Source organism: Loxodonta africana, chromosome 19 (genome assembly GCF_030014295.1).
Source record: "Loxodonta africana isolate mLoxAfr1 chromosome 19, mLoxAfr1.hap2, whole genome shotgun sequence".
Taxonomy (NCBI): Eukaryota; Metazoa; Chordata; class Mammalia; order Proboscidea; family Elephantidae; genus Loxodonta; species Loxodonta africana.
In genome coordinates, this window is record NC_087360.1 from 9692468 (window position 1) to 9980825 (window position 288358).

Below are 288358 nucleotides of genomic sequence, written 5' to 3' on the forward strand. Positions count from 1 at the left end.
GGTGTCTGAGTTTGGCTATTCTGCTTTGGGCTCCAGCTGCAGCAAAGGAAGATGGAAGAATTGATTGGAATCCATTCTTCTCGATGCAGCAGGGTGGAAGCTGGTTAGACTCTGGGGCCCACTACTAGAAGCCAGGATTGCGCCCTCCCCCCAAATCAGTGGCCACAGGCCAGCTCCCCAGTACTAACCAGTTTGCAAGCTGCGCCCACCTCAAAGGAGCATGTGGATGGTTGATGACCTCACATCCTGATGGAAAAATGCCAGGAGGGACTACCGCTTTCCCAGCCATGTGACTAGGGCCTTGGTTTCCTCATGTGTAAAATGGGGCTATCACAGCAGCCAGCTCGAAGGATCATTATGAGGAATGGGAATGCATGGCAAACATTCAGGATGGTGCATGGCGCACAATAAGAGCTCGACAAATATGAATAGAAATGGGTGGGATTCTTTCAGCTGATGATGGTGAGTCTTTCTGCGTGTCCGGCTGCAGGAGGGGTTTTTTCTTTGACCAGTGAGGTCAAGAGAGTCCCCAGACTGGCACTAAATATTGCTCCTCTTGAGCCAAGGCCACGAGGAGTCCCAAGACAGACTTTTCCACTTTGTCTGCAGACTTCCCGATGGCCCCGGTTTTTCCACACGTCCTTGCAATGGGAACTAAATGATCATCCGCCTCTGCCTCGGTTAGGATGGCTAATCACTCAGAGCCCTGCAGGACAACCCCTGGGACCCTCGGCACCCCATCCCAGGGACAGGAGGGAGCCACAGGGAGGGCCCTAGGCACCCACCAACTCCGGAGACTCTGAGTTAGTGCATAGGTGACATTTCAGGGGATCTGCCCTTTCCTGAAGGAGCCCTGGTGGCACAATGGTTAAGTTCTCAGCTGCTAACTATTCAAACCCACCAGCCACTCCATGGGAGAAAGATGTGGCTTCCGTAAAGATGACAGCCTTGGCTACCCTATGGGACAGTTTTCCTCTTTCCTATAGGGTCGCTGTGAGTCAGAATCGACTCTATGGCAATGGGTTTTCTTAGCGAGCCTTTCCTGGGAGTCAAGGAGGAAAAGGATGGGAGTCAAGAGCCCAGGTTCTGGAGCCATACCACCTGGTTTCAATCCCAGCTCCACCTCATAGAGCTCTGTGACCTTGGACAAATGCCTAACTGCTCTGTGCCTCGGTTTCCCCATCTGTAAAGTGGGAATGATAGCAATGACACCTTCCTTGTAAGGTGGATGTGAGGATTCAAATTAAATAAAGCCAAGGACTGGCCCTTGGGACCCTCGGTTCACAACTCTTGAGAGGGTCAGGAGCCAGAAACCCCAGCGATGTGGGGTACGTGGGGGTAGAACAGAGGAGAAAACCACCCCTGACCCACACAAGCCCCTGTGAATCTGAGGGAGCAGGTGCCCCCTGGGCTCCAGGGACTGAAGCTCCATCCTGAGTCATCTGGAGGAAAAAATGCACAAAAATACAGAGACATGGAATTTGGAGGGAGTAGAGCCCTGGTTAACATCTCAGCTGCTAATCAAAAGGTCGGCAGTTCGAATTCACCAGCCACTCCTTGGAAACCCTACGGGGCAGTTCTGCTCTGTCCTATAAAATAAAAATTAAAAAATAGGGCCTCTATAAATCAGAATCAACTCTATGGCAACGGGTTTGTTTTGTTTTGTTAAGTACCTACTGTGTGCTTTCGTGAGAGAAATACAGAGACCGTGAGAGCGCTAGTAATGGGGCCCAGGAAGGCTTCCTAGAGGAGGGGCCATCTCAGCTGAAAGCTGAAGGATATCACAAGTTAAGGAGAAGCAGACGACGGGGCAGAGGAACAGCAGGCAGGAGGCGGGACAGGAATAAGGAAAGGGGGCTCGTCCAAAGGAAGCTGAAATTTAAGCAGAGAAGGAAGGAGACCAGGGGCAGATCATGAAGTACTCCGGGGGCATTCTAGGAAGTATGCCTTCTTCCTTAGGGCACCAGGGAGCCATGGAACATCTGAGGCAGGCGGTTAATGTGGCCAGATTTGCACTTTTAGTAGGTTCCGGCTGTCTGCTGTGGGGAGAAGGTGGTCTAGGGGAGGGTGGCAGGGCCTCCCCCCACCACAGACCCCAAACCCCTTCCCACATCTGCCCTCCTTTTTCTCCTAGTTTAGCTCCTATTGGGCCACCAGCCCCGCCTTCTCAAGAATGGAAAGCCAGCCCTCACCTGCTCTTTAAGCTGATTGGCCCATGACCGCTGGGGCGGGATTATTCTAAAGCTTAGCTCTCCACTGCCAAAGAACCAGGTATGTGTTGCTATGGAAACTGGACTGCCAGTGCCAGCCTCCCTGAATTAATTCTTTGCTGCTAAAGCCACCCCGCCAAGCCCAGGAGCAGTAGGGAGTGGCAGGGAACGCCACCCAGAGGGCCCAGCTGGGTGATTTCGACCAACGTGACTCCTTACCTCAGGGCTGAGTTTGCCCATCTGCACAATGGAAGGGATAGAATAGTTGAATTGTTTAACGGTCTATGGCCTTCTCTGTTCCCCTAGGGTGTAGTTGTTAAAAGCATTGACTGAACTCAGACTGGTCTAGGTTTGAATCCCCCCATCAGATGATTACATGATCCTTATCTGTAAAATGGACATGATCATAATAGTATTTGCTTGTATTAGTTGTCTATTACTGCATAACAAATTACCCCTAAAACTTAGTGGCTTCAAAAAACTCTTATTATTACGAGCCCCTGGTTGGCTCAAATGGCTAAGCACTTAACTACTAACCAACAGGCTGGCAGTTCAAACTCACCCAGAAGTGCCTCAGAAGACAGGCCTGACAATCAGCTTCCAAAAGGTCACAGCCTTGAAAACTCTATGGAGCAGTTCTACTGTGCGCACACGGGGTCACCATCAGTTGGAGTCAACTCAACTGCAACTAACAACAACCAAAAAAAAAAACCCACAGCCGTAGAGTCAATTCTGACTCATAGGGACCCTATAAGACAGGGTAGAACTGTCTCTACAACACAACATCTTATTCTGGGTCAAGAATTTGGGAGTGGCTTAACTAGATGGTTCTGGCTCAGGGACTTCTCAGAAGGTTATAGTTAAGCTGTCAGCCAGCGCTGCAGTCATCTGAAGACTGTTCAGGGCTAGAAAATCATCCAAGATGGCTCACTCATATAGCTGGCAAGTCAAGGCTGGCTATCGGCTGGGGGGCTTCAGCTCTTCTCCTAGTGGGCCTTTCCACACGGCTGCTTGAGTATCCTCACAACATGGTAGCTGACTTCCCCCAGAACTAGCAATTCGAAAGAGACCAAGGCAGAAACGACAGTGTCTTTTATGATCTAGATTTGGAAGACACTGTGTCACTTCCACAGTATTCGGTTGATCACCCAGGTCCACCATGATTCAGTATGGGAGGGGACTGGACAAGGGTATGGTTACCAAGAGGTAAGGCTCACTGGGGGCCATCTTGGTGGCTGGTTACCTCATTGCCTTATAAATTTCCTTGAAAGTTAAATGAGCATTTCTTAAGCTGTAGTACTAATATCCCTTAAATCCTACTCTACTCAAAATGCAGTTTCCTGGGTCCTACCAACCTAAAAACCAAAACCAAACCCATCACTGTGGAGTTGATTCCAACTCATAGCAACACTATGACAGAGTAGGACTGCCCAATAGGATTTCCAAGGCTATAAATCTTCTCCTTTTTTTTTTTTTAATTTTTATTGTGCTTCAAGTGAAAGTTTACAAATCAAGTCAGTCTCTCATATAAAAATTTATATATACCTTTTTTTCATATATTCCTAGTTGCTCTCTCCCTAATGAGACAGCGCACTCCTTTCCACTCTGTTTTGGCATCCATTCAGCCAGCTTCTGACCTCCTCTGCCCTCTCATCTCCCATCCAGATAGGAGCTGCCCACATAGTCTTATGTCTCTGCTTGAGTCAAGAAGCTCACTCCTTACTAGTATCATTTCCTATTTTGTAGTCCAGTCCAAACTGTGTCTGAAGAGTTGGCCTTGGGAATGGTTCCTGCCTTGGGCTAATGGAAGGTCTGGGGACCATGATCTCCGGAGTCCTTCTAGTCTCAGTCAGACCATTAAGTCTGGTCTATTTAGAATTTGAGGTCTGCATCCCACTGCTGTCCTGCCCCCTCAGGGGTTCTCTGTTGTGTTCTCTGTCAGGGCAGTCATTGGTTGTAGCCGGGCACCATCAGTTCTTCTGGTCTCAAGCTGATGTAGTCTCTGGTTTATGTGGCCCTTTCTGTCTCTTGGGCTCATAATTACCTTGTATCTTTGGTGTTCTTCATTCTCCTTTGCTCCAGATGGGTTGAGACCAATTGATGCATCTTAGATGGCCGTGTGCTAGTGCTTGAAACCCCAGACACCACTCTCCAAAGTGGGATGCAGAATGCTTTCTTAACAGATTTTATTATGCCAGTTGACCTAGATGTCCCCTGAAACCATGGTCCCCAAACCCCCAGACCTGCTATGCTGGCCTTCGTAGCATTCAGTTTATTCAGGAAACTTCTTTGCTTTTGGTTTAGTCCAGTTGAGCTGACCTCTCCTGTATTGTGTGTTGTCTTTCCCTTCACCTAAAATAGTTCTTTACTATCTAATTAGTGAATACCCTTCTCCCTCCCTCCCTTCCCACTCTTGTAACCATCAAAAAATATTTTCTTCTCTCTTTAAACTATTTCTTGAGTTCTTATAATAGTGGTCTCATACAGTATTTGTCCTTTTGCAATTGACTAATTTCACTCAGCATAATGCCTTCCAGATCCTTCCATGTTATGAAATGTTTCACGGATTCATAATTGTTCTTTATCGATGTGTAGTATTCCATTGTGTGAATATACCGTAATTTATTTATCCATTCATCTGTTGCTGGGCACCTTGGTTGCTTCCATCTTTTTGCTATTGTAAACAGTGCTGCAGTGAACATGGCTGTGCATATATCTGTTCGTGTAAAGGCTCTTATTTCTCTGGGATATATTCCGAGGGGTGGGATTGCTGGATCGTATGGTAGTTGTATTTCTGGCTTTTTAAGGAAGCGCCAAATCGACTTCCAAAGTGGTTGTACCATTTGACATTCCCACCAGCAGTGTATAAGTGTTCCAGTTTCTCCACAACCTCTCCAACATTTATTATTTTGTGTTTTTTGGATTAATACCAGCCTTGTTGGAGTGAGATGAAATCTCATTCTAGTTTTGATTTGCATTTCTGTAGTGGCTAATGATCGTGAGCATTTCCTCATGTATCCATTAGCTACCTGAATGTCTTCTTTAGTGAAGTGCCTGTTCAAGGCTATAAATCTTTACAGAAGCATACTGCCACATCTTTCTACTGTGGAGCAGCTGGTTGGTTCAAACCACCGACCTTTCAGTTAGCAGCTGAGCGCTTAACCACCGCGCCACCAGGGCTCCTTTTCACTTCAGCCTGTTGTGAGGTGCCATCAAGTTGGCTGTGACTCATAGCAACCTCATGTACAACAAGATTAAACACTGTCCGGTCCTGCGCCATACTCAAAACCGTTGCTCTGTTTGAGCCCATTGTTGCAGCCACTTTGCCAGTCCATCTCAACTCCTTCTTTTTCACTGACCCTTTACTTTACCAAGCATGATGCTCTTCTCCAGGGATTGGACTCTTCTGGTAACATGTCCAAATTATGTGAGATGAAGTCTCACCATCCTTGCCTCTAAGGGGCATTCTGGCTGTATTTCTTCCAAGACAGATTGGTTCGTTCTTCTTCAGTCTTCTGTATTTATTGTGCAGCTTTTGCGTGCATATGAGGCGACTGAAAATACCATGGCTTGGGTCAGGCGCACCTTAGTCCTCAAAGTGACATTTTTAACACTTCACAGAGGTCTTTTGCCCAATGCAGTTGTTGTTTGAGAAAGAGCAGGTTTGCCCAGTGCAATATGTCATTTGATTTCTTGACTCCTGCTTCCATGGGCATTGATTGTGGATCCAACCTACTGACCCACAATTCCTGAAGCCAGGGTCCAGGAATTGGCATTTTTAAAAAGTGGCTCAGGTGACTCAGATGCAAACTTAAGTCTGAGAACCACTGACTTAGGTCTCAGTAAATGGAAGGCAATTCGTTTAGTTCGGTTTGGCCCAACTGGGTGTGCCAGGCACGGGGAAGGATGCTAGCAAAACAGAGGCAGAGAACTGAACAAATATTCATTGGGTGTCTTGTCAGAGTCAGGGACTGTTGGGTTGAGGGAAATTGTAACTCACTTAAAGATGTGCACATGGTTTATTGGGAGGATCCAGGGGAATCTTGTGAAATCCAATGGCAGGAAGTTCATTCAGCCAGCCTTCAGAGAGCTGCATAGTCTATCTTGAGCTGTTTAGTTCTTTCTCTCAGGTTTGGTTGCTCTGCTCCCTCACATCATGACCACCTCAAAATGGCCACCCCACCTATCAAGCCTTCAGTTTAGTGACCACAGATACCTTCATCTCTGAGCCCCCAGTTAAAAATTCCCAGGACTCTGGTTGGCTCAGCTTCTGTCTGGGAACCAACTCTGGTCCAAGTAACCGTAGTCAGAGAGGAGTGGGCTGAGAGAGGAGAGGGGAAGCTGGGATTGGCATCTCTGAGCCTGGCCCTGAGGGACGCATGGGGAGGTAGATGTGGGCCCTGTCTTCAGAGCCGCAGTCTAGAGGTGCCCCCGGATTTGTCTGCCCACACAACTCGAGCAGCAGTGACAGAAGTGTCCATGGACGATGAAGAGAGGGCGGCCACATCGGGCCTAACGCTTTCCTGCCACAAGGCAGCCCACATGTTTTCAAAACCGTGCTTGGCAAGAACAACCACACCAGGACCCCAGCCACAGGTAAAGTGAGTTTTTTTACAAACTCTTGGCAGAAAATGTAAAATCGGCAGCTCTGGTTCAGCAATTTATTATTTGCCTGTTGTGGAAGCATTTCACTTGAGAGGCCAAGATGTTAGGGACCAGAACAGCAGCAGGGTCTTGTTTTAACAGTGTCTGTGTAAAATGAGGTCAGTGACCTGGGAAGAGGGACTCACCAGATCTCCACAGAGTGGAGACAAAGTAGCCCCATTAGGAATGTGCAAGGCGCTGTTTTGAAGAGAGGCAAGCCCATATGGGGACGTGATATTCTTTGAGTGTTTGTTCACTATCTTGTTTACCTACTGCTGCTGTAACACAGACAGCACTGCACTTGGTTGAGTGGGTGGCTTTAAGGAACAGGAATTTATTGTCTCACATTTTAGAGGCCGGAAGTCCAAATCAGGGCATCGGCTCTATGGGAGGGTCCTTCCTTGTTGGTAGACCCAGGCGTTCCTTTGTGTTCCTTTGCTTGTAGATAACCCTCGTGTGGCATCTGTCTTCCCCCTGTGTGTCTGTATCTGTTCTGCTTTTTATAACTCAGAAGTGATTAGGTTTACAACCTACCCTACTCTGGTATGACCCCATTAACCCTGTTTCCAAACAGGATCACAACCACAGATACAGGGGCAGGACTTCAGTACATATATTGAAGGGGACACAATTCAATCCATAGCATTCATTACTGAAGAGAGATGGACAGTTTCCAGGGAAAGGATGACAAGCAGTGGCCCCTCTCCTATCCCAGAGGATCCTGCCCTAGCCCCAGCCTACACCCCACTGAGCCAAAACCAGCCCTGCAGTTAGTTACCCAGAGCCACGCTCCTTAGAAGGACCAGCTGTTGTCACGCAAGGCTAGCCATTTGGAAGTAACAGAAAAGCCCCACTCAAAGCTTTGAACAACAAAGGCATGTATTACCTCAAATAACAAGACACCCAGACCTACGGTAGATTCCTGAGTTGGTTGATTTAGCAGCTCAATGGCATTTTCAAGTGTATGCCAAACTCAGTGTGGGAGAATTTCCTCACAGTGGCCTACTTCATGATCACAAGATGGCTGCCACAGTTCCAGGCATCACAGACATAACTCCCTCCCAGAGCACAACGAAGGAGCTCCTTGCTATTTCTCTTTTTAGAAGCAAGACGACCCTTCCCCTCATATCTCATTGGCCAAAATTGAGTCACACACCCATACTTCAGTGGCTAAAGGTTAGCCAGTCCCTGAAAGGCAAATAGAAAGCAGCATAACTAATTGAATTTGACTGATCATTCAGGGTGGACAGACATTGGGCAGCCAACCTGTAACCCCTACCTCAAGTGGCTTCTTAGAATATTCCTTCCAGCCACATACAGTTATCCCCCAGGACTGTTTGGATGAAGACAGCGTTCTCTACCTTGTCATGCTTCTGGGGTATTTTAGTCACCCTTAGGCTCGTGCCCTGAACACTTCCCTAGGTCAAGGGAAAACATTGACATGTTAGCAGACGGGTACATCACACTTAGGTATGGGCCAATTCTTTTCTCTCCACCTTTCGGTTGGTTCCATGGGAACATTCTGCCCTAAGAGGTCCGTATATGAGGGCAGACTTGTGGCCCTCCCTCTGGGGACTGTTTCTCTCCTGCTCCTTCCCCCATTCTGTGGGGGCTTTGGTCACCAATGCCACAGGCAGTGCCCTGGCTCAGCCTGTGCGGACAGCCACTTCCCCAACCCCCTCATCACACGGCCCCAGGAGAGGTGGAGTGAATTACTCAGTATGCACTGAGACCTCATGAGGGGCGTGCTTCCCCACCAGACTATTTTTTGTTTGTTCTTGAACTTGTTCTGCAGACTAAGACTGTAGGTTGCTCATCCTAAGCCACATTTTCCTGAATGTGCATAATTTTTCCAGGCTGGCAAGGCAGACTTGTGACCCAAGCTCTGAGTCCATCACGCTGGGTGACCTTGAGTCAGCCCCTTCCCTTCTGTGAGTCCCCTGTTAGCCCAGTGAACAGACTCAATGAGATGGCAGATAACGTAGAATGAGCGGAGCCACCATCCACCTGGTGCTCATAGCAGACATTACTAATCAAGTGCAGGCTCGTTCCCTCTAAACATGGGTTGCTGCCAGAGTTCCCGTCACTCCAGACCCCCAGGCAGCCACCACAAACCCATCAGTGAGAAGAGCCAGGTGTTGACTCTCTCATTTGCAATGCCAGATCTAGATCATCGCTCACCTCCCTCCAGACTCTCAGATCTTCTGCCCACACTTGACTTTCAGACCCTCACCTCCCGACTGCCCTCTGAAAAGGAACTCTTTGGTTCCGTACCTCCTTTCATTCTCCCTGGAGGCTCTGTCCTTTTGCCACACAAGTGCCTAGGTTCACATCCCTGACCTGGAGCTTCCCAGCTGTAGGACCTTAGCAGATTTCTTAACCTCTGAGCCTCAGTTTTGCCAGCTGTAAAATGGGGCTTCTGATGTCTGCCCTAAGATGTGGGAATGTACCTAGCAGTACACCCCGCCAGGGAGGCACGCAGAATGCACTAGTCCAGTCCCTCGTTGGGCTGCTTCTGGCTCTGCCAGACAAGTCAACTTTTTGATGGGGGGCAGGGGGAAAAAATGACATAGCAGCCATTCCTTGACAAACTTGTGTTTATTTCAGCCCTTGCATCATCCTCACCCCACCCAACCCTGTAGGCAGCCTGACCCCATCTTGTGCTTTTCGGGGGATAGCATCCTGCACCCCCATCAAGGCCAGGGCCACTGTACCATTAGAGTTTGTAAACCTGCACCAGGACTGGGCGTGACACATCACCCTACCAGCTGGGTCTGACCAGGGCCTGGGGCCTCTGGACAGCTCACACTCCACTGGAGACCCAGAGCCTGTGGCAGGAGTAGCCACCCACCCCCGTCACTCAGGCATGAGCAGAGGACTCAGGGAAGGAGGGGGACAGGAAACGTACCAGGACCCCAAAGGCAGCACCTGCCAGAGAGAAGGCAGAGCACAGGTGAGGTCCCCGCCTGAGGCACCTCTGGGTCTCCAAGCATGGCTTTCTGCAGTCGATGCTCCTAGCCCGTCCCTGGGGGCAGTGCTCACTGTCCCCCAGCCAAGCCCAGCACTGGGGCTACCCCATCCCTTCCCACCAGATAACAGGAAACAAAAGCAGTGAAACAGTAAGTTCTGTCACTAGAAACAAACACTCTAAGTGTTTAAAAATAAAATTAAAACTGTAGCCCCGTCCACTGAGCCAGCAGTGAGCGAGTGAGGCCTTGATTGCAGACACGTACATACCCCATACTGCTCTAAGCTCGGGGTCTCCGAAGACAGCAGGAAGGGGCTATGTCTGTCTGTCACCCAGAGGCAGCCTCTGGAGCAATAAAGGTTGGAGTGGCACTATCCTCAGGGGGTCCCTGGTGTGGGACACTGAGGATTGTAAACATGACCCAGCTGGAGGGCCAGGGTGTCCCGAACCCCAGATTCTCCCTGGACTATGAGTGGGCACTGTGGTGAGGGAAGAGCAGTGAGACTGGGTCAGCCTCTGAGCAAAGCGAGCCCCGTCTCTTGCTCTGAGCCTCAGTCTCCCTATCAGACAACAGGGGGTGGGAGGCTGAGTCTGTGCATTCTGACAATGTTGAGATGGAGGGGACCGTGTGGAGTTGGAGGGCGTGTTCTAGAAGCCAAACAAGCTTCATGGCTCATTTTTCTACCGTTGTATCAGCACCCAGGACTTCCCTGGCAGTGAGTCACCTCATGGCCACTCCTCCCTGGATGAACCCGTCAGAAAGTCCTGGGGCACCGGTGCCAGCTCAGACCATAGCCACCCAGCAGGGTCTAGAGGAGGTCAGGCCAGCTCCCTGAGAGGCCCCGTCCGAGGCCAGCGGAAGAGCTAGCTCCCGGAGAATGTGACTAAAGGATACAGTTGGGGAGGGTGTGTGAGGCCCCATGGGGACACAGACACAGCCGCAGCCAGAGAGCCTGCTGACTGCCAGGCACACCTCCTCAGGCCTGGCCAGGGGCCAGGGGCCTGAACAAAGTCCTGCCTCAGCCCCGCTCCAGGCCAGGAGGCCCAGAACCAGGCCACCCCAGTGTACCGTTCACACACTGAAACCTGGGCCTGCTCCTGTCCACTGCTCCCTGGAGCCCCTTCAACACCTGCTGCTCCGGGAGCCAGGCCACCGGGAGCTAGGCCAGCTTCTCTGATGGGGCCTGGAACAAAAGAGGTCAGGCCTGGGTGTGGTGTGCCCGTGGCCAAGCCTTCTCGCTGTCCATGTCCAGGATGTGGTCAGGAGCCACTAGGGCCAGGGCTGATCAGGCGTTCACCTATCGAGCTACAGGTCACTGTCAGGTCCAGTCCCTGTCGAGCTATGGGCCCTGCCCAGGTCTATTACCAGCAATGACCCTTGCTGAGTAATTGGGGTAAGGCAGCCTAGGTACCCTCCGGCTTATGAGAGCTCATCCTGGATTCTCCTCAGCTTCTGGCATCATGGGCCCCTCAGGGCTAGGCCTGCTCTGGTCAGACAAGCCAAGCCCCCTTCACAATCCAGCACCTTCTCGGAGCCACACTACCCCTAGAACCAGGCTTCTTGGCGACCTCAGGACTGACCTTGACCACTTCCCCTCAGGACCAGGGCCCTTGGTCTCTTCAGGGCCGGGCCTGGCTCTTGAGCCACTTGCCCCTCAGTGCCCTGATCTCCTGTCCATACCGCTCATGCAGCTGGGCGAAGGAGGCCGTGTCAAGAGGCCTGCTGGGCACCGAGGTCTGCTGGCGGGGAGGCAGCAGCGGGAGCTCAGGGCCAGGCCGGGCATCAGTGTTGCTGACTGGGGGGGTGGCCGGCAGCTCAGCACTCCAGACAGCGCAGCCGTTCTCCTTGGGCAGGATGGCGCGGGGTCGGCGGGGTGGTGGTGGGCAGCCCCCCGCCTGCATAGCAGCCAGCTGCTGCTCCAGCTCACGCACCACAAGCCGCAGGTAGTCGAAGCTGGCCCGCGACAGCGCCTTCACCCAGCCCTCCATGGCGGCCTGGCTCTCGGCAGCCAGCACGTAGGTGCGTGCCCGGGCCCCGGCAAAGCGCACAGCAAAGGCGAACTCGGCAGCCTCCACCAGCTCCACAGTGCAGCCTTCCAGGATGATGACGCCCACGGGCTCACGGCTGGCCGGGTCCTCAAAGTAGAAGAGCATGTTGCCCCGCAGCACAAACCAGCGACGGTGGTAGGTGGCATGGCGCCCGCCCTTCTTGTACAGGAAGCCTGCGTTGTCCACTGGGGCATCACAGGTGGCGTAGAAGGCCAGGCTGCGCTCGTTCAGCTTCATGGCCGTGACCCTGGGGCCTGCAGGGGAACTGGGGCCTGCCCCCACCACAACAACCTTTATTCACGTGGCCACCGCCACAGGATCACCCAGCCCCTTCACTGTAACCTCCCAGCCACCCTGGGCCACCATGGCACTCCAACATCCCCATTTCACAGATGAGGAAACTGAGGATCAGAAAGCAGAAGCAGTCTGCCCAAGTTCCCACAGCAACTAAGACTCAGAAACAGGACTTGAACAAGTCTGACTGGCCCCAGAGTCCAGACTCCTAACCATCTGCTGTCTTGCCTCCCCAGAATAATGTCACGGGTTCCAAACTACAGCATGCCAAGCATTTTACACATACTAACTCCTTTAATCCTCACACAAACCTTAGACAGTGGGAACTATCACTAAGCCCATTAGACAGATGGGGAAACAGACACAGAGAGATCAGTCACTCGCCCAAGGTCACACTGCTAGTTGAGATTCAAATCCAGGCCTCATTTCAAGTGTCTGCTGTTTCCATCATCCCCTGGGGCTGGACTGCTGACTTGCTGTTTCTTCCAGCTCCTGGCTCTGCTCATTCTGTGACTCAGCCTTGATTTGCCCATCCATAAAACAGGGATATGAACAGAACTGACTTCAGAGGCTTGTGGGGACTTCATTCATTTACCAAGTGTTTATAAAGCACCTACAGTGTGGCAGGCACTGTTCTAAGCACTAGGGATATAGCAGTGAACAAGGTCCCTGCCCTCATGGAGCTGACTTGCTCGTGGCCAGGGGAGGGAAGGAAGACAATGAACAAATTAACAGATAAAATATGTCTGCCAAAACGGTCACAAAAGGAATGACTGGAAGGAGGGAGCGGGCTGGCTCATTAGGGGAGAGTAAATGGGAGTATGTAGTAAGGTGTATATAAGTTTATACGTGAGAGACTGACTTGACTTGTAAACTTTCACTTAAAGCACAATAAAAATTATTAAAAAAAAAAAAAAGTCTGCCAGAAGGTCTTAAGTGCTGTAGAGAAAAAAATAAGGAAGGAAGGGAATCAGGAGTATAGGGCACTAAAGGGACATTGTGACTTTAACAGGGTGGTCAGGAGAGGCCACTGTGAGAAGGTGCCATTTGAGCAGACACCTGAGGGAGGGGAAAGAGGGAGCAACAGGGGTATCTAGGGGAGAGCAGGCCAGGCAGAGGGAACAGCAGGGCAAAGGCCCTAAGGTAGGCACATGCCTGCTGTGCCTGCAGAACAGCCAGGAGGCAGAGGGGGATGGAGCAGAGTGAGGAAGGGGGAGAGAGGTAGGAGATGAAGTTGGAGAGCTGGACAAGGTTGTTATGAGATAATCTGCCTAAAGACAAGGGCCCAGGGCTTGGCCCAGTCTTACGGAGGCAGAAGGTGTCATCACGTAACCATATAATTTAAAGGATCTAAGTGGGTTGGTAGGTAACTCCATATACTTGGCTGTGGTGATTTCTTCCATCTTTTCCCAAGGAGCACATAATGAGGGCAAAACTGGCCAGGTAGGACTTATCTGGAGGTGACATGTGGGTCCCCCATGTGTGGCCACACCTCCCCCTGGGGATTTCCTCAGCCACTCTGAGAACCCGAGCATGCTCCCATTTCACAGCCTCACCCCATGCAGGATGGCAGCTACATTTTTCAAAAGGCCAAGTATGTAAACTCCCTGGTATACAGTAGGCACTCAATTACCGCTCGTTCCCTGCCTGGGTGGTACCTTACTCAAGGCCAGGAAGAACAAGGTCTGGGTGGTGGCTCTCTCAGCGAGGAGGGCTGCCTGACCCAGGGTGGAGAGGCAATTGCTCCCAATCAAATCCTCGGTTTCCTCACCACCTCAACTTGCCTACTTGGGCAGTCAGGGAAGGCTTCCTGGAAGAGGCAACACAGGCCATGATGTAGGAGCCCTCGCCGGCCTGTCTCAACCTAGCAGGGGAGCAGAGGCCAGAACCCCAGAAGCTCAGGGTGTTTACCCTGCTCTGCCTCCCTGAGCTGTGTGACCTCAGACAAAGGCTGGCCCTCTCTGAGCCTCAGTTTCTCCACCTGTAAATTGGGACTCATGCACCCCCTACCCCCACCCTCATGTATCCCCTATGGACTCCAAGCCCATCACTCACAGGAACCTCCCACACCACCTGCCCCACTGCCCTCCTACCTCTCAGGCCACCGCTCGCCTCCCTACCCTTTGCCCAGCTCTGGTCTCAGCACACTCTTCTCTGGGTTCAAATCTCAGTTCTGCAGCATCCAGGCTGTGTGACCCTGGGCAAGCTTTTAGCCTCTCTGGGCCTCCATTGCCACATCTGTGAAATGAGATCAGGGTTATTGTGAAGATGAGACAGGACTGTGTGTAAGGTGTGACGTGGTGGCGGGCATATAGTATGTGCTCAGCAGTGATAGCTGTTCACATCATTCTTCTCAACCTCCCAAGTGCTCCCCTCCAGCACTCAAGTCTCATTAAATGGCCCTCGTTCTCCCCCTTACCCCACATCTAATCACTCATCAAATCCAGCTGATTCTTCCCCTTAACCTTTTCCAAATCAGTGGACTACTCGCTGTCTGCTGCCGCCTCTCCATTCTAGGCCCCAACACTGCTCACTTGGATGACTGCAGCAGCCTCTTCACTAGTCTCCCTGCCTCCATCCTTGCCCTCTCCCTGTCCATGGCTCCCCAGTACCTCAGCATAAGGTCTAAAGTCCTTCTTTGACCTACAAAGCCCTATCTGCCTCTCCAGCCTCACTCAGGCTCCAGGCCTTTACTGATGTTCCCTTCCACTGAGAACACCTCCTCCAGGAAGCCTTCCCTGACTGCCCAGAGGTACCTCCTCTGGGTTCCCACGGTCCCCCGGGTGTCTCTGATCACACCAGTGATCGCACCGGCTTATTACTGTCTGGTGACGGGTACCCTCACACCCCCCACCCCCAACCCCACAGGCTATGAGTTTCACAAGGCAGGGATTGGGTCCTGTACAGTCCAACAGGGGCTTCAGAAAGAAGTGAGGCCCAGGACCTGCCCTAATGGGGGTTTTGAGGCAGGCTGTGCTGAAGGCCTCACATGGACCCTTGGGCAGCTCAGGGAGTCAGAAGGAGCTGGGACTCAGGGAAGGGTCATGGTGAAGAGGCAGCAGCACAGAGCGGAGACAGCCAGGATGGCATTGCAGCTGAGGCCCAGCACAGGCAAAGGGTGGGGGTGGTCCAACACCACAGGGTCAGTCTCACTGCAGCCTCTCTTGGCCCCACTGAAATCTGCTCCCCACATCACGGGATCCTGGGGAGACCACGTCCAGTCACATCCCTCCTGTGCTGAGCCCTCCCATGGCTCCCATTCCTCAGTATAAAATTCAGTCCTCACTATGGCCTCCAGTCCATTCCCCCTCACTCACTCCGTTCCAGCCACACTGGCCTCCTTGTTGTTCCTCAGACACACCAGACACATTCCCACTCAGAGCCCTTCCTCTGACCTTCCCATAGCTTCACGTCTTTCAGTCTCAGCTCAACCATCACCTCTTCAGGGAAGCCATCCCTGACCACCGTGTACACAAGAGACCACCCACCCCCCTCCCCCCACCAGTCCCTCACCTGTACCTCAACCCCAAATTACCTGGGTCATGTTTGCCTGCTCCCTGCTCCGGAAGGGCAGGCATTTTTTATCTGAACTTCAGCTCTTGGCACATAGTAGGAGCTCAGATACCTGTTGAATGAATTAAGCAGTTATCTTCTTAAACTTCTCAAAAGCCGCCGTGAGAAGGGGGGCTATTCCATCAACTAATTGATAAACTGAGGCACAGAGAGGTTAAGTAACTTGCCCAAAGGCACAATGCTGGGCCCACAATCCCATGCTCTGAGCAACCAGCCCAAATGGGGGAGGTTGATCTTAGGGTCTGCCCTTCCCATTACAGCTGAAGGAAGAAGGGCCCCCCTCAACTGCCTAAATGAGGCTGCCTGGCCCAAGGTCTCAGTGTCACAGCACAGGGACTGGCTTTGCCTAGGGCCCCTGCCTCCTTCAGCCCAGCAAGAGTGGGAAGGCAGGAAGTGGCAGGGGCAAGGGGCTCCAGCCTCTGCCAGAGGCTGAGGTGGAGAGCCTGGTCCCAGGCTTATCTCCCCAGCCTCACCCAGAGGTTGACAGGGAGGGCCTGGTCCCAGGCTTATCTCACTATGCTGTTTCCCAAGAAGTTCAGAGTCTGCTGGTGAGCACTGCTGCTGATTCAACAGCCCTTGGCCAGGCAGGAAGCTGTAAGGCACCAGCCCCTCCTCTGCCAAGGCCAAGTTCCTGCCTCCACCATGTTCAGGCTGGGGGACCTTGGGCAAGTCATCTTCACCTTCCTGAGACTCAGTTTCCTCATCTATCAAATGGGCTGTGGAGAGGGTTCAGTGAATGAAAACAAGGAAAATCTACTGGTGGACTATGGGAAAGGTGCCAAAAATATTTTGCTGCTGGGGACACTAATACCCATCCTAATGGGAAGGGGTCACTATCCATGCTGAAGTCATTTTGCAAAGTGCTTGGCAGGTAGTGAGCACTCAGAGAAGGAGCTGTCAAAAAGCCAAGTAATTTACCCACTGTCTCCAGGGGCACAGCTGGCCTACATGCTGGGACTCTAGGGAAACTGAGGCATGGCTTTTCAGCACTCACCAGGGAGGATTCAAGGAAAGACGCCAAAACGGCTTGTCCCAATACCCAGGGGAGGTCTGCCCATCTCCCAGCATTGAGCACAGGGAAGAGGGTGTGGCAGGCACAGGCTGAAAAACGTAATGAGAACACAGAGGAGCCAGGCGCCTGTCCCGCGCTACCCTCGGCAGTGACCACAGGAACCCAGAACCGCCGTCCTGGGCTCAGAGCAGCCCCAATGCCCATTGCAGAGGCTGGGTCTCCACGTCTGGCCCTGCCCCTAGCTGCTCTCTGCTCCTTTGTGTGTGGTGTGTGGGCTCTCTCCAGAGTTCCTTAAAAGACCGCCAGGGTCCCAAATGGGTGGTCAACGGCAGAATGTGGGTGCCAAGGGAGGGCTTATTGGTAGAGTTCCGCCCCCCGACCGCGGAAGTCCCTAATGGGACTGGGGGTCATGGGTCAAGTTCGCCCTGGCAGCTGGGATTCCTAATGGCCACGTTACCACTGGACTGGAATCACAAATGGGAAGATCCCGAGCAGAGCGCTCTCCAGGCGGTCGGAGGACCCGAGGCCCGCGGCGGCTCGACCCCGATCGCGCGTCCCCTCGCAGGTCCGCCCGCAGATCCTCCCGCAGGCCGGCCTTACCTTGCGGCGCAGGCCTAAGGCGGCGAAGGCGGAGGCGGGACGGGAGGCATGGGGCCGGGGGGCGGCCGGGCCATGGCCCGGGACCCCCTCGGCGGCGGTGACGGCGGCGGCGCTTTGTCTCCAGGGGCGGCCAGGCCAGCGCAGCCGCGGGAGAGCGCAGCTCGAACGGAAGGAGGCGGGGGCAGCTGGACGGTCGGTGACCTGCGGACTCGCCCCTTTAACCCTTCCCAGCCCGTCCCCGCTGGCCTCGCCCCCACGTTCGTCCCGCCCCTGGATTGGCCAGCCCGAGGCCCACACGCCCCTGTGGCCCCGCCCCCGAAGCCTATCTTAAAGGGACCGAGACTGGTTCACAAACGCTTGGTGCTCTCACCGTGAGAGCTCTTCGGAAAGCGGATTCTAGCCCCAAAGACCCAATGCGCACCCAAAGGCAAGGTCAGGGCATAAATTCGCCTGGAAAAGCCAGGGTCCCCTACAGTACCCCGGCCACTCGATGGGGCCCTTGGCCTCAAGTTCGACCTCCCCCTTTGCTAGCGTTGCCAGATTTAATGCCCAGTTAAATTCGAAAAATAACTGTGCCTAAAATATGAAATTTATTTTTAAGAAACTGAATACAGGATTTTTAGGGCTTCCTGACAAAGCCAATACAAGACTGTCCTGGCAACCCTACTAGGCAACCCAGGTGAAAAGGGTAAGTTCTGGATTTGGGTAGGCATAACTTCGAGTCCCCCTGAGCCGTTGAACCACCATGTAACCTTAGGGAAATCGCTTCTCCTCTCTGTTGTTTTGTGGCATCCAGTCGATTCCAACTCATAGCGACCCTATATAGGACAAGGTAGAACTGCCCCATAGGGTTTCCTAGGTTGAAATCTTTGAGGGAGCAGATCTCCAGGCCTTTTCTCCCTCAGAATGGCCGGTGGGTTCGAACTCCTGACGTTTTGGTTAGCCGCCGAGTACTTAACCGTTGCACCGCCAGGGCTTCTTCACCTGTCTAGGAATCAGATATCAAGTGCGTGACACACAGTGGGTGCTGTCAGTAAATGAGGAGAGCAGTGCTTTTGTGCTGCCCCTGTAACACAGCTCCACTTCCCTGCCTGGATCGTTCCTTCCTTCCTTCTGGCTCCTGCTGCCTCCTTCCCAGCACCCTCAGCATCCCAATCACCGCCCAGTCCTGGATTGAGTGGGACAGGGCCTGAGAGGAGAAACAGGACAGACCAGGATCACTTCTGGCTTCTACAACTTCTCACTAGCACCTACTGTGTGCCCAGTAACCCTGTGCCCACATCCGCACATCCCTGGACAGGGCACACACTCCTCCCAGCCACCCCTTCAGTTAGGTTTCTGCCTGGCCCCCGAGAGTGCCTGAGTTTGCCACCTGGTCCTGGGCCCCTTGGGCCTTGGAAAGGAGCTCAAACTTGGTTCTGATGGCCATGGGGATATGGAGAGTTGGGTTTTCGTGGAGAGGAGACCGGAGCAGAGAGGCATGTTAGAAATATCTCGCTGGTAGTACAGCCACCACCTCTATCTAGTTCCAAAACATTTTCACCACCCCTGTACCCATTAAGGAGTGGCTCCCTCTCTCCAGGCCTGTTGTTATGGTTGTTAGTTGCCATTGAGTCACATTCGACTCATGGCAACTTTACGTCTAACAAAAGGGAAGTTGCCTGGTCCTGTGCCATTTTCTTGACTGTTGGTATGTTAGAGTTCACTGTGGCAGCTATGGTGTCAGCCATCTTATTGAAGGGTACTCTCCTTTTCTCTTTTCGTGATGTACTTTCACTTGCCAAATATGATGTCCTTTTCTAGTGATTAGTGTTTCCTGATGACGTTTCCAAAGTGAGCAAGCCAAAGTCTTGCAGTCCTCGCTTCTAAGGAACATTCTGGTTGTATTCCTTCTAAGACTGATTAAAAAAACTCACTGCCGTCAAGTTGATTCTGACTCATAGCGGCCCTATAGAATGGAGTAGAAATGTCCCATCGGGTTTCCAGGGAGTGGCTGGTAGATTTGAACTGCCGACCAAGACTGACTTAGAGGCCACTAACCTGCCTTCTGTCTGGATTTTCCACATCTAGACATTTCATATTAATGGAAACATACAATGTGTGGTCTTTCCTGTCTGCTTCTTTCATCTAGCATGTTTTCGAGGTTCATCTGCGTTGTAGCGTGTGTCACTACTTTGTTCCTGTTTATGGTTTAGGAGTATTCCATTGAGTGTTTATACCACATTGTGTTTATCCATTCATCCATTGATGGGCATTTGGGTAGTTTCCACCTTTTGGCTGTTGTGAATAGCCAGGCGTCTTCGGAGTTGGAAACCAGAGAGGACTGGAGAGGACTAGAACGGGAATTTGGGAACAAGAGCTGAGCCGTGGTTGCCATTACAAATCCTGATGATTTTACCTGCAAACCATGTCTCGTCTCAAATCTGTCACTTCTCCATCTCTGCCACCACTTCCCCGTCCCAGGCCACCATCTCTCCTCAGACCGACTGCAGCAACTTATTCTTGGTCTTCCTGCTGCCACTCTGAACCCTGTCACCTTGGGTCCATTCTCCAATGAGCAGCCTGAGGGATTCTCTAGAACTTAAATCAAATCGTGGTCCTCTCTTGCTCAAAGCCTTTCCATGGCTCCCCATTGCCTCAGAATAAAGCCCAGATCGTTCCCCATGAGCAAAAAGGCCCTGCTTGTCCTGCTTAGCTGCAGCCACCTGGGTCCTTCTGTTCCCAGCAGGCACCACAGTCCAGACCTTTGCACCTGCCATTCCCCCTTCTGGGAAGACTTCCTTCTACAACCTCCCTCGCACCCCCCCGCCACTCATCCTTTAAGCCTTGGCTCAGCCATTGCCTGATCCCACGAAGGCAAGTGCCTTTGTTTCCTGCAATCACTCATTCTTTCAAGCAACATTTATTGAGTACCACTGTATTCCAAGCACCGGGGAAAAAAATAAGAAACAACTGCTCTTGAGTTGATTCCAACTCATGGTGACCCCAGGTGTGTCAGAGCAGAACTGTGCTCCGTAGGGTTTTTGGTGGCTGGTTTTTCAGGGATAGATCACCAGGCCTTTCTTCCGAGGCACCTCTGGGTAGACTTGAACGGCCAACCTTTCGGTTAGCAGCTGAGCATGTTAATTGTTTGCACCACCCAGGGACTCCCAAGCACTGGGGATACGAGTTAAAAAGACAAATGTCCCTGCCCTCCCTGACCAGAGGGGAAAAAAATAATGCAGCAATGTACATGTAGTGCATTTAGTGAAATTAGGAGCCAAGGGGAAAAATAAAGCAGAGCAGGAGGATGTCATTTGTCGGTGAAGATAGGGGGTTGCCATTTTAGCTAGGAGGGGGCCAGGGAAGACCTCCCTGAGAATAAAGCTTTTTAGTAAAGATCTGGAGAAGATAAGGGCACAAGCCATGTGTATATCTGCAGGGAAAAGCATTCCTGGCAGAGGGAACAGCAAATGCAAAGGCTCAGAAGCAGGAAACACATGGAGGAGCCAGTGTGGCTAGAGCAGAGATATCAAGAGGCGAGAAGTGATGGGATCAGGGGGCCTATGGGCATTTCCTTGTTTTAAGGGATTAGGAAGATGAGAAGGAATCAGCAAGGGAGATGAGGAGGCACAACCAGTGAGGTGGGAGAAAAACCAGAAGTCAAGTGTAGGAAAACCGTGTGGACTTAATGAGTCTACCGAACCTAACCCCCACCCCAGCAGAAGGCTAGGTCCGTGAGGGAGGGGTCTTGTCTGCCTTGTGCACTGCTGCCTCTACCACCTGGCCGAGTGCATGCATACAGCAGGTGCTCAGTGGTTGTGACGTGACGCAGTACCAGGGCTGGTCCCCCCAGGAAGGCACTCATAGACCTCCAGCCATCTTCTATCCAGATCTCAGCCACCCTGACCCTTCGCAGTGACCCTCCTCTTTGCTCAGCTGCCGGCACCCAGCTCAGTGGGCCAGCACGGGGGGGACAGTGGGCAAGGTGAGGTCTCAGGCAGAGCTTCCTCCCACAGTGGCTGCCCAACCCCAAGTGGGCTGGACCAGGCACCCCAACACGGAACTGAAATTGTTCTCCACCACAAGCAGGCTGACCCTAGACCACACTCTGAGGAGGGACACAGTAGGGAAGGGAGCAGGTGATGGAAAGGATCAGTGTCCCCCCACTTCAAGGGTCCCCCTTCGCTGGCATGTTCGGGCTGGGGGGGAATGAGGACCTTTGGTGTGCCACCAGCCTGAGGCCCTAGGTGGCATGAGTGAGCCAATTTTCCTGAAGGCACTTGCCAGCTTGTCCCATGGCCCCAAATAGAGGATTCCGGAGCCCTGCTTTAAATGTGGCATTGCTGACTGCTCTCACTGTCTCCTCCATCATTTATGGGGCCTCTCATCCTTCCCCCCAACCCTCTCCTCTGATGCGGACTCCTCCCCCAAACCCCTGGATACTTTCTCCCAAGGAGCAATTTAAACCTCCTCTGCCTTTCAGCTCCTCCTTATTAATAACCAAGATTTTTTTTATTGCATACGGGCCCAGAGCCCGGCTCCCCTACATCAACCCTCACACGGAATCCTAAAAGGCTGAGAACCCCAAAGCTCCGAAAGAGTAAGTAACATGCTCGCAGTCACACAGGAAGGGGTAGAGCTGGGCTGGAGCCCAGGCCTATCAGCCACCAAACCCCATGTAGGTAACCACTTGACAGCACTGCCTCCCTTCATGACAGCTCCTCAAGGGGTCTCCTCTTCAAACCCGAGGAACTCTGTCTAGATACTACCCTAGCAAAACCTACACGCTAACCATCTCTTCTCTGAAACCAACCACGCCTCTTCCCAAAATCAGGAATGTCTGCCATCCAAACCCACTGCCTTTGAGTGGATCCCAGCTCATAGCGACCCTATAGGACAGAGTAGAGCTGCCCCACAGGGCTTCCAAGACTGTAATCCTTACAGAAGCAGTCTGCCACATCTTTCTCCCGTGGAGCTGCTGGTGAGTTCGAACCGCTGACCCTTCAGTTAGCAGCTGAGCACTTGACCATTGCGCCACCAGGGCTCCTGTCTGCCATCAGTGTGTGCATTTAGTGGAGTTTGTTTCTAGACCTAAAGGAAGGTGGGGCTGGTGGGAGCCGTCCCTGAGCCGCACTTAGGATTGCAGAAAGGCAGGGAAAATGGTGTGTTTGCTGTCCTCTCTGCCAGGAATTCCCTCCCTCCCCCAGGACTGCGCTTTCAGCTGGAAACGAATGGGTTTAATGTGCCCAAGTGAGTTCCAAGCCTGGCTCTGCGGTTCACAAGCTGTACCTAGGCAAGTCACTCTACCTCTCTGTGCCTTTTCTATAAAACAGGGAAATAACAGTCCCCACCTCCTAAGGTGTTATTTCAAGAATAATAGCTAGCATGTTTGAAGCACTTGCTTTGTGTTTTGTTTCTCATGACAACGCCATGAGGTAGGCACAATTTCACCATCTCTAAAAAAAAAAAAAATTTTTTTTTTTTTATTGGATGAGCCCTGGTGGCGTAGTGGTTAAGAGCTCAGCTGCTAACCAAAAAAGGTTGGCAGTTCGAATCCATCAGCTCTTACTTGGAAACCCCATGAGGCAGTGCTATTCTGTCCTATAGAGTCCCTATGAGTCGGAATCAAATCGACGCAACAGGTTTGGTTTTTTGGTTTTATTTAATAGATAAACAAAATAACACACGCTGAGGTGAGGTGCCTTGCTTAAAGTCACACAGCAAGCAAGTAGATTTGAATCCAGGCAGTCTGGAGCCTGAGTCTACACCTTGTGGCCCCTTTGGTTAATAATATCAGGACCTGGGGACAGCACTGGTGCGTAGTAAGTGCTTAATAAATGCTAGGGGTTCTTCTACTCAGAGGTTTTGATTGGCAGCCCAAACCTTTTGATTAGTAGAAAAAAATTAAAAAGAAGTAAATCATTATCTGGGGTATGTGGTGTTTTGGAGTAAAGAAAATCAAACATAAGGCCATTGGGGGCCACTTTACTTTAAAGTTTTTAAATTTTTTTTTTAATTAATAAAAACTAAAAGGTTTTGGTGTCAGACATAGGTTTAAATCCCAACTTGAAATCTGAGTAGCTGTATGACCTTGGGCTAGTAACTTAATCTCTCTGAGCCTCTGGTTCCTTACAAGGAAAATGAAGATAAGAGAAGCTGGAAGGGTGCACTGGCTCCTCCTAGCCTGTCATTCTCTGTTAAGGGTTTTTATTTGTAGATATCTGACTCCCGGTAGGAGAACAGACACAGTGTCTTGTAATGCTCCCCAGTGCCTGGGAGAGGGCCCTGCATATACCAGGGGTTCAGCAAATTGCAGCCTGGTGGACAGCCTGTTCTCCCAGGAGTTAGCTGACTTCTGCTGGAGGCAGAGGAAGATAGGCCTCCCCAGGTGGGACCCCAGCACCTCTCAGCCTGCCCATTCCCTGGCACTCCCAACCTTCAATCCCAGGCCCATCCCAGTCTTTTGTTTCAGCTGTGAGAGTCTCATGAAAAGCCTTTGGGTGACAGGGTTACTAGGAATCACAGGGTCATTTTAGGAGTTATTGGCGTATTTGGCAGGAGTTTTTCTGTTGCCAAATGACAGAAAGCCACACACAAACAGGCTTCGGCCAAAGAAGGAAATGTCTGGTTCACCGGGCTGAGAAGTCCAGGAGCACTGCTCTCAGGCTTGCCTGAATCTAGTAGCACAGGCGTTGTCATCAGGGCTCAGTTTTTCTGTCTCTCAGTTTTGTTCTCCTTTGAGCGTGTTCATTCTCAGGGAAGATGGCCCCAGAAACTCCAACCTTATGACTTCCCAGTTCCAAAACCAGTGGAGAGAGACATTTTCTTATCTGATGACCTGCCCAAGGCCGGAATGGAGCCTGTCTGGCCTGGGGTGTCATCTGCCTATCCTGAGCCAATCCACTGGGGTGGGGCAGGGATTGAGGGTCAGTCCCAGGGAACATCTTGAACTGAGAGTGCCTGGAAAATCAGATGCTGCGGCCATAACCAGAAGGAGCCCTAGTGCCGAAGTAGTTAACACACTTGGCTGCTAACCGAAAGGTCGTCAGTTCGAACCTACCAGCCACTTCAGGGGAGAAAAAGTCCTGGTGATCTGCTCTTGTAAAGATTACAGCCTAGGAAACCCTATGGGGCAGTTCTACTCTGTCTATGATTCAGAATTGACTTGATGCCGCCCAATAACACCAGAACCGGGCGGACGTCAGCCAGGCACAGCCAATGTCCCCCACTCATGGAAACCCATCTCCACAGTGAGGAAGCCCAGCTGGAGGAACATGGAAATATGAGGCTCAGTGGCCCTGCACCCCCACTCCACCCTCGCTTCCAGCTTCTGCATCTGGGTGTTGTCACATGCCTCCCTCTTACCTCCCCTTGGTCCTGTGGCTCCTGCTGCCACAGAGAGGTGAAGTGACTTGCTCAACGCCACACAGCTTGTCTTATGTGGCAGAGCCTGGAGGCACACACAGATACCTAGCCCGAGTCCTGCTCTTGATCCCAAATAAACTGCAGCAAATGGTTAATGCACTGGGCTGCCAACCTAAAGGTTGGAAGTTTGAGTTCACCCAGAGCGCCTCAGAAGAGAGACCTGCTGATCTACTTGCAAAAAAAAAAAAAAATCAGCCATTGAAAACCCTATGGAGCACAGTTCTGCTCTAACATACATGGGGTCACCATGAGTCAGAATCAACTGGAGGGCAACTAGTTTGGGTTTTAGTTTTAAGGAGCTCTGCACAAGTGCCCCCTAGCCCAGCCTAGGGAAACTGGAGTCTGATTTCTAGAGGAAAGCCTACAATCCAGGTAATTAATGGCCCTGATAGCCCTCAGAGCCACCAGGGGACACTGTGCCTCACTCCCAGCTGCCTCTGCCCTTGGGGCTCCTCCTGCCACAGGCGCCTGCTGCACACGGCTCCCATTTACTGTGTCCTTTCTAGCCACTTTCTGCTTCTTACAGGTTATGTGCTATGGATTGAACTGTGTCCCCCTGAAAAGATCTGTTGAAGTCCTAACCCCTGGTACCTGTGAACATGATTTGTTTGGGAACAGGGTCTTTGAAGATGTTATCAGGTAAGTTAGCATGAGGTCATACCAGAGCAGGGCGGGTCCTAATCCACCTGAGCAGGTGTCCTTATAAAGGAGTACAGACAGACACAGAGGAAGGACGGCCATGTTTCCGTGGAGGATTGCCAGGAAGGATCCTCTCCTAGAGCCTTCAAGGAGCACCGCCCTGCTGCCACCTTGATTTTGGACTTGTGGCCTTCAGAACTGGGAGGGAACAAATGCCTGTTGTTCTGAGTCACCCAGTTTGTGGACTTTGTGACAACAGCCCTGGGAAATGAATGAATACTCTGTGCATCTCCAGAGAGGATCTCCTTGCCCTTTGGCCATTCCCTCTTGGACAACTGTCCCACGTGGGCCACTCCTCTGCTTTCAGTGGCCTCAGGTCCTGCCCAAGGCTCTTTCAGCTCTTTCACTCACCTGAATCCGTACTCTAGTCACCTGATGTCTGCAAGTGTGCTCTCCTGGGCGGCAGACTTGCAGATGAGGCGTGGCCCTCACTTATCCCTGGCAGGACTACCCCCAGCCTCTGCCAGGTCAGGGCATAGAGAGGCACCCCAGCAGCCCATCTTGGGGTCAGAGCCAGCCCCGGGGCTCCCCCTTGCTCCTTTAGAAACACTTGGATGGCGTAGGAGAATGTCAAGCTGTTCCCAGCCATCCACTCCTCAGTGTAAAGGAAGGATCTGAGAACCACTCATTGCTACCAAGTAGATTCAGTGTAGAACCGTCCCATAGGGTTTCCATGGAGCAGCTGGTATATTCGAACTGCTGACCTTCTGGTTAGCAGCTGAGCTCTTAACCACTGCGTCACCAGGGCTCCAGATCTGAGAACAGGTTTAGCTAATAATATTGCTAGTTGCCATCAAGTCGGCTCCAACTCATTTAGGAGCCAACTCATATAAACCCACTGCCATTGAGTCGATTCCGACTCATAGCGACCCTGTAGGACAGAGTAGAACTGCCCCATAGAGTTTCCAAGGAGCGCCTGGTGGATTTGAACTGCCGACCTCTTGGTTAACAGCCATAGCGCTTAACCACTACGCCACCAGGGTTTCCAACTCATATATATATGTCTAACAGAATAAAATGTTGCCCGTTTCTGTTGGTATGTTTGAGTCCATCGTTGCGGCTATTGTGTAGTGCCTTCCAACCTGGGGGGGGCCCATCTTCCAGCACTATATCGGACAATATTCTGTTGTGACCCATAAGGTTTTCATTGGCTAATTTTCAGAAGTGGATTGCCAGGCCTTTCTTCCTAGTCTCTCTTAGTCTGGACGCGCCACTGAGACCTGTCCACCCTGAGTTAACCTGTTGGTATTTGAAATATCGGTGGTATAGCTTCCAGCATCACAGAAATGTGAAAGCCACCACAGTACAACAACTGTCAGACGGGTGGTGGTAGCTAGTCATAACCATCATTTACTGAGTGTCCTGGGCTTTACACACACATCTCATTTAATCCCCACAAATACTTTGTGAAGTAAGTAGTGTTCTCACCTCCATTTTGCAGATGAAGAAACTGAGGCTCAGATGAAGAAACTGAGGCTCAGCATGAAGGTGGCCAAAGCAAGCCTCTTGTCACAAACCTGTGCTTTGGAATCCCCAAATATTCATTAATCTGCTGCTGTCGAGTCAATGCCAACTCATAGTGACCCTATAGGACAGAGCAGAGTTGCCCCATAGGGTTTCAAAGACTATCGATTTTTTTTATTGTCTTTTAAGTGAAGGTTTACAAATCAAGTCAGTCTCTCATACAAAAACTTATATACACCTTGCTATATACTCCTAATTGCTCTTCCCCTAATGAGACAGCCCGCTCCTTCCCTCCACTTTCTCTTTTCGTGTCCCCAAGACTGTAAATCTTTACAGAAGCAGACTGCCACATCTTTCCCTCAAGGAGTGGCTGGTGGGTTAGAAATGCCGTTTCCAAGTGCTTAACCATCCAAGTGCTTAACCATTGTGCCACCAAGACTCCTTTCATTTCAGTGCACTATTTTGAGTACCCGATGTGTCCCAGGCTCATGCTGGGGACAGGGATTCAGAGATGAATGAATCCCCAGACTGGCCTGCCAGGAGCTCAGAGTCTCTCTCAGAGAAAAGTGAGGAGTGGCCCTGTGAGGGACAAGCCCTCTGTCCCTCAGAGGCTGGACACAGGGAGGCCAGAGGAGGCACCAGGAATACCCCCCTGGAGACTGGGGGAGACTTGGGGCAGAGGTCATCTTTCAGGTGGTTTTGAAGGATGTATGTAAGTTTGCCAATCAGAAGAAAGGGAAGGGGAATGCCAGGCAGTGGTCTGGAAGCTTGAAATGGGGTGGGGAGGGAAGAAGGAGTGTGAGCATAGGGAAACCTGGCGTGACTGGAGTGTGGGGTATTTGGTGGGTATGCTCAAATGACGCTTCTGTTTTATTCAGAAGATAATGGGGAGCCATGAAGGATTTAGAGTAGGGGAGAGATTTGTCACACAATCAGATTCATGCCTTGCAAATAACAATAAATAATAATAATAATAATAATGATAGCCAACATTTATTGAACACTGTGTGTCGGAAACCCCGGAGGCACTATTGTTAAGTGCTACAGCTGCTAACCAATAGATCTGCAGTTCGAATCCACCAGGCACTCCTTGGAAACTCTATGGGGCAGTCCTACTCTGTGCTATAGGGTCCCTATGAGTTGGAATTGACTTGAAGGCAGTGGGGTTTTTTTTGTTTTTTTTTTTTTAACTGTGTGTCAGGCGCTTCTACATGAGTTATCTTGTTTAACCTTCAATCCAGTGCAATAGGTTCAGCTCTTCATTTTACAGATGAGGAAACCGAGGCTTAGAGAGCCCAAATGACTTCCCCAGGTGGCCAAGCATTTAAAGGGAAAGCCAGGCATTAAACCATCCCCCAGACCCTATTCTCCATCTTGGTGGCCACTTGGCAGTAGATCAGAGGCATCTCACCTGGAGGCTGGGAAATTTCCAGTAAGGCTTGCGGGGCGGGGGGCGGGGGGCGGGGGGGGGTCATCCCGGCAGGGGCGGGGGGCGGGGGGGTCATCCCGGCAGGGGCGGGGGGCGGGGGGGGGTCATCCCGGCAGGGGCGTAGAGGGTAAGGAGCACCCAGGGCTAATTTCTAATTTGCGCCCCCCCCCCCAATTTCAAGATGAAGCGACCCCTGGATAGCGACGAAGCGTTAGCACAAATGCTTTCTCCTCTCTTGCTCGCCTGCCTCAGTCAGGCGCCTTTCGTATTTCTGGCGCCTCGGAATGTCATTTCGTGCCTCCTCTGGATCCACCTTGGGCTTGCGCCCAGGGGCAAGTGCCCCTTCTACCCCCTACTCCCCTCCCCACACGCCTCTGAATTCTGGAGGCCTTCCGGGAGGACGGATCCTGGAAGGAAAGCGGCGGTGCTGGGAGCCAAAAGCTGAGAATGCAGCAGTAGCTGGCGCTCAACCACCTCAGTGCCACCAGAGGGCGCCAGAGCCCCGTGCAAGCCCGGTCCAAGCCGACCGCGTCCGGGATTCCGGCCAAGTTCGTGCGCTCCGCGTTGATCTCAGGGCAAGGGTGGGGACGCTGTAGTAACTAAATTGTTTGTCCTCTGTTGAGCTATTAGGGCTTTTAATTACCGGTATTGGAAGCGAATAATTATCTGCGGGGCCTCAGGCCGTTGACTCACTTCCCCTCAGAAACCAGATTCCCCCATGTGGAAGGGAGTGGGGTGCAGCTAGGAGCGTCCCAGGCGCGGCTGGGGGCTCTGGGGGCTGGAGGTGGGGTGTGCGACCACCAATGATTTTTTTTTGGTCAAGATCAGAAGATCTCTGAAGCTTGGGTGCAGATCCTCACTGGGCCACTTAGCAGCCGTGTGGCTTGGGCAGGCCACTTCTCTGAGCCTCAGTTTCCTCCTTGATCAGGTGGGAAGAAACATTCTGTCCTTCACATGGTTGTTGGAAATATTAAACGACTGGGTTTTGAAACCCTCAGAAGGGGCCTGGCTCATAATGCTCTAATAATTAATTATTAATGTTACTATTAGCCTTCCCTCTGAGTAGAAATAGACTTGACGGCCACAGGTTTAGTATTATTGTTACCATTTGGGCATTGTAGGTAGTTAAGAGCTGGGTGAAGAGCCCTGGTAGCACAAACCGTTAAGCGCTGTGCAGCTAACTGAAAGCTTGGTGGTTGGAATTCACCCAACAGCTCTCTGGGAGAATGACCTGGAGAGCTGCCTCCCTAAAGATTACAGCCACGGAAACCCTACGGGGCAGCTATGCTCTGTAATACATGGGGTGGCTACGAGTGGAAGACTCGACTTGAAGGCACTTAACAAGAGCTAGAGTTCTGCAAGCAGTCAGACAGGCCTTGAGCCCAGACCAGCTGCTTTGGTCACTTATACAGTTGTGTGACTTTGGGCATGTCACTTCACTTCTGAATGACTCAGTTTCCGTATTTGAAAAATTGAGAAATGAATAGCAAACCCATCATAGGAGGTGGAAAGGGAGAAAAATGCCTGTGATGGGCTCAGCACGGTAGTGGCTTCCACAAACGGAGCCATAACTGTAAACACTGTTCCTCTGTTTCTTGGGCAGTTTTAGTCAAAGGCACCAGGAGGACAGAAAACGGAACCAAAGCCACAGAGAGGAAGCAGAGGGAGTAGATGTCATCAAGCACCTGAGCTCAGCAGATTAGACCCTTAGCCCAGGAATTTGGCCCCAGAGTTCAGATGGCCCAGGTGGAAAGGGGTGGGGCCCAGTTACTTCATTCTTTTTTGGCTAAGGGGTGCCCTTTCCTGAACACTTCCAGCCTCATTTGAACCTGCTTGTGAATGGGGGAGCGGCTGGTTGGACACCTTAGAGCCTTCTTGAGCTCTGTGTTAGTAATCTATTGCTACTGAGCAAATTACCCCCAAACTTAGTGGTTAAGACAACAAACATTATTATCTCATATGGTTTCAGGAGTTAGGAGCCATTTAGCTGGGTAGTTCTGGCTCAGGGTCTCCCATGAGGTTGTGGTCAAACCATGGGCTGGTACTGCCATTATCTGATGCTTGACTGGGGCTGGATGATCCGCCTCCAAGACGCCTCACTCACAGGGCTGTTATGAGGTGGTTTCTGTACCTTTCTGGCTGTTGGCAGGAGGCCTCAGTTGCCCATCACATGGGCCTCTGTATAAGGCTGCTTGAGTCTCCTCACAACATGGCAGTTGGCTTCCCCCAGAGTGAATGATCAAAGAGAGGAAGATGCCACAATGCCCTTATGACCTAGTCTTAGAAGTCACACAGCATCCTTTCCACTTTGTTCTATTCATCAGAAACAAAACGATTCACTAAGTCTAGCCCATAGTCAAGGGTAGGGAAATCTGTCATATCTCTTTTTTTTTTCCTTAATAATTTATTTTTTGTTGCAAAAATATACGCCAATTCAACAATTCTTGCATGAACAATTCAGTGACGTGGATTACATGCTTGAAGTTGTACAGCCGTTCTCACCCTCCTTTTCTGAGCTATTCCTGCACATTAACATGAACTCACTGCCCTTAAGTTTCTTCTCTAGCCATTTGAGTTTGGCCATATCTTTTGAAAGGAAATGTATCAGAGAATTTGTGGACATATTTTAAACTCCCACAAGCACCTGTTGTGGGCCAGGAACCTGCTAAGTGCTGTGAATACAAGAGTGAACAAGACAGACAAAAATCCCTGCCCTGAGGCGGGGGCCTGGGGACCATGGTTTCAGGCAACATCTAGGTCAATTGGCATAACAAAGTTTATTAAAAAAATGTTCTGCATCCCACTTTGGTGAGTGGCATCTGGGGTCTTAAAAGCTAGCAAGCAGCTATCTAAGATGCATCAGTTGGTCTCAACCCACCTGGAGCAAAGGAGAATGAAGAACACCAAGGTCACAAGGTAATTATGAGCCCAAGAGACAGAAAAGGCCACATAAACCAGAGACTCCATCGCCCTGAGACCGGAAGAACTAGATGGTGCTCGGCTACCACAATGACCGCCCTGACAGGGAACACAACAGAGGGTCCCTGGTGGAGCAGGAGAAAAGTGGGGTGCAGAACTCAAATTATAGTAAAAAGACCAGATTTGATGGTCTGACTGAGACTGGAGGGACCCCAGAAGACATGGCCCCTGAGCGCTCTTGTTAGCCCAAAACTGAAACCATTCCTCAAGCCAGCTCTTCAGACAAAGATTAGACTGCACTGTGAAACATAAAATGATACTTGTGAAGAGTGTGCTTCTTAGCCCAAGTAGATACAAGAGATTAAATGGGCAGCCCCTGTCCAGACGTGAGATGAGAGGCAGAAAGGGACAGGAGCTGGTTGAATGGACAAGGGAAATACAGGGTGGAAAGGAGGAGCGTGCTGTCACATTACAGGGAGAGCAACTAGGGTCACATAACAATGTGTATATGAATTTTTGTATGAGAAACTAACTTGAACTGTAAACTTTCACTGAAAGCACACACACACACACACACACACACACACACACACACACAAAAACACCCCTGCCCTTGTGGCAATGGCCTCCTAGTGGGGAAGGGGTAGGAGAGAGCCAATAAGCAGATAAACAAATGATTACCTGATTATCATATAAAGTCAGGGGGTGACAAGATGAGGCAAAAAAGAAGCAAGGTCAGGGGATAGATGAAGGATGCCAGTGGTGGGGTGGGATGGGGGTGAGAAGCACCTGGGGGAAGGGCATCCTGGGTAGAGGGAACAGACAGCACAAAGGTCCAGAAATGGGAGCATGAAGGTGGGCTTGGGGAACAGTGTGCTACAAGGTTATCCCTTGATAACTATCACCATGCAGAGCAGTCAGCGAAAGCCTACGCATCCCACCCGATCTCACTTCCCTTCACCCAACTACAGTCATGCTCATTAGACAGATGGGGGATACTGAGGCTATGAGAGTGGGAAGTGTTTTGCTGCAGGACAGGCAGCAGGAAGTGGCAGTGCTGGGACTGGAACCAAGGTCTGGAAGACTCCAGCATCAGCCATTGCCTAGCTGGGAGGTGGTCCAGTCCCTCAGGCCTTCCCCTTACCTGTGGCCCAGGCCTCCTTCCCAAGAGGCAGAAGAAAGGCCTGCAGAAGCCCATTTTACAGATGTGGACACTGAGGCCTCCACTCACTGGCTAGGGCAACAGCCTGCACTTGCAAGCCTCAGTGACTATCACTGTGAGCGCCTCTTGCCCACAAGGCTGGTCTCCATGGCCACCACTATTTATAACCACCCTTTGAGGGACAGATGGCTCTTATACCCAATTATAGATTACAGTGGCCATTCTTTATTGAGCACGTACTATGTGGAAGCACCCACCCCTACCCCCAAGCCCTTCATGTTTGTGTTCTGATCAAATCCTCTCCCTATACTTCCAGTGGGGTCAGCACTATGACCATCCCCATTTTGCAGATGAGGAAACTGAGGCCCAGAGAGTCTAAGTGACCACACAGTTAGGAAAATGTAGAACAGAGAATTCTAAACCTGCCTGGGTGATGCCAGAGCTTTCATTCTTAATCATGGGGGTCCCCAGACAACGGCATCCTGTCCTTGAGGTGGGGAGAGACTCTGTTTGAGGCTAATGACTTAACCTTTCAGTGCCTCAATTTCTTCCTCTGTAAAATCGGGATAATAATAGTAGTACCTATCCCTGGGCTGTTGTGAGGATTAAATGAGTTAATGTTTGTAAAGTGCCCAGAGCCGCACTGCCCAGTACAGTAGCCACTAGCCCCATCTTAGTTACCTAGTACCGCTATTACAGAAATACTGCAAGTCTGTGGCTTTAACAAACAGAAATTTACTTTCTCACAGTTTAGGAGGCTAGAAGTCTGAATTCAGGGTGCCAGCTCTAGGGGAAGGCTTTCTGTCTCTCTATTGGCTCTGGAGAGGGGTCCTTGTCTCTTTGAGCTTATGCTCCTGGGCGATCTTTATGTAGCTTGGCATCTCTCTTCTCCATCTCTGCTTGCTAGCTTGCTTGTTACTCTCTTTTTTATCTCCAAAGAGATTGACTCAAGACACACTGTACACTAATCCTGTCTTATTAACATAACAAAGACAACCCATTCCAAAATGGGATTATAACTACAGGCATAGAGTTTAGGATTTGCAACACGTATTTTTGCGGGACACAATTCAACCCGTAAGACCCCATGTGCCTCTTTATATTTTAATTAACATTCAATAAAACGTCAAATTCAGTCCCTCAGCTGCACTGGCCACATTTCAAGCGCTCAGTAGCCACCTGGGACTAGGGGCGACCATATCGGACAGTGCAGACAGAACAATTCTGCCATCGCAGAAAGTTCCATTGGCTGGTGATGGCACAGAGCTGTGCCTGGCACAGAGTCAGCCTCAAAAACTGTTAGTCATATTATTATCACTCCTAGGTCTGTTAATTATCACACTTGTTATTGTTAACTTATTACAGCCTATTGTTATTTTTATATTATTACTAACCTGTAACTATAATATTATTATTAGTCCTATACCTGTTAACTATTAAGTAATATTATTATTAATCTCCTATACCTGGTAACTATTATTATGGTATTGTTATATTATACTTATTATTAATAATCTTATTAATACCCTACTGTTATTATTTCATATTGACTATTCTTAGTCCCATAACCATTTTCTATTACTATTATTGATCCTAGACTTGTTAACTGTTATTATACTATTAAAAAAACATTAATCCTGCTAATACACAAGTATTATTTTATATATGCCATTAATCCTGTAATAGCTAATAATAACTATTACTGTTAATCAGACCTGTTAACTAGTGTTCTGTTATTATATGTAGTGTCATTAAGTCTTTTAATCCTGTAGTGGTTAACTGTTCTGTCGCTGTTATTAATCTTGGGAGCCAGGGGCCCGGTTCTTCCTGTTCCCAGCAGCATCTGCAACCCCGGAACTTTGCACACAGTAGGTCCTCGGCCTTCAGTGTTTTTCACTCTGGGAAGGAAAAAGGTAGGGGGACCTGCTTCCTTGAATCAGTCGTGGGAATTCCAATCAAGCTCTTTCTCTCTTGGGACCCCACTCACAAGCCGAGAAGTGGGAGGAGCCCCAGCCAGCTAGCACCCGGTTGCAGATGAGAGAAACCGCTGCTTCTGAGCACAGCGGGGCCCCAAGTGGCAGGCAAGGTGATGGGACGAGTATTTGCTGTGACTCCTTTGCCTTTTCTACGAAAAAAAAGCGAGAGGTCTCTGTATTAGGAGAGCATGGAAACAAGAAACCAGACTCCGGAGGGGACACGTGGAGAGAAGAAATCTAGCAAGGAAGGAAACCGGTTTGGGGCTCCGAGCAATCTGGTGTGAGAGAAGACTCGAACAGTGATTAAAAAGGGGAAGAACCACAAGTCCCCATTTAAGTCAGCAGAACTGCTCTCTGGGCAGTGAGAGGGAAAGTGCTTGTGGCTGGCAGATTTCAGCAACCATTTGGTAGCAGCTGTGTACAAGGGCCAGGCTGTTCTGTGGGCGCCATCTGGCAGTGTGGCTGCAGGTATGTAACCTCTCTCTCTGGGCCTCAGTCTCCGCAAGTATAATAAGGAGATAATAATATGGGGCGGTGACTTTAGGCTTCCCTGACGCCCACCCCCTTTGCCCCGCATCTCCCGTGAGCATCAGTGGGATGCCTTCTAATTGGGTTGCCAACTACAGGCTTTGCAGCTCAAAATCCAAAGCTGGGAGGTCCCTCTCCTGCTCAAAACCCTCCATGGCTCCCATTGCCCTCAAGATAATTCCCAAACTCCCCATGGGGACCTTCAAGATCCCACCTTTCCAACTTCATCTTTTCCCATCTCTCAGTCTAGGACTTACCACTGCCTTCTTATTTTTCTCAAGCAAGCACCGAGCTTATTCCTACCTCAGGACCTTGCACTTGAGGTTTCCTTGGCCTGGATCCCTCTGTGGCTGGAGGGGGTCACAGCTCAAGTGTTAGGTCCTTAGGGAGCCCTCCCTAAGCCTCCAGTCTAAGATAGTCCCTTCCCATGTCCCATCCTATGACATCTTCCTAATAATTGTACACATTTGTCACCTGTGTCCCTCACTAGAATGTCACCTCCAGGAGGGCAGGGGTATTTATCTGTTTTGTTCATTGCTGTGTCCCCAGCACCTAGAACAGTGCCTGGCACACAATAGGTATCGTTTGTATTTATGGAAAACATGAACTCCCAGCATTCCCTGGCTGGTTCCTTCAAGGTTTTTGGATCCTACACAGGACAGGGTCCTCCCTGCCCCATGCAGGTGGAGTCAGGAAACCCCCATCTTCTGGGGAACCCCTTCCTGCAGCTGCAAGGGGCAGGACCTGTTTGTTTAACAAACACTCCTGTAGGGCTTCTGGGCCAATGCTTACAGCTTTAGATGCATAACTCATTTAACCCTCACAACAACCCCGTGGGCGGGTACTCTTATTATTTCCATTTCACAGACGAGGAAATTGAGGTATGCAGGAGGCTTTTGCCCAGGCAGTCGGACGGAGGAGGGACCCCCTTCCCTCCTCCCCTTGTCTAAGAAGGTGTGAGGTGGCCCCTCCAAGTTGGGGCGTAAACGACTTGTTTCCTGTTGGGGTGGGGAGAAGAACGGCGGACATCCCCCCACCCCCCCATGTACTGGGGAGAGGCTAGCTGAGAGCATGGCCTAGCTCAGACTAGAGGGTCTACCCATTGTCAGTGTAGCCATCCGGGAGGCCCATTTGTTGTTGTTAATTGTCCTGGAGCCGATTCAGACTCATAGAGAGCGCAATGCGTTACAGAGTAGAACTGCTCCATAGGGTTTTCTTGGCTGTATCCTAACGGAAGCAGATCTCCGGGCCTTTTCTTCTGTGGTATCGCTGGGTGGGTTCGAACCACAAACTTTGAAAGAAAATGAAAGTAGCCCGGGGAGAGAATGGGAAACTCAGACGGCATGGCAGCCAGTGGTCACGGAGAGCTTCCAGGAGAAAGATGCAGCCCTCCCGGAGCTGGGGGTGGGTGGTCTACACCGGCACCCACGGCGGCCAGAGCAGAGCCGGAGATGAGGGGCGGAGCCCGGATGGGGGTGCTGGGGCCGTGGCGGCCGGCTCGGCAGAGTCACGGGGAGTCGGGGCCGGGCGGGGTTGAGCTCCCTTCCCTGGCGATGATGAAAGTGGCGGCAGCTATTGCACCGACGACCCGGCTCGCGGCGATAAGGCCTCGGCGGAGGGAGTCGGCAGGCACGCCCCCTCGAGGCCAAGAGGCCCGGCCCTCTCCCGGCCTGGCCCCGCCCCTTGGCCGGGCCCCGCCCCCTCAGTGCTGAGGCACCTCGCAGCCTGCTAGGAGGTTCGGTGGGTGGAGTCAAGGCTGCCCCCACCCCTCGGGCCGTCTCTTCCCGCCTTCGGGCTGCGAGAGGCCAGTCCGGTGGGCGAGCTGTGGGTGTGGCTTGACAAGGCTCCGCCCCTCAGATGGAGCCTCGGGATCTCGGCGGGGGAGGAGCACGGTTGATAGGCAGGGCCAGGTTAGGCCCCGCCCCCAGGAGGCGTGTGTCACTGTCCGCACCCTCCGGCGAGTCTCCCGGTGGCCGGCGTGTTGGGGCGTGGCCCGATGTAGCCACACCCCTCTCTGGCCCCGCCTCCGTGGCCGCCCTCCTCGCTGTGCTGCTCTCGAGCCGCGGTTTCTCTTTACATAACGGCGCGGGGCGGTATGGGCTCAGGCTGCCGCCTCCGCCCGGCCGCCCGCCCGGACTGTCGCGGCCCGCGGGGGCGACGGCGGCGGCAGCAAAGTTTTCCCGGTGGCGACCCGGGGGCGCTTCCTCCCGCAACTGTCATGCGCTGGCAGCGGAAATGATGAGACGCTGGCCATTTTCCGAGCCTGGGTTTCCTGCCTGAGCCCCGCGCGAACGAGCCGCGAGCGAGCCGCCGGCGCGCGGGACACAACGCGCCCGGGGCGGGGTTCCGCCCGCCCCCTCGGACTTCGGGGGGGTCGGGGGCGCGCGACGCCATGGGCCGGCCGGGCCCGGACCCCCTGTCTCTCAGGTAAGCCCGCCTTTCCCCGCTCTGCCTTCCCCAGCGGCTGGAAGGGCTTTAATGCGGGAAGAGGAGGCCCCGTAGCCAGTTCTGCTCAGCCTCTGCACACCCCCATAATATCCCCAAATATGCCTGCAGCTCGTTCAGATGGGGCGTGTAGGGAGACCCTTACCTGCCTCTTGCGACATCACCCCTGCCGAAACCCCACCCACACACGTGCTGGGATGTACTAAGGGTAGCCAAGGCAGTGGGTGGGGGGGCTGGGAGAGGTATAGCCAACAGCCCCAAACCACCTCCAAAGTCGCCCAGCCCCCAAGGACTGCACTGCCCGCAACTCGTGCCTGGTAAGGCGGGGTTGAGGGTCACCGCTTGGAATCTTGAAAGTGAAAGTAGTCAAACTGAGGCTGTGAGAATGGGTGAGCCCTCCATGAGCAGGGCGCAGGGCCCCTCCCCGCTCCCCAAGGCCAGGCCATGTGGTTCAGAGGGTAGCGGCCCCAATTCCGGAAGCCCCTCTTCCCACTCCCTGGCCTGCGTCTTGGGCCAGGCCGGGTGTCCATACCGCTACATTTGGAGGTCCACTAGGGTTTAAAGAGCCTACACTCTCGAGGCATCCTTAGGCTGGGCCTCCCAGGTCGCGGGCCTGAGGCTCCTGGGGAACCCCACCCCACCACACATACAAAATGGGCGGGGGGCGTTGGCCTCAGGTCAGCAGAGCCGGGAGGGTATTTCTGAGGCCTCGAAAGCCTGCTGCAGAAATTCCCTCGCTTCCTTCCTTCTGATTGTGGGAGCTTTTGTTGGGGGGGAGGCTGCATTTGAGGAACTGGGGTGGGGGCCTGCCTGCCCGTCCGCTTCTTTTTTTCTTTAATTTCCTCATTCTCCCGTTTCTCTTCCCCATTCCCCGGCCACGATGATGTAGGTGAGGAGGTCACTGCTTGCAGCTGGGGGCCTCCGGGGGGGGGGCACGGCCGGCCTCCGCTGAGTGGGAGGAAGTGAAATCCAGAGCAGAGCGCCTGGGGAGGCTTGTCAGCAGAGCCAAGGTCCAGCGTTGGGGACGGAAGGGGTTGAGACCTGACCCGAACCCCCTTCGCCTGGGAGATGCGCATCCTGGTCACCCCCCAGCTGCCAGACCCCGCCAGGGCAGCCTGGCCATCTCACGGCCCCATTTTCGAGTCCCTTCAAGCAAAAGTCTCCAGGGACAGGGGCGCCCGAGTCATGTCTGGATTTCCCATCCCTGACCTAGGGGCTGGAGCGGAAACAGCTCGCGAGGATCCCAGGGACCTGCGGGGGCTGGAGACTCGGTCTTAATGGGGGGAGAGCAGGCAGAGGCCCCCTGGGCGGGCTGGGGTCAGGGGACGAGAGGCCAGGGCCCGTTGGGGGAAGTTGGAAGGGTTTTTTTTTAATACACTTGGCTGTGCCTTTTCCCACAACCCCTCTCTGGGGGAGAAATCCTTCTGAGCCAAAGGGTGAACATTCCTAGAACTCCTGCGAGTCCCCGTGGGCCACGGCTGGCTGCAGGCGGCTGGCTGCAGGCACAGGGCTGAAGTACAGCTGGGGTCTGAGGACTGCTGGGCTCAGCAGTGCTCGAGGAGGGTCCTGGAGGCCTAGGTTCCAATCTCTCCCTGCCTCTTTCTGCTGAGGGAGTGGGGCAAGTGACATGTGTGAGCCTCAGTTTCCCCTGTGTGAAATGGGGTCATAGCAGGTTGCGGTGGAAATTAATGTGCCAGTTTGTGAAAATCACCTACTTGCTGGCAGAGAAAAAGAGTTCAGTTACAGGTGGCGGTAGTGATTTTTTACAGTATTTGTATTGTGATGAAAATACACGCAACAAAACACACCAGCTCAGCCATTTCTGCATGTATAATTCAATGCTATTACATTTATCAGGTTGTGCAGCCATTCTTGATGTCCTTCTCCAAGGGATTCCAAGTTGTTCTTGTTTGTATCATTCGTGGTGGTGGTGCTGGCTGGGCACTGTTCCTTTATCAGCATGCCTTGAGCACCTGCAGCACTGAAGTTCCCCTAGTCTTTGGGAGGAGTGCTGAAGTCCAGGGCTGTTGAGGTGATGGCATTAATCACCCCGCCTCAGTTTCCTCATCTGTCAAATGGGTATGATAGTAGTTCCTACTTTTTAGGGCTGTTGGCACGGTAAAAGAATGTTTAGAATGACTTGGTCCACAGGAGCAGTAGCAGTAAGATGGCATTATTATGATCTTTTTTTGTTGTGGCTGTTAGCCTCACTTGTTTTTCTCCCTGACCCCTCTTACTGCCCCTCGCCCCCTCACCCCCTAAACCCTTGGCTTGAGCCTTCTTTGGTAAAGAGACCTTTCTAGAACAAAGTGCATCCTGTAGGACTGCTGCAGATACGGTGGCAGCCTGGGCCAGGCAGCTGCTGGGTAGCCCCACAGCAGAGCAAGTCAGCCAACGGGGACTTTTGGGTGCCTGGGTCCAGCTGTGCCACCTCGGACACTGCCCACCTCCTGCGTGGTGGAGCCTCCTCCAGGGCAGAAGCCAGGGGAAAAGGACATGAAGGCACTTGGAGGGGCTGCCCCGGGTGGGGCAAGACAGGGCACCCTCCCCAGCCATGGGGGGCTCAATGAGGGGGCTCCCAGGGGACCCAGCAGGGAGCTGCCCTGGCACTTCCCCTCAAACCCTTCTCAGGGGCTGATTTTCTTGAGGGTACACCGTTGCTGGTAATTCCTGGGTTGGTCACCTAACCTCTCCAAGCCAATTTATTCGGAGTCCGTGAAAGAATTTTAATCGCTCCCTTCACAGTTTGCGATGGAGTGTTGATGAGCCAGCAGTAAAGGACTGGACCGGCACTCAGTTAGTGATGACCTGACCTCCCTGGGCCTCACCTGCCTAGTGGGGCCAACAGTCCTGGCCTCTCCAAGATGGTTGTGCAGACAAAGTATACTAGCTAGGGTGGTAAAGTGCCTGGCACGGAGTAGTGACTCGAACCAGGCTGGCTATAATTACCATGGGTGTGTGACCTTGGGCTTGTCCCTCAACTTCTCTGAGCTACAGGTTCTCCTCATCTACATAATGGGGATAATAATTATCACCTAATGGAGTTGTTTTGGGAGAACAGGCATGCACATGCCCAGCATGCAGTCAGCATGTAAAAGTTCCCGCTGATGTTATTAACACCCAAGGGCATCGCACTTAACTGTCAGGTTTCCTGGGAAGATGGGCTTCTGTGACCCCAGGTGTTCGGCATCTGCCTGGGCGGGGCAGGAAGCTGCTTCCATCTGGCGGAGACTGTCTGGGAGATTCCAGGGGTGAAGTACAAGGGATGTGTTCCCAGCTAGCCCCCATTCCCAGCTACCCACCCTCCCCAAGGAAACTGAGGCCGGCAGGCTGCCCAAGGGAAGTGACTCAGCTGGGGTCACTCGCTGAGTCAGTCCTAATTGGACCCAGGAGCCCTGCACCCCAGCTCTCAGCCTTCCGGGGCCTGAGGCTCTCTGGGGATCAGGGAGGCCCAAGGCTTGGCAACTGGACAATGGCCACAGCTGGACCCACACTCACTTGGGTCCTGTGGCCTGAGTGGCCAGTGTTCCTTGGTCAGGGCTTGAGGGTCCAGCTGGGCCACCCAGCCCAGTGTCCTCCTCCTACCCAGCTGGGGCAGGGGGGCACTTTCCCGGGAGAGCAGGTCCTGCTGGCGTCCCCCAGCCCCGCCCTGGCCGGAAACCCGGCAGCTGAGCAGATGGCTGGAAGATTTTTCCTCCCACGCCACCCTGTCAGGGGTCGGCCAGGGGGGCTGGGCTGCGGGCTTCCTCGTGAGCCGGGCCTGGAGCCCCTGGGGGCCCACCCGGATGTGGCCCCCCCAGCCGGCCGGGGGGAGCCAGCTGCTGCCCAGGACGCATGTCCCCAGGGAGGCCTGGGAGGGAGGAAGTCTGTGCCCCGCTCAGCCTGAAGCTGACTCACGGGGTGCCCAATGGGGGGGGTTACCTGGTAGGGGACCTGGTTACGGGTGCCTGGGCGGAAATGAGGCTGGGGAAGGTGGACACAAAAGAGGGCCTTTGACATGGAGCATTCGCCAGCCATCTGGGGAGGAGAGGCCCAGAGAGTGTAACGTGCACCTGGAGAGGCATGCAGACGCAGGAGGGCTTCAGCGCACCCCTCCTGAGACCCTAAAGCAGCTGACCTTGCACCATTGGGGGGCACGCTGAGAGGCCTCCACCTTGATAGCATCTCACCCCTCTTCTCTGCTCAACCTGGGAGTTTGGCGGGCACTGTCCAGTGTGGAGATGGTCCCAGAAGCCTAGCTGGGATGGTGGTGGGTGTCAGGCTGGGGTAGGGGCAGAGGAAGCTAGAGGACATTTCCTGCTTTGGCAGATGTGCTGCACTAGGTGACCCTGGAGACAGCACAGTGTGTATGGGCTGCCCCACCTCTCAGGCTCCCCACAGCCCCAGAGCCTTTGCCTCCTACTCCCTGTGGGTTTGTCTGCATCTGGCCAGTGTGAATGTGTGAAAGGGCAGTGGAATTCCACCAGCCCTCAGGGCCTCCTTGGGCAGGGGTCTGGACTCCTGGAGCAGCTAGTACTGTGGATGGGGAAGACAGAAACGTTCCCTGTGGCACGGAGTCAACCTGGCGGCCTCCCTGGAGGAGGCGGCGGCTCCCGCTGTAGGCATGGGCCTCTGCCCAAACAGCTGTGAGCTGGGGCAGGGAGGTGGTAGCAACTCTCCAGCAGCGGGTGAATCGCTTTCTCTCTGGGAGCCTCAGTTTTCTCAACTTGAAAGTTGACTTCTTTCCAGGGGGACTCTAAAGGTTGGAGGCCTAGATACCACACTAGCTTCATAGAAGGGGAGTGAGGTTTTTCCTTTTCCTCTGGGGATGGGGAGGGATCTGATCTTTAACTGTAAATCATTTTTTAAATTACTCAATTAATAATTGTTTCCCGTCAAGAGCTTCTCAGTCCCCTACCCCCAGGGCTGGCATGGTCTCATCAACTGCTCTCAGTTTTCTTTACCACAATTTAAAACATCCTCCCAAATAACTTTTTTTCCTGGTTTTTGGGTGGTGAGAATGTTCTGGAATTAGAGTGGTATGGTTATACGACATTGTAAAGGTATTAAAAGCTACTGGACTGTACACTTTAAAGCGGTTAAAAAGGGAATTTTATGTTATGTGAATTTGATCTCGATAAAAAAAATCCTCCAAGCCTTGGCAGGTGGAATCCCCACAGCGGGGAAGGCTTTCTTTGCACCTGGGCCTGGTCATTAACAAGGAAACGTTAGCTTCCCTGAATTACAATTAATTATAGGGGCTGTTGCCGTGGGGAGACACTGGTGAGCCCCATCTCTGGGTCACGGGTGTGAGCTGGCCCCACAGCGCAGAGCAAGCCGTCCAAGCTTCTATGAGTTCTCACTGTCTTGTGTGGAGACTTGAGGGTCCCTTGGGGTGGATATGCTTGAATGAGGAACACCAGGCCAAGGCTTTGGCGTTAAGGTCCTTGCCAAGCCTCCCTTAGCAGGCACTCTGGAAACCACAGCTGTGCTCCTGGGTCGCAGGCTGACCCCACCCACCCCCAGCTGGGTCCCTGAATAATGGGCGTGGAGTAGCTGCCTCCATGTGTTTGCCGAGGGGACTAGAGGCCGGTGCCAGGGCACACCCAGATGAGACTGTCCTTGTCCCTCACCTAGCTGCAGGACCTTGGGGAATCCTGAAGACTGCCCAGCTAGGGGCTAGGGTGCCATTGACTATCCTGACCCCCTGCCCCAAGACCCCAGCGGCCACCCCAGGCTGAGGGTGAGAGGGATTCCAGGACTTCTGCTCTTATCTCTGGCGATACCCCAGTGAAGGCACCTTTGTGGGGAAGGCTGTTCATCCCTCTGGCTGCCCAGCATCCCAGGGGCTCCACTGGGGCTTGGGCAGAGGTACCCCAAAGTCCCCTCCCCACTCACACCCTGCAGACTGAGCCCAGGGGTCTCCTGGATCAAAATTGCTTCCAGCTGAGAACTTTTTAATCACTGATCCCAGAGTTGGCCCCATCTGACCAGTTGCTCTCCATCTGTGCCTGGCACATAGTAAGTGTTCAGTAAACCAAGGCCTGAGCGGGGGACTGCCTTCCTGTGGGCTGGCTGCCCGCCTGGCCAGGAAGCCTCTCTGGCGCAGCCCCCTCCCCGGCCCAGGCCGCAGCTGACTGCTCTGGCTGGTGATTTCCTGCCTGGAGCTGCCTGAGCAGCCGCCTCTCCCCTGAGAAGGCCTTTTGTTCGGGCTCCCTTGATGCCCCCGGCCCGGCCCGGCCCGGCCCGGCCCACAAGGCCAGCTCCCCCTGCGGCTCTCATGGTGGGCAGGCTGGCACTCCCCAAAGCCAGGGTACCACTGTCTTAATGCAAAAACCAAAACCCAAACCACACCCACTGCCATCGAGTCGATTCCGACTCAGGAGCCGTATAGAACAGATGAGAACTGTCCCATAGGGTTTCCAAGGCTGTAAATCTTTAAGGAAGTAGCCTCCCACATCTTTTTCCCATTCAAACGCCAACAGTAAGTAATAAAACAGCACCGGCGACTGGTTTCTTGAGCCCTGTGCCAAGCATCCTGCAGGCAACAGCTCTTTGAGTGCCCCTAGCTAGCACCAAGAGAAGAACATCAGCCCATTTTACAGGTAACGCTGAGGCTCAGAGAAGGAAGCTCCCTCTTCCACATCACATAGCGAGGAGGTGGCAGAGGCAGGATTTGAACCCACATTTGGTCCATGGATCCACCACAAAAGGGGGCATCGAGAGGAAGGTATCAGTGGCTTTCTCAGAGCCCCACCACCTTTTGCTCTAGTTGGTGTGAGTTGGGAACGTGACTCCGGAGGCTGGAACGTGAGCTGACCCTGTCTAAGCTCAGGAACTCATTAATTTATACCTGTAACATTTCTGGAGCACTGGCAGGGCAGTATTAGCAGAAATGAAGTGCTTCTCAGCCCTGGGGTAGGGGGTGCAGGCCCAGGTAGGGGCAGGGGGATGGTAACATCATCCACATTTAGCCAGCAAATGTAGCCAAGTGAGCCGGGTCCCCATCTCAGCTCTGCCCCTTGCCGGCTGTGTGACTGGGGCAAGCTGCTCCTTCTATGCCTTGGTTTGCTCAATCTGTGAAATGGGCATAATGCTAGACCTCGCCCTTCCTATGGGGATTAAAGGAGTGCATGTATGCCAAGTGTTTGGTACAGAGGAGCACACGTAGAAAACCTGAACTAATGTCGTTTATTTAGTGACCGTTGTTTTCTCTTTTCCACTCTGTGGCTATTTTTCTAACCACCTGGTGGGTTTGGGAACTGGACCAGAAGTTGAGGCCGACTCAGGCCTTACACCTCCACTTCCCCCTGCAGCTCACCATTCATTCAGTGACCACTCATCGGGAGTGGCTCCCCGTTCTGTGCGTCTGGGCACTGATCAGGCCTTTGGGGGCTGGAACCCTGGTGGTGCAGTGGTTCAGAGCTCGGCTGCTAACCAAAAGGTCGGCAGTTCAAATCCGCCAGCTGCTCCTTGGAAACCCTACGGGGCAGTTCTTCTCTGTCCTGCAGGGTCAGTATGAGTCAGAATCAACTCTATGGCAATGGGTTTTTTTGTTTTGGTTTTCCACGTGGGGGTTCCTATTTGCCATTAGCTGCGGGACTTCTTTGTGTTTCAGTTACCCCATCTGTAAAATGGGAGCAACAACGGGACCTACCTCCTCCAGTTGCCTTGAAGGCTTTGTAAAAGTGGTTAGAAGCATGCCTGATGTGTAGCAGGGGTGCATTAAATGGTTCTGTTCTTATGGGGGAGTCAGGGGAAGGGGCACAGTTAGGAGGGCCCCCAGCCATGGCCAGGGCGGCAAGCGAGTTCCTAGTGGGTGCAGCTATTCTGGGGAAGGCTCCTGCCAGGCTTTGGCCCTGGAGTTGGGGCTTTGGCACACTGACACATAAGGGTTGGCAGAGACAGGTGTTCCAGGCCAAGGGACAGGCACTGGCAGAGGCCCAGGACACTGAGAAGGTAGGCTGGCCCAGTGAAGGGTGACCACTGGCCAGTGCTGGCCACCAACTGACCTCTTAATGTTGATTAATTCATGCCATAAGCATTTATTGAGCTACTACTGTATGCCAGGGTCTGGAGATAGAGCGGGGAGTGGCTCTTGGTCTGAGCACAGAGTCCAGTGGGAAGACAGTTGCTCAGTAAAGTATCACAGATACTGAAGGACGATGTAGGTTGAGGGACACCTTCATGTCTCCACTCAGCTGCTGAGCTCAGGGAAGGCTTCTCCAAAGCCGTATGTGGTGTGAGTGTGGAAGCAGATGGAGAGCTGACTGGCTGAGGGAACGGGTCAGACCAACTGGCTGAGGCAGCCAGTGTGGTAGCCGGGTCAGACCATCCAGGGCTGCCCAGGTAGGGCAGGAGCTTGGGTTTGGGTTCTGAGAGCTCTCTGGGGACCTCTAGCCCATGAAGACAGGGCCTGCCCCCCTCCAAAGTCAGGGATTGACAAAGGACCCTCCGTCCTCAGCCATAGGGGTGGTTTTTATGGCAGAGCATGGTGGTCAAGGACACACGTGGCTCCTCTCTCTTCCCTTCCACCTGGCAGCTTTTACAGACAGCCTACTATGTGCAAAGTGCCTACTGTATGCCTGCTGAGGACTCTGGTATGTAGAACTGTGGTACAGAGTGCCCTCCCAGTACCCTCCACTGCCTGGGTACCCTGCTGCCATGAGCTGCAGGGTTACTGCAGGCCTGGAGGAGGCAGGGCAGCCTTCATCGCCCTTGTCATTGCCCTTCAGGGCTGTCCAGCCTGATAGGGCTGCATGAAGTGGGATTTGGGGGAAAGAACCCTGATTTCTGGGTTCAAACCTCAGTGTTGAGTCCTGTTTCAGGGACTCCTTACAACTACCTTATGAGGTGGATGTCATGCTGACCCCCACATGGCAAAAGAGGAAACTGAGGCTTGGAGAGGTCTAGGCAGGTGTCAGAGGCCACACAGCCAGTATATGTTCCCTGTAAATGAGAGCACCAGGGGGTTCGTCTGGTTCACTGCGCTGTCCCTGGGGCCATGCACTATGCCTGTTCTACAGTGTTGTCCTTAGCTGCTATCGAGTTGGCCCCCAGCTCCTGGTGACCCGTGTGTTACAGAGTAGAACTCCATAGGGCTTCCTTAGCTGTGATCTTTATGGAAGCAGTTCACCGGGGCTTTCTTCCATGGAGAGCCACCGGGCAGACTTGACTTGCCAACCTTTAAGTTGGCTGTTACTGTGTGCTATCAAGTTGATTTTTGACTCATCGCGACCCTACAGGTCAGAATAGAACTGCCCATAGAGTTCCAAAGGCTGTAATCTTTATGGAAGCAGACTGCCACATCTTTCTCCTGCCTTGTTAATATGTTCCTTCTTATTTTTATCAACACCAATTGTATGTTCTCAGAACATTTAAATAGCAACAACAACCAAAAAAATGGAGTTGCCATGGAATCTGACTCCTGGTGACCCCAAGCATGTCCAAGTAGAACAGTGCTGCATGGAGTTTTCAATCACTGGTTTTTGGGGAACAGACTGCCAGGCCTTTCTTCTGAGGCACCTCTGGGTGGATTCAAACCTCCAACCTTTGGTTAGCAACTGAGTGCTCTGACCATTTGCACCACCACCCAGGGATTCCACAAGAACAACAGCTGGCCTTTATTAAACATTTACTAGGCTCTAAAGCCTTTAAATGTATTAATCTTCATGACAGTATGAGATAGTACAATTATCCCCATTTTACAGGTGGGGAAACTAAGGCTGAGAGAAATTAAGTAACTTGCTTAAGGTCACACTCCAGTAAGTGGTGGTGCTGGGATTTGAACTCAGGTCCCAGAATCCCTGTTCTTAACCCTATTTTCTAGGGAGAAGCAGTTAACAGGCTTCCTTGGTTACTTTCCCCTGCACCCCAGAGGCCACTGCTGTTTCTGGATGGGTTTGCTCCAGCCAGACCCTTCTTGCCTGTATTTAAATATACTTAACGTACATTTGGAAACCCTGGTTGCATAGTGGTTAAGTGCTACATACAGCTGCTAACCAAAGCGTCGGCAGTTCAGACCCACCAGGCTCTCCTTGGAAACTCTACGGGGCAGTTCTACTCTGTCCTGTAGGGTCACTATGAGTCAGAATCGACTCGACGGCACTGGGTTTGGTTTTTGGTTTATGTACATTTACGTACACATAGAAACTGGTAGCTTAGTTTTGTGCATGTTTACATTTACAGACGTACAGTTTGTATTGTTCTGTGGTTTGCTTTTTTGCTTAAAAGTGTATGTTGGAGATCTCTCCGAGGCGAGATGCAGAATATTCCTACAGAGGTACCAGTTGATTTCAGCCCCTGCTGATGGACATTTAGGTTGTATCTGACTATCCTGTGATAAACACTGCAGCAGGAAGCGTCTGTGAGGTGTGTCCTCACACATTCCTCTCTGTGCAAATGAGCAAGAATATTTACATTCCTCTGTGCAAATGAGCAAGAATATTTAAGAGTGCAATCAAACACTTAAAAGTGGAGTTATCGGGTATATACTAGATCCTGCCAAGTTATCCCCCAGTACCAGCAACACTGCAGGTGAGTGCTTATTTCACCACATCGTCACCAGCACTGGGGATTATCGGTGATTTTACGTTTTCGACGATGTGCTGGGTGTTGTTTTAAGTAGCCGTTTGCTTTCTGCGTGCTCACTCCTGCCCTGCACCCGCGTTGTGTGTTTCAGCCTGGCCGTTCCTCCTCGGTCTCCGCCATGAATGGTCCCACCCTGCAGCCTGCCTCGACCTCCTCCGCGTCCTCTGCCTCACCTGCCGGCGTGTCCTCGGTCACGGCAGCAGCCTCCCCGTCGCCCCGGGGCTGGAGTGAGTTCTGCGAACTGCACGCCGTGGCCACGGCCCGCGAGTTGGCCCGGCAGTACTGGCTCTTCGCCCGCGACCACCCACACCACGCGCCGCTGCGCGCGGAGCTGGTCTCGCTGCAGTTCACCGACCTCTTCCAGCGCTACTTCTGCCGCGAGGTGCGCGAGGGCCGCGCGCCCGGACCCCCGGCGCGGGACTACCGCGAGACCGGCCACGGACCCCCAGCCAAGGCCGAGGCGGGCCCTGCCGAGGCGAACACGCACCCCACCGCCCCCGCTCTGCCCAAGGCACGCAGCTCTGAGGAGCTGGCCCCACCGCGGGCGCCAGGGTCCTGCGCGCTCCAGCACCTGCGCCGCAGCCTGCGACACATCTTCCGCCGCCGCTCAGCAGGGGAGCTGCCCGGAGTACCCGGAGCCTGTGCTGCTGGTGAGGCGAGCGAGGCCCCGGCACGACCTGGACTGGCCAGGAAGCTCCTGCCCTGGAACCTGGCCCGAGAGCCACCGCCCGAGGCCGTCAAGGAGGCGGTGCTGCGCTACAGCCTGGCAGACGAGGCCTCCATGGACAGTGGGGCGCGCTGGCAGCGCGGGCGGCTGGCCCTGCGGTGCATCAGCACCCCAGACGGTGGCTCCGACCGCGTGCTGGAGCTCTTCGATCCGCCCAAGGTGAGTACTCGGGGGCGGGCAGGCTGCGCACTGCATGCAGCGCCCGTCACCGCGTGGCTTGGTGTGGAGGGTGACAGCTTTCTGGCCAGTGGCCGCAAAGTGCCCGGAGGCAGGATACCTTTATTAAAAAGTTATTTTAGGTTGATGGTAGGTTTATGGACAAGTTGTAAAGATACTATAGCGATCCTGAGAGTCGCATATATACCCACCCAGCATCCCTTAGTGTTAACATTTTGTGTTGCTTTGGTATATTGAGAAGTCCTTGGTGCAAGGAGCCTTGGTGGCCAGTGGTTAAGAGACTGGCTGCTAACCAAAAGGTCAGCAGTTGGAATCCACCAGCTGCTCCTTGGAAACCCTATGGAGCAGTTCTGCTCTGCCCTATAGGATCTCCATGAGCAGGAATCGACTGGATAGGAATGGTTTTGGTTTTTGGTTGGGTGGCGCAAATCGTTACACACTTGACTACTAGCCAAAAGGTTGGCGGTTCAAACCAACCCAGAGGAGTCTCGGAAGACAGGTCTGGCGATCTCCTTCCGAAAGGTCACAGCCTTGAAAACCCTGTGGAGCAGCTCTGCTGTGCGCAGATGGGCCGTCGTGAGTCGTAGCTGACTCACTCCATGGCAACCAACAGCAACATGGCACACTTGTCACAACTAAGGAACCAACGTTGCTACGTTAGATTTTGCTAGCTTTTCCCTAACATCGTTCTTCTGTCCCGGGATCCCAGCCAGGATATGCTACATTTAGTTGTCAAGTCTCCTCAGCCTTCTCGGATGTGGGGCGGCCTCTCAGGCTTCCTTGGTTTGATGACCTCGACAGTTTTGGGGGTGTTGGTCAGGGATTCTGTAGAATGTCCAGGGGCTGGTTTTGATTTGTTCCTGGGCGTCGTGTGGGCTAGTGGCAGGTTGGTGCACGGTCCTTGGAAACCCTGACCCGATGGATTGCGACAGAGAGGAGTTGTATTTCTAGAGGGTTCAGAACTGCTGTGGGATTCTGTTGTACCCCCATGCTTTGTCAAAGTTTTATTTTCTTTCACGGTCTAAAAATGTCCTTTTGCTTTGCAATTGCCTTAATTCCAGCCTTGCGCTTGAAGTTGAAAGGTCACGGCTTCCCACACGTCTGACACACTTCATCCTTGAGCTGATGGGACTGTGTGCCTTTCCTTTAATGCTTGATTTTTCTTTGCGGTCCTACTGTGCGCTAAGGGCTTGCGCTAGAGTGTCAGCAGAGCGGATGTGATCCCAGCCTTGAGGGGCTCACAGTCTGGGTGGAGGAGACTGGTATTCATTCATTCGTTTCTTGGTTTGACACCTACTATGTGCCCGGAGCATGCTGGGAGCTGGTGAGAGCTGGCATTCTAGTGGGGGCTATTGAAGGAATAAACCCATAAACAAATGTGGGGTTATAGCTTGTGACATATACTCTCCAGGAAAAGCCAGGGGCCTCTGGGAGGATAGCCAAGGTGCCCCAATTTGGCTGGAGGGGGTGTTGTCAGAGAAGCCTCTTGTACGAGTAACCTTCTTTTTAAACTTATTTATGGGGTACCCCGCATGCCCTGAAATGCATCCTAAGAGTGCAGCACAATGCGCATTTACATGTTTGTATCTCCGAGGGACCCTGCACATCAGAGGGCTCCCTCCAGCGACCTGTGAGCCAATACCCTGTACCCACGCCCCCGCCTCCCATGAGTTAGATTTCCCTGTTCTTGAAGCAAGAATTCAAACCAGTTCAGTCATGGCTGTCGTAAACAAGGGCTGCATATGTGTTGCATAGCATCCAAACCTGTCGCCTGTGGGATTTTGATCCTAGTAGGAAACAGTCGTGCCCTGCTTAAAGATGGTGGCCGACCATGCCACTTTGAATGTGTGTCGCTCTCCACCAAACCGAAGCCTGTTGCCGTCGTGTTGATTCTGACTCATACCGACCTGTAGCACAAAGTCGAACTGCCCCACAGTGTTTCCAAGGAGTGGCTGGGGGATTTGAACTGCCAGCCTTTTGGTTAGCAGCCAAGCTTTTAACCACTGTACCACCAGGGCACCCTGTTGCTCTCCTCAGTCCTGCCAGTAATCCAATCTCTTCCATCAGGCTCCTGAAACATTCACAGGGGCGCGGTCGACTGCCATCTTTCACCGGGGCACCACTGTTTGTTTCCTACTTGGGTCAAAATCTCACGGACGACAGACTTGGTTGCTAAGCAGTGTATATGCTGCCCTTGTTTACAACGGCCATGACTAAACTGTTTTGAACCCGTTCAAAGCCCCGGACTTTTGTATAAATGGAATCACAGCATGACGCCCTTTATTCCTGGCTTCTTTCACTCAGTGTGTTTTAGAGATTATTTGGTATCCTCTTGCGCACCAGTAGTTTGTTCCTTTTTATTGCTGAGGAATATTCCATTATACAAGGTCAGTGGTGGTTCAGTGGTAGAGTTCTCACTGTCCACGCAGGACACCCAGGTTCGACTCCCAGCCAGTGCATCTCGTGAGCAGCCGCCACCCGTCTGTCAGTGGAGGCTTGCGTGTTGTCAGGATGCTGAACAGGTTTCCGCAGAGCTTGCAGACTAAGACAGCCTAGGAAGAAGGGCCTGGAGATCTGCTTCCATAAATCAGCCAACAAAAACCCGGTGGATCACAAGGGTGTGACCTGCAACTGACCACAGGGGATGGCGCAGAACCAGGCAGCATTCCATTCATTGTGCATGGGGTCGCCATGAAGTGGGGGCCGACCCCTCGGCGGCATAAAGGACAATTCCATTGTGCTGTTGTACCACAGTTGGTCTGTCCTTTCACGTTTACGCGCATATTTGAGTTGTTTCTACTTCAGGACCGTGATTGACCAAAGTTGTTAGGAAATTTGTGTCTAGGTCTTTGTGTGGGTAGGTTCCTAGAAGTGAGATTGCTGGGTCATATTATGGTAGGTGCATATTGATAAGAAATTGCCAACCTGTTTTTCAGAGTGGCTACCATTTTGCATCCCCACCAGCAGTACAAGAGGGCTCCAGTTGTTCCCCGTCCTCACCAGCACTGGGTGCTCAGAGCCTTTCATTTTTAACCACCCTGGCGAGTGTGGGGAGCCTTGGTGGTGCAGCGCTTAAGAGCTCTAACCAAGGCTGCAAACCAAAAGGTCGGCAGTTTGGATCTACCAGCTGCTCCCTGCAAACCCCATGGGACAGTTCCACTCTGTCCTATAGGGTCGCTATGAGTTGGAATTGACTCCAAGCAATGGATTTGTTTGTTTTTTTCATTTTGGTGGGTGTGGACTGGTGTCTCCCTGTGGCCTTATTGTGCATATCCCTAATGACCCCTGAGGTTCAGCACCTTTTCATTTGTTCCTCGGTTGTTGACATTTACTGTTTTGTGAAGTGCCTGCTATTTTTATTGAGTGGTCTGTTGTTTTGTCTTTTTTTCAGTTGATTTGTGGGAGTTTTTATATCGCCTGGATACATTTCCTTTGTATGGTAACTATCTTCTGCTCTGTGGGTTGGTTTTTGCTTCTTTAATGGGGGCTGGGTGGTATAAACGTTTGGAGGTTGAAGTCCACCCAAAGATGCCTCAGAAGAAAGGCCTGGCAATCTACTTCTGAAAAATCAGCCAGTGAAAGCCCTGTGGAGCACAGCTCACTTGGACACACGTGGGGTCGCCGTGCTTTGTTGGACAGGAGTCCGTAATTTCCATGAAGGCTAGCTTTTCATGGTTGGTGTTTTTTTTTCTTTTTAATCTTTAAGTGAAACTTCACAAATCAAGTCAGTCTCTCTTACAAAAATTTATATACACTTGGCTATATGCTCCTAGTTGCTCTCCCCCTAATGAGATAGCACACTCCTTCTCTCTACCCTCTATTTCTGTGTCCATTCAGCCAGCTTCTGGCCCCTCTGCCTTCTCATCTCCCCTCCAGAAGGGAGCTGCTCACATAGTCTCATGTGTCTACTTGATCCAAGAAGCTTACTCCTCACCAATATCATTTTGTATTGTCAGTCCATTCTCTGTCTGAAGAGTTGGCTTTGGGAATGGTTCCCATCTTGGGCTAACAGAAGGTCTGGGGACCATGACTTCTGGGGTCCTTCTAGTCTCAGTCAGACCATTAAGCCTGGTTTTTTTATGAGAATTTGAGGTCTGCATCTCACTGCTCTCTTGCTCCCTCAGGGGTTCTCTGTTGTGTTCCCTGTCAGGGCAGCCATTGGTTGTAGCTGGGCACAATCTAGTTCTTCTGGTCTCAGGATGATGTAGTCTCTGGTTTATGTGGCCCTTTCTGTCTCCTGGGCTCATAATTACCTTGTGTCTTTGGTGTTCTTCATTCACCTTTGCTCCAGGTGGGTTGAGACCAATTGATGCATCTTAGATGGCCACTTGCTAGCGTTTAAGACCCCAGACGCCACTGTCCAAAGTGGGATGCAGGATGTTTTCTTAACAGATTTTATTATGCCAATTGACCTAGATGTCCCCTGAAACCATGGTTGTTGCTTTTTTGTGTCCTGTTTAAGAACTCTTTGCCTACCCAGCATCACGAAGGTATTCTCTTCTCTTCTAGAAGCTGTATTTTTCTGGCCTTCGCATTTTGAACTATGACTCATCTCGAATTATTTTTTGTATATGGTGTGAGGTGGGGGGGGGTCACCATTCTTCTCTTGATGTGAATACCCCATTTTTTTAGCACCATTTGCTGATGTGACCAGCTTTTCCCTAATGGATTACAATGACCCCTTTATCCTAAATCCACACACTCTTAATTCCCGAAGCTTCATAGTGGGTCTTGAGCTGACTTTTGGGCTGAGATCTTCACCCTAAGTAAGAGTCACTGGGCATTCCAGGCAGAGGGAACAGCATGGGCAAAGTCCCTGCGGTGGGCAAGGGTTTAGTACGTTTTGAAGAAAGAACAACAACAGAAGAGGCCAGTGTGGGCGGAGCACAGAGAGGGAAGAGGGGGAATGGAAGACAGTGTGTGTGCGGATACCACCGGGGGTTAGCATTTTATTCCAAACACAGTGGGAAGCTGTTAGAAAAATGCAAGTACAGATAAAAACTTTGTTGTCTTGTTACTTATAAACTGGCTCGAGTCTGCGAAGCTATGAGAGGCAGATAACGGCCCAAGCATGTAGTTTTATCTGTGTGATAGAGTGGGGTTCCCTGTGAGATTTCGCTTTGAAAAACAACCGTGGCTGCTTAAAATAAACCATCCTGGGAAACCAGGTGTAGGAGTCGGATAGATCTGGGTTTGAATACTGAATGTGCCTCTTTCCTAGCTCTGTAGCCTTAGGCAAAAGGCCTCAGTTTCCTCCCCTGTAAAATGGGGCTACTCTTCGTTCCCACCTCCCGGGGTTGGTCGTTGTGAGTGTTACCTGGTAGAGCGCATCTGTTGAGTGCCGGGCATGGGCACGCACCCAGCAAATGTTACTGGCGTTATGGTTGTTGTTGCGGCAGTTACCTTGGGCTGAGAACGCAGATTCATTTCCAGGCCGTGGTTTGCGCTTCTGCAGGTGCCATCAAGGTGCTTGTCCCCCGGGAGTCTGATGATGGTGGGGCCAGCTTAGACTCCTTGGGGGGCCCAGGCTTAGTGCTCAGCCCAGGCTGCCGGGGACTCTGTCCTTGGCTCCATGGCAGCTGTGGGGCCCGGGGTGTCACCCACAAGCTGAGCAGCCCTGATGGGTGCCCAGCTTCAGCGTGACGGGGTGACAGGTCAGCCCTAGGGGGCTCTCAGAGCTGTTCCCGCAGGAACATCATTTCCCTCAGTGATTCGGAGCATCTGGCTAGGAGCGTGGCCGACCTCTGACCTCTGACCCCTGACCCCGGTGTTGTCTGTGAGAGCAGCTTTAAGCAAAGGAAAAGGAAGGCAGTTGAGGGCTTGAACTCAGGGTTCAGACTGAGCTCTGTCACTTGAAGGGCAGCTGCCGGGACACAACCCCAGCACCAGCTCGGGGAAGATCCACAGCCCAGAGTGGAGGAAGGGGCTTGGAGGAGCAGAACAGAGAGGGCGGCTGCCCACAATGTCCTGCGGACCTCAGCTAAGCAACTGCCGTCCAGGTGACCAGGAGGCTCAGGGACAGACTTACCAGGGGATGGGGCCCAGCCACACTTGTGGCCAGCTCTGTGAACCCTCTTGGAGCCTCAGTTTCCTTATCTGTACTACTAATAATAACAGCGGCCACTGCCAGGCTGGGCTGTGGTGGGAGGGGGCTCCACGTTATTGGGGTGTGTGAGCAGAGCCGGAGCCAGCTTGCTGCTGCCGTGGGTCTTGTCAGGAGGCTGGAGCACCCATGTGTGTCTGTTTGCCAAGGCCAGGAGCTGGGTAGAGAAGTCCTGGCCTTCTCTGGTTTTAGTGGTGACCCTATAGGTAGGCGGAAAGTGGATGATGTTCCCTCTCACTGTGCGCTGGGCAGGAGGTGGGAGGGGTGGCCTCCACCAGGGGTGGTCAAGAAGGTGCCTTGGAAGGAGGTGCCAGCCATGGAAGATCTGGGTTGAAGGAGTTCCGGGCTGAGGAAATGGCAGGTGCAAAGGCCCTGTGGTAGACACGAGCCAGGTGGGTTTGGAACTGCTAGGAGGCTGGTGGCCAGAGTGGAGTGAGCAAAGAGGGATGAGGTCTGAGAGGCTGTAGTAGGTGGGGCCTTGGGGGCCATGGTGAGGGCTTTAGGTTTTACACTAAGAGTGGTGGGATCCATCAGCAAGTGTAGGCCCAGAGGGGCTGAGATACTTGCCCAGGGCTGGCCAGCAGTGGGGGTGGGGGAATGCAGGCGGCTGATGAGTGGCCGTAATGCTTCTCGTAGAAGACCCTCTGGCCACCATCATGTACATTTGTCCTGCCGCCCCCACTCCCCTGGGTGTCTCTGGGCCCCAGGCTCAGACAGAGGAGCTGTGGTTTTACTCCTTTAGAGTGAGCAGCTACTGTGCTTGTCATCAAGTTTGTCCTGTGAGGTAGGGCTCGACGGCCCATTTGACAGATGCAGCAACCAAAGCCGGGAGAGGCCAAGGGACCTGCAGAGGGTTGTGCAGCTGAGGGACTGGACAGCTGATCCCAGGGGTCCCCTACGCCCAGTCCAGGCCGCCTCACCTGGCAGCTAAAGAAAGACAACAAAAACAAAAATGGAATTTGTTCCCAATATCTAAAAACACAAAATGGAGAGATTTCCCATAAAAATCCAGATTTCTGGTTTCTCTTGTAAAAATTGGTGGATCTGGTTGTCCTGGGTTGGCGTATCCTGGAGTTGGTCCCAGCCTGGCTTCTACCTGAGCTTCCATGCAGGGGGGACCTGCAAGGTCGTGGCTTCCGGGAAACTAGGAAGGAAGCAGGGCAGCTGCTGAGCCAAAGGTGAGGGGAGGAGAGGGTGGCCGGCAGCAGGCCGTGGGGGCAGAGGCCCTTGGGAGCTGGGGACCCAGTTTCAAATAGCACTGACAGGGTTTGTTGTGGCCTCTGGGCCAGGTCCTCACCCTTCTTGGCCTTAGTTTCCCTATATGCTCAGGATTGGGTTGGCTGAGATGGTCTCAAAGCTGTGCCAGCCCTGGTAAGTCCAGTGACTGAGCCTGGGTTTTCTTCTGTGCAGCGGGGTGATGATGGAGTCTTCTTGTTGAGTCGGTTCTGACTCACAGCGACCCCGTGCACAACAGAACGAAACACTGCCTGGTGCTGCGCCATCCTCACAATTATTGCTGTGCTTGAGCCCATTGTTGCAGCCACTGTGTGAGTCCACCTCATTGAGGGTCTGTTCGCCAAGCATGGTATCATTCTCCAGGGACTGGTCCCTCCTGATAACATGTCCAAAGTATGCGAGACACAGACTCACCATTCTTACTTCTAAGCAGCATGTTGGCCATACTTCTTCCAGGACAACTTGTCCGTTCTTTTGGCAGTCCATGGCATATTCAGTATTCTTCGCCAACACCACAATCAAAAGGTGTTAATTCTCTTTCAGTCTTCCTTATTCATTGTCCATATTTCGAATGCGTATGAGGCGATTGAAAACACCAGGCTTGGGTCAGGCGTACTTGAGTCCTCAAGGTGACATCTCTGCTTTTAACTCTTTAAAGAGGTCTTTTGCAGCAGATTTGCCCAATGCAATATGTCATTTGGTTTCTTGACTGCTACTTCCATGGGCGTTGATTGTGGATCCAAGTAAAATGAAATCCTTGACAACTTCAATCCTTTCTTTGTTTATCATGATGTTGCTTACTGGTTCAGCTGTGAGGATGTTTGTTTTCTTTATGTTGAGGTGTAATCGATACTGAAGACTGTAGTCTTTGATCTTCATCAGTAATTACTTCAAGTCCTCTTTGTTTTCAGCAAGGAAGCTGGAGTCTAGTACTGTTGAAATGCCTTTCTGGCCAGCACTTATAGGGGATGCTCAGACATACCAGGCTATAGTGTTTTAATCCTCACAGCAGCCCCGTCATTACCCCATTTCACAGATGGGGAAACTGAGGCCCAGAGAAGTGACTTGCCCAAGGGCACACAGCTTTCAAGGGGTGAAGATGGGATTGGAATCTGGCAGTCAGGCTGCACTTGGTACCTAGGAAGTCCTCGGAGGATGGTGGCCATTATTATCGGTGGTGTTTAACTGGTGGCCCTGGTTGTCAGACCTGGGAAGCTCCTTGAGGCCATCTTGTTTAGTGCCACCATTTTACAGATGGGGACACTGAAGCCCAGTAGGGGCTGGCAGTGGCCCTCACCTGGCATGTAGGACCCGGTAGATCCAGAGTGCCCCATCCGTGTCCTGTGCTGCCAGTCCTGGAGAGGGAGAGAGAGAGGAGGTGGTGGCGCCTGGAAAGCTTGGCCCACACTGAGGCTTCAGGTCCCCCCAGAAGTAGGTCTGGTCTGGAGTGGACGGATGGGCTGCGTGAGGCTTAGACAGTGGGCAAGTGGGTCCCAGTGGGCAGATGTGGTTCAGAGGTGTCCCCATTCTGCCCCTTCCAAGCTGGGTGTCCTTGTGCAAGTGACCTGGCCACAGTTTCCTTGTCTGTAAAATGGGGATGGTCACGGTACCTGTTCATGGGACTGTGGCCAGGTTGGGGAGGCTGTATATATAATAAGCACTGACTGGGTGGGTGAGCATGATGTCTGGCCCATGCATGCAGTAGGTGCTTATGAATGCCTGGCCGATAAATGGGTGCGCCTTTCCTGAGCACTTCCTATGGGTGGGGCACTGTGCCAGGCATAGCACCCCTGTCAGCCCATTTAGTGTTCACCGTCCTTCAGGGCTGATCCTGCCATTGCACCCAGTTCACAGATGAGGAAACTGAGGCCCAGAGAGGAGCCAGGATGTGGATCCTGGGGTCCTGAGCCTTCAGCCAGGGCAGGGGCTGCGGGGCACCGCCTTATGTGGGAAAGAGGAAGCAGAAAGAAAGGGACGTCCGCTGGGGGGCCTGGTGGTTTCCTCTCAGAGGCAGGAGTGGAGAGAGGCAGGGGAAGAGGGCCGGGCAGGAAGCGGCCGGGTGGGGCAGGGGCCTGACTCCTCAGGCTGGCAGACCTGGGTTCGAGTTCGGCCTTGGTTGCCTGGTGAACGAGCTGTGTGACCTCGGGAAAGGTGGCCTGCCCTCCCCGGTGCCTCTGTGTCCTCAGGTCAGAGCAACTGAATGACAGCCTGCCTGAGCTCTGGCTGAGAAGGGCCTGGAGCTGCTGTGCTCATTGGTGCGCTGCTGAGCTGCACTGCCGGCATTCCGTTTCACTGAGTACTTTTCAGCGTGGCAGGCCCCACGCTTGACACATCCCATAGTGTCTTCACCACAAACTCCGTGAGGTGGCAACAGTTATGAAGCCATCTTACAGGTGAGGAATCTGAGGCACAGAGAGACAGAGCGATTGTCCAAGGCCACACACAGAGAGGAATGGAGCCCAGCGTCAAGCTTATGTTTAGGCCCTGACATATCCCCGTGGAGAAAATGCCCACCCCCGTACCCACCTGCCACCTCCATCCACCCAGCAGGGCCCAGACAGAGCCCGGTGCCTGGTGGGGAGATGGGGTAGGGAGACGGGGTTTTGGGCCCAGTGATCCCAGTGGCACCCTCTTGGGCAGACTGGGGGCAGAGAGCCTGAAGTGTAGATGGGGTTCCCTCCTCGCTCCCCTGGCTGCTGTGTGACCCCGGTGGTTCCCACCTGTCCGGAGCTGTGAAAGGGGCAACCAAGGGGCTTGATCTGGGCCGTGGGCAGGCGGGTGGGTTGGGGGGAGGGAGGGTGGCAGGCGCAGGGCTCCCTTGGGGACCCAGCTGCATGCACAGCCACCCCCCTGCTCTGTATTGCGGTTCCCTGTCAGCTTGCTTTTGAAAAAGTGCTCCGCCACTTAGAAGGAACTCCCAACCACGCTGCAACCTCGGCCGATGGTATCGATGGTATCGCTGCACTTCCTTCAGCTCCAATTCTGTGAATCCACAAACTAGAAAGCACCCCCCCATTCCAGCGAGGAGGGTGGCTAGCAAGATTAATTCCTTGTCTCCTGCCTTCCCGGTCCTCTGGGGGCTGTTTCTGCCCCTGCCCCCAGGGGCCTGTTTGCTGCACTGGCTTCTTGGAAATTGATTGTCTTGTATTTCTGTTTTTGTTTTGTTTTGGGATTTTTCATAGGGAGGACATTACTGGGATAAGACAGTTGTGTTGGATCTGAGGCTGGGGCCAGGGTCCAAGATCAGAGGACGAAGGGGTGGGCACTGGAGAAGGACAGATGGACAGGCTTGGATTCCATCTGTCTTACCTCGTGTCCTTCCTGTGTGGCTCTAGGCAGAAGGCTTGACCTCTCTGAGCCTCAGTTTCCCATTCTGGACAATGGAGGAAGCCAGTACTTGCCTTGCTGGGTGGTTTTGAGCCATAAACAGGCCCAGGAACGGCCTGGGACGATGTGGTCCCACCTTGAGGAACTCAAAGAGGGGCTTCCTACGTGCCTCCCCCCACTTACCGCCCTCACAGCAGCCTGGACCAGGCACGGCTGGAAATCCCCCACCCACTCCTTTGTGAATGGAAAAAGGAAACCAAAGTGCACAAAAAGAGGTCTCCACATTCAGAACTGATAGCCCTCAGTGGGGGAGGGGGGCTTCCTCTCCCAAGGCAGGAGGGGCTGCCTCAGCTTCCTTTTGGGGCCCCGCACCCCTTTTTCCTATCTCCCCTCTGAACTGGAGAGGAGGCCACTGTTTTCCTCGGGCCGCCAGTCCTGCTGACTGCTCAGCCTGTTACCGCTGGGTGACTGCGTACATGGGTGATGGCAGCGGCACCAGCCACTGAGCCGGAGACCCTCCTTCTCTGTGGCTGCTGCCTGGGACCCTCCTCCTCTGTGGCTGCTGCCTGGGATCCCTGTACTGTATGCCTGACGTGAGCCAGGCCTCTCTCTGGGGCACCCTCGGTGCTGGGGGCTCTGCTTCATCTCATCTAGAGGCTTTGTGTAATCTAGGAAACCACCCCGGGTTGCTGTGGGCCTCCAGCTTGAGTCCCTAATGCTTTTGTTTCTCTAACAAAGCTGAGGGCAGAAAGAGAAATGAAGTGTTGACCTATGCCTTAACATGGACAAACCTCGAAAACAGTATGCTCAGTGAAGTCAGTCACAAAAGGACAAATATCGTGTGATCTTCTTTCAAGTAACAAGAATAGGCAACTGTGTAAGACCGAAGTTTATTAGCAGTTGGAGGGGAGGAGACAAAAGGGGAGGTTTTTATTTAGTGAGTGTTTATGGAGATGGGAAGTTGGGCAAGGATCATGGTTGGTAGTCACACATGATTAATGAAATTGGTATCACTAAATTGTACATCTGAAAAAATGCTGAACTGGCAAATACTGTTATGTACATATTTACAACAATCTAAAGACAAAAAAAAAAGCTCCTACCAGAAACGACAGAAAATTAACCACCTGAAATTCCACAATTTAGGGAGAACCAGCATTTTCATTTTGGCAGATGGCTTTGTAATCTTTCTTCCTCTAGCTTTCCCCCCAGATGGAGAGTCCAGTTAGCTCTGATGCCCCAACCGTGTGCTGGGCATTGGCTTTAGACGCACTAGAGACAGCGGGGAACTTCTGGACAAAAATCCCAGACGGTTTTGTTTTCTGCTTTTGTCACTTAGCAAATTTTGAACATTTTTCAGTATCTTAAGTATTTTTCAAGAATGCCTTTTTGTCTTAAGCTGGCTGCACAGTGTTCCATACCATGGTGATATTTCTCTAGGCCCCTATCTCGGTCATTTCTTTTTTGCTCGGATAGATAACCCCATGACGAACATCTTGCACATGTATCTTGGTGTCTATCTGATTATTTCCTTAGCTTGAATTCCTAGAAGGGGAAGTGCTGGGTTCATGTGTCATTCTAGAACGTTCTCTGTCTCTCTTTATGCAGCTTTATTAAGATAAAATTATATGCCATAAAGTTCACTTGTTTCAAGTGTACAATTCAATAATTTTAATTATATTTACAGAGTTGTGCAGTTAGCACCATGATGTAATTTTAGAACATTTTCAGCATCTGAAAAAGAAACCTGTACTCATGAGCAGTCACCACCCCCCACCCCGAAGGCCCTGACGGTCTTTAATCGCCTCTTTGTGACTGTGGATCCGGACATTTCCTGTAGTCACACAATATATGGCCTTTCAGGACTGGCTGCTTTCACTCAGCATAATGTTTACAAGGCTCATTCATGTTGTAGCATGTATCAGGACCTCATTCCTTTTTACAGCTGAATATTTCATTGTATGGCTGTGTCACATTTCATCCATTCATCCTAGAAATTTCTATTGTTCCCACTTTTTGGCTTTTATGAATAATGCCGTTGTGAGCATTTGGGCACTTGTTTTTTGCGTGGACACATGGTTTCGTTTTTCTGGGGTACATACCTGTGAGGGGAATTGCTGAGTCATATGGTAACACCACGCTTACTCATCGGAGGAACTGCCAGAGTGTTTTCCACAGTAGCTGCGCCATCTTACATTCCTGCCAGCAATGTGTGAGGGTCCTGTTTCTCTATACCCTCGACAACACTTGTTATTTTCATTTTAAAAAAATTATAGCTATCTTAGTGGGTGTGAAGTGACATCTCCTTGTGGTTTTGATTTGTAATTCTCTGTTGACTAACGATGTTGAACATCTTTTCGTGGGCTTATTAGCCATGTCTAATTGTTTTCATACATCCTTTTCAAATAGCCTTTCAGAAAGGTTATACCCACTTACCTTCTCGCCACCAGTATACCGGCACTATCTTAGTGGTCCCACCACTAGGAATTACTTGAAAAGCCTTTGCCAACTTCTGGGTGAAAGGTGATGAGTTATTTTGTCCTGCCTGATTCTGAGTGGGACTGACCATTGCTCTCTTAAAACCTGAGACCTAATTCATATACAATCTGCAATTTAAAAGTGTACACGGTTCAGTGATACAGTTTACTGTACTCGTTGTGCTGTGCAGCCATCACCAGTAAGTCCAAAACGTTACCTCACCCCAGAAAGAAACCCCGAACCTGTTAGCACTCAGTCCCGCCCAATTCTCCCTTCCTCTCATCTCATGCAATACTAATATGTCCGTCTGTACGGACTCTGACAGTGTCTTTTATGTTTCTTGGTCAAACACACTTTTTGAGACGTCAGGTCATTTACACTGCATGGGTTTCTCCTACGTGTTCTACCCTTTTCCTGTTGAGTTGCGACAACTCTTTCCATGGAATGGGTACTAGCCCCCTATCACGTGTTGCAAATGTTTCCCTCATCTGCCATTTGATGTTGCAGTTTTGTACCGGAGTTTCTAGGCATATGGTGGTTTTTAAGTTCTGGACAGTCAAGTACAGTGATCTTTTCCTTTATGGTTTCATTTTGTGCTTTTTATACTTAGAAAGGCCTTCCCCACCCTGGGATCAGATAAATAACTTAGGTTTTATTCCACTCCTGCCCTGGTTTCATTTTTCACTTTTAATTATTTAATCCAGCTGGTGGCTGGTGTGATTTCCGGTTTTTTTTTTTTTTTAATTGTACTTTGGATAAAGGTTTACAGAGCAAACTAGTTTTCTCCTTAAACAATTAATGCACATATTGTTTTGTGACATTTGTTGCCAACCCCACATGTCAACACTCTTCCCTTCTTGACCTTGGGTTCCCCATTACCGGCTTTCCTGTCCCCTCCTGCCTTCTCATCCTTGCCCTAGACTGGTGTGCCCTTTACTCTCATTTTGTTTCATGGGCCTGTCTAATTTTTGGATGAAAGGTGAACCTCAGGAGTGGCTTCACTACTGAGCTAAAAGGGTGTCCAGGGGCCATAGTCTCAGGGTTTCTCCAGTCTGGCAGGCCAGTAAGTCTGGTCCTTTTTTTTTCTTGAGTTAGAATCTTGTACATTTTTCTCGAGTTAGAATCTTGTACATTTTTCTCCAGCTCTTCCGGAACCCGCTATCGTGATCCCTAGCAGAGCCGTCGGTGGTAGCCACGCACCATCTAGTTGTGCTGGACTCAGTCTGGTGGAGGCTGTGGTAGTTGTGGTCCATTAGTCCTTTGGACTAATCTTTGTGCATTTGGTTTTCTTCATTCTCCCTTACTCCAGATGGAGTGAGACCAGTGGAGCACCTTAGATGGCTGCTCTCAGGCTTTTAAGACCCCAGACGCTACTCACCAAAGTAGAATGCAGAACATTTTCTTTGTAAACTTTGTTATGGCAATTGAGCTAGCTGTGCCCCAAAACCATGGTCCCCTCAACCCTCCTGTTTTTTGAAGTCAGTAAGACGCTGTGTGTAAAGGTACATCGCATTCTAAGTGCTCACTAAACACGCACTAAAGCTGGTAACAGTGCCAGGTGGCTCGAAAGGGCAGATTCCTGGTGGCTGCAGTGGCCAGAGACTCTGGCCTTGGGCCCTGCTCCCCTGTCCTCCGAGGCCCTGCTCAGCTGGCTGCAGGGATCCTGGTAGTGCTAAGAGCCCCCATCCCCAGCCCACGGCTGGGACAGAGGTGGTCTTTTACTTCTTCACAACAGCTTTTTCCACCCTTGCCTGGGCACGGAGTAGATGCTGGGCCAGGGACAGTTGCTGAGGGCTTTGTGGCTGGGGTGAGGGTCTCCTTGCAACTGGCTCTGGCCTCAGCCAGCGTGTGCTAGACATGAACTCACCCCCTGGGCCCTCGTGTGGGTGCCTGTGACACCCACCTGCAGGTGGGCCCTGACCTGCTTCGCTTGGTGGCACCTTGTCTTTTCAGCGTCTTTAAAAATCCACAGGACACACCCTCCTCTGTGGTGGGAAACCTCTGGAAGGGGGACCCAGTGTGAGGCTGGGATTGCCCCCTCCCTGCTACAGGACCTGGCCTCGTGATGTGGCCTCTCTGGGCCTTGGTTTTCCTCATCTGGAGGACTGACCATAGGCTGGCCATCAGCGATGGCACTGTGGGTGGGAGGCATTGCTTGGGGGCAGGTGTGAGGGGACAGGCAGGGCTGGCTTGACCACTGTGGTGGGAGCAGGGAGGATCCCTGGCGGGGATGCCGGGAGCAGGATGTGGTCGCTCAAGGTGTGGGCTCATGGCAGCTGGTTTGCAGCGGGAATGTGGAGGGAGGTGAACAGTGACTGGGCGGCAATGGGGTCCAGCTGGGCCCCTGACCCCTGCTCAGGACACCCTGTATTCGGGTCCTCCAGGCTGCCGAGTAAAACCTGCCCACAGAGACTCTTAAGAAGGTCCCCACCCAGCTGGGACTAGCCGTGATGACTGACTTGGGTTGGAGAAGCCGCTCAGCTCCAGGTCCAGTCAGTTGTTCATCCTGACTTGTCACCTTGTGAACACAGGTACTGGTCAGGGATGGTGCACCCGCGCCATGGTGTGGGCAAAGGCACACGGAGGAGGGCACAGCCTGATGAGTGTCAGGATGGAGGCTAGGCAAGTAAGGTGTCGTCATCCCAGCACCTTCCACGTCTTGGGGGGAGCTGGGGTGGGCCAGGACTTCTGGGCCTGAGAGGGGTGCAAGATGGGTTGGTTGAGGTGCCTGGGCTCACTTGTTTGTATCCATGAAAGGGTGGGGGTGAGGTTTTCCAGGTGGCCCCTTGGGAGCCATGGCCCCCCAAATTGTGTGCGTGATCCCCCACAAGCCAGTCTCAGAGCAGCAGTGCCTGCCCATCTTCAAAGCGAGCTGGGGGCAGACGTGCATCACCCGCCCCCCCCCCCCACTCAGGTGGATCAGGTGCAGCAGCTGGGAAGCAGCTGAGTGGTGTCATCCCCTTGGACTCTGTGTGCGAAGGGGGGGGCCTGTCTCTGAAGGGAGGTGGCTCCAGCATCTGAGAGGGGGCTTTGTGTCCCTGTTGCTGTGATTGTCAGGGGTTCTTTTTCTGACACGGGGGTTCTTCGGGCTTGAGTGGGGGCTAACTCTGCCATTGGGGCTTCAAGGCCACCAGCCCGCTTGTCCTGTGTTCTGGCCCTAGATGATATCCCACAGAGGGTCTTCTGGGGGCCTCAGAGGGTCCAGGACTGGATGGGTGGGACAGGCAGACGTGTGCCCTGTTCCCACCCCACCCTTGGTCACTTGTCACTATGTGTGTGTTTCTCTGGCTCTGGTGAGGTCTCTGTTTCCCTATCAGCTCATGTTGCCTCTTAGTCTCTCCTTCTGGCTTTGCAGGGGGCTCTCCCTGGCCAGAAAGAGTGGAAGCTGACTGGTCCCCCGTGTCTTTTCCAGAAGCTTCTCCCATCCCTTTCCCACTCCTGTGTAGGGATGTGAGGCACACGGAGAAGTGATTTGCTCACCCTCACTTTATAGATGAGGAACCTGTGGTCACACAGAGAACAAGTGGCTGAAGCAGGCATCTGAGGGCCAGTGAGGGTGAGAGTTGAGTTGGTCCTGGTTGGGGGCAAACCAGGAAGTGACCTGTGGCCCGTAGTTCAGTATTAGTTCAATTCCTGGAAGTGGCTCAGCTGGGGAACAAGAGAGGTCAGGGAACTCCCCATTTCTCCCGACACTTGAGGGCTGGGGGCACTAGGCCACTTACCCACTCACCTGTCTGTCCATCCGTCCGGCCATCCGTCCACAAGTTCCCTCAGGTGGCTCCCCTGGGGGGACCCAGGGTTTCGCCCCAGCTGGCAGCGCTGCTTATCCCTGCCCCCAGTGGAGACCAGTCAGATGGGGGAGGCAGCAGCATCACCAGGAAATCGTGGCTCGGCCTGATAAGGCCCAGTGAGGGAGAGGCGCAGAACATGCTGACCCGGGCTTGGCGGCAGGGAGAGCTCCATGGAGGAGGGATGTTTCTCTGCTGGGACCTGTGGTTTGGTTGCCTGCAAAGGCCTGGCAGCAGGAGTGAGCATGGACCGGAAGGGCTGGGGGGAGGTCCTGTCGTGGGCCCTGGGGCTGGGCAGACCAGGGCCAAGTCCCAACTCTGCCCTCTGAGCCTCTGTTTCTGTCTGCAATGCCGACCCGACTCCCCTGGGAACCTGCTGGCTCCTGGGCCCATGTTCAGATGCGGACCCCAGAGGTATGGACCAGCAGCTGCACTGGGTTCCCTGGCTGTGCCAAGTCCCCGTCAGGTTCTTGGGGCCTCAGTATCAGCGTGGTGGTGGGGGTCGAGGTGCCTGTGCCCCTGAGCCTCCCTCTCAGCCTGTCTTCTACCCGGACCAACTGGTGCCCTAGGAGGCCCAGCCACATGGCCTGACCACCCCCGGCCCCTGCACTGGGCCAGGGTTCCCATCCTCACCCTGCCCACACTGACTTGAGGTTTCCCGTCACTCACCTAGTGCCCCTGCTGGGGTGGGGCCATACGCTGTACCCCACTGATGCCAAGCACCCAAACGCTTGGCACACAGAAGGCCCTGATGAGAACCTATCATAGGAATGAAATGAGCACCCGAAACCCACCAGGCACTGCGCTCGGGCCACACAAACCAGACCAAGTCCCTGCACAGCCCGCTGTCCAGACCATGTCACAGGCTGGTCGGTACAGTGATGGCACACAGGGTTACACAATCCTGACTGTGTGCTTATTGGCCCTGTGCTCAGGGACGGCCACCCCAAGGTGGTGGCACGGGCTGAGCCCTGGATCTGAGGAGGAGCCAGGTTTGTGACCATGGTGGGGGCACTGCCTTTCAGCAGGCGAGCAGCTGGTGCAAAGGTCAGTGGCGGGGCCTGCGGGTCCATTTAGGCCCAGTGGAGGCCAGTGGGCCAGGCCAGTGAGTGGGAAGAAGGAGAGTGGACAGGAGGTGACCAGGCCAGCTCCTGCAGGGCCCCTCGTGTTGGGGCATCTGTGCTCGTTTAGATGGGAGCCGTGGGAGAGCTGTGAGCAGAGGAGAGGACACCATCTGACTTGGACAGGCTTACTCTGGCTGCCATGGGGGACAGATGACAGGGCAGAGGTGAGGCAGGGAGACCAGTAAGGCTGGGCAGCTCCAGGGGAGGGGGCATGACTGGTAGCACTGGTGGACCAGTGGAGGGTGGGAAGGTCACGATGTCCCCCCACTGTGGGGGTCCCTGGGAGCACCCCCATTTCCCCGCAGCACTGCCCCCAGCCACCCTTCTGCTTCCTCAAAGTCTCCTTGGCTCCCTGGTGCCTGGAGGTGGAGGGCCAGCCCAGCCTCCTCTGTCTGTGTCCCTGCCTGGTGTGAGGCCCCACAGACCCCAGACACTCTCACAGGAGATGGCAGCAACTGGCAGCAGCTGTGGTCTTCCCACGCGTGAAACGGGGTGGAGACATGAGCCTGGAGATCGTCGGAGGGTCTTGTGAGGCTCCCACATCCTGTTCCTTTGACAGAGCTGGCCCAGGCGAGGTGGCAAGGGTCTCCTCCCTCTAACTTACTTGATGTTGAGGACTGTCCTTTCTTCTGAGGCAATGACCTCCTACCCCTTGGTGCCTCGTGTCCTTGCCTCGCTGGTGGATGACATGATGCTCATTTCTGTAATGTCCTTAAGACAGTGAAATGCTGGCCTGTGGACTTAACGCCCAGTTGCCCATGGTGGGCAGAGGTCTGCAGCCACAGCAGACCCCCACCACGTCCCAGCTGGGTCTACACCTCTGGCCTCTGGGTGGTCACCCTCACTATTCTTGGCCTCCAGTGCCATGTCCTCCACCTGCTCCAAGTGTCTTTGTGCTCAGAAGAGATTTATTGCCACTTCTGTGCCCTGTTGCGGGGAGCTTCTTGAGCCCATGGTCTAGTGGAGAGCCAGCTGTGAAAGGGGTTCTCCTGTTGAGCAGGAGTGAGAGGCAGCTCAGGACAGCTTCCCTGGGAGGGGCCCAGTGCCCAGCCCTTCCCTCCAGCCTCTCCACACCCACCAGGAGCCCCTTTGCACATGTCATATGGTCACACTCTCGTGGGAAGGCTGTGGCATTCTTAACCCCACTTTATAAAGGAGGATACTGAAGCTGAGAGGCCAGTCCCTCATCCACGGAGGTGGCGGCAGAGCCGGTACTCAAACTCAGGAGGGTTGCTGCCTGGGGGCTGTGCAGGCCCCAGAGGGTTCCCGAGCAGATCAGTGGGGTGCCCTTCACTCCTGGACTCAATCTCGCTGCTGCCTCGTCTCAGAGAATGGCTGAAAGGAACCGTGTTTGGGGACAGTTTGCAAGATGAGGGCCTTCCTCACCTCAACCTCAGCTCAGTCCTCGGATGGTAATTTGTCATTGTCAGTTGCCGTGAGGTGGCTTCTTAGTCTGTAATGGGATGCTGTGTAGCATGACTCTTCAGGCCCCCCGCCCCCGAGAATTCCTCTTTGCATTGGCTGCCAGGAAGCTCAGAAGCTCAGACCCGAGTTCGTGGCAATCAGTATTCTGTGGTCTGTTTTAGCCGTTGTCTCCCTCCTGCTCTCTCTGGGTATCCCCACAACCTGACTAAAATCTTTTTTGGAACAAGGAAGTTTTTTGGTTTTTAGGTTGGCTTTTTGATACCAACCAGTTAAGACTTGATTAAGCATTTTCCTTGATGACATCTTATCCGTCTGTCTGTTCCAGGCTCAGCCCTGACTGGGATCTGGGATGTGCTCTGAGAGGTTTTTTCAGGGTCTCAAGCAGGCCACCTCCCGCCCTCCTCAACTCCTGAGGGGTGGCCAGCGGGACCTGTGAACGATCCCCACGTTATCAAAGAGAAAACCGAGGCTCAGGCTCGTATCCGAGGGCTCATTACCTCATCTGCAGCCGCCAAGATGCCACTGTGAGGGCCTGGTCATGGTGGGTAGCACACCCAAGCTGGCACTGGGGACTGACTCGTGAAGAAGCTCCATCATGTCCCCTCCCTGTCCTGCTGCTGATTGCAGGGTGAGGGGCTGGTGTGGCCTGGAGGATCCAGGTGGTGGGGAGGTCTCTCCCTGAGGTGTCACTGGGTAAAGGCCCCTTGAGTGGCTGGGCTGGGACACACAGATGGAATAGGCCATTGTGAGGGACCAGGACCCCGCGCAGGCTGCCTACACTGCGGGGCCCTCTGTGCCAGGCCCTTCACTGCTTCGGTATGAATTTGGAGGCTGTCTCCCCCACCCCCCAGCTTTCTGTGGTGGAGTGAGGCTGGAGTGCCACTTCTTCCTCAGAATAGGCCTAGCCTTTCCCACAGCCTCGAGGCCCCACAGTGACCTCCAGGTCTCACCATGGGAGACCAGCGCCCCACAGCCACCTGGCTGTCCCTTGCACCCAGAAGTATGCCTGTGCAGCCTGTACCTGCAGAATCGCCAGCTTTGACTCCACAGGCTGAGGCCAATGCCCCACCCTGGCTGCCTCCCTCACGGTTGGGTGTCTGTCGCTCTATTAGGACAGGGTCCTGTGGGTCTCACTCCCTGTCGAGGCACTGACACCTAGAGCTCGAGGGACTGGCTGGTGACATACCATACTTAAGGTGGCTGTGCGGGTGTAGTCCAGGACTGTGGAGGACTCCAAAGAGCCATCCCTGTGGCCCAAGGCAGGCCCTAGCCCCTTAGCATGGTGGGGATGGCACACAGGTTTTGGGGTAACTGCATGAGGGAAGCGAGGGTAAGAGAAATGTAAAGGGTCTAGTTCTAGTGCATCCCCCTTATTCCCTTTGGGTGGGTTCAAGGCCCAAAGGCAGATGAAGAGGGGACCCCGGGTTGGCTGTCCCTGCCGCCCTCAGCATTGACACGCCAACAGTCCATGCAGTAAAGTTACATTCCTTTATTGTCCCTGTCTCTTACAGTCAGGGGTGCTGCAGGCAGGCTGTGCGATGTGTGAGTTCACTGCAGGATGGTTACAGAAAGGGGCTGATGGGTCTGTAAACATGAGTGTGTGTGTGTGGCCACCTCTGGGCCATGTGGACAGGGAGCCATCACCCTGTGACGGACTCGAGCAGCTTCTACGGTCCCGGCCTGTGGCTCCTAGTACCAGATTCTTCAGTCAGGGTTTTCTCCTGCAGTAGCTCACCCGACCACTATTCCAGGAAAAGCGGGACTACTGTCCACCTCTGTGCTTCAGGTGACAAAGCTAAGTGAAGCACGGAGGGCTGAGCCCCTTGCCCAAGGTCTATAAGATGGGGCAGAGCCAGGACTGAACCCGGCAGCCTGGAAGGGTGTGAAGTGGCCACATCTCTGATTCTCACTTGCTAGAGATGCAGCGAGTTGTTAGGGTGCTGGGAGGACCTGCTCCTTAGGGCAGTGGCAGATACCTGGCACAGCTGAGCCATTTGGATCTGCCACCCCTGGTGTGACACTAAGGTGGTTCTGGCCCGGCTGCATCGTGTGAGGCAGGTAGATTTGACAGCAGTGAAGAAGTGGGGTGCTGAAGTCCTCAAAGCCCCAGAGCCATGGCGTGGGCTCAACAGGAAGGGCCGTGCTCACTGGCTGCTGTCCCCTGAGCTGTGTGTGTGGGTAAGGTAAGGTACACGGGGTGCCTGTCCCACAGGGGCTGCGTGGGAGGAGGGAGTGGAAGAGCCCTGAACCTACTCAGCTCCAGGCCCATGGGGTGATTCCTGCCGTTGTCTGAGCGCCCAGCAGGCTGGGGGTGAGCACAGCTTCTCACCCCGAGAAAGGGGAACTCCTCTCCTCCCCTCGCTTGCCCGCATAGCCTGTCAGCTAGGGTGGAGGCGGCACTGGCACAGAGGGCCCAGTCAGAGTGAAACCCGTGGCTTTGCTGGTGAATCTCAGCTCTCTCACAGTGGGGACGGCCCGGAGGGGAACTGAAAGGGAGACTGGGCTGTTCCCTGCAGGCCAGCAACTTCCTCCTGGTGGTCCTGGGGGCCCAGAGCCAGGCAGGGCAAACTGGAAAAGCAGGGAGGAGGAAGTAGCCCTTTGCAACTCACCCATTTTGCAGACAGGCAATAGCTCCAAGAGGCCAGCTCTTCTAAAGCAGAGAGCCAAGTGTGGCCCTGTTGCAGGGCCTCTGGAGCAGGGCTATGCTCCCTGGCTCCCAGGGGTGCAAGAGAACCTTGAAAGGTGGCTGCAGTCCCTCCTTTGAGTTTGAGATGAGGTTCCAGGAACGCCAGGTGAACACCCACGTCAGTGGTGACTGGAGCTGGATGCTCTGGAGCCCAGTCCTGGTCAGGATCCCTCGGCTAACGGTGCCTGCATGCCCAAAGCAAGGTTATGTGTGTGGTCTGAAAAGGTGGCCTCTGCCCCAGTGGGGCTCTCTTGGCCAGAGGAGGTGAAGGGTGGATCCCCAAAGCCACAGGTGCAGCTTGTAGGGCTGGGGTATTTCCCAGCAGCCCCTGGCTGCCTCATGTCCACACCCCACCTTGTCTTGGTCCTTTGCCCTTTATCTTTTCTTGGAAGTGGCCATAGACCATCTTGTGAGCTGAAGGAACAATCAGCAGAAGTAGAGATGGGGGCAGTGGAGGGGTGACCTCCATTCTCAGAAAATCCTACCCAGGAGAAGTCAGCCCCTTTTTGGCCCAGGATCTGCAGAGGTACTCTGTGGCGGGGGGCCACTCTCAGCCACTCAGGCCCATGAGTGTTGGGTGTCTGATGGGGCTGAGGTTTGAGTTGGGTTTTCAGCTGAATGGGACTCAGCCAGCCAAACCCAGCTTGGTCCCTTTGGGTATATTGGGAGAAGCCCCAGAACCTGTGGCTAAAGGCACTCTGTTTACCCCACCCTTCTTGTCTCAGAAGGGACATTAGGTTGGCATGGAACTTTCGAGGTTCTAGGCTCTGGGCATTGCACAGAGACCAAACCCTGACTCTGGCCCCTCCTCGGGCAAAGACTTCACCTCCGAGATGGCGAGTCTCTTTAAGGTGTGGTGACAGCCCTATTTCCTAGGGTTAGCCTGATGGAGTCCTGTACTAGAGGTAGCTGACCAGTTGCTGACCAGTTGCTAAAGAGGGAGGGCTGAGGGCATGACTAAGGCCTCGGCTCCCTGGGCATAGTCTGTCCTCTCTGGGCACAGAGTTCTTTCCTCCACCAGGAGGGAGAGAAATAAGACACCAGAGCATGGGGTGGACCACAGCCAGCATAGGTTTCTAGATCCCAGGGTGGGGAAATCCAGGCTTGCTGCTGCTCAAGGGTGATAAGCCTGACTGAGTGCCTCTCTTGACACCTAGAGTTCAAAGCCCAAGCTGCAGGCAGCCTGCTCCAGCGTCCAGGAGGTCCGGCGTTGCACCCGCCTGGAGATGCCCGACAACCTCTACACCTTTGTACTCAAGGTGAGTGACAGGCCTTCCCCACTGGGCCGGGAGACAGGCTGCAGAGCCTCACTGCTGCCCCCTACCAGGTGAAGGACCGCACAGATGTCATCTTTGAGGTGGAAGATGAGCAGCAGCTGAACACGTGGATGGCAGAGCTCCGGGAGTGCCGAGGGTGAGGCCCTAAACCCCACCCGGCACAGCCTCTCCTGCACCCTGACCTGCCCAGGTCCTCACCCAGCCTCTTCTCCAGCAGGCCGGAAAGCGAGGTGGAGCCGCCTGTGCCCTCAGCCCTGGAGCCCGGCCTAGCCAGCTCCCCAAGGGGAAGCACAGAGTCCCTTAACCAAGGTAAGAGGGCTGGGACTCTGTCCTGGGGGAGCCCAGCGGGGACCTGGCCTCACCCAGGACACATGCATCACTACCTTCTCTACCAGGTGCTTCTCCTGGAGGGTTGCTGGACCCAGCCTGCCAGAAAACGGACCACTTCCTGTCCTGCTACCCCTGGTTCCACGGCCCCATCTCCCGAGTGAAGGCAGCCCAGCTGGTCCAGCTGCAGGGCCCCGCAGCTCATGGTGTGTTCCTGGTGCGGCAAAGTGAGACACGGCGCGGCGAGTACGTGCTCACCTTCAACTTCCAGGGCATAGCCAAGGTACGGGCCGGGCGGGGCTGCCCCACGCCTGGCAGGCCCTGGGGGGCCAGTCCTGAGCCTGCGTCTCCCCTACCCGCAGCACCTGCGCCTGTCGCTGAGTGAGCGGGGCCAATGCCGAGTGCAGCACCTCCATTTCCCCTCAGTGGTGGACATGCTCCACCACTTCCAACGCTCCCCCATCCCGCTTGAGTGCGGCGCTGCCTGTGACGTCCGCCTGTCTAGCTACGTGGTCGTTGTCTCCCAGCCACCAGGTGGGACCCTCCTGCCCGTCTACAGGGGAGCGGGCGGAAACTGGACCAAGGGCATGCAGACCTTCCACTGTATCCACTCACCCTGACTGTGGTGTCAATCACTTGTCTGCAGGTTCCTGCAACACCGTCCTGTTCCCGTTCTCCTTGCCTCGCTGGGACTCAGAGCCAGGCCTTCCTCACCTCAGCTCTCCTACCTGTCCCCGGGGGCTAGGCCCCGAGGTGCCCCCCGGCCGCTCCTCTCCCCCAGAGCAGATCTTCCACCGGGTGCCTTCGCCCGAGGAGCTGGCTGACAGCCTGCGGCTCCTGGAGCCTGGGCCTGATGTGCGGGCTCGGGACTCAGACTATGAACTGGACACGTCCTCACGGAGACACTTGCGGGCCATCGACAATCAGTACACACCCCTCTGACAGGCCGTGGCCTCCAGACGCACAAGGAACATGCAGAGTTGTGGACTTGAATGTACCTGTCTTTCCTCCCTCCCAGAGAGAGCTTGAAGGGCCTCCTGTGAGTTCCACCACCTGCTTTCTCCTCACTGTTTACAGATGTAGATCATGTTCGCTGACGCCGCCTGCTCCTGCCCTGGGTCCTTAGACCAGTCACGCTCACTAGAGGCGGCAGGGTGAGGCCCAGGGCCTGCAGTGGAAACTTGTTCTCTTTCTCACTGACATTGTCATCACGGCTGATGACAGACTTTTATTAGGGGGTCATCAGGAAGCCCAAAACACTAACAGCCCTGGATTCTCCCATGGTTTTCCCACCGTAGCTCTTGCCACAGGTGACCACACCTAGTCCTGCTTCTACTCTGCTTTAGGACAACGCTCTGTCAGAGGGACAAACTAAAAAGCTCAAAAATGATTTTAAACATTTTACCTCAGATTAATTTTTTAAAGGATTCAGGTCTCAAAACTAAACCCTTGCTTGTCTCACTGCACTGTATACTAACACCCATGCCACTTTCCTACGTAGTTGGAGACAGCTATGCAGCCCTTCCCGACTAGGTCCCACTGCCCACGCCACGATGCTTGGCTTCCTTGGCCACCACACCTCAGGACAGCCACCTGCTGCTGAGCAGCCACTGTCCTTCCTGTATGTAGAGAAGTGAAGCATGCGTGTCACCCTTTCAGGGAAATTCAGGCAATTACTGAAATAGGGTGGCAAGGGACAGCTCTACCCCAGTGCCTTATGAATAAAAAACTGGATTCTGGTTTACAGCAGCTTTGTGGTGAGAATTAAATTAATCGGAGGGAGGACCACAGAAGGGGAAAAAGGGCCCCCTGGGCCCTTCCTGGTAAATCCTCCCCTCACATGGCCTGGCTCAGAGCCCCCCGACCCCATGTGGGCTTTAGGCTCATCTGTGAGCCATAATTCAAGCTAGAAATCTGGTGTCATAGCTAATGAAAGCCTCCTGTAAGAGTCCACCGTACCTGCTCTGTCTAGCCGGTCACTGCAGACACGGATTTGATGGAGGATGAGTGTGCCTACACACCACCTCCACCATCCAGGTGGGCCCTGAAGCTAACGCTCCATCGACCCTTGCCTTTCACAATTCACAGGGGGAACGGTTCCTCCCAGAACCTTCATGTGGAGGCTCAGGAACAAGGGTGGCAGTGACAGAGTGGCGTCAGCTGCTCCTGGGTGCCTGCAGAGCCATTCAGTACAGCCACTGCAGTGGCTTCTAGGAAACTGGACGTTTAGCATTTATAGATACATCCATCAGAGGCTCGAACTAAACCCTGGCCTACAACCAACAGTCCTGCCTGCCTTACCTGGGGCGAGGACTTGGTCTGCTCCCTCCAGCCATTCTCTACACTCTGAGTCAGACTTTTTCTAGAAAACAAAATTTTCGGGGGGGTGGGGGGGTGGGGGTGGGCAAGCAGCCTCCTCTGCATCACTTTTAAAACCAAAAACTCCTGAGTGCTGTCAAAGACTGCTGAAGCAAACCCAAACCTGATCCAGACTGTGGTCTATTTCTAAGAACACCTGCTTTCCTTTATTTTCTACCCATCAAGCAGATTTCTCAAATGCAGTGCCACGCAAAGTGTGAACCAAAGGAATAAGCAATAGTCTGGATCTCTCTTTTTCCTTCCACGCAGGCTGGGCAGAAACTAAACCCAGTAAGTTCACTCCCTCCAGCCAGATGTCTGACCATCGGGGAGAGGGCCTCTTCCAGCCAAGGGCTCCCACTTCTTTGCCACCTCTCAGGTAGTGTCCAGAGGCAAACCAGGTCCAGCCGACCAGCAGCTCTGCCCACTGGCTGCAAAGTATAAGCTCAGAACCTGTGACACAGAAGTGGACATCACACCCCAGACTGCTTCAGGCTGAAATGTTCAAGAAAAATATCTCCTTCCTTAAACACGTCCTAGTTGCCAGCACAGCTCAGATACATCCTGACAAAAAGCCCCCTCGGCCTGGGGGGACGTGACGCTGAGCCAATGCCTGCTCTTCCCCGGGCACCTCCCTGCTGGCCACTGCCAGCCAACCCCCCTCCTCGAAAGCCAAGGCCCGGAGCACCACAGGACCCCTCCGGTTATCTGATCACAGGAAATAAGCATAGCTTGACAGCCCCCAGCACCGGCACCTCCTTCAGCTGACTTCAGTCAACTTTTAACACTAACAGTCACCAGCACCAAAGAATTAAGTCAACTAACCTGCCTTCAATTTTAGACCAGCAATCCATATGGCTTTATCTGGTATAAATCTTCTGCCTTTGATCATTTCTGGATCGTGTAGGAAAAAGGAATAGCAGTCATTAAAATCTTGGGCCAGAGAACACTATTTTTACATAACAATTTCTTAACCTAAAAACAAGGCCTTGACCTCTTCCCTGAGGGTAGACTGAGATCCCTTCATACTTTCATTCAGGGCTAAGTCTCTTATTGCAGATGTCAGTTCTAAGCCCCCACAGGAGAGGGACTTGACAGTTCTCCACTGCCTCCTAACAAGGACACATCTGACACCCAGTGCGTGGTCGGAATAAGCAGCACATTGTAACGACGACACAGAAAGTGGATTCATCTTGTACCATTACAGCCAGAAGGTATCTAGCAAATTTTTATGTATTGTTTATGTACTGTACAAGTAACTTATTCTTGAATAATGCAAATTTTGCTATAATGTACAAATTGCTCTATGTGAATTTAAAAGTTTTCAGAACCTTTATTTGTTGCCATGATATTTACCGGCTCTGTTTTCTTCGACTGTGGCCTCTCTGCAAGACCCTTACCCCTGCTCAGACACTTGCTTTCCCCTTGATCCCCCTCCCACAATATGAGGACATTAACAGGTGCCTATTTTTATACCAGTAAGCTGCTGTGTATACGCCTGCATCTTGTCAAGCCTTCCTACCCTCTAGTTTTGACAGTCTTTTTTTTATAAAAAGTATCTCCTGCCCCCTACTGGTAAGACAGACAAGATGCTGCACCCAGACTGCATTCATCTAGCACCACTCATGTGGGCTCCGCAGACAGTAAAAAGGAAGCTTACAGGATCAGCGACAGCCTGAGGGCGTGGGGGCTCAGTGCTGCCCAGCTCTGGCCGGCCTTCCTCCTCCTGCAGCCGCTGCTAATCCACCTCAGAGAATAGCTCAGTCTTGGCTTTTTCTACAGATACCTTCAACCAGAACTAAAGGTGAAGAAGAAAAATCATTTGACAACTGCCTCCTGGAACGTTAGGAAAGCACACTCAGCCCGCCCGGCTTGATAGCACATCTCCTCAACAGAGAAGCTTACACAAACACACACTAACTTGATGTCAGTTTTTAAAACTTTTTTTATTTTTTAATTTTTTTTAAGTTTTTATTTTATATTATCTACAAAGTAAAAGTTTTTCCCTTAACTTAAAAGTTGAACCACTGTAGACAGTGATCAGCTCATCAAACTTGATTTATAAATAATAATCCGCCGGTATGACGGTAAGAATTTACTGAACCTTTGTTGAGTTTAGTAAAAGGGTGTTCCGAGTCTTGATTTTTTTTTTTAGCAGTAATAGCAAGAATCACTCTTGTTACTTCTTTTGCTAGCTGATGTGTTTATGACTTTCAAAGGGTCATTAAAAAATAAATAACTTCCAGTTTCAGCAAGCAGAGCTAGGGTACTTGCGGGACTCTGAACAGCAGATGGAATTATGGAACGGCCCACAAGTTCCTAAATGCCGCTATTCGGTCCAAATGTCTTTCACTGCAAGGTGAACTGTTAGCATTCCTATTGGATGTTACAAGAAATCAACGTATATTTTTAAAAACAAAATAAATGAAATTCTAGTTTTCTGTGCTTCCAGTTGGTAGAAGCAGTAGAAGGGAGGAGGGGATTTGGCCTTTGGGTTCCTCCAGGGCAGCCTTACAACTGCTGTTGGTGGTGGGCTTGTACTGTAAGAAAGAAAAGGGAATATTTAAACACAAAACTGGCAACACCACATGAGCCTAGTGTCTGCAGCACACGACTGTACACTATCCTTGTGCTAGCTCAGCAAGACTCAAGATTAAATTCACTTTTTCCCTCCCATCTGCATGGGGGGGTGGGGGGAGGGAGGGTGGGTAGAAACAAACCAGTCAGACATAAAACCATTTCAGATAAAACTCCTACAAGACTTCTTGCCCATGGGCTAGGAAAAAGGCCTTACTTAACGTACCCCCTCCCAAAATACTAGGCCAAGCACCAGTACTGCTTTCAGAGTAGAAGTTCGCCTGTGAATAAAGCCACGGCAGCCTCCCTGCGGGGCGTGGACTGGAGCTGACACTGCACTCACCACCAACCACACACAGCACCTGTGCACCAGGAGTGTTCTCAGAGCTCCACTCAAACTCTGCTCTGGTGACAACCCCCCACATGGCAGACTGCTGGGCCTCAGGACGGAACACGCCGCCCTGTCCAGCCTGTCGTAACAAAGAAGGCCAACTGAGTCCTAGGCATGCGCCAGCCACCCAGACTTCTGCTGCTGCTGCTCATCAAGCCAAATCCTGGAGACCAAAGAACACACAGACTAGGCTCCGGGAGCCTCAGGCCCTGACACTGAGCTGACCGTCACAGTCCCTACTGTGCGCACTGGAACGGATCTTGCTAGCTCTCCAACGTGGGGTGTGAAGCGCTGGCCCTGCCTGCCCTTTGCCCTGTGCGAGCAGAATGCTTTGGGTGCCCCGGCGGCCCCTGCACACACACGCCTCACCTGAAGGGTGCGTCATATAGGGGAAATGCGCTGTTGTCGAGACTGGAATGGGCTGTAGTGCACTTTGAGCGAGGGCGGCCTGGGGACCGCCGGGTGGCTGTGTCGTCATTAGCATCATTGGCGCATGGGCAGTTGGATGAGAAGGAACCATTCCTGACTGTACATGAGCCTGAAACAGAGAGCTCTTTTACGCATACAGGCAACATCTCCGCTTAAACAACATGTCAACTGTGTTCCTTTCACTGGGCTGGGGCTCGCAGGAAAGGGCAGCGGTGGGCCTGCAGGGCCCTTTCTTTTCTCTGGGGATACTCTCTAGGGCATTATCAGTTGACCTACAGACATGCTTCACCCTCTGTCAGATCCTGCAAGCTGGGGACAGGCACCAGTGAGCCTGGTTGCAGGGCGACCTCGGCCTAGTCGTCAAGATCTGGGACGCTGGGTCTGTGTGTGAGGTGGGGCCCTCTCAAAGATCACACTGCTGAGCCAAGGGTAGCTTCTCAACTGAAGATGAGGCAAGATGCCATGATTCAGAGTCTGGCTTCCACGTATTTTTACAGATAACACCTCTTTCAAATAGGAAAGCAGGTTATCATAAAGGCAGGGACTGTCAGATTCCCTTTTATGGGTCACTCAGACCTCTTCTAGTTTGTCCCTCCCCCTGCTGCTTGCCTGCCCACCAGCACAGCTCACTGAAGAGTGCATCAGGGCAGGAAGAGAGACTCTCAGGTCCCCTTTCCGCTGATGGAGAAGGAGAAGGTAGCAGTTCATGGCTCCATGAGCTGAGGAAGGGTAATCTGAAGTGATCATCTGGGCGGCCCAGTGTCCCTGTACCGAGACAGGAATTCCACATGGTCTCCCTGTTTAGATGGAAAGGTGGCCAGAGCCAGCCCCAGGGATGGACCCAGCTCTGCAGGGTGCGGCAGGGCCAGGAAGAGCCCTGTTTCCTGCCTCCCACACTGGGCACTGGTCCAGGCCACGATAATCTTGAATGAAACGCCATTTTTACTCTCTTACACAGTCAATTGGGCCCATGGCATGTTGGGCTTCCCTGTAAGTGGTAACCTTTACTCTCGGCACACAAACACAAAAGTGAGGCTTTAGGAACCCAACTCACTTTCACACATACCTGCGAAGCCACCAGCCTCTGCCAGACGCCTGCAGGGCCCCGGCTCTCAGGACGCTCTCATTCAGCCAAACCACGCTGGCCCATGCCGGACCAAACCAGCTCCCCACCCCACCATCCAAAGCACATCATCAACTGCAGTGCGCTGTCCTACAGAACCTACACTTGGCAGGACGAGGACACCCAGACTGCCCAGAGCGGTGAACCTCTAGCTACAAGGCAGGCTCCTGAGAGTCAGAGCCAACTGAGACAAATCCCTAACGACACACCAGGCCAGACCTCACTGGCACTATTTGACCTAAAATGGAATTCAATCAGGTGGGTCTAGTTTAGACCCGACCCAAGGAAGTTGTATTGTTAAAATAGCAAAATAGAAAAAAAAAAAAAAAAACCCATCGCATACAGCCAGTTCACCCTTATCAAGCCCCAGAGGGCACAAGGACAGTGCTAGAGCCAGCTTCAGTGCCACTCCTCCTCAGGAAGACAATCCAACTTGGCCTGGATTGCACTGGCCCTTTTTCAGCAGCTGACGCAGACAGCAACCACTGAGACAGCACACACACCTTTCCACCGTTAGAACCTTACTACACTGGAGGTGAGCTCCCAAGTGTCTCCAGGCTGCTCATTAAGAAAAATGGTTCAGAACACCTGGTGCTCACTGCACCGATGTACAAGGCCACACCCTTTCAAGTACAACATATGGTCAAAGCAGATGTATGAACAGCCAGGGAACACAACTGGTGAGACGTCTCTGGAACCCACGAGACTGACATTCAAGCTGACAAGCCCAGGGTTGGCCGCAGAGAGCTCAGCACGTAGGGGGGCCCACCCTCCCTGCCAGGCTTCAGGGGTGTGTGTGTGGGGGTGTGGGTCGGGGGATGTATACATACGTGTGTGTATACAGCAATGAGGCCATATACACAAAGCAAAGCAGACACAGAAAGGAAAGAAGGGCTGGGCTGCATTCCAGAATCAAAGGTATCTTTAAGGTCTCACTTGGGAAACGTTTAAGGGCTGACCAGTCAGCAACTCCACTGACTCCATTACAAAACCACACAAACACTCACTTCGGGCCAGAGCACATGTACCGCACAGGGAAAGGGAACAGGTGAAGGCACCACACACAGGGTATTCTAGCCAGAGAGCTTCTGGCTCTGCTGCTGATCTGACAACCTTCACATCCTACTTGCTCTTGACAGAAAGTTGGCTAAAGCTGGTTTACCTGAGGTACGTGGGCCATGTGGGGTGGATTGGTGTATGCCGGCTGAACATGAGAAGGATGGATCGTAAAGACGGTTTGTTGTGCTGTTGGGAAACTATTTTGTGGCGACTGCGTGTTGGAGGCAGGTGTCATGGAGGGTGGGGTTGGCGCGAGCCCCGCGTGGTAGATGGCTGACTGCTGCTGTGGACTGGCCAGATGGAGAGCCTGGGCCGCCTGGTGCTGATGGTGCTGCAAAGCGACCAGCAAGAATTGAGAAAAACACTTTACAGAAAGCAGTTGAGGGTCACACCCAAAGCTGAGCTCTGCGCGCGTGAAAACAGGCCCTGATGAGGGGCACTGAAAGTGCGAGAATGTATGGGGTGGTCAGAGCAGGGCCGGGGCTGCCTCCTGCCCAGAGGCTCCTTTCTGGGGACCAGAAGCCTGACTCTCAGCCTGACAGTTCCAGGCTCTCAACCAAGCAGAGGTAAAACAAGACTCATTCTTCCCCCGGGAGTGAACAGATGTCAAAGCTGATCCTTAACAAACACAACTGAAGATACGAATACAAAAAAACCCTCAAAACACAATAGGAATGTCCCAAGGCATTATAAGTCCCCCCAGTTCTTTACATACACTACATGTTAAATTGGACGTTCAATATTGACCTTACCCAATCATGGTATTTGACTAAAAGCCCCAGGAGGCATAGCCTGCTGAACCACACACAGGTTACCTGAGAGAAGGGCTGCCACGTGCTTTCATCTCCAGGTACCTAGCACCTGGCCGGGCACTTGAAAAGGGCTCAGTAAATACGGAAAAGGAGGGTCTCTGAAGGCCTCTGTTTTCTCCTTACCTGAACGGGGCTGGGGGCAGGGTGACTTCCACCATGTTGGCTTTGCTGTTGTCCGGTGGGGGTAGCCGAAGGCTGAGGATGTGGAGTATGTGGGTGCAGGGTAGCGTTGGGGTGCGCATACTGCTGAGCAAGGGAACCAGTGGAAACTGAAGAGAAAGAAAAAGGAGAGTGTACACCGACATGTGATGATCTCGATTGTTCTACTATGTCTCGTCAGCTGAGCTTTCTCCATGAGTGCAAACACCTAACTTACACCATTACCACTCTCCATACATTTTCTTGAAAAAATAAGTGTAAACTCATTATTTAACAACGAAACTAGCATTGGATTCATATGCTGACACAGCTGTACACATTTTATTATAAAATCTAGTTAGTTTGAATTTACTCTTAAAATCGTCACTAGGTTTTCCTGAACAGGCAACATGAAAGCGTGGGTAGAAACAACTCGATCACACTCTCACGCTCAGGTCAAGGCCATCATCGGGCTAACCTCACCATGCTACTGCCCTGGAGCTGGCAGTGTCCAGGGGGCACAGACGCTTTCAGGGTGGGAAGGGAGGGTGGTACAAGTCATCTCTGCTCACATGTGCCAGGGTCAGGGCTCTATCTTCAGGGCCAAATGACCTAAACCTCCTTTGGCTGATCAGAGGAGCCACTCTGTCACTTAGTTTGTCCCCTGGGGCCTCTGCTTTACAGAATCGCACAGACGACATTACCTAAGCTATGTAAGAAAATCAGCCCCTTCAGAGCCCCCAGCCCTTTAGAAGGGACTTCACTAGCTAGAGGAACTTCAAAGAAAATAGGATGGGCCAGTTTAGGTGATACTTTGTTCATTAAAGATAAGAACCAAAAACCAATTCTTAGTAAGTCTCCGCTAAGGCCAACCCTTGGGACAAAGCGGGGAGAAGACGTAGAAACTCATCTGCTCGTGTCTTCCAAAAACAGCAATTCGAGAATCAGAAACACAGTAAGTTGTGTTCATTGCTTCCCATGACTACCAACCAGCACACGATACAAACCTACCCATGATGTCTCAATGAGCTGAGGACAGTCTTCTCAAGATACAGTTGGAACAACGCATTAACTCCCAGTCTTTTCTCAAGACAGTAATCCTAAGATTCTTTAGAAGCTGAGCCCACGCACAAATAATTCCAAAGCAGTTCCTCCCGGTCTTCACAGAACATGTTAGCAAATACGGACACACGGGGGATGGGTCAGGGAGAAGCAGGCACTGCTGTGGGATCACGAACCCTACACCTCCAGCAGTGAGAGAGGCAAGGCTTCAGGTAGTCACTAAACACAGATGACTTGGTGTGTCCCACATCAATGTTATGTGGAGGGTTAGGCATACGAAGCAAAGGACCACCAACACTCCAGCCCAACTGGTTATCTCCCAGTGCAAATGTCTCTCTTAAAAAAGGGAAGGGTGAGGCAAACAGCCAGTGCTGGGATCATCTGTGCGTCCACTGCCAACACCACAGCTGGGGAAATACTTGAACCTCTAGTGTAAATCAAACAAAGGAGTTTTGTCTATACACTGGTAAAAGTTTCCTGACTGTAAGAGTTAACATGTCGTTGTTGTTAGGTGCCGTTGAGTCAGCTTTGCTTCACAGCGACCCTATATACAACAAAATGAAACACTGCCTGGTCCTACGCCATCCTCACAATCATTACTATGTTTGAGCCCGCTGTTCCAGCACTGTGTCAACCCATCTCATTGAGGGTCTTCCTCTTTTTCACTGACCCTCTACTTTACCGAGCATGACGTCCTTCTCCCTCCTGACTACATGTCCAAAGCACATGAGACGAAGTCTCACCATCTTTGCTTCTAAGGAGCATTCTGGCTTTACTTCTTCCAAAACAGATTTGTTCATTATTTTGGCAGTCCACAGTACATTTAATATTCTTCACAAAGCATAATTCAAAGGCATCAATTCTTTGGTTTTCTTTATTGTCCAGCTTTCACACACACATGAAGCGACTGAAAATACCATGGCTTGGGTGAGACGCACTTTAATCCTCAAGGTGACTTCTTTGCTTTATTAACACTTCAAAGAGGTCTTTTGCAACAGATTTGCCCAATGCAATGTGTCGTTTGATTTCCTGACTGCCGCTTCCATGGATGTTGATTATGGATCCAAGTAAAATGAAATTCTTGGTAACTCCGATCTTTCTTCTGTTTATCATGGTGTTGCTTATTGGTCCAGCTGTGAGGATTTTGGTTTTATGTTGAGTAGTCCATACTGAAGGCTGTAGTCTTTGATCTTCCTGAGTAAGTGCTTTAAGGCCTCTTTGCTTTCAGCAAGCAAGGTTGTTAATGAGTCTTCCTCCAATCTGGATGTCACGCTCTTCTTCATATAGTCCAGTTTCTTAGATTATTTGCTCAGCATAAACCTAACCAAATCAAACCCAGTGCCATAGAGTCGGTTCCGACTCATAGCGACCCTATAGGACGGAGTAGAACTGCCCCATAGAGCTTCCAAGGAGCGCCTGGCAGATTCAAGCTGCCGACCCCTTGGTTAGCAGCTGTAGCACTTAACCACTATGTCACCAGGGTTTCCTTGCTCAGCATACAGATTGAATAAATATGGTGAAAGGATACAACCCTAACGCACACCCCTTCTTGATTTTAAACCATGCAGTATCCCCTTGTTCTGTCTGAAATACTGCCTTGTTGGTCTGTGTACAGGTTCTGCATGAGTGCAACTAAGTTAACAAGAGTTGACGTACAGTAGAAAATCTGTATCAATAAGGAAAACTGTGGCAACACAGCCTCTGGGTATTTTTAAGAGGAGTCGGTGACTGTTTTCTGGCAGCTGGGAAAACTGATGTGTTAAGTGCTTTCTTGAGTGTCACAGTCCCATGAGTCTGTGAGAGGAGTCTTCTTTCCTTCAACTCAATCTAAAACACCACCCTGCACCATTATACCCATTTAGTTTACTTTCAGCTCCTCAAAACTGTCTAGGCACTGAATTGGTGTAAACGAGGAAAAAGATTTAACATATGTGTTTATTCATTTTGAACCTGACTTTGCTGTACTTGTAAAAATTTTTTAGTCTTTTGAAAAACTAATTAAAATTCAAAATGTCTGAAAGGAGACTAACATCTACCTAGAGCTGTGCTAATACAGTAGCCACTAGCCACATGTAACTATTTAAATTAAAAAACTACAGACCTAGTTTCTCAGTAGCATTGGCCACATTCCATGTGCTTAACAGCCACAAGTCTGGGGGGTACCGTACTGGACAGCAGTCTGTAAAACACTTCCCAGCAAGTTCTACTGGGCAGTGATGCTCCAGAGTCATTCACGTTGCCTTATTTTCAAGTCATCAGCGTTTAAACTCCATCTTCCCCATGGGACACTTCTTAAATGTTTCATTTTAATAATACTAAATCTATCTGAGGAAAAGCAATTTCCAAATCCCAAATTCTATTTATGGGGTTTCACAAAGACAGTATAGAATCTCCTAAGCCCATAACCACTGCTGTTGAGTCGATTCCGACTCATAGTGACCCGACAGGACAGAATAGAACTGCCCCCATAGGGTTTCCAAGGAGCGGCTGATGGATTCTAACCGCTGACCCCCTGGCTCAGCAGCCAAGCTCTTAACCACTGAGCCACCAGAGCTCCACAGAATCTCATAGCTTCTAATTTTTTTTTAACATTTATTCAAGATTTATTTTTTTACTGAAAAGTTTTAAATTTTACTTTTAATTACCTTGTAAGCAAAGTATTAAGAATATAAAAAAGGGATAAAGAAAAAGACTAGATGGGTGGCGTATATATGTATTTACACATAAAAGCAAAGCCATTGCAAAGAGAATAATGATGTCCATAAAGTCTTATAATTAAGTTATTCATCAATTAGGAAAACATAAGAAATTTGAAACTATTTCCTTGGAGAGAAAATTAAAGATGAAAGGTTTTTCACTATGCATTTTTTACAGGCATATCTAATAAAGGACTCTATTAATATTTCAAGGCTATAAAATACAATGTTCTAAACTATGCTCTAATTTGCATGCACAGGACGAGCTTCAAGTAAACCAAACTGAGTAAATCTACATATGGTTTTGTTTAAAACACCCATTCTCTCCCTGCCTAAACACCAGTACACTACAACGCATTGTGACATAAAAAAAAAAATCAAGCAGATGCAATACATGTATCATAAACTACAAATAAAATTTCAGGTTTACCTAGAAATCTTTTCCTTTGTTCATCTTCTAGCTTAACAGATATGAAAGCAAGTACCTTATCCAGGAAGTTGTTTCCCCCCTCAAATACAACACCTGGGTAGCTTACTGGGAAAAATGTGAAATTTATATTTTAATTCAATATTAGTAACAAAAATATATTCTGGTAGCTTGAAAGGGCCAGTTAAGAGTGAAACAAAGGTGAGACAGGACGGAAATGAAAGGTTAGAAGGGAAGACAGAGACAAGACACCAAGACAGGGTAAGAGAAACAACGTAACAGAAGGTGGGAAAAGAAGTTGCCAGCAGAGGGCTAAGTGCCAAGCTAATTATTTCACCCCTTCTGTTCCCTGTGCTCATTGCCGCTAAAGGTTCCAGGGTGCTTGAACAACAAAGTGAATTCTCTTTGGAATTCTGATTCAGCTACTGTCAGTTAAACTTTTATTGATCAAAATTTAGTGGCCTTCATGAGATCTGCGGGATCAGGTCAAGCAAATCAAAGAAGTATTGCTTTTCTGTTTTAATTACAAATGAAGCCAGGGACCACACCTGGTCCTGAAGTCCCCCTCAACCTCCTGCTGTTTCTTGATATAAACGTTTGAAATTCTCAGTAGGCCACTGGTCAAGTCCTTACAACACTAACCACGTTCCAAACCCTTTTTCCTAAGCCATGATTTTACTGAAGCAGATTCGGTCCTGAAGGCTGTGTGTTTAATTTGTAACGAGGTTTTGTCATTTTGACCTTGGATACACAAGTCATGGGAGATTGCCAGCACTGCAAAACTTTAAAAAGGTCACAAAACAACCTTCCAACTTTTCAACCCAATGTTAAATTCAGAAAAAGAGAAGTGTGAAGGAAAGCTGAAAAGTCTTTAGAAGGGGAATTAAAGCAACTGGATGAAACCATGACAATGCGGCTTACAACAACAGGGGAAAACGAAGCAGCAAATTAAATTACAAGTAGCAGCCTGTTAGTTTTTTTTAAAACACACTGATACTCCCTTCTTAGGGGAAGCTGTGCTAAGGCAGTTAATGCTTAGGTGTGATGATTAAGGATCTGTTATTAGCTACTTACCAGGAATCTGACTCCCAAACTACTAACAGAGACAGTAAGATGGTGAGGATAACTACATTTGAGACCTCCATTTGAGTACATAATAAAATCGAGTTACGACACTGTCTTTTAACAAACTGTAATCACATAGTTTCCCTTTAATAGTATATACATACAGCAAGACTCCTTTTTAAAGAGCATCTATTAAAGGATTAAATTTGTTAACATTTCCTAGCACCAAATAAATAAATAATATGCATATACCTTGTTTTTATCAACTTATTTTTGGATACCAAGTCATGGCCCCATTAATAAACATGTAAGATCAACATGTTTTTTAAACGCTTTCTTAAATCTGGCGTTTAATAAAATTAGACATTGAGTCATTCCAAATAATTCAAAATTTAGTCCCTGACATAAAAATTTTAATCTTAAATATGTTCTAGAATACAGTATTTCACACAGTGGAAAACTATTTTCATTTCTACTGGGTTTCTCCAAGTTAGATGCTCTTCTTATGCAAATACCAAAGACCACGACTAGCCTCATTAGAGTACTGACCTACAAACAGAGAAAACACAAGCTCATTTCTGAAACTAAGTCCTACCAACTTTTTCCACCTTGGTGCAACCACTGGCGTTTTCACAGGCAGGGAGAAGGAGCCTGCGCTGCCACGGCTGTGCTGGTAGAACCCAAGCGGCTAGGTCAGCTTTCCTGCATAAGCTCAAGATGACACATCCTGAGGTGTCTGCTACCTGAATATTTTAATCCTTCATTCATGCAAAGACTGAAATTCGGAAAAGTTTCTCCTTTAGTATTTCATCAACCTTATTCTATTAAAAATAGTGGTAAGGATAATTTTCTTCTTACCAGGACACTTAAAAAAACTATACTAAGCTTGTGACTTGGTACAAAAAAAAAAAAAAAAAAGAGCTGTTCAGGAAGTTTCTCTGAAAAAGGAAAATATTAGGCATTTTCAAAATAGTCATGTTTGCTTGGTATGCAAAAATTAATTCTGAAACAAGTGAATTATTTATTAACTCCAGCTTTCTTAAGCTGGGTTTTATTTCCTTTTTTAAAATTCTAAATGATTTATATATATATATATATTTTTTTTTTAATACTTTTGTCTGGCACAAGGAAAATATTGTTCAACAAGTCTACTCCCTTAACACGTATTCTTTAAAAAGTGTTTTACCGTATAATTAAAATTAGTATAAAAAACCCAACTCACTGGCAAAGTAGAAAGAAGGGCTTGTCTCCTTGTTGTATGGTAATTTGGGACATGCTGAATTTGGGAAATAGAAAGGTAAATTAGCCTTTTGAGGTGTGCATTTTCCTAATCTTCTGGAAAGGTTGACATATTTAGTAATCTGTTTTTGCATTCATGCACAATTCACTTTTCTTATTTTACAAGAGACGACGAGCATTTTAAAATAGTGCTACAGAATTAAATGAGATAGCGTTCTAAGAAAGACACCGTTCTTCTGTGCTGGGGTGTCAATTTCCAAAAGCTGGCTTGCTTAAGTGAAAGGAATAAAATTATCATCTAATAAAAGACCAACATGGCATTCCATTCAACAACTGTGACATAAATAATGTACCAAAGTAAGACATTATTCACCAGGTTCAGTTCAAATGACTCAAACAAGTATAATTTTGCAAAACATTATTAATAGAAGTGCAATTATTCTGAAAGATGTTTATTAGACGTCTGGTAGTGGATCAGAAAGTTTAGAAACAATATTAAACATGGGCATATTATAGTTTTTTATTAAAATATGTCTATAGAAAGTTATGTATACCTGTTTAAGTACGCCTGGAAGGATAAACAGCAAAATGTTAACAGGGGACGGGATAACAGGTGCTTTTTAATTCCTTTTGTTTGCTATATTTTATAACTTATCTGCATTAAACCACCAAAAACAAACCAAACAAGGATTCTGGCTCTAATTCTTCTCCACAGATCTAGTTGGTAGACAAAGTTTCAGTATTACTATTTTGGAAAGGGAAAACCACCACCATAACAACAAAATTACAGATGAATTAGAAGACTAGATGTCAGGGAAACAAAAATTAAAGTCACTTCTTGGGAAGGAGGAGGCAGAGGCAATGATGAAGGTTAGATTAGCTATTAAGTCCTTTCCAAGATGGCTAGAAAGACTACAAAAGGTCAACAACTTTTTAAATATACATCTCCTACTCTAATATTTAACTCTTCAGCAATCTGTTAGCATATTTATGTTAAATCTCCCCCCCAAAAAATGAGTCTTTCATTTTCCAGTCATTAGTGGTCCTATCTATTCTCAAAGCCTTTTGCTGTGGCCGTAACAAATCAATGATAAAAAGGTGACATGAAATTGTCACTGCCACCTGGGTATGTATTGTTCTGTCTGTATGTTTTTAAAAAATCTAGATAGTGTAGCTAAAAAATAAACATTCATTTATACTCAAAGTATGTTCCTGCTTTGAGAATGTAAAATGTAAGTTGTTCAAGGGGGACGAATATAAAATAAGCATTTCTATGCAACAGTTTTTATCTTAGTTTAAAAGAATGTGCTTAAAAATTTGTTCAGAGTGGGCATAATTAGGCTTTCAAATAAATTACTGGAGGTTCAATGAAGAACTTGCTTTAGCAGATTAAATTGTGGCATATGATGACAAAGAACAAAACCACCCATTTCCTAGTGTTCTTTTTGGGATCTACTCGATAGGAATGGGTTTGGTTTTCGGTTTAAGTATCCAAAGGAGAACTTTGGTAAACCAGCAACAACCAAGCCAAGTCTACAACCTGGCCCTGACAATTACAAACTGTGTCAATTGCAGGAAAGCAGTGCAGATGTGGTGTCCTGGCATGAAAGAAGTCGCTTGGGTGACTAGTCCATTCCAGATTTCACTGCTCATTAAAACCACTGCTGTCGAGTCGATTAGGACTCACAGCAACCCTATAAGATAGAGGAGAACTGCCTTATAGGGTCTCTAAGGCTGTAAATCTTTATGGAAGGAGACCACCACATCTTTCTCCCATGGAGTGACTGGTGGGTTAGAATTACCAACCTTTTGGTTGGCAGCTGACCACTTTAACCACTCCACCACCTCAGCTCCCTCACTGTACATTAGGTGTAGTGTTTCCTGTTTTTGTTTTTTCAATATTTCCTATTTATCCACACTTGAATGGACTTCGGGGTCAATGGACAACTGCTTTTCAAATGGAAATATTCTGGGAAGGTAGTTATAAAAATCATTAGTGTCTTAAATATGCTATTTATTGTACAGGCTGCTTGAAATCCATCCAAAAGGCAAAGCCAGACGTTGGCAGCGAGTGAACACACCGAGGAGAAAGATCCTGCCCAACATCTCAGTATTACTACAACGTCTCAAAAGGCAAAGCCAGATGTTGGCAGCGAGTGAACCCACTGAGGAGAAAGATCTCGTCCAACATCTCAGCATTACTGTCTCAAAAGCACGGGTATGCTCTAAAAGCAGGGGAAAGTTTAGCTCAAAAGTTTCAGATCTTATTCCAAGGGTGTCTGCCAGAAAATGGGAGGAAATAAATGCTTTTCCACTTGTTAAATCATGATGTATTCACCAGAAATATATAAACACTCCTAATGAACTTTTCGCCTAAGCCTTTAGCAAACTGGAGGGTTGCTGAAATGTGTACAAGCTGCATAAAAGCCAGCTTGATGCATCAATGGTGCCTTTTCATACACACTCAGTCCTGGTCAAGAGAGTTAAGTCACCGACAGGAGATCATAACAAAGATCATAAACCAAATCAGTCTGTCAGTTTATTTTTCAATTAAATTACAAATGGGCTTCTTGAAAGAAATGTTTTCCAAAATGTAGCAATTACACCATTTTTCATCTAAAATGCATAATCCACAATAAAAAGTTTTTAGAAGCAATAATGTGGAAAATGAAGATCAGATTTTCAAGCATTTATAAAAAGACTGCCTCTAACATTGTAAAATTACCTACCATTAGCAGCCTGTGGGACAGGAGAGGACTCCAGGAGGAAAGCACAGCTGGGCTACGGGCGACGAAAGGGTACCTGTTGCCGCCTGAGGCCTACTACACTTATACTGCACTGAAGCTGTTAGTTATTTCAAAAATGTGGACATAGAAATTAGAAAAGAAAGCAGTACTATCTCAAAAAAGGAGTTCTTAACTCGATTTTGCCTAAACATGTTCGCTCAAGATAGCTAAAGCAAATAAAAAACCAGAAAAACCTAAAATCTTTACATTCTTAGTCATTCAAAAAGTTTAAGGTTTAAAGAACAAAATGTTCACCTAGTTCCGTATCACTATAACTTCATTTTCACGGGAGTATTCTTCTTAACTATATGAGTAAATGTAAATTTATCTCCTCTCACCCCTCACAAATGAAATCCCAACGGTAGAACCTGCATGGCTGTACGGGAGCTCTCAGAAAGTAAGTTCAAAATAAGACTTACAACTTTATGCAGCTGGCACTCATTAAAAGTGCATTTTGAAAAACCTAATATGGGACAATCCATCAATTCTATATGAGGAGAAATTTTATTTTATATCCTCAACGATGAAAACCATATTATTTTATTATTTTAGATAGGTGCTAAGTTGACCTGCACGAAGTTCTCCCTTTGGCCACAAAACTAAGATTCTTTTTTGGCTTATTATTCTTATACATAAATACTATTTAATTTTATACAAGATACCTAATTTCATTTTACCATTCTGTTTTACATGGATTGTACTTAAGGTGTGAATCATGTCTAAAATACATCTACTATGACACCATTTTGACCACGTGAAGTATAGCATGACGCAGAGCCATAGCACGGTAACAGACAGCAATAAAAACCAGTAGTGTCAGGCGCCCCCAGAGCAAGAGGGAAGCAGAAGGTCCTCAGGCTCGAGCACGCTTTTATGCTCTTACTAGGGTACAACTTTCTGGCATGCCTTAGGGAGACTGTACCAAATGATGAGGAGGAGGGGGAGAAGGAGGGAGAGCAGCGGGAAGAGGATACCTTTCTCCCAAAAGGATGCTTCGCTGTTACATACTTCATTACATTTTTGGTTAAGGAAAAAGGAGAGACATCTGAAGATGGAGGGATGCCAGGAACAGAAGTAAAAATGATTTGTCAAGGCTTATTAAGCAGGTCAGTGGTAGAAATGAGTTCATCTTTTAGATTCTTAACCCTCAGTGTCATAAAAAGGCCACGTTATTGCTAAAGTAGCTGTACAGAGCCTTAAAACCGATTTAAAATAGTCACACACACTGAAAAAGACAAACGAAGTGTTTCCTACCATACATCGCATGCGTCTGCTCATGAGCCCCGTACTGAGTTGCTGAAGAAGATACTAAACCAGGCTGGGCATGTGTTGGAGGTGCCATCATCCTAGCATTACCCTGTATTACAGGACTATAGACATGAGGATGCTGTGTTCAAACAAAAAATAAAGAAAAAACGTTAAAATACCACAACAGAGGCAAACAGGTGTCAGCTAGGTGTTTTAACTCCACAGTTTCCAGAAACAACTCTACTAGATGCTCCCTGAAAATCCTAATACCTTTCTTGGCTGTTTCTGTGAAACTTTTACACTGGTCAGTAACCTAGTATATATTAAAAAGACCCCCACCGTAACCCCACCATAACACACAACCACAAAATAGAAAAGAAAATCTTACCATGTTAAAAGTTCAAACTAAAAGTTACTTCAATGGAACAAAAATAAGCGTCAGGAAACCTCAGCCTTACCTGAGACTGATAATGTGGCACATGCGGAACAAGAGGCTGGTTTGGAAACTGCTGAGGACTATAGGCAACATATTGCGTGGAATAAGCTGGAGGGGTGGCTACAATGGGGGGGCCTGCCGCAGAGGCTGGGTGCATCATGGTGCTCTGATGATGCTGGTCTTGCCGCTGTTGGGGCATATTTGGTACTGCAGAAAAAAAGACAACCCAGTGCTAGAGTGAAACACATGACCATGGTCTAGAGGCCCTCAGTGAATGACCCATCTGCCTGCCTCTCCAATGCCATCTTATGCCACCTTAGCCCCACCTCAGCCACTCTGGGTGGCTTTCCTATACACAGGTTACTCCTCAGCCTCCAACACCATTCCCCAATGTCCAGCTTGTCCTTCAGGGGCCAGCGTGAAAGCTACTTCCTTAGAGAGACCCTCTGTGATGACCCCATCCTTGACTGGGCCCCTGTAATGGACTCTAACAGTACTATGGCACTGCTTTTCTTACACACCACTTTCCAGATGATTCCTGTTTCCTTTTTATCTCTACCAGATGTGAAGGTGAAGACTACAGTCCTACCTGTTTGATACACCAAATTATGCTCCTTGTCAGGGAAGGGCACTGAGTTCATTTAAAGAAAAACAAAAGCCCAACAAAAAAGCCAGAAGAGACCCAATCCTAATCTTACCTACATCTCTCTCTCTCTCTTATTTTGTTTTTGTTGTGTTGATGGTTTGTGACTTTGAAGAGACCCCATCTGTTACAGAGTAGAACTGCTCCATAGGGTTTTCTTGACTGTAATCTTGAGCTGAAATGGCTGGTATTGGTCATTCTGAATCAGATAATCATAAAGTCTATGACGCCGGGAATGACAACTTGAAAAGGAATGGCGTTGCATTCATAGTCAAAAAGAAAATTTTAAGATCTATCCTGAAATACAATGCTGGCACTGACAGGATGATATCCACACGTCTACAATGAAAACCAGCTAATATGACTATTATTCAAATCTATGCACCAACCACTAAGGCCAAAGATGAAGAAATTTAAGACTTTTACCAAAGTCTGCAGTCTGAAATTGCTCCAACATGCAATCAGGATGCACTGATAATTACTGGTGATTGGAATGTAAAAGTTGGAAACAAAGAAGGGTTGGTAATTGGAAAATATGGCCTTGGTGATAGAAATGATGCCAAAGATCACATAATTGAATTTTTCAAGACCAATGACTTCTTCATTGAAAATATCGTTTTTCACCAACATAAACGGTGACTATACACATGGACCTCACCAGATGGAATACACAGGAATCAAATCCACTACATCTGTGGAAAGAGACGATAGAAAAGCCCTCGGTCAAAACAAGCCCAGAGACGGACTGCAGATCAGAACATCAATTACTCATATGCAAGTTCAAGCTGAAACTGAAAAAAATTAGAACAAGACCACAAGAGCCAAAGTACGACCTTGAGTATATCCCACCTGAATTTAGAGACCATCTCAAGAATAGATTTGACACGTTGAACACTAATGACCTAAGACTAGACGAGTTGTGGAATGAAATCAAGGACATCATAAATGAAGAAAGCAAGAGCTCGTTAAAAAGACAGGAGAGAAAGACCAAAATGGATGTCAGAGGAGACTCTGAAACTTGATCTTGACCATCAAGTAGATAAAACAAAAGGAAAAAATGATGAAGTAAAAGAGCTGAACAGAGGATTTCAAAAGGTGGTTCTACAAGACAAAGTATTACGATGACATGTGCAAAGACCTGGAGGTAGAAAACCAAAAGGGGAGAGCATCCTCAGCATTTCTCAAAGTGAAAGAACTAAGGAAAAAAATTCAAGCCTCAGTTGCAATAGTGAAGGATTCTATGGGGAAAATATTAAATGACGTAGGAAACATCAAAAGAAGATGGAAGGAATACACAGAGTCTTTATACCAAAAACAATTTGTCGACATTCAACCATTTCAGGTGGTAACATGTGATCAGGAGCTGATGGTACTGAAAGAAATAGTCCAAGTTGCACTGAAACCACTGGCGAAAAACAAGTCTCCGGGAATTGACGGAACACCAATTGAGATGTTTCAACAATTGGATGCAGCACTGGAAGTACTCACTCCTCTATGTTAAGAACTTTGGAAGATAGTTACCTGGCCAACCAACTGGAAGAGATCTATATTTATGCCTATTTCTAAGAAAGGTGATCCAACCGAATGTGGAAATTATCGAACAATATCATTGGTATCACATGCTAGCAAAATTTTGCTGAAGATCATTCAGAAGTGGTTGTAGCAGTATATCAACAGGGAACTGCCAGAAATTCAAGCTGTATTTAGAAAAGGATGTGGAACCAGGAATATCATTGCTGATGTCAGACGGATCCTGGCTGAAAAAAAAAATACCAGAAAGACAATTACCTGTGTTTTATTGACTAGGCTAAGGCATTTGACTGTGTACCATAACAAATTATGAATTACACTGCAGAGAATGGGAATTCCAGAACACTTAATTGTGCTCGTGAGGGATCTGCACATGGATCTAAAGGCAGTTGTTCTGACAGAACAAGGGGATACTATACGGTTTAAAGTCAGGAAAGGTGTGTGTCAAGGTTGTATCCTTTCACCATACCTATTCAATCTGTACGCTGAGCAAATAATCTGAGAAGCTGGACTGTATGAAGAAGAATGGGGCATCAGGATTGGAGGAAAACTAATGAACAACTTGCATTACACTTGCTTGCGAAAGTGAAGGGGACTTGAAGCACTTACTGATGACAAAGACCACAGCCTTCAGTATGGGTTATACCTAAACATAAAGAAAACAAAAATCCTCACAACTGGACCAATGAGCAACATCCTGATACTCAGAGAAAAGACTGAGGTTGTCAAGGATTTCATTTTACTTGGATCCACAATCAACACCCACAGAAGCAGCAGTCAAGAAATCAAAAGATGCACTGCACTGGGCAAATATGCTGCAAAAGACCTCTTTCAAGTGTTAAAAAGCAAAGATGTCACCTTGAGGACTAAGGTGTGCCTGACCCAAGCCACGATGTTTTCAGTCACCTCATTTGCATGTGAAAGCTGGACAATGAATAAGGAAGACCGAAGACTGCCAAAAGAATGAACAAATCTGTCTTGGAAGAAGAACCACCAGGATGCTCCTTAGAAGCAAAGATGGTGAGACAACATCTTACTTACTTTGAACATGTTATCAGGAGGGAAGGACACCATCCTTGGTAAAGGAGAGGATCAGCAAAAAAGAGGAAGACCCTCAACGAGCCTGACTGATGCAGTGGCTGCCAACAATGGGTACGGGCGTGGCAATAATTGTGAGGATGACGCAGGACCAGACAGTGTTTCCTACTGCTGTGCACAGGGTCGCTATGAGTCGGAATTGACTCCACGGCACCTAATAACAACTACGACAATCTTTATGCAAGCAGATCGCCAGGCCTGTCCGGCGGTGACGCTGGCTAAGTTTCAATCGCCAGCTTTTTGGTTACCAACAGAGTGCAAGCCGTTTGTGCCACCCAGGGACCTTTCACCTCCATCTCTCTTAACTTCTGCATTTCTCCACAACTTCTCGATCCTCAAACACTGCATCACCCAGCACATAGGAGGTTTCTAAATGACAGCTCTTGTGAAAATTGTTATGTCTCCTGTTACTCCACAGATTTCTGCCTGTAAGATGCTTCCCTGGCAAAGCTCTAGTTAAGAACTCGGCTCAACAGTCATCTCCTCTGCAGTGACTTTTCCAGTTCCCCCACAAAGAGCTGGCTGCGTCCTGTGTTCCTCACCCTCCCATGTCTACCACAATAATCTGAGAAGCTGGACTACAGAAAGAAGAATGGGGCATGCTGTACTCTGCTGTGTTTCTGACATCTGTTTCTGGTTCCAAGTCAACCAAGCCACTCGAGGGACAGAACCACATTCTGATTGCTCACAACAACGTACGAGGCATGACGAACAGATTAACTTGGGATGTTCGTAAAATCGTCAGAACTGATTGTACAATATACAAGTACCTGCCATTTTCCTGAGTACCTTTTTATTCTAAATCTTTTGAACTTTTGGCTAAAATTTTATCATGACTGATGCTGAAATTCAGAAGAGCTAGTTACCTTTTTTTTTTTTTAAAAGTCTGTTTTGAAAAGCCAACCTGAAAACAGAAGAAACCAACAGAGTAAAATATTTTTCTGATTTTAATCTTCAGAGAGTACATATATTGAAAGAGCAGCTCCTTTTGGTAGAGAAAAAACCATCCCAAAGTCAGATTCCATTTTTACTAAATAAAAGTTTTTGTCTAATAAGCTAACTGAGCTACCCACTCGCTACAATTTTGATACTTTGTTATTATCCTCACACAGACATTAAAAAGATTAATCAAAAAGCTAGCTGAGTTTACTTTTTTAAAATTAAAAATAAAATTCTAATTACAAAAATAATGCTTGAGTACAATCTTAATGTAAAATACTCAAGCAATACAAAGCAAAATTCCCCTTTCCAGCCATTGGCATACCGTTCTCTCCTCCATTGTAACCACTTTAGGTAACCTTCTAGTCCATCTTCTATACATTCGTACGCATACATATGTACAAAGAGATACGTAATAAGGAGTCTTCGTTATGGTATCTGTTTTTTTCCCAAATTGAACCTACTTTAACCAAAAACCAAACCTGTTGCCATCGAGTCGATTCCGACTCATAGCGACCCTATAGGACAGAGTAGAGCTGCCCCATAGAGTTTCCAAGAAGTGCTTGGTGGATTCAAACTGCTGACCTTTTGGTTAGCAGCCATAGCACTTAACCACTATGCCACAAGGGTTTCCGAACCTACTTTAATCTTCAGTTTAAATGGACCTTACCTTAGCCATTTCCTATGTCAAAGGTTCTCAACTGTGGGCAATTTTGCCTCCTAGGGGACATCTGGCAATGTCTGGAGACACTTTTGGTTATCACAATTGGGAAGGGAGCATTGCTACAGGCATCTAGTGGTTAGAGGCCTGGGGTGTTGATAAACATCCGACAGTGCACATGATACCTTCTCCCCAGATGTCAATAATGCCAAGGCTAAGAAATCCTGCCTTATGTTAATTAAGTCCTAGACTTTGGCATATCTTCAATTTCTCTCACAGGCTGCAAAAAGACATTGCTCTGCAGCATGTAGCAAGATGGCAAAGGGGTGGTTTTGTGCAAAGGCCCTGCTACCGTGAAGGAAAGACAGGCCTCATACAATCCATAACTGTATTTCAGAACTAAGCCCTCGACTTTGCCTGTCAGTTGACAGACATTAAAAATACCTTTACGAAACACTTCAAATGATTAGAAGTTAGTAAAGTAGCAGAATATAAAATTAACACACACTGCAATAGCCTGTGTGTGTATGGGCGTGTGTGTGTGTGCAGATATACATATACAGAGAGAGAAAGAAACAGTAACTAGATAGAAGAGGCAATGGAAGAAAGGACCCCAATTTACATTCACAGCAAAGAAAATTTCTATAACATAAACTGAAGACACGCACAAAACCTTCATGAGAAAAACCTTACAATAGTACAGAAAATAAGGAAGAAAAATTTAAACAAGAGGGAAGGCATAACTTATTCTTGGATAGGAAGACTCAACATCATAAAGAGAGTAATTCTCCCCTAAGTTTATTTAAAATTTGAAAATGCCAACTGGCAAATCAAATGTCAAAATTTAGGAGTTCATACTGATACCAAAAAAACAAAACCACAAAAAAATCCCTCACTGATTGCTTTTGGAGGATAGGGACACAACTCATTACAGTATCTGAAGACCTGGTTTAAGACCCACATATATAGGGTTAATTCAAGTCTATAAAAATGCCAGGATAATTCAATAGGAAAATAGAGTCTGTGCTGGAAAACCACACATGCACCTGGAAAAAAGTGAATCCCAATCACTACCTCATACCCTAAACAAAAATCACCTAGAAATTGATTATACGCTGAATAGTAAAAGCTAAAAAGACTAAACTTCTAGAAGAAACATAAAAATATTTAAGACCTAGGGTAGGCAAAGGCTTCTCAGATATGAAACGAAAAAGCATGAACCATAAAAGAAAAATTTGATAAATGAGACTTCATCAAAATTAACAGCAGCACCTCAAAGAAAGAAGAAAGAAAATTCTGGTTAAGAGCAAGCCACAGACTGGAAAAAAATATTTATAATACTTATATCTGATAAAGGACTTATATCCAGGATATATTAAAAAAATATAATAATTCATAGTGAAAATGGGAAAAAGATTTAAATAGACACTTTACAAAAAGAAGGTACACAAATAGGCAAAAAAAAACATGAAAAGATGCTCAAGAAAAGTCATCATCAGGGGAATGTAAGTTAAAACCCCATTGAGATACCATTAAACTGGCTAAAATTAAAAAGATGGACAATACCAAGTGTTGACAAGGACGTTGGAGCACCTGAAATTCTCATACACAGCTAGTCAGTGGAACGTAACCTGATATAGTCGCTTTGGAAAACAATTCGCCAGTTCCTTATAAATTTAAACATGTATTCACATGGAGCTCAGCAACTCCAATTCTAGGTATCTGACCAAGAGAAATGAAACACATGTCCACACAAATACTTGTACACAAATGCTCACAGAAGCTTTATTCGTAACAGCCAAAACCTGGAAATTACCCAAATGCCCCTCACGCAGTGAATGGATGAACTAACTGTAATGTAATATTAAGTGGAATGCCACTCAGTGGTAAAAAGGAACAAACTGATACATGAGATAACACGAAAGAATCTTAAATTAGTATGCTGGGCAAAAGAAGACAGACACTAAAAACCATATAGTGTATGATTCTGATCACATAAAACTCTAGAAAAAACAAATCTAATCTACAGTGAAGGAAGCGTGGGAGGTACAACGGTTCAAGCACTCAGCTGCCAGCCAGAAAGATCCGCGGTTCAAGCTCTGTGGGAGAAAAGACCTGGCAATTTGCTCCCTTAAAGATTACAGCCTAGAAAACCCATGGGGGAAGTTCTATCCTATCCTACAGGGTTGCTATCATTCAGAAATGACTCAACGGCACACAACAAGAACAATCTACAGTGAGAGGAAGTAGATTAGCAGCTGGCCAGAGATGGGGCAGTACAAGGAGGGCTTGACAGAGAAGGGACACGAGGAAACCTTTTGGGATGATGAAAATGTCCTGCATCCTGCTTAACTGAAGTGGTAGTCACATGATAAATTCACCTGTCAAAACTCATGAAACTGTTTATTCCATGTAAATTAGAGAATTATAAAATTGACTAAAATTTTTTTTTTGGATAGCCATTTGGACAAAATAAATTGGATTCATTCCATACATTGTATACCAAGGTAAATTCCAAATGGATCAGAAATTTAAATATAGAAAATAAAGCTATATAAATTCTGGAGGAGAACGGTCTATGAATTATTTTACTACATGGGAGTGGGAAAAAACCTTAAAAATTACAAACTAAAATCCAAAGGTAAAACTCAGAAAAACGGGAAGAAAGCTGGAAACTGTAAAACTTCGGGAAGAAAACACAGGAGAAAATCTTTGCAACCTTGGAGTACGCAAAGACAGGAAACAAAAGCATAAACCATACAAAAAAAACGATAAAATGAATTTCAAGATGTACTTCAAAATGTAAAATTTCTGCTCTTTGAAAAACACTTAGGAGAATGAAATGGCAAGCTGGTAACAGGCTGTGATAAAATGTTTGAAATACGCATGTCGACAATGGACTTGTAGCCATCCACACTCTTACAATTCAACAACATGACAAACAACCTAAGGGGGGCGGGGAAGGAATGAGGAAAACCTTTATATACTGACAGGCAGTAATTTCTAGGATATATTATATTAAAAAGAAGAAAGATACAGAACAGTACATATAGTATGTTTTCTTTTGTGGAGGATGGAAGAGAAATGAAAATGTCAACAAAGGTGCCAAGACAATTTAATGGGGGAAAGAATGGCCTTTAACAAATGGTGCTGGGACAACTGGGTAGCTACGTGCAAAAGAATGAAGTCGGACCCCTACCTCATTCCATACACAAAAATTAACTCAAAATGGATCACATACCTAACTTTAAGGGCTAAAACTATAAAACTTTTAGAAGAAATGACAGGAGTAAATCTTTGTGACCTTGACTTTGGTAATGGTTTCTCAGCTGTGACACCAAAAGCACAAATAAAAGATAAAATACATAAATTGATTGCTTTTGTGTGACCTTTGTTGCCACGATCTTATAACTCCCAACCAGCTTACTGGGTGAGACTAGTGCAAATAGGGTTACTGTGGCCCACCAAGGGAACTGGTCAGTTCTGCCTTAAAACAAGCCAGAGCAGAGACAGGGTCCCACCACTAGGAATGAATGCCAGAGAAGTGGTGGCAGAGAAAGCAGGCAGGAGAGACCAGCAGGAGACAGTGCAGTGGGCTTCTGGGCCCAGGGAACGAGAACGCTGAGTGTGCACTTACCAGCAGAACTATAAGAGCTTTGTAACACTTGCTCGAGCAGGGCAGAGGTCAAGGGCCAGAGAGAGGCATGCCTGTGAGCATGGACGGCAAGAGGCTGTCCTGACAGAGGAACTGCACCCTGAGTGTTCCTGAACTGGAATTGTAACTTGTTAGTTCCATAATGAACGCCATAATCATGAGAATGATCTGTGAGTTCTGTGTGGCCGTTGCAATGAATTATTGAACCTAGCAGAGAAGCAGAGAGTGTCGTGGGAGGGACAGTTGGTGTCAGAACTGGTAAAGATGGCGGAGAGAGGCGGCATGTCTGACCTCCACCTCACAGGTATCAGGGGCTACTGGGCTGTTGATCTTGATTCTCCTTCCCCCTTATGAAGTTAGAGGAGGTCAGACACCGCCCCCATGCCATTTTTATAACCGTATTTCATCAAAATTAAAAACTTTTGTGCTGCCAAGAACACGAATCAGCAAGTAAAAAGACCCATAGAGTGGGAGAAAATATTTGCCCATTACTTACCTGATAAGGGATTTGTTTTCAGAATATATAATGAACTCTTATAACTCAGTAACGAAGACAAATAATCCAACAAAAACTAGGTCAAGGATTTGAATAAACATTTCTTCAAAGAACATATACAAATGATCAAAAAACATATGAAAAGGTGTTCAGTATCATTAGGAAAATGCAAATTAAAGCCACAATGAGGTACCACTTCAGATCCACCGGGAAGGTTAAAGTCAAAAAGGAAGCCAACAGCAAGTGTTGGCAAGGATGTGGAAAAACGGGAACCCTCACGTATTACTGGTAGGAATGTAAAATGGTGCAGCCACTTTGGAAAAGTTTGGCATTTCCAACAAAGCAATTCTACTCCTAAGCATACACCCAAGAAAAAAGAAAATATATGTCCACACAAAAACTTGTAAAATAATCTTCACGGCAGCGTTATTCACAATAGCCAAAAAGTGAAAAACTCCAACGTCCATCAACAGATGAATGATAATCAATGTGGTATATTTATGTAATGGAATGTTATTCATCAATAAGAAGGAATGAAGTGCTGACTCATGCTATAATGCAGGTGAAAGAAGCCAGTCACAAAAGACCACAAGTCTGTTTATAAGGAAATATTCAGATTACGTAAATCTACAAAGAGCAGTTAATGCACCTACTCTCTATAGATTTGCCTATTCTGCACATTTCATATAAACAGACTCATATAATATGTGGTGCCCTGGTGGCACAGCAGTTACACATGTGGCTGCTAACCAAAAGGCTGGCAGTTCGAATTTGCCAGCCACTCCTTGGAAACCACGTGAGGCAGTTCTACTCTGTCCTACAGGGTCACTAGGAGTCCGAATCGACTCAAGGGCAAAGGGTTTATTTTTAGCTTTTTGGTTTAGTGGGGTGTGTATATGGGGGAGGGGAGAGTGGGGTGTGACTGCTAATGGATACGGTGTTTCTTTTGGAGATGATAAAAATGTTCTAAAATTGACTGTAGTGACGGCTGTATAACTCTGAATATACTAAAAACCACTGAACTGTGTATACTTTGAAGGAGCCCTGGTGGTGCAGTAGTTAAAGTGTTCGGCTGCTAACCAAAAGGTCGGCAGCTTGAAACCATCAGCCATTCCGCGGGAAGAAGGTGTGGCAGTCTGCTTCTGTAAAGATAACTGGCTTGAAAACCCTGAGGCGTTCGACTCTGCCCTACAGGGTCGCTAGGAGTCGGAATCGACTCAACAGGAGTGGGTTTGGTTTTGGTTTGATGTACTGTAAATGAGTGAATTATACGATATGTGAAATATATAAATAAAACTATTCTTAAAAAACAAATATGTATTTGTGCACGTCTGCAAGAAGAAACACTAAGGGTAAATAAAAAATAATTTAAAATAATCAAAGGGTGCTATCACATTATAGGGAGAGCAACTAGAGTCACATAACAATGTGCGTGTAAGTTTTTGCATGAGAAACTGATGTGAATTGTAAACTTTCACTTAAAGCACAATAAAAAAAATAATCACAGGGTGATCAGGGAAGGTACAGGGTGGAGACTGGGATGGAGCAGGACTTCTCTAAATGTATTTTGTTGCATAATTTTCACTCTGAAAGCACACAGATATTTTGCAGATAAAAAAAAAACTAAAAAATAAAATCAAAGCTCAAGCAGATAAACCTACCCATGTATCAAGGTGCTGACATTAACATTTAATGACTACAGAAGACACTACTTTGACTGTACACCTAGTGAAACACATACTGAAGACAAGTAACAGTCGAAAGAAATACTAAATTTTATTCCATATCTAACAACTGGACAATGAACATCATGAAAACATATTATGAAAACTGTGATTCCGACTCACAGTGACCCTAAAGAACAGAGGAGAATTGCTCCTTAGGGTTTCCAAGGAGCGGCTGATGGATTCGAACTGCTGACCTTTTGGTTAGCAGCCAAACACTTAACTACTGCTCCACCAGGGCCCCACGGAAATTATAGGAAAGAATAAATAAACCAGCCTCTGTGATGGCTCCAATGACCCCACCTCCTGGTACTCACACCCCTGCAGTCCCCTCTACAAAGTGTATGGCAGAAATCATGGTGAGCCACTTTCAAGATTAGGTTATAAAACACGCTGCGGCTTCCATTTAGGTCAGTCTCTCTCTGAACACTTTGGCAAGTTAGGTGCTACATCATACATCACAAGCAGCACTGTGGAGAAGCCCACGTGGCAAGGGACCCAGCCTCCTGCCAACAATGGTGAGTGACTCTGAAAGCAGACCCTCCAGCCCAGTTAACTTTCCGATGACTGTAGCCTTGGCCAGTGGTTGTCTGCAGCTTCACAAGACTCCGAGCGGCACAACCACCCAGCTAAGCCCCTCCTGGACTTCTGACCCTCAGAAACAGTGTGAAATAACAAGTGCTTGTTGCATTAGGCTCCTAAATTTTGGGGCTAATTTGTTATGTGACAGATAAAAATGTTTAGTAACCAAGATTTTTCAGTGTGAGACAGTAAGAGATGGAAGCATTAAGTCATAGTAAAAATCTTAATAATGTTATTTTGAGTTGGAAACATTATGATTTCTAAGTTTTTGAAAAGGAAAAACAGTGATATTCCTTAATTTTGTCCACTGCAAAGGACTAGAAGCAATAACACAACAGCAACAAGCACATCCAACTAATGACCAGATAATGGTTACTAAATACTATTCTCCAGCAAAAGGAATCCGGATTCCTTCGATGAATAGCTGATACAGGTAAGGAGTTAGAAAATGATTAGCCTGAGACAGCTTATCTGTAGCAGAAAGAAAGGAAGCTGTCAAAGGAAAATGAGTAGTGTCACAACAGAGCTTGGCAGTTCAAATCCACCAGCCACTCCGTGGAAACCCACTATGAGTCGGGATCCACTTGACAGCAATGAATTTGGGGTTTTTTTTTGGTTTGTCACAAGGACACAGGAGTCAACTTGAAGGGGTCCCATTGACCAAAGACGGGACAATTGGAGCAGCAAAATGAATACTTGAATACATAGAAATCCATGCATTCATAATATTAAAAATACAAGAATAAATGAGGGAGCTCCTGGAAAAGTTGAACACGAATGACCATATGACTCACCAATTTCACTCTCAGGTATACACCCAAAAGATTTAGAAGCTGGAACTCAAACAGATACTTTCCACCAAAGTTCACTGCAACATTATTCACGATAGCCCAAAGGACAAAACAAACTAAGGGCCCGTCAACCAAAGAATGAATGAATAAAATAAGGCATATATATACACACACAATGGAGTATTTTTCAGCCATAAAAAGAAATGGAGATCTGATACATACTATAAGATAAATCAACCTTGAGAACATTATGCTAAGTGAAATAAATTAGTCACAAAAGGTCAAATATTGTATGATTCCACTTACATGAAATATCTAGGACAGGCAAATGCATAGAGACCAAAGTTTATCAGTGGTTACCAGGGACTAGGAGAAGTGGGACATTATTGCTTAAGGGGCACTGAGTTTGTCTGGGGTGACAAAAATTTTTGGAAATGGAGAGTGGTGATGGACACCCTTTTAACCCAGAACTGAAGCCACTTCTGAAGGGCTCTCTTCAACCAATGACACACACGAGAAATGTGCTTCTTAGTTCAGTCGTGTATATGAGACCAAAAGGGCAACACCTGCCCAAAAGCAATGACGAGAAGGCAGGAAGGGACAGGAAAAGTGAACGGATGGAAATGGGGAATTGGGGTGTAAAGGGGGAGAGTGGTGACACATGACGGGGGTTGCAGGCAATGTCACAAAACAATCTGTGTATTTAACAGTTGAATGAGAAACTAATCTGCTCTGTGAAGTTTCACCTAAAGCGCGCGCACACACACACACACACACACACACACACAAAGTATGGTCCCACACAGGCAGCATCAACATCATCAGGGAACAAACTTGTTATAAATTATACTAGAAATGGAAATTCTCAGGCTATACCCCAAACCTACTGAATCCAAAATTCTGGGGCTGGGGCCAAGCCACTTGTGATCCCAAGTGATCCTGCTGCATGCTGAAATTTGAGAACCACTGCCCTAATGAAATAATGGTATCAAGTTATCGATCACCAATGAATTAGTTGAAAAATCAATAGAAAACTTTACAATGGGGGATCAGACTATCCCCATCTGAGCCCACTAATCCACCTGACCATAACTAGGAGGAGGCCCTGATGTTGTGTGCCTCCTGACGTGATGCAACAGAAAGCACACAGGACCATCTATTAAGCATTCCTGTTCCACCTCCCCCTCCAAAAAAGCTGAACCTGAATCTAATCAATGACACCACATGAAGCACCCAGACAAATCTAAAATGTGGGATACGCTACACAACAATGTATAGATTTTCTAAAAGTATATCCTTGACTCAATCAGGGCAATTTCATTATGTGTGGTTATGAGATGAAACCAAGGAATTACTGTTCAGCTTGTAGTGTGATAACAGCACTCTGGCTACCTAAGAAAAATGTATTTTTGAAAGACAATACTGAATATGAAGGAATTAAATGACATGATACCTGGGATTTATTGTAAATACTTCAGCAAAGAAAAGAGCATGGACAAAGCAAATAGGGCACAATCTTGGTAATCACTAAATCTGACTTACGGGCAAAGCACGCACCCTATCACTCCCCAGCCTGTCGGGACAGCACAGGTTCCCAGCTGATACTCCGCAGGTGCCCACTGACGCTCAGAGTGCATCGTCTCTCCTCGACTAAAACGACAGTGCCTCCTGATCTTATTCTCACATCAGAGAGCTGTACTCTAGTGCTTGCCTTCACTGTGATGATCTTTTACATTGTAAACATAAAAATGTCCCTACCACGTGGTTTTAAGTAGTCACTGAAGACAGGAGAACCAGGTAGTAATAGAAGAACATCTGAATATTGAACACTCACTCAAAATGGCACTAAGAGAAACTTTTCTTCCTTGAACTTTTTCAGGCCCTCACAATAGCTTAATCCTATAACTAGATTAAATTATCTAAGGTAGAGTTCTGTCATCAACAGACGAAAACACAAAACAAAGTTATGGAGTACTGTATCTACCAAAAAAAAAAAAAGATTAAGAATTTTCATTATTAATACCCACAAAATCACAGTAACTTCAACCAGTGAAGAAAGCTTATTAATTTAACAATGGAGAAAGTTCTAATTTTTATGTCAGAAGAGTAAATTATTAGGCATTGAGAAGTACTTTTTAAAAAATAGAAATCATTCTATTTTCTACTGTTTCTCAATAAAATGACAGTAATTGATAGCTATCAATTAACTGGATGGTAAAAGGAATTCTTTGTCAGTTTTCAATATTAAAAGATTTTCTTTTAAGGTAATTTTTTTTTTTTCCTACAAAGGTTCTTTCATCACACAAGTATAGAGTACTAGATTATACAACTCTCTCATGTGACAGACGAGGAAACATCCCTCTAATGGGATTCTGATGCTGGTTCCTGGAGGTGCTTTCTGCTTCAAAAGAAAATCTAGACTTTGGGAAAAGTACTGTACGTCAGTATAAAATAAGAGGGTCGGCAATCTGGTAAATTAATCTAGCAAATCTTTTAAATTTAACACCGAAAACCTCAGAACTCAATTATTCTTTTTGAAGAGGACACAGACAGCTTAACTGTCATAAAACCTGTTGCCGTTGAGTCGATTCAGACTCATAGCCACCCTACAGGACAGAGCAGACCTGTCTCACAGGGTTTCCGAGGCTGTTATCTCTATGGAAGCAGACTGCCATATCCGTCTCCTGCGGAGCAGCTTGTGCGTTTGGGTGGCCAACCTTTCAGCTAGCAGCCAAGTGCTTAACCACTGCACCACTAGGGCTCCTGTAACTGTCCAGCTGAGGAGCGTTTCTCCTGCTTTTGTTCATAAAAATGCACCTGGATTCTTCAGTAATTTTTGTCTTCAGAAGTCAATGCACGGCCTCATCAGAAGTCAAAGAAGACGACCTACACACATTCATTTTAAGCTGATTTACATAATCCATGCAGCATGCAGACTACAAGCAAACACGGGCAGGATTATTCTCACCTTTACCTGCTCTATATGTCTTGGCTTGGTTCACTGGCATGGGCGTCATAGGTATTGGGTATAAAGGCTTGAGGGAGTTAAAAGTAAAAAAGAAAAAAAAGGTTAGGCTCTTACCATAATAATAATATATTCTTCTATCATTCACTGCTAGAAAGCTAACTCTGAGAAGCTTTCCTGATGCTCTGAGAGTCATTAAAAAAAAGAAAAATCATACCCATAGCTAAAAGGACAAGCCCCAAACGACAGTAAATCTAAATCAATTTTCACATGGAGCTCTTCACCAGAAAACATTCTCAGATTTACGTCTTTACACCTGTAATACACCATACCACCACATGCCTCCCTCTTCCAAATACCGTCACTCCTTCAAGTCACTGCACACCTAGAGAGTGCTCAGTGGACATCAAACTCTGGGACTTACTTGCACGCCCGGGCTCACTGGGACTGGATACATCATATTTGGTGCAAAACAAACCGGCTGAGTATAAACTGGAGTTGGCTGCTGATGACCCACCATAGATGGGCTTGGTTGTGCTTGAGGCCGAGGCGAAGTTGGGGTGGTAGAAGGCTTTGGCTATAATACAAAAACAAACAGAACTCGGTCATCTTAAGGTGAAAAGTTAACTATTATTGCAATTTGAAGACTGGTTTTCCCAATCCTTTTAATTTTCACTTGCTTTTATCTACAAAAGCTTATAGAAAATAAACTTCCATATGTTTCAAATAGAAGGAAAACTGGTTTGGCAGGAAGTTAAACTTTGCCAATGAATCAGTAATATTATTAAGAACGGTGATAGTAACTTTTAAGGAACTGGAGAACATGTTCAAAATAATTAAAAAATAAATATCTTCTTATAAATTTAGAATACTGGGTAACAGTACATCTAGGAATCTGAGAATCTAGCTAGTTAACCTTCACATTCAAAGATTTGTCCAAGACCACATCTAATTGATAATAAAACAAGGATCTTTTCTATGGCTCAAAAATATGCATTAATTACCGTATAAGAAAAAAGAACAAGAAGTTGTTCTAGAATACAACCGAATTTAGATGGCAGGTATGGAAGAAGGAATTTACTACTACTCATAGACTGACTTTTTTCAGAGACTGTAACAAACTGGAAACCCTGGTGGCGTAGCGGGTTAAGTGCTACAGCTGCTAACCCAAGGGCCGGCAGTTCAAATCTGCCAGGCACTCCTTGGAAACTCTACTGGGCAGTTCTACTCTGTCCTATAGGGTCGCTGTGGGTCAGAATCGACTCACCGGCACTGGGTTTGGTTTTTGGTTTTGGATAAAAAACTTACCTGAGAAAAGGAACGCGGGTTGAACTCCTTTGCGTTGGGATTCAATGTGGATTTCCTGACTTGCCTAAACGAGAAAGAAATATACAGGGCAGTGAAAACTGCGTAGAACTCACGTTTCTCTAAAATCTTCCATACTTGATAATTTCTTAAAAACTGCTAACCATCAGACTTAAACAACTCACACTAGAAGGGCATTAATCCTCTTTATTAAGAAAGAAAAAGAAAACACAAAACACATGCATTATCTCCCACTGCTTAATCTGATAAAGAAACTGGCCAGAAAAGGATAGTTAAAAAGAAGTGCATACTAATACAACGGTTTCTCCCAAAAGTATCAACAAATACTTGAACTGAAAAAGACAGCACGCCTGGACAAAGTATCCTTAGAAGCAGTCCTTCACACCGTTTCTCTAGCACGTAGTATTTTTTAATGTGACAAGGTATTTTCTATGTGACATATCTTGGGAAAAGCCATGGCTCTACTAAAATTTTTTCCTCAAATCAAGAATAAGTGGTCCTCAACTTGTCAACAAGTGTGTTCCAAAAGTTCAGCTGTAACTGGGTTGTTTGGAAACCGAAACACACAAATAAATGACAGTTGGGTTCTGAGGCTAGCCCACAAAAGTCCATTTAATCGATAATATACTGATGTACTGCATTGTCTATCTTAACAAATCTAACCATTAATTAAAACAGTGTTTCTGATAAAAACCACTTTGAATTCCCAGTAGTGACATCAGGTACTTCTCTTTCTCCCTGGCAGTGGCAGCTCTAAGTCCGAGCAGCTTTGGGTAGGTCCCCAAAGCCAGTTACTTCCCAAAGCCCTGTGTACTTACAGAAAAAGGCTTTCTTAACTCAGGCCCAGTGTTTTTGCCCTGGCGTATAAAAACGGGGCAGAAAGAGAAGGGGAGACAGTGCAGGGTACACTGACCTAATTTACTTCCGATGCCATTTGTTTAGACCAGTTGTGTGTCAGCTGAGGGCTGCTTATAAAGCAACCTAAAAGTTCAGATAGCTTCTTAGGTTGGAAAGGCCTGAACACCTCAAAGAAAAGTTAAAGAAGTAACAGGATGTGCTAAATTCCAGGTTTACTCACTCAGCTGCATCTTTCTTCTCCTCCTTATCATCCTTGTCTGGTTTACATCCTGGACTGGAAGTCTGAACCCCCTGGGATGTGACCTCTGGTCCTCGCTTGTGCTCCGCGTTACTGAGTACCGAGGGGGAAATGCTGGGGCTGTTGGGCTTGCTGCTGCCGCTGGTGCAGTTGCTGCTGCTATTCTCAAGGAAAGAATCCTTAGTACTTGGTTCAATTTTGTCTTTGATCAAATCTCTTGATTTTTCTCCCTCTCTATTTTTGTTTAGCAGTTGATCCACAGAATCAGAAGTTGAACTTGGCTGTAACTAAAGGAAACAAATGTACTTAACCCTAGTAATCAATTTTTTCTATAAGCAGAACCAAAATAGTATTATTTGTAAGCATGAAATGTATTAAGTTTTTTTTTTCCGAGTACTTAAGAGTAACGTTTTTATAAGGTAATACTAGAACGGCTACACAAGACAACCACAGTCAAGTAAGCGCTCAGATGTCCTAGCCTCAAATGTATTTACCGTGTGCCTACCATGTGTTGGAAACTGTGCCTGCTGGGTATGGAAAAGTGAAATAGTTCCGTTTCTGTCCTCCTAAAGCTTGTTATCTGGGTGAGAACCGACACTCAACAACAGAACTAGGTAAATGCTATGAGAACCTATAAGGGCAACCTGCAGAAGGAGGTGGCTTTGTGGAGGAAGTGGTGTCTGGCCTAAGGTGTGAGAGATGATTGGGAATTGGGGGAAGGTGTTCGGAAAAAGGAACTGTCTAAACAAAAGAAACAAGATGTTTAAAATTCCAAAGGCAAGGAAGAAGATGGCTCTACCATGAGCGTGAAAAGCACTGGTGGCTGAACAAGGGTGGGGCCTGGGGCACCAGGAAGTTAGGAGATGGCACATTCACCCACAGGAGCAGGACGGGAAAGGAACCCGAAGACCATGTCAGGGGCTCTAGCTTCTAGTTCTCAGGAAGTCACTAGGAAGTCACTGAAGGACTTTAAGCAGGGTACAGTACTGAGCAGACTTAAAGCTTGATGGAGAATGAACTGGAGGCAGGCAAGCGAGGACACAGAGAGATTAGATGGAGGCCTGGCCTAGAGCAGGGGTGGACTGGAGGTCAGAAGTACATAGATTCAGAGAAAAACCTGAATAGACACACCAGTCAATCAGACCATCTGAAAACATAAGTAAAAAAGGAAACCACAAAAGTATAATCAAGAATTCTGAGCAGAAGATGAAGCTATTAGAGAAACAGGTGATGGGATTTAAGTCTGCAGACCAGAAGAAACGCTGTCACTGGCTGAAGGTGCTACAACATGCCATACTCGACAGAAGAAAACAAAACCAGGGACAGCTGAAGGAAGTGCCAAAAACAAAGAGAGAAGGAAAAGAATAGCAAACAGAAGGCGCAACAGTGGAAGATGCACTGCTAGAAGCTTAAACACACAGATAGCCTGGCCTGTCATTTACTAGCTGTGTGATCTTGGGCAGCTTGTTTAACTTCTTTTTGCCTCAGTTTCCTAATATACACACTGGGATAATAATAGAATCTGTTTGAAAAGGTTAAACTGAGCAATAAAGGACTTAAGTACTTAGAACAGCGTCTGGTACGTGGGCAATAATCAATAAACGTAAGCTAATAACATTATTTTATCTGAAAAGCTCATCTTCAAACACTAAAAAACAAAAGAAAACAAAAACATTTCTTTGCTTTCCAGTTTTCCCTTACGGACGAGAGTTACTCATAAAAGACTTAATAATACACTTGCTTATTCGGGCCCCAAGTAGTAACAAGAATAGAAGTCCTAAAGAGAGAGTTTTAATGCTGTGCCCACCTGGAATTTAACAATCAAGCAGTAATGAAGGTTTACAGAAAGTTGTGAACTGATAATATGACAACAAAAATGTTTTCTATTAAATGAAGAAGTTACAGCCTTTCAGAATATACTAAATCTAACCAAGACAGCGCGGTGCCGGCAGGACTGACATATAAACCGTCGCATTTGCAATCAACTGATTTTCAACAAGGGTGGAAGGCCGTTCAATGGGGGAAAGAATGGTCTTTACAACAGATGACATTAACACAACTGGATATCCACATGTGAGAGAAAGAAGTTGGATCTCTATCTCACACCACATAAAGCATTACCTCAAAATGGAGTTAATCTAACCTAACTAACTCTTGGAAGAAAACAGAGAAGTGAATTTTCATGACTATGGATCATGGTTTCTTACTTATGACTCCAAAAGCATAAGCAACAATAGAAAAAGTGGACTTCATCTAAATAAAAAATTTTTGTGCTTCAAAGGATACCATCAAGAATGTGAAAAGATAACCCACAAAACAAGAGAAAATATCTAAACTCATATCTGATGAGGGGCTTGCATACAGAATATATAAACTCTTAAATCAGTAATAAGAAAACAAATAATCTAATTAAAAATGGGCAAAGGATTTGAATAGATGTTTCTTCAAAGAAGACATAAAAATGACCAGTAAGCACATGAAAAGATGCTCAACATCATTAGCCATCAAGGACATACTGATTGAAACCATTTCGCTCCCACTTACTAAGATGGCTATAATCAAAATGAGAGACAGTAACAAGCGCTGGCAAAGGATGTAGAGAAACAGGAACTCTCACACACTGCTGGTGGGAATGTGAAATGGCGCAGCCACTTTGGCACACAGTCTGGCAATTCCTCAAAAGGTTAAACATGGAGTTACCATATGACCCAGCAATTCTTCTCCTAGGTTTATACCCAGGAGAAATAAAAGCATATGTCCACACAAAAACTTGCATGTGAATATTCACAGCAGCATTATTCATAATAGCTAAAAACTGGGAACGACTTAAATGTCCATCAATTGATGAACAATAAATAAAATGTGGTATATCCATACAATGGAATACTATTTGGCAAAAAAAAAAAAAAAAAAGAAGTGCCAACAGATGCTACAACATGGATGAACCTTGAAAACATTATGCTAAAGAAAAAAACCCAGTCACAAAAGACCAAAAATTGTATGATTCCATTCATATGAAATGCTCATAACAGGGAAATCTGTAGAGACAGAAAGCAGACTAATAGTTGCCTAGGGCTGGGAAACGGGGGGAAGAAGGGAAGATGGGGGAGAAATAGGGAGTGACTGCTAAGGGTACAAGATTTCTTTATGGGGTAATGAAATGCTCTAAACTTGACTGAGGTGACGACTGCACAATTTCATAAATATAACAAAAAACACTGAATTGTATACTTCAAATGGCCGAATTATTTACATCTAAATAAATCTGTTACAAAAAAATATTAACTCATACGCATCAAAATTAAAAAAAAAAAAAAAAAATCTTTCCTCAATGAGAACAAATTCAGTGCAAGCGTACTTCAGTGCAAGTATGCGTCTGTCAGTCTGTCTTACTGTGGTAGCTTGTGTGTTACTGCGATGCTGGAAGCTATGCCACCCGTAGTCAAATACCAGCAGGGTCACCCATGGTGGGCAGGTCTCAGCTGAGCTTCCAGAATAAGACAGACCTGGCAGTCTACTTCTGAAAAAAATCAGCCGGTGTAAACCCTGTGAACAGCAACAAAACACTGTCTGCTATAGTGCTGGAAGACGAGTCCCCCAGGTTGGAAGGCACTCCAAATACGACTAGGGAAGAGCAGACTCTTTCAAGTACAGTTGACTGCAGTGACGTGCATGCGGTCACCTTTTCAGGACCTTCATTTGCTGATGTGAACGATTCAAAATGAGAAGAAAATAGTCACAAACATCCATTAATAATAGGAATGTGGAATGCATTAAGTATGAATCTGGGAAAACTGGAAACGAAATACACAAACATCGATATCCTAGGCATTAGTGAGCTGAAATGGACTGGTATTGGCCATTTTGAATAAGACAATCGTACGGTCGTCTATGCCAGGAGAGACAAACTAAAGGGGAATGGCGTTGTACTCACTGTCAGAAAGAACATTTCAAGATCTATCCTGAAATACAACACTGTCAGTGATAGGATAATAGCTATTCGTCTACAAGGAAGACCAGTTAATACAACTACTACTCAAATTTTTGCACCAACCACTAAGGCTTCAGTCTGAAATCGATCATACATGCAATCAAGACGAACTGATAATTACTGGTGATTGGAATGCATTTAAGTTCGAAACAAAGAAGGATCCATAGTCAGAGCATGTGGCCTTGGTGATAGAAATGATGCTGGAAATCGCATGATGGAATTTTGCCAAGACCAACAACTTCTTTATTGCAAATACCTTTCTTCAACAACATAAACAGCGGCTATACAAGTGTACCTTGCCGGATGGAATACATAGGAATCAAACTGACTACATCTGTGAAAAGAAATGGTAGAAAGGCTCAAAATCATCAGTCAGAACAATGCCAGGCCAACTGCTGAACAAATCATCAATTGTTCACGCAAGTTCAAGTTGAAGTTGAAGAAAATTAGAAGAAGTTCATGACAGCCAAAGTACGACCTTGAGTATATCCCACCTGAATTTAGAGACCATCTCAAGAACAGATGTGACTACTGAACACTAATGCCTGAAGACCAGACGGTGTTAAGGTATGACATCAAGGACACCATACATGAAGAAAGAGAGAGGCCATTAAAAAGACAGGAAAGAAAGAAAAGACCAAAATGGAAGTCAGAATAGACTCTAAATATTGCTCCTGAATATACAGTAGATAAAGCGAATGGAAGAAATGATGAAGTAAAAGAGCTGAACAGATGTTTTCAAAGGGCGGCTCAAGAAGACAAAGTATTGTAATGATACATGCAAAGGCCTGGAGTTACAGAAAACCAAAAGGTAAGAAAACGCTCAGCATTTCTCAAGCTGAAAGAACTGGAGAAAAAATTCAAGCCTCGAGTTGCAATACTGAAGAATTCTATGGGCAAAATACTGAATGACACAGGAAGCATCAAAAGAAGATGGAAGGAATATACAGAGTCACCATATCAAAAATAACTGGTCAACATTCAACCATTTCAGGAAATAGCATATGATCAAGAACCCATGGTACTGAAGGAAGAAGTCCAAGCTGCACTGAAGACACTGGTGAAAAACAAGGCTCCAGGAGTTGATGGAATACCAATGGAGATGTTTCAACATACAGATGCAGCACTGGAAGTGCTCACTCATCTATGCCAAGAAATTTGGAAGACAGCTACCTGGCCAACTTACTGGAAGAGATCCATATTTATGCTATTCCAAAGAAAGGTGATCTGACGTTTGAGGAAATTATCGAAACAATATCATTAATAATACACACAACTAAAATTTTGCTGAAGATCATTCAAAATAAGTTACAGCAGTACATCAACAGGGAACTGCCAGAAATTCGAGCCTGATTCAGAAGAGGACATAGAACTAGGTATATCATTGCTCATGTCAGATGGACCATGGCTGAAAGTGGAAAATACCAGGAAGATGTTTACCTGTGTTTCATTGACTATGCGAAGGCATTCAACTGTGTGGATCATAACAAGTTATGGATAACATTGCAAAGAACGGGAATTCCAGAACACTTAAATGTGCCCATGAGGACCCTGTACATAGACCAAGAGGCAGTCATTCGAACAGAACAAGGGGATATACTGGGTGCTGTAAAGTCACCATACTTATACGATCCACATGCTGAGCAAATAATCTGAGAACCTGGACTATAAAAAGAAGAACGGGACATCAGGATTGGAGGAAAACTCATTAACAACCTGTGTTATGCAGATGACAAAACCCTGCTTGCTGAAAGCAAAGAAGACTTGAAGCACTTACTGATAAAGACCAAAGGCTACAGGTACGGATTATACCACAACATAAAACCAAAAATCCTCACAACCAGACCAATAAACAACATCATAATAAAGAGAGAAAAGACTGAAGTTGTCAAGGATTTCATTTCACTTGGATCCACAATCAATGCCCATGGAAGCAGCAGTCAAAAAAATCACAGGACATATTACATTGGGCGAGTCTGCTGCAAAAGACTTCTTTAAAGTGTTAGGTAGCAAAGACTTCACTTTAAGGTCTAAGGCGTCCCAACCAAAGCCACGAGGTGTTTTCAATTGCCTCATACGCACGTGAAAGCTGGACGATGAAGACCAAAGAAGAACTGATGCCTTTGAATTTCGGTGTTGGCAAAGAATACTGAATACATCAGGGACTGCCAGAACAAACAAATCTGTCTTGGAGGAAGTATAGCCAGAATGCTCCTTTGAAGCCAGGACAGAGCCTTCATGTCACATACTCTGAACATGTTATATCAGGAGGGATCAATCCCTGGAGAAAGACATCATGCTTGGTAAAACAGATGATCAGTGAAAAAGAGGAAGACCCTCAACAAGAAGGACTCATACAGTGGCTGCAACAATGGGCTCAAGCGTAACGATTATGAGGATCGCGCATGTCCAGCGAAGTGTTTTTTTCTGTTGTACATAGGGTCCTTATGAGTTGGAGCAAACTGGACGGCACCTAACAACAACATACTCTTTAAGAGGGGGCTGAATAACTAACTGTTAAAAAAAAAAAAACCCGAGGGAGAAAAAAAGGCGGGGGGCATGAATACTTAGAGCATGTTACCATTTATATCAAAATTAAGATTCTGCAAAACAATACCATCTTTTAAGAACATATTCATACGCAGTGTAAATATAAACTGCATATAAAGAAGGGAAAGGAAAAGGGAGAAGCAGTGGAGAAGGAGTAGGCACACAAAGGAACGTCAACCGTGTTAGAATGCTCGACTTTGCACACTGGTCAGCAAGTATATGGGCATTAATTCATTATTTATATCATTTATATGTGTTAAATATTCCTTTAAAATTTAATGATCGTTAAGGATATTGAGACCGAAGAGAAAAATGTGCTCAAGAACGGAAATAATATGTATGTTCTGAATGTCGCCACTAAGAATGAAGCTAAGAGCAAACCACTGATTTTTCAGAAAGCTAGAACATAATGCTGGGAAAGGGTTGCCTTTTGCTTTTAATTTGTTCATCTTTTGATTCAGCCATTTTTAAAAAAAAGGCTGATAATCCCAGGTTTTTTTTCCCTCTAAGAAGCTAAGTTTCAGGATGATTTCTGGAGTTGGTCTCAAAATCTCTCTTGATAGTATATTATAGTAATATACAAATGAATAAAATAGGTATCAAGGTGAGATCAGAGTTCAGCAAAACCTATCTCAAGATGGGGAAATGATATTATAAATATTTCTATCACAACCAATATTTATGCGCACAAAGGGCAGGTCTGTGACTCAGTAGCATCACTAGGGTTGGTGTCACCCTGTGCAATAATTCATGATGTCACCACCCCTGCATGGACCTCCTCCTGTACCAGACTACATAGAATCTTTAGCAGTGTTTTTTGTACTGTTACTCGTAAACCGTAACTCCCGTGTATCACTCCTTTTCCTTTAATTACTACTTCGTTGTCAAAAGTTATTGACAGAGGTTCACAAACACACATACCACAATAGTGTAGCTAAAACACTAGAAAATTTGACAAAATCAGTGCCTATAAAATCACGGCAGCAATGAAAACAGCAACACATGCTTGTAGCATGTGCAGATGGAACACCACATGACTCCAAGCGACACTGTAATTGGGTAATAATGACAGCTCCGAGTGGAATGCACTAGAAGGTTCAAAAAGGAAATGAGCACAGAATTTTAGCCTTGTAGGTATGTTGATACACATAAGCTGGGTTTATGAAAAACGTTTTTGGTGTTACAGTTAACTACAGGGATACTATAGACAGTCATTTTGGTGTCAGCCGCTCTGACAATGTCACCTGGTATAGTTCACACCCCCCATACCTTCCTAGGGACACCACTGCTGCGACTGCCTCGGAACACCAGGGTCCAGTCTATCTCCCCCTCACCACACATTCAGCTACCATCCAGCAACAAAGTAATCACATGAGCACCACATGATAACGTCTGTGTACGGTGGCTTTAAACGTCAGGATGATCATCCCTTTCACTTGACATCTGTTCTCATTGTCGTGAAATCTCAGGGTTTTTGTTACCCCACTTAAAGCCCAGGCAAAGACAACTTTTAAGAATGTTTCGCTTTCTACACACATGGTTCGATGTTTCTGTGTATGTATAATACACTTTTATAAATGGACGGTATAAAAATTCTTAGTAATGCTGAGTATTTTTTTTTCCATTCTAATTAAGTAGTCTAATATGACAGTAAAAAAAAAAAAATTTTTTTTTCACTTACCCTAAAATCATTCTTAAACTTCTTTAAATCATCAATCTGTTTTCTATGTTCAGAAACAATTGGTGATATACCTGTAAAATTAAGAACTGTCAGATATAGATTTAATTCTAATCTTTAACTAAAGATTGCATTAGTATAGAATGTTAGAAATGAAAATAAGATCTATTAAAATAAAAACAATTTCAAAATAGTAATTACAGATTTTGGCATTTGTCGAGCTATGCATTTAAATACGCACAATACAAGAAAAAGTGATGACCAAAATACTCGGTACTGGGCACAGGCTTGGACATACTACTTCCCAATTCTACAATCATACCAAAGATTTTCTAAAATTCTAACCTTTATTTTCAGCTTTTGAAAAACTAGGTGATGTCTCACTGGGCTTAATATTTTCTTTATTCCCTGCAGGAGAGTTCTGCCTCTGGTCTTGAAGTCTGGAATCTTTAGCTAAAAGAAAAACATATTAAATTCAAAGTTAGACAGAAGTTAGAAGAGTACAGAGGGAAAACATCCAACAATTTTGGTTTCCCATCTTTTTGGAAATGATTACTTCCATTTAAGAAGAGGCTTTTTTTCCCTTGCAGACATACGAAGCACCAATAACTGTACTTATACAGATATTTAATATTCAGGATGTTAACCCCGATAACAACACACATTCAAGAATAACATACGTAAAATCAACAGTACTACTTAAAACAACTAATTTCATTTACATAAAACTTAAAATGTGTGGTCAAAATACCTACCTGTGAATCAACTGCACAGCATTTTTCATACATGTAAACGCTAACGTTCACCTTCACAAACAACACTGAATCTAGAAGCCCTCCCTTACATACCCTCCGTAGACGGGGTGACAGCTCTGTTGGATGCAGGACTAGCAGGCGTAGGAGACGCAGCTGGAACAGGCATGGCAACGGCTTCTGTCGGAATAATACCAGCTTGGGGAGAAGCAACAACTGGCCCACTGGGAGTATTCCCAATACTGTTCTGTCTGGGAGACCTGGGTCTGTGAGTTTTAGGGGATAACCTTGAAACTAGAAGAAAGGGGAAAGTTATTCATTAAATTCTCAGCTCAAATATCACTTCCTTAAAGAGGGCTTGGGCTTCTCTGACAATCCAGCTTAAGCAGTACTCTCCAGTCCCTACCCCGATTACTCTTTATCTTACCACCCTGTTTTCCTTTCCAAAGTCTTGGGAATAGTGGTGATAGTTGTTATCAGAGCACAAATATCTGAAGAACAGCAATTACTAATACAATTGTGAACCGCCCCTCTACCACTGAAAGTATTAATTCTGAAAGACATGACCCGTCTCACAAGCAAAAGGTAGAATTTTAAATGAAGCTAAAAACTGGTTTCTAAGGCAAGAAAAACGCTACTTTTTAAGATAAAGATAGCAACATTCTCTACTAAAGAGGGGGACTAAAGGCTTCTTTTTATAAAGTAGGAAAGGGAAGACCCCAATTAGGCTTTTAACTTCCTACTCCAAATAATTAAATAAAACACTTTTCAGCAGCTTGTTTGTTGCTGTCGAGTCAATTCCAACTCATGGTGACCCCGTGTGTGCAGCACAGAACTGCTCCACAGGGTTTTCAAGGCTGTGACCTCTCAGAAGCAGATCACAGCTAGTCCTATCTATACTCTTTCTTACAGCATCAAGACCCACTGTGCAATAACTAAGGAAATTAGGGACTCGATTTAGCCAAAGGGAAAAGATAATTCAAGCAAAGGTTCATATTCTGTATGGCTTCGTAATAAATACCTAAAGGGTTTCGTATTTCATTATAAATACATCTACAGAGCTTAAATTCAAAGTTTAGGACAAAATGCTTCGATATGCTTCACTTAAGCAGTTCTTTTATTGTTAAGTCACCAGGGGAGACTGTTATTCAACAATTGTCATTTTTCCAATTAGTATAAAGAGCAAACCTGTGACACTGTTCTGGGTATATCTCTAACAACTGCTTTACTCTCTCGCTCTATAGTCATGTTGTTACTCTCAACATTCAGTTGCCGATCATCTGAGTACTGTCAAATGATTAAAAGTACAGCTGAAGAAACAAAGATTTAAAAATTCTATTTTGTTGTTAATATAACTGAAGACCAAGGAAGAAAACGGAAAGTACAAAGGAAACTGCAATAATACAATTATGCAAACACGAAGCTGAGGAGACAGCCTATTATCACCTAAAAACAGACATTAACAGAGCTGGATGTTCTTTCTTTGCTTCAGTTTAAAGGTCTTTTTTTGTTAAGGTTCTGTGGACTGATTAAGTTAAAGAGCAAAATGGGCAATCACGGCATGCTCCCACGCTGCAGTTATCATGGGAGCAAAGTATGAAGGAAGAGAATTGCAAAGTAGCCAAATAGCCAAAGTAGCAGTCTTAGCCTAACTGTAAAATCTTTTCCAAGAATAGTTTTTACACTGTCAGAGCTGTTGCTGCTACATTCCTTAGACTGGTCACAGATAACACTTTGGCCCTTAATTTGGGTTTGCAATTCCTTACAAGGGATGTATAGGTGAGAATCAGTGTCACATACAGATGCTATGGAAATACACGGCGCCACACACCCTGAATAAATGTTCATGGAATCAAGCAGCAAACAAAGCTGCTAAGAAGACAGAAAATAAGGTCCCTCCAAATGGTGTTACGTATATATTTGTCTCATATTTGAGCGACACTTTATGAAGCTATAAAGCATATTCATATTTATCACCTCTTATAAATCTCATCACAATCCCAGGAAGTAGACCAGGCAAGAATTATTTTACCGGTTGAGAAAACTGAAATTCAAAATGATGGTATAATTTGCTGTAACATATGATAAATAAGTAGTGGAGTCCAGAATAAAATGTAGGTGTTCCAATTCCTGGTTATCCACCTTTTACGTATGTAGGAGACTGACTTGGTTAAACGGTGAAAAAAATAACTTTTTTAAAGGGAGCTTCAAATACACATCCGCAAACAGACACTGAGTTCAGCCCTCTTTACAACAAATAAAATTACAAGCCGAACACTGTTATTATAGGACCACGCCAAGCGTTACCTACCCCCACTGACTACTGACGACCACGTTCCCCCTGCAGGGCTGGTCCTTGCCACTGGAGGAGTAGCTGCTTCACTGGGTGGGTTGTGGGATACAAATTCTAAGCCACTGGAAATGGAACCCCTCCCAGCAGAAACTCTGTGATTTCGAGGGTGTCGCTGAGCCTTTGGGGACATCCTTGGAGGCCCTAAGAGAGGAACAGCGAACATGACATAAATGCCACAATCTCCATCAGTATGACACTACTGCTAAATATATACACTCACTCACTCACTCTACAGTATCTCTATGGATGTAGTTCAGCAACTCCTTGATTAAAAAAAGAAAGAAAAGCTATACATATTTTTGACCATACTAGCTCAATTATTTTGTAGAATGCCATCAAGTTTTAAGATCAAATTTTATTCTATTTCCCTTTATTTTTAAATAAAGGGAAGGGTGAAGCTGGTGGTAAGAAACCAAACAGTAAGATGTCATAACCCTTAGAAGTTTAAGAATTTGTTTAATTTATATCTACTATTTGTAGCATGAAACCCTGGTGGCGTAGTGGTTAAGTGCTATGGCTGCTAACCAAAGGGTCGGCAGTTCGAATCCGCCAGGCGCTCCTTGGAAAGTCTATGGGGCAGTTCTACTCTGTTCTGTAGGGTCGCTATGAGTCAGAATCGACTCAATGGCACTGGGTCTGGGGTTTGGGATTTACAGCATATAAAAATAAGTACAATAAGGTGTTAAAAGACATATGGCTACCAGATGGAATAGTTTTTATTTCACCCTATACTTTTGCTTTTTTCTTGAAATTTTCCACATTACTTTTAAAATTAGAAAAGAATAATACATTATTGAAACATATGTACACACCCTTCTTAAATTTCTCCAAAATCTTAAGACTATCTACCTTTTCTGCCATGATGATCAATTTTACAAGTCGTGGCTTAAAGCGGCTCTCACTTGTAAGCAGTTTCAGGCTGTGTTGAAAATCTACTGCTAATGTGCTGCTTGTAAAACTAGAATAGCTGAGATTTGGGGAGGAAATATGAACTACATGAATTGTCAAAATTCTACATCCCTAATGTTGTCAGCCTGTTAGTGATTTCTACTCCTAAGGAAGCCTACGGTGCGTGAAAACCGCGGACAGAGCAGCTCCCATGCCACAAGCCTGACAGGGCTGACACTCGGCAAAGCAAATGCTCTTAACTGTCAAAGCCAGGGCTCCTCACCCACTCCCCACCCCACCAAACACCTCAGAGAATCACGTTAACGTGGGTAGGAACTGAATCACAGATGTGAGCCTAAAAGAATGTTCATGTTACGTATTCTGATTTTCAGCTAGAGATGTTTCACGTCAAAGAATGATTGAAGAACTGGGTATCTGCACTTATACATCATTTTACATTTCTCAATTGAAAAACAAAGTTTGTGGGCATAGCTCCTCGAAATCAAATGTAACTTTAAATAATTAATTCCTTTTGATAATATAAGTATTATAAAAATCATAAAAACATATACCCTCCTAAATATATACAAACACTGCACTTAATAGTTTTAATTTTGAAGCCAACACTTCAAAAATACTTCTGTGCCTAGTAACTACCTGACTAGAAAACATTTTAAATCAAATTAGTGAAAAAGAAAAACCGAAATGCAACATCCTTGAATAATGAAGGTTTATTTCTGTGAATAGTTAGTCCTCAAATGGTCCCTTCATCTTAGTGTGCCAAAAATGTTCAAACTCACTGAAGAGTCATGTTTTATATAATATACCCTCATGATGTAAAACATCACTTATTTAGACAATGAACTACAACATAAATTTCAGCAGAATTTCACTGTCCTTTGAGTGGCCATCATTACCAGTATTTCTAAGAAGGATACCACCTTGAACATGAGTAACACCTGCTGTTCAAGGCTACGTGCCTCAGCCAAGATCACATGCCCTCTCTCTGCCTGGATGATAATTTATTTAAAAGCAGACAACATGGTTTTCTCCAGGAAAGCAGTTTATGCCAGAAAACTTCACTACGCCCAACACAAGCTGTATCAGCTACAATTTTAATGCACGTATCAGATCAAAAAGTTTAATATCAATACTCTTCAACTAATATCAAAATGACATTAACATTCAGAAAGCAGGCTTTTAATTTATGCTGCTTTTAAATTAGAATGTGACCTTTCTACACCACATCCATGTATTTGATTAGTAGGAATGGTGAATTCAGTATCAAATACTGAGTAAGAATTATGAGATTTTATTCTTATTTTTGACAAGGGCAAGAAAAAAATACCTAATGACCCAAATTCATATACAGTTTTTATCAACAACTTATCTTAGATCAAGGACTCTCCCAGATTAAAGTAGCCTTTGCTATGTAATATTCAAAGCAAATGTTTTAAATCCTCAAGCATTTAAACTCTACACTGGACTGTAAGTTTAGGCACACACTGGCAACCAGATGGAATGTCCTTCTCAAGATGGACCCCTAAGTGGCCACAGGCAGGATCCCAATTGCTTTGGTGAGGGAGCTGTCCAACGACAGGCTCCACGGTGAGTCCAATGGTGGCGAGAGAGAGAGCTCATTCGTTTACCACTGCCCACAAAGTGGGAACAAGTCCTGGTAGGGCTGACTTTCCTGGGGCCATAAAGGAGCATCACTGCCAGGCAGAGATAAAGCCCCTTCTTATAACTCGGTATAGTTCACAGCTTCACACAGCATTTATCAAATTTCTCTCTAATGAACAAAAGGTTAATAGAAATAGTTTTAATAAACTAAAGTTAAAACACGGAAATTATAGGTTATTAAATAATGAAGAGGAAACTATTTTGTAATTATAAACTCACATAGGAGTTAAACAAAGACAAACAAAAACATGAACAAATTGTGGTATTGTACCTTCTGAAGACATGCGTTTAGGCATAGTAGAGACAGGAGCTGGAGAACCATGAGCAGAGGGGTGAGACGGGGGCCTGGATGGCCGCGAGGGGGGCCTGGAGGGCGGCCGTGTAGGGGTGGCTGCCCGAGGTGGAAGAGAGTTGGGACCTGACTGGTAGCGAGAAGGTGGGCGAGAGGAAGGAGATGGGCAAGGCGATGGCCAGGGAACACCTGACAGAACAAATGATATGAAGGAAAGTATAAAAACTAAAGAAAAAAATGAGGGAAAAAAGTAAACAGAAAAAAAAGTAAAATGACAAAAATGATTTCTTGTACATTTTAACCCTTTGAGGACAGTCATTTGATTTGTGCTAAGTTTTAGCATAACTTAACTGACATAAATTTACATTTTACTTTAACCTCCTTAAAATTAAGTCTGTTTAAATGAGTACACGTTCCCAAAGGGTTAATTAGGATCTACAAATACTACTGAAGAAGACAGTTAAGACTTTGCCTATTAATCTTGCTTCTAGAACTGTTTCTCAGTAACCAACTGTTAAAAGGAGTACGACATACACTAGATCATTTCACACAATAAATCACAGAGCGCAGGAGTAAGATTATTTACTACGTTAGTTTCAGCTTTTGAAACATAATGAAAATAACTAAGGGCTATTATATCCAAGTAAAAATGCTCGGTCCTTACAATCATCTGTGATTTTCATCTAGTTTACACTGAACCTAAGGTTCAGTGTGGAATATCATTAGCAAGTCTTATTTAAGGAGAAGTAAAATATTATTTTCTAAAGTCACAGGAGTGACAATGGTTACTATTCATTGCCTTTTCAAAACACGTATCTTAATCTTATTATACTGGAAAAAGAAAGGGGACCTTTGGAATAACATACACAGGTACACACTCATCTAAGAGACTGCTTAAGAAACAACGCAGCTACAGAGCAGCCATCACCAAATAAATGGATACTGACGGATATGCACAGGTCCAAAGAGCTAACATCTCAAAGTACACGATACTTACCTTCACCTTAGGGAACAGTCCAGGTCTCCTCTCCGTAAGTTCCACACACTTGAGTATCATACATTTCCTAGCCCCCTTCCACTGTTTTACTTTGAAAATTCTGTTCATGAACAACTAAAAGTCTTTACTCAGTGAGCAAAGAAATTTCATCCCCAAATATTACATTTAGAAAATACTCAAGAGTGTTTATTTGGAGAGGAATTCTGGAGAAAAGCCTCAATGAAAACAAATGAAATTGGAAACTTAGCGTTCTCTACTTTTCTCTAAACTTTCCAAATTTAAGTACCTAAAACTGAATGCCCGCTTTTTTCTGTAAGTTAGTAATATACCTTTGACTGTTATTACCGTATTTCATACTATCCACGGTACTGCCATCCAATACCCCTGACTTGTAATTTAAAGAAATCTATGAGCTATATTCAACCTAGAATTTCTATCTCTGTACTAGAGATATATGTTTCTTTTACTTAAATTGCTAAAGTGCAATATGTACTCTTAGACTAAGAGTTGTTTTTATTTTGTTAAGCTCCTTTCTCTCTCCTTCTTCACATGACTCTTGGTCAGGTCTTCTATTGCAAGTTACCTCAAATCCTTTCCTCAAGTAAGCAGAATATAAATATATTAACAGTTAATGAAAATGAATCTATATGAAACATTGAGCGCTTCACACAGGTTAGGATTTTCCATATAAATGATGTCTAAATATTTTTATTATCTAATCTAGAGCTTTTAAAATTGAGAACCTACCCAAAGTTTCCAATTTCTTTATACGTGGACTGTTCTTTGGCCAAGTGTGTGTCTTTGGGTTAAATTTAGCACTTTATCTTAGTACAGGACTATCTCTTCATGCCAAATACTGTACATACCACTGACTTACACAACATTCTACTAATCTGATATCACAAAAGCAAATCTGAAGTAACACTCCACAAAAATCAAAGGTGTGCCCATGCTAATCAACTACGTGAACGGTGGTAAACATTTAGACAACTACATATTTGGTTGATTACACTGACAAATTTGGTCAAAATACTTGCCTCCATTAACTACTCTTTGGTCTGAACCAGCATTCGGGCTGAAATCTGAAGTGTGAGAGGTGGATCTCGATGGCGTGGTGCCCGATCCCGGCTGGCCCATACGTGGTGAATTCTGTCTCCCACTTCCCCAGGATATGACTTCTCTATTTCTTTGTCCAGGAGGAATATACTTGTTTTCCCTGAAAATGAGAGAGCCTCTAAATCATTTTATACCATAGATACCAGGCCAACGAAACATATCTAAAAGTAATTTAGGCAGAAGGAAATGTTTGTTATAAAAGGTTAAACACTAAACCAGACTGCCTCATTCCCAGTCACACCCGTGCGTCTACTTTCCTCTGATTTCTAGCCGCTGGTCTTCCCTTCCCTCAGGTTCTCCTCCTAAGCACAAAGTTTAGTAGATGTTCGCTCATTCTCACCCTACCTGGCCTCTCTATGGCCAATTCTAGCAATCACGGTCTCCGTGGAACTTTCTTCTTTCTTGGCTTTCTCAACTTTATTTCTCTTGAGATCTCAGATCTATTCTCCTTCTGGCTGTTCTCTGTTTTTTGTGGCTTCAGTATCAGCAGTACTGATGAACTCCAAGTCCACACTATCACTTCCACAGTCTCAGCATCTCCCATTCAACACTTGAAATCACCAGACTTGGACTGTCAGTTCCTTGAAGACAGGATGCATATCCTACTCTACCAGGCATGTAGCAGGTGTTCTTCAACACCTGCTTATGAGTAAATGAATGAAAGACCCACAAGCCCCTGGAATGCAATGAACTGCACATATGGATTAACTGTCTCTCCCCTCAACCTGGCTCCATGTTTCCCATCTCATTATCATTAGGGCCAACAATCTGCTTCAGTGTGAAATAAACCTCAGGGCCATTCCTAGCTCTTCTTACCTTCCCATCACCATCCCTGGCCCTGCTGGTTACCAAGTCCTCAGGCTTGAACTATTTCAATGCACCGTTCGTTGAATACACTAACTAACATGCTTCGGCTGGTCCTCAATGTCCCAGCATTCTTTCATGCTGTCCCTGCCTACAGGGTGCCATCTTTAAAAACATGGCACACAAAAACCTTCACTATCTGCCCTAACCTGTTCTCACTGCCCCAGTTCCAAGCACCAGCTGCCACCACTGCATCCCCAATATGCACCCTGGTTTTCAGACATGTGAAACAACGACCTTTTTCTGGAGCTGGCAGGGTTCTTTCACATGGCCGTGCTTCTGCATATGCCTCTTCATCACCTAAGAAACTCCTCTCCTGTATTCCTGAGTGGCAGACAGACTTGCTATCCTATCACAAATCGTTACCACCTCTGTGAGGCTTTCTCTGATCCCGCAGGCTATGTTAGCTCGTCTCAACCTGAATGACCCTAGAACTTCAAACGCACCTAGCAAATCATCTTGTAATCACATTATATGCGTTCCCCCTACCTGACTGTTGGTTCTTTAACTACCAGCTCTTTAATGCCTTGGCTTGTTCATCATTTTATGTCCAACTCACTTGTTCCACAGAGCTGTCAAAAAGTACTCTCCATGATTACCATAATCTCTTCTCTAACAGAATCTTGAACCAATTCTATTTGCATTCTCTATTTAAGCTACATTAATGGAAGATGAAATATAACAATACACCTTCTCACACAGACCTTGAGTTGTGTATCCAAAACACTGCATCATGATTTCCTTTAAATACCTAGTGTTTATGTTGTGCCCCTCACGTTCACTGGAATTTCTCTGAACTGCTGTGTATTTTTCTTCCTCGCTCCTATCATCATTTTCCAGGGCCACCCGGGCTTTATACTGGGCACTTGATTCAATTTCTTCTGCTAACTGGTTTGCCCTTGCTTCCCGTTTTAAAAATTCTTCTGAGTTATCCCTTTCTAAGGGCACCCTGAAACATGAGGAAAAGAAAAAGCGATGTCAACATTTTATAGCCATAGTTATACATTTGTCATAATCAACCATTAAGAAAGTCTAGCATGTGGAACACTGCTAAAATTGTAAGAGTTAAGGCAACCAATTCATTTATTTATTAATCGAGATTTCAATTTTTTTCTGTTACCTTTCCTTGGAGCAGTATGACATTTTCAAAAACTGGTTAAATTGACCTTTCACCCATAACCTCTACCCCTGCAAGTTTATATTTTTTATAACTTCAAAACAAAACAAAAATATATTTAGAGCATAACGTTAGGATATGGGGAAACTACACTTATTCCCTATTTTAACAAGAATTTACCAGCCTACATAGTAACAGAATAACTCTTTCACATAATTATTTAACTTAAAATCCAACTGACACATTTATTCGACATCACAATTTAAACTGATGAAAATCAAAGACAAATGCACTAAAATAAAAGCAAACTTTTTAAACTTACGTATATGAAGATAAACTGCTATCATATGTAGACACTACACCATAATTTTCTTCATTATATCGAAACATATCATTGGGATCCCATCCATTAGACTAGAAGAAAATGAAGCTCATTTTTTCAAAATGACAAATATTTGTCTTCTTTAATTCAGTTACATATCAATACTATACTAACAATATCTAACATACTGTACTAGCAAAATCTAGAAAATTAAAAAATAGGCAAAAATTTCCTTAAAAACTGTTTTAAGGAAAAGCTTTTCATCTAATACCAGCCCCTACAAGTTGGTAACTAACTATACAAAACAATGATTTGATCGGCTATTACTAAAAGTTTAGAGTATTTTAGTTACTTTGTAAAATAAGGCCCTTCAGATCAGGGTTCTCTCTTCCTCCCCTCAGCTCCCCCCCACCCCTGAGACCACTGATCATCAGGTCTGTGCGTGACAAGGGGTGCTTTTTGACACCCATAAATATTACCAGTGTTTTGGGAGGACAAAGGGGGAACACAAAGCCTTCACCATTGCATCGCTATTTCAAGGTGGGACCATGGTACTAGGTCCCTGCCACCCCCCTGCCTGCTAGGAAGGCAGCATGGGACAGCAAGCGGTTCGTCACTGAGCACAGTCACGGGAGCAGAGTCTTAGACATGGTTTTGCCATCAGCAGTGGTGGGAACAGCAACCGCAACTCTGTGCCTCAGTGCCTTAACCCATAACCTCAGTGTAAATAGCTCTACATTTCGATAGTCTATGAGCGAACTACAGAGAACTACCGTTCTCAAAAGCTAGATGTCATTCTTTAATCTGTTAGAATCAACCAATCAGAGGCAGAAGGCAGACAAATTTTCACTGGTGAATATTAATGTCTGGTTAATCATTTATCTCTCTAATGTCTCAACGCCCCTTTGAAAGCCTGACTAGTGGGAAGGGGCACAAAATACAGTGCATAATGTTATCCATCTCAGAAGACAGGACACAGCATCATCCAAGCAACACTGACGGCAACTTCAATTCTAATGCTTGAACTTTGGGTCCTCCTATGCTAGTCCAGTAAGACTGTAATACAATTATGCCAATAAAGCCATTCTTTAGGCCTAAATACACACGGGCAGGAAATCACAATTACCTAAGGATGCTTTAAAAGTACTTGATCTATGCTCTATTTTCAAAACCAAACTCTACAGAAAGACCTTCAGTAAAAAGTGAAGTCTTTCAATCTCAATAAACATAGATAACCATTATTAACAACTTCTTGGGCATAATTCCAGACATTCTCTCTCTTTTTTGGGGGGGAGGGGGGTAATTCAAGTAGGATCTTATTGTTTTGCCACTTGCTTTTCAATTATCTTGGCTATACTTCCATATCAGCACATCATTCTTCTTAAAGGTATGTAGTATTTCAATGAATAGAGGTACCACAATATTTAACCCATGCCCTACTGACGGACGTTTAGATGGTTCCAGTTTTTTCACTGTTAGAAACGATGCTGTCAAAATACTAATCCTCATACATAACTATTTGCATGTCTTATAGATACACTGGGGTGATTGCTATGAGTCAGAATGGATACGTTATGGGTAAAATAAATTCTTAAGAGGTAGAACTGCTGGGACAAAGTGCACCTGCATTTTAAGTTTTGGTAAACATTTCCAGAAAGCTGCTATCCATGTGTGTACCTCACTAACAGTGTAGAAGGAGGGCCTGGTCTTCCACAGCCTCCACTAGGTGAGGTGACGCCAGAGTTAACAACCAACGCATTAGGTACGCACGATTCTTTACAAGTTTGAATGTTAATGATGATATGCTGCCACGGACTTCCAGTTTCATAACTGGGCAAGCAATGCCTTCAACATCAAATGCAAATCTGTTATAAAAACTTCTCTGTCATCCTCAATGGAAGACTCTTCATCCAATTCAAATTGTGCTATCTAAACATTCATTTTTGGCAAGTGACTTTGCTTTATGTCTCCATGCTTTAAAAGCAGAGTTTATAGGTGAGTACGTCCTCAACAAGAATCCTAGAATGTCCCACTCTGACCTTATCTCTAGGTAAAGCCAACAGACAATTCAACGCACCACTTGCCTTAGGCTTCCCTATTCTGCAGAGTATTCAAGGCTAAAGAGTCTGGCATTTCCGAAGTTTCCCAGTTTCCAATTTAAATTTGTATATTGCTGATTACAATTTATTTTAATCAAAAAGAATTATTCATGAGCATCCAGGAGAACAAACAGCACTCCCACTTAACCCTTACAAGTAAAATAACTACTTTTTCTTAATTTATTGCCTGTGGAGGGTGAGGGAAGTAACTACTTACACAATAAAAATGTTGCTTTAAATACATTACTAAAACAATAAAAAAAAAAAAAAAAAGTACTTAAGTACAAATCACAAGATAGGAAGCCATATACGCACCACACTGGCCATTGATTCTGATACTAATTGCAAAGATTTGACTTACTACATCGTTCTCCAAAGACTCCAGTTCCTCAGTGGTAGTGAGTTCACCTGCATCCCACGGCTCCAGGTCTTTCTCTTTGTGTTCACCATTCACTTTAGCACTGATAGCAGAGTCAGTAAACGCATCTGCAAAGGATGGTTTTGGCTGAAAGATTATACAACCAGACAACTGGCTACACGAATACACTCGGGAATTGTCAACAATCAAATAAGTATGCTTAATTCAAAAGTCAATTTCTGGAATAGTAAGAACAGCATTCATTAGCAGTATGCTTTCAGATGTCACCACATCTAATCCGACAACCCTCAGACAACTTAACTCAGAAAATGACATCACAGAGGATTGGCAGTAAAGCTATTTTCTTTTGAAAAAATTTTAAGCCACATGAAACAAGTTTTAATGTATTTGCACAATTCATTAAATTTTATTAAAAATAATTACTTTGTGCGTTTCAGAAGTGACCCAGAAACTTTCTCTCAATCCATCCAAAACAAGACCTCTTTTAATGGACCCACTGATTACATATACCTTCAGAGTACCTGCAGCCAAACACATGGAGATTGTTTTTTAACTTTCCAAATCCATGTCTATATGCACCGGTCAGTGTCCTAACAGACTCTTAACATTAGTAGCTGAAGCCATTCTAAGTGGTCCATCCCTTCACAGAGCCCACTTTCCCCACAGCCACTCTGCTACAAAGTACTGGCCTGCAGTGCATCACACAGCCCAGACAGTTCAGGTGGGAGGCCTACCTGGACTTCCCATCCACATTTTCTCACTCATTTGTGTCCTCTCCTCCCCTACTGCTGTCACTGAGGAGCCCTGACATGTAAGGGCAAGGTGGCATCAGCATGTTTAGCTGATGGCAACTATCGCTGTATCTCAAAGCTGCTGTCCAGCAAAGGAAATATTCTCTATTTGGGAGTTGGGAATCAGCTAAATAAAGTTCTGCTCGGGCAATGACAGTGTGAGAAGCAATGACAGTGTGAGAACAGGCTTTGTAGATATAGGCTTGCATTTAAATGGCTGGACCGCCAGGGCAGCTCCTAGCACAAGACTGGGGAGCCACTCTTCTGCTGATCTGGCTCTAATGAGTACTGGCCCCCAGCCATTGTGCCCTCATTCTTAATGCAAGCTGCCACCAAGGGCAGGAAGGAAACCGTCTACAGCCTAACAACACAGTTTCCTTCAAAAGAGAACTCCAGAGGAAGTTTTGATTTGGCACTGCTTCTATTAATGGTCACTGTCTCCCTAGTGGGCAAAGTGACGTCAAAGTAAGAGATTCGACATAGCAAATTCAATCACGGCACTCCAAGCCTAGCTAGCTCTTACCTCCTCTGATCCCACAACAGGGGTGTGTGTGGGGGCGCGTGTGTGTGTATGTGTGCGCGTGTGTGTGCGCGTGTGTGTGTGCGTGTGTGTGTGTGTGTGTGTGTGTGTGTTCTGGAGAATGAGAGCATTAATTAGCTGCCAGCCCTAGCCAGCGCTGCTCCTATAGCTAGCAATTCTAAGAGCACGCTGTGGGGGATTCCCAGAGCAGTAGGCCTCAATTGGGGGTGTGGTGGAGCAGGCACGAAACATGCCTGCATTTTGAAAAAGCTCTGAGAGGTTCCAAGGGATAGATGTTGTCTTGCTAACACCCCATCTTCAGCTGGGAGCCGCTGGCCCTAAAAACCTAGCCTCATTTGACATTCACCTGAGTCAGCCCTACCCTGGATCATCTTAAGTTTCAGCAACTGTTGATAAAAACTTATATTTAAGATCTTGTTAATGTTTTAACCATACTGTTTTGGAAAAGCATACATTTAAATAAATAAAGCATTTACTTAGAAACTCAGCACTAAAGACAGCAATCTTTTTATTCAAGAAGTTAAAGCTCAAAGCAGCTAGAGAACCACATAAACAGACTTTTTCACATTGCAGAGTATTTGTGTATATATGCGTGTATTTAAGAGCATTTAGGAAGAACTAGGGACTGAACCAAGCTGTGCTTAAATTAAGGGTCAAAATGTACAAGAGAAATACCTTAAAGATGCTGGTACCAGCATTATTCTATACAAAATCAAAAAAGGGGGCCCTGGTAGCACAGTGGTTAAGAACTTGGCTGCTAACCAAACAGTCGGCAGTTCAAATCCACCAGCTGCTCCTTGGAAACCCTACGGGGCAGTTCTACTCTGTCCTATAGAGTTGCTATGAGTCCGAATTGACTTGAAGGCAACGAGTAAACTGGAGCCAATGTGGAAAAGAAAATATTTCTAAAACTTCACAGAACCAGGCTTTACTCTGCTGACCACAATTTAGTTTGTGTTAAGAGGCCATTGTTAAGTAGCTCGTGTTTTTCAATACTACATATTTACTTTAAATCTTCTGTTTACAATACCTACCTTATGAAGGAATTAATTAAGCATTATAATTTTCTTTTGAGGCAGAAATGAGAAAGGAAAATGTAAAAGGAATGATATTCCTTGATTTGAAAAATTCCCCCAAGTTAAAGTCCCTCTTTAAAGATGATTCCAGGGTGTAGAGAAAAATATACAGAAGTGGAGAGTCAGCACAAAGTGAGGCTATGGGATCAGGATGCTGGGAAAACCCTGCACAGTGGCTTTGTTTGTAAGACCTCATTGTGTCATCCTGGTTGTTCTCAGCCAGAGTGTATTATTACCTAGAAGAAGCAAGAGCTGGGTGTCTCATTCTCCACTATTACCAGTACCCAGTATTATAAATTCTGAACAAGTCACCTATTTTATTAACACCCATGTTTAGACGTTTAAAACACCACTGCTGGGGTATTAGACAAATAGTACCATGTTGTAAAGTTCAGAAAATTCCCATTGGCTACACTCTAACTGCATTTGTGGGAATCTGCATGCAAATGTTTACAATGCCGTACATACATCAAGGTGTATTAATCTTACAATATCTATGGTAAGAAACAAAAGCATTATAAGAGCAAGATGCAGAAATACAAAGTGACTATTAAAAAGTATTACCTGTTTCTGAAGGGACTATAGGTATAGAAAGAAAAAAAGAAAAAGAAAAATTATCAGATGAAATGATATTTTTCATGTGCTTCATTTTCTGCTTTATAAACACCTAATTTACAAAAATCTCTAGAGAGAAAAAAATGCATAAAGATTATCTCTCCCTCACCCACACCCATATGCTAGCCCCACCCCCCTACATTACCCCTACAGCTGGCTCCCAAAACCTTCCCTTCCTTCTGATTCTGCGCAGAAACCCAGTCGTTCTGGGCTGATGGTGCCACCTGGTGGCATATAGGAAAAAACCCGCTTAACCATTGTGTCATTTTTCTCTCACTCCACAGGCAACAAACAGACCACGTAGTCTGCTCCCCAACCTTTCTTCTCTTACTGTTTATTAATCCAGACTCGTCTTAGAATTTTTTTAAAGGGCCAGAATGGCAGTGAAAAAGTAAAATGCTAGTGACATACTATAATTAATAGTACAATACAAACGTACAATACAGTAAACTCATATATTATACAGGTATAATATATAATGTAAATATAAATTTATAAAAACTATGAAAATTGACATAATGGGACAAAATTTTAAAAATCATTTACATCAAATTAACATCAGAAACCCCTGAACGTGCTCCCAGCAAAGTCTCACCAAAGTCCTCAGCTGCCCACTTGATAAATACACAAAATAATTCAATACACTTTTTCCTCAAAAAATGAAATTTGAGACAAATAAGAAAATCTGTTTTAATTACATGGTTCTTCTGATAGGTCAATTATTATGGCATTTTTTTCCAACTATTTTTTTACAGCATTTTCTCATCACACATCATCAGTAATATGGTGGATCTCACCGTGGACCAACCTATATGGTGTAAACATCAGTCACAGTGGGGTCAACCTGGAAAGAAACTTAGACATTCATTTTTCAGCATTTACTGAGTCCCTACTCTGTGCTGGTCACTGAGCTCAGCTGAGCTGGGGATTCGTATCTGACTTAGACACAATCCCTGCCTTTTTCTGTAGGAGTTCCAGGGTGAAGGCGGGTAGTTCAGGACAGGAAGCAAACCTTCTGGAATCTATTATGATGAGTGCTGAGATATAATTATGGACACAGTTGTGAGAAACAAGAGGCTATGGCTTTAGAAGTGACAGCTGATCTATACCTTCAAGAACACAAGTGGGAATTAAGTAGGGGAAAAGAAGGCTCTACCATAGACCAGAGTGGCATTACAAATGTACATAAAATTTTTCTGAATTTTACATTAGTCCATAGGCTTCCCCACGGAAGTGGGAAGAGGGATTAGAAGGGAGATTAATACCTTTTTCAAGCCCTGGTGGTAAAATGGTTCAGCGCTACGGCTGCTAACCAAAAGGTCAGCAGTTTGAATCCACCAGCTGCTCCTTGGAAACCCTATGGGGCAGTTCTACTCTGTCCTACAGGGTTGCTATGAGTTGGAATTGACTTAATGGCAATAGGTTTTTTTAGCTTTTGGTACTACCTGAATTTATATACAAGCATATACCGTATGTTTTATTATACAGCTAAAATTCAAGAGCAGCAAAAAGAAACAAGACGGGGATAATGAACACAGTAAGGGCCCAGGGCACGTGGACAGAAGCAAAACCAAGGGCACAAGTTATCCTCAGGCAGGAGGGGGGCTTCTAGTGGAAGGATTCTTAACCCTTTATTGATCTGTGGACTCTTGGGATTTGGGGGAAAATGTTTTTAAATACATAAAATATAAACCAAAAACCAAACCCATTGCTGTCGAGTCAATTCCGACTCACAGCGACTCTACAGGACACGGCAGAACTGTTCCATAAAAATCAAAGGAGGCCAATTAAAATGAAATACAGTTAAATTCTTTAGAAATACATTAAGTAATGTCCAGCCAAACCCAAACCCAGTGCTGTCGAGTCGATTCCGACTCATAGTGATCCTATAGGACTAGTAGCAGGTCTAATAATTACTGTAATTTCAAGGATATGTATCAAAATGGTAAAAGTGCTATGAGTTCTACAAGTGCTGAAGTCACAGGTCCTGCTACTACTAGTGGTTTGTTGCCTACATTTGTAATAGAAAGAAATGCTAAATTTCAGTCAAAAGTTAGTAAAAATAAAGATGTGAACTTTTTTTCCCATCCAAGTTCACTGATGCCCTGATTCTCCTCCATGAATTCTTTGGGAATCCATGAAGCCAGGTTAAGGACCCATTGTAAATGCTCTAACAAGCCAGAAGGGCAACCTGCTGTGAATAAACAAAATGAAGTAGACAGAATAAGTGACTGGAGGGTGGTCATTAAGGCTGGAAAAGGAGGTGAAAAAAAAAGATCCGCTTAGCTCTCCTGAAGGTGCAGAAAGAGCTGGAAGCCCCACATTCGTAACTAGCCAGCACTGTAACGGGACTTACCCCCAACCACACCCAGCAGGGCTGGCTAGAGGAGTGGACAGAGAGGAGTTTGAAAATGGAAGGCCAGGGAAGAGCCAAGGGTCAGAGAACCCTATGAGGGGCAAGAGAGAAGGGGGTGGCAGAGTGAAGGGTAAGAAGCCTATGGTCAGAGTAGACTTGAAGGGTATTCTGAAGAGCAGCAGTCCTGAGTGATGACAAAGCCATGAAAGCAGGATGCTAAAATGGGATGGAGATGAAAGATTTTGAGGCAGCAGAGCTTTAGAAGGCTCAGCTTCTACAGCAACAGTGTTCTGTTCCAAAGGACCAATTTAAAAATAAAAGTTTGGAACATTTACCATTTGCAAGCTAATATTTGAAATTATCAGGGTCCTGGCCACAAAGCTATACGAAACTTGAATGCATTCCAAAGGTATACACACCTCTCTTCGAAATACCAAGAAATCTAAAGTTGCATTACAAAAAAACACCCATCAATAGCACTCTCCTATTTAAAAATGTAGCAGTGGACACTGTCCATTTTGAATGACCACAACCCACAACTGTCATGCTGTTAGGTGCCATCGAGTTGGTTCTGACTCATAGAGACTCTATGTACAAGAGAACGAAACACTGCCTGGTTCTGTGCCATCCTCACAACCGTTGTTATGCTTGAGTCCATTGTTGCAGCCACTGTGTCAATTCATCTCGTTGAGGGTCTTTCTCTTTTTCACTGATCCTCTGCTTTTCTAAGCATGATGTCCTTCTCCAGGGACTGGTGTCTCCTGATAACACATCCAAAGTACCTGAGATGAAGTCTCACCATCTTTGCTTCTAAGGAGCATTCTGGCTGTACCTCTTCCAAGACAGATCTGTTTGTTCTGGCAGTCCGTGGTATATTCAACATTCTTCGCCAACACCATAATCCAAAGGCATCAATTCTTCTTCAGTCTTATTAATTGTCCAGATTTCCATGCATATAAAGCAATTGAAAATACCATGGCTTGCACCTTAGTCCTCAAAAATTAATTCTCACTAGTTATAATTCCTCGCCTATCCAGCAAAATTATTGAATGTTTGCAATGTCACAGTCGGTTTATTTGAGACAACCACACAGGTAACAGATAACAACAAAATTCTAGTCTTTGAGGTTGAATTCGTAAGTTAGTTCCCAAGTTTTTCATTTGACTGGACACTTTTTAGGAGAGAATTAATCAGAAAGGGCTAAAGTATTAAAACCAATGTTTATGAAAAGAATGGGATAGTGCCAGGCTACCATTACTGAATGTTTTGATCAAAGAATTCTACAGAAGAACACTGATAAAAAGGGGGTAAAACATGGAACAGAATTCAAATTCTCATGAAATCCAGGCTTTCTGGAGCCACTGAGGCTGGATGACCCCTGAAACTACCGCCTTGAGTTTCACTTAAAGGTTTAACGATTGTCTAACATCTTAAGTCTTCTTTAAGCCAAACAAGAGTTGAGCCTTGAGAATTGTGCTCTTTTAAAGAACTATCTATATGGAATCAAACTGACAATAGCAACTCGAAAGGTTAGATAGCAACCTTAGGGGGCAGTGAGTTTATGTTAATGGAGAAGGAACAACTCAGCAAAGGAGGATGAGAATAATTGCATAACTTGAAAAATGTAATCAATGTTACTGAATTATACATCCAGAAATTGTACAACTGGTGTACATTTTGCTGCATAGATTTTCTCAAAAAAAAAAAAATTTTACTTAACATAACAAAACCTAACACAGGTAATCCAGGCTCACACATGGTACAACATGGACAGGGAACCAGGATCTATCTCTGCAGCATATATACCTCCCAAACAGGCAACAGAGCCTTCCTTGTTTGTAATCTCTTCTTCTCCCAGAAGCTGAAACCCTTGACCAAACCACAGTCTTTAAAAGTCGTGTTTAAAAAAAAAAAAAACTAGCGGCAAAAAATGTGAACTTCCAGTAGATGGAGACATACGATAGTGACCCTATAGGACAGAGTAGAACTGCAACACAGGGTTTCCAAGGAGCGGCTAGTAGATTCGAACTGCTGATCCTTTGGTTAGCAGCCAAGCTCTTAACCTCTGCGCCACCAGGGCTCCAAAGGAGAACACAGGAGTGGCCAAGGCAATGAGACCCCTAACAACATTTGGCAGGGCAAGCCCAATAAGCTTCCACAATAAAATTAAGAACAAAAGGCCAACCACCTGAATTCCTAAGTTCAGGGCAAATTTTTAAATAACTTCGTACCTCAATAGAAAAGGATGTCTTTTTTTCCAAATGGGGAAGAATGACCTCTGGGACATTTGAACAAGAAAATTGTAGAAAGGAGGTTGTTTCTACCCTGACTAGCATAAAAATAAGTGGATCTCAAAGATAAAGTACCTTATAATCCTACGAGCTCAAACTGAATCAACGTCAAATAGGTTTCATACTATTTCTCACAAACACATCATATACCTAGGTATTAATTCAAGTATGTGTGCATTTCTAATCCAGACGACAGGCGGGACAAGTTATTTACTGTAAAAAGCCTTCAGACTGCCTGTGTGCATGCTTTAATACTTCACTTAACTTTTCTTATTTCTACAAGAATCATTTGGGTCTTATTTTCAACGCTAACACTTAAGATTTTGTTTTTCATGTTTCAAAAGGGTGTCAAAATGCCTACTGGAAGCATATGCCTGTCAGAAAAATATGCCTTGGATATCTACAAAAGCAGTTTTTAGATTTGGCTAGGAATAACTGCTTTCTTGAGTGCCTCAGAATTGAGTAGTAATTACTACTCAAATCATCGTCTATGGCAAGATATCTATGTAATGGAAAAAAAAAACTAGAAATCAAAAGCAAGACTCTAGCCAAACATATCTCCCTGGGTCTAGTGAATGCAAAAACACCTAAGATAAAAAATCAATTGAAGGACAAATATATGTTGAGGTCCTACTGTCTGCAACAGGGACACATCTCTAGTTATATAAATGTGACTTCTAAACTCCAGAAAATTATAATGCATTGGGGGAGAGCAAACATAATGACAAAAGATACCACACACAGCTTTGTAAAGCTGACTGAGTGTTCAGTGAATGAGACAAACCACTGTTCTCCAACTGTGCTTCATGAAACCCTACAGTTTCCTCAGCAGGCAGAGGGAAAGCGGAACTAGTAGGGATCCAGGGCCTTCCCACAACCCTCCGCCACCACCACTGCCCTGCTTTTAACTGGGATTCAGCACGAGATTTCACTACTAAAAAAAAAAGGGGGCATGACTAAGGGCGATGGAAAAACTTGGAAATGGATAGTGGTAATGGTTGCACGATGTGATGAACGTAATTAATGTCACTGAATCGTACACGTAAACAATGCTGAAATAGAAAATGTTTTGCTATATATATATTTTTTTACCACACACACCAAAACAGTGAACTGTTCTGTGCCCAAAATAAAAGGTGTACTTTAATGGCCATCGGTATAGGCAATAAAAACAGATGAGAGATCACAGTGAGCAGGGTAGGTCTAAAGAGCGGAGATTTGAGCTTGGTCTTTAAAAAGTGACTAAAATTCCAATGGAGGGAGGGAGATATTTCAGGTGGAGAGTAAAATCCAGGAGCAAGATAAGCCAGGTCAGAGATGGAGACAGGAATGTCTAGCAGATGGTGACAGGAATGCCTAGCATGCTGAACATGGCATCACTACTGGGGAAGGATGAACTATATAAAGGTGATAAAGAGAAGCTCTGCTGGGAAGGGCCCTGAATGCCAACATCCCAAATCCATTCTGTAAGTAAGAGTGGCTACTACTGAAGGTTTTTGAGCAAGAGATGGGATGATAATATAGTAAAAGCAATGCTTAAGAATTTCCTCATCCCAAGATCTATCTGTCCAGAATGACCAGAAGTGATGGAATCTAGAAGAAAAGCTCGTTAGAAAGTCACAGCAATGTACAGATACAATCCACCAATGGGAACAGTGAGGAAGATAAAAATGTGGATAGGACATCAGCAAGCAAAACTCTACAAAGTAAAAGGAATAAAACAACAACTTTCTTCCCAAACTTAAGTCAAAAGAATCCTTACATAATTTTTTCTTCAAGCACCTGATGAAAAAGATCCGAGTCTTTCTGGAAGTGCACTAACAGAGACTGAAAGAACAAATACAGCTAAGCCTAGCCTTTCTAGAACCATCCTATAACAGGTACTTTATGGTTCTAATCTTATAGTATAACAGCCATTCTACTTTATCATTTGCTTCAAAGGAATAGGAGTTTCTGCTCCAGAGGAAGTGTCATAAAATATATTACTTTGAAATTACATGGGAACACAACAAAAAATCTGACCTCCAAATATAATGAATTACAAGTTCTGTTGGAAATTACAGAGAAGAATCTTACAAAACAGACATGCATAAAGAGTACTGGGTATCAGTGGAAAACTAATAAACCAGCTACAAGTGGGCAGAACAGACACTCAAAGAACAGGGCTCTAAGTCTAGCGCCTACTCTAAAAAAAGAGAGTCAAAATAAAGATTTCTATTAGTTGGCTGTAAAGGGTGCAAAAAATTATTTCTACTGTAATGTGGAAATGAAATTAGGAAAATTTACAACAGCACCAAAAAGAATAAAATACGTAGGAATAAAGTTAACTAAAGAAGAGTAATATTTGTACACTGAAAACTACAAAACATTTACAATACATAGGAAAAGTCACATCAGATGACAAAAATGGTGGACAATCACACAATACTGGGAATCATGGACTAACCAAATTGAAACAAATTTTTTTTGGGGGGTGGGGGACCCTCAACCTATGACAGACAGTTAAAAAAAAAAAAAAGTTACTATGGCGTCAATTCTGACTCATGGTGACCACGTGTGTGTCAGGGCAGAACTATGCTCCATATGGAGCTTCCCGTGGCTGATTTTTCACAGAAATAGACTCCCAGGCCTTTCTCCCATGGCACCTCTGGGTAGATTCAAACTGCCAACCTCTTGGTTAGCAACCAAGTGCTACCTAGTGACTCCTGTTAAAAAGGTGAAACTCTCCAAATTGATCAACGGATTCAACACAATTCTTACCAAAATCCCAGCTTCTGTTTTGCAGAAATTGACAATATAATCCTGAAATTCACATGGAAATGCAAGGAACCCAAAATAGCCAAGAACAATCTTGAAAAAAAAAAACCACAGGCTGAGGACTAATACTTTGTGAATTCAAAACTTACAGAAATCAAAATGGTGTGGTACTAGTATAAGGACAGACATATAGATGAATGAAACAGAACTGAGAGTACAGAAAAAAATCTTCCTATTAATGGTCAAATGATTTTCAACATGGATGCCAAGACAATTCAATGGGGTAAAGAACAGTCTCTTTAACAAACGGTACTGGGCCAACTGGATAACCACAAGCAAAAGAATGTTGGACCCCCCATCTCATTTTATATGCAAACATTAACTAAAAATGGATCATAGACCTAAGTATAAGGGCTAATACTATAAAAATCTTAGAAGAAAGCAGAGGTATAAATCTTTGTAACCTTGGATTAGGCAGGCGCAAGCGACCAAAAAAAAAGATAAATGAGACTTGAACAAAATTAAAACCTTTTGTGAATCAAGGGTATCATCAAGAAAATGGTAAGATAATTCACAGAATGCGATATCCAGGATATATCAAAAAAAAACTCTTCAACTCAAAAAGAAAACCCAATTAAAAAATGGGCAAAAGATCTGAATAGACACTTCTCTAAGAAAGCTATACAAACGTCCAAAAAGCACATGAAAAGATGCTCAACATCAGAAGTCATTAGGGAAATGCAAATCAAAACTCACAATGAGATACCAATTCACACCCACCCACTAAAAAAAAGAAAAATCTTTTTTTTTTTTTAAACTATAATCAGAGAGAGAGAGAGAATAACAGGTATTGGTGAAGATATGGAAAAAATGGAACCCTCACACATTGCTGAGAGCATCGTGTAACGATGCAGCCACTTGAGAAAACGGTCTGGCAGGTTTCTCCAATATGCACTAGCAATTCTACTTCCAGGGTTCCACTCAAGATAACTGAAAACATATATCCTTACAAAAACTTGTACATGAATGTTCACAGCAGTGTTCTTAATAACAAAAAGTGAAGGAAAAAAAAAAGAGCCTATCAACTAATAAATGGATAGACTGCTGTATACCCTTACAATGAAGTATTACTCATTAATAAAAAAAGGATGAAGTTCTAATACATGGTACAACATGGACGAAATCTTGAAAACATTATGCTGAGTGAAAGAAGCCAAGCACAAAAAACCACATATTTTATGAGTCCATTTATATGAACTGTCTAGAATAGGCAAATCTATAGAGACAGAAAGGAAATTAGTGATTGCCTAGGGCAGGAAAGTTTGGGAGGAAAATGGGGTTTCTTTTTAAGGTGATGAAAAAAAAAAAAAAGGTGATGAGAATGTTCTAAATTGATTAAGGTGACAGCTGCACAATTCTGTGAACATAGGTAGTTCCCAACTTATGACATATTGAAGTCACTTATGCAAGTGTTTTTTTTTTCTTTGGTACATTTTATTGTTAGTAATATGTACTACATACAGTGTTGCTGATGTTATCATCCTCAAATGTTCACTCCCAGATGTTCGTTCAAAGATTGGATTTATAAAGGTACTGATAATAAAAGGCAATAATAATGAAAACTAAAAAAAAAAAAAAAAAAAATAGTACTATCGAGTCGTTTCTGACTCATAGCGACCCTACAGGTTTTCCACGGAGCGCCTGGCAGACTTGAACTGCCGACCATTCGGTTAGCAGCCATAGCACTTAGCCACTATGCCACCAGGGTTTCCAACTAAAAAAATACTAAAAAAAAAGGTATTCAATTTACTTCAGGATCGACTTATGCGAAGTGGTAGAAACAGAACTGCACCCTAAGTCGTGGACTACCTGTATACTAATAAAAAATTGAATTTTACAATTTAAATCAGTGAATCGTAACACATGTGAATTATATTTCAATATACGTGTTAAAGGAAACCCTGGTAGCATAGTGGTTGCTAACCAAAAGGCTGGCAGTTCGAATCCACCAGGCACTCCGTGGAAACCCTGTGGGGCAGTTCTACTTTGTCCTATAGGGTTGCTATGAGTCGGAATCGACTCGACGGCAGTGGGTTGCTGTTGCTGATACAGGTGTTAAAAAATACTAATACTGTTCTCTATAGCCCAGGTAATGAAGACTAGGTGACAGTGGTTCCAAATAAAAGAAAAATTTACTTGGTTGAAAGCTAGAGGTATTTCAGGGCTTGAAATCTTTTTATTTCTAAAATGCAGTCTTGTGGCTCAGAAATGAAGAGAAGTATCAGTATTACAATAGCTCAGATCCTACTTATTAGTAAAACTGTGTGTCCTAAGAGGACAAAAGATACATTTTCTGACTAGACAGGATCCTAGGCTGTCTTGCTTTAATCTTATCAGAAGGCGTGTGATTCAAGAGACTAACATATATGTTTATGTTATACATATATGTTTACATATAAGCAGCATCACTGGTTTTGGGGATTTGGGGCTTGATGCCTATTATATCTTCTGATCATTCAAAACAATACAAATTTCAGTAGGAAGAAAGTTTAGAGTGGAAAACAAAAATCCACTTTTGTCTACTTCGTACTTATTTTGACAACTTTCAAGTAACAATTGTCACAGTACAGGGACTGCTTCTACTTCTCAAGCACACTATCATGCATGCAAATCAATAAATGCTTGCTTGACTGATATTATACATCCAAACAGTGATCTTAGCCCTACATACATACTAGCTGGTTTATATTAACCTGAAATAAAGCTATCTAAATAACGTCTTTGCACACTGCCTTGTTCAAAGCTAGTATTAAAACATAGGCTTCCTTAGAAATAGTGCCTATCTGTCTCAGAAACTGAACTGTACTGATAGTTTACGGCTTTAGTCATTTCTTCTGGTTTTAAATGACAACCAAATGGTAAAATTAGAACAAGTTCAAGGCTACAAGTCTCAAATTCCTGCAATTCCTTTAAAAGAAAAATTACGTAAATCAGATTTTATTATGGACTAAAATCACTTTTAGGATCTAGTTACGGTGCGCTTAGTCATATAGAAATAATGGAAATAAAGATTGCACTGCTTAAGAGCTACCTTGAAAAGACTCAAATGTGGCATTCACTTAAAAGAAAGCAACAGATTTTTTACAAAGCCGACACAATTCCAAAACGCAGCATCTTAAAAAAAAGTGGGGGGAGGAGTCCTCTCTTCCTGAGAGCTATACGCAACTTAACTTTGAAGACAATGGCACTGTTCTCTGACAATAACAGACTAGAGCAGTAGTTACTTTTGACCATGACCTCCATAAAATTTCTGAGTTCTATATCTCAAAGTAAATTTACCACTCGAGGAAGAAAGGACAAAGCCAAAAGCAAGAAAGCTGAGGTGGAAGCTATCGGGACAGCTGAAGCAGGCAAGAGATCTAAAGGATGTCAGCTTCAAAACTGCACGTACAGCAGACGGGAAGCAGCAATAATGAGCTCTAAGATTCCCAGTAAGCCACCTGGAAGAGCTCCTGAGCAGCGAGCAGCAGCGAAGGAAGAGAACAGTGTATCACATCAAGAGCCTTTAGTTTCAGTCCAAATATCCCCTGCTGTGTTTAAGACACAACACATACACACGCACAGGCGAACACACACACACACACACACACACACACACACACTTACTCAGTCGGTTCTAGTCAGAACCAACTGAATCATTTTGTTTTGTTCTTTTCTCAGATCAAGCCTCAGTACTCCTTTGACCAAAGTCTGGAAAGAATCAACTGATGTGGAAAAGCAAACCCCGAAGTACTGTTTAAAGTTCAATGTCACTATCCCTCTTATGAGGAGTCCCTGGGCGTAACAACATGGTTTAGGGTTTGACTACCAGCTGTAAGGCTGGCTGTCTGAACCCACCCGGAGGCACTCTGGAAGAAAGACCTGGTAGAAAGGTCACAGCCTTGAAAACGCTATGGAACATGTGTGCAATCGACTCGATGGCAACCAACGACAACAACATCCTTCTTATGGAGCCCAAGGAAAAAGCGTAGAATATGACTAGGGAATATGACATTTATCTCCAATCACCGTACCATTTAATAAAAATCCAGGGTACAGGGTTCCACAACAAATGCCCATTTAGCTTTGATTCTACAACATTTGATCAAATGTTTGAATAAAGCGCTTGGAGCATGTGGCTCTGTTTCTGCTGTGCCAGTTTGCTCCAGAATGGAATAACAGTGAAGAAACCTCATTTTCTTCCTACACAAATTGAATGATTATATCTGTGGAACTATGATTAAGTGGCCTCGCCATGAGTTGGAATCTACTAGATGGCAACTAACAGTAACAATGATAAAGTGAGAAAAGAATGGAAAAAAAAAAAATGCCTAAGGGAAAAATATATCCTATTTAACTATAAACCAGCAGTCCTTATTATCTCTCCCAATATATTCTCTTTATGAGATGTCTACATTAGATTCTCTTAAGATAAGTATTTTTAAGATAAATGATATCATCTTAGTTTTACTTGGCCTACTATAAAACATAAAAATGCACTGAAATTAATAGCTTAACATTTTTAAAGCAATTTTCACAAAACCTACACTTGCTTAATTAAAATTTGAGGTGAAATTGTTGAAAAAAGCTTGAAATGCTGCTGTATGTGACTTCAAAAACCAAACATCAGGAAAAAAATTTTAAACTCACAAATGAGATTCCTCTGAAAGACACAAATGAAGGTTAATGGCTGAGACTCCACAGGAACAAATGTGCACCGAATGTACAGCCAGGCTGATTACTATAAAACTCACAGAAGAGCAAGAAAATGTGAAAGCACAATTAACCAGGTTTGCTGTATTTTAAAAAACAAGGTGACAGATCCCACAGACTGTCAGATTTCTGACCCCTGCACTATCTACAAAAGAGATCAAAAGAAATTGTAACAAAGATGCCAATAGAAAGGTACACTCCGTTTTCAGCTTCTCTATTAGACTCTGGCTCAGGACTCCATTTTTGGGGCGGGGGGAGAGACTTTAAATTGTGCCATCTGAAAGAACGAAATGACTCTAATCATTCATTGTTTGAGCACCTTTTGTAAAGGTACTGTTTTAATCTCAAAAGCTAAAGGAAGAGAGAGAAAGGGAAGGGAATCTTGTAGAAAAGCTATGGCAAAAGGAAAAAAAAGTAAAATCAGAGATGTTCAGGAATCAAAAAACAGAATTTAGCAACTGAGCTGCAATGAACATTATCACTCAAGTATAAAGAGTCCTTTTTACAACTTTCTCTCCAACATATTCATCTTTCTCATTCTACCAGGGCAGCAAGCTGACAGATGAAAACATCATACTCCACTGCTCTGAATCGACCTTTCTTTGACTGCTCGTGAGATGGCCCATCATTCTGTATGGTCACTGGCCATTTGGAAGACTTTTTATTCTGTTTTCCCAAGATTATAGCATGTCTTTTAAAATTTATGGTACTTTTGAGCACATTTAAGGCTTTAAATTTTTTTATAATCAAATATCTCAATATTTTACTCTGATGGTCATTATTAGGAAGTCCTTACCTACCTCAAAATTAGCTCTAGAATTTTTATAAGTTTTTGGCTTTGTTGTACATTTCTATTTTAGATCTAGATCTTATTTTGGTGATGGGGTAAAGAAGGGATAATTTCCCCCCAAATGTTGTCCCACCACCAATCACTGAATAATCCACCTTTACTCCAAATTTAAAGGATCACCTTATTAACTAAATGCCCACGTGAACTTAGTCTCTCTTGGCTTCTTTATTCTTTGCTACTACGACAAACACGTTTTACTTCTTACAGTTTTACAATACATTTTAATACTTGGTAGGGCAAGTCTTCCTTCTTGATGCTTGTTGAAAAAAAATCTCAGAATTCTGTAAACACATATAATCTTATAAATCATTCTGTCAATTTCTAAAAAAAAAAATATGAGATATTCTTTTTAGATCACTTTAAGGACAAGTGAACACCTTACTTTTCATTCACATATACCATGTTTCTCCATTTAGTCAAACTTTTATGTCCTCCAAGTATCCTACAGTCTACAATTTATCTACATAGCCTACGTTTAATTCTAGACACTTAAATTTTGTTGCTATTGTGAATGTGACATTTTCCTTTTTTATTGTCTGCTTCCATATATATCTCGAACGAAGACATCTTACTCTTACAATATTTTTGCATTGTTTGTCTAAATAAAATTCCATTTCATGCTACAGTTTTTTTAAAATAAGTGAATAATTACTATTCTGACCTTGGCATACATATGAAGAATACAGAGAAAATTTCTGTATGTTCTAAAAATGCATACAGAAACAATACAATTTTAATAAATGGAAGGAAGTCATATTTTAGTGAACATCCAACACTTTCCTATTATTTACCTCAGACTACTGCTTAGCTTTCTTTCCATCACCTGGCTCTACTTCAAGCTCAGTAATCTCAGTGCTATCTCCATACTTGCCTCAGTAGATGTTAGTTTCCATTTACTACGCTGGCCCCAGCAGGGACACATATCCATTTCTTCGTAGCCCACAGCAAAGCTGAGGTAGTGAAAAGAACTTTCTAATGTCTCAGTTAAAAAAGAAGAGTATTGCGACATGGAGAGTAATTCACAGTTGGCTCACTAGAACTGGCCACTATCTTGGTGGGTGGCTAGCCCCCAACCACAAGAGCACCTGCTCATACATCACCCACCTGCCTACCTACCTCAGAGGGCAGGCAGAGCAGGTGCTGATCACTTGACCAGTTGAGAGGCTGCCGTCTACCCAGCTTTAACACTTCCTGTTCAGAGCCTGCTGCGCTCCTAGCTACAAGCATGTGCCTGCCCTAGTAGAGCACCACCCGTGAACGAATTCAGAACACAGTTAGACTCCTCAGAATCCAAGGCTTTCTAGGCCAATTCCTGCTCTGGGGTGTGCCTTTTCCTTAGATGACTTAAATGGCATTCCTAATATCACACCCCTCTTCGGAAGAGGTCCCTCTCTATTACTTGTGGGGCTTTGCCCTATCAGACCAACAGGACAAAAATGTCAGAACACAATAGTGCAACAACAGAATAAGACAATCTATATGACTTTATTTCTCACTGCTCTCTATACACACCTTCATATTCCAACTCCTCCAATCTACCCAACTCTTCACATTTCTGAAATCCATTTGGAATTCAAGGCCACCTAGTTCAACATGGAAACCCTGGTGGCATAGTGGTTAAGTGCTACAGCTGCTAATCAAGAGTTGGCAATTCGAATCCACCAGGCACTCCTTGGACACTCTATGGGGACAGTTCTATTCTGTGCTAGAGGGTAGCTATGAGTTGGAATTGGCTCTATGGCAGTGGGTTTTTTTTTTTTAGTTCAATATTCCATTTCTCTTTAATTCCTTCACATGCCTTGATAGCTCCAACTCTGGAAATGCCTAGAATAGAGCTTCATAACATGGCATGGATGAACTCCCTAGGGGAACTGTGAACACCATGGAATTAAATGTATAAGTTTTAAGTGTGTTTTTTCTAGGGTGAGGGTATACAGTTTCATGAGGTTCTCAAAAGGGACCCAAAATAGATTAAGTCTTGTATTTCTTTGTACTGTCCATAGCAACAAGCACAGCAATGAACACATTCCAGAGCTCAATAAATATCTGTTGGCTGGCTGTACACACAAGACCACTTGTAGCTTTCATGCTCATTACATAAATCAGTGCTTCTTTAAAGTTTGTGAAGTGTATGTGAAAGCCAATAGTTTCATTTATTCAAAGACATACATATTAGTCTATACTATGTGTTAATGCTATGGTAGTTCTGGAGGATAAAGAAAAATAAAGGCAGTATGTACACACAAAGAGCTCAAAATATAATGAGGGAGATAAAAACATAGGTATAATACAACATGGCATACGGACAATGATACGGAGATGCTGGGGAGGGGGCTTACATGGGGTAACTGAAATTATGAGAGCGTATGAGCGAGTGTCATGTGGTAAAAACAGTGGGGAAAAAATAAACAGTGGGAACACAAACATTTAAGGGCAGTATGAAGGAGCCCTGGTGGAAGAGTGGTTAAGCATTCTCTGCTAACCAAAAGGTCTGCAGTTTGGACCCACCAGCTGTTCCATGAGAGAAAGATGTGACAGTTTGCTTCAGCAACAATTACAGCCTTGGAAACCCTATGTCCTATATGGTTACTATGAGCTGAAATTGACTCAATGGCCATAGGTTTGGTTTTTTTTTTTTTGTGTGTGTGTGTGTGTGTGAAGAAAAAGCTGCCCAAGAAAAGGCAGGGAAAGAAAGATCAGTAAGACACAGAAAAACAGAGAGTATAACGGCACCAAATCCAAAAGAGCAGAGTCTGAAGGAGGGAGAAATCAACAGTGTCAAATCCAGTAGCAACGTAAGGACTGAAAAAGAGCCCAGAGAACCTAGCAATTACATGTCTTGGGTAGCCGTAGAGAAACGGCCAAGTTTTGAACATAAAACACAGATTACAATGGGTTCAGGAGTCAGCAGAAAATGAGAGTTAAGTTTGGATGGGAAAGGAAGAAAGACAGGATACTAGCCAGATGGATTCAGCATAAGCAGGTAGCATTTTTTGAATGAGAGGGACTTGAGTAGGTTTTCAGTCTAAAGGGAAGGAGTTAGCAGAGAAGCAAAGGTAAAAGAGCAAGAGTTTAGGAAAGGTAGAAGGGACAGGGTCGAGGGTATGACTGGAGAAGTTCGGCTTGAACAGGAAGCAACACATCCCCACTACTAAAATCAGAGGAGAGAGAATAATGATGGCAAGTGGAAGGACAAAACTGTAGATAGGGAGGGGGCAGGAAGTTGATAATGGAGCTCATTCCCCCTCTAGCCAATTTTCTCATTCTATGACTTTCACTAAATGTGACAAAAAAAAGTAATCCAATTTGAATGGTCGCAAACAAGGAAGTACATGAAATTACAGACTGTTTTGGGTACATTGGAGGCAAAGCATGAGTTTCAGCCATCAGTTTAGGGACAATGCATGTCCAATATTATTTCACCAAAACCAGTATAATATGTATTTTTGATCAACCACTTTCACAAGTAGGCTGCCTCAGCACCAAATGCAGCAGGGCAAATGATCTAGACTAAGAGTCGGCTCACATTTTCTGTGAAGGACCAGAGAGGAAATATTTTTGGCTTTATGAGCCGTACAGTCTCTCTTGCAACTACTCAACTCAACGAAAGCAACCACAGATGACACATAAATGAATGGGCACAGCTGTGTGCCAATCGCATTTTATTTATAAAACCAGGCAACAAGTGGATTTGGCCCATGGGACTTAAGTTTGTTGACCCTTGATCTCTAGGCTGAGGGCACCAGAAACAATGTGGCAGAAAGAACAACGTGGGGCAATGGAATTAAGAAGTAGGAGAGAAGCCACAGGACTGAAACATACTTGAGTCGCAGTAATTAAATCAAAGAGCAAAACATGAATAAAGAAACAATACAGGAGTGTTGGGAAGAGACAGGACAGCATGGAAGAAAGGAACCGAGCTAACAGGCCGACTCCGAGGTAAGGAGCGCAGAGACAGAGGCAGCTGATGCCCCTAAAGCAGATGGCAGACAAGCAGAAAGTGAGGGTCCAAATCTGTCTGCACTGGAATTCAACAACAGGATAAAACACACATTGATTTTCCAGGAATAACCTGATGGTCTCTTTTAAGTATCTGTGCCAAAGGGGCCCACAAGTGACAAGATATAAAACTGTTTTTCGTTTTGCCCACAAATCAAAACTGGCACATGTATATAACATTTAAGAGAGCAAATAAAACTTACCCACATTATGATACAAAAACATCAATTCTTTCTAAGCCTCTTTTATTCATTTACATATATCTAGGAATATGACAACTTTTAATATTTACTGAAATCAATGAAGTTATTAGCATCAGGAACTAAAAGTCACATTGACTTTATTCACTATAGGTTTTCCCAAAAATAAGGCCAAAGATTTAAAAACGAAAAGAATCTTGAGTAATATGATAATCTGCATATTGTATCCTTGTGTTTATTTTTTTTAATTTGGCTTTATTTGTGGGGAAATCTTTTAACATTAATGCAGATGAATTCTGAGACACAGTTCAGCTAAACAGCACATCAGAACACATAACTTACGTCATCACAGTGCAATGTTTAAGAACATGTCTTGGAGTTAGAGAGAGCTGGGGTTGTGTCCTCACTTTGGCAAGTTAAACTTGTCTCAGTTTCCTCATCTATAACATGTGAATAATAATTATACTCACTTCAGAAAGAAGCTGTATTGATTAAATGAAAAAAAAAATGCATATAAAGTACTTTGCACAAGAGTCTGACAAAGGATATGCATTGGAATTTTAGTGAATATTATCAACCTTAAGAATTGGACAGTAATATTACAGAACAGACTTATGAGAAGCTAGAAGCTCAGAAAGGAAAAGAATATCCCTCTTCTTTTTAGGAAGCTACAATATAATATTAGTATTTCAGTTATCACTCACACTAATTCTTTAAAAAACTCAAATCCATCTGCCCATTCAAGTTGTAGAAAAGAAGTACCAAACTGATGTCAGGAGAAACTATTTGAGATAATCTCCAATTCTGAGACAGAAAGGGTATCATGAAGCAATGAAAGAAGGCACAAATCCTCAAGACTCACAGAGAGCCACTGCTAGGACCTCATCATGTGACACCCACGGCACCTATCCCTGCCTGTACTCAGCACCACACGCCCTGAAGTCCCAATCTCTTCCCAGATGGCTAAACTGTGAACTCAGCATTAAACCCCACCTTCTTTTACTGAAGGGAACTAGAAATTTAAGTTGTTGTTGTGTGCTGTTGAGTACCTTCCAATTCGTAGTGACGCCGCTATAGGACAGAGTAGAACTGCCCCATAGGGTTTCCAAGGCTATAATCTTTATGGGAGCAGATCACTAGGTCTTTTCTCCTGTGGAGTTGCTGGTAAGTTTGAACCACTGACCTTTTGATTAGCAGCTTTAGTACCTGCACGCTTAACCACTGCACCACCAGGGCTCCTTAGAAATCTATTCTTTAATGTAAAATAATACAAATCTAAAAGCAGTACTAAATGTCTTTATTTTTATAATTAATAAACCATGCCAATTAATTATCCTCAAAAAGATTTTCCCATATTAACAGTATCTCCAAAATAATATGTGTCTCTTATAGAGAGGACAGCTTCTACTTGTCTTAAGAGACCTGAAATTCTAAACACTAGTGTTATTCTCAGGATGCTAAACATTGGACACATTTGGGCAACTCACTAAGCAAGTACAATCTTTAAATAAAATACCTGAAAGCACTACTATATTGGATATCCTTACCAAAAACGTGTATTTTTATGTTTATAGGAAAACACATCCATCACTTTATTAGTGAAAGATTTCAAAGATATTAAGCCAGTCTGCATTTTCTTGGCTTTCTACAATGAACGCGAATTTAAAAACATAATAAAGGTTTAAAGACATTAATTTTTGAAGGGGATTGTCACAGATTGAATTATGTCCCCCCAAAAATGTGTGTATTAACTTGGTTAGGCCATGATTCCCAGTATTCTGTATTGTCCTCTGTTTTGTCATTTTAATTTTATGTTAAAGAGGAATTAGGGTGGGATTGTTTAACACCTTTACAAGGTCACACTCCTAATACAATGTAAGGGGAATTTCCCTGGGGTGTGGCTTGCACCACCTCTTATCTCTCAAAAGATGAAAGGGAAGCATGCAGAGAGTTGGGGACCTCACACTACCAAGAAAGAAGCACCAGGAGCAGAGTGCGTCCTTTGGTCCTTTGGTTCCTGTGCTGAGATGCTCCCAGACCAAGAGAAGACTGATGACAAGGACCTCCCTCCAGAGCCTACAGAGAAAGAAAGCCTTCTCCTGGAGCTGACGCCCTGAGTTTGGACTTGTAGCTTACTAGACAGTGAGAGAATACATTTCTCTTTGTTAAAGCCATTCACTTGTGGTACTTCTGTTATAGGAGCACTAGATGACTAAGACAGGGATCAAACAATGGGCTAACCAAATACCTCAAAGTAACATTTACAACTTTCCAAATTTTAGAAATGCCAGTTCACTTTAAAAAGAAAAAAAAAGCATATTGTGAATGGCTATTAACTAAATGGCTGGTACTCATTTCTGTTGTGGTCAATGTTTTTTCCAAGAGTGCTATGAAGTAAATTATTAAGCTAAAATTTTATTTGTACTTTTGTCTTATGACCCAAAGCCGGATTTTAAATATGAAACAGTGCAATACTTCACAGTATAAGTATAGATATAAATAATTTTGTGCTCCTAGGCATAAACAACATCAACTCCAGAGCTAACAACTAAAAAAGACCTGTTTCCTTGTGCTGGCCACTGAAGGCCTCATAGACAAAAAGCTGTGAATCAAAGACAGACATTTGAGAAGATGCAAAACAGAACACTGTTTCATCAGAATTTCAAAGCAGCTACAGAGTACCTAGCACTGCTAGTCTCTGAAAAAGCAAGCTAACTATGGGGGAGAACGTTGTTAAAGAGGTCCAAGAGAAAAGGCTTTCACTTCCTGGTGGCTTGTAACTTCCCATCAACAGTGCAAAATAATCAGCCCAAAACCAAAAGGGCTGTTGGTATAGTTTTAATAATAAAAATCAAGTTGTAATGAACTACAATTTGCAGTAAAATTACATATTTGGCTATAGATTTTGGTTTAAAAAAATCATTTTAATAGTTTTAGAACCAAGTTCAAAATTGCTCAGGAGAGCCTTCAGCTTGTTACTGAACGCTCCGCACTGCAGAACACGTTCTCCAAATAACCAAAAAAGCCAAACCCAGTGCTTTTGAGTCGATTCTGACTCATAGCGACCCTACAGGACAAAGCAGAGCTGCCCCATAGAATATGCAAGGAACGCCTGGAGGATATGAACTGCTGACCCTTTGGTTAGTAGCCGTAGCACTTAACTACACCACCACCAGGGTTTCCGAACAAACCACAGCAATTCCTGTATTTTCCTCAACGAACACCTGAAATGGACTCAATTTTTAGTATAGCTATAGAACTGCTTTTAAATTCTCAAAACACAGTCCAATGCTCTAAAGTTTTTCTTTAAATATGCATGTTCTACTTTAAAGACCAGAAGGCCCTTTCTAAGGGAAAAAGATAAAAGAAAAAAAAAAAAAAAAAAAGATAGCACATTAATTCAAAATCAAAACCCTAAGGAACTCTACATTCGACAATCATTTTGCATCCACACCTCTAGGCTTTTCTGTCTTAGCCCTGTGCTTTAGCTTCTTTCCAGACACAAAAAACATAGGCTCCCTTATAAACAACAGCATTGCAGACCAAATGGAACAAGACATTTTCAGGTGAGTATACTCAGCAGCATTCTTGACCAGGAAACTTTAGAAAATCCCTTACAAACTACTTTTAATGGAACACAAATTCAGTTATTATTTATGATATTAAAAGTACTAATTTTCCTAATAAATTTAAAGTACTGTGTACCAAAAATATATTAAGAGTCTCACTTTTCTAAAAATTTTTTTTTAATCCGGTTTACTCTAGGAAGCCTATTTAAAAAAAAAACAAAAAAACAGTCTATATGATAACTATGGAATCTTTCCTCGAGTAAATCTAATAAACCATGAGGCGTATTTAGTAAATGAAAACCCACCTCTTCTTGCGTAGCTAGAGTCCATATCTTTAAACTGTACCACGACAAAGTCTGAACACTTGAACAAGATACTCTCCATTATTTCTTCACGTTTTGGCCCCGAATTGGATTCTGTACTCTTCTCATGTGCAGCATCAAGTACCAAATCACACTAAAATTAAAAACACAAGTAAATATTCAAAACACTTAAAAAATAAAATTCAATAGGAGTTCTTTAGCACAGCAAGGTCTCTGTTATTTTTCATATACCTTTGGCAAAAACAATCTGTCTCAAAAGAGCCTGATAACCATACCCTCTTCTCAGAAATCTGATCTGCTATTCATTCATCACTGAAATATTCCCAAGTTGGCCCTTGCTATCATGGTGGATCTTAAGTACATTAATAGTGAGAAGGGGGGGAAATGAACTGACTCAAGTCCTCTTCTAGTCCACAATGCTTGAAAAAGGACAAAATATTTTAATAATCACACAGATCACAATGTCTTTGATTACACAGTTATCAACATACCCAGCTCACAACTATAAACCACTAAATCAGAAACTAATAGTCACTATCCTGAAAGCCATAAAAACATACGGTAGTTGACGATTCATGGGTTTTACATTAACAAAAAGTAAAAATTACCTTAGGACTGTATGTTTTAAAAACTCCTTCATATATACCTCCATTTTTCACTTGTACTTCACATTTGGATCCCTAAAAACACACAATTACTTTATCAAAGAAATGGTAGTCACACAGTCACAGGGGATAACTGCTTTCATGTCAGTTTTTACAGCTCATCAGGCTTCGCTAATTACATATTCACTGACAAAACTATAACAATGTTTAGGCATTAAAAACACACTGAACTCTCAAATTCTTCAGGGGGCCCTAAGAATTGACAGCATGAATTCAATACTGAAGTTAAACATTTCTGACCCCCCAGCTACACTAGGTGACAAGAAAATAATGCATTACAGAAGACCAGCAACTCTATTATTTTGTACAAAGGGTTAATAAGAATCCTTTTACAGTCAGTTACATTAGCAGAGATGAAGAGAGTCCTAGTCACCCTGATCGAACGAACATAACCTAAGAAATGATTACTTTGAGAATCATTCATACACATTTTAACTTCATAAAATTACTTTATACTACTCCCTAGGCAGTTTATTCCCAATAATCTGATCACTTACGACAACTGACGTAAGTATATGAACCATCCTCATGTTTGCATAGATTCCATCAAATGAAATCTGGAACATGAAAAGACATTATTAGAAATCAGAATTTATACTTGTATATATTTGAAAGTTAGTATTTGTTACAGAACTTTTAGATAAATTTATAATACTTCACATGTATTAAAAGAAGAATTGGTTCACTATAGTCTTCTGTTTCCTTAGAAAATAGTAGTTCAGGTTTTCAAAAGTGAAATCGGTCATACCAACTAACAGTATTTTGACTATAAAAGTAAAATTAAACTTCCAGATATGCAAAAACAAAACCATGGGGAGAGAAGACAGATCAATGGTTGCTAGAGAGTAGGGGAAGGGGTGACTATAAAGTGGCACGAGGGGTCTGGGGGCACAGAACTGTTCTATTATCTTGATTGTGCTAGTGGTTACATGATGGCACGCACTTGTCAAAACTCACAGATCTATACACTAAAAAGGGTAATGGGGGTGGTACCACCTTCCAAGACTATCTCCTCCCAGTATACCTGAGTCAAAAACACAGTGCCCAAAGATCTGATCAGCCACACCACTCCATATTACGTTTTACATATTACGTAAGTGTGTGTCCTCCCGATTCTTACGAAGACAATCTGTCCCAACAATGCAAAGTCTCAAAAATAGTGACAGCTTCTCGTTTCTTTCTTCTATCATGTGGAAATTACACTTTCTGCCTTTCATGCCTAGTTTAATTTCAATGATAAAGTTCCTGAATTTAAGACCAGAAGGCCTTTCCAAAGGAGAAAGATAAAAGCAATACAAAAGATAGCACATTATTTCAAAATCAAAACCCCAGAGAACTCTGAAAACTAGTCCTTGACGTTCAGCTTATCTTTTGGGGGATTACTCAGATTTATTAAAAATTTTTATTAAAAATTATTATGCATGACAAAATACTCTTTATAGGCATTTTTACATTGTATACATAGTCATCATCAAAAAACAACGCATATAGCTAATAATTTTGTACTAAACTATACTGATCTATAAAGGCTTCTGAGCTATATAATTCAAGAGGATTTTTCCTTTTTTTCCCTTGGCTTTTGGTCTATGGTTAGGAATCACATTTTAGTTACCATTTCTTTCAAAGAAATAACATTCAAGTTACTCACCGTAGGCTGAGGAAGTCCTTTGCTACTGTTTCGACCTCTGAAAAGATTAAATATTATGTTTATTAAACTCAACAGGTTAAACAAGCTAAAATATTTTTTTTTTTATTTAAAATATTATATAATTCCACTCAAATAAAGGACAGACTATGGGTGGGAGGGCTCCTCTAGTATTAAGTTTCAAGCCTAGCTAAGTAATGCCTCTTATCTGTGCTTTGTTGGTTCAAAGGCCTAGGGGAAGGAGAAAGGACATAAGAATGAAATTTTATCAAAATCAAATAAACGAAGTAAAAATAAAAATAGCCTATACTAGAAGAAAAATACTAACCCTATACATGAATTAATGATGATCTTTACTCCAAAAGTAACAGATCAGGCTGTCAAAGGGCTACCTAAGAACAAAATATAAATTCTACTTCTGATTTAACCAACACATCTGACTGACACTAAGGCACCTGCCATCTTTTTTCCCTGCCTCTAAAAATGTTAATGTGCTTACAAGTGCAGAAAACCATTTGAAAATAAGTCATATAATTCAAAGCACTTTCAATTCTAAATAGTTTTAAGTGCCTCTGTCAGGGTCTATACAACAAGTACCTTTCACTGTCAACTCCCTCCCCCTACAACGATGTCACACACCAAAGTCAGCTGTCAAGTAATTTCCAGTAAGAATTCTATTTTCAAGTGAATTTAATTATAGAACACAATGCAACCCGAGGCTTGTTCCACTGGAAAAGATTAGGCCCCTTAGAAATCATAAAAACATTAATAAAGAAAACTACTACATTTCTCATGAATATTAACTACTCTAGAATATGACTGAAATCTCATTTTAATAGAATAATCACAATGCTGAAAGTAAGCCATAAATTAAACGCATTCAAAAAGCAGCACCATTCACATCCAAAAGGTCTAGCTGTCTGACTGGGAGCAGTGCCCAGTAAAGTAGCACTAACATACACACCCTGAATCCTGTCCTGGCTTGGCCTCCAAGCTCTGCATCCAGAACTACTACAATGCACTCTCTACAATGTCTCATTTCCAAAAAATTACTAGACATGCTAAGAAATAGGAAAGCATGATGGAGACACTGGGAAAAAAGCAGGCAACAGAAACTGACTGTGAGAGTGACCAGATGACAGATTTAATAAAAGACTTCAAAGTAACCATTATAAATACATTAAAAAAGCAAAAGGAAACAATGAATAAAGAATTAAGTAAGGTATGATGGCAATATCGCATAAAATAGACAATATCAATAAAAAGATAGAAATGATAAAAAAGGACCAAGTAGATATTCTGGATTGGAAACATAAAACAACTAAAAAGAAAAATTCACTAGAGGGACTCAACAGTAGATATGAACTGACAGGAGAAAGAACTGGCAAACTTAAAGAGAAACAGAGAATATGCAATTCAAAGGAGAGAAAAAAGATAAAGAAACATGGACAGAGCCTCAGAGAAATGTGGGACACCATTAAGTGTATCAACATACATGTAATCGGAATACCAGAAGGAAAGGGATAAATGAATAGAAAACATATTCAAAGAAGTAATCACTGACAACTTTCCAAACTGATTGAAAAAACATCAGTCAACACATTGAAGCTGTATAATTCCAAGTAGGATTAAAATAAAAATTCCCCAAAGTCACATCATCATAAAAACAAAACCAACCCTATTGTCATTTAGTCAATTCAGACTCATAGTGACCCCAAGGAACAGAGGAGAATTGCCCCATAGAGTTTCCAAGGCGGGCCTGGTGGATCTGAACTGCTGATTTTGGTTAGCAGCTATAGCATTAACCACTACGCCACCAGCGTTTCTATCATAAAAATACTAACAAACACCAGGAGAAAATTCTTAAAGCAGTAAGAGAAAAACAAATGTGACCTACAAGGGAAGCCCAATAAGATTGACGGTCTGCTTCTTATCAGAAACAATGGAAGCCAGAAGGTAACAGGTTAATATATTCAAGGTGCTCAAAGAAAATAGTTGTCAATCAAGAATCCTATACCTAGCAGCTGAGGCTGCTTATGTACAACCAAGTACCTCAAGGAATTTGGTTCCCTGATTTGGAGGTTCAGGGTTACGGTTTCATGAGACATTCTAGTTAACTGGCCTAATAACATGTTCAGTGCTTCTGTTCTACCTCTTAATTCGTTGCATAGTGCCCAGGATCTTAAAAGCTTGCAAGGAACCATCCAAGGCACAACAACTGGTCTCTACTTGCCTGAAGCAAAACAGAGGAAGGGGCATAGGTTAGGAACAGGAGGAGGAAATGGAATGTGTGGCTAACTGCCTCCATGATCAAATGCCTCTTTTGCAATGAAATCTGAAGAATTCCATGGTACCATTACTGAACATTTTGATCAAAGATTCTTATAGATGAATCCTGATCAAAACAGGAAAAATACAGAACAGAATTTCAAATGTTCATGGACGCCAGACTTTCTGGAGCCATGAGGCTTGATGAATGCCCGAAACTACTGCCCTGAGATGATCTTTAAAGCTTAAACCAAAAATATGCCCTGAAGTCTTCTTAAAAACAAACAATAGTCTAGCTTAATAGCAAAAAATGTCTGCTTTGAGCATTATGCTCTTTTAAGAACTACCTATATGGAATCAAATTGACAAGAGCTACTCAAAAGATTAGATAAGAAGCTTAAGGGGCAGTTCATTGACGCTAATTGAGGAGGAACGACCCAGAGAAGGAGGGTGACGATGGCCACAACTCAAAGGGTGAAATCAGTGTCACTGAATTGTCCATGCAGGAGCTGTGGAATTGGTGTAGGATTTACTGTGTACAGTCTCAACAACAACAAAAGAAAAAGAAAAAAATGGAATTCTGGATACAACAAAGCTATCTTTCAAAGATGAAGTTGAAATACAGACATTCCTAGAAAACCAAAAAGTGAGAAAATTTGTTGCTAGTGGTTCTGCTTTACAAGAAATATTAAAGGAAGTTCTTCAGGCTGAAAGCAAGTAAGTCCAACAATAACTTGAATCTGCAAACACTAAAAAAATAGTAAAAATAATTACGTAATTATAAAATACAGTCTAAAATGCATGTTCTAGTAACTGATTTAAAACGCAATTATATACAACAAAATGCATATAAACGTCATATATTTGCCAACCACAGCACGAAGGAGAAGGGTGGGAGCAAAGCTGTATCAGGCTAAGGGAATGACTTGAGATGGTTCACTCCCAGCCGCAGGAACAAATGAATCAAAAATGATAAACTGAAAGTCCAACATAACAAAAACCATAAATACATACTTGGGTTTCCTTCTCTCAGCTTCTGTTAAAGACAGATGCATACATAAAATAATAATTATAACAATGCATTGTTGATAACATGTATAACAATACCACAAGACACAAAACTTCTACAACTTAACAATAAAAAGACAACCCAATCAAAACATGACCAAAGGGCTCAGACAGTTTATGAAAAAAGATATTTAAACGGCCAAGAGCACGTGAAAAGATGTTCAATATCACATATAACCACTAGGGAGCTGCAAACTGAAACCACAATGAAGACATCACTTCATCCACATTAGAATAGCAAAGACTGAAACAAAACAAGGAAAAAAATGGAAAATAACAAGCGTTCGCATGGTTGTAGAGAAACTCAAACCCTCATCCATCGCTAGTGAGAATGTACAATAGTGTAGCCACTGTGGAATAGTTTGGCAGTTCCTCAAAAAGTTGAACAAAGGCAAAGGACCACTTATTTTATGATTCCATTCATATGAAATGTCCGGAACTGGCAAATCTACAGAGACAGAAAGATTAGTGGTTGCCCAGGGCTGCAGGGGATGTCATGGGTTGGGAAGTAATGATTAAGGGGTATGGGTCTTCTTTCTGCGATAATGAAAATGTTCTCAAATTGATTACGATGATGGATGCACAATTCTGTAGATGTACTAAAAGCCACTGAACTGCACACTACAAATGGGTAAATTGTATGATATATGAACTGTATCTCAAAAAAGCTGCTTAAAAAAAAAAAAAGTTGAACAAAGAACTACCACATGACCCAGCAATCCCAATTCTAGGTACATACCCAGAAGCGAAGGCCGACCACAAACAGAAACCTGTACAGCAACGTTCATTGCAGCAGTTTTCACAATAGCCAAAAGGTGGTAACAACCGAAACGTCCATCAACAGGTGACTGGATAAACAAAATGAGGTTTATACACACAATGGAATATTAGGCAGCTGTAAAGAGAAACTAAGTTCTGATACATGCCACAGCATGGATGAACCTTAAAAATATGACTCTGAGCAAAATAAGTCAGTCACAAAAGGATAAATACTGTATGATCTCATTTACATGAAATAAACACATACAGAGACCAAAGGTTATTACTGGTTACCAAGGGTGGGAGGAAGGGGGAAAGAGGAGTTTTTGTTTGGGGGAGCATGGAGTTTATGTTAATGGAGGTAGAATATTTTGGAAAAGGACAGCAATAATGATGGCACAACACAAAAAAATATAATCGATGTCACTGAGCTGTAAACGTTGAAGTGGTTGTACTGGTGAATCTTTTGGTGTGTATATTTTTACCACGATAAAAAAATAATAATAACCTGAGGAAAGTGCAATAATCAAGGCAGTATCATACTGTCATAAGGACAGACATACGGATCAATGGAATTAAGTTGACAGTTCAGAAATAAACTCTTACATTTACAGTCAACTGATTTTTGACAAGGGTGCCAAGACAATTCAATGGGGGAAAGAACAACCTTTTCAACAAATGGTGCTGGGACAATTGGATATCCACATGCAAAAGAATGAAGCCGGACCACTAGCTCACACTTCATAAAGTTTAACTGAAAATGGACCAGAGATCTAAAAGTAAGACCCAGTACTATTAAAACTGTAAACGGAAAACAGAGGAGTCAATCTTTATGACCTTGGATCAGACAATGATTTTTTGGATATGACACCAAAAGCATTAGCCACAAAAGTACGTAAGTGGGACTTGACCAAAATGAAAAACTTTGGTGCTACAAAGAAACTATCAAGAAAATGGTAAGATGACCCACAGAATGAGAGAATATTTGCAAATCACATCCAAACTGAGACCAGTATCCAGACTACATAAAGAAATCTTACATCTCAAAAGTGAAAAGACAACCGAATTTAAAGATGGAGTAAGGATCTGAATAGACATTTCTCCAAAGAAGATTCTCCAAAGACCAACAAACAGCCAATAAAGACATGAAAAGATACTCAACATTATTAGCCATCAGGGAAATGCAAATCAAAATCACAATGAGATATCACTTTACACCCACTGGGATGGCTGTAATCAAAACAAGACAATAAAAAGTGTTGGGGAGCACGTGGAGAAACTGCAACTCTCCTGCATTGCTGGTGGGGATGTGAAATGGTACAGCCCGCTCTGGAGAAGTCTGGCAGTTTCTCAAAAGGTTAAACTTAAAATTACCACATGACCCAGCAATTCCACTTTTAGGTATATACTCAAGAAAAACATATACCCACAGAAAAACTTGTACTCAAACGTTCACAGCAGCATATTCATAACAGCCAAAATGTGGAAACAACCCAAATGTCCATCAACTGATGAGTGGATAAACCAAATGAGGTCTTTATCCATACAACAGGCTGTTATTCAGCCATAAAGAGAAATGAAGTTCTGATACATGCTATGACATGAACGTGCTCGAAAACATTATGCTCAGTGAAATATTACATGATTTCATTAGTAAGAAATGTCCAGAATAGGCAAATAAATACAGATAGGAAGTAGATTAGTGGTTGCCAAAGGCTGGTGGGAGGAGAGGAGAGAAGACTGGGGGAGAAATAGGGAGTGACTGCTAATGGCATCAGGTTTCTTCTTGGGGTGATGAAAATGTTCTGAAATTATATAATGGGGATGGTTGCACACTCCTATAAATATACTAAAAACCACTGAATTGTACACTGAAAGGAATGAAATTCATGGTATGTGAATCATTTTAACATGTGGGTATGGAGACAGATGAAATAAAATTGGATATGAGTTAGTAATTAACCATGCTTGGCCCAGTGGTTAAACACTCAGCTGCTAACTGAAAGGTCAGCAGTTCAAACCCACCAGCAGCTCCACAGGAGGAAGATGTGGCAGTCTGTTCTGTGAAGATTTACAGCCTTGGAAACCTCGCGGGGCAGTTCTACTCTGTCCAATAGATCACTCTGAGTCAGAATCGACTCGCTGGCAACAGGTTTGGTTTTTTTTTTTGGTATGATGGGCACATGGAGTTCACTATAGTCTCCCTTTGCTTTTGTATGTTTGAAATACGCAATTAAAAGTCAGAGGGGGGGAAAAAACGCCCTATGCCATTCCTGGATTTTTACTGAATAAATGAGTAATATCTAACAAAGTAAACGTTTGACACCAGGGAATTCATTAAGTTATGGTATAGTCACATAACCCACCCAGAGGTACCTCGGGGGGAAAGCCTGGCAATCTACTTCCAAAAAGTCACAGCCACTGAAAACCCCATAAGCAGTTCTACTGCAAAACACAGGGGATCATGATTTGGAATCAACAAGATGGCGGCCACTAGTTTGGTTTTTGGCTATAGTCACAGAGTGAAATATTTTGGCTAGAATTTTTTTTTTTAATTGTACTTTAAATGAAGGTTTACAGAACAAACTAGTTTCTCATTAAACAGTTAGTACACATATCCTTTTATGACATCGGTTAACAACCCCAGGACATGTCAAAACTCTCCCTTCTCAACCCTCAGGTCCCTATTACCAGCTTTCCTATCCCCTCCTGCCTTCTAGTCCTTGCCCCCGGGCTGTTGTGACCCTTTAACCTCATTTTGTTTTATGGGCCTGTCTAATCTCAGGCTGACGGGTAAACCTTGGGAGTACCTTCATTACGGAGCTAAAAGGGTGTCCAGGGGCCATACTCTTCACGGTTTCTCCAGTCCCTGTCAGACCAGTAAGTCTGGTCTTTCTTTGCTAGTTAGAATTTTGTTCTACATTTTTCTACAGCTCTGTCCAGGACGCTCTATTGTGATGCCTGTCAGAGCAGTCAACGGTGGTTGCAGGGCACCATCTAGTTGTACTGGACTCAGTCTGGCTGAGGTCGTGGCAGACGTGGTCCATTAGTCCCTTTGGACTAATCTTTCCCGTGTATCTTTAGTTCTCTTCATTCTCCCTGGCTCCTGAAGACGTAAGCAAAGTGGAGTATCTTAGGTGGCAGCTCACAGGCTTTTAAGAACCTAGATGCTAACTCACCAAAGTAGAACACAGAACATTTTCTTTATAAACCACATAGTGAAATACCTTGTAGCCACCAAAAATAACATTGTATAATTAAAGGGACTAATGAAGATCAAAGACCACAGCCTTCAGTATGGATTACACCTCAACATAAAGAAAACAAAAATCCTCACAACTGGACCAATGAGCAACATCATGATAAATGGAGAAAAGACTGAAGTTGTCAAGTATTTCATTTTACTTGGATCCACAATCGACAGCCATGGAAGCAGCAGTCAAGAAATCAAAAGATACAGTGCATTGGGCAAATCTATTGCAAAGGACCTCTTCAAAATGTTGAAGAGCAAAGATGTCACCCTGAAGACTAAGGTGCGCCTGACCCAAGCCATCGTATTTTCAATCACATCATATGCATGCGAAAGCTGGACAATGAATACGGAAGACTGAAGAAGAGTTGACGCCTTTGAACTGTGGTGTTGGCGAAGAATATTGGACATATCATGGACTGCCAAAAAAACGAACAAATCTGTCTTGCAAGAAGTGCAGCCAGAATGCTCCTTAGAGGCAAGGATGGCGAGACTGCGTCTTACATACTTTGGACATGTTGTCAGGAGGGATCAGTCCCTGGAGAAGGACATCATGCTTGGCAGAGTACAGGGTCAGCGGAAAAGAGGAAGACCCTCAACAAGGTGGACTGACACAGTGGCTGCAACAATGAGATCAAGCATAACGACGACTGTAAGGATGGCGCAGGACCAGGCAGTGTTTCATTCTGTTGTGCACAGGGTCGCTATGTGTCGGAACCGACTCGACGGCACCCAACAACAACAACAACAATTAAAGGGATGCAAATTAAAACATAAAAAAAGTCATTTTACATCCACTAGACTAGCAAGGGTTACAAAAGTATTCAGTGGTAGTGAAGGTATAAAGGAAACACACTCATATACCTGACGAACGGAAGTATAAATGAGCACAACCTATTAAGTGGGTAGTTTGGCACTGTCTGTCCATATTTCAAACATGTACACCATGTGACCCAGCAGCTCTAAGATTTACTCTAAATTAGACATATCCTGTAGACAAAGACAGTATATACAACCAAAACCCACTGCCATCAAGTTGATCCTAATTATAGTGACCCTACAGGACACAGAAGAGCTGCCCCGTAGGGTTTCCAAGGAGTGGGTGGTGGATTCGAACCGCCAAGGTTTGGGTTAGCAACTAAAATCTTAACCCCTGCACCGCCAGGGCTTCAATACATGCAACATTGTTCTTAAGTAGTTTTTAATGGCAAAATCTGGAAAAAACCTAAATGTCCGTCAATAGGCAAACGGTTACGGTGCTTTAATATAATGGAATACTGGCTGCTATTAATAACAACACTAACATAGAAAAATTTTCGTAATATATGTTAAAAAAAACAAGTCAGAAATATACATGTAATTTGATTCAATTTACACTTTTTAACCTAATATGTTTACTTACATAAACACAGGGAAAAAACTCTCTGAATAAATAACACAACTGTTCCTCATGTATTAGGACAGAAGAAGATGGAAATTTTCAGCTTCACGTAATTCCATACTATTTACTTCGAACAGACAGATTACTTTCAAAGTCTGATATTGTGTAAGCAGCACCTGTCATTACCTACTGTATTGCCAAAGGCTGAGTCAAGAGCAAGGAAGGGGTAAAAATAGTTAAGTGCTGGGCGGCTAACTGAAACGTCGGTGGTTCAAACCCACCAGGTGCTCCTCAGGAGGAAAAACCTAGTGATCTGCTTCTGTAAAGATTACAGGCTTGCAAACCCTATGGAGAAGTTCTACTCCATCCTATAGGGTTGCTATGAGTCGGAATCAACTCGACAGCACACAACAACCGTGTCTCACGCCCCACGCATGTTCTTATTCTGCATCTTCCTGTGTGTTACCAACAAATCCCCTTTACCTATTTATTAATGTCTTACTCCACAACCGCAACTTTTGGCTTTCTGACAAAAACAGAAGTCAGTCTCTACTCCCTCAATGAGGGATTTTGTGTCTTTACCCACAAATTCTGTATGTGTGGTATCTAGAGCAAATCATTTCGACTTAGCTGCATGTGCTCACTACTGTCAGACTAATTTATGAAATCTACCATTAGCCACCACTCATCTGTCAGTTTCTCACACTATGGTGGCTTGTGTGTTGCTGTGATGCTGAAATCTATGCCACCAATACTTCAAATACCAGCAGGGTCACCCATGGTGGACAGACTGCAGCAGAGCTTCCAGACTAAGACAGACTAGGAAGAAGGACCTGGTGATCTACTTCTAAAAAAAATTAGCCAGAGAAAACCTTACAGATAGCAGCTAAAGATTGTCTGATATAGTGCTGGAAGATGAGCCCCTCAGATTGGAAGGCACTCAAAATACAACTGGGCAAGCACTGCCTCCTCAAAGTGGAGTCCACCTTAATGACATGGATAGAGTAAAAAATTCAGGACATTCATTTGCTGATGTGGAATGACTCAAAATGAGAAGAAACAGCTGCAAACATTCATTAATAACTGGAACGTGGAATGTGAATCAAGGAAAACTGGAAGTTGTCAAAAATGAAACAGAATGCCTAAAGTCAGATATCCTAGGCATCAGTGAGCTGAAATAGACTGGTATTGGCCATACTGAATCGGACAATCGGATGGTCTACTATGCCGGGAATGACAAATTCAAATGGAATGGCATCTCGTTCATTGTCAAAAAGAACATTTCCAGATCTATCCTGAAGTACAACACTGTCGGTGACAGGATAATATCTATCCGACTACAAGGAAGACCAGTTAACATAAATATTCAAATTTACCCACCAACCACTAATGTCAAAGATAAAAAAATGAAGATTCTTACCAACTTCTGCAGTCTGAAATTGATCAAACATGCAATCAAGATGCACTGATAATTACTGGTGATTGGAATGTGAAAGTTGGAAACAAAGAAGGATCAGTAGTTGGAAAATATGGTCTTGGTGACAGAAATGATGCTAGAGATTGCATGGCAGCATTTTGCAAGACCAACGACCTCTTCATTGCAAATACCTTTTTTAGACACCATAAACAATGACTATGCACGTGGACCTCACCAGATGGAATACACAAGAATCAAATCGACTACATCTGTGGAAACGGACGGTGGAAAATCATAATAACATCAGTCAGAAAAAGGCCAGGGCCAAACAGGGAGGGAGACCATCAATTGCTCATAAGGAAGTTCAAGCTGAAGCTGAAGAAAATGAAAAAAAGTCCATGAGAGCCAAAGTACAACCCTGAGTATATCCCACCCGAATTGAGACTATCTCAAGAATACATATGATGCACTGAACGCTAATGACCAAACACCAGACGAGCTGCAAGATTACATCAAGGACATCATACATGAAAAAGCAAAAGGTCATTAAAAAGACAAGAAAGAAAGGACCAAAATGGATGTCAGAAGAGACTCTGCAACTTGTTCTTGAATGTCAAGTAGCTAAAGCAAATAGAAGAAATTATGAAGTAAAAGAGCTGAACAGAAGATTTCAAACAGCAACTTGAGAAGACAAAGTAAAGTATTATAATGACATGTGCAAAGACCTGCAGTTAGAAAACCAAATGGGAAAACACGTTCGGCATTTCTCAAGCCGAAAGAACTGAAGAAAAAATTCAAGTCTCGAGTTGCGATACCGAAGGATTCTATGGGCAAAATATTAAATGACACAGGAAGCATCAAAAGAAGATGAAAGGAACGCAACTGGTTGACATTCGACCATTTCGGGAAGCAGCATGTGATCAAGAACCAATGGTACTGAAGAGACAAGTCCAAGCTGCCCTAAAGACACTTGTGAAAAACAAGGAACCAGGCGCTGATGGAATACCAATGCAGGTATTTCAACAAATGGATGCAACACTGGAAGCACTCACTCGTCCGTGCCAAGGAATTCCGAAGACAGCTACCCGGCCAACCGACTGGAATAGATCCGTATTTGTGCCCATTCCAAAGAAAGGTGATCCAACAGAATGTGGAAATTATTGAACAATATCATTAATATCACACACAACTAAAATTTTGCTGAATATCATTGAAAAATGGTTACAGCAGTACATCAACAGAGAACTACCGAAAACTGAAGCCAGATTCAGGAGACAACATGGAACAAGGGATATCACTGCTGATGCTGAATGGGTCCTGGCTGAATGCAGAGAATACCAGAAAGATGTTTACCTCTGCTTTAAAGATAATGTGGATCATGACAAATTATGGAGAACATCGTGAAGGGTGGGAATACAAGAACACTTAATCATGCTCAGGAAGCTGTATACAGACCAAGATGCGGTCACTGCTCAGACAGAACATGGGGATACCGCGTGGTTTAAAATCAGGAAAGGTGTGCATCAAGATTGTGTCCTTTCACCATACTTATTTAATCTGCGTGCTGAGCAAATAATCTAAGATGCTGGACTATATGAAAAAGAACGTGGCATCAGGATTGGAGGAAGATTCATTAAAACAACCTGCAACACGCAAATGACACAACCTCACTTGCTGAAAGCGGAGAGGATTTAAAGCACTTACTGAGGACGATCAAAGACTACAACCTTTGATATGAATTACACCTCAACATAAAGTGAAAATCTTCACAACTGGACCAACAAGCAACATCATGATAAACAGAGAAAAGATAGAAGTTGCAAGGAGTTTATTTTACTCAGACCCACAATGAACGCCAACGTAACTAGCCTTCAAAAAATCAAACAGAAGATTTCAAAGGCAGCTCGAGAAAACAAAGTATTGCATTGGGCAAATCTGCTGTAAAAGGCTTCTTTAAAGTGTTAAAAAGCAAAGATGTCACTTTGAGCACTACAGTGAGCCTGACCCAAGCCACGGCATTTTTAACTGCCTCAAAAGCACACGAAAGCTGGACAATGAATTAAGAAAACCAAAGAACTGATGCCTCTGAATTATGGTGTTGGCAAAGAATACTGAATATACCACGGCCTGTGTCTTAGTCATCCAGTGCTGCTATAACAGCACAATTCAATCCATGACAGACTTCCAGAAGAACGAACGAAATCTGTCTTGGAAAACATACAGGCAGAAAGCTCCTCAGAAGTGAGGATGGCGAGACTTGGTCTCACATACTTTGGACACGGTATCAGGAGGGACCAGTCCCTGGACAAGGACAACATGCTTGGTAAAGTAGAGGGTGAGCGAAAAAGAGGAAGGCCCTTGACAAGATGGACTGACACAATGGCCGCAACAATGGGCTCAAACCGCACGACCGGGCAGTGTTTCATTCTGTTGTACGCAGGGTCACTATGAATCGGAACCGGCTTGATGCCACCCAAGAACCACCACCATCAGCCAGGATATGTACGCAAAAATAATTTTTTATCTATTAGAATGTGAACAGAAAGGCAATATCCCAACAAAATGAACTGAAGAAAACAAAATTATTTCATTACTAACAACACCCAAAGTTTATTTCTTCCCTAAGTATCTGAATTTATCAATTTCATGATCTAACCAGCCCTGTTGTTCAGTAGAATTTTCTGCAATGACGAAAATATCCTATATCTGCACTGTCCAATATAGTAGCCGTTAGCCTCATGTGGCTACCAAGCACTTGAAATATGGCTAGGAGACTAAAGAACTAGATTTTTAATTTTATTTTATCTTAATTAAACATAAGTTTTTATAGCCACATGTGGCTTAGTGGCTACCATGCTGAGCAGCACAGGGTCTAACATACACATCTTTTTCTTGCTAAGCCAACAACGACTTAATATCTATAAAGAGTACTCAAAATTTTTATGTCTTTCAATTTTACCCTCAAAAAGTTATTTTAAAAAAGGAAGTTTTCTTCCCGTAATTTTAATATTTCCAGAAGTTTCTATGTAACCACTCAAGAACCGGGCAGCCAAAAAGGCAGAAAAAGATATCCCAGAAACTATTCCTTCTTCATGCCACATTAGAAAGGGTATGAAAAGGATCTTTTTAGACTAAACCACACACACCATAAAGAATCCACCTTAACCAGTAGATAAGAAAAAGGGTTATGCAGTTCTGGCCCAGACACCAATAGAGGGAGAAACAAATGTGAGGAGCTTGTGGATAAAGTAAAGATGAGACCTCAGACAATCTGCAACGCAGAAAGCCAGGGCACTAGTCCTCCAGAGTGCAGTGCTTAAACACAGAGGACTACTCTAGCACCTTCCAGACAACCCCAGTATAAACCCTGGCTCAGCCACTTATTGTGACCCCCAGGGAGGTTACTTAACCACTCTGGTCCCCAATTTGCTTATTTGTAAAATGGAAAAGCCACAGGGTTTTTGTGAGAACCAAATAAGATAAAACGTAAAAGACACATATAAATTTGGTCAAAACAACAAATCATATATTTTAACGTCTAGAGTTTATTTCATGTCAATTATGCCTCATTCAAGTTTAAAAAAAAACAAGTCTGGCAAGGAGAAACCATTAAAAAGTGGTAACAATTTTAACTGTGCATTTAACAAATATTTATTGAATGAGCAGAATGAAAAAAGTCTCATCGTCAGGCAGCTTCAGAGGTTATGTCTAGGGCAGAGTTAAAATTTGTATTTTCATATCTTACTTGAAATTACAAGTAAAAATATACACAACATTCCAGTGGCATTCTTGATAGCTAAAACACGTTAAATAATATAATACAATTTCCTTCCATCACTGTTTCAAAATTAGGAAAAAAAACCAGGCAACTTCTATTGGTATTGTCAGCACACAATTACAAAACTTTTTATATCTTCATTTGTCACCATTCTGCTCATTCATCACCATGTGAGTTGGAATCGACTTGACGACAAGAGGTTTCATTTGGTTTTGGTGCCTCCACATGTCAGTGACTAGTTTCCGCCACTATTGCAACAGGCCTGGGTAGCAGATTTATACTACCAATGTTTTATATTTCATTGATCCAGTACTAAGCACTTGAAATATGGCTAGAGGACTAAAGGACTAGATTTTTTATTTTATCTTAATTAAATATAAGTTTTATAGCCATATTGATCCAGGCTTCCAGAATCAGACTAGTTCTATAGTTATAACTACATATATGTATACACATACACACACATATAGTTATACACAATTACATGCAGTTGTTAAGTTCAGTGGCAGAATTCTCACCGTCCACACAGGAGGCCCGGGTTCAATGCCCTGTCAACGCAGCTCATGGGCAGCCACTACCCATGTGTCAGTGGAGGCTTACATGTTGCAATCAACTAGTTTCAGCAGAGCTTCCAGAATAAGACAGACTAGGAAGAAAGGCCTGGCAATCTACTTCCCAAAAATAAGCCAATGAAAACCCTACGGTGTAACCGGTGTGACTGAACAATATATGCACAAACTGTTGAAGAGGAACCTGTTTTGCTATGTATACTTCCACCAAAAACATTAAAAAAAAAAAAAACATGGAGCACAACAACCTGATCCTGTTGTGCATGGAGTCACCGTGAGTAGCAGCCAACTCAACAGCAGCAAACGACAACACAGTTACAGCTAATTTTCTTTGGTATACTAAGAATAGCACATGCTCCCAGACCTCCTTCAGGTAAAGTTATAGCAATAGCAATGTCCCCCCGGCCCCCATGTTCACTCGGCTGGCTTCTTTCTGTTATTTGGGTCTCAACAGTCACCTTCTCAAAGAGGCCTTCCCTGACCACTCCATCTAAAGTCTCTCTCCAACCAATACCACACCTCAATGTTTTAGTACTTAATACTGAGTACATCAAAACCAAAACCCATGGCCATCGAGTTGATTCTGACACATAGCGACCCTATAGGACAAAGCAGAACTGCCCTACTGAGCTTCCAAGGAGCAGCTGGTACATTTACACTGCCAACCTTTTGGTTAATAGCCGAACTCTTAACCACTGTGCCACCAGGGCTCCCCATCTCCTCAACTATCTAATTTATTATGTGTTCACTTATTTACCATCTGTTGCTCACCACTGTGTACTCAGGACTTAAGAACAGAGCCTGGCACATAGTAAGTGCTCTAAATTACTGAATGAATGAAGGCCATAGCATTTGTTATATGAATCATGACAAGTAATGACTGTGTAGTTTCTCTTTGTAGTCAAGAAAAACCACCACTGTATAGAAGAAAATTAACTAAAAACTAGAAATCTAATTCCAGTTTTTTATGTTAACTCACTTTAGGCATTCCCCATAAAATAGGTGAAAGGAAATTGTGACTCTTTTTTTTTATTATAGTTTACTGCAAGCTACTATTGGGAAATACGGAACAAGTCCTCAGTTAAGAAAGCTAACATGTATGGAACAGGCTACGTTCTACAGGAGCTAACAGAAAGAAAAACAAATGAAAATTAGTTTCATGACTGATTTGGGCTGGATCTTACAGGATATATATGAGAATCTCAGAAGGGACAGCAATGCTGGGAGAGCGGCCAAGGAGCAAAGGCTGAGCATCTCACCTCCACGGACAATGGCAGAGGAGACCATCTTGAACTAAATGGAGACCATGTTTTGAAGAGCGGATGGGAAATAGGACCAGAAAGGTAAAATGGAGATTTATCAGGGGTCTGCAAATGCCGGTGGACCAGTGGCTTGTTTTTATATGGCCTGGAGCTAAGAATAATTGTTACATTTTTAAAGAATTACCACAAAAGACTGTGGATGGTTACATAACATGAGGAATGTAATCAATGTCACTGAATTGTACACGCAGAAACTGCTGAACTGGTGTATGTTCTGCTATTATATTCTCAACAACAAATATATACATACATGCACAGCCATATATGAGACTATATGTGGCCTGCAAAGCCTAAAATGTTTACTATCTGGCCCGTTAGAGAAAAAATTTGCTAACTCCTGGGTTAGATCGTGGAAAGCCTTAAAGGTGAAGAGGACCTCAGCCTTGGGAACACATGATTTGAGCAGAGGGGTACACAACAAAAGGAGAGTTTAACTCTGATAGCAAAGGCTAGGTTAGGCTAAACTGTTGGGGAAAAACTAGTGTAGTACAGCAATTAAGAAAATAGAAAAAAAAGTATCATCTCCTGACATGCTTGCTTGGCCCACACAAACAACTGCAGCATACCTAGGATTTCCCTAAAGCCACACAAGAGACAAATTATTTCCTCAACTATTATATTCCTTCTTTTTGGAGGACTAATCAACTTCACGGTACCTAACAACAAACAACATGCTGTTGAAGCCACCTCTCACATGACTAACACAGGGTAAGAGTGGGGAAGTGAGTTCTTTTCGCTCTTATTTTCCTATAGAAATATCGTAAGTGGTGTTTAGGTTATTAGATCAAGCCACAAAAATCTCCTTAACCCACAATACGGCATACTACTTAGTGCAAATTAATTACAGGTTTCAACTGACTAAACCCCAAAAAACCCTATCTTGCTCAAATAGGAAGGTGTGGAAAACCATTTGTTTTCAATTTTTTTCATTAAAAAAAAAAAAAAGAGAATTATAAACAAACTTCTGGATTCAAACCCATTTGTAAATTGAGAACTGCCAGGGTTAAGGGGCACAGGTAATCGAAACCATTTTATGGCTAACAGTAATGTAAAAAATGGCACCAACTATAAAAATGGCATGGCAGCAGCATCAGACCTCCTCGTCTAACTTCAAAAGAGAAAGAGAGAACCATTATCAGGATCAGCAGCCCAAGGCTGATTCCTATGAGACATATCTCCTCTCTCCAACCTTTTCACAGGTTCTGACACCAACCATCCCTCTCATGGTACTCTATACTTCTCTGCTGGGTTCAATAATTCATCACAATGGCCACACAAAACTCACAGACCATGCTCACTCTTCTGGGGTTTATTAGGGAAGTACAAGGTTACAATTCAGGATCAGGAACCCAGGGCAGCTTCTCAGCCATGCCCACAGGCAGGCCGCTCTCTGGCCCTTAGCCTCTCAGCCTGAGGGGCTGGGCCCAGCCTCTGCCCTACTATGGCAAGTCTTACAAAGCTCTTCAGGTCATTAAAAAGTGCTCAGGAACACCCTACTCCACCACTAAGCCTCAGCTCTCTCATACCCTGGGTCAGCAAGCCTAGCTCCACCAACAAGTGCCCAGAGGCACCCTATTCTACCAGGAAGCCTCCTGCCTGAAGAAGCCCAGCTCCCGCTGCATGGGTCAGCACATCTACTGTAACCACCCTGCTCCGTGAATCAGGAAGCCTTCTAAGTTGTCTTGCACTGGTCTCCTGATTCTGCGGCCGCCATTTTTCGGCCACTACTTCTCATTGTCTTGCACCATCTCCAGTGTTACAGCTCTGTCTCGTAAGTCCAGAGGTTCTCAGTACAGGAGCCTCAGGTCCAAAGGACACATCCATTCCCATCTCTTTTTCTTGGTGATGATTAAGCACCTTGCTCTGGGATTGGCTCTCTTTTTTAAGCCTAGTGGGATGGCAAAACTGACCAATCCTCTTGTTAGGGTTCCATGTACTTTCTTTGCACAGTCCCACCCCCACAAAGGTTCCATGCACTGTATCTGCCTTCTCAGCAGGCTCTCCAGTCTCCTCGGTGGGCCACAAGCACCGTATTTGTATAGTTGTACCCATTCTGTGGGAGTCACAGACTATCACTCAAAGGGCCGTATTAATTAAGTCACTGCACTGCAAATAATGGCTCCATTGTTTTCTTCACTGATTTTTACCAGCTTCTGCTTTGTTGTGGATTTACACTATAGGCAGTGGAGCACAGTTATTAAAAGCAGTGAGTTTATGTTAATGGGGGAGGAACAAGTCAGAAAAAGAGGATGAGAATGGTTTACAACTCGAAGAATGTAATCAATATCACTGAACTGTACATGTAGAAACTGTTAAATTGGTGCGTGTTTTGCTGTGTATATTCTCAACAACAAAATAATTTTTTTTTTTTTTAAATCTGTGGAAAAAAACAAAAAAAAAAAAAGGAAAGGCTTTCAATTCTTGCAGGGTTAGAATCTCAGCTCCATCACTTTCTAGCTCTGACTCTGGGCAAGTTCCCTAATTTTTCTGAACCACCACTTCCTCATCTGTAAAATGGATATAGCACCACCAGCCTCACAGGCTGGGTTGTTGTAAGGATGAAAAGATATGTAAGTAATGCACCTGGCACAATTCCTGAGCTCTAACAGGCACACAATAAATGGTAACTCTCATTATATAAACAGGAAGCTCTCCATAAACTGTTATCACATCACCGATATCTGAAGTTTTTTTCCCCCCACAAAAATAGCTATTTCTACTAGTTGGCTAAGAAATGCTAGTCTGAGTCCTAAAATGTTCTATATAATTAACAGGAGTTCTTATTTATTCCCTGATCTTTCAGACTGGGTTAAAAAATGTGCAGACTTCCTGTAACATTTCTAGACTATGAATAACTAATTCCCTAACTGTCACAAATGCAAATTCCTCATTTTCTTCTCTACTTTTCATCCACAGAAGTCTGTTCACGTACTTTCCTTCACCCAGAGATGCTAGAGTCTCAAGTTCCTGGTCAATTAAAGTAAGAAACCAATTGTAATGTCCCTTATTCCCATCACCAGTTTCCTCTTTCTATTCTCACTCGCACAAACCTTTTCAGAGATCCTAAATATAACAGTACTCATTCCAACACTGCCACTTTCTAGCTGGGTAAATCTGACCTTTCTGGGCCTTAAATTCCTCATGAGTAAAATGGGGACAGGAAACAGATAACCTAATAAGGCTGTGTGGCAATCAAATAAAATTATATATATATATACACACACTAGCAGAATAAAAAGCTCAAGGTGTGTCCACTCAGGAACTGTTGCCCTCCCTTTCAGTTATGATTCTAATCAGCTTTCACAAGCTTAGACCAGAAGGCTGCTCAAACACACCAATTTCTGGGGCTACCAATGGCTATCCCCAAAGCATTAAAAGGAACGAAACCCTTAGCAACACACCATACTACTCCACAAGAGGGTCTATCTTCCGATGAAAGCTTCACCTAAAACACCTTTTCCAAGATTTTATAAGGTAAAAGTGAGTATTAACATCACAAACACCTCAACATCATGAGGTTAGATGACAACTTTTCCTTAGCGGGGCAAACTCATCTACTTAATAATGAAACCAATGTTCATTAGGTCAATAAATAATTGATGACTTTCTAAGTACACAAAGTTGTACAAGGCACCTGTCCCTGCCCTCAAGATGCTTAAAGTCTAGAAGGAAGGCAATACAAACACAGAAGCTTCTTCACTTCCAAGCAAGTCCAAGCTCAAGTAGTTTCTTTTGTCACAAAAGATGATATACGAATGGTTAATAGCCTCAAGAATAGATGCTCAACTTCATTAAGTATCGGGTAAATGCAAATTAAAACTATGATGAGATATCACTACAATGACTAAAATTAAAGATCAGCAAACCAAGTGTTGGCAAGAATGTGGATGAGAAATCTCATATGCTGCCGATGGGAATACAAAATAGGACAACCACTTTAGCAAACGGTTTGGCAATAACTTTTAAAATTAAATGAACACTTGCCAGATAAGCTAGCAACCTCAATTCTATGTATTTAACTAAGAGAAACGCAATTGTATGTCCACACAAAACTTGTACACAAATGTTCATAGCAGCTTTGTTCATAGCAGCTTTATTCCTGACAGCCAAAAACTGCTAACAACTCGAATGTTCATTGCTTGATGAACTGTAGTACGTGCATGTAGTAATCGAATAAAAAGGAAGAAATGACTGTTAAAGGCAATAGCATGGATGAATGAATTATGCTGCATGAAAGGTCACAAAAAGCTATATGACACTGTACAAAAGACAAAACCATGAAAAGAGTAAAAAGACCAAAGATTGCCAGGGGTAAGGGGAGGGACTGAATGAGAACACACACAAGGAAACCTCACAAGGTGATACCTTGATTGTGGTGGAAGCTACACGACTACATACGTTTGTTAAAACTCAATAACTATACACTAAATTATATAAATTATACCTCAATAAACCTAACTAAAATATAATATACCACAATAAGGAATAACTGTCTAGCAATGTGAACTGAATCACAGTGCAGTTAGCCATGGGGGGGGGGGGGACCTGCATCTGTCTATCCATTTGTTCCTAAGTCCAAAATGGACAGGAGGCGGTTTTGAAGCTTGCATACCCGATGGGTTTCTACCTTGCCAAAGTTAAGTGTCTGCCCTACCCAACTTTAAAAGCAGCATACTCTTCTTTCCTTGGTGATGACCGTACTATTGGACATCTTTTCTCAAAAGATAACCTTCTCTTAACTATCTCAAGCGTCACTGGAGAGTCTGCAGGCCCCGGATCCAGTGGACTGTGGACCTGCAGCACTAATTGTAAGTCTTGACAGAAGTTCCAGCAGTAGCACTTTAACTACAGTTACCCTTCTCCCAAATTAATCTTTAAGTGCAAACTTCCAAGTTTCTGCACTTCAGCCATCAATTCTCTTTATCTTTTGCTGATTTATAATTGACTGAATAAACACGGTACCTTTGCTTGCTGTCCTTCAGAATCTGTCCCATCCCAAGCCATCATTTTCCTACCGCTTTCAATTATTTAAAGACCTTTCATTTTTACTATAATTGACTGCTTTTTTCTGATGAGCATTGTCAATACCCACTGCTGCTGCACTTGTTCAATATGACAACTTTAATAACAACAAACTAAGCCCAAGCACAGTAAACACACAGAGATTTTTAAAAATGAAACAGATAGCTGACTGTAACCATAATCATCTCCCTCCCCACCAAAAAAAAAAGGGCAGCTTGGTGGCTGGTAGAGTTGGCCTGCTTTTGTTCTGGGGTGCAGCTTTGCTTGCTCCTATCTCAGAGCTCATCCTAAGATGAGTTTGTAAGAGGTGTAGCTGTGCACTGCAACACAAGGCACTGGGCATTGAATACCACAGGGAGCCACGTTTTCCCAGGACAAATACAGTGAGACACTATGCAACACAGGATCTGGGCTAAACCTTGAAGGTAAGACCTACGTTTACGAGGACAAGAAGACAAGACTGGCAGAAGAGTCTGTTTCCTGCTGGAGAATAAATATGGCGTCGTGCTCAGTCGGGGCGGGAGGCGGGGGATGGCTTTGACCCAGCCAGTACTGAGAGCCACTCAAAGTTTCTGAGCAGAAAAGGAACATAATGAAAGAGGTTTTGGGGAGATCATTCTAGCTATGGAGTGTGTGTGCAGGGTAACTTAAAAATAGAAAGTTTCCGGACATGGAAAGACCAAAAGGGAGGCTGGCTATGCTACAGTCAGCAAATACCCTCAGGTACCCCTTCCTCACCCTCCAACTAAAGCTAAATGAAATCTCAGAATCCTGTACATAACACTCCATCAGTCAGAAGTGGCAAACAATGCAAAAGCTATCTGCCATCTAGGTTAAGGATCAGAGCAGGATAGTCACAGAGGAAAGGAAGGAAATGCCTAATAGCAATACTACGGAGGACCCGCACTTTGGCTTCAAGTTTCTAAGTTAAAAGGACTAAAGAGACACTCTACCACTTGAAACATATGTGTGGGGGGCGGGGGGAGAGAGAACAGCAAAGCGAAGTGGAGCCTATGGTAACTGGAACCCTCAGAAAATGATTTCTTCTGCATAGGGGCATCTTTTCTCGGATAACTGCATAAACATCAAATTTTGAAAAGTCTTAAGAAATATGTTAGAGCAGTAGACTAGAATCTAATGCCAGCTATGTAGCCAATGATGGGAGACTCTGGTAAATAATCTCTTTGGCGTTAGTTTCTTCACTTGTATACAGAATGGGTACTAAAGAAATCTGTGTAACTCTAAATCAAGAGCCTATTAGGGGCCAAGAATGGAATGTATCAAGCCTTCGGTATCGCGCTTTTTGAGGAAGGTATTCTTTTCCCCTTTTAATAGATACAGAAACTGAGATGGAGTAAGTGATTGAGTAACTTGCCCAACATCATTCATTCATTCGAATATCTAATTACCTACTAAGTGCCATGCGTGCTCGGTTCTCAGAGAGAAATATAGCAGTGAAAAAACAAAGCGCCTTCCCTCACCAAGCTTAAATTTTAGTTACTAAGTGGTGAACCATGATTCTAGCCTAGATTAAGGTTGCCAGATAAAATACAGGATGCCCAGTTAAATCTGAATTTCAGCTGAACAACAAATAATTTTGTCCCATGGGATGTATTTACATCAAAAAAAAGTAGTAATTGTTTATTAGGAGTTAAAATATAAGTGGATGTATTTTTATTTGTGAAATCTGGCAAACCCTAGCCTAGACGAAACTTCAAAGCCCTCTCTTAATCCAAAACTCTCCCTTAATCCCTTACTGCACCTCACTGCCTCTGAAGCAGAGGCTTCTTGTCTACACTGAGGAAAAGTTACATTTTATACCGCAATGAAGTATGCGTGTGTATGTATACATATACACACATTACTGAAACAGAAGCTGCTTCAAACAATGCTTCCCCTTAACAATGCAACGTATGCTAGTACTTTCCGTTCTTTTTCGTTTTTCTACAAATGGTTGTCATGACCCACTAAAGTGATTTCACAACCTACTAAAGGGTCATGACCTGCAGTTTACAAAAATACTTCTTTGAAAGATATGAAAAACAATATAACCTTGTCTTAGGAGGCACCATTATGAGCGCATCAATTAGCTATGCTGTGCTATAAAACAGTGATACCCCGGGGGCCTACTGAGGCATAGTGCTATAAAGTCACAGTCATAACCCCCAGGATGGCATTTTTTTTTTTTTTTTTACCTCTTACACTTTTTTAATACTTCTCCCGTTTCTTAACTTTCTATCACAATATTATTGTTTCTTGTTGCTGTCCATATGTTTGCCTCTGAATGTTTTGCCTTTCTAACTTGCTGGTCATCTGTCAGAAACAAGCTGGGCAGAATCTAAGGGAAGTAAATAAGCTCTGCAGAAGCCCTGAGGAGCTCTCTGTAATCTGCACAAGCTTCAGCACAAAGGCCTGAAGTCTTCCTCTCTCCCTGGTTTTCAAGTATGTTTCAGGGATGAAACTAGTTAACTTCTTTCCCTAAGATACAACTATTGGTCTCTTCCCAAAAGAAGAGTGACTCGGGAAGGAGAGTGAAGGAAACCAAAGACTCAAGGAAGCAATTAGTCCACAAGACTAATGGCTTACAGGAGCCACAGCCTCTTCTAACGTGAGACCAGAAGAACTAGATGGTACCCGGCTACCACTAACAACTGCTATGACCAGGACACAATAGAAGGTCCCAGTCAGAATGGGAGAAAAAAGCAGAGCAAAACTTAAATTTATAAAAAAGACCAGACTTACTGAACTGACAGAGACTAGAGGAACCCCTGAGACTACCATCCTAAGACATCCTTTTAACCCGGAACTGAAGCCACTCTCGGAGGTCACCTTTCAGGCTGGCTTATAAAATAAACAATAACACTTATGAGGAACATGCTCCTTTAAACAATTTAACTATACGAGACCAAATGGTCAACATTTACACAAAAGCAATGAGAAGGCAAGGAGGGGAGGGAAACTGGATAGATGGAAACAGGGCAGGCCGGGTGGAAACTGGGAGAGTGCTGACACAGTACGGGGATCGTAAGCAATGTCATGGAACAATCTGTATATGAATTGTTGAATGGGAATCTAATCTGCTGGGTAAACTTTCACCTGAAACACAATATTAAAAAAAAAAAAATTTTTTTTTTTTTTTTTTAACTAAAACCAAAATCAAGATTAATTCTGACTTTGGCTTTACATCTCTTATCCCAAAGATCACAACTAAGCTAAGAATATTTTTTAAACGATTTATAAAAGCAACATGAAAAGTGGCAATCAAAAATATTTGACCAATGTCAACACTTAAAGATTCCCAAGGTAAGACTTTCAAGAGGATAACATCCTAAAGTTCTGATACACTTAATAAAAATAAGCTACATTCACTTATATTTACATACCACAAATTGGCGGACTTTACAAAAGATTCTGTTATAGAAAAATATTTTACCCAATTCCCAAAATGTAGTTAGCTTTTAGTTACGGCATGAAATTGACACTTTATAGCCCCTTGACTCAACTTCAAGGCTTAACTTATAAACAATTCATATAATTTTTTTTAAATAAAGGATATAGAAAAACTTCTATATGAATATTCTATGTGAACACGATCATAAGTAATTATCAGCAAAAAAAAAAAAAAAAAACGTGAGGCTAAATCCAGACTGACAATACCAAATCTTTAAAAACCAAGGATTAAACGTTTAAATTCAGATTTCACACCACATATATAAAGAATTACCTATATTAAAGACAAAGGAACTTGATTTCCTATTTTAGCCACCCAAACTCAAGGTTACAAAAAGATATCCTGGATGGGTAAGGTCTACAACTGGGTATTCTTTAAAATACCCAGCATGACCTTGTTTACGTATGTTTATATAAAGAAAGACGTAATAAAAATTTCACAAAACACTGTTTTGGGCAAGTCTCCTAATCTCTCAAAGTTTAGATTTCTTTTTTTTTTTTTAAATGAGATTCCCTGTTACATCATTCAGCTTTAAAATTTTACAGTTTTAGGAAAAATATGTATTTAAGAAGATGACATATATTACTGATCTCAAAACAGTATGTACCACCTAGTTCCATTTTAACACATGTACACTTTACATACATAAAAGAGCCTAGAAAGATGTACACTAAGCTTCTAATGGGTTATAGCTCAGTGCTAAAATTACGAGTGATTTTAAGGTTTTTTTTTTTTTTTTTGCTTTTCTGCACCAGCTTACTTTTCTACAATGAATACTTAATATGAGACAAAACTTTCAAATATAAATGAGGCAATATTTATATAAACACTTCCTCTATTAATTTCAAGCATAAATGTGTTCTGGTCACCGGTTCAAGTATATCTCACTTTTTTAATTTTTAAAATTTCTATTGTGGTAAAATAAAGTTGAATTATATCTCTTATACTATAAGCAGTTTAAGATCAAGGACCATACTCTGCACGTCTGTATGCCCCAAGGCACCAAATACCTTACACACACACACACACACACACACACACACACACACGACAAAATCTCTTTAATGAATGAACTAACAAATGAATTGGCTTTTATATAAAAGTGGCTTACTGCAAATGTGCTTTGCTAGGCATAGATCTTAACGAAGAATACTAGGTTTGGTTTTTTGGTTTTTATGTTCTACACAAAATATGCATCTTCAAAAGCAGAACAAATTAGTTTTGAATAGAAACACACATTTAATGTACTTATGTATTAAAGTATGTATTTTAAAATATACTTAAGGATATTAAAAGACACACTAAGATACAGGTCAACCTATTTTCAATCATAACTATAGCTAGTAAAGCTTATGGGTTCAAGAGTCTACATCACAAATTCTAGATTAGATGCTGCAACCTTTCAAAGGCTTGATACTACCTTTATATTCACCAATGAGTAACTTTTCTAAGAAAAACATCCCTACTTTTGAAATCTAACTTCTGAGGAGACAAAAAGGCCTCAACAGAAAATGGTATTCTTTTAATGGGCTATATACTGTTGGAATTAACTGTTTTTAGCAAATTCCATTTACAATTCAGTAACACTCTTGCTAAAACGGACCACTGTAGCATCCTATTAAAACTTAAGTATGGTAACAGTCACAGATGACCCAGATACGTTTCAGAAAAATTATTTCACTTAAAAAGAAAGAGTGGCACATAGGCTTGCTAATAAATTCTACTTACATCTCCCACTGAAGTTAAAACAATCATTTGAAATAGTTCAGGCTCAGCTCTTTATTACTATCGAAACACTACTAGTAACTACCCAAAATAGAAATTACAATTCTAGGAAAAAACCTGCTAAAAACATAAAATCCTTATCAAGGTACAGAAACACACCTCGTGACGATGAAAAACAGTTCTAACACTGTTGTAGCTATTTAGGACAAAAAAAAAAAAATCAAATACTCCTTTAAGTTGAAAGATACGGCCATTAAATAGCTATGATATGAGTTACCATCCCCTGAGTAAAATTATTAACTGTCTCTCTAATGAGAAAATACAAGTTTACACTTAAACAAAAAAGAACACCAAACATGACTGATACCATGAATGTTTTCACTGGTTCAGAATGCAAAATATTCCAGCAATTACAGCCTTACTTTTTTATTTCACAAACCAAGATAAGCAACTCAATGTGGGTTTTTGTCTAACCTTTAAAAAGTGTATTTTCTTTAGGTACTTGCATTGAACATTAAACTAATTAGGTAAAATAAACAAGCCCAGTGTGTTTCTTTTGTTAACAACACAGCCATCTACAGTTCACCTCTAGAGACCTAAACATCAATTAACTTTTTTGGGTAACCTCAACATTAGTTATTATCAATACCCACATTAAAAAATTAACAAAGGATAATGTAGTTTAAACCTCAAAAATTACAAACAAAGCCACGTTTGTTATGACTGTTTTAGATAAAAAGCAAGTGGCTAACTCCCTCGCCTCCTTCAAATCTTTGCTCAAATGTCCCCTTTTCAAAGAGGCCCACCCTAGCCCATGTAAAATTGCAACCTAGTCCCTTCTGTATGCCGTTGTTGTTAGGTGCCAACGAGTCGGTTCCGACTCATAGTGACCCTATGCACAACAGAAGGAAACACTGCCCAGTCCTGTGCCACCCTTACAATTGTTATTATGCTTGAGTTCATTGTTGCAGCCACTGCATCAATCCACCTCGTTGAGGGTCTTCCTCTTTTCCGCTGACCCTGTACTCTGCCAAGCATGATGTCCTTCTCCAGGGACTGATCCCTCCTGACAACATGTCCAAAGTACGTAAGATGCAGTCTTGCCATCCTTGCCTCTAAGGAGCATTCTGGCCGCACTTCTTCCAAGACAGATGGTTCGTTCTTTTGGCAGTCCATGGTATGTTCAGTATTCTTCACCAACACCACAATTCAAAAGCGTCAACTCTTCTTCGGTCTCCCTTATTCACTGTCCAGCTTTCACATGCATATGATGCGATTGAAGATACCATGGCTTGGGTCAGGAGCGCCTTAGTCTTCAGGGTGACATCTTTGCTCATCAACACTTTGAAGAGGTCCTTTGCAGCAGATTTGCCCAATGCAATGCGTCTTTTGATTTCTTGACTGCTGCTTCCGTGGCTCTCGATTGTGGAGCCAAGTAAAATGAAATCCTTGACAACTTCTGTATATTCGCTGTATTTGTAATCTGCTCTCCTCTGCTCCCTTATGTTATATATAGTTTGCTACTTTAATCCCTCTTTTTTATTGTGTTTCCTCACATTAGAATGTCAGCTCTAGGAGGGTAGCTACCTTTGTTTTATTCACTGATGTATGTCAAGCACCTGCTTTGTACATAGTAGATACTCAGTAAATTTACGTGTGGAATAAATGTAGACGTTTTAGGCCCGTCCAGAAGACTTTTAATTTAAAGAGATGAACATCTCACTGATCATTAAATGGAACATGATGAACAATGACCCTAAATTGTAATATACTTTCTAAGTTGCAATGCCTCCAGAGAAAGAAGCAGTGAAAGTACTCAGCTGAAAATTACTAAGAATTTAAAAGAAAAAAAAAATTACTCACACTGAATCCTGTATCCAAAGAAATCCAGCTATACTATTTAGGATCAGAATTGGGGTAATAGGATTAGTAAATCATTATTTTTCAAAATATTGAAGGGAATGTTGAAGTAGAAGAAACATGGGCTAACTAGTGACAGTTCTCAACAGTGCCATGAAATCACATAAAAGTTACCAAAAATAACTAAATACATTGCTGTCATGTCGATTCTGACTCATAGCGACTATATAGGACAGAGCAGAACTGCCCCATAGGGTTTCCAAGGAGCAGCTGGTGGATTTGAACTGCTTTACATTTTGGTTAACAGCCAAACGACTAACCACTGCACAACTGGGGCCTGGGTACTGACTAAAAACCCACTGCTGTCAATTCAATTCTGACTCATAGCAACCACAAAGGACATAGCAGAACTGCCCCATACGGCTTCCAAGGAGTGGCTGGTGCATTCGAACTGCTGACCTTTTGGTTAGCAGCTGAACCCCTAACCACAGTGCCACCAGGGGCTGGTTACAGACTAGCAGCTAATAAAAAACACTTTTAGATGAAAGAAGGTAAAAAATAAAAACAAAAAAGCTTTAAAAACACTTCCCCACTACATTCATTCCTGTACTTACCAGGTCGAAGTATTAGTACAACAGATAAACTATGTATCCTCACTAGTGTTAACAGCTACAGTTCTCCAAGCACCATCACACACATTATTAAATCCCCAGAGGAAACAAATTCAAACTCAAACTCCAATGTAAACAATCAGGTAACTAACAAAAGCACTTAATGTGTGCACTTCACAGTAAAGGCAACTTTTCCCTTCAAAATGCCCTCCAGTGTTTGACAAACTACAAAGAAGCCATTCTAAAGAAGATCCACCTTCTCTGCACTGGAAATTAATACAAATCTTCTGAGGAGCAATTCGGCAGTGAGCAAGAGCCGTAAAAATCTTGAAGCCCTTTGACCTCGTAATGTCACTCCTGGGAACGTTCTCAAAGGAAATAACTACACTGAAGCAAAAAAGCTTTAGTGTAAAGATGTTCACTGCACAATTATCTATAATAACAAAAAAGCGGAAACCCAAATGCCAACAATACGAGTAGAAACCATATATACATATCAATACTAACGAAAAAAAAAGCTAAATACAAATAACATGCAATCAGCAATGCAAGAACATAAAAATACATTGATAAGAACTGAAGAATAAAAGGCAAAAATAAAAATTGGGTTAAAATAAAATTAATTACTTTCCAATTTTAATATTGTAGCTACATTGTTCTTTCCTTAAAAAAAAAAAATCCACCTTCTCAAAAGTATGTGAAAAAGACAGAACAAATCATTTTGTAAAGGCCATAAAAATCCACTATTCACCAAAAAAGTAAAAATCAAATCTGATGATATGTTATGCTATTTAAAACAGACATGAATTTCAAAGCTTTGAAGAATATTTTGCTACTTTTAACCATGTCAAACCCAATGATGCTTTTTTTCCTTTTTTTTTTTTTGCCTTTACCCCTGCTCAGAAACTTATTTTACCACTGATGCATTCAAATGTTAAGTGAGGAGATTCTAGATATTGTAACTGGTTTACAAAGAACCCAGTAAAGGTGATTCATAAAAGCAACTCTACAAGTACATTAACTAAAGATGTGCTCAAGAGTAAAATTTCACATTATGTGAATTTCACATTAAACAAAACTTTGCATATTTAGGAAAAAGAATAAAGGCTACAATTTATACCTCAAATAAAAGGATTTAAAGCAAGGAAGAAATTAACTCTAAGTTTTTATGAAGCCTTAAGGAACAGAAAAAGATCTGTACTACTAAAACATTTCAGCTATCTTTGACCATTCAAACTACTCTGAATAATCTAATGCTTAAGCCTAGGGAGGGCAAATGCAATTAAAAACCTTTAGTTTTAATTTTTAATTATTTGAACAAGGTATCTGTCATATTTCTACCTTTAAAACCTAAAAAGAAAAAAAAAAAGCACCCTCTTCTATAAAACTGTATCTTTTAAATGTTTTTCACTATCATTGCCACTGAAAAAGGGAAACTTGAAGTTACAGAATGCTAAGTGTACAGAGCTGCAGAAACTATCATTCATTTGAACTTGTTGGGCTAGGCAGCATTGGTGGGTGCTTCAGAGAAGGGGAAACCGTGGGACTGTGGGGAGGAGAAGCCAAAAAAGTGACTGTCCCCCCTCTGAAGGGAGAATTCCTTAAAAACCAGCTCTGAATCATCTGGATAGGTAAAGTTCGCCTGCTGTAAACGAGTATTTACATTTCGCTGAAAATTTGTTTTCAAAAAGAAAACTCAGTGTATGAAAAACTCCCTTAGCCCACCTTTGAAAGACCAGTATGTCTATTTAAGGAGGACACTGGTCACTGGCCTTGCCAGTTCTGCCTAGGCCTAAGGGAGGCATGGCAGTGCCTGCACCACGGAGGGGCCCGGGGCACAGGGGAAATGGACTTGTGTGCCCTTGGTAAGCTCTGGCGGCACTCCCCAAGTTAAGGACACCGGCCACAATGGAATGGAGTCTATTGACATTTGCTGCCCAGTTTGAACACTAAGCATTTTCTTACTTCATGAAATACGAACTGACAGCCACCCCCCACCCCCAACAGGCCTTCCCACGCAAACACGCCCTCCAGAGTCAAAGCCAGTTCGCTGAAAACACACCGAGCCCCCGGGGCCCCACCACAAGCCTGAGTTAGGGGGAGGGGGCGGGGGTCGCAAGTAAACACCCGCATTTCTGCTTTCAGGAGCCCTTCATGCCCCCGCGGCAATTCCTCTTCCCTCGAAATTCCAGCGACTGAGGCGGGGGTAGTGAGAAAATGCGCAGCGGCCCGCTTCCCGCAGCGGCCCGGCGGGGCCCGGCCCTCGCCCACCCTGTTCAAAGGCGCCTGCTTCTCGGCGGCCTCCGACAGCAATGCGGCTGGGCCGCCACCCGGCAGGAGAGGCCTTGCGGGGAGGGCCGTCCCACCCCTGCCCCAGGTAGGGGACGGAGGACGCTGCCCGGGACGGCCCGGAGCCCCACGATCGCAGGTTTCAATGGGGAGGGGGCGGGAGGCCACTGCCCACCCCTCCGCTCCGTCCTTCGACCGTCTCCAGGCCAGGGAAGAGGGGCGTCAAGGGAGACCGGACAGACCCCAGCGATCCCAGATGCGCCCTTCAACAGGAGGGGACGCTGTCCAATCCCCCCTCCCCCGAAATTCCCCACTGGTGGAGAAGACATGTTTCGGGAGCTCCAGGACCCCGCCAACATCAACATTTAAACTAGGGGTGGGGGTGCTGCCCAAGCACCCCCCCCACGAGGAGAGGGAGGCGTAGAGAAGGCGGAACCGGGGCTGACAATTGCGGAGACCTGTGAACCCCCCCGAGCGTGGAAACCGAGAGAAGGCGGCTGCCCGGTCCTTCCATCTTGACCGTTTGGGGAAGGGGGTGGGGATGGTGCAAGAGACTGGACGCGGCCTGACAATCACCGAGAAGCCCCGTGGGAGCCTCCAGCCCCTCGGCTCCAGCCCGAGAGGCCCCCGCCCCCACCGCGGGCCCCCAGCCCACCCCCCGGGCCCCGCCGGTCACGGGAGGAAAGGCGCCGCGGGGGAGGGGACTCGAGGCCCGGCCGTCCAGGCCCGGGCAGAGGGGGCTCGGCGCCGACACCCACCTGCCCAGGCCAGGCCGCCCGCCGCCCGCCGCCGCCGCCGCCGAGGAGGACGCAGCGGCTGAGGACGCGGTGGCTGAGGACGAGGACGAGGACGGCGCCGGCGCGGCGGCGGACGACGTGAGGAGGCCGCCGGGCTTGCGGGCATTGGCGGCCGCGGTCTGCTGCTGCTGCTGCTGGGGCTTCAGCGACATGGTGAGGGGCCCATACACCGGCCCGCACGCCGGGCGGGGACAGCCGGGAGCCGGGCGCGCCGAGGAGACGCCGGAGCGCGGCGGGGACGCGCGGGCGCGGAGCGAGGAGGCGCGGGCTGGCGCGGCCGGGGGGGCGCCGGGGCCGGCGAGAGGGAGGAGGAGGACGACGAAGGGGCGGGGAGGCCCGCTGAGACCGATGAACCGCCGGGAGCCGAGCCGGGCCGCGCCACCGCCGTTGCCGTTGCTACCAAAACAGTCTGAGGCGGAGGGAGGCGAGCGCTGCCCGGAGGGAGGGGGGCCGGGGCCGGGCGGAGGAGGGGCGGCGGAGGGATACGGGGCCGCGCCGCCACCGCCCCGCCCGCGCCGCCGCGCCGGCCGCGGGAGCCAGCACCGCCCCGGCCACCTGACCGCGGCGAAGCGGCGAGGCTCGACGGCCGCCGCGGGGCTCCGAGTTGTTGCGGCTGCCGACCGCATCCGAGGCCGGGCACGCCGAGACACTGGGTGGCGGTGCCGGGTGGGCGCGGAGGTGCGGAGCTGGGGACTCTTTACCGGAAGTCGGAAGGGTCGGGCGGAAGCACGCCGTGAGACGACCGGGGACCGGGAGGGACACGTGAGGAGCGGGCGCTGCGCTGGGGCGCGTTTGCGAGGGTCGGGTGAGGGCCCGGCGTCCGGCCCTGCCTGGGTCCGCCCTCCTCGAGGCGGGTCTGGCCTCCTGCGAGGGCGTGTCGGTCTTCGCCTGCTGGGTCGGCCTAGTGCAGGGGACAGGAGGAAAGTGGCCCCCTCCTCCCGAGTGTTCCTCCAACGTCCTCAGACTCCTTGGAGAAGCCCTGTGGGCCCCCACCTGATGCAACCTAGAAAATGGGCTTGCGAGCGCCTGCAGGGCGGAGACTGTCGTGCTACGTAGAAAGCACCTCGAACAGTGCCTGGCATCTGTAGCCTCAGCGCCTGGCACACAGTAGGCCCTCAAGTGTCACTGGGTGGCCCAAAGGCAGGCCGCGCTCACTTTCCCTGCCAAGACTAACTAATGGGGTTGGAGCAACCTCTTGGGGCCACCCACATCTGGTTACCTTTTCCCCACTTTTTCCACTCCAGCAACACGGTAACCAGAAAACTCTTTTGGGTACCTGACCTTCGTCTGAACCCATTTTTTCCCCCTCACTTGAACTTCGTTTCCTCCATTCATGAGACTCAAAAGGAAATGTACGTGATTTGGTAGCGCTATGGATAATAGGGTCTCCTTCAGTGGAGACAGAACAGACCTCACAAGAATGTGCGAACTTTAGACATTGGCCCCTTTAGAAGTTTTACTTTAACTTAGGGCGCCACCCAGCACAGTAGTCAGTTCTTTACATATGTTGCAATTAAGCTGGAAGCAAGTAGATAACGACTTTTTTTTCCCCCCGAGTGAAGAATCTAGTTTGTTTAAAAGTGAAATTATTTCAGGAAATGACAGGGGAAAAAAGCAACAAAATTCCCCTCTGTCTCCTAGAGTTGTCCAGATAAAGAGAAAGACATGGAAAAACTTGGGGGAATGATTAAGCCAGGTATCTCTAATAGCCAAAATGAAATTAATCTCCTAGATAGTCCAGGTAAAAATGATCCTTGTATTCCACAAACATTTGAAAACTAGGAAGTCAGCTCCCCCTCCCCCCCACCCCATTTAAGCTATTCCTTTAAACCAACAGTTACAAATCCTTTAAAAATTAACCCAAAGAAATTGAGAATAAAATACCAGATGGAAAAAGAAAGAACCACAATAGTGATACAATCAACTTTCTTTGATTTAATTATTTGACAGCAATATATGGGACTAAGTTCTCAGAATTCAATCTTAGCATCAGACTCCTGGCAGACGGAAAGAAAAAGGGAAGTAGAATAAGAAGGCCTGAAGCTGACATAGCTGAACTTGATTTCATGTAGGCTGAGAGAGCTCAAGTTCCCATCCATTATCAGTGCAATTTTTGCAATGGCTTCCTTGAGGTATAATTTACATAATATAAAATTCACCGATTTTAAGTGTCCGATTTTTTTACTTTTAGTAAATTTACAGACCTGTGCAATCATCACCACTGATTTTGGAGCATTTCCATCACCCCAAAAAGATCCCTCAAAGCCATTTGCAGTTACTCTCCATCTCCACCCCCAGGCCCAGACGACGACTAACCTACTTTCTGTTTCTATGAATGTCCCTATTGTGGACATTTTATATAAATGGAATCTCAACAGTATGCAGTCGTTAGTTTCTGGATTCTTTCACTTACAATGTTTCTGAAGTTCAGCCCTGTTGCAGCATGTATCAGTACTCTTTTTTTTTATTGCTGAGTAGTATTCCATTGCATGAATGAACCATATTTTGTACATCTATCCATCTACCAACTGGTGGACATTTAGATTGCTTCTAGTTTTTGGCTATTAGGAATAATGCATCTAGGAACATTTATGAACATATTTCTTTGTGTGGACATATGTTTTCATTTCTCTTGGGTAGAGTTTTAGGAATGGAATTGCTGGGTGGTTTTTTTTTTTATGGTAAATTATAGGGTCCCTACGAGTCGGAACCAACTCGATGGCAATGGACTTGGGTTTTTGGTTATGGTACATTTATATTTAACTTCTTAAAGATACTTTTTGGAAAGATATTTTCCAAACTGGCTGTACCACTTTACATTAACACCAGGAAGATATGAGAGTTTATCATCAAAATGTGATATTCTGCTTCAGCTTCTGTGGGAAAAAGTTTGGTGGTTCCTCAAAGAGGTAAATAAAAAATTAGCAAATAATTCAGCAATAATTCACTCCCAGGTGTACCCAAAAGTATTGAAAATAGGAACACAAAAAGGCACTTGTGCACCAATGTTGAGTTAAGCATTGTTCACAATAGCCAAAAAGTGGATCAACAAATATCCATCAACAGATAAATGGATAAACAAAATGTGGTACATACATAAACAATGAAATAATAATCAGCTATAAGAAGAAATGAAGTCTGCAATATGGATGAACCTTGAAAACATGCTGAGGGACGTAAGTCAGACACAAAAGAATAAATATTGTATGATTCCACTTATATGAAATATCTAGAATAGGCAAGTGTATAGAGAGACCAGAGTTTACTAGTGTACTAGAGGCAAATGAGCAGGAGGGAGGAGGAAAGGGGGACTGTCATGGATTGAAATGAGTCCTCCAAAATGTGTTTATCAACTTGGTTAGGCCATGATTCCCGGTATTCTCTGGTTGTCCTCCATTTTGTGACTGTAATTTTATGTTAAAAGGATTAGGGTGGGATTGTAACACCACCCTTACCCAAGTCACCTCCCTGATCCAATGTAAGGGGAGTTTCCCTGAGGTGTGGCTTGTACCACCTTTTATCTCAAGAGAGAGAAAAAGGAAAGGGAAGCAAGCAGAGAGTTGGGGACCTCATACCACCAAGAAAGGAACACTGGGAGCAGAGCACATCCTTTGGACCAAGGGTCCCTGCACCTGAGAAGCTCCTCTACCAGGGGAATATTGAGGACAAGGACCTTCCTCCAGAGCTGACAAAGAGAGAAAGCCTTCCCCTGGAGCTAACGTCCTGAATTTGGACTTGTAACCTACTAGACTGTGAGAGAATAAATTTCTCTTTGTTAAAGCCACCCACTTGTGGTATTTCTGTTATAGCAGCAGTAGATGACTAGCACAGGGACTCATTGCTTAGGGGCCACCAAACTTTTATTAAAGGTAATGAAAAATTTGGAAATGGATAGTCATAAGCGTTGAACAAAGATGACTGTGATTAATTTCACGAACTGTACATGTAAAAAATGCTGACATGGCCAGCGTTTTGTTACATATATGTTTAACACAATTTAAAAATTTGATTTCTGCTTTTATATTCAAATGGAAACCAAAAGAATCTCTACTGTCAACTCTAGTTTATACCTTCTCCTTTTTCTTTGTGGACGGAGGATCACCACCCAAAACCAAGGTATCTCTCTTACTGCAAATTGTTTGCCTGAATTCCAGACCTCTGAAAACATGGTTATTTAACAGCAACTGTGATGTCAGAAAGCTTTAGCTTATGTCAGGGTATTGCTCCTTAAAGTGGTGTGGTAGGCAGCCTCTAAGATGGCCCTAAATGAACCTTTGCCTCCTGTTTTCATACTGTGAAATCCCCACCACTTCAGTATCAGCAGAGTCCCTGGGTGGCGCAAACGGTTAACGAGCTCAACTGCTAACTGAAAAGCTGGTGATTCAAGTCTACCCAGAAGTGCCTCAGAAGAAAGGCCTGGAGATCTACTGCTGAGAAATTAGCCACTGAAAAGTCCGTGGAGCACAGTTGTACTCTGACACACACCGGGTCACCATAAGTTGGGGCCGACTCGGTGGCAACTGGTTTCAGTATGGTCTGAACCTTGTGACTTGCTTCTAACAAAAGCTGAGAAAAAGTAATGGGTTTTTACTTCCGAGATTAGTGTACAAAAAAGCTGTGCCTTGTGCCTTGGGCTGCCCTTTCTCATTCACTCGCTCTGAGGAAAGCCAGCTGCCACGTTGTGAGCTGCCCCACGGAGAGGCCCACAAGGCAAGGAGCTGATGTCTCCAACCAACAGCCCCGTGGGTGAGCCTGGAGGCAGTCACTCCCAATCAAGCTTCGATACAACGGGCTGCACCTTACTACTGAAGCTTGGTTAGAGATCCTGAGCCAGAGGCACCCAGCTAAGCCGCATCCAGATTCCTAGCCCATTTGTTGTTGTTAATCACCAAGTTTTGGGGTGACTTGTTACGCAGCTATAGATAACTAATACAGGGACCAAAAGAAAAAAAGTGCATTTCCTCTGATTTCCTTGCATTCAGATTTCTTTAAGACAAATGCTGAAGTCAGGGACTAATATTAGATCCAGTGGAAGTTAAAATTTTGCATATCTCTCCCCCTCCCCCCACACACACCCCCCCAAACAATTTTCAGGTCACCATTTCAACAAAACCCACAAGTGTCTTTGGAGAGTTGTCATCAAAGGCAGTGAAGAGTGCTGTCCTGAAACTGTTCCAATATTGACAAGTGTTGTTAAAATCTAAATGTCAAAAAACAGCTGTGGCCATTTCAACCAATACTTCAGAAATAAGTTTTTAAAAAGTCTCAAAAAGCATATAGAGAAAGACTTTCAGTCTGGTGGATTCTGTTCTTGCTTCCGAATTTTCAATGACCCTTTGGCCAGGCACATGGCCCTTTTATTAGCCTGTTCATTTTCTTCACTTCAACGATTAATCAGGTCTGAGGACCTGGGAATGAAGAAACAGTGGAGCCGAGCAAAGCAGAAAAATGAGGAGAGGCCAGCTCCCCTCACTCCACATCAGATGATCTAGTATTTCCAGCCATTTATTTTTCTGCAATCATTTCTTTTCAGCTGCCTTCGTTTGATCATGTTTAATGTATGATGATACATTATTCACTCAATACTCTTGATTTCGCTTTCAAAGGCATGAAAACTAGTTCAAATCAAATCTAATATGTACCCCCCCCAAAAAAAATCGGTCCTCTTCAAGTTTTTGCATAAGCGAATCCTCATTAAAAAAAAAAAAAAAAAGAGAGAGAGAGCAGATGTAATTTCAAAAATAGGACCATGGCTAATTAAACCAATGGTTTTTGCTAACCATGGTTACTCAGAATTCTTAGAGGCTTATCTATTTGTAGATACTCTAGGAATCCCAAAAAATTAAAAGCAATAAAATAAGAAAAAGTGTGTATGTTTGGGGGTGGAGGGTGCTTCAGGAGGGTGTTATTTATACACCTTGTGTGCAAAGTAACAACTGTTCCGGTAGGTTTGAAAAAACCCAGGGGAGTGTGGCAAAATAGGAGGGAAGGCAGCAACATGTATTTGAAAAGCTTTTAAACTAGCCATTCCCTCCACACAAGCTCACTTCTGGCCGTTAAGCTGCTCGTTTTGTTTTACCTTGTGGGACAGAATAATGATGCAGTGACATTATTCACGAGGCAAAAGCTGGATGCCAGCTGAAATAGACACAGAAGAAAGAATTCTTTATTTTTCATTGGAATTGCTTGTGCTGTGCAGAGCCAGAAATTTAAAGAAACTCAGCTTTTTGTTTTTTCCTTGCACTCTCACTTTGTTTTCCTCTGCCCCTTTTTGGGGGGTGAATTTTGGGGGCAGCCTGCTGTTTCAGGGCCACAGATTTATACAAAGCTGAAGACGTGAGTAGGCACCATTTGAGAAATGCAGGAGGGCGTTGAAAAACGGAGGTGCGCCACCCTGGTGACAGCTGAACCAGCCATTAGCATGAGATCTTGTCAAGGGTGCTACCGGAATCCATGCCCTATGAGGGAACCCCAGAGGGATCCTACTATAATTAATACTGACATTGCTGACCTATGATGTTAGAATGGAGACTTGAATTCTTGTTCCCGAGTGGAACCAGATATGGGCTTAACAATACTTACTGTCCACATTACCAAAAACATTTCTTTTCCCAGAAGGTAGGCCAGGGCTAGAGAATGAGAATGATGATAATCACTGCAAGCCCTTAGAGAGCATTCACTGGGGGCACGGATGTCTGAGTGCTTTCTACGTAGTAACCCCCTCAGTTAATCCTGACAGCAGCCCAGTGATTCTCAATGGGGGTGATTCTGCCTCTGCTCAGAGGACGTTTGGCAACGTCTAGAGACATTTGTGTTGTTGCAACTGGGGGAGAGGGTTGCTACTGGCATCTAGTGGGTGGAGACCAGGGATGCTGGTAAACATCCTGCAATGCACAGGGTGGGCCCCCCAACAAAAAATTAACCAGCCCAAAACATTAACAGTGCCAAGGTTGAGAAACCCTGCCATAACCCTATGAAATATATAGGATTTTTATTCTCACTTTACAAGTGGAGAGACTGAGGCACAGAGAAGTCAGGTCCCTTTGCCTGAGGTCACATGCGTTTCTAGTAGAGCTGGTATTCCAACTCAGGCAGCCTGTCTCCCTAAACTACTCTGCTCTATAAGGTAATGACTAATGGGTTGGCCGTCCTGGGTAACTGCATTTCTCTCTTTGGTCTCACCAAATGCAGGGCTCTAGTGAGCTTGCACCACCCATGACTGCCCGTTTTTGTTTGTTTGTTTGTTTGTTTGTTTGTTTGTTTTTAATTTTATTATTTTAATATATGAGTGCCTGTTTCTTGATGCAAAAGAGAATGATTGTAAAAGTCACCACAGATAACCTCTGCAGGGGGCAAGTTGGCCGTGCCTCTCAGAACTGAAATCACACACATTCCCTTTGGCCCGACAAAGGTGAAGAGATGAATGTACAAGGGTCACCAGTGCAGTGTTGTTTGGAACAGCCAGAGAGTAGAAACTCCACAAGTGGGAAATGGTTACATGCCTTGAAATGGGTCCCGAATGCAACAGAATAATGGAAGACTATCAAGTACTGGGAGCCGTGGTGGCACAGTGATTAAGCATTCAGCTGCTAACCAAAAGGTCAGCAGTTCAAATACATCTGTCCTATAAAAAAAAAAATAGGGCCACTTTAATTTAAACTCGACTCAACGGCAGTGAGTTATCAAGTACTGTTGGTCTTAATAAGCAAGTTGCTTATCCTTGCCTTAAGGAGGCCTGGTGGTGCAGTGGTTAAAGGCGCTTGGCTGCTAACCAAAACGTTGATGGTTCAAACCCACCAGCTGCTCCCTGGGAGAAAGATGCGGCAGTCTGCTTCAGTTCTACTCTGAACTATAGGGTCACTACGAGTTGGAATCAACTGAATGGCAATGGGTTTGCTCTTCTGGTTTTTATGCTATGTAGATGTTAACAGAGTAGTAGATATTTGTACTGATCCAAAACGATCTTTAAGACCTGGAGTTGAGCACAAAGAAAGAAAAAGAAAAAAACGCAAGGCGTAGGTCTAAAATTGGCTGTGGTAATGGTTGCATGTATCTGTGAATACATTAAAAACTACTGAACTGTATACTTTAAGTGGATGAATTCTATGGTATGTGAATTACAGCTCAATAAAACCGGTAAAAACATACAAGGTGCAGACTACTTTGTATGATATATGCCTATTTGTGTTAATCAAAGGGGAAGAATGTATGTATGTACATACACACACACATACATATATATATTAACGTGTATAAATGCATAAAATAGCTCTAGATGGGGACACAAGAAACGAGTACTAGCGGACAGAGGGAAAGGTAAACTTATTTACTGTATACCCTCTGGTCTGTTAGAAATTTTATTGCACCATGTGCATATATATTACCTTTTCCAAAAGAGTAACAAAATAAAATGTGAGGCATCGGTAGGAATAATATTTGTATGGTGCTTTGTGGCTTACAAAGCACTTTTATTTGTGCTGTTCCCTTTGGCTCTCACCCCATTGTAGAGATGGCAACACCCGCGCAGAGAAGTGGCCTGAGTGCCCCATGGTCACGTGATTGGGAGCAGTAGGTGGGGAGGCCAGCCCCAGGCTGCTCGGCAGCTACTGCTCCAGGCTGACTTCCCCATGTGCTGCCCTTCCTCACTTCCCAAAGCAAGATCTCTTACTGTCTGCCCCACTTTAATCTTGCCTTATTTCCCACAAACTGCCATTCTCAAATTCTATGCCATAAACCCTAGGTCACGTAGAAACAGAAAGCAAAGGCCCTTACAGGAACTTCACCACTGCCTACCTTGCTGCCACGTGGGTACTGGTTCTTGCTGAACTGCCACATGTGCCAGTACGGGAATGGCAGAACCAGGTAGATTCCTCCCCTCCCACCACCACCTAACAGAGTCAGTCTCTGTACACAGTTGTTGTTTTCAGGTGCCATCAAGTCAGTACCAACTCCTAGTGACCACGTGTACAACAGAATGCAATGTTGCCCGGTCCTGTGCCATGCTCACACTCATTGCTCTGTTTGAGCTTGTTGTTGCAGCCACTATGTCAATCCATCTCATTGAGGGTCTTCCCCTTTTTTGCTGCCCCTCAAATTTACCAAGCATGATGTCCTTCTCCAGGGATTGGTCCCTCCTGACAACATGTCAGTGTACCTGAGATGAAGTCTCACCATCCTTGCTTCTAAGGAGCATCCTGGCTGTACTTCCTCCAAGACAGGTGTGTTCATTCTTCTGACAGAGATGACCCTGCTGGTATTTGAAATATGGGTGGCACAGCTTCCAGCATCACAGCAACACACCAGCTACCATAGTATGACAAACTGACACAGTTGTGGACTGTACCAAACCAAAACCAAACGCACTACCACTGACTCAATTCTGACTCATAGTGGCACTACAGCACACAGTATAACTGCCCTATAGGATTTCCAAGGCTGTAATCTTTAAAGGAACAGACTGCCATATCTTTCTCCTGTGGAGCAGTTGGTGGGTTTGAACTGCTGACCTTTTGGTTGACAGCTGAGCACTTTAACCACTATGCCATCAGGGCTCCTCAGACTGTACACATTAGGCAGTTAACAAGCCTGAGTTGATTTGATTTGATTGAGGCTAATTCTTAATCTACATGTCTGCTTACTTAGGCCTGATATGGCACATGCTTCCTATTGAAACCTGCTAATGGCTACACTAGCCACAGGTCCCTTAAGGCAGGGTTCACATCCAAGGTCACCCCCACCCCCCCCCCCAGAGACCCAAGCAATTCCAGGCAGTGAGGGAGATCATCAGACAACCAGCCTTCTTTACCGATGTGTTTATATCAAGTGGTTGGGCAGCATTTGGACTCAGACTGGATAAAGTGAACTTCTCTTTAACAGCTTGTGATGTGGCCTTGCAGGCATTCGGGAAAGTATCCTAGTTCATTAGAAGGTTCTGGAGCCAAGAAACCACTAGGGGCCTTCCGGGGAGCTTCTCTTAGTCACCAGCCTGCTGCAGGCTTGAGGAGGTTGGAGCTGAGGCCCTACCAGAGTTTCTTTCGCTCCTCTGATTGGGGGCTCTTGACCTTCTCCATTGCACACATGGCTCCCTTCTGTCCTTAGAGGGTGAACACAGGCCACATTGCAAGGCAGCAATAGGCAATTGATAGGCTTCTAGTGTCCTGAGAATGACTCAGGGAATGCTGTTATCGAGATTTCTAGTGCTCTTGGATGCATGTAGTTTGTTTAAAAAAGTTATATATGCCTTTTCAAAAACTTGTGGAATATTTGTGTATCCATAAGCTTTTGCACTATAACAAACCACCTTAAACTGACAGCTTAAAAAAAATAATAAACATTTAATGTTTCTTATAATTCTGTGGGTTGGGTGGGAAGTTCTTCCATTCTGGATTGAGAAAGGGAGACGGATGGATGGATTATTTTAAAGATTGGCTCATGTGAATGTGGGGGCTGACAAGTTAAAAATCCATACAGCAGGTGACAGGCTGGAAATTCCAGCAGTCTTGAGTCTGAAATCCCTAGGGTCAGGTCATATGTGTGTGTGTATGTGTGTCTGTATGTACATATACATGACTAGGGAAGAGCTGCCTCCTCAAAGTAGAGTCACCCTTAATGACATGCATGGAGTAAGCTTAGGGACCCTCATTTGCTATGTGGCATGACTGAAAATGAGAAGAAACAGCTGTACACGTCTATTAGTAACTGAAACATGGAATGTAGGAAGTATGAATCTAGGAAAATTGGAAGTTATAAAAAATGAAATGGAATGCTTGAAGATCAATATCCCAGGCGTTAGTGAGCTGAAATGGACTAGTATTAACCATTTTGAAACAGACAATCATATAGTCTATTATATAAGCCAGGAATGCCAAATCGAAGAGGAACAGGGTTGCATTCATTGTTAAAAAGAACATTTCAAGATCTATCCTGAAGTACAACACTGTCAGTGATAGGATAATATCCGTATGCCTACAAGGAAGACTCGTTAATATAACTATTATTCAAATTTATGCACCAACCGCTAATGCCAGAGATGAAGAAACTGAAGACTTTTACTAACTTCTACAGTCTAAAATTGATAAAACATGCAATCAAGATGCATTGATAATTATTGATAATTGGAATGCGAGCGTTGGGAACAGAAAAGAAGGATCAATAGTTGCAAAATATGGCCTTACTGATAAAAAGGACGCCAGAGACCACATGATAGAATTTTGCAAGCTCAATGACCTGTTTCAGCAACATAAACGGCGACTATCTGTGTGGACTGACACAGTGACTGCAACAATGGGCTCAAGCATAACAACGATTGTGAGGATGGCGAGGGACCAGGCGGTGTTTCATTCTGTTGTACATAGGGTTGCTATGAGTCGGAACTGACTTGATGGTTCCTAATTACAATAGCAACAACAACACACATGGATGCTTCCAGATGGAATACACAGGAATTAAATCGACTACATCTGTGGAAAGAGATGATGGAAAAGCTTAACATCATCAGTCAAAATAAGGCCAGGGCCCAGTTGAGGAACAGACCATCAATGGCTCACATGCAAGTCCAAATTGAAGCTGAAGAAAATTAAAACAAGTCCACAAGAGTCAAAATACAAACTTGAGTATATTCTACCTGACTTTAGAGACCATCTGAAGAATAGATCTGACACACTGAATACTAATGATGAGTTGTGGGATGATATCAAATATGAAGAAAGCAAAAGGTCATTAAAAAAGAGGAAAGAAAGAAAAGACCAAAATGAAAGTCAGAAGAGACAATGAAACTTGCTCTTGAATGTACAGTAGCTAAAGCGAGTGGAAGAAATGATGAAGTAAAACAGCTGAACAGAAGATTTCTAAGGGCAGCTTGTGAAGACAAAGTAAAGTAGTATAATGAAATGTGCAAAGACCTGGAGTTAGAAAACCAAAGGGAAGAACACACCAGGCGTTTCTCAAGCTGAAAGAACTGAAGAAAAAATTCAAGCCTTGAGTTGCAATACTGAAGCATTCTATGGACAAAACGTTGAGCAATGCAGGCAGCACCAAAAGAAGATGACAGCAATGCAGAGTCACTGTACCAAAAAGAACTGGTTGATGTTCAAACATTTCAGGAGGTAGCATATGATCAAGAACCAATGGTATCGAAGGGAGAAGTCTAAGCTGCACTGAAGGCATTGGCAAAAAAACAAGGTCCCAGGAATTGATGAAATACCAACTGAGATGTTTCCACAAACAGATGCAATGCTGGAGGTCCTACTCTTCTACTCAAAGAAATTTGGAAGACAGCTACCTGGCCAATCAACTGGAAGAGATACATATTTGTGCCTATTCCAAAGAAAGGTGATCCAACAAAATGCAGAAATTATCAAACAATATCATTAGTATCACACACAAGTAAATTTTGCTGAAGATAATTCCGAATGGTTGCAGCAGTACATTGACAGGAAACTGCCAGAAATTCAAGCTGGATTCAGAACAGGGTGTGGAACAAGATATATTCATTGCTGATGTCGAACAGGTCTCGGCTCAAAGCAGAGAATATCTGAAAGATGTTTACCTGTGTTTTATTGGCGATGCAAAGGCATTCAACTATGTGGATCATGACAAATTATGGATAACATTGCAAAGAATGGGAATTCCAGAATATTTCATTGTGCTCATGCAAAAACTGTACATAGACCAAGAGGCAGCTGTTCAAACAGAACAGAGGGAGACTGCATGGTTTAAAATCAGGAAAATGTGTCTCAGGGTTGTATCCTTTCACCATACTTATTCAATCTGTGTGTAGAGCAAACAATCCAAGAAGCGGGACTATACGAAGAAGTATGTGGCATTAAGATGCAAGGAAGACTTATTAAGAATCTGCGATATACAGATGACACAACCTTGCTTGCAGAATGTGAAGAGGATATGAAACACTGATGAAGATCAAAGATTACAGCCTTCAGTATGGATTACACCTCAACATAAAGAAAACAAAAATCCTCACAACTGGACCAATAAGCAACATCATGACAAACAGAGAAAAGATTGAAGTTGTCAAGGATTTCATTTTGCTTGGATCCACAATCAAGGCCCATGGAAGCAGCAGTCAAGAAACCAAATCATGAATTGCATTGTGCAAATCTGCTGCAAAAGACCTCTTCAAAATGTTAAAAAGCAAAGATGTCACCTTGAGGACTAAGATGGCAGGACCCAAGCCATGGTGTTTTCAATCGCCTCATATGCATTTGAAAGCTGGACAATGAACGAGGAAGACTAAGGAAGACTGATGCATTTGAATTGTGGTGTTGTCAAAGAATATTAAATATACTATGGGCTGCCATAAGAACGAACAAATCCGTCTTGCAAGAAGTACAGCCAGAATCCTCTTTAGGATGGTGAGACTTTGTCTCATGTTCTTTGGACATGTTATCAGGAGGAACCAGTTCCTGGAGAAGGACATTATGCTTGGTAAAGTAGAAGGTCAGTGAAAAAAGAAGACCCTCAATAAGACTGATTGACAGCAATGAGCTCAAACATAGCAATGATTGTGAGGATGGCTCAGGACCGGGCAGTGTTTCATCCTGTTGTATATGGGGTTGCTATGAGTCAGAACCAACTCAAGGGCACCTTACAACAATGTATCCATGTGTATGTGTGCGTGTGTGTGTGTGTGCGCGCACGCACTGGGTCTGTTTTTCTGGTGAACCTTGACTAACACATCCTTCCTCAAGGATAAAGGGCTACACTAGATATGCTTGAGTTGGAACGGACCTTTCAGAGATTGTGTTGCAGAAAAATGTGCCACATGCTGTAGGGATAAGATGGCCAGGCTTGGGGCTGAATGTTTCAGCTTTAGTCCAGATTTTTGGCACAGTCTGTGAGTCTATGATTTTCTACTTTTCCTCCTCATAGGCCTGATTAAACCCTTTGATCTTGTTTTATTGGGCAATCCTATTACACCACTTTACAAATACACCATTTATTCCAGGCTGACCTTAAAACGCTTTCCCTTCCCCCACACCTGATTGTGATTAGCAGAATAGCAACCATGCTGAAGTGTGTGTTTGGGAATGGGGCGGGGGGAAGGCGTGTAGCAGGTGCTCAAATATGTTGAAATAAATGAAGGCCATAATGAAGGAGAGAGAACGAAGCCAAATGAATGAGGAGAATCTGTTTACTTAGGGTATTTCCTCGGCATGTCCACCTTGGACTATTTAACAGCTCTGTCAAAATAAGTAAGTCATATACCATATAAATCATCCTTTTAAAGTGTATAATTCAATGGTTTTTTAAAATATATATATTCACAGAGTTGTGCAACCATCACCACAATATAATTTTAGAACATTTTCTTCATCCCCAAAAGAATCCCCATATCCATTAGCAGTCACTCCCTATCCCCTGGCTAGATGTTTGGTGGCCGCTGGATTTTATAATTGGACAGCTTTGACCTTGACAAGAGTGGTAGACGTGAAAGCCCTAGGCAACCACTAATCTACTTTCTGCAACTTAGAGTATTTTATACTACGCTTCAGGTTTGATTTGATTTTTGTAGGTTGACCTCTAGTAAATAAGTAATTGACTTATTTACATACACTTCTCCATCACCTTCCAAATGAAACATAGAGTTTGGATGGGCTGACCTCTTGGCATTCTACATGGCCCTGAGAGAGAGAAGGGCAAAGGGCTGTCTGGAAGGGAAAGGTAGGGAATGGGGCATATGGGGGTGTCTGCCTTGTGTGTCTCCCCCTCCCTCAGGGCCATGCACTTCTGGCCTTTTCCATTCTAGTTCTAAAGAGGCTGGAGGTATCCCAGCATTTGGGGCAACTATGTTTTGTCTGTGTTTTGTGGACAGACCAGAAGGGACTGAGCTGAGAAGTGTGCCCACAATGGCAAAATATAGGCATAGCTGGGGCCGACTCGGCCTGCTGGGAAAGACCTAGATAGCCATGAACTGAGGAGGGAGATCCAAAACTTCTCAAGCCGTAACCAAAGTCTGGTGTTATTGAGTGGCTATAGTTCAGAGAGCAGTCTGTGTGTGTTGCATTTGGATGGGCTGATGTGAGGACTGTACAAGGACTCTCACATACTGTCCATTGTTCTCTGTAATACTGGCCCTGGTTAGCTTCCACTGGGTGTTCCCCACCCCTGTACCCTTTATGTATTTTGCACTAATATTGGAGCAGAATGACCAGAAACAGACAATGATCATAACCTGCCTTTCTCGTTGTAAATGATAGCGGAGCGTGAAATAACGGAATCATCCTATTTTAGGAATTCATCCAGCAAATAGCTGTTGTTGTTGGGTGCCATCCAGACATTTCCGACTCCTAAGGACCCTAAAGGACAGAGAACTGCCCCATAGGGTTTCTGAGGCTGTAATCTTTTGCATGTGTGTGTTTGTGTGTGTGACTTACATGGAAATTTAAATAGGAAATTAGTTTCTCATTAAACAGTTAATACACAAACTGTTTTGTGGCATTGGTTGCTAACCCCACAATATGTCAACACTCTTCTCTTTTCCCAGACTCCCTGTTTCTGTTTGTACAGTTTTCCCATCCCTTCCTGCCTTCTCATCTTTGCTTTTGGACTGGTGTGCCCATTAGTTTTTTATATGTGATTGAACTATGAACCACATTCCTCATGTGTGTTATTATTGGCCCCTGGGCTGTAATCTTTACAGGAACAGATCACAGGTCTTTTTTCCCCTGGAGCCACTGGTGAGTTCAAACCACCAACCTTTCGGTTAGCAGTTGAGAACTTAACCACTGTATCACCAGGGCTTGTTCAGGAAATAAGAGTTGATGATTTATTGAGCATTTACTGTGTGCCACACCCTCTGCTAGGTACTTTACACAGATTCTACCATTTAATCTTTACAACCCAGGAAGTAGGTACTTGCATCCCTGTTTTTCAGAAGAGAAAAAGGCACAATGGTTAAGTATCTTGCCTGAGTCAATAACTAGGAAAGAGTGCAGTCTGTGTTTGAACTCTGAAGCTTTGGGCTTCAGAACTCTTATACACAAAGTATGCCAGCTACACAAAGGCATTTGCACCAAAGAGATTCATTGTAGCATTGTATACCCAAAGACTAGAAACAAAATCATTGTCTATCAGGAGGGAACTGGTTAGACATATTGTAACAATGTGCCCAAAAAGCGGAACACTATGCAGAGATATTGCAAATAACGAAGCGGTCTACATAGATAAGGAAGAGTCTCTAAGATGTTAGGAAGAAACAAGATACAAAACGGTGAAGATGGGCTGCAAACCTTTGGGTTTTTAAAAGGGTGGTGGGGGTGGGGAGTAACACATAAACATTCTCAGGTGTGCCTGAACAGCCTCTGAAAGGAGACAAGAAACTGATCACAATGGTTATCCCATGGAAAGAATGGACAACTAGAAATCAGAAATAAGGAGGCTTACTATTTACTGAACACCCTTTAGCGCTACTTAAATTAGTTATTACTTCTTAACAGCTTATTGATGTATATAATTGATGTACATTAGACTGACATATTTAAAGTGTACAATTTGATGAGTTTTGACACACACACACGTATACACACATACACATCTGTGACTCCATCACCACAATCAAGATATGAAGTCATCACCCTCTAAATTTCTCCTTGCCCTTTTCTTTCTTCCTTCCTTTTTTTTTAATTGTGATTTAAGTGAAATTTTGTAGCTCAAGTTAATTTCTCATTCAAAAATTTATACATGTATTGTTTTGTGACATTCCCTACAATCCCCACAATGTGACAGCACACTCCCCCTTTCCACCCTGGGTTCTCTGGGTCCGTTCATCCAGTTTTTATCCCTTCCTGCCTTCTCATTCTGCTTTTGGACAGGAACTGCCCATTTGGTCTCATATATCTGATTGAACTAAGAAGCACATTCCTCAAGTGTATTATTTTCTGTTTTATAGGCCTATCTAATCTTTGTTTGAAAAGTGGGCTTCAGGAATGGTTTCAGTTCTGGGTTAACAGAGCGTCCGAGGGGCCACAGTTTCAGGGGTTCCTCCAGTCTCGGTCATACCATTAAGTCTGATCTTTTTACATGAATTTGAATTCTGTTCTACATGTCTCTCCTGCTCTGCCTGGGACTCTTGGTTGTGTTCCCTGACAGGGCAGTCATTGGTGGTAGCTGGGCACCATCTAGTAATTCTGGTCTCAGGCTGGTGGAGCCTCTGGTTCATGTGGTCCTTTAGTCCCTTGGGCTAGTATTTTCCTTGTGTCGTTAGTTTTCCTCATTCTCCTTTGCTCTGGATGGGAGCCTCCTGCCCTTTTGTACTCCATTCCTCCTTCCCCCACCCCAAACATTGCTTTTTTTAAAGTTAAGAAAGTAAACAATAAATAATAAAGCTTTGTCAGTTATCTTTGGAGCCAAGAGAACAGGGGAGTGCGTTTTCAGATTCTTAGGGAAACCCTCAGGGGTTTGGATTCAGACTTCAGTAGCAGGCTCATCCATAAGAGCATTATTTACATTGGCAAGGTGTTCACTGTTCCACTAGGTGGTCTGTGTTCTATCTAGGGCCAACTCTGCCACTCATGCACTAGATTCTGTCTCTCCTCTACTAAAGTGCACCCCAGTTCTCTGCTCTTTACTGGGTCATCCTCTTCCGGATGTTGATATAATGCAAACCAGCATGCTGTGACACCTCTCATCCTGACCCCACCTCCCTCTTGAGCTACCATCCTTTCTGCGGTGCCTTCCACTGAGGAGAGTTGTCTGCCTCTGGTCTCCTCTTCCTCCACTCCCATTCTCTCCTGAACCCTCCAGATGGGCTTTCACCTCCACCGCTCTTTTCAAAGTCTAAGGCTGTCCCGTTGTAAAATCCAATGGCCATCAAATGTCCAGCAAGGGATGAATGGATGAACAAAATATGGTACAAACATATAATGGTATAGTACTCAGCCATAAAAAGGAATGAAATACTGATAATATGGTACAATGTTGATGAACCTTGAAAACATGATGCTAAGTGAAAGAAGCCAGACACAAAAGGTCACATACTGTGGGATTCCATTTCCATGAAATGTCCGGAAGAGGCAAATCCATCAAGACAGAAAGCAGATCGATGGTTGCCAGGAGTCGGGGCTAAGGAGGGACTGCTTCATGGATACGAATCTCCTGTGGGGGTAATGAGAGTATTCTGGAACTAGACAGAGGTAGTGGTTGCACAACATAGTGAATATACTAAGTGCCACTGAATTGTACATTTTTAAATTGTTCATTTTATGTTATATGAATTTCACCTCAATTTACAAACATTCAATGGCCAATTCTCAACCTTCATCTTACTTGATTTATCAGCAGTCTTAGTCCCAGGTGATCACTGCCTCCTTCTGTAAAGACTTCCTTCATCTGGCACCCTAGCCATTGCTCCGCGCTCCTCCCTCTTCCTCCTGGCCATTCCTTCTCGGTCCCCTTCCTGGTCCTCCTAGTACCTCTGACCTCTCAGCCTGGCACACCATCAGGTAAACTCATCCTATCCACAAATACCCAGAAGATGCCATGTTGTTTCCTCCCGAATGCTTGAGTGACATCTCCCATGGGATTTCTTACACATGTCTAAAACTGAATACGTAGCCAGAGCTCAATCCTGCTCTTCTCCACCTCCTCCACCCCAGGAAACTCTACCTCCATTCCTCTAGTTGCCCAGATAAAAACAACTTTTAAAGCATAGATGAGAAAATGGTGGGGGGGGGGGGACGGGGGACGGGACGGGACATGGAGTTTAAATGGAAGTGAAACAACTAGAGCAGAAATAACAAGAATGTTGATACGATGTGAAGAATGTAACCAATGATCATTATGTCTAGAAACTGGAATGGCAGCAGGGTTTGCTCTGTATATTTCCACCAAAAATACAATTAAATATTGAAACAAGGACTTTAGAATGTCCTTGACTCCTCTTTTGCTCACAACCCAAACCCTATCCACCACCAAGTCCTGTTGGCTCAACTTTCAAATATATCCAGAATCTGCTATTTCTCCCACCTCCATTAGGAACACTCTAGTCCATTGCCACTACTAGCTCCCATCCTGATGGTTGCTGCAACCTCCTAATGTGTTTCTCGGCTTCCACTATTACCTCCCTTAAGCCTATTTTCCAGAGCAATCCTTTTAAAGCACAAGTTATAGTATGTGGTTCCTCTGCTCAGAACCCTCTACTGGCTCCCATGCCAGAGTAAATGCCACATCCCTTCCCATGACTGAAACCCAACAAACCAAACCCATTGCCATGGTGTCAATTCCAACTCATAGCAACCCCACAGGACAGAGTAGAACTGCCCCATGAGGTTTCCGAGGAGTGGCTGGTGGATTTGAACTGGTGACCTTTTGGTTAGTAGCTGAGTTCTTAACCACTGTGCCAGGAGGACTCCTTCCTATGGTCCTAAATATGGTGGCCCTTTGCTACCCCCCTACTCAACATCAACTCCTTCTGCTCTCTCATTTGCTCACTTCACTTTAGGCACACTGGCCTCCTTGTTGTTCCTCATATGTGCCAAGCAGACTCCTGCCTCAGGGCTTTTGTACTTGATGTTCCCTGTGCCTGGAATGCCCTTCCCCCAGACAGGTATCCACACAGCTCGGTCCTGTACTTCATTCAGATCTCTAGCCTCATTTTAGGTACTTCTTACTGGAGACTCCTTCCCTAAGGACCCTATTATATATAATAGCACCCTACTTTATCACTCTGATAGCCTTTACCCCACTTTATTTTTCTGTGTACCACTTGTCACTGCTAGATACATATTTGGTGGTTTCTTTTTTGTCCCTCTAAAAGGTAACCTCCATAAGGATACAAACTTTATTGCTTGCTTTTGCAAAGCCTAGAACAGCGCCTGGCACTTAATAGATGCTCAACAAACATTTTTAAATGAATATTTAAATAGGTTTTAAATGAAGCAATGTGTGTGGTGTCCTATTCTTTATGTGTGTGTGTTGTGTTTTTTTAAACATATTAATGAAGAACAAGGGAAATGGCTGGCAAGGTAAAGAGATATACAGATATAGGTAAAGGTATCACTACAGAGACAGGTGCATTTCCATTAAATCCTTCTGTGGTATTAAGAGTCTGATTGTATTCAAATCAATACAAATATTTGTAACAGGTTGGCTTCCAGCTGTTTTTCTTGTTGGCTGCTTTGTTCAGATGCAACAAGAAAATTGCAATTCTTTTTACTTTCTGATAGTTATCAGGAGCTTGGTCAGTATAGGTCTGTACTGTTCTTCTTTTGTTGTTTTTTTTGTTTCTAAGCACATCTTAATGAATTTAACCTGAGGGCATTTATAAGGGTATTTCTGACCTCAGATTGTTCAGAAGCCAAGCCACATTGGAATGGGCGAACTGTACAGCCTTGCTTCCCCGTGTGCCCCCCGGCCTTGTATTTCTTTTAGACAAATCAAATGCAAGACGTTGGTCCTGTTGGTTCACAATAGATAACCAGCCAATTAATGGGCACATGTAAAGCCTATCTTGGCCTCATGTTAGATTTTTCTTTAATTAGCCCAACCTTGACTTTCATTATGAAATAGTTAGCATTTTTGGAAAGACTCAGTGATAAAAAGGATTATTGTGTTTCTGTAGCGGACACAAAGTACAAAATTTCTAGGGCAGAGGGGAGGAAACAGTGTTCCCAGTCAGAAATGAAACTTCGTCCATCTTACTCTCCTTCTTCTGGTAAATGGATACCAAGGAATCTGGGCCCTAATTATTCAATCTAGCTTTTCCTCGAAAGCATCTTCCCTGCCCGTCATAGTTTGCTCACCTCTGCGGCACTGTCTGTAGCACTCACTGTTGGTTCCTTATCAGCATCCATCTTTCTTTTCTCACAGAATACTGATTTTGTCCAGGTATCTCCCCTTCCCCCACGCAGCCCTGAGCCTCAGGGGAAGCTGGGTCCACCCCCAGCTCCAGAAGGGACTAGTCTTAGGGTAGTCCATTCCCCTTACCAGTGACTGGCTTAGGTACAGTCATGTGACCTACATCTGACTTGTGAGATATAATGGGGAGGCTTGACCACTGGTGTGGTGGTTTCAAAACTATGTCCACAAATTCCTTGATACTCCTCCCCGTAAGGGGTGGGGCTTACAGAAAGGAGAACTCAAACTTCCTAAGAAATCCAGACTTACCGGACTATTTAAGACTAGAGGGCTTCCTGAGACTATTGCCCTGAGATACTCTTTGAATCGAAACTATCCCGAGGTTCACCTTTTAGCAAAATAACAGACTGACACACAAAATAAAGGATATTACCCGTGAGTACGGTGTTCCATTAAAAAACTGTCTACATGAGGCCAAAAGGTCAACAGTTACTCTAGAGCAAAGATGAGAGCGCAAGAGGGCAAGGAAACTAGAGTACTGGAAATGGAACAACCAGAACGCAATTAAAGAGAATGTTGACACATTGTGGAAAATGTTAACTAATGTTACTGAATAATTTGTGTAAAAATTGTCAAATGGGAACCTAATTTGCTGTGTAAACTCTCACTGAAAATACAATAAAGTATTAGAAAAAAAAGAGGTGGAGCTTAATTTCCATCATCTTGAGAGTGGGCTGGACTTAGTGTCTACCTTTCAACAAATAGATATGTCACTCCCAAGATTAGTTATAAAAAGACTGCAGCTTCCATCTTGGGCTGGTGCTCTTGCTCTCTCATACCTTGGTCTAGGATGTGTCATCAGGACATTCGGGCAGCTAATGGGAAGGTCCACATGGCAAGAGACCAAAGTCTCCAGCGACAGCCAGCGAGGACCTGAGGCCTGCCAACAACCATGAGAGTGAGCTTGCAAGAAACAGGTGGTGCTTCCGCCCACATCATACTCTTTCTTCTCCGTATTAGGTAACAGTCTCAGCTTCGAGTGGCACAAATTCCAGCACAAATTGGCTGAGGAATGTGTTGGGCTCAGGGGCACAATCGATGTCCTTGGGACTTAGTCCCTCTCCATCTTTAAGCTCTGCTGTCCTTTGCGTTGACTTAATCTTCATGTACTAGCAAACACGGTCCCCGAAAACTCCAGGCTTTCGTTCTAACCAGTTTGGCAAACCCCAGAAGACAGGGTTCCAACAAAAATCCTAGGGCTAATGCCCATTGGGCAGAACTGTGTCCCATGTTTATTCATGACCCTATCACTGTGGACAAGGAATTAGAACATGCTGATTGGCCAGGTCTGAGTCACAGGACTACATCCAGCTAGGGGTAGTCTACGGACCAGGGATGGGTTACTCCATAAGTAAGGTATGCACAGGCTCACTCGTGCTTACTTACTAATCTGTAGTGCACAATTTCACCTGTTTTTCACCACATCCTTGATGTGGTGAAACCCACGTGAAACTGCACACTACACATCAGTAAGTAAACACAAGTAAGCCCGTGCATACCTTGCTTACTGGTTAATCCTCCCTGCTATGGATCAAAGAGTGAGGGAAGGACGTTCCCCAAAGGAAAACTGCACTTAGGTGAAGAAAGGGAAAGTAAGAGCACGGATCTTCACCTAACCCTCAGTCTCCTTTACTGGCTCCTGCACCTCAGCGTATAAACCTGTCCTAGTTTTCCCCAATTTACAAAGGAAACAAACCTTCTGTACCTCCCTCGAGCTTCTTCTAATCACTGTCCTCCCCTCTGCTGCCAAACTTCTGGTCTACACTGACTGCTCCACTCCCGGCGTTCTGTGCCCTCCTCAGTCCTGTGTAACTAGGCTTCCAGCCTGCCACTCCACTGAACATGCTCCAGCAGGTCACCATGATCCAGTGCCCAGCGCAAAGGCCTCTCTCCTCTCTCTATCCATGCATCTCTCTGCCCCATACTCAGCCACTGAGAACCATACCCTGCTCCTAGGAATGTCCTGATCAGTCTGGTCTCTGGACATCTTCCCACCTGAGATCCCATCTCTCAGATGGCTTCTTCTCTGTGTCTATCACTCCTGCCCCAACTGCTGTTGTTCTCCAGGCTTCTATCTTAAGTCTTTGTGTTGTTTACATTTACACTCTCTTCCTGGACATTTGTTTCATGCCCATGGCCTCGGTCACATGTATACCATGGTGAATCCCCAAAACTTTCTTCCCCGGGGCTCCAGACCCATCCCACTAGCTGCCTGCTGTACATTTCCACTCAGACACCATGCAGAACCTTCAGACCCAGCATGTCTGTAACACCCATTACCCTTCCTCCAGCATAACACTACTCCAAAGTCAAGACTGCCTGGGGTTGAATGTCAAGGCACTGTCTGAGGCTAGGTGATGATGGGTAAGTTACTTCCCCTTTCTGTGCCTCTGTTTCCTCATCTATGAAATGGAGATGATAACCTACCTCTTAGGGATGAATGAAGATGACATTTCATAGTATTTGTCAAGTGCTTAGTGCAAGGCTTGGTACACGGTCAGTGGTGAGCGGTGGGCAGAGAGGTCAAGCAGGTAGAGATGGAAATGAAACCTCTGCATTGGGTACTGGAACCCTGGCGCACAGTGAATGCTTTACTGGTTATCTAGGGCTGCTATAACAGAAATACCATAAATGGGTGGCTTTAACAAACAAAATTTATTTTCTCACAGTTTATGAGGCTAGAAGTCTGAATTCAGGGTGCCAGCTCTAGGGGAAGGTCCTTGTCTCTTCAGCTTCTGTTTCTTGGTTCCTTGGAGATCTCATGTGGTATGGCATCTATTTTCCCCCATTTGTGTTTACTAAAGAAACCCTGGTGACATAGTGGTTAAGAGTTATGGCTGCTAACCAAAAGGTCAACAGTTTGAATCCACCAGGTGCTCCTTGGAAACCCTATGGGGCAGTTCTACTCTGTCCTCTAGGGTTGTTGGAGTCCCAGTCAACTTGATGGCAACAGGTTTGTTTTTTTCGTTTTTTCGTTTTTGTTTTTGGTGCTTGCTAATCTGCTCTTCCACATCTGAGGAGAAATTGACTTAAAACACACCCTACACTAATTCTGCCATATTAACATAACAAAGAAAACCCACTCCCAAATGGGATTATATCCACAGGCATAGGGGATAGGATTTATAGTACATGTTTTGGGGGGATGCAATTCAGTCCAGAACACTGGTTAAATAAATTTACAAACGACCCTGTTCCTCCCCCTCTGGCATTCTCTACCTTGGTTTCAGGGTGCACAATTCACATAGCTGGGCATACTAGAAAGCTCCAGGTTGCCTGTGACTCCTCCTCCTCCTCCCACATACTCCCAGGCCCCCATGCCCCACCAGTGCTCACTAACCCAGCCCTGGCTAACTAGAAAACAATTTCCCCCTCTGTTTCTGCTCCTCTAACCCCACTGGCCTAACATGGGGCCAGCATCTCTCACCTGAGCTTCTAAAGTGCCTCACTGGTCTCCCAGCTCCTAGTCACCACTCACCATGCCCCAACCACACTCCCAGGACCACACCAGAGTCGTCTTTCTAAGACACCTGTCTGATCATGCTGCCCCTTTGCTTACCTGTCCCTCATGGCTCTGTTACATATGAGATGAAGTCCAAATTCCTTGATGTGGCAGACAAGGTCCTCTTACCAAAAACCAAGCCTGTTGCTGTCGAGTCAATTCTGACTCATAGTGACCCTAAAGGACAGAGGAGAACTGCTCCATAGGGTTTCCAAGGATCAGGTAGTAGATTCGAACTGCCAACCTTTTGGCTAGCAGCCAATTTCTTAACCAGTGTGCCACCAGGGCTTCAAGGTCCTCATAACCTGACCCTATTCTCCTCCCACACCCTCACCCTACCTGTATTAGTTTTCTATAGCTGCTGTAACAAACGAGCACAAACTGAGTATATTAAGGCAACGCATTGTATTACCTTAGGGTTCTGAAGGTCAGCAATCCATGGTGAATCTCAGTGAGAGAAAATCAAGGTGTTAGCTGGGCTGGTCTTTTCTGGAGGCTTTAGGGGAGAATCCATTCCTTGCCTTTTCTTTTAGAGGCTGCTGCATTCCTTGGCTTGTGCCCCTCATCACATCGCCTTTCTCCCCCCTGCTTCCATTGCCACATCACCCAGCAAGGAACCTGCGTTTTTGGGGAGGCTGTTGAGCCTCTCATTTAACTGACCCAACATTTGACCTACCTCTATGTCTCTTGTTTGTGAGATAAATCCCCTTATTGTGCGAGACATTTCGAGTTGGGATTTCAAATTGGGATTTGCAGCGGAAGGCATCCTAACAGACACATTCTCTAACTGGGTAGAATCTGCTGGGGGCAAAACTCTCCAGACTTGCCTCAGTGCTCCCAAAACAGAGGTCATAGGGGCAAGCCGGCCTGGTCTGTCCTCCCAAGGCCCATCTCAGCTGCTACCTTGTCCTGAAAGCCTTTCCTGGCACACTAGTCCAAATCATCCTGGCCTCTTCGGAATCCCCCAAACATTCTGATTCATTCAGTCTGTTTATTAAATCTCTATACATTCCGGGTAATCTGTGGGCGCAGCGGGGGAAGGCATCCAGTTCCTGCCCACTATTGCACAAAATGGTTTTACTCATCTATTTAGGAGGGTCAATGTCCTTGCCTTCCTTTCCACAGTCCCATGTCATGGGGCTTTTCTGGGCCAGGCCTCTGGTCTGGCTCTGACACACAGAGATGAAGAAAACCTGTTTCTCGCCATCAACATGCACGCAATCTAGCAGGGAGAGTGATTATACAGCGTGATAGAGACAAGTACAGGACCATCAGGGAGTGGGGAAGGAGCCACCAACACAGAAAGCCCAAGAGAGCAGTGCTCGCTGAGCTAGGCTAAACACTAGCTCATTTAATAAAACAGCCCTGTGAAGGACAGAAACGATCAGCCCCATTTGACAGAAGATGGAAAAGAAGCTGCTTGGAGATGTTGAGTAACACAGCTAGGCGGTGGCAGAGCTGAGATCTGGGCCTAGGCAGCCTCGCTCTGGGCCCAGAGCCTCTGCACCACAGTCTCCTCAGCCTCAGTGGCGTGCTTGTTGCATCTCCACTGGGCGACGGTGAGCTCCTGGGAGGCAGGCACACTGTGCTGCTCCTGTGTGACCCCAAGGGCACCCTGTACTTGGTAGGTCATAGCCGTATATTTAAGTTGACTTGAGGGCTCCTCTCCTGCGTCCTGTGACCTGTGACACTGACATTTATTGGCCCCTGTGCAAAGCACTTCACAGGCATTGCCTGGGGTGACGAGTTAATTATCATTTATCAGGATGCTGATGTGACAGTATCGTGAATGTGATTAATGGTCATATTAGTCATTAACATGATTAACGATAATCATCACAGCAGCTTTAGCAGGTGGGTATTATTATTACCCACATTTTACAGAGGGGAATAAACTGGAGCACAGAGAGGGTAAGGAATTAGACGGAGCCACACAGCAAGGGAAACCCTGGTGGTGTAGTGGTTAAGTGCTATGGCTGCTAACCAAAAAGCTGGCAGTCTGAATCTATCAGGCACTCCTTGGAAACTCTATGGGGCAGTTCTACTCTGTCCTATAGGGTTGCAATGAGTCAGAAATGACAGCAATGTTTTTTTTTATTTTCCACACAGCAAGCCAGGGAAAGGAGCTGGGAGGTAAAGCTTGGCGGCACACACCCTTAATTACTTATTTACAGTGGCTATGCAAAACAGCTTGTTTAGAGGCTGATTTCACAGGAAGGCTCAGTTAGAAAGAAGCTTTCTTAGAAAAGGAATGTGGAAGGCCACAGAAATTAGGAGGTGGGAGATCTAGTCGCTAATCCTAGCTCTGTGGTGTGACCAGATACACTCAATCTTTACTTTGCTAAATAAATACGGGATACAGTGAGGAACCAGCCGTCAACCCTGGCTTCAAAGGATTTACAGTTAGTGGAAGGAGACAGGGAAAGAATATAAACAGATAGATAAATAAAACTGTCACAAGTTGCCTTAAATGTTATGAAGGAGGTGAGCAAGGGGTTGAGGCAAGACTAATAGCAAGGAGCTGGGCCAGGGGTGGTTTGGGGAACACTCATTGTTTAGTGGGGTGGGTGGGTGGGGGATGGGACATATAGGCAAAGACCTAAAGGAAGGGAAGGCCCCAGTCATTAAAGGGGTTGGGAGGATATTCCAGGCACCTGGAACAGCACATGCAAAGGCCCTGAGGTGGGAAAGAGCTTTAAAGTCAAAACCACGTAAGACCCAAGGTAAACCCAGTAACCTAGTGCTGTCGAGTCGAGACCCAAGGTAGCTGGGAAGTAGTCAGGAAGGGAGAGAGGAGTGTAAGATGAGATTGCAGGGATGACCTAGGTCAGGGCCAGGTCACACAAGGTTTTGGAAGCTGAGGCAAGACTTTGGATTTTACTCTAAGATCCAAGGAACAGTTAACGGGTTTTATAACCATGGCAAGCACAGGAGAGCTGCTGTGTAGGGAATGCTTTGGAGGAGGAGAAAAGTAACAGCAGGAAGACCAGCAAGGAGGCTGTTGCAATCGTGTGGTTGACAGAAGATGGTAGCTTGGGCAATGGCGGTGGCAGGAGGCGGAGAGGACAGTGACCTCCACAACCATTTGAGGTACAGGTACAACAGGGCCTGCAGATGGATCGGGAGGAGGAGAGGCATAGGGAGGAATCAAAGGTGATACCCAGCTTTCTGCCATCACCCAGAACGATGGTTACTAGACGGGTGAGGGTGGTCCTTATTCTGAGACAAAAGACCAGGGCCGGGGGGTGGAGGAGAATGAAAGATTCCTTTCAGACACATTAAATTTGAGCTGTGTGTGCAACATCCCAATAGGGACGTCAAGTCGACGCGGATGCGTATGTGAATCTGGAGCTCAGAGGAGGGTCCAGGCTAGAGGTAGAAATCTGGGGATTTGACAGTGGCAAGCCAATCTTTAAAACCACAGGAATTGGTGAGCTCACCTAGGGAGAGAGTAGAAATAAAGAGGAAGGCCCGGCTTGAGCCCTGAGAAATCCCCACCTCGAGCAGGCTGGAGGAAGGCACTAGAATGAGAAGGGCATGGGAGAGGAAAAAGCAGAGGCCTAGAGCAGCAGACTAGTTGAGGACACAAGGAGGGCCTCAGTCTTGGTCATCTAGTGCTGCCGTAACAGAAATACCACAAGTGGACAGCTTTAATGAAGAGAAATCTATTTTCTCACAGTCTAGTAGGTTACAAGTCCAAATTCAGGGGATCGGCTCCAGAGGAAGGCTTTCTCTCTCTGTCGGCTCTTGAGAAAGGTCCTTGTCCTCAATCTTCCCCTGGTCAAGGAGCTTCTCAGGCACAGGGACCCTGTGTCCAAAGGATGCGCTCTGCTCCTGGTGCTGCTTTCTTGGTGGTATGAGGTCCGCAACTCTCTGCTTGCTTCTTTTTCCTTTTATCTTTTGAGAGATAAAAGCTAGTGCAGGCCACATCCCAGGGAAACTCTTTTTACACTGGATCAAGGAGGTGACCTGAGTTAAGGTAGTGTTACAATCCCACCCTAATCTTCTTAACATAAAGTTACAATTACAAAATGGAGGACAACCATGCAATACTAGGAATTAGCCTAACCAAGTTGACACATATTTTTGGGGGGACACAATTCAATCCATGACAGCCTCCCTGAGGAGAAGTGCTCAAAGTGAGGTTTAACGACTGGATAGGAGTTGGCCAGGGGAAGTGAGTATCTGTCAGAGGAAACAGTAACCCAAAGACCAGAGTGGAAGAGGCACGATGTCTTCCAGGTCCAGCTGGATGAGGCTGGTTGGTGTCAAGGGGACAAGCTACAGGAGGGCAGCTCATAGGGAGGTACATTTCTTTGTCTGTAAAATGGCAGAAACGGCCAAGATGACCTTCAAGGTCATTTCCAATTCTACCTTCAGAGCTTCTGTGTCCACTTAACCTCGGAATATTGGTTCCTTAGAAATGATGCCTTAATTTGCGCCACCGTCCACCTATACGTGACTAGGTGAATAAGAAATATGTGACAGCCTCAAGTAAAATCCTTCCAGGGCTTTCTTCTTTTCCTTCCTGAATACAACCTGATTACTCAAAACCAGAGTAACCAGAGCAAAGGGTAGCGTGGCCAAAAGGAACCTGCTGAAAGCCTACAAAGCAGAAAAATCTGTCCAGGTGGTTAGTTGACTGCTAATGCCAGGCTCTGATAACTTTTACCTTTGTTGTTTGGTGCCGTTGAGTCCACTCTGATAGCAACCCTATGTGTAACAGAACAAAATGCTGCCCAGCCCTGAGCCATCTTCACAATGTTGTTGTTAGGTGCTGTTGAGTCAGCTCTGACTCACAGCAAACCTATGTATAACAAAACAAAACATTGCCCAGTCCTGTGCCATCTTCACAATCGTTGCTATGTTTGAGCCCACTGTCGCTGCCACTGTGTCAATCCGTCTAGTTGAGGGGCTTCCTCTTTTTTGCTGACCCACTACTTTAGCAAACATGATGTCCTTCTCTAGGGACTGGTCTCTCCTATTAACACGTCCAAAGGCTGTGAGACGAAGTCTTACCATGCTCGGTTCTAAGGAGCATTCTGGCTATTCTTCTTTCAAGACAGACTTGTTCATTCTTCTGGCAGTCAACAGTATATTTAATATTCTTCACCAACACCATAATTCAGATCAGGGCTTTAAACCAGTTCGGAAGGGTTCGGTCATGGCTGATGGAAACAAGAGCAATGTACATGTTGCACAGCAACCAAAGCTCTTGCCTGTAGGATTTTGTCCCAAGGAGGAAATAGCGCTGCCCTGCTCAAAGATGGTGGCCAACCGCACCACTTTGATTGTCAGTTGCTTTCTCATCAGGAGATTGGATTATTGGTGGGACAGTAAAGAATGACAGAACCCTGGTGGTGCAGTGGTTAAGAGCCTGGCTGCTAGCCAAAAGGTTGGCAGTTCAAATCCACCAACTGCTCCTTGGAAACCTTATGGGGCAGTTCTACTTTGTCCTATAGGGTCAATATGAGTCAGAATTAACTCAATGGCAATGGGTCTGGTTTGGTGGAGAGCGTCAGACATTCAAAGCAGTGTCGTCAGCTGCCATCTTTGAACAGGGCAGCACTGTTTCCTACTGAGAGCAAGCACTTTGGTTGCTATGCAATGCATATGCTGCCCTTGTTTCCCTCAGCCATAACTGAACCACTTTGAACAAGTTCGAAACCCTGATTTAAATACACCAATTCTTTTTCTCAGTTTATCATGATGCTGCTTGTTGGTCCAGGTGTGAGGAATTTTATTTTTTTTATGTTGAGGTGTAATCCATACTGAAGGCTGTAGTCTTTGGATCTTCCTCAGTAAGTACTTCAAGTCCTCTTGGCATTCAGCAAGAAAGATTGTGTCATCTGTATATCATAGGTTGTTAATGAGTCTTCTTCCAATCCAGATACCCTGTTCTTCTTCATATAGTCCAGCTTCTTGGATTATTTGCTCAGCATACAGATTGAATAAGTATGGTGAAAGCAGACAATCTTCATGCATACCTTTCCTGATTTTAAACCACACAATAACCCCTTGTTCTGTTTGGTCTCTTGATCTATGTACAGGTTCTGCATGAGCACAATGAAGTGTCCAGGAATTCCCATTCTTTGCAGTATTATCCATAATTTGTTGAGATCCACACAGCTGAAAGCCTTTCCATAGTCAATAAAATACACGTAAACATTTCTGGGATTGTCTGCTTTCAGCCAACATTCATCTGACATCAGCAATGATATCCCTAGTTCCACGTCCTCTTCTGAATTCCACTTGAATTTCTGGCAGTTCTCTATCAAAGTACTGCTGCAACCATTTTTAAATTATCTTCAGCAAAATTTTACTTACATGTGATATTAATGATATCATTTGATAATTTTGCCATTCTGTTGGATCATCTTTCTTTGGAATGAGCACAAATATTGATCTCTTCTAGTCAGGCGGCTAGGTAACTGTCTTCCACATTTTTTGGCATAGATGAGTGAGCGCTTTCAGCATTGCATCCGTTTGTTGAAACATCTCAATTGGTATCCCATCAATTCCTGGAGCCTTGTTTTTTGCCAATGCCTTCAGTGTAGCTTGGATTTCCTCCTCCAATACCATCAGTTCTTGATCATATGCTACTTACTGAAATGGTTGAACTTGGACCAATTCTTTTTGGTACAGTGACTCTGTGTATTGCTTCCATTTTCCTTTGATGCTTCCTGCATCCTTCAATATTTTGCCCATAGAATCCTTTAACATTGCAACTTGAGGCTTGAATTTTTTCTTCAGTCCTTTTAGCTTGAGAAATGCTGAGAGTGTTCTTCTCTTTTGGTTTTCCAACTCCAGGTCTTTGCACATTTCATTATAATACTTTACGTTGTCTTCTTGAGCTGCGTTTGAACTCTTCTGTTCAGCTCCTATACTTCATCATTTCTTCCATTCCCTTTAGTTACTCTATGTTCAAGAACAAGTTTCAAAGTCTCTTCTGACATCCATTTTGGTCTTTTCTTTCTTTCCCTTTTTTTAAATTACCTTTTGCTTTCTTCTCGTATAATGTTCCTGATGTCATTCCACAACTCATCTGGTCTTCGGTCACTGGTGTTCAATGAGTCAACGCTATCCTTGATATGGACTCTAAATTTAAGTGGGATATACTCAAGGTCATACTTTGGATCTCTTGGGCTTCAGCTTCAACTTGAACTTGCGTATGAAAAAATGATGGCATGTTCCTCAGTTGGGCCCTGGCCTCGTTCTGACTGATGATGTTGAGCTTCTCCATCGACTCTTTCCACAGATGTAGGTGATTTCATTCCTGTGTATTCCATCTGGTGAGGTTCACGTGTATAGTCGCCGCTTATGTTGCTGAAAAAAAGGTATTTCCAATGAATAGGTCATTGGTCTTGCAAAATTCTATCATGTGATCTCTGGAATCATTTCTTTCACCAAGGCCAAATTTTCTAACTACTGATCCTTCTTCTTTGTTTCCAACTTTTCCATTCCAATCACCAGTAGTTATCAATGCACCTCGATTTCATGCTTGATGAAATTCACACTATGGAAGTTGGTAAAAATCTTCAATTTCTTCATGTTTGGCATTAGTGGTTGGTACATAAATGTGAATAACAATCATATTGACCGGTATTCCTAGCAGGTGTATGGATATTGTCACTGACAGCACTGTACTTCAGGATAGATCTTGAAATGTTCTTTTTGATGAATGTGATGCCATTCCTCTTCAAGTTGTCATTCCTGGCATAGTAGACCATGTGATTGTTCCAATTCAAAATGACCAATACCAGTCCATTTCAGCTCACTAATGCCAAGGATATCTACCTTCAAGCATTCTATTTCATTTTTGACAACTTCCAATTTTCCTAGATTCATACTCTATACATTCCACATTCCAATTATTAATGGATGTTTGCAGTTGTTTCTGTCCCCTGTCAATGTACTGCTGCATTTTTTAATTATCTTCAGCAAAATTTTATTTGTGTGTGATGTTAATGATATTGTTCAATAAATTCCCCGTTCTGTTGGATCAACTTTCTTTGGAGTCATGCCACATCAGCAAATGAAGGTCCAGAAAGCTTGACTCCATTCACATCATTAAGGTTGACTCGGCTTTGAGGAGGCAGCTCTTCTCCAATCATATTTTGAGTACCTTCTAAGCTGAGGAGCTCATCCTCCAGCACTATATCAAACAATGTTTTGCTGCTATTCATAAGGTTTTCACTGGTCAATTTTTTTAGAAGTAGATTGCCAGGTCCTTCTTCCTAGTCAGTCTTAGTCTGGAAGCTCCACTCAAACCTATCCACCATGGGTGGCCCTGCTGGTATATGAAATACCAGTGGCATAGGTTCCAGCATCACAACAACATGCAAGCCACCACAGTATGACAAACTTACAGATGAGTGGTGGATCTTCATAATACTAGGTATGTTTGAGCCCACTGTCGAAGCCACTGTGTTAGTCCATCTCATTGTGAGTCTTCCTCTTTTTCGCTGATCCTTTACCTTACTAAGCATGATGTCCTCCTCACGGGATTGGTCCCTCCTGATAACATGTTCCATGTAAACAAGACAAAGTCTTGCCATTCTTGCTTCTAAGGAGCATTCTGGCTTTTACTGGAAAGATTCTATATACCATGCTAATACAGAGTCTTACATTTCTTTATTCTTCCAAGTTTTATTTAATATCTACTACATGAAAGATACAAAAAGGAAGTAGACACTACAATGGATGCTTTTCAGTTCACCTCTTATGGGAGATCAGTTGGTTGTGATACAGGAAAATCTTATACAGGAATTTTAGAAGAACAAGCAAGTGAACTTTATTTAGTGGGCAGTAGAGCATTGAACCTGAACATTTAAGATCTGTATTCTACTGTACATTAATTATATCTCAATAAAGAAAATACAAACAATATGCTTTTGTTTTAAGAGATAAAGCTCTTGCTATTCTTTTATAGTATTTAGAATATATAATTATATCCAATTATATAATTATAAATAGGATAAATGGGATAATATAAGACAAAAATAGGTCTTGGATCTGTTATCATAAATTTGACTTTGTATAATATAAAAAATATGATGAAAAAAGAAAACACTCTTGGAACACACACAGATACACATGCCAATTTCCACCTGCTAAATGAGCATTGCTTCATCACATTTCCTTGTAGTTTATAAGAATCTTGTTGTAGGCTTTCTCTCTTCCCTGTTTATTCTGTAATAAATTGAAACCTCAAATTAAGCTGATCCCTCCAGAATCTAGAGTTTCCAGTAAGCCTGCTTATGCCAGCTTAATAACATCTCTAGGAGCGAAAACCAAGCCCAGAGTGTCCCAGAGGGGACTCCTTAGAGTATGAAAAGTTTTGTCCAGAAGTAAAAGATCACAACTTCTCCAGCTGGGGAATCACCTCAGCCTCCCTGGAGCTCTGTGTAAAAGAACTGAGCTGTCTGCTACAATGGTTGGTCAGGATGCGGCGTCCCACCTCTCCCAGGATGAAGGAGCCAAGACAGGCAATTGAAATGGAGTGATTTCTCAAAGTCGGCCATTGGTGTGAGCAGGGGAGAAGGCACTAGAGTGGTTTTCTTGGTCCTTTGCCTTTATCAGCTCTGGCTGAGGCCCCGCTGAAGTCGGGGAGAAGGAAGAGAAGTTGGGACGCTACATGAGAAGGGGGGAAGGCTTGCACAGGGCACGGGACTTCTTTGATTCACACAAAAGTGCTCTTAACTCAATGCTCCCCTCTCCCAAAGCAGGAGTTCCCGGGTAATGCAAATGGTTAACGTGCTAACGAAAAGTTGGAAGTTCAAGCTCACCCAGACTTGCCTCAGAAGAAAGGCCTGGCCATCTACTTACAAAAAATCAGCTACTGGAAACTCCATGGAGCAGTCCTACTCTGACACATGTGAGGTCACCATGAGTGGGAGTCAACTCCACCGCAACTTCTTCCCCCCCCCCCCGAAGCAACAAACAAAACAAGAACTGGGAGCCGTGTCCTTTATATTCCCGGGTTCCAAAGGCAGCAGAAACAGGAGATTGGCGTGATGAAGAGCCCAGAAGACTTTGGGGTTGGACAGAGCTGAGACTGTGCACTGACTGCCTTCATCTCTTATCAGCTCTGTCACCTTGGCCAAGTCCTGTCTCTCGCTGAGCCTCAGTTTCCTGATTTGTAAGAGGGGACACCTATACCGACCTGACAAGGTTGTGCTGAGGATGAAATAACACGATGCATGGAAAGTGCTCAGCACAGGGACTGTGGCTAGGAATGCGGGAGTTCAATAAATGCCAGCTAGCCTTGGAAGCAAGAGCCCTGGTTAAATGCTTGGCTGCCAACTGAAAGGTCGGAGGTTCGAATCCACCAACCACCCTGTGGGAGAAAAGACCTGGCAACCTGCTCTGATGAAGATTTACAGCTTAGGAAACCCTATGAGGGCAGTTCTCCTCTGCCCTATAGGGTTGCTATGAGTCGGAATCAACTTGACAGCACACAGTAACAGCCTCATAAGACAACACCTCAAACAGAAAACAGGACTTGCTTCCACTTTTGATCCTCAACAAGTGCGAGATGCCTGTATCAGCTCTGCATCCTTTCAAATAAAACAGCTGTGTGAGTGACCCTCTGGCTCACTGGGATAACCAGGTGCTAGAAAAGAGGTCTCTTCAAAGGTGTCCTTCTAGGTTTTTCCTAGCCCACAAGCTGACAGTGATCCAGACGGGGTTCTTTAGGGGCAATCACCTCCCTCTCTCATAAGAATGTTAGCTCAAAGGTGAAAAGAAAACTGTTTGGTAAGAGTTCACCAAAAACGCAGCCTTCTCCAGCGGGCCATAAAAGAGCCATAAAAAAGAGGGGCGTGGTCTGGGGTATCTGTCAGGATGATTGTTTCTGAAAGCAATGGAACCTTCTTGTTTACAACTGTGAAGGACAACGGAGCTGCAGGGAGAAGAGAACCCAGCACACGGGAAGAAAGGGACGAGAGAGCTTTCTTGTACTCTGGCCAAGCAGAGCGCGGAATCTAGCCAAAGAGAAAGTGCCGGACTGGCAGCCACCGAGCAGTACTGTACGGACTTTTAGGAAAGATTCTGGGCCGCAGCACAGGGCCTCCCCCTTTGGGGCCAGGAGAGTTCTGGCAGCAGCCCCCAGCCCAGGCATGTTCCCATGTAATTAAAGTCAAATGTGCTGGGGGAGGGTGGCCAGAGCAGGCCTCAGCCTTCCTCCTGGCTGCAGAACCCTCAGCGTCCTGCAGTTGGCCCTGTTTGGGATCAAAGCCAGTTGGTGTTGATTTTCTGCCGCGTGGAAACAAATGCAACGAAGCTGTTTTACTGAGGCATGAGTTTTGAAAGGAGGATTTTAATTTTTTTCCCCTGAGGGCAGGTGGGGTGGGGAGGTGGGGGAGGTATGACGTGGCTTTCTACTGCTGTGCTTTTTGCGGACCGTTTGGGCTCCCAGCTTCCGTGTGAGCATCAGCTAATCTGTCAGAATATGTGTGTGGGCAACAGCTAAGGTCGGGTCTTTCACAAAAGATAATTCCTGGAAAATGCTGTTGGAAGACCCTCCGGCTAAGTGTGATGTCAGTTTGGGCCGACTCCATTGGAGTGTTTCCAAGAGAGCAACTCTCCCAAAATTTTCCGTTTGCTCTTCTTGACTTCTAGGTCTTTCTCTGCACTCTGTGCTTCTTCCCCAGAAATTAGTTTGTGTTCCTTCTTTTTCAGTTAGCACTGAAGTCTTTGGGTGCTAAGTGCTATGTTAATGATGTGACGTGATACACCCAAGTTTCTCACATTGTGGAAACACCTCATTCTTTTAATACAACTTGACTTTTCCTGGTCCTCTAGGAAAGGCCTGAACTTTTTGCCTATTGGACCGTAACCAAGGGATGGAGGATTTGGAATCATCAATCAATACTGGAGGGTCTCAGTGGGCTCTTCCTCTTTAAGCGAGGAAATAAGCAGATGGGATTTGGTCCAGGACCTGCTGCTTCTTCGGGGCAAAAGATGGCAAGATAACTAACTAGCTCTGAGGCCTAGTCAGAGCTGCTTTGTCTATTTGACATTTATGCTCAGTGCTACAAGTTTACTTTTATCTTATTGAAAAGAATCATAGCATCATCAATTAGTCTCAATCTACCTGGAGCAAAGGAGAATGAAGAACACCAAAGACATATGGTAAAGATGAGCTCAAGAGACAGAAAGGGCCACATAAACCAGAGACTCCATCAGTCTGAAACCAGAAGAACTAGATGGTGCCTGGCTACCACCGATCACTGCCCCGACAGGGAACACCTCACAGAGAATCCCTGATGGGGCAGGAGAACAGTGGGATGCAGAATTCAAATTCTCATAAAAAGACCAGGCTTAATGGTCTGACTGAGACTGGAGGGACCCTGATGGTCATGGTCCCCGGACCCTTTGTGAGCCCAAGATCGGAACCATCCCCGAAAGCAATTCTCCAGATAGGGACTGGACTGGACTATAAGATAGATAATGACACTGGTAAGGTGTGAGCTTCTTGGCTCAAGTAGACACATAAGACTATGTGGGCAACTCCTGTCTGGTGGCAAGATGAGAAGGAAGAGGGGGACAGGAGCTGGTTGAATGGACACAGGGACTACATGGTAGAGAGGAGGAATGTGCTGTCTCAGGAGGAGAGCAGCTAGGAGTACATAGCAAGGTGTGTATAACTTTTTGTATGAAAGACTGACTTGATTTGTAAACTTTCACCTGAAGCACAATTAAAAAAAAAAACCACAGCATCAATCTTATTCTACTAGATACTATAAACCTTCATGTTCCAGGATCACACAGAATATTTCACTCTTTGACTGACTTCCCACCGTGTACAAACTTCCCTGCATTTATTTTGGAAAGGCAATCTCGGGGCCGGATCTAAAAGGAATCTTGGGTCAGAGAATTCCAAACACGGTCTGAAAATAAGCAAAGATGCTTTAGTTCACTCAAACGTTATCTGCACTGGGGCAGCTCTGAGCCAAGTGCTCAAACCACATTTTCTAGATGATTCCAGTGAAAAGTTTTCTGACCTGAAGCAATTCAACATTAGGCCCCAAAAACCACAGTCATCTTGTATGAAAGATGTTCATCTCTTCCTGGCCTTCTCTGACACAGCATGAAAGCAAAATCAGATTAAGAACCAACTGCAGAGCCCTTCCATGTTCTCCTGGATTACAGAATTGCAGCAAAACTACTCAGTGTTCATGAAAACGATATTAGCTAGAATGATCCTGTAAATTTTAGCTTCTGGAAGGATAGCTTGCAGAATTACTGTCTGGTAGAGCCTACTGTCTGAAGCGTTTATGAGCATTCCAGGAGAACAGCTGAGTTTCTTGAACACAAGGTCGAGGGGTTACCATGAAAAACTGGAAAGAGGGTGGAAAGGAGCTGATTATGACATTAATTCGAATAAAGAAGGCTTCCTTCACCTGCCCACAAATCCCTCCAAAATAAAAAGTAAAAGCAGCTTATGTAACTTGCCCTCACGCACACATGCAAAGAATGTGTTTCCATTCGCTCCTTGTGGACCACAGCACAGCATCTGGGGAAAAAAAAAATCAACTTCACACTACACAAGGGAGGGAGACATTCCACCTTTATTCCAGGGTAAAACTAGGGGTTCCTGAAGGGAAAAACTTTTCTATTGTTACTTCACTCTTTCCTTCATTTAAAACTTTAAATGCTACATCTGTTGGGGTGGCTGCCCTGCAGACATTCTTGGAATCCCATTTCAGAGATTTTTACAGGCAAGAATGAAAAGGCCTGGCCAGCTGCAGGGCCTGCCAAAGAACATTTAATGGCTTCCTAAACTTGTCGAAGGTGACGGCTGAGTTTCTGGGGAGTTTAGATGTCCCCCGACACCAGCAAGGAGCAAGAGCTGGTTCTTAAGAGACACCTCAGAGCCATTTTGCAAAGCAAACATTTCCCTGCTGCTGCCAACAGAAAGTAATGCAGAGAATCCCTGTGCTGTGGACGTAATCGGCTCCATCCCGGAGAAAACACACTGGCTTTCCCCACACAATGCAAGAGTGGCTGTCCTGTTCTAGATAAGCCCAGGGACTTCATCACACAAGCCACAATATGCCACCAGCACACATGATGTGGCACCATGTGCCACAGCCAAATCTTGTGGATAGCATTTGTAGCTTGTGCATCTTGACTGTATTAGAAGAGAGATTTCCAAGGGACGGCAGAAGGCTGTCCATTCGTGATTTGCCAAGTTCTCCACGCTCTCCTGGCTGACTGTTTAAATCAGTCTCTCAGCCCTTTTGATGACAACAGCACCAAAAAGCCAGCAGCGAGAGGGCAAGTGGTTTGGTGCTTTATATAACTCAACATATTCTGAACAGTCATGTTTGTAACAATTTCCAAAATAAAACAATCTCAAATTGGTGGTGCTTGGGAAAAATTCTCAGGTCTACAAATTGATTACTTTTAATTTTAAAAGAGCTGTGTGAACTGGACCTTTCCCTGCCCCGAGTCTCCAAATTCAGACAATTTTTCCCTACTCTCTATCTGGCTCAGCTACTTTTTATGAGTTTGGGAAGCTGGAACAAAAGGGATGAAAGATGAATCATCAAGCTGTTCACCAGCATACTACTGATTTTTAGACTTCTTTTTAAATCCAGGCCATTGGATTACTGGCTACATGCTCCCGGGCAAATGTCAATCACACGGACACAAATTTCACACAGAGCAGAATCATTTCAAAGTTTGGTTACTTTAATGCAATTTCATTGTTCCAGGTAGTATGGGTATGTCAAGTGGTTCATTTCCATCCTGAAGAAAACACTAACAGCCCCTATCTTATATAATGTTGTCAAATTCAAAACACATGACTTATGACCATTAAAAAAAAACAACAACATATTCTTTACATATCTTGAGATTCTTTTCTCAGTTTTTTTTTTTAACCTTCAAGTAGCTTGGAAACATGCCTATTTGCTCACTCCTCTAGGTGCAGCCTTTCAGAGTGTTTATCCCACATGTACTGAAAACCTCCGCTCTCCCAGCTGCTGGTAGAGGCCATCTCAGAGAAATGAGAAGAGCCAGCTCTGTAAACTACTTCTAATCCTCTTAATTAGTATGCTACAATTCACCCCAGCTTCTGCAAGGTCAGACATGCAAGACAAGTACTTGGCCAGAAGAGCAGGATTCTAACTAGTGTAAAAATAGATTTTAAATAAAATAGAATCTCTATAGGAAAGGGAATTAGGTTATGCTTTACATCCCCACTCTTGCTTTAAGATATCTGGATACAAGTCCAAGGAGGACTTACAGAGTTGGTCTGCCCTACGTAAAAAGAATGTGTGAGTACATTCATTTTGCAAAGTTACAGGTAAGGTTCTTCGGGAGATGCCGCAGCTCATCCCACAGAGATACGTGGTGATGACCGTGCAGTGTGTGTTACAAAGTTGCGTAGAAAATGGTTAGGTCAAAGGGAATGAGGCCCAGTTACAGGCTAAAAAAACAATTCTGAAATGTGATTGTTCGAAAACTTTGGCTAATTATAAAGAAGGAAAAAACATTTACCATTTGACAGAATGTCTTATTAAACTGCCCAGCTATTTCTTCTTGAAGCTTAATTCTAACACAGTCTTCCTTCAATTTTGCTCCCTCCTGAATATTACAAATGCTTGGACGTTTATGGATCTAGGGGAAGCACAGTCCCTCTGCGGGCCCAACACAAGCACTGCATGAGAGTTTTAAAGGGGGCTCTGCCAAAATTCTTGCCTTTGGTTGTATCTTGAAAGTATATTGAAAATCTGCCCATGCTGCCTCTAGCATGGTTCTACCCGGAACATGCAGCCCCATCTTTTATAAACATCCAGAAAATACTGATCCCAGCAAAACAGACAATCAACTGGTCAGAGGCCTCACTCTACGTTTGCACATGGATGATGAACCTGCCCCCTCCTCTTCTTGCTAGGTGTTAGGTAGTCTGCTCTGAGATTTAAGTCTTGGAGCAACAATTAAGTCTCCTTCTTGAGGTTCCCAAGGAGGAGCAGAGTCACCAAAAATAAAGTGGAAATGCCCTCCTTTCCCTGACCCGGGGTCAACTCTACCCCCAGTTGGTTGTTCCTCGCTAGCCCTAGAGCTGGAAGAGACAGCTGCTGCTGACAAGCCAGCACGTGGTTTACAGGCCCCGCCTCTTTTCAGAAAACATCAAAACAATTCTTCGATTCCCCACATCCACGTGTCATCCACATGGGTGGATGACAGTGATAGCAGACTAATGCCAGGGAATTTTCATAACACCTCAGTACCCAATGGTAACTTCTCATTAAAGCAGCTGCTAAGACCTTAGGGAGGTTTGGTACTGAGTGCTAGGTACTGTGACCTTAGAAATGACCAAGAAAAAAAAAGTCTTAAACTGACCCCAGGACTGAGTGTCAAATATATCAACTCAATAAATACAACGGAAAAATGCACAGCAGAGTTGGGGCATCTATCAAGTAGGAAGGCAAAATGGTCATTAGAATGTCTGAGGTTAGTGAACTATCACGGTTGAGAAAAGCAGCCACCTTTGAAAACACTGCCCTATTACCTTCTGCTCTCCTAGACATCAGCTCTCTAATTCATTAAACCACACGCTAGGAAAGAAAAGATCCAAACAACTGTGGCTTGATCCTCACTTATGTACTTATTTAAGGTCCACCCCCACATTCAGCTGAAAGTTCCAGCACACCCTTTCAGTGCCAGGGTGGAGGAGAGTCTCGGGGATATCTGTTCTCTGAAGGTCACTTGCCCCTCTTGCTGCGGCCCTTCCTGGAGGCCAGCTTCCCACTGCCCCCCGAGGAGGGGGAGCTGGCGGCCGAGGCCATGGCAATGTTGATCTGGCCCTCCTGGATCTCCTGCCGGGTCTCAGCAGGCAGGTGGTTGATCTGCTGCTGTGTTTCCAGGTAGAACATGACGTCCCGCAGCTGCTCCTGGATCTCAGTGATCTGCAGGTCTTTTTGGTCACAGGTCTCCTTCAACACCCTCTCCTCCTCCTTCAGCTTATTCTGTAGGAGGACTTGGTTCGCTCTTAAGCACTTATTCATTTCCTGCTCCTCTTTGAGCTCCGTGGTGAGTTTGGCCACTTTCGTGTTTAGCTGAGAGCATCTTTTCCAAAACAAAGGGAGACAAAACCACGTTTTTCATTTGCTGACACAGTCCCCTTTCTGCTCTGGGATTGCACAGAGGAGCCAGAACCTCAGACTCCACTTAGAGCAGACTCCTCCCCCCAGAGCCCAGGGAGACTGCTTTGCTGCCATCGCCATCAGCTACATGCGGCAAGATTTTTGCTCTAGCTAATTCAAGCACAGCTTCAAGGCAATTTTTGTTACGTATCAGAAATGTCTTCAACAGAAATTATTCTGTGATTCATGGCAAAATGTCTAACGCTTCCCTGTTTTGCAGTCGGTGGTTAAATAGGTGCCTGAGAGATGTGAGCTATGATAAGGAAGTTATGAGGAAAACTGACATTCTTGGAGAGTCGAGTGCTCTGACCTCACTGGGTTTGAAGAAAGAAAGGAGCTGATTCTAACCAGAGGTCTTTCAAGAAGAGGGAGCGCCCTATACTTGATGCTCAACCTTACTCAGAAGTAAAGAATTACAAATTAAAACACCATTGGAGATACCATTTTTATCCATCAGAACGCTGAAGAGCTCTGACGTGGGAGAGGCACGCACCCACACTGATGCTGGGAGTGTGAGCTGGGGCCAACTCCCTGGAAGTCAATTTGGTAATATCTCTAAAAATCAAAACTCCAGTGTTCTCTGACACAGCTACTCTACTTCTAGGAATTTATTCTATAGAACAGATATACTTAGGATTGTGTTAAAAAAAAAAAAAAAAAAACCCAAAAAAAAACCCAGGGAGAAAGATGCTCACTGCAGCACTGTTTATAAGACCTGAGGCACCTTACATGTCCATCAACAGGGAGCTGCTTAAAATCATTATGGTGAGCCACACAACAGAATACTGTGCAGCCCTTACACAGATTGGGGCAGGTCTCTATGTGCCAATATGGGACCATCTCAAAAACAGAATATTTTACCATGTGAATATTATGTTAGTAACTAAATACATGCATATATATATATATATGTATATATATGTATAATATAGTAACTATTTAGTAACTATATTATATTTAATTAAAGGAAGGAAAAAAAAAGATAGCCCCTAGTGTTACTCTATTTTTTATAGAAAAAAAGATCAACGTATGTGAGATGTTTATGTAGACAGAGTAAATGATCTGGGAGGATGAATACCAAACTGTTACTGTTAATAATGGCTGTTTTTTTTTTTTTTTTTCTCTAGATAGCAGAACCTGTTTGAGGGGGCAGGGAGAGAAGGGAGGTTAAAGAGAGCTTTCGGTTTCAATTTTTTAACACAGTTCAAATTGTCAGTGTGCTGAAAGTATAGGAAAATTTTTAATTTTTATTTCTATTAATGCTGCAGTATTGTATTCACAACAGTTAAAAAAAAAAAACAAACCAAAAAATCCACTTAACAATAGAGGAAACGGGGTAACGGGCACCCGAGAACTCTGCGCTATCTTTGCAAGTTTCCTGTAAACCTAAATCTACTCCAAAATAAGAAGTTCATTAGAGAAAAACAAAAAACATCTTTGTGAGGAACAACGATCTCATTTAAATTCACTGTTTATCCATTTGTATGGAGGTAAAAAGCCAACCAATCTTTGCGGGTATAACTTGAGCCAGAAAGGTAATTTCAATTAGCTGCAACTATCTTCCCAAGTCACAGTAGTCGGGTATCTTGTTGCCATGCTGTGAATGGGTTTTTTGCTCCATATTCAACATTTATGGCCATTAATTCCTGCCCAAGGACAGAGCATACGACATCTCCAGCTTGGGCACCGTCTCTTTCCTAACTGCCAGTACCCAGCCACAGGGTTCAGACGGGTTACAGGCCCGGGGCACTTTCTACAGGAAACAATGGTGTGCATTTGAGCACACCACCAGGTACACAGACACTGGTAAGCATTGCATTCCACATGGCATCCACCTGGCACGAAATACCTTGAATTTTAAGAAATAGGAAGTCACGATAAATTTGCTCCTCAAATGTGGAGATACCTGAAAACCTAGCGATATCCAGGAGCTTGAAAATGAGGATGTTTCCACAGGAATGAAGGACAATATCTGTTCACAGAGGCTGTCATGATAAAATAGCTCACTAGAGAACAGACCAATTATACTTACTTCCTTTCCATGGACTGCTTTTCTTTCAGGAGATCATTTAACCTGTGTTCCAGGTTATCACATTTCTCAATGGTTTCTTTGAATTTGGTCTTCATGTTGTTAATCTGAAAAAACAAAGGGACATCAGGCTTATTTCACGAAGACGAAGTTCTGTGCTCTCTGGGGCTATAACAATTTTTTTTTCCCCCCAATTACCTGTTTATAACTTTGACAAGCCAAACTTAGAAAAGGTGGGACAAGCATTTGAAAGAACTTCAGTAATAGTAATAAAAAGGCTGAGAACTCCTGCTTCTTACTATTTCTCTGTATAATGGCCACAGAGGATCGTGAGCTCCTGAGTATCAAGCAAAAGCGCTCACATGTAAAGAGCTTCAGGCACCAGCGCAGGGCATGGCGCCTGTTCTCAGCTCGCCATCACTGTTCTCCCCCTGACATTACATTCCAGAAATTATTTATCCACTAAGGGACTTGTGATCGCTGATTCTAGTTGTTTGGATTTCTTTTCAATATCACTATTAATTTTCTAATGTACCACAGAGCTATATGGAATATAAGCAGCCCTTGTTTTGTAGAGGTTAATTCATAGAGGATATAAAAACAAACCCATTGCTGTCAAGTCGATTCTGACTCATAAGGACCCTGTAGGACAGAACAGAACTGCCCCATAAGGTTTCCAAGGCTGTAAATCTTTATAGAGGCAGACTGCCACCTCTTTCTCCCTCAGAGCAGCTGGGGGGTTTGAACTGCTGACCTTTCAGTTAGCAACTGACTGCGTCACCACTGCACCACCAGGGCTCCATATATATATATATGATTAATTCCTATGACACAGTGTTCAAAATTAAAGAGAATTTCAGAATTCTGGTGTATTATGCATCTGACAGCAGTGATCCTAGTCAACAGCATGCCGTATGCTGGAGTCTCACTAGGCACATACTGGATTTACTCAGGTGGAAAGCGGGTCAAGATTGTGGAGGTGGGAAGTGCCCCCACTCTGCTGGTCTCCGGACACTGGGAGAAGATCAGGCAGGAGGGGTAGTGAGGCTGGGCAGGCCATGAGGGAGTCATAACAGGTGCTGAAAATAACTGAGCATTTAAATCCTATGGCCCCGCAACAAATATATGAAGAGATGCTCACAATTATTAGCCATCAGAAAGCTGCAAATCAAAACAATAATGAGGTATCATTTCATCCTGGCAATAACGGCAATGATCAAAACAACAGAAAACAACAAATGTTGCCAAGGGTTTGGGGAGATTAGAACTCTTATACACTGTTGGTTGGATTGTGAAATGGTACAACCACTGTGGAAAACGGTATGGTGCTTCCTCACAAAGTTAGAAACAGAGATACCACATGATCTAGCAATACAGATCCTAGAGAAATAAGAGCCGTGACACAAATAGAAGTATGCCCTCCCATGTTTACTGCAGCATTATTCACAATTGCAAGAAGATGGAAACAACCTAAGTGCCCATCGATGGATGAACGGATCAACAAGCAATGGTACATACACACAATGGAATACTATGCAGCAAAGGAATAACAATGAATCCCTGAAACATCTCACAACATGGATGGACCTGGAGGACATTATGCTGAGTGAAATAAGTCAACCACAAAAGGGAAATATTATATGAGACCAATATTATAAAAACTCAAGAAAAGGTTTACTCTGGGGACCATGGTTTTGGGGGACAGCTAGGTCAATTGGCATGACAAAGCTTATTAAGAAAATGTTCTGCATCCCACTTTGATGAGTAGTGTCTGGGCTCTTAAAAGTTTGCAAGCGGCCATTGAAGATGTACCAATTGGTCCCACCTGGAGCAAAGCAGAATGGAGAACAGCAAAGACAAGAGGAAAATACTAGCCCAAGAGACAAAAGGGCCACATAAACCAGATACTTCATCAGCCTGAATCCAGAAGAACTAGATGGTGCAGAGCAGAACTCAAAAGAGAAAAAAAAAGAAAAGGTTTACGCACAGAAAAAAACATTCTTTGATGGCTACCAGGGATGGGAAGGGGAGGAAGGAAAATCACCAACTAGATGGTAGACTTGGGTAAGGGGAAAGGGAATACACAATAAGGGGGATGTCAGCACAATATGACCAAGGCAAAGGAAGACGCTAGAAGGTACGCAAGGGTAAAAGGCAACAATGGTCAATATTATTTGATACACAATCCTGCAATAACAGTAATAACAATAACTTACGAGTGGATACATTGGTAGATATGTAAACTGAACAGGTGTGGGATGGCATATGGGGGTGCCCCCACGAGCACATATAGATTTGGCAGAAGACATTTTCACATATGTATTTGATTGTGCTACAATATATGAAGTAGAGCCACCACTCAGCTGTCAGTTTGTTGTACTGTGGTGGCTTGCGTGTTGCTGTGATGCTGAAAGCTATGCCACTGGTATTTCAAATAGCAGCAGGGTGACCCATAGTGGACAGATTTTAGTGGTGCTTCCAGACTAAGACACACTAGGAAGAAGGACCTAGAGTTCTACTTCTGACAAAACTGGCCAATGAAAACTTTACAAATAGCAGTGGAATATTGTCTGAGATAGTGTTGGAAGATGAGCCCCTAAGGTAGGAAGGCACTCAAAATATAACCAGGGAAGAGCTGCCACCTCAAAGCAGAGTCCACCTTAATGACGTGGATGGAGTAAAGCTCTCACAACCTTCATTTGCTGATGCGGAACAACTTAAAATGAGAAGAAAAGGCTGCAAATATCGATTAATAATTGGTATGTGGACTGTGCGAAGCACGAATCTAGGAAAATTCGAAGTTGTCAAAAATGAAACGGAACACACAAAGATTGATATCCTAGGCATTAGTGAGCTGCAGTGGATTGATACTGGCATTTTGAATTGGACAATCATATGGTTTACTAGGCTGAGAATGACAAATTGAAGTACAATGGTATCATATTCATCGTCAAAAAGAACATTTCCATATTTGTCCTGAAGTGCAACGCTGTCAGTGATATGATACATCCATATGCCTACAAGGAAGACCATTAATACAACTATTAATTCAAATTTATGCACCAATCACTAATGCTGAAGATGAAGAAATTGAAGATTTTTACCAAGTTCTACAGTTCGAAACTGACCAAACACACAATCGAGATGCATTGATAATTATTGGCGATTGGAATGAGAAAGCTGGAAACAAAGAAGAAAGATGGGCAGTTGGAAAATACAGCCTTGGTGACAGAAACGACTCGTGAGATCGCATGATAGAATTTTGCAAGGCCAACGACTTACTCAATGCAAATATTTTCAACATAAACAGTGACTATACATGTGGGCCTTATTGGAAGGAATACACAGGAATCAAATCAACTACATCTGTGGAAAGAAATGAAGGAAAAGTTCAATATCATCAATCAGAACAAGGCGAGAGGCCAACTGGGAATGCCATGAACTGCACATATACAAGTTCAAGGTGAAGGTGAAGAAAGTTTAAACAAGTCCAAGAGGCCAAAATATGACCTTGAGTATATTCCATCTGAGTTTAGAGACCATCTCAAGAATAGAACACTAATGATCAAAGACCAGATGAGTTGTGGCATGACATCAAGGACATAATACATGAAGAAAGCAAAAGGTCACTAAAAAGACAGGAAAGAAAAGACCAAAATGGATGTCAGAATAGACTCTGAAATTTGATCTCGAACGGAGAGTAGCAAAAGTGAATGGAAGAAATGATACAGCAAAAGAGGTGAACGGAAGATTTCAAAGGGCGGCTCGAGAAGACAAAGTATTAAAACGAAATGTGCAAAAGACCTGGAGTTAGAAAACCAAAAGGGAAGAACATGCTCAGTTATTTCTCAAGCTAAAAGAACTGAAGAAAAAATTCAAGCCTCAAGCTGCAATACCGAAGGATTCTCCGGGCAAAATACTGAACGACGCAGGAAGCATCAAAAGAAGACAGGAGGAATACACAGTCTCTGTACCAAAAAGAATTGGTCAACGCTCAACCGTTTCGGGAGGCAGCATGTGACCAAGAACCAATGACAGCAAAGGAAGAAGTCCAAGCTGCACTGAAGGCACTGGCAAAAAAAAAAAAAAGGCACCAGGAATTGACTGGACCAATAAGCAACATCATGATAAACGGAGAAAAGACTGAACTTGTCAAGGATTTCATTTTACTTGGATTCACAATTAACACCCACAAAAGCAGCAGTCAAGAAATCAAACGATGTACTATATTGGACAAATCTGCTGCAAAACACCTCTTCAAAGTGTTAAAAAAGCAAAGATGTCACCTTGAAGACTAAGGCGCGCATGACCCAAGCCATGGTATTTTCAGTCACTTCATATGCATGTGAAAGCTGGACAATTAATAAGGATGACTGAAGAAGAATTGATGCCTTTGAGTTATGGAGTTGGTGAAGAAAACTGAATATACCATGGACTGCAAGAAGAACAACCAAATCTGTCTCGGAGAAAGAATAACCAGAATGCTCCCGAAAAGTGGGGACGAAGACTTTGTTTCATGTTCTTTGGACATGCTGTCAGGAGGGATCAGCCCCTAGAGAAGGACATCATGCTTGGTAAAGTAGAGCGTCAGCGAAAAAGAGGAAGATCCTCAAAGAGATGAATTGTCACAGTGGCTGCAATGATGGGCTTAAGCATTGCAATGACCGCACAGAATCGGGGAGTGCTTCGCTGTTGTACATAGGGTCACTTTGAGTTGGAACCAACTTGACAGCGCCTAAGAACAATAGCAATATAGTAGAGAACACAGGTGGCAAAGTTATGAAAACTTCTTAGCCATAATCAAATGCCTTGAGCAAATGAATCACTGGGCTTGAGGGCTTAGGATCATAGTCTTGGGGACATCTAGGTCACTTGGCATAACACAGTCCCTAAAGACAATGTTCTACATCCTACTTTGGTGAGTAGCGACTAGGTTCTTAAAAGCTTGTGAGTGGCCATCTAAGATCCAACTACTTGTCTCTTTTGCTCTGGAGCAAAGAGTGCAGAAAATCAAAGACTCAAGGAAACGATTAGTCCAAAGGACTAATGGATCACATGAACTACAGTCTCCATTAGCCTGAGACCAGAAGTGATGGTGCCCAGCTACCACTACTGACTGCTCTGATCAGGACCACAAAAGAAGGTCCTGGACAGAGTGAGAGAAAACGTAGGACAAAATTCCAATCCATAAAAAAGACCAAGCTTACTGGTCTGAAAGAGACTGGAAGAATCCCCAAGACTATGGCCCTTAAAACAAAACCACATATGAATGAGTATGGCCCTTAGACACCCTTTAAACCTGGAACTGAACCCACTCCTAGAGATCACCTTTCTGCCAAAGAACAGACAGGCCGATAATGTGAACAGTAACACTCGTGAGCAACGTGCCCCTCAGAACAATCAACCATACAAGACCAAAAGGGCAGCATTTGCCCAAAAACAAAGTTCAAAAGGCAGGAAGGAGCAGGAAAGACAGGTAAATGGAAACCGGGAACCCAAGGAGGAAAGGGGTAGAATGCTGTCACACTGAGGGAATTCCGACTACTGTCATGAAACAAAATGTGAATAAATTGCTGAACGGGAAACTAATTTGCTCTGTAAATTTTCACCCAAACCAAATAAAATGTTCAAAAAATAAATGCTATGGCCCTGATTTTGTCTAGGTGTTTTATAAGCAGCATCTCATTTATTCCCTGTAACAACCCTGACTTAAATATGTCAACTTTCTACAGAAACTGAGGCTTAGAGAAAGGACAGGCAGTGTGCCCACAGTCACCTGGCTGGAGTGTGGTGGATCCAGGAGCCCTGGGTCCACAGCAGAATTCTACACCTCTGCACTCCCTGTAGGCCTCAGTCCTGACGCAAAGGAAAACTGACTGCAAGCAAGATCGAGGCTCTTAGCTGAGTTCCTGCTGGTGATGTATGCAACAGCTTTGAGGTCAGAGGAAGGCTGCTCACTCTTAACCCTGCCTTTTTAACATATTCCATACGAGCTAGCAGGTGTCTGACAGCACTGATTTTTTCATAAGAAAATAACCCTTTGTAGAAATTAACTCTACAGCCATCTTCATCACGCTAGAAGAACATGCAACCAAACGGAGCCTTCTAAAAATTCTTCTATGTCACAAAAATCAAAATAATTTTAGAACTGCTCTAATTCTAGTTTGGTATCAGTGTTTCTCTTCAATACTGTTTTAAAATATGAGACCACTAGACCCTGTGATGTCTTCTCCTGAACTGACTCCTATCTTTGTACGGAAGAACAGAAATCACTATCAAATGGAACCAAACTGTGTATGCATGTTTTGGTTTAAGTAAAGATAATTAAACCAAACACATTTAAATCAGTTGACATGTACCAAGTAACCCTAAAACTGTTTTCAATATTGCAGTAGACAAATGTGACAAAGATTAGTGTTTTTAGAAACATTTCTGACCATTAGTCCAGAGAAAGAAATACAGAGTATACACACACACACGTACGTACGTACGTATTGAAATGAGTTTCGCAAAACCAGGGCTTCACACCGGTTTGTTCAGTTTGAACCTCTGCTGAGAATTTGAATTTCTAACAAGTTCCCTGCTGAGAATTTGCATTCCTACCCCAGATACACTGAATCTGCACATTTTAACAAGGTCCCCAGGTAACTCTTATATATAACTTCCTGGGAACTTGCTGCTGCTGTTGTTGTTAGGTGCCACTGAGTCAGATTCGACTCACAGCGACCCTATGTATCGGACACTGAACGGTCCTGTGCCATGCTCACAAATCGTTATTATGCTTGAGCTCATTGTTGTAGCCACTGTGTCAGTCCACCTCGTTGAGGGTCTTCCTCTTTTCCGCTGATCCTGTACTCTGCCAAGCGTGATGTCCTTCTCCACGGACTGATCCTACCTGACAACATGTCCAAAGTATGTAAGATGCAGTCTTGCCATCCTTGCTTCTAAGGAGCATTCTGGTTGTGCTTCCTCCAAGATGGATTTGTTCGTTCTTTTGGCAGTCCATGGTATATTCAATGTTCTTCACCAACACAATTCAAAGGCATCAATTCTTCTTCAGTCTTCCGTATTCATTGTCCAGCTTTCGCATGCATATGAAGTGACTGAAAATACCATGGCTTGGGTCAGGCGCACCTTAGTCTTCAAGGTGCCATCTTTGCTTTCCAACACTTTAAAGTGGTCCTTTGCAGCAGATTTGCCCAATGCAATGCATCTTTTGATCTCTTGACTTGATAGAAATGCAAATTCTCAGCGGAAGCTGGAACCAGAACGAACCAGCTGGAAGCCCTGTACAAAACATTAAATGCAACAAACTCTGATGCTTTACATTTATCCTACTTAATGAAAATACCAGTTGTGACCTACCAAATTCATTTCACTATCCACAGCTGGAAAAATACTGATTAAAATGAAGTTAGGGAAAACCATATCTTTAGGGGAATTCACCTGGACTGGCCACTGACTCTGTGTATATGGCTCCATGAAAACTAAGACCCTTCAAGTAGGAATGAGTCTCATTGTTTAGAACAGGTCTCTGCTCACATGCCATAACCGTGGCACTACCTAAGGCATTAGGGGAGAGAGTACTAAATCCGCCGTGACTTCCACCCTCATTCACCACCACCCCCCAACCCCCCAAACACTCACTTCTCAGAGACCCATGAAGGAGAATTTCGGTAGCAAAACCCAGGGTCGGCTATTGTTTCTCCTCAGGCAGCCCCACTGCTGGAGGAAGATGGACAGGGGACTGGTCAAGAGGGAGGATGGCGGCAGGGACCACAGGCTTACACAATCCATTAACTTGTAGATAAATGGAATTTGTTATTAGAAAACAAAAAGATCCTTTCAAGCACTTAAAGTTTTATGTTTAGGGCTGCCTCGCCTCCCCCTCATTCCTACAGAAAAGTAAATACGACTTTCACAGCTGTAGCTTCCCTGCCCCTTGACTTGCCTTTCACTGGCATATTTTTGGGAATATAGTTAATCCTAAAAGTCTTCAAGGGCAGAGAGAATCCTGAGGTTAGCTTTGCAGAGCACGCATGAAGCTTATTTGGCTGAGGCGGAGTTGCGGGTGCTTCTTCCAGTCCATTACTTACCATCACGTGGCAGCAGCCATGCTTCGCCCCCAGTGAGTACCGGACAGCAGGGAGCATGTCCTTCCCTATCAGTACTCTGATTGATCAAACTCTACTCGGAGCTCTAAGTCATGTGAGTTCAGCACTTCCGGAAAGGCAGTTCCATTTCTTGGAAGGTTCTTTCAACAATTTCATCAAGAATTTTTAACTAAAGGTCACTTTAAAGCTGGTGTTATGCACTGATTTAAAAAACTGATTTCTCCTCATCTTAGGCACAAGATAGCTGGTCATCCAGAGACTGGGGCCCCTGGGGCTGGCATCAAGTAAGAGCCTGGGCCCGGTCCACCATACTCCAGGTCATCCCAGCCACCAAAGAGGTGAGTCCCAAGCCCTGCTCTGCAGTCCCATCTGAAGGCCTGGATATTGGTGAGAGCTCACAAAACTGTTAAAATCATCATTTTAATTTTAAAAAGCCCTTAGCTGACACCAAGGGAAGCAATGAATTAGACAGTCTTGAGAATGGTTCTTAGGGTCCTAATTATACAAAAACCCTTGGAGGAGTTTATAGTTCACTGGTTTTCAAGCTCTCTTCTTTGGAATCCTAAAGGGTTCTTTGGACATGCTGGGCACAAGGGGAAAAGCAAGCGGTTAGATCTCTGGGCCCTCCCAAAGGTCACACCACTTTTCTCTTTTATACCCTGGAGTAGTGAACGGCATCTTCCTTAAAGGATTCTCTTGTTAAAATTTAGAAACCACTGCCCTAGACCAGTAAGGCACCAGGGTGGTGGCCGAAGCACCTGTGTCTTTGCCCGATTTTATTTCCTTCAATGTAGAAGGGCTCAGCAGCATCTTGCTGCCTCTGAAGCCCACACTGAGCTCCCCAAAGCAGCTGTTCTCAAGTTGACAAACCAACTGGCTGACTCAAATTACAAACCGTTATGTACATACTTCTATTTTTTTAACGGGACTGTACACGGCACTAGAAAGCCTGATTGAGGTTAAAAACAAACCAACCAACCAAAAAAAAAAAAAAAACCCCTCCCAAAACCCTCAAATGCCAAAATACTCAAGCCTTCAAACCCAAAGTTTCTTTTAGGCCAAGCAGTACTCTACCTGTACATGAGACTGAAAAGGGTAGACTCTAAGATTGCCTTTCTCCTGGCCTCTGCCTTCCCCACCCCCAACACCAGAGTTCCCTGCCACGTGGCATTTCAGCACAGTCACCAAACCAGAGACTTACTTCCTCTGCTGTGTCCTTCTCTATCCGAACTATCTTGTTTTCCCAGTAGATTCGCTGAGACTCCAGCTGGCTTGTTAGTAAATATGAATACTAGAAACAGAATAAACACCAAAACGTAAGTCACTGTTGTCAGTCTCTGAAAAGCAATTAAAACTAGGCCTTCACAGCATAGCAGGGGCGGGCATTTGGGGGCCAGTGTTTCAGGGGACAACTAAGTCAACTGGCATAACAAAATCTATCAAGAAAACATTTCTGCATCCCACTTTGGAGAGTGGCGTCTGGGGTCTTAAATGCTAGCAAGCGGCCATCTAAGATGCATCAACTGGTCTCTACCCACTGGGAGCAACGGTGAATGAAGAACACCAAAGACACAAGGTAATTATGAGCCCAAAAGACAGAAAGGGCCACATAAAGCAGAGGCTACATTAGCCTGAGACCAGAAGAACTAGATGGTGCCCGGCTACAACCGATGGCTGTCCTGACAGGAAACACAACAGAGAACCCCTGAGGGAGCAGGAGAGCAGTGGGATGCAGACCCCACATTCTCATAAAAAGACCAGACTTAATGGTCTGCCTGAGGCTAGAAGGACCCTGGAAGTCATGGTCCCCAGACCTTCTGTTAGCCCAAGGCAGGAGCCATACCCAAAGCCAACTCTTCAGACAGGGATTGGACTAGACTATGGGATAAACAATGATACTGGTAAAGAATGAGCTTCTTGGATCAAGTAGACACATGAGACTATGTTGGCATCTCCTGTCTGAAGGGGAAATGAGAGGGTAGAGGGGGTCAGAAGAAGGCCAAATGGACACAAAAAGAGAGTGGAAGGAAGGAGTGCGCTGCCTCAGGGGGTATATATTAGGAGTATATAGCAAAGTGTTCATAAATTTTTGTATGAGAGTCTGACTTGATTTGTAAACTTTCACTTAAAGCACAATTTAAAAACAAAACAAAACAGAAACTGGCCTTTAACGGTCTACAGAAGAGTAGGAGTAGCCATCAGAACATTTTTTTACAGCTTGGTTCTACTCCACTCAACACACACTGGGTCAGGAGGAACATGGAGATTACAAATATACTCCCAACTTCCTGGACTGTGGATCTGCTCGAGGAGAAACATACATTAAAAAAGCAAAACAGAACTGAGTGTTCAAGCAGGCTGTATAAAGAACCACACCAGTTATAATCAAAGTACAACTCAAACAATCTTCCCTCTTCTCTCCTCCAGGAAACTGCCCTGTCCCTCCCAGCCCTTCTCAGCTCCCTCAGCACTCTGTCCACTATTAATAGCACTTACGACGCTAGCATTTAATCACTGGTTTACCTGCCTGTCTCCCTGGTTGGACTGTGAACTCCTCGAAAGTGAGAATTATACCTTTATCCCCAAGCCTCCAGTGCCTGGCACATGGTAGATGTCAAGAAATGTTTGCTACATGCCTGCACGAATGAAAGACAGTGCTGGGTAACTACAGGGAGAGGACAGATGGCTTACGGTGGCAGGATCTGGTATGACTTCTGAAAGAAGGTGAAATTCGAGAAGGCTCTTGACAAGCAGGAGGAGGGGAGAGAGATGTGAGTCCTGAAAGAACTCCTGGATCAAGATGTGAGCTAGGAACGTTCATCTCTCCGGAGGTGAGCAAGACCAGTGAGACTGGAGGCTAGGGTATGGAGAGACAAGGCTGGAGATAAGTTGGGACCAAACTGGAAGGCTTTGGAATATTTATGCTGAAAAACGTAGGCAAAGGGGAATCAAGGCAGAGGAGTGGCGAGCTCACATCTGCATTTCAGAAGACTAGAGATGTGAACTTGCTTGCAGGCTAGATAAGAGACCGAAAGTGCAACCGAGAAAAAGGACAATCAGGAGAATGAGTGAGTGCTTCATGAGGGTAGATTTCATCAGGCTCGTTCAGCGTTGTGTCCCCAGTGCCGGGAACAGGGCTGACAATTAGGAGCCCTCAATAATTATTTGCTGAAAGAACAAAATGTGTGTACATACTTACAATCAACATGGAAGAGCTACTTATTCTAATAAAAACATAAAGGGTTTGATCTTTTTTCACATCAACACAACCATCTATTAATGGTAACAACACCAGCCTTATTTTAAGCCGTTTTATGGAATCTATCTGAGCATGTTTTCAAATGTCCATTCCTCCCAAGATTAAGGTATTTGTTTATAAAATCTCTTTTGAAGTTTACACAAAATATGACTCATTTTCCTTTTACTAACATAAAATTTATACTGTATCACTTAAGAGTAGACAGGATTTACTGCTATGGAGAAAAATCGAATTATGTTAATTTTGTTGTTTTTCAAGTATATTAATGCCCAAAAGATGGCTTTGTGTCTCTAATTTCATCATAAAACGTACACTTTGAGTATTGCTGTTGTATGTCATCGAGTTGATTCTAAGTCATAGTGACCCTACAGGACAAAGCAGAACTGCCCCATTGGGTTTCCTAGGCTGTGATCTTTACGGAGCAGATTCCCAGGTCTTTTCTGCCACAGAGCCACTAGTGGGTTTGAGCCACGGACTTTCTGGTTAGCAGCTGAGTGCTTAATCATTGTGCCACCAGGGCTCCTACTTTAAGAATACATGCCTTTAATTCATAAAGCACCAACCCAAAATTTAAGAAAAAGCTTCTTGGCACGGAACAATGTTGTTGGCTTTTCTTCATTCTGACCAAGTCTCTTCAGTTTCCACTTACTAATGTGATGCCAGGAGCCCTGGTGACACAATGGTTAAGTGTTCAGCTGTAAACCGAAAGGCTGGCAGTTTGAATTCACTAACCCCTCCGCAGGAGAAAAATCTGCTTCTGGAAAGGTTACAGCCTAGAAAACCCTATGGAGCAGTTCTACTCTACCCTATAGGGCTGCTATGACTTGGAATCGACTCGACGGCACCCGACAACGTGACGCCAACGAGAACATTTTTAACTTCCAGCGTTACTGCAGCTATGAAGGACAACCATAAGCCTGAACTTGAGACAACTGGGAACATTTCACTGAAAACAGTAAGGCACAGTGAAACTTAGACTTTCAAAAGAGACAGAATAAAAGTATTTGAATAATCATTCATAGCAGTGATAGAACTTTAAAAAAAAAAAAAAGTTTGCATGAGGGTAAATGGCAAAATTAAAAGCCCAAACAACCTTTCGAATTAGAAGAGTAAAAAGGTGGTGACTACAGCAGCTTACCTCTAGCTGTAAGGCATCTATTTTCTCTTCCTGGCAAGTATCACCTTCACATTCATACTGTACAATTTTTCCATCTGTTTTACTTGCAACCAGTCGATGGACATAATTATCTAAAGAAAAGAATGAGTCAACCAAAGTTGTTTCTTCAGAATGAAAAGGGTCTCCATATGTGTTAACTCTGACAAAATTTTTGTTTTCATAGGTCAAAATTAAATGCCTTGGCAGTATTTCTTTAAAGGTGGGCTAAATCACTTGAATTTTAAAGAGAGAGTGAGCGGGCAAGAGTGGAAGTATGAACTTTCTTTATAATGTGCGATTCAGGCCATTCATGGCCAACAGTGCTCTCAGGGGCACCGTGAGAATTCAAGTTTGAGACAGCTGTCAGGAAGATGACATTTCACACTGTGAGGGAAAGTGGAGAGGTTCCGAAGGAAAAGTTCCCACACAGAATGACTCCAAATTAGAAAGCAAGGGCGGTGTTCACCTCCGGCGTAGTCCCAGACGCGGTGGTTGGTGAGCTGCATGGCGTACGTGTGCTGTGTTTCCTCAAAGTGCTTGTAAGCATGTCGACTGACGTACCGCCCACAGCCTATGTGGCCACATATTAAACAAATCCAAAGGTTCTGCCAAGAGGAAGGTGAGATCTTCATCAGCCAAGTGAAAATATATGACTTAGCCCGCTTAGGGTGGGAAGGGGCCTGCAATAGACTTTGAGTTGTTTCTACAGGAGTTTTGAATAAACACGTTTCAAGGCCCACAATCGAGGATGATTTTATGGGTAAATCATTTTCTCACTCTGATGTCTAAGGAGCTTTATGTAAATAGTAAGAAAAACGTTCACAATGTATCAAAAAATGTCTAGGCCTTTATAAGGAACAAAGAATAAAAGCATACAGTACTTTTCTTGGAAGTAAAAGCATTTGGGTATTCCTATTTCTTGCCTGACCCCAGACAAAAAAATCAGAACTTCAGTTTTGGTAAGAATTTAAGAGAATTTAAGCTACACCACGTGGCAGAAAGCACCAGATGTTCATTATTATTCCCCTGCACCCCTTACTTACCTCCTGAACACCACATTCAAAACACTTATTCTCTTCGACTGGCTCTGGCGTTTGACAGTATCGGCAAACGGGACACCTACCGGGACAGCAAAAGATGATGGTCCGGATTAAATAGAAAAGACAGATGTCACAGAGCCTGAAAGTTAATTCTGTATCTCCCTTCTTTTATACATTCTTTTTGATTATAACTAAGGACAGCAAAACAAAACACTTTGATGTTCAACGTTCAAAAACAAAACATTTTCAAGTTACTATTAAAGAAAATTAAAAATATAAAATGTTGATAAACCAGAGGAATCTTGATTGGCCTCATACCCTTTTCCAGCTTCCTGCCTAAAGCTAAGATAATCAAAGAGCTAAATATTTACAGATTAGAAGGAGAGACTTGAGACAGGTTATTATTTCATACCTGGTTATCCACAAGGTATTTTTACTTCAAACTACTCTACCCACATTTTCCAAAGACTTCAATCATTCAAAAAGTACCCTGTCCTCTCAAGGTTGCTCTTTAAGCATTGGAAATAAAAATCTGTAGTAAATTGTATCAAATTAAAAAAACCAAAACTGTTAATGTACTTCCTGAAATACACACGACATCGTACCATGCAGTGAAGATATGAGTGCTGTGTAAGTACTCAGGTTATGATTTACAAAAAACTAATAAAAATGGCGTTGAAAAAATCCATTAATCCTTTTCTATTATATACAAGATGACGTAATACTAATACAAGTCATAAATATTTTTGTCAGATAAGCAAAAATAATAGAAAGTGGGTTGTAATTTAAGGGTTGAGACTAACTGGCTCCAAGGAGAAAGGATACTCAAGACATAAGCAGTATCGGGTTGATCTGCTGCCCAACTGAGTAAACAAAACCAAGAAAAGGAAATAAGTAGGAAGAACACTAAGTTCTTGTCACAGGTAAGGAGGTTCTAGCTACACTTCCAAAGAAAAGGTTAAAGGATCCAGTCTTTCTCTTTTTTCTTAATATCAAAAGAGAAAACAGACTATAAACTCAAAGGAATAACAAAAAATGGCAGCTGGCAAGCGGTATGGAGTCTTGTCAAAGGTGGGAACTAACTTTGTGTCATCCTTTCTCTGTGTGTAGTAGCTGGATAACAAAACAAGCTAATTCTAAAATCTAATTCTCCACATAGTGCCAGAATGATCTTTCTCAAAAATAAATCTGATCCTGAGAAAGAAGCGGAAAAATTACAAAAATAAACTTATTTGTATGATACAATTAGGACTCTGTTATATACCATCTATCTACTAAAAAATAATTTACCGTTTAGTAAATTATTCCCGTTTCCCCCTCCAAGAATAAGTTTGAATTTTTATGTTCCCAAGGAGATTTTTGGGGAAACCCTCCCAGAAGGCCCATTCCTGACATCTTCGCACGTGGAAAAAACCACCCTTTGAGGCCCAGTGCCAATGCCAGCTCCTGCCTGCAGTCTTCCTGGCAACGCCCATCTCTATCTCCTTCAACCTACCTTGAACACGTGCACTTATGTGTATGCTTCCACTCCCTTAGAAGACAGAACTTCCCTGAGGAGGATCCAGGTTCAATTCTTTCCCCAGCACCTAGCACTGTACTGTCCACATACGCAGGCTCAAAACCCACTTGCTAAATGAACTGTGTGCTTGTGAGGGCAGATGCTATGCCTCACACCCTATGTGGGGGTTGAATTCTAGTCCCAGTTCTGCCACTCTGGCCAGGACACACTGACCATGCTAATGCTAACCTCTTTGGGCCTCAGTTTTCTCCTCTGCAAATTGAGGAGGCTGGACAAGATGATCTCTGAAGAAACTTCCAACTTTGAAATGCTGTAGTTCTATGACAGTTAATCTATATGGAAAGTCAAACTGGAGTGGCAGGGAACAAAGAAGTGTCCAGAACGGTGTGGCAGATGGACACAAGATACAGATAAGCACTTTATGCGAAGCACACATTTTGGTGTGGCTTTATTCAAGAAGACTTTAAACTTGGATGATTCTCTGAAGAGCCCCCAGTGATACTCCAGAACAGGCTGGCTGAGGACACTGTGGGATTGAGGCAAGACTCTTGGCCAGTCAAATAAGCACGCTCTGCAAAACCCCAGGTTTACGTGTTTGCTCAACGATATTTACTGAGCCGAACTACACACCAGGGCTCATGCCTGTAAGGCACCCAGCAGTAAACAAGTCAACAGGCCAGGTCCCTGCCCTTAGAGGCGGTGTCTCCTCCCAGTTGCTGGCCCACTTGTAAGTTGAGAGCAGATTCCTCTGAACTTCCACTCCTCATAACTTCTGGGCTTTGGAATGTTCTTACCCCTCCCGTATGCACCTCCAACCCTGCCCAGTGCCTCCTCCTGAGTCCCACTCTCCACCTGGCTAACTCCTGCTCAATCTCAGCTCTCAGCTCCAAAGGCCACCTCTCAGACAACCTTGGCTGACCCTCCAGTCGTCGTGCTTCACACTGCTCCTTCATGACACCTGCTGTGGCTGCAATTTCACATTTATGTGTGAGGTTATTTGATCCTCTATTCTTCCCTGTGTATCGTGAAGGTTAGTGTGTGATCTACATTCTAGCTAAGTCTTACGGTACCGTCTGCAAAAGAAGAAACTACCCTTGATTAAAAAAAAAAAAGGTACAGGTTACCTCTGAGTTCTCTGTCTGCAGCAATGCCTCCCTATGAATAACGGATCCGTTGCATTGGGAAACAGGGCACTATAGGTCTGTGTCTCTTACTAGGTGACTGCTATTACTGCTGGCCACTGGGTCATCAATAGCCTGGAGAAACTAAAATGTTAGGATGCTGTAGTCCAGTTGATAAGAATGCCAAAGTAAATGGCAGACACCAAGTGCAGGTAAGAAATGAGGTTTCAGACGAAGATTCGGTTTTAGCACAAGAGGCTCAAGGCTAAGCTGACTTTTTTCTTTTTTCCATTCTCTGGCTCTTGGAAGGAAAGAACAACTCATGCTTATTTGGAAAATTCCGCAAGGACTCAGAATCAGCACACTACAAAGGACCTCGCCTAAGGATACAGATACCCATGTGAACTGAGGAAAAGGAAGAAAGAGAATGGGAGGCACTTCCGTATGACCACTTTACCGTGCGGCACCGAGGTTTATGCAACTAAACACTGCAATGGTTAGTTTCTGGTGGTGGCTATTTTTGGTCCCGGAGAAGTATACCAATGGGCTCTTTGGAGCATCTGCACTCACGTTGTGTCGTCCCAGCGCTGCAGACACTGGCTGTGGAAGCTGTGGTTACATAACGTGGTGAGAATGCCATTCACAGACTCGTCCATGCGCTCCAGGCACACTGTGCACTTGGGAAGCTCAGTCAAGTCCATCACGGGGAGGCTGGCGCCCTGCAGGGACACACCGCACGTAAGCTGCACTCTTCAGCCCAGCTCTGATTTCTTCTTTCCAAAAAGTTTCCCTGTCGCTTTTTGACTCCTGGCAGGGTGATCTCAACATTATGACTCTCTCCAGGTAATTTAAATTGGTAATATTTTCACTCACTCACTCAGTCAACAAGTACTGACTACGCACTCCCTATATTCCCGACACTGTGGATACAGTGAGCAAAAGAGACAAGATTCCTTCCCTCGTGGGGCTGATACTCTAGGAAGAGAGACTGCTGCCAAAACGTGAATGGATAACTCTAAAATGTGACCAGACTCCTAGCTCATGATCTAAGCATCTTAGGACTATAACAGAATGCAAAGGAATAAGAACAGCAGAGTAGGAATGATTCTGGATGATTTTTCCATAAATTATAACAACACTGTCCAGTTGGTGGTAACAGAAACCCTGGTGGCATAGTGGTTAAGTACTACGGTCGCTAACCAAAAATGTGGGCAGTATGAATCCACCAGGCGCTCCTTGGAAAGAAACCCTATGGGGCAGTTCTACTGTCCTATAGGGTCGCTATGAGTCGGAATGACTCGAGACCAACGAGTTTGGTTTTGGAGTTTAATTGGTGATAACAGCATCCACAACACTGATTTTCTGTATTAACTCAATGAACAAATACTTATTGAGTCCCTGCTACATGTCAGGCACTGTCCTAGGTGTGGGATAGTGGTGAAGAAAAACAGATTCAGTCCAAAACGCCAGAGTCAGTCCCTGCCCTCACGGGGCCTAGAGTGTAGGGACAAAAATCAGATTACCAATAGTTTTAAGTGCTATGAAGGAAACATATGGGAAGCTACAATGGTGTGAAGCAGGGGGCACGATTTAGTCTAGGTGGTCAGAAAAGACATCCCAAAGAAAGCAATGTCTCGGCTGAGATCTGATGGCCAAAAGGTGAGTAGGAAGTACTTAGGTGAAGATGGAGAAGGCATACACATAAGGGTGAGCTGAGAAAAAAATCATACTGACTACAGCCCCTGAGGAGCAGACAATTCCAAGAAGTATCTAAAGAAGCCATGTTCACTTAGAGAAGTCTCTAAAATTGAGGTCTAGCACAGTGGCCAGCACAAGAGAGCCCCCGTTTACCTCGTATCAAATTTTATTTTACATAATCTAATGACAGAACAAGGAGCCCTGGTGGTGCAACGGTTAAGCACTTGGCTGCTAAATGAGAGGTTGGTGGTTCGACCCAACCCAGTGGCTTCGTGGGAGTGGCAATTTGCTCCTGTAAAGATTATGCCCTAGAAAACCCTATGGGGCAGTTCTACTCTGTCATATACGGTCACTATGAGTTGGAATCGACTCAATGGCACCCAGCCACGACAATGATAGAACAACCTAATCAGGACGTACTTCCATCAAGCTGATTTCAGACCTACTATAAAAGCAGGGAAATCTAATAATAAAACAGAGTTGAATCTGCTACATTAAATGACTCAATGGACGACATATTGTGGGAAAGGTTCCCATTAAGGGCGGCAGCTCAGCACAATCACAAGTTGCTATCAAAGCAGAATCAGTCATCAAGAATTGGGAAGGGGATTCAAGGTTAATATTTAAAATAAAACCAGAAACACCTCTTCTTGGCTCTGGGTGATGTTTCACTGATCTGGACTAGCTGAACAGTTTCAACAACACAGATAATATCTTTAAAAAATTTTTAAAACATTCTTGGCAATTAAAAAAAAATTGAGATAAAATTCACCATTTAAAGGCATATAATTCAATAATTTTTAAGTATATTCACAAGGTTGTACAACCATCACCACTATCTAATTTCAGAACACTTCCATCATCCCAAAAAGAAATCCCATACCATTAGCAATAACTCCCTATTTCCTGGTCCCTGGGCAACCACTAATCTACTTTCTGCCCCCGTGAATTGGCCTATTCGGGACATTTCCTCAGATAATACTGTAACATTCAATTTTATACCATTTTGATACATTTACATCAAATATAAAAGTCATTCACACTTACATCTTCAGATTTCAGCACTTCAGCCCTTTCCACATAGACGAGCTGGCAAACATCGTCTTCTATTGAGTTAAACTGGCGGCCATTGCATGCCACGTAAAAACTGTCTGCATCAGCCTACGTACACCAATGAGGAAAAGAAAAAAATAAATTCAGAGATATCCTTAAAATGAATTGGCTTTATATTCAAAACGTGTGGCTTCAGTTATTCTCATCAGCTTTTTAAATTTATATTTAGGAGAGAAAGCAATCACCAAAAAGAACATCTACAAATGGAGGTTGACTGGCTGACTGACTCCACAGCTGAACAGGCTACATCTCTACAAGGCTTCCTAGGCTACAGAGTTTTTACTTGAACTGGCAGGAGGTACTGAAGTGCGATAAGCTGACGGCTAGCACAATTCTAATATTCAACCAGCACCGGTCAACATGTCCCTTGCTATCTGTTTTTTTGTCTTTAGTCAGCACTTCCACAGCAGCTGAAAAGTAAACACTCATTTTTGCAAAGCTTGGAACCAAATCATAACTGACGACCATTACGGAAAAGCTCTTTTACTGAAAAATAAAATACTGAGAAAAAAAAAGACTCTTTTACAAAATGTCAGCATCGTTGTCAAGAAAAAATAAAGCACCAATGAAACTGGCATGGAATGAAAGGCAGCTCCGTCTCTTCTACATGATATCCAGATAAGGATCCCATCAGGAGGTTTTAAGCAACCTAGTGTCTGATACCGAAAGTAAAACTCTCAGCCAAGGTCAAGAGGTCCAAGGTGAACCTGTCTGGTTCCCTAACAGTGGAAGACAGGTGGAATAATGGGCAACAGCTACCATCAGGTAAAGCTGCAAAGGTGCGTGTGTATTTGTGAATGTGGATACAGGTACCTCAAACCTTCTAGGCTAGCCTTAGTAAGAAGCAACAACGAGACGGTTCCAGTTTTTAAGCTTCACATTTTAGAGGCAGCTGGGAGGCCAAAGCTTGTTTGGATTTCACTCCCACACAGGGATTAGCCCAAACACAGGAAGTTGTGTGCTTTGGCCCTACAAACCTATCTATACGACCTGCTTCTGGGTGGGTTCTGCAAAAGGAAATGCCGCATCACCAATCATTAGGAAGAGATCCAGGTTGTACCAGACAAAAATAGTCCCGCTTTTCCACCCTCCTAGGGCTTCTGAGTCTTACAGCTGCCGGAAGTTTCTCAGCAGCTTTTAATTCCACTCTGATGATGTAATTCAAATGTGGATTCTTGATTATTTATGCTTTCTTAATACGACCAAGTGAGCTACGCAGCTGAGGAAGGAAGACCAATTCTGAATGTAATTCTTACTGGGGTGGGGGTTGGGGAGGGCCTGTCCTCCCGGAAACAATTTGTGTATTGAGAACAGTGCATTTTAACTTCATCCAAATGTTAAAAGCCAGTTGTCGAATAATAAATTTCTCTAATACAAAAAAGAGGCAACCAAAAACGGCTCCCCATATATTTCACGAGTAGTGGCTTTTTCTTGAAATGCTTCTGGCTGCGTAAGCAGCCCAGTGAGCAAACGGATTCATGGTCTGAGGGAACCGACTGCCTGGATGCCAGGGCCAGTTCTTCAGGGCCCAATGCAGCAGCTGAGAAAAAGGCCACCCCCTCCTCAGACCCTCCAGCCCTGTAAATGCTCACTAATTGCCAATGCCTCCTCAGAAGTGGACAGGGTTCATGACACAAGGCATGTGATAAAAGCCCACTCAACACCAGACACATTAGTCCCTTCTTGGGGGGCTTGTTTACTGAGACCAAACGTATGCATGTTTTTGAAATGAGAACATTTATAAACAGTTGAGATTCCCCAATTCGAACACATGGATCCCTTCTTTAAACTTCTCGGTATAGAAAATCTGGCTTCATTAGTTCAAACAGCCACTGAGTACTCAGTGTGTGCCAGGCACTGCATTACACACCAAGAAGAAAGTAGGGAACAAATTACACAAAATTGCAATAGCCTGTAGCTAACAGCAAAAAACACAGAACAAACAATTCTTTTATTTTAGAATGTTTGTGTTTTGTAGAGCCAAAAATGTAAAGAAATCCAATTTTTGTTGTTTTTTCTAGTCCCTTTGTTCTCTTTTCAAGATACACTGAGAAAAATCCATTGCGATCCAGGTTCCCTCACTGTCACAGTGACCAACGATAGTGAGAACTTACTTTATTTCTCAAGAGGTATCTCCTAGCCTATGCAAGGCATGAGAGTGAAAAGGAGTCAACATACTTAAGAAGTTACCTGTCACTTTTTGTCCCCATGGACAACAGTGAAACCTGTGAGAGCTGGAACTCAACGAGACAGCGTTTTTCCAGGTCTTGAATGCTTTCTGCCTTTGACGGGGTACAGTCTTACACTGTTACATCACTCGTTTAAGTGGAAAAGATTTGAATTTTCCTTCACTGATATGTTTCCACCTTACCAGGTTCCGGCTTTTGCAGGTTTACTGTACTGAACCCCCGTGCTTTCATGTGTCTTGATGAATTACAAATTCTGTACCCAAAGACCGAGTTTCCTAAAGGTCACAGAACAACTCTGTAAGCACATCTGTTTCTAAGACTTCAAGCATAAAGAGAAGGCCAAAAGAAATTCAAAACACTATAAAAGATATAGAGAAGGCCTGTAAGTTCTCCTTAAAAGTTCTCTGGTGAGAAAAAGAAAGGAGTAAGAATATGGTTAGCAGCCAAGACTATGGAGTCAGGCTGCCTAGGCTTTAATTCCACTTCCAACATATTAGCTGTGTAGCTTTGGGCAAGTGACTGAACTTATCTGAGCTGTGGTTTTCCTCAACCATACAATAGAAATTAGCCACACCTACTTCACGGCATTGGTGAGAGGATTCAAGGAGACAACGCATGAAAAGCACTTAGCATGGAGACTGACATCTAGTCAGTGCTCTACTGTTCTCATTACGGCTCATTATTAATTGAACAACTTGAAGTCATATGCCAGGAGGATGTTATCAGACCTGGGAAACTCCTTCACAGGATGGGCCTCAGACCCCAAACCAGGTGTAGCAATGAATAATAATACAACCAACGATCTGAGGTCAAGGGTTCTAACTCCACTGGGAAGGGCGTGCAGCAAGCTCTTTCATAGACAGCATCTGATAACTTGAGCAACCTGCACTTGGTCAAAATCAGAGGTGGAGAGAACACACAGACGTACAAAGAAAATCCACTAACAGTGAAAAGAAAATACCCACAGTATTATCTGGATGTTATGAACAGCAGCATTTGCCACAAGGAAGTTTGTGGCTTTCTTAGACTTCAGACAATTTAAAAAGTCTAACAGGGTCTTGGAAACCCTGGTGGCGTAGTGGTTAAGAGTTTGGCTGCTAACCAAAAGGTCAGCAGTTCAAATTCACCAGGTGTTCCTTGGAAACCCTATGGGGCAGTTCTACTCTGTCCTATGGGGTTGCTACGAGTTGGAATCGACTAGATGGCAGTGGGATTGGTTTGGTTTTGATAAGGGGGTCTTAATGTGTTTTCCCTAATCTATTAATGAGACTTTGCTTATGCGTCACTTGATCTTAACTGTTAAGTAAAAAACTATTACTCAAGTGCTGCTGTTACACAATGTCTTGGAAACAGTGCCTCTTCCCTTCCCACACCTTCACCCCACTCCTACTAGGACAGGAGTATGCCCTAGGGATTAAAAGTGAGGGCTCGAATCCCAGCTCAGCCCTTATTTCTAGCTGTGTGACCCTGGGCAAATGACTCATTTCTCTCTGCAGTCGGTTTCCTCATCTGTAAACAGGAATAACAACACTATCCATTACCTCAGAGGGTTGCCGAGGATTCAATAAGACAACGTACGTGAAGCTTTACCACTGTGAGTGGTATAGCACAAACCAAACAAAAACCAAACACGTTGCCGTCAAGTTGATTCTGACTCATAGTGACCCTACAGGACAGAGTAGAACTGCCAGATGGTGTTTCCAAGGCTGTCATCTTTATGGAAGTAGACTGCCACATCTTTCTCCTGCAGAATGGCTGGTGAGTTTGAATGGCCAACCTTCTGGTTAGCATCTAAGTGCTTAACCACTCAAGCGGTTAATTAGGGTTAGATATGATCATCACTGCCCTTATTATTAAACGTGCTACCAAATTTTAACAGGTTTAAGGTGCCACTTGCCCATTATTTGCAAAGTTCCTCGGTAATCTTGGAAGGCCTTCTGACAGTCAGTAAAAGCAGTTTTGCAGGTGTGTTTCTGTTTTCCACATCAAGTTGTCGAGGCTAAGTCTACAGAACAGCTGAAACCCATGTTTAAATGTTTTCCTCGATGGTGGGGTACTTTATAAAGATTAAAGAGGTGACAACTGCGTATATAGAGCTTCATACTAAGGGTCTTCTCTCTGGGGCCTATGGAACAGGCACAGATAGAATCCAATTCTCGCTTCTCTTAGCTTTCACCCCATGGCCAGCGAATGGTTGCTATGCTGTCTGCTCTGGATTTTTATGAAGAGGAAAGAGGAGGAGGCAAGTGTAACCTTGGATCATGTGTTCCCTCTTACCCACAAATCTTAGGCAACCAGTCAGAGAGGCCACGGCTAATGGTCCTGAAGGCACACCCAGTTCTGTCTATCAGCAACTTGGAACTATTTATCTGTGACAAATTCAAGAAGACTGTTTGGAATGAGGTAAGACTGTGACAACGCTGTATTTCAAAACCCAATGAAATTTCAATAGAAAAATACAATAGGCTATTAAAAAAAAAAAAAACAACTGAATGAAACCTAAGGATTGGGGAGCTCCTTAACAACCTGGATTAGTTCTAAAACATACCTCATTTTTATATTCATATGAAATTGTATATACTCATGAGTATGCAAACCCAAGAAAATATCTTTCTAGTAACTTTATAACTGAGGTTTGTGAAAGGTGCTTGGCGCAATGAATGAAATTGAGTGGATGGCAAAGCCTTCCTACTTCAAAGCTATCTGTTATGCACAAGCACTGCTAATGACTGAAAATATCACCACTCTTATCACCACTCTTTCAATGTTTCTGTCTCTCTATTACAGTGATTTCCAATCAGAACTCTAAAGCATAGTCAATATTTCCAGAAATGTCACAAAATTCCTCTGGTCCACCAAAATAATTAAAAAAATAGGATTTTATTTCTAAAATGTGCCAAAGAGCACCTTTTAAAAATGAGACCAAAAGAAGTAGGGACACAGGGTTATCATGGTAAATAATCTCGTGTCAACTTCAAAAAGCCTGGGAACTAGTGTTCTTCTGGAATAGTTACTACTAAGTAAAAAAAACAAAAAACTAGATTTCACACGCAATCAGATTTATAAAAAAGTACGGGTATAATGAGAATTATGGCTCCACTGACGAACTCAGAAATACACCAACAAAAACCTAGAAGACATACGTGCCCAGAATGTTCAATGCGAAACGTTGTAAATCACGTGCAGCTATTATCACACAGTTTCAAAAACACAGTTTCTGTGGCAAAGAGATTTTTAAGATCTTACAACTTTTACCTGTGCACTAAACTTTATCAACACCATGTATTGGTTTGGAGTAGAGTCTCTGATGATTTTCATTTGTTCAATGACTTCATGAAATGGGGCGACAAACTTCATCAGGTCATGACTGGTCATTGTAGCAGGGACTGTGAGAATACACAGCATGGCACTGCGCCTTACGTCTTCTTTTAAGGAGGTCATCTTACTAAAAAGACAATAATTAGATTGTCTTGAATAGATGAGGTGTGGTTAGTTCAGACAACACTAATCAGACTTTTATGCCCAAAAGGAAAAAAATCAAACGTGTAATATTTCACGAATCAGCTTAAACAGCTTGTTATCTTACTCAAAAATACATGCAAGAAAGGTAAATGCAGAATCCCTTAAACACATCTGCAGTGAAGTTTATGGTAAGCTTTAAAATGTCCTGCTTCATGCCACCGCCCCCCCGCCCAAGTGGAATGTTTAATCCTCAGTTAAAAAGGCTTGCTACGCTTAGGAATCTGCATTGGGAAAACGCTCATTGGTTTGTTCCTCATTCTCATTAGTTTTTTTTTTTATTGTGGGGGAAAAAAATATACATGTATCACAAAAAATTCCGGTTTCTACCACTCTCTCATTAGTTTTTGACTAATGATCTGTCATTAGCCAATGTAGAGACACAACTCTAGCTACGGACTTCCTTCAAAGGGTCTGGAAACAAGCTCTAAATATAGGAAAGAGAAGTCTAACCCATGAGGCTGTGACTCTGAAGATACAGAAAATGTTGCTCGGTTGCAATAGGTGAAACAGTGGAAAGAAAAACCTCCCACTTTAACAGCTGTGATCCAAAATGGCAACCTGAGTATTCACTGTTTTCCCAGTGGGGACCTGGCAAACAAGCTCCAGCAAGAACAGCCTTTAAGAGATCAGTCACCAATTATCCAAAGAGCTGATGGCCCCACTTGTAAATCACCTAGCTGAACACTTCCTTTCCTGTGACCTCCAGCAACTTTGTCGGGCCCACAGAAAAGGGTTGAAAGGTGACGGAACTGTGATAGGTTAACTGACTTGTTTGCAGCTTCTTCAGTAAAGATTTGGTGGGAGTATAAGACTACAATGATGCTATAGATCACCTTTAATTTTTCTTTTCTACTGTCAACTCCCCTATCACCTTCCATGCCCACCTGCTAAGGGAACATTTTTTTCAGTGTGTTTATACGTTTCTTTCATAAGGGAAGCTTTTGCCCAATGGTAAGATTAACCAAATGTAAAACATCTAAGAATTCTCTAATATAAAACACATGGAAGTATTATCCTTTGAAGCTTAAAACAACCACTTCCTTTCAGGGCAAGAGACTTTTTCTCCACCCTATGTCAAAAAAACAGACCAACCCAAACGGAAATCAAGGTTTTTCTTACTTCGTCTTGTATAGATGCATAATACCATGAACTATTTCAACTGATGGGTTTCCACTGAAGAATGAAATCTGGTCTGGAAGCTGTTTGGATGGAGACTCGGGAGCAGCATTTACGCATTCCTTACTTTGATCTCTACCTCTGTGTGCAGTGGGGGATGCTTCTGAAGACTTTCCTTCTTCCATTGTAGCTTTTAGCTCATCTTTCACAAATCGAAAATTAGCAGATTATAAACTAATAGGAAATACGCTGAAGGATTCTAACCAGGTTAAAAATTCGCGTCAGGAGGAAAAGCTTTGACAAAGCAATTATAATGTACCACATTAAGAACTGAATTCACAAGACAGTTGAGTCTGGGGGCATTTCAACTTGAAATCTCTCTTTGGCCTGTAAAAGCTCAGTAACACCCTCAGAAGCTTAGTAAGGATGGCTCTTACATTCAGCAGTATCATAACACAAGCAGGTGTCTTCTGTCACGTACTCCTAAACGAGATGAACACTGGTGTTTATTAGGTCTGAAAATGAAACCTACCAGTTCTGACCACCTCCATGTTGGGAATGCAGTATACATCCACTTCCCTGGATGGAAAAAGCTGGTAGAACTGGGGGAGGAACAATATGTTTAACTAGAGTCACTTCATGATTTGCCACTGACCCACATGGTAAGTAGCTCTCCCCCACTGAAAAGAGTTGGCAACACAGCTTGTTGGGAGTTTTTTAGAAGGGATAATTGGTTTGACAAGCTCACATAAGGCACACAGGCAGCGAAAGATAAAACTACGCTAGAGATCACAATCATGGGCGCAATGAACAACATGTATAAAACAAGCAACCAGGGGCTCACATTACAAAAAAAGAGTCCAGGGTTTTAGAAAGCATACCTGGGTCTGACTTCATGGTCTCAATGATCACATCTGTCATTTCTCGACGGCCAAGATGCTGATGTATGATTGCTGCTTTCTCCCCTGGTGACTTCCCTTCTAAACAGGCTACAGCTGAAGCTAGTGTCTTCTTTTTGATCTCCTCATCAGACATTTCCCCGGCTAAAGAACACATGAATGATTAATACCTGATAAAACAAACGCCTCTCCATTTCCTGTGGATTAATTGAAAGCTCTCTGTGCTGCCTTCCCCCAAGACTGACCCACATAGATGTTGGTATGTGGCTAATGTCGATTTTTTTGACTTTCGGAACTCAGAGATCCTTTCTGGCCTTTGGAAGGTACTCTTAGCCCATTAAATCACAGTCAGTGTTCAATTTGCTCCTCCAGAGTTTTCAATGACACCCTCCTTACCTGCCTCAGCTCCCCTTCCCAAACCAACCAGGTCAAATCCCTGTGTAACAGTTCTCCAAACAGCTTCTCATTTCTTCCCAGCACTCATCACAGTTGTAATTCTACACTTGTTCTCTAAACGTCTAATTCATCTGTCTCCCTCATTTAACTGCTGGTGCTATTAAGGCAAGTGCCACGTCTTGCTCTGCAGACAACTAAAGCTCCAGCACCAGCACCCGACAAATATTTCTTGAATGACTGTTGCTCCCAGATAATATTTTGAGATCCAAGGAACAGAATCATAGCTGCACCCCTCACTGGAGAGGCTGTGTGGCTGGTGAAGAGCTCAGGCTCGCAAGTCCAGCTCCCTGAGTTAGAATCCCAGTTTCACCATTCATCTTGGGCGAGTTATTTAGCCACTGGGCCTCAGTTTCCCAACTCCCAATTTGTAAAAGGGGTATACCACCTATCTACATCACAGGGTTGTTGTAAAGATAATGAAATTAGAAGATTCTCACAAGGTCTTTAGTACAGTGCTGGGATAAAGGATGTGCCCAAATTTTAGCTGTAATGATCACTACTGCTACAAAACGCCTAAAAAGTATTCTTCCAAAGAGAAACAATTTGACGAAACCAGGGACTGTCAGCATCGCCAGGGATCCCGTTTCTACCTTCAAGAGTCCAGAGAAGGGCAAGTGAGACAAGCAGTTACCCAAGTCGACTCTAACTCAGGCGGAGGGAGTCGCGTCAGGTATAAACAGTCTCCATGCAAAGGCAGAGGGAGGGAGAATCCGGGAAAAGACTTCCCAGAGATGACATCCGTGAAGGCCTCTTAGGACGGATGGGATGAGAGGAACCCCACTCACGTCTCAGCTTCTTCCTGGGACAAAAACCCTGGCCGCAGTCTTTGCCCGGGTCCGTGCTTTGGGAGGGCGAGGCGTCGGACCCAGGAGCGGGCAACAGGGAAGGCGACGAAGCCGGGGGACTTACCCGCGGCGCTGAAGCCGAAACCGGCGGGGATGGGCGAGTGTTCCGCAAGCTCCAGTCGGATGACAACCAGTGACACACTCATAGGGCAGGTGCTGGCCGGCGCAGGCCCCGGCGGGCTCAGGTGGGGCTGAGGGGCGAGCCGAGAAGCCGAGCGGTCCGGGGCCAGCAGCGCCGCCACCGCCTCAGCGCCGCCGCCGCCGCCGCCTAAGCAGGAGCAACTAGCTCCTCGCGCGGCCCTCAGAGCCACAACCACCTCCACTTCCGCCTCCCGGCCTCCGTCCCTGACCCGTGGGGCCACGCACGCACGCACGCGCGCTGATTGGACGGGGCGGCGGCCACGTGACCGGGGCGGTGGCGCGGAGGTGAGCCTGCGTCCCTGGGAGGGTCGCTAAGGAGTTTGCAGAGCAGGGGCGCCGAGGGGATTCTGGGAGCTAGGCGCTCGGAGGCCGAGCGGTGGGTTGGTACCCAGGCCCGAGTTAACCTCTGGCTGCTCCACAGGCCTCGCCTTCAGCCCGCCTGAGCTGGTGGCAAGAGGGCCCCGGCTCTGCAGGTCTCCGAGTTGTCCCAGGAGCCCGCTGTGCAGAGCGCTCATGCTTCCTTTGCCCTGTTTAACACTTCCCGGCAGCCTCTGTTACAGCCCCACTTAACATACAGGTACAGTGAGGCTCAGAGAGGTGAAGCCGCTTCCCTGGGGGCCCGTAGGGAGTGGGGAATCGATTGCCAGCTTTCTCAGGTAATGGGCGGTGGGCTGTAAGCGCACGTTCTGGAGACAGACCTGGGTCTGGGTCCTGGCCCCACCGCTTCACTTCACAAATGTTTACTAGAAGCCGAGGGACTGTTGGGGCGCTGGGGGACACATCAGCGACTAACATAGCACGATTCCTGCCCTTACGGAGCCGACCTTCATCGCCAGCTGTGTCACCTTGAACTAGCCATTCCGTAAAATTGGAATATCCTCGTTCGGTGGTTGTGAGGGTGAACTGAAATGCAGATAAAGACTCAGATTCTGTATACATGAGCTTTTTTGAGATTCAGCATTCTTGCCAGTCAGTCAGACTGCCTATTAGCATATAGGTATTGACAGCCACAGTCCATTTGTACATAGCACATCACGTGACAGGTTTCAGTACTAGGCATATGCTCTAACAGTATCCAAGCTGTGTCACCGTGTGTCGTGGACATGTGTAGCTATGTCGACTATGTGTATAATATGACCACAGGATATGCGTGTATCTATAGCTTGTGACTGCGTCCTATAATACGTTTCAGTACGCACTGTATGCCAGGGTTTTTTCACCGTAGCACTACTGAGATTTTGGGTCCAGATAATTCTTTGTGGGGGAGTGTCCTGTGCATTGTAGGATATTGAGCAGTAGCCCTGGCCTGACCCACTAGATGTCAGTAGTGCCTCCCCCACAGTGGTGACAACCAAAAATGTCTCCTGGGGCCAAAATTGCCCTGGTTGAAAATCACTGGTTTATATGAAAGTGCATATGCCACATGCTGTATATATATATGTGTGTACATATGTATATGTGTGTACATATATGTGTGTGTGTATGTATGTGGGAAACCCTGGTGGCGTAGAGGTTAAGGGCTATGACTGGTAACCAAAAGGTCAGCAGTTTGAATCCACCAGGCACTCTTTGGAAACTTTATAGGGCAATTATACTCTTGTCTTACAGGATCACGATGAGTTGGAATCAACTCAATGGCAATGGGTTTTTTTCTTTTTTAACATATATCACATACGAGATCGCCTGTGAACTTTTTGTAGTATATTATAGTAACAGATGACATTTAACAGTATGCCAGATACTAACTTGAGTACTTTACGTACTTTATCTCATGTATCGGTAACTTTTTGAGACAAGTACTATAATTATCCCCGTTTTACAGAGGAGAAACCTGAGGTTTAAAGAAAGAGTAACTTGCCCAAGATTTCACAGCTAGTAAGTGGGCAGAGCTAGAATTTGAACCCAGGCAATCTGACTGAAGATCCAACCCTCTTTATCTCTACTAAACCACTCTTTAATATATGATAGCCACACCGTGTGTGTATTTATGAAAGTGTACCTTAAGTTGCAAATGTACATTATCATTGTAATCTCATTATTCTGAGACGCAGGAAGAAGACTATGGTACCTACGGACAATGCCAGTCCAGAGAACTGGAATTGTTTGCCAGAGATGGGCAAGTGTAAAAAGCCGGTGTCTGACCTCCTTCAACCCCACAAGGGGCAAGGAGAACCAAGATCAACAGCCCAAGCGTGATTCTTACGAAGTGGAGGGTAGACATGCCTTCTCTCTCCACCATCTCTACCAATTCTGACACCAACTGTCCCTCCCACAGTACTCTCTACTGGGTTTGATAATTCATTGCAATGGCCACACAGAACCCAAAGACCATACTTACAATTATGGGGTTTATTAGGGAAGTAACAGTTACAGTTCAGGCTCAAGAACCCTCAGGATACAGTTCTTCCATCAGGAGAGCCCCTCCCCAGCTGTGCTCGAAGGCACGCCCCCTCCCTGGCCCTCAGCCCAAACGCACTCAGCTTTTTCTTTCCATGGGCCAGGAAGCCCACTGTGCTGTCTCCTGCTGCCAGGTCTCTGCTGCTAGTTCTCTCCTTCCTTAGTGGTGGGTTCTTCCTCTCTGCTCTGGAATTGGCTCTCCTTTAAGGCAAAACTGACCAGTTCCCTTGGTAGGCCACATTTACCCTATCACACAATCGCACCCAGTCACCTGGGTGGGAGTTACAAGACCATGGCTAGAAAGGCCACACAAAAAGTAATCCATCAGTAATCAATCCCACCACAGCAGGTTAGGCATGTTAGAATTCTTTGTGGTTACTGACCACCATGTCTGTACCCTGTTTTCTTCTATTTTTTTGTTCACCCAGCTTATTAATCCTTTTAACACTTACTTAAACTGAGCTCTTGCTATGAGCCCAGGCTTTGTGCTAGACCCCAGGGGATGTATGCATACAGAGAAGAGTAAGATATTCTCCTTTCCTTTAGGGGAAACCCTGGTGGTGTAGTGGTTAAGTGCTATGGCTGCTAACCAAAAGGTCGGCAGTTCAAATCCACCAGGCGCTCCTTGGAAGAAACTCTATGGGGGAGTTCTACCCTGTCCTATAGGGTCACTATGAGTCAGAATCGACTCGAGGGCAATGGTTTTTTTCTTGCCTGAAGGAGCTCACAACTATAGGAGCAGATAGGCATGAAAATAGTTACTGTGCCACGGGTAAGTGCTCTATTGGAGGTGTGGAGAAGGAGCAATAGGAGTGAAATAAAGGTGTAGGACCCCTGGTGGCGCAATGGTTAAGCTCCCAGCTGCTAACCAAAAGATCAGCGGTTCAAACCCACCAGCAATTCTGCAGGAGAAGAGACCTGGCATTGTTTCCATAAAGATTGCAACCTCTAGGCTACCCTCTGGGGCAGTCCTCCTCTGTCCTATAGTTGGAATTTACTTGATGCTGGCTTAGTTATCTAGTGCTGCTATAACAGAAATACCACAAGTGGGTGGCTTTAACAACAGAAATTTATTCTATCACAATTGAGGAGGCTAGAAGTTTGAATTCAGGGCGCCAGCTCTAGAGGAAGGCTTTCTTCTTCTGTTGGCTCTGAGGTCCTTTTCTCCTTTCAAGATCTGTGGTCCCAGCATCCCTTGGAGATCTCCATGTGTCTTGGCATCAGCCTTCCCTGGGTCTAGGAGGTTCTCAGCACAGGGACTCTGGCTCCAAAGGACACAGTCCACTCCTGGCTCCTCTTTCTTGATGGTACTGAGATTCCTCTCTGCTTGCATCTCTCTCCTTTTATCTCTTGTAAGATAAAAGCTGTGACTCAAGTAAGGGCGTGACTTGAATAAGGGTGGTGACTAGGTTAAGGTTGGTGAGGAGTCACAGCCTCTAGTAAGGCAGAGACTCAAGATACATCCTGTCTTAATCCTGCCTCATTAACATAACAGACAACTCACTCCCAAATGGGACCATAACTACAGGTATAGAGGCTAGGATATACAACACATCACAAAATGGAGGATAATTACATCAGATCACAGAATGGAGGACAACCACACAATATTGGGAATCATCCCCTAGCCAAGTTGACACATATTTTTTTGGAGGGGCACAATTCAATCCATAACAATGGCTCACAACAAGAAGAGTCTGCCTGGAAAAAGGAAGAAAAGCCTCTACTGAGGAGGTAGAGCTGAGGCTGTGATATAAGAATAGTGGAAGTTCACTGGGCAGATGAAGCAGGGAACAGAGTTCCAGTCAGTGGGCACAGCAGGTCTCAAGGCCTGGAGGTCTGAGAAATCACAGAATTTTCCTCTCTGAAGAGGGTGTTGGGAGGTGGCTGGGACAGAACTATCAAGTGCCATTGGAAGGAATAAGCCAGCCACTTGAGGGAGCATTGCGCACTTGTCCATCAGTGGGAGTCTATGGGGGACGGAGTCCTCAAGGAGGATTAAAGTCAGCCCTTTGGGCCCTGGAGACACTTCTCATTGCTGTTAAGCACTCACACAAAATGTTCTGACACTGTTAAAAGCCTATAAATAAATGTATCATATACTTTGGAAATGCTGGTGGTGTAGTGGTTAAGTGCTACGGCTGATAACCAAAAGGTCAGCAGTTCGAATCCACGAAGCATTCCTTGGAAACCCTATGGGGGAGTTCTGCTTTGTCCTGTAGGGTCGCCATGAGTCGGAACCGACTCGATGGCAACAGGTTTTATCATATACTTTGACCTTGGCCTAGGAACATAAGGGAAACTGAAAATGTAAATCAACTTCTAAGTTTTTTTTAATTTCAAAATTCACTCCCAAATTCAGCAAATTTCCAGTTACGTGAGAAACACATCATACAGTTTTGAAGATTTACTGCTTAAAATTCCCTTCATTAGACTCTTACCTAGCTTCTTGAGTCCTTATGGCACTGAAGTGACTCTCACATAAACTCAGGGGGCTTACCAACTTGTTTTGCTCTAAACTGTTTTTAGTAAGCTTTTTAACTACAGAATTCACATAAAAAGCATACAGATTTTCTTCCTAACCTGTTTTTGCTTTAAACTGTTTTTAGTAAGCTTTTAAACTGCAGAATTCACGTGAAAAAAGGAAGAGTTGGAGGGAGGTTTGAGAAGAAGCAGGGGACCACGTAGGGGGCTGCAGTGACATGCAGCGAGATGATGGCCATGAGAATGGAGAGAGGTAGATGGGGATTTTCAGAAGGAAGGACTGACAGGACAGAGCACCTGGAGTGGCGATGGCTCAGCTAGGGTAGGAGAAGCCCAGGGTGAAGCCCAGAGAAAAAAGGAGTGGTTGTGGAAGAGGCGAGATTTAGTTAAATTCTGGGTGGGGTTTGAGGTGTTCGCTGGAAGTCAGTTGGAGGTGTCCACTGCTGAACTCAAGAATAGAGGTCTGGATTGGAGGCAGGGAATGAAAACTGTACTTGTGCCTTCTTCTCTCGCAGCCTTGGCTTCAGCATGTGCCTAAGGAGGCTTTTCCAGTCCTTACATCACCAGGGGGTCTGGAGGGCAGCCTTCCTAAAGCACAGCCAGTACAGACCCCAGGGAGCCCGCCGATGGACGCACTCTGGAGGTGGCACCTACAGAGCGGTGATTTTTGACATGGGTGGAGTTCTCATTCCTTCTCCAGGGAGAGTGGCTACAGGTGAGCTCTTCGGTCTGTTTCCCTTTCTGGGACTGGGGTGGGGGTGGGGGAGTATGGGGTAGTAAGGGGACAGAGGGGGTCCTTGGGTAGTACAAACAAATAAGGTGCTCGGCTGATGACCAGAAGGTTGGAGGTTCCAGTCCAACCAGAGGCTCCTTGGAAGAAAGGCCTGGCAATCTACTTCTGAAAAAATCAGCTGCTGAAAAAATCCTATGGAGCACGGTTCTACTCTGGCACACATGGGGTCACCATGAGTTTGAATTGACTCAACAACAACTGGGTTTTGGGTGTAAGGGGAACAGAGAGGAACATTTGGGCAGCAGCATATGCCAGAGGGCAGTATTTTGGCTTTTGAATCAGATTCCAAGTGGTTGCATTGACTCATTTCCTCACCATTAAATTAGGGCTAATAACAGTACCTACCTCCTTGGGATTTTGTGAGAGGTAATTGCGATAATCCATGGAAAGAAAACACTTGCTTAGCACAGTGAGTACTCAGCTTATTTTAAATTCTCAATAAATGTTCAGCTGCCCCTGTTGCTGTGATTAAAGTTTAACTAGTGCAAAAGAGAAAGAAGGAAACAAAAGACTGAAAGAAGAAACTAGTCTACAGGACAAGTAGTCTATATGAACCATGGCCTCATCTACCCTGAGACCGGAAGAACTAGATGGTGCCCAGCTACCCTTACTAACCGTTGTAATCAGGACCACCATTGATGAACCCTGATAGAATGAGAGAAAAATGTGGAACAGAACCTCAAATTTCTCAAAAAAAAAAAACCCAAAAAACCGGACCTACTGGCTGGTTAAGACTGGAGGACTCCTTGAGACTATTGCTCAGAGATACCCTTCAAACCTTGAAGCAAAACTAACCCCGGAGGTCACGCTGTAGCTAAATAACAGATTGGCTCACAAAATAATGAATATCACTTGTAAGTACTGTGCTCCTTTAAAAAATCACCTATAGGAGACCAAATGGCCAGCAATTACTTTAAAACAAAGACGAGAATGTAAGGGGACAGGGAAATAAGATTAATGGAAACGGGACAACCAGAACGAAAATAATGAGAATGTTAACGCATTGCGAAGAATATAACCAACGCCACTGAACAATCTGTGTAGAAATTGTTGAATGGGGACCTAAACTGCTATGTACGTGTTTACCAAAAATGTGATAAAACTATTATTTAAAAAAAAAAAAAAGTTTAGCATGATGGCAGCTACCAACCACCACCTTTTCCTGGGAACTGTGCTACTTCTGAAATCTTGAATGCTGAAATCCCCTCTTTGATCATGATCTTCCTCTCTTCTACCTCACTTCCTCCAGCCTGCTTTTGGACCTACAGGGTCAAATCTCAAGTCTCTTTGATTCTGTTCTCTTTATCAGACACTTCCTTGTTTTACTTTTTTTCCCTACTCAATTTGGACTTTATATTCAACTTCCTTTAATTAGTTTTGGCTGCATGTATTAGAAAACCTACTGTTAACAGTGACTTAAACAGAAGTTTATTTCTCTTGCATATAAGAGCCCAGGTACGTGGTCTGGGGTTGATATATTGCTCTGTGGATCAGGGACTCATGTTCTCCCTATCTTGTGGCTCTGGTGTGAGTATGCTTTATTTCCAGTTTTACTTCATGGTCTCTGTCGGCGACTCCGCCTCCCGCCATCACATTCTTATCCCAGCCACTGGGAAGGAAAAGGGGCCAAACAGCTGTCCCCATCATTTTGACTTACTGTAGTGGCTGGCTGGCCGATTCCCCCCCACCCCCCCATCCCCCAGATCAATCCAAGTACAAGTTTTCTCTACACCTGCCCCTGGCTGAGCAGTATTCCATTGTATGTACATACCACACTTTGTTTATCCATTCATCATTGGTGGGTGCAGGTTGTTTCCACCTTTCTGCTACTATGACCTACTCATACTGTTAATGACAAGGTAAATTGGGATATTACTGACCACAGTGCCAGGAATCTTTTAAGCACTCAATGAACCTTTTGGTTGTTATTAACTTCAGAACTTCTGTGACCTCCTCCTCAGGCAGAATGCCCTGGAGAGCATGTTCCCACGTCTAGTCTAACCTTTACTAAGGCAGGTTTTGTAGTTCAAGATGGCGTGTGTTCTTGTCTCCTCTATGGGGCTCTGAGACCCTAGAAACCTGGGTGTAGGCTTTATTCACTTAGCCTTTACAGTGCCCAGTCCAGAGCTGACTGAGTCATTCAGGAAATGTTTGATAGATGGATGAATGAACAAATGAGTGATGCCTAGTTTTTTTTTGTTGTTGTTTTTTAAACTAAAACTTCTAATGTTATTTATTTCAAAAGAACCAAATTAAGCATCATTTCATAAGTGAGGACTAGAAATTCAGATCATCTCAAATTCACACACGATTATTTTTTTACATTTAAGCTAGAAGTCAGTACCTACTCACCTCTGCTGTTGTAGCACTGTCTTAGTCATCTAGTGCTGCTATAACAAAAATATCACAAGTGGATGGCTTTAACAAACAGAAGTTTATTCTCTCAGTCTAGGAGGCTAAAAGTCTGAATTCAGGGTCCCAGCTCCAGGGGAAGGCTTTCTCTCTCTGTAGGCTCTGGGGGAAGGTCCTTGTCATCAGTCTTGCCTTGGTCTAGAAGCTTCTCAGCACAGGGACCCTGGGTCCAAAAGACACGCTCCTCTCCTAGTTCTTCATTCTTAGTGAGGTCCCCCTGTCTCTCTCCTCCCTTCTCTCTTTTATATCTCAATAACTGCCTCTAATTCTGCCTCATTAACATCATAGAAGTAGGATTTACAACACACAGAAAAATCACATCAGATCACAAAGTGGTGGGCAATCACACAATACTGGGAATCATGGCCTAGCCAAGTTGACACACATTTTGGGGGACATAATTCAATCCATAACAAGTACTAAAGCAGCCCATGTTGTGTGTTATTGAGTCAATTTCGACTCACAGTGACCCTATAGGACAGAGTTGAACTGACCCATAGGGTTTCGTAGGCTGAAATCTTTACAGGAGCAAATCGCCAGGTCTTTTCCTCCTGTGGAACTGCGGATAGGTTCAAACTGCCAACCTTTTGGTTAGCAGCTGAGTGCTTTAACCATTGCCCCAGGGCTCCTCAAGGCAACCATAAACCAAAAACCAAACCCATTGCCCTTGAGCTGATTACTACTCATAGCAACCCTATAGGACAGAGTAGAACTGCCCCATAGGGCTTCCAAGGAGTGGCAGTGGATTCCAACTGTCAACCTTTCGGTTAGCTGCTGCGCTCTTAACCACTGCACCACCAGGGTTCCATAGACACTACATAAACAAATGGGCATGCCTGGGTGCCAATAAAACTTTGTATTCAAAAGTAGACAGAAGGCTGGATTTGGCCCCCAGGCCATATTTTGCTGAACCTTGTCTAGCTTATACTTTTTAATATCTGTGTGGTAGTCTGTTATATGAACGTACTGTAATAGATTTAACAAGTGCTTTACTAATAGATGAGGAGCCCTGGTGGCGCAGTGGTTAAAGCGCTTGGCTGCTAACTAAAAGGTTGGCAGTTTGAACCCAGCAGTCGTTCCATGGGAGAAAGATGTGGCAGTCTGCTTTCGTAAAGATTAAAGCAAAAAACCAAACCCAGTGCCATCAAGTCGATTCTGACTTATAGCGACCCTATAGGACAGAGTAGAACTGCCCCATAGAGTTTCCAAGGAGCGCCTGGCAGATTTGAATTGCTGGCCCTTTGGTTAGCAGCTGTAGCACTTAACCACTACGCCACCAGGCTTTCCATGTAAAGATTAAAAAACAGCCTTGTGAATCCTATGGGGCAGTTCTACTCTGACTTATAGGGTTCCTATGAGTCAGAATTGACTCCACAGTAATGGGCTTGGTTTTGGGGTTTTACTAATAGATATTTAAGTTTCTAGGTTTTATTTTTTTTTTACAATCAATTCTGCACACACAGCCTTGCACATCATTTTTATTTTGTAAATATATCTGTGGAACAAATTCCTGCAGGTGGAATTTCTAGGTCAAGTGTATGTGCATTTAAAATTTAGTAGAAATTGCCAAATTGCACTTCATAGAGATTATACCTGTTTACGCTCCCATCAACAGTATACCAGAGGGAATGCTGTACCATTCAGAGTAGTTCTAAAATTAAAGATGTATTATTCTGTTGAGTTTTAAAAGGACTGCTAATCTCAAAGCATATATGCCAGATGATTAACACTGATTATTTTCGAAAACTGGGATTGCTTGTCATTTTACTTCTTTTTATACCTTTCTATCACACCTAAAGGCACAGATGGTTTGTGCAATCAGCTGCTAAATGAAAGTTTGGCAGTTCGAGTCCACCCAGAGACACCTCGGAAGAAAGGCCTGGCAAACCATCCATTGAAAACACTATGGAGCACAGTTCTATTGTGACACACATGGGGTCACCAGAGTTGGAGTCAACACAGTGACAAGTGGTTTGGTTTTTTTATATTGTCCAAAACCCTTTCAATGGACAGGTACTGCTTTTATAATCAGAAAAACAACAACAACAACAACAGTAAGGGCATTTTCCTTTCAGAAAAAAAGGTATATGTAAAGTGTATGATGTCTTAGATCTATAATTATGAATGGCATGTATATTTTTGCCTCCAGCAACTGTATTATTGGAAGAAAAACAACCCGCAGCCAAGTGTTCCCAGTATTACAGAAGTGATGATCCATTCGGTGCCTCAGCCCTTCTTCACTGATAGAAATGTACTTCTTTATTCCACAAAGACAGCATTCCCCCAAGGGAGTGTTTCAGTGTACCAGCTCCATTGCCTTAAAGGATGACTGTAGCTTACAAAAGGAAGAGCTTCTTTGGAGTGTTGTCAGAAACTGGCTGATGACTTCGTTCACGTCCTTACTGTGTGTCAGCACTGTGAAAAGGACCTCCTATATACTGCTATATGGATTGAATTGTGTCCCCCCCCTGCCGAATATGTGTTTTAAATCCTAACCCCTGTACCTGTGGTTATAATCCCACTTGAGAATGAGTTTTTTTTGTTATGTTAATGAGTAGTGTGAGTGTAGGGTTGTCTTAAATCAATCTCTTTTGAGATATAAAAGAGATTAAACAAGCAACCAAGCAAGCAGAGATGGGGGAGGAGAGATGCCAAGCCACGTGAAGATTGCCCAGGAGCAGAAGCTCAAAAGGGGACAAGGACCTTCCTCCAGAGCTGACAGAGAGAAAGGCTTCCCCTAGAGCCAGTACCCTGAATTTGGAATTCTTTTTTAAACTGTGAGAAAATAAATTTCTTTTTCTTAAAGCTCCCCACTTGATTTCTTTTTCTTAAAGCCCCCCGTTTGTAGTATCCTGTTATAGCAGCACTAGATAACTAGGACATAAACTTTCTAATGAGAAACCAAGGAAGAAATCCACCATCTAGTGTCCCAAGTCATGTCAAGGTGGTAAGGACCTGAGGCTTACCAGCTACGTCCTCTCAATCACACAGCAGTGGCACTATTAGTTGGGAGGTCTAAGATTCAGATTTTGCATTTCCTGAATTTCCCAGACTTCCCAGTAGTACACACCCTGCCACCACAATGATGCCGGAGGAGCCGGGATGGTGATTCCTGAGTTCCCAAACCCCAGCCATTTCCTGAGGTATCTCACCTACTGAATCTTCCACTTTCTGTAGAGTGGGAGGTCCAGAACCACATCCCTTCCGGAACAATTGTGAAGGCCTTGATAGCAGGTGGGGAAAATGGACCCTGGATGACATTTATGAGAGGAGAGATAACACTAGAGGCTTTCTTACAAGAATTTGGGAGACTGTGCTCTGAAATGGTGAGTAATAAGCATACCAGCATTTCCATATTACTCTTTTTGCCTTGAGAAGTGGTTGCAATACTCATCCATTAAGTTGGTTAAACTGCAAATAAAAAATAAAAAACCTATCCCCAGCTACTCAACTTTAACTACGTAAATGAATAGGTAAAAACATGCTTTACTTAGCCCCGTTAGCAGATATTGTTTACCTGAGATACAGGAGCCCTCTGTATGATGGCTTTAATCAAAAAGGTTATTTCAAGCAGTAATAACATTGAGCATTTTCTCTGTGCTATGCATTGTTCTAAGTCCTTTACATATATTAACCCATGTAACCCATACAAGAAACCTACTAAAATATAGTTCAAAATATAATCTTACACCTTGAAAACATGATGCTAACTGAAAGAACCCCGTCACAAAAGACCACATAATACATGAGTCCATTTTTATGAAATGTCCAGAATAAGCAAATCTATAGAGACAGAATGAAGCTCTGGTGGCTCACGGTTGAACATGTGGCTGCTAACCAAAAGGTCAGCAGTTTGAATCCACCAGCTGTTCCCCGGAAACCCTGTGGGACGGCTCTGCTCTGTCCTGCAGGGTTGCTGTGAGTTGGAATTGACTCTGCGGCAGTGGGTTATAAGCAGAAAGATTACTAGCTGACCGGGATGAGGTAGAAAGAAGCAAGGAGGAGTGACTGCTAATGGGTGCGGGATTTCTTTCTGAGGTGATGAAAATGTCCTCAAATTAGATAGTGGTGATGGTTGCACAACTCTGTGAATACATGAAAAACCATCAGGTTGCACAATTTAAATCAGTAAATTGTCTGGTATGCGAATTATATATCAGTAAAGCTGTTAAAAAGTATACGCGGTAGTATACTTGCCTTTGAAGTTTTCTGAATTTAAAAAACAACAACAAAAATGACCAGAAACTGAAGCTCATAATGATGATGCTGAGGCAATGTAATAGATGCTTCTGGATCATTACAAAGTAGATTTACCAATTGCCCTTGAGTTAACTCCAATTAGTGGCAACCCCATGTGTGTCAGAGTAGAACTGCGCTCCATAGGGTTTTCATTGGCTGATTTTTCAGAAATAGATCGCCAGGCCTTTCTTCCAAGTTGCCTCTGGGTAGACTTGAACCTCCAACCTTTCAGTTAGCACCCGAGCATGTTAACTGTTTGCACCACCCAGGGACTCCATAAATCAGATTACATCTGTTTAATAAGCTTTTCGAGTTCAATGTATTCTCTTACGGTGTTCTGAATTTTTTTTAGTTGGCCACCCATGAGTGTAATCACAAACTCACTTAACTGGAATATTGACATGAAAAGCTTTGTTCTCTAACATTGTAACTCTGATTCCAAGTCACTTTTAAAACCTCATCTGCAGAGTTCAGAACAAGGGTAGAGTGGGACAATTCCTTTAGGTAGCAAGCCTGGGCTCTACTACCAGGTAGTGGGAGAAAGCTAGGAAGAAGTATGTTTTTCTGTTGGTGATAAGCTATTCTTACTCTTAATGATTGCTGGGTCTCTCCCCCCACCCTCCCAACTCCTAGTCACAGACCTCCGTGCCCGTGGACTCATTTTTCTCTCTGCTGACCAGCGAGCAAGTGGCCAAGCAGTTCCCAGTGATGACTGAAGCCATATCCCAGATTCGGGCAAAAGGCCTTCAGACGGCAGTCTTGAGCAATAATTTTTATCTTCCCAATGGGAAAAGCTTTTTGCCCTTGGACTGGAAACAGTTTGATGTGGTAAGCCTCAAGTGACCCAAAACAATTGAAGCAGGGTCTCTGCCCTTGCCTCAGAATGCAGCTTTGTATACTGCCTTTAGTGACAATTGAGAGAATGGATTTTTCATTCAGATGCTTGACTAAGTCAGGTTTAGACATAAGTCGAGAACAGGATTTTGAAATGTCACTGTGCCCTTAGCAAGGTCAAACATTTAGGGAATTTGATGACTGTTTGACACCTCAGGTTTAGAGACTCCCTTAAATTCTGGATTTGAACCTTTGTCTTCAAATAACACAAGCGTTCCTACCAGCCCTCACATCTTAGGGGCCCTTTGGGTGTTCCCTTTCTAAGACCATCCCTTTTGCCCTCTAATTCTGTGCGTCTGATCCCTGGACCAGCGCTGTCCAATAGAACTTCCTAGATGATGGAAATGGTCTACTGCACTGTCCAGTACAGTCACCACCAGCCCCATGTTGCTATTGGAGACTTGAAATGTGACTGTTGCATCTAAGAGAACTGAATTTTAAAATTTTATTTAATTTTTAATTCAGTTAAATTTAAACACTGCATATGATTAGTGGCTACCGTGTTGGACAGCACTCTGAAAATACACTGCGTCAAGCAGTGGTCTTCTCTGGAGGATTCCCCACCTTCCGACATGAAAATGCGTCATTATCCCGGGTGAGATGGAACTTACTGACCGGTGACTGTGACTTGCTTAAGCTCCATTCATGCTTTCATTCATTCAGTCAGACAACAAGTTCTCATGAAGGGATACTGTGTTGAAGGTGACCAACATGGTCTCTGCCCTCTGGAGCTGATCATTTTTAGCCTGCTCCCATCAAATGTGGCTATAGAAATAATATCGTCATCTGGACAGGCTCAGGTTGGACCCTTCATCTAGCAGCTGCAATTTGAAAGACCTCCGAGGTTCTTTAAATCAGCAAACGTTATTCTCTGGGCTCTCTGGCATGTGCTCTTCAGTAGCTTTTCTTATGAATGTGCTTTTCTTCAGAAGCTTTTCTTAGGTCTGCAGGAGACCTGGAGTTTTGAAAACTCATATCCTCAAGCTCAAGGATTTAGGTTTTTGTTCTCTTCGGCTATAAGGAAAAAAAAAATTTTTTTTTTTTGGTAGAGGTCAGGATAGTGAAACCACTCCTTTGATCTCTGCCAACATTAGAGGCTATTCTGAGCTCTTCAACAGTATGAGAGAAATCTGTTTTTTCTGAGGTAAATGTGGCTTTTTGAAAAAACAACATTTACTTGGTGCCAGACAATGCTAAGCACTTCACATTCACTTCTTATTAAATCCTCAACAACCCTGTGAAGTGAATACAAATATTAATCTCATTTTACAACTGAGAAAACAGGCTTGAAGAAGTGAGTGATCATGGCCAAGTCCCTTAGCTGGGAAGTGCCAGAACCAGCTTCAACTCACTTTTATTTCTCTCTAAACCACTGCACTGACTGACTGACTTCCCCAGTAGACTGCATGACTTGCTCCATGTTTATATCCTTCTGTCTAAGGTGTATGCTATAATTTTTGTGTTTATGACAGCAGCAGTGGTAATTCCCTCTAGATACTCCACAGCCCAGGCAGGCAGTAGGGCTCCCAAGGTCTTTCTTGGAGTCATACTGGGTCAGGAGGCCTCTTCTGTCCACCCCTTCCTCCAGAGAGAGCCGAGCTGGCGTAACTGGGAAACCTCTCACCAAATACCTGCGAGTCATGGTAGCCTGTGGAATACATCCAGGAGAATTAATAACTCAAGGGTTGTACATTTCATCAACAGAGCCCTTTTCTGACTCTTTGTATGTGTTGGGAGGTACTTTGGTTTGACTCCAGGGAGCGGCGTGTTCCTTGCACCTTGGACCATTCCCGTGTGTGTTTGTGACTTAATTGGACCAGTGAGATTAAAGCAAGGTTTTTATCTCTGACAACACTGCAGCATGACCCAGGGGTTGTAAAGGTGCAGAGGCCAAGGCGACTTTCACAGAGGTTTTTACCAAGTGGGTCTGGGCGGGACATGGGTGGCAGGTGAGCACGCTGAGATGCAGCCAAGGACGTCAGGCTGTGTCCGTGATGTTCGCCATCACACAGCCTCCCTCACACTGACCTTGAGAAGGAGGCTTCCCTCTACCTTCCTGGAACAGATCCTTGATGAACTAAAACCATTTTTATCTAATCTATATTTGGACAAACACTGGCCTTGTCCCTACAGTTCCTAGTTTGACACAAAGGTAATAGAAGCTTTGAACAGGTTCAGGCCATCATGTGCAAAATAGAGCCGAAAGAGAAGCCCAGGAATCTTACCAAATTTAAAATCTTAAGAGCTTTTTCACTTCCCCGAAACGCAATTCACCTTGTGAGAGGGCCTGAGCCTGCTTATTGGGACTTGGTCCATGCCCCCGAGTTCACGGCTCGGTCTCAACTGTCTCAGTCCGTACCACGTATTACACTCACTGGTTTCTGAAATGCCCCCTGCTTCTCTGCTGCCTACTGATGATGTTTTTCTTAGAGGAAGCTTCTTTCTCTTCATGTAGCTCACTCTGGTCCTTCGCAGTCAAGGAAGAGTGAGTAGAGAGGTGGATATCTACTTACCTGAGAGGCCAGGTCTGGCCCAGCCCACAAGGCAAGTGTGGACTGGGGGCCCTCAGGTTTGTCCTTGGTCTTGCAGACCTTGGGTTGTTTCAAGATTGAGTCAGAGGTTTGGTTCTGTTCTCAGAGCAGACCAGACAGATAGGTTCTAGACCTGTATAGCGATCTGAGGCCCACCCTATAGGAAGTAGTGTAAAAGGGGATGTCTGGGGTGGCGGTGAGGGATTGCTGGATCATAGATAACCCGCCACCGAGACATATACACACCTGAAGCAGGGTCATCAGGACACAGGAGGCCCTTAGCACAAAAGGAACAATGTCTTTGCTGGTGACAGTCTCTTACGTGTCAGCCATCTCATGGGATTTGTCTGTCTAAATTGAGTATGTTTTTTTTTTTTTTTTAACCTCTGAAATATAGACATTAGGGTCATGTTTATTTTGTAGCAGTAAATAGTGCCTTCTTTCTGAAAACATGGTGAAATATTTCCCATAAAGCTGAAATGTACAGCTTTCCTCTTGCTCTGTGCAGCCACAATATCTAATGTTAGCAACATGCTCGGTCAATTTAGAACTCACCCGAGTTTCACTTAAGCCTCACAGCAACCACCAAGATAGGTAGCACAGCTAATATTAGTCCCATTTCACTGACGACAAAACTGAGATACCTTGTGGCTCTGCTGCTTGCTTGCACAAGACCATGGTATCTGAGTCAGAACTTTGGTTTCCTGAGTCTTCCCCCAGGTTGGAACCCAGTGTTCCAAAATCACTCAACTCCATGAGGCACACTTTGGAGTTACTTCTTATAACAAATCTCAACTGTCCTCCTGTGTTTCTTTCAAAAAACTGTACCAGCGTGTGTGTGGGAGGGCCGCCTTTGAGGGACGTTCACCTCTTGTTCTTGTCACTCCTGCAGGTCGTGGAGTCATGCGTGGAGGGGGTCTGTAAGCCTGACCCCAGGCTGTATAAGCTGTGCCTGGAGCGGCTTGGCGTGCAGCCCTCCGAGTCCATCTTTCTTGACGATCTTGGACAGAATCTAAAAGCGGCAGCCAGGCTCGGTATTCACACCGTGAAGGTAATACTTGCTACAAGAGTTGTCCAACACTCACCATTTATTGAAGCCTGCCGTGTGCTTACTACTGTCAGCGTTTCCATGAGTCCTTTTACATTCGTAGCTGTGGTTGTCTGCCATAGTCTTCCTGCACGCCGCCTTAGTCTTCTTGTTTTTCATTAATTGTGAAATCTATGTAACTAGCAGCTTGTATTTTCAATGGGAGGCAGGAGAGAACAAACACATGGAAAGAAAGTCGTTTGAGAAGAGAGATAAGCCGGGGGTGAAGGGCAGGGCTAAGATACTGTTCTGGTGATGCTGCTCTGGTTGGGAAGCCAGCAGCTCCCAGCCACACAGGCCGCCCAGAGTCATGGCTGTCAGGAGATGGTCTTGGTCCAGTTTTGGCATTTGGGTTTTCATTATTGAGCTGACAGATCGACAGGATGGAGTGGATAAGGTGACTCAATCTTCTGTCCTCTTAGTACGAGTGAGTATTGTGGACTTTCAACTGGCCTTCTTCCAGCAGATAGAAAGTTTAATGTGGTTAGGAATTAAATGGGAATTGGAAACTCATTAGCCGAACATTCTTGTTCAGAGAACTGACTTCTTGGCCATTTCCCTTTAGAAGTACCCTCCTAGTGAACAGAAGGGAGGAGAGGTCAGGGTTGACCGGTGGTTCATGTTCAATATTCTCTTTCAAACCAGGTTGATGACCCAGAAACTGCAGTCGAGGAATTAGAAACTCTTTTGGGTTTTACATTGAGAATGGTTGCTCCAAACACTTGTCTGGTGAGAAAGACAATGGAAATTCCAAAAGATTCCTTGGAAAAGTATCTCAAAGGCTTACTGGGGACCCAAACTACAGGTATTTAAGTTTTTATATTTTGGTAACTCTTTCCAAGGCTAGGCTTCCAGTCTGGTTCTCATTTTCAAACTCCAGTAGAATATGCCCGAAACAGAGAGGCAATGTGGTGGAAAATTTGCGTGTTTCTAATTTCTGAGACGACAGCCTGTTTTGTGAAGGTGACATAAAAGTCACATGGCTTTAAAATGTGACAACCTGTCTCCATCCTTTCGAAGGGCCCGTTCTCATTTTTTACATGGCATCCTACCTGGTGATAAAGTTTTGCCTGGCCCACTTTATCTTTGAAAAAGATTGTTATTTAAGGACCTTCACGTCATGCCGTTTTCCAGTGACTGGATTGTGGGCGGTGCCTCTACAAAATGGAGGTGGACCAACTCTACAAACCCTCACTGCTCTCCTGCCCTTCTGACTAAGTTAAAGACATCTGTGTCCAGAGTCCAGTCTTGGAGTGAAGCAGAGGGTTAGTTGAGTCTGCAGCAGCCAGGATATTTCTGCCAGGGAGCCACTGAACTCAGCTGAGTGGGGTGGGGAATCGCCTCTCATGAAAGCAGCGTTGGCTCCCAAGGGGGGCCCCTGCGTAGCTCCTTTCAGCTGTCACGTCAGTGCCAGGCGGGCCTGGCCGCGCATGGGCTCAGGGGCGGACAAGGGCACTTTTCATCCTCCGCTTAAAGCATTCCATTGGGCAGGATGGGTTGCCATAGCTGAGCTCGTGGTTGATACACACAACTGAAAAGCTTTTCTTCGCAGAGCAGGAGTTGGCAAGGAGGACAGAATTAGACACCCGCCCACAGTGAGGACCTGCTGTGGTGTCAATCGCGTGGCCTCAGCTGCACTGCAGCAGCTGTGACTTGGCCTGAGATGGGGCCGGGTGCCCAGGACTCAGCCACTCTGGTACCCAGGGAAGAGGAGCTCTTTCTTCTTCTAGCGCATCCCACATTGGGACATTCTGCATCCCCAGTGCAGCAGCACTCGTTAGAAAGAAGGGATGTCTGCCCGGCTCTGTCCTCCAGGTCTGCTTTTAGTTTCATTTCCAAACTTGCAGGTCCACTGGAACTCCTCCAGTTCAATCATGGACAGTCAAACCTGACTTACTACATCAGGCTGGCCAACCACCAGCTGGTTCTGAGGAAGAAACCCCCAGGGAAACTCCTTCCTTTGGCCCATGCCATAGAAAGGGAATTCAGGTAAGTTCTTAGGGCTGGGAACAAACTCAGTGCCCACCTGGCATCCCCAGTAACAACCTCAGCACCTGAGCAGACAGCTGAAACCAAAAAAAATCAAATCTGTTGCCATTGAGTCAATTTCAACTTACAGTGGCCCTACAGGACAGAGTAGAACTGCCGCATAGTGTTTCCAAGGCTGTAATCTTTACGGAAGCAGACCGCCACATCTCTCTCCCACAGAGCGGCTGGGGGATTTGAACTACTGACCTTTTAGTTAGCAGCCAGCAGCTGAGCACTTAACCACTGTGCTACTAGTGCTTCTGAGTGGACAAGTTAGCACTCCATAAAAATGCCTCAAAACATTAAAAAATACACTGATGACTCTCAGAGTTATTTCCCATAAGAACATGTGACCTAATTTTGTTCAGAAGTTTTTCTCCTTTCTATGGACTAGACTAGACTTTTTTGGAACCTCTAGGTGAAAAAGTCAAAATTGAGATACACTTTAGTCTTAAAATCAATATATTAGCCAGCTATTGATGAAAAGTGCTTGGCTGCTAAACAAAAGGTTAAATCTTAAAAAAAAAAAAATTTTTTTTTTTTTTTTTAAATATTAGAGACCTTAAAAATGTAAAGCCACCACTCTGTTTGTAAACTCTCTCTAACTACTTCCAAAAATACTGAGGAGTTCTGGAATATTAAATGACATTCATAAAACCCAGGAATGCACAGAATTTCCATTTTAGTAGAGGCATTGAATGTGCATTTGAAAATGAAACATAACGTGGCTTATAAAAATGCCAAACGTAAATTTGAACAACTGTTCTGGAAGACAGTAGGACATAACTTATTAAAAGCCTCAACATATACATACCTTTAGACCTAGTAATTCCATTTCTGGGTTACCAACCTTAAAAAAAATAACTCTAAATAGGGAAAAAAAGCATCATGCGTTAACATGCTCACCACAGCATAGTTTATAATAATAACAAATTGGGACCACCCTAAAGGTACAATAATAGGGAAATGAACCCATCGCTGTGGCCAGGAGGATGCACTATTCAGACTGGTCACATACCTGGGTCTTGTGTTCATCCTTAGAGCTGGGATTGAGTTAACCTCATTTAAACCATGTGGACTGACAGTGGAGGAGGGCTGTTTTTCAAAGGAAAGTCAAGATGTTACTATCAGAACATGAAGAGGGGAAAGGACACAGACAGGCAATAACAGTAGCCAATTACGGGTAGTAAGACTCTGGCCCATGGGTAGTTATTTTTTCATTAATTTTTCCCCCTTAAATGTTTGATAGAATTCACCAGTAAAACCATCTGAGCCTGGAGTTTTCCTTGGGAGAAGTTTTTGTGCTTATGAATTCAGTTTCTTTAATTGTTGTTGAGAGGCGCAGTCGAGTCAGTTCCAACTCATAGCGACCCTATGTACAACAGAATGAAACACTGCCTGATCCTGTGCCATCTTCACAATTGTTGTTAATGCTTGAACCCATTGTTGCAGCCACTGTGTCAGTCCATCTTGTTGAGAGTCTTCCTCTTTTTCACTGATCCTCTACTTTACCAAGCACGATGTCCTTCTCCAGGGACTGGTCCCTCCTGATAACATGTCCACGGTATGTGAGATGAAGTCTCGCCATCCTCTCTTCTAATGAGCATTCTGGCTGTACTCCTTTGGAGACAGATTTGTTTGTTCTTCTGCCAGTCCATGGTATATTCAATATTCTTCAGCAACAGCACAATTCAAAGGCATCAATACTTCTTTGGTCCTCTTTATTCATTGCCCAGTTTTCACACGCACATGAGGCAATTGGAAACACCATGGCTTGGGTCAGGTGCACCTTAGTCCTCAAAGTGACATCGTTGCTTTTTTAACACTTTAAAGAAGTCTTTTGCAGCAGATTTGCCCAATGTGACGTGTTGTCTGATTTGACTACTGCTTCTATGAGCATTGATTGTGGATCCAAATAAAATGAAATCCTTGACAACTTCAATCTTTTCTCCATTTATTATGATGTTGCTTATTGGTCCTGTTGTGAGGATTTTTGTTTTCTTTATGTTGAGGCGTAACCCATACTGAAGGCTGTGGTCTTTGATCTTCATCAGTAAGTGCTTCAAGTCCTCTTCACTTTCTGCAAATAAGGTGGTGTGATCTGCATAATGCAGGTTGCTAATGAGTCTTCCTCTAATCCTGATGCCCCGTTCTTGTTCTTCTTCTATAGTCTAGCTTCTCAAATTATTTGCTCAGCATATGATTGAATAAGTATGGTGAAAGGATACAACCCTGATGCACACCTTTCTTGACTTTAAACTATGCAGTATCCCCTTGTTCTGTTTGAATGACTGCCTCTTGGTCTATATACAGGTTCCTCACGAGCACAGTGAAGTGTTCTAGAATTCCCATTCTTCGCAATTTTATCCATAATTTGTTATGATTCACACAGTCGAATGCCTTTGCATAGTCGATAAAATATCTTTCTGGTAATCTCTGCTTTCAGCCAAAATCCATATGACGTCAGCAATGATATCTCTCATTCCACGTCCTCTTCTAAATCTGGCTTGAACTTCTGGCCGTTCCCTGTTGATGTACTGCTGCAACCGTATGATCTTCAGCAAAATTTTACTTGTGTCTGATATTAATGATATTGTTCAATAATTGCCACAGTCTGTTGGATTACCTTTCTTTGGAATGTGTACAAACACGAATCTCTTCCAGTTGGTTGGCCAGGTAGCTGTCTCCCAAATTTCAGTAGATGAGTAAGTACCTCCAGAGCAGCATGCATTTGTTGAAACATCTCAATTGGCATTCTGTCAATTCCTGGAGCCTTGTTTTTCACCAGTGTCTTCAGTGCAGCTTGGACTCCTTCCTTCAATACCATTGGTTCTTGATTACATGCTACCTCCTGAAATGGCTGAACGTTGACCAGTTCTTTTTGGTACAGTGACTGTGTATTCCTTCCATCTTCTTTTGATGTTTCCTGTATCATTCAGTATTTTGCCTATAGAATCCTTCAGTATTGCAACTCGAAGCTTGAATTCTTTCTTCAGTTCTTTTAGCTTGAGAAATGCCCAGTGTGTTCTTCCCTTTTTGATTTTCTAAGTAGGTCTTTGTACATTTTATTATAATACTTTACTTTTTCTTCTCGAGCCGCCCTTTGAAATCTTCTGTTCAGCTCTTTTGCTTCATCATTTGTTCCATTCATTTTGGCTACTCTACATTCAATAGCAAGTTTCAGAGTCTCACTTGACATCCATTTTGGTCTTTTCCTTCTTTCCTGTCTTTTTAATGACCTCTTGCTTTCTTCACATAAGATATCCTTGATGTCATCCACAACTCTTCTGGTCTTCAGTCATTCTGGTGTTCAATGCAAACCTATTCTTGAGATGGTCTCTAAATTCAGGTGGGATATACCCAACGTCGTACTTTGGCTCTTGTGGACTTGTTCTAATTGTCTTTAACTTCAGCTTGCAAATGAGCAACTGATGGTCTGTTCCACAATCAGCCCCTGGCCTTATTCTGATGATATTGAGCTTTTCAATCATCTCTTTCCACACATATAATTGATTTGATTCCTGTGTATTCCATCTGGGGAGGTCCATATGTGTAATCGCTGTTCATGTTGTTGAAAAAAGTATTTGCGAAGAATAGGTCATTGGTCTTGCAAAAGTCTATCTTGTGATACCTGGCATCACTTCTGTCACCAAGGCCATATTTTCCAACTACCAATCCTTCTTTGTTTTCAACTTTTGCGTTCCAGTTGCCAGTAATTATCAATGTGTCTTGACTGCATGTTTTATCAATTACAGACTGCAGAAGTTGGTAAAATTCTTCAATTTCTTCATCTTTGGCCTTAGCAGTTGGTGCATAAATTTGAATAATAGTTGTATTAACTGGTCTTCCTTGTAGGCATATGGGTATTATTCTATCACTGACAGCGTTGTACTTCAGGATAGATCTTGAAATGTTCTTTTTGACAATGAATGCGATGCCATCCTTTTCAATTTCTCATTCCTGGGATAGTAGACCATATGATTATCTAATTCGGAATGGCCAAAACCAGTCCATTTCAGCTCACTAATGCCTAGGATATCAGCCTTTATGAGTTCCATTTCATTTTTGATGACTTCCAGTTTTCCTAGATTCATACTTAATACATTCCACATTCCAATTATTAATGGATGTTTACAGCTGTTTCTTCTCATTTTGAGTTGTGCTACATCAGCAAATGAAGGTCCCAAAAGCCTGACTCCATCCATGTCATTAAGGTTGACTCTACTTTGAGGAGGCAACTCTTCTCCAGTCATATTTTGAGTGCCTTCCAAGCTGAGGGGCTCATCTTCTGGCACTATATCAGGCAGTGTTTCATGGCTATTCATCTGGCCAGTCCTTCAGAAGTAGACTGCCAGGTTCTTCCTAGTCTGTCTTAATCTGGAAGCTCTGCTGAAACCTGTCCCCCCTGGGTGACCCTCTGGTATTTGAAATACCAGTGGCAAAGCTTCCAGTATCACAGCAACACACAAGCCACGACAGTATGACAAACTGACAGACATATGGTGGCATTTCTTTAATAGATATGAGATTATGCAGATATTTTATTTCATCTCTTGTATTAGTTTTGGTAAGTTGTAATTTTCAAGAAATTAGTCATTGAAAATTTGCCCATCCAAGCTGTCAAGCTTATTGCTCATAATATTTAATAACATTCCCTTATTCTTTTAATGTAAGTAGGATCTGTAGTGATATCCCTTCCTATTATTGACTGATAATTTGTGTTCGTGGGTTCTCTTTCTCTTTAGTCTAGCTAGGGGTTTATCAACTGTGTTGATCTTTTCAAAGAACCAGTGTTTGATTTTGTTAACTTTTTCTGTTGTTTGTTTTCTGTTTCATTGATTTCTATTCTTTATTCCCTTCAATTTTCTGGGTTTATCTATTTTTACCTTAAGGTATATCCTCAAGTCGTTGATTTTAAATCTTCCTTATTTTCTAGTATTAGCCTTTAAAGCCATAAATTTCTCTCTAAGAATTTCTTTAGCTGCATCTCACAAATTTTGACATGTTATATTGTCATTATTATTCAATCTGAAAAATTTTCTAGTTTCCGTTGTGATTTCTTCTTCGACTCATGGATTATATAGAAGTATGTTTCCAAATATTTAAGTTTTTTCTGGACATCATATATTAATGATTTCGAGTTTAATTCCCTTGACATCTGAGGACAATCTGTAAAACAGAAATACTTGGAAATTTACTGAGACTTAGTTTATGGGCCAGCATATGACTTGTCTTGGTGAGCACACTGTGTGCACTTGAAGAGAATATGTATTTTGCAGTTGCTGGGTAAGTGTTTGAAAATGTTGATTAGGTCAAGTTGGTTGGTAGCATTGTTTAGATCTATGTGTTTAAGATTTTTTTGTCTAGTTCTATGAGTTATGAGAAAGGGTATTAAAACCTCAATTATGATTGTGGACTTGTTCATCTCTTTCTTTAATTCTGATAATTTTTATCTCATGTATTTTGAAGTTCTATTATTAGGGTCATACATATTTGTGATTGTTATGTCTCCCTGATGAATTAACTTATATCATTTTGAAATATCCCTCTTTGTCTCTGGTAATGCTCCTTGACTTGAAATCTTCTTTACTTGATAGCGCTTTAGTCATAGGAGTGATCTTAGGCTTATTGGTTGCATGGTACTCCCTGTTCCCTTCTTTTTAGTCTCTCTGTGTTTTTACATTTAGTGCTTTTCTCCTGTAGGCAGCATATAGCCAGGTCTTGCTTTTTTATCCAGTCCGATGGTGTCTTTTAACTGGAGTGTTTAGTCTATGAAATGTAACGGAATTATTGACATGTCTGGATTTAGGTCTACAATTCTGGTATTTGTCCATCTTTTGTTGTTGTTGTTTTTCCTCCTTTCTTGCCTTCTTTTGGGTCACCTGAATATTTTTTAGAATTCCATTTTAATTTCTGCATGTACTAATTCCTAAATCAGAAAAAAATTTCAAGAACGTCTCATCAGTTCAGCCAGCAGTTGAGATCATTTTCATTTGTTCTGGCAGGATCATGAAAGCCCTTGCCAAGGCTGGAGTGCCTGTCCCCAAAGTCCTTGACCTCTGTGAAGACTCAAGGTAATATTCACATTTATCTATTTTCCCATTGTACAGTCAAGGCACAGGAGGGAAAATCCCACATACTAACTCATATTCCAGTTTGCTAAAGTAAAAACAAAGGAAATGTGGGCAGGAGAGAAAAGACACCTTATCACAACCTCCCCCAGGAAGTTTAAGATCTGAAACAGATCTCTGAGTTATCCTGAAACATAATGCCTGTTTTGTGAAAATTGGCAGGAAAGATTTTTTACATTTATATGTAGATTTATAGTCTAAAAATACACATCCATTTAGTTTTACTAGTTTTAAATTTTTATTGTGTTTTTGTTGATTTTTTTCTTGTGGCCTTCCTAAACTTTTTTTTTTAAACTGCTTTGTAACATGCTTTTTGAGTGTCTCTTTTTCCTCAACTTTATAATTACGAAAATTTTGAAATACACAGAAAGGTTGAAAGAAGAAATAATAGTATAAAGAATATCCATTTGTTCTCATCTAGATATATGTGTGTGTATGTATATATATATATATGTGTATGTGTGTGTGATATATATATAAAAAAAAACTGTTGCCATCAAGTCACTTCCGACTCAAAGCAACGCTATAGGACAGGGTAGAACAGCACCACAGGGTTTCCAAGGAGGGCTGGTGGGTTTGAACCACCAACCTTTTGGTTAGCAGCCAAGCGCTTAACCACTGCGCCACCAGGGCTCCTTTATATATATATCCTTTATTTGGTTTTGGTACGCACACATACACGTGTATGTGTATAGTTATTTTTTCAGCTGAACCATTTGTAAGTTGCAGGCATCAGGCAATTCTCCTAAGAATTAAGACACTTCCTATCATAACCACAGCATCATTATTATAATTAACAATAATTCTATAATATTTCATTTCTAGCCCATGTCTGAATTTCCTAAACTGTATCAAGAACATCTTTTGTAACAGTTTTTTCAAGTTAGGATGAACACTATAATAGTAGAATTTTCAAAACATTTTTAAGAACACTAAACCAATTCCTAGTAAAAACTAAAAGATTAAAGACATTTCTGTAGGTCACCTTAATACTATAGAGTAATACATGTGCCATTCATACCACCAAATAATGATAAAAATAACATTGATAACAAGAAGGGATATTTAGTAACCGACTCGACGGCACTGGGCCTGGGTTATTAAAAGCAGGCAGTATGCCAGACACTCCATATATCATCACTCCCTTAATTCTGACAACTGCCCTTTGAAAGAGGTACACTTTACAGATTAAAAAACAAATCTCAGAGAGGTTTAGTAAGTTGCCCGTGATCACACTGCCAGTTAGGGCCAGAGGTGGGATTTGAACCTGGTTCTGTGTGACTCCAAAGCCCCTGCTCTCCACCATGCTGCTTTCCTGTATTACTGCATTTAAACCCATTCTGATGACGTCTGTGAATGGACCAGGGGAAGAGAGAGGCAAAGAAGTATAGACAGGGGTGTGTGTATTGACTGGGGAGAGGTGGTGTGCATGCCCCGTGCATATGTGCAAAGGAAAAAGGAAATGGCCAGAACTCTGGGTCTGACCTCCGCCACCAATGCACAGACCAAGCACACAGGTACGGTTACACAGAGCAGTGCCATCACTAATAGCCTGCCACATTAAGACTCAGTCCCCTGAAATGCCCTGTCTGTGTCCCCCCAGTATCATCGGCACCCCGTTCTATTTGATGGAGTACTGCCCAGGCCTCATCTACAAAGACCCCTCTCTGCCAGGCTTGGAGCCCAGCCAGAGGCAGGCCGTATACACTGCCATGAACAGAGCCTTGGCACAAATTCACAGTGTGGACCTCAGGGCTGCGGGCCTAGAAGACTACGGGAAGCAAGGTGAGAAGAAGCCGCCCGTCTCCCATGCTGCTTGTTTCCTCACTAGTGGTGCTGCTTTTAGGGTTTGTATCCCCCAAATGAACAATCGTTGCAGATACTTTGTTCCAGCCTAGCAGGCTTGCTGTCTTCCCACTCCTTCTTATCTAAAGCCTGACGTCGGTAACGCCCCATGACTCTTAAAGTTGCAAATTGCAGAAACCCAATCTAAGCTGGCTAAACTTGCAAAAGAAATTTATTGGCACCTGTAACTGGAAAGTCCGAGTATTGTGCTGACATTGGACACAGCATCTAGGGGCTCAGACAATGCTAGGCATTAGTTTCTGCCTCTCAGCTTGGCTTCCTTCTCTTCTGGTTTTCTTCTCAATCACATCCTTCTCACTAGCTGACAAGGTTGCCACCACCAGCTCCAGGCTTATATCCTACCAGATTATCAGCTCTGGGCCAAAGTGAAAATCCCTGGCCCAGTATGGGTCATGGACCTAGTTCTAAACCAATCACAAGCCAGTAGGGATTTTAACAGTTGCTAACTTTTGCCATATTACTTCTTATCTATCATCTTTATATATATTTGTACAATTAATTAAGTTGTAGACACCGTGACAGTCCACTCCTAAATACTTAAGTGTGCATTTCTAAAAATAAGGACATTCTCCCATACCATCATCACATCCAAGAAAATTAACCATTTTCCCTGAATCTCTAACACCCCATGTATATTCAGATTTCTCCTGTTATTTCTAAAATATCTTTTATAAGTCTGTTTTTTCCCCCCAAA

The 288358-nt window shown here is 44.6% G+C and overlaps 5 protein-coding genes across 20 annotated transcripts in view; 2 read left to right on the plus strand and 3 right to left on the minus strand.

The window, feature by feature from the left end:
• Nucleotides 1-9433: 9433 nt before the first annotated feature.
• Nucleotides 9434-17483, minus strand: PHETA1 (PH domain containing endocytic trafficking adaptor 1). The gene is made up of 4 exons (XM_010599879.2): nt 17351-17483; nt 15701-15790; nt 14259-14403; nt 9434-12143 (listed from the first exon to the last, which is right to left on the minus strand). Exon 4 carries the CDS (start codon nt 12106-12108, stop codon nt 11443-11445), a length of 666 nt encoding a protein of 221 aa, XP_010598181.1. The 5' UTR covers nt 12109-12143; nt 14259-14403; nt 15701-15790; nt 17351-17483; the 3' UTR covers nt 9434-11442.
• Nucleotides 17484-37027: 19544 nt separating this feature from the next.
• On the plus strand, nt 37028-74372 carry SH2B3 (SH2B adaptor protein 3). 3 transcript variants are annotated; one of them, XM_003420308.4, is made up of 8 exons: nt 37028-37361; nt 48040-48834; nt 72177-72278; nt 72347-72432; nt 72511-72605; nt 72692-72906; nt 72986-73157; nt 73270-74372. In XM_003420308.4, the coding sequence occupies exons 2-8, from the start codon at nt 48067-48069 to the stop codon at nt 73563-73565; spliced, it is 1734 nt and encodes a 577-aa protein (XP_003420356.2). In that variant the 5' UTR covers nt 37028-37361; nt 48040-48066; the 3' UTR covers nt 73566-74372. The 3 variants fall into 3 exon arrangements, with proteins under 3 accessions (XP_003420356.2, XP_064128288.1, XP_064128287.1); XM_064272218.1 differs by having other exon boundaries at nt 72514-72605; XM_064272217.1 differs by having other exon boundaries at nt 37028-48834.
• Nucleotides 74373-76908: 2536 nt separating this feature from the next.
• On the minus strand, nt 76909-189135 carry ATXN2 (ataxin 2). 12 transcript variants are annotated; one of them, XM_064272211.1, is made up of 25 exons: nt 189015-189135; nt 157490-157526; nt 156339-156398; nt 155785-155856; nt 155159-155309; nt 134029-134043; nt 131039-131163; nt 128579-128670; nt 127891-128088; nt 126197-126375; nt 124142-124351; nt 121258-121440; nt 119043-119126; nt 118540-118647; nt 118198-118268; nt 109958-110262; nt 108862-108925; nt 107978-108130; nt 107557-107623; nt 92492-92676; nt 92040-92172; nt 87983-88036; nt 81496-81641; nt 80664-80891; nt 76909-78487 (listed from the first exon to the last, which is right to left on the minus strand). In XM_064272211.1, exons 3-25 carry the CDS (start codon nt 156369-156371, stop codon nt 78152-78154), a joined length of 3192 nt encoding a protein of 1063 aa, XP_064128281.1. In that variant the 5' UTR covers nt 156372-156398; nt 157490-157526; nt 189015-189135; the 3' UTR covers nt 76909-78151. The 12 variants fall into 12 exon arrangements, with proteins under 12 accessions (XP_064128281.1, XP_064128279.1, XP_064128284.1 ...); XM_064272209.1 differs by having other exon boundaries at nt 119043-119240; nt 189015-189128; XM_064272214.1 differs by having other exon boundaries at nt 76909-77521; nt 119043-119240; nt 189015-189116.
• Nucleotides 189136-229215: 40080 nt separating this feature from the next.
• On the minus strand, nt 229216-260910 carry BRAP (BRCA1 associated protein). 3 transcript variants are annotated; one of them, XM_003420310.4, is made up of 12 exons: nt 260726-260910; nt 259343-259504; nt 258465-258663; nt 257079-257268; nt 251569-251682; nt 249394-249542; nt 246187-246262; nt 245610-245748; nt 245126-245235; nt 241930-242019; nt 232618-232721; nt 229216-230508 (listed from the first exon to the last, which is right to left on the minus strand). In XM_003420310.4, exons 1-12 carry the CDS (start codon nt 260805-260807, stop codon nt 230145-230147), a joined length of 1779 nt encoding a protein of 592 aa, XP_003420358.1. In that variant the 5' UTR covers nt 260808-260910; the 3' UTR covers nt 229216-230144. The 3 variants fall into 3 exon arrangements, with proteins under 3 accessions (XP_003420358.1, XP_064128289.1, XP_023395087.1); XM_064272219.1 differs by lacking the exon at nt 260726-260910 and adding an exon at nt 258994-259063 and having other exon boundaries at nt 259343-260718; XM_023539319.2 differs by lacking the exon at nt 241930-242019 and having other exon boundaries at nt 260726-260904.
• Nucleotides 260911-261122: 212 nt separating this feature from the next.
• The window catches only part of ACAD10 (acyl-CoA dehydrogenase family member 10), a 52205-nt gene continuing 24969 nt past the window's right edge, over nt 261123-288358 (plus strand). The window contains 8 exon segments of the mRNA XM_064272220.1: nt 261123-266398; nt 272066-272214; nt 273761-273955; nt 277445-277603; nt 278285-278444; nt 279487-279628; nt 285673-285741; nt 287402-287583. Coding sequence (XP_064128290.1) covers nt 266212-266398; nt 272066-272214; nt 273761-273955; nt 277445-277603; nt 278285-278444; nt 279487-279628; nt 285673-285741; nt 287402-287583 — 1243 coding nt within the window. The 5' untranslated portion in view covers nt 261123-266211.

Bases quoted from the DNA above. Each gene is read 5' to 3' on its own strand.
- PHETA1 (XM_010599879.2), bottom strand. From the start codon at position 12,108: ATGAAGCTGAACGAGCGCAGCCTGGCCTTCTACGCCACCTGTGATGCC.
- ATXN2 (XM_064272209.1), bottom strand. From the start codon at position 156,371: ATGAGGATGGTTCATATACTTACGTCAGTTGTC. The intron at 119,241-121,257 runs GTAGGTAACGCT...CCTTTCTTCTAG, and splicing joins GTCGTCAGTAGTCAGTGGGG to TTTCAAGGTTATCCCCTAAA. The intron at 88,037-92,039 runs GTAGGAAACACT...TCCCAAATTCAG, and splicing joins GCAGACGCATGCGATGTATG to CATGTCCCAAATTACCATAC.
- SH2B3 (XM_064272217.1), top strand. From the start codon at position 48,067: ATGAATGGTCCCACCCTGCAGCCTGCCTCGACCTCCTCCGCGTCCTCT. The intron at 72,606-72,691 runs GTAAGAGGGCTG...CTTCTCTACCAG, and splicing joins CACAGAGTCCCTTAACCAAG to GTGCTTCTCCTGGAGGGTTG. The intron at 73,158-73,269 runs GTGGGACCCTCC...ACTTGTCTGCAG, and splicing joins CGTTGTCTCCCAGCCACCAG to GTTCCTGCAACACCGTCCTG.
- BRAP (XM_003420310.4), bottom strand. From the start codon at position 260,807: ATGAGTGTGTCACTGGTTGTCATCCGACTGGAGCTTGCGGAACACTCG. The intron at 246,263-249,393 runs GTGAGTGCAGAT...CTGTCCCGGTAG, and splicing joins CAGCGCTGGGACGACACAAC to GTGTCCCGTTTGCCGATACT. The intron at 232,722-241,929 runs GTAAGTCTCTGG...TTGTTTTTTCAG, and splicing joins AGAAGGACACAGCAGAGGAA to ATTAACAACATGAAGACCAA.